At 42.4% G+C, this 243,793-nt stretch overlaps 2 protein-coding genes and 1 pseudogene across 10 annotated transcripts; 2 read left to right on the top strand and 1 right to left on the bottom strand.

The window, feature by feature from the left end:
• Window positions 1–3,291: 3,291 nt before the first annotated feature.
• On the top strand, window positions 3,292–122,767 carry HDAC4 (histone deacetylase 4). Of its 9 annotated transcripts, none has more exons than XM_053363997.1 (28): window positions 3,293–3,353; window positions 34,561–34,803; window positions 44,037–44,108; window positions 57,076–57,153; window positions 58,285–58,529; window positions 60,301–60,451; window positions 65,208–65,328; window positions 67,618–67,739; window positions 73,438–73,569; window positions 74,559–74,671; window positions 79,266–79,382; window positions 79,477–79,675; window positions 81,627–81,850; window positions 85,393–85,647; window positions 87,013–87,199; window positions 88,276–88,409; window positions 89,887–90,007; window positions 93,222–93,268; window positions 95,316–95,423; window positions 95,777–95,832; window positions 99,107–99,194; window positions 101,059–101,178; window positions 105,521–105,618; window positions 113,760–113,878; window positions 115,508–115,641; window positions 116,356–116,440; window positions 118,067–118,211; window positions 120,023–122,767. In XM_053363997.1, exons 2-28 carry the CDS (start codon window positions 34,782–34,784, stop codon window positions 120,060–120,062), a joined length of 3,333 nt encoding a protein of 1,110 aa, XP_053219972.1. In that variant the 5' UTR covers window positions 3,293–3,353; window positions 34,561–34,781; the 3' UTR covers window positions 120,063–122,767. The 9 variants fall into 9 exon arrangements, with proteins under 9 accessions (XP_053220027.1, XP_053219972.1, XP_053219953.1 ...); XM_053363978.1 differs by having other exon boundaries at window positions 81,612–81,850; XM_053364007.1 differs by lacking the exon at window positions 44,037–44,108 and adding an exon at window positions 43,959–44,013 and having other exon boundaries at window positions 81,612–81,850.
• A 497-nt stretch (window positions 122,768–123,264) lies between these two features.
• LOC128407918 (uncharacterized) lies at window positions 123,265–125,106 on the top strand (annotated as a pseudogene).
• A 10,636-nt stretch (window positions 125,107–135,742) lies between these two features.
• TWIST2 (twist family bHLH transcription factor 2) lies at window positions 135,743–159,497 on the bottom strand. Its single transcript, XM_053363970.1, has 2 exons — window positions 158,729–159,497; window positions 135,743–136,432 (listed from the first exon to the last, which is right to left on the bottom strand). The coding sequence occupies exon 1, from the start codon at window positions 159,247–159,249 to the stop codon at window positions 158,767–158,769; it is 483 nt and encodes a 160-aa protein (XP_053219945.1). The 5' UTR covers window positions 159,250–159,497; the 3' UTR covers window positions 135,743–136,432; window positions 158,729–158,766.
• Window positions 159,498–243,793: the final 84,296 nt, after the last annotated feature.

Here is a 243,793-nt window from a genome sequence, read left to right as displayed (position 1 = left end):
GTTTGATGGAGCATTCAGATGTGTTTTAACACAATGCCAAGGCGGAAAGACATCAGCAATGCTCTTAGAGAAGCAATTGTTGCTGCCCATGAAACTGGGAAGGGTTATAAGACCATCTCTACCCAATTTAATGTGCATTATTCTACAGTAGGGGACGCGGGTGGCGCTGTGGGTAAAAGCCTCAGCGCCTAGGGCTTGCCGATCGAAAGGTCGGCGGTTCGAATCCCCGCGGCGGGGTGCGCTCCCGTTGCTCGGTCCCAGCGCCTGCCAACCTAGCAGTTCGAAAGCACTCCCGGGTGCAAGTAGATAAATAGGGACCGCTTACTAGCGGGAAGGTAAACGGTGTTTCCGTGTGCGGCTCTGGCTCGCCAGAGCAGCTTTGTCACGCTGGCCACGTGACCCGGAAGTGCCTGCGCACAGCGCTGGCTCCCGGCCTATAGAGTGAGATGAGCGCACAACCCTAGAGTCTGTCAAGACTGGCCCGTACGGGCAAGGGTACCTTTACCTTTACCTTTAGTTAAGATATGTAAACGACTGCTCTTAGGACAATAAGAGTCACAGTTCTACAGTAAGAAAGATTATTCAAAAACGGAAAACATTCAAGACAGTTCCCAATCTTCCCAGGAGTGGATGTCCCAGCAAATTCACCACAAGGTCAGACCGTGCAATTTTCAGAAGAACCGCAAGAAACCCAAGAGTTCCATCACAGGATTTAGCATCAGTGTTACAGCTCATGACAGTACAACTAGAAAAAGACTGAACCAGTATACAGTAGGTTGTTTGGAAGGGCTGTCAGGAGAAAGTCTCTTCTCTCTAAAAAGAACATGTCAGGATAGTTTGCAAAGTTGCATCTGAAGAAACTACAAGACTTCTGGAACAATGTCCTTTGGACAGACAAGACCAAAGCGGAGTTGTTTGGCCAAAATGCATAGCACCACATTTGGCCAAAACCAAGCACAGCATATCAGCACAAACACCTCGTACCAACTGTCAAGCAGGGTGGCAAAGCGGTGATGAGTTGGGCTTGTTCTGCAGCCACAGGACATGGGAACCTTGGAGTCATTGAGGTGACTATGAACTCCTCTGTACAGAGAAGTATTCTAGGGTCAAACTCGAGGCCATGCGCCCAAAAGCTGAAGCTTGGCTGAAATTGGGTCATGCAATAGGACAATGGTCCCAAGTACATCAGCAAATCTACAACAGAATGGCTGGAAAAGAAAAGAATCAAGGTGTTGCAATGACCCAGTCAAAATCCAGACCAGAGACAAATGCCAGCAAACCCAACAAACTGAAGCAACGGTGTAAAGAAGAGTGGGCCAAAAATCCTCCACCACAATGGGAGAGACTGATAGTCATCAGAAAACGATTACTTCTAGTTATTGCTGCTAAAGGTGGTGCTATTGAATCGTAAGGTGTACTTAGTTTTTCACACATGGCTTCCCCATCTTGGTTTTATTTTTGTTAAATAAATCTTGAGACAGTGTAATATGTCCTGTGTTGTTGTTCATCTGTGGTTATATTTAACTAATTTTAAAACCTAAAGAACACATGATTTGTATTATGTCCTAATATGTAAAACCACAGAATTCAAAGAGGGTGTACTTCCCCCCCCCCCATGGTAGGTAAAGGTAAGACCCCTGGACAGTTAAGTCCAGTTGAATTTGACTATGGGGTACGGCGCTCATCTCACTTCAGTTAAAGTGAGCCGGTGTTTGTCTGCAGACAGCTTTTCTGGGTCATGTGGCCACCAGACTAAATCACTTCTGATGCAATGGGACACTGTGCCGATTGCCAGAGCACACAGAAATGCTCTTTACCTTCCTGCCACAGTGGTACCTATTTATTTACTTGCACTGGTATGCTTTTGAACTGCTAAGTTGGCAGAAACTGAGACAAAGCAACAGGTGCTTATGCACAGATTCCAATGACTGTATATTATACAGTGGTACCTTGGGATGCGAACGGGATCCGTTCCGGAGCCCCGTTCGCATCCTGAACAGAAGTAAGATGTGACTGCATGTCTGCGCGTTTCGCCGCTTCCGCGCATGATGTCATTTTGACTGCGAATGCAAGAGCGGGGAAACCCGGAAATAACACGCTCTGTTACTTCTGGGTCGCCGCAGAGTGCAACCCGAAAATACTTACCCTGAAGCGTATTTATCCCGAGGTATGACTGTACAGTGGTACTTCGGTTTAAGAACAGTCTGGTTTAAGAACCATTTGGTTTACAAACTCCGCAAAACTGGAAATAGTGTCTTGGGTTGAGAACTTTACCTTGGTCTAACAATGGAATTCGAGTGGTGGAAGGGCACTGCCTGTGGGAGGCCTCATTAGGGAAAGCGCACCTCGGTTTAAGAATGGTTTTGGTTTAAGAACGGACTTCAGGAATGGATTACGTTCCTAAACTGAGGTACCACTGTACAGTCCAGGGTGATGTCCCTTACTCCTGAGCTGAAGTGACAGAGGGGTTGCAATCTAATTTTTTCTGGGCTTGTCCTAAGGCATTTTGTACCTTAGATGGAAAACCCAGATGGGTTCTATCTCCAGTGATACGTGAGAATAATAATTTATATAGCCTCCTCAATGCATTTGCTGAGTAGGAAACAAACGTAGGTCTCTGTCCTCACAATATATACTTGCACATTTATGCTGTTTTTGTACCAGAGCTGCGAGTTCGCTCGGGCCCAGGGCGAGATCCGGGGCGTTTGGGCGGGGTCCGAGGTGGGAGGCAGGCGGCTGGGAAAGGAGGCCTCCTCACCTGGCCTGGCGGCGGGGGGGGGGAGAGCGAGGGGCCGCATTCCCCGGGCGAGGCGGGGGGGAGGCCTGGAGCTGCCCCTCGTCCCCCCCCCCGTCTGCGCGCGCGCTCGTGTGCGGGAAAGGACCCCCGCCCGCCCGCCGAGATGCGGAGCCCGGTCTTGGGCGGCTTCGGGGACGCGCCTCCCGCTCCCGGCGCAGCCCCCGCCTGCCGAGCTCGCCTCCCCTCCACTTCCGGTGCGGAGGGGGCGGGGATGTTTTATTTTTTCAGGGCGGGGGAGAGGAAGAAAAAGGGAAACGGGGCTATTAATAGCGCCGCTGCCTGATTGGCTTAGGGAAGCAATATATATATATATAAATATATATAAATATATATATATATATCAAGCGGATTTTTGACCACGTGATTTTCCATCCGAAAACTCCAAGATGGCGGGTGCCGTCACGGGCTGATTCCGTTGGCGGCGCGCGCACCGCTGTGCCAGCGCCAAAGGGCCCGTCGGGCGCGTGTCCCGCTCTCCCTTCTCCCCGCCGCCGCCGCCGCCGCCGTGAGGGTCCCTCGCCGCCGCCGCCCCTTAGCCTCCCGTCTTCGCACGCAGGTCAGTGTAAGCGGCGGCGCGACTTCCCCGCCGACCCTCCTCCCTCCCTCCCTCCCTGGCGGCGGCTGCGGCGGGGGGGGCAGTTCTTCTCGCCCGGCACTCGCGGGGGGGGATGAGGATGGTTATTGTTATTGTTATTATTCCCCTCAGTAGTCGTGTTCTTCAGGTCGGGCGGCGAGGATGCGCTGCCCCCCCCCCGCTTTAAAGAGATGAGCCGCTTTCGCCTGCTGCCTTCCAAAGGCGCCTTTTTCGCCGCCCCGATTTCACGGGCCGCGGGCGGGGGGGCTGCGCGGGGGGGGGGCGAATGGACGCCCTGTGTGTGTGTGTGTGGTGGGGTGACTGACGCCTGGGAGCGCCAATCAGGGCCCCGCCTGCTGCCTTGGCGGGCGCTTTTGAGCCGCCGTCTCCGCTGCCCCCCACGCTGGGCTGAGGAGGTGGGGGGAGGGCGGGCCTTGGGGTCCTTGATCGACACCTGCGCCGGCCTTGCCCCCCCCCGTGCCGCCCCCGGCGCGCTCTCCCTGGGCGCGGAGGGGAGGGAGCCGCCCTTGGCCGCCCAGGGGCTGCCGGAGCCTCTTCATTGATCCCCTGAGGCGGCGAGGGCGAGGGGTGGTCCAGGAGCCGCGCCCGCCTCGCCCCTCCGCCGTCCGAGGCGCCCGAGGGTGAGTCTATAACGGGGGACGGGCGCGAGAGATGCGGCGGCTGCGGCGCGGAGACGCCCATGGGGCGAGGCTGGGCGGCGGCCGCCCTCCCTCCCTCCCGGCAATCCGGCCGAGGCCGCGGAGGGAAGGGGAGGCGAAGGGCGGCCGGTCCCGCCGCGCTCGCGGCCAGCAGCCGGCCGGCCGGCCAGCCTCGCATCTCCGGCGGGAGGGCGAGCGGCGAGGCCAAGCCCTGGAGAGGCAGCTCTCGCTGGCCACGCAGGCCCGTCCACAAGGTGTTCCCGGTCCGGCCGGGCTCGGCTGGGGCGACCAAGAGGGCAGTTGCGCTGCCCGAGCTTCCCGGGCCTTGCGGTGGGTCGCCGCCCGCTTTGCACATCTGAAGTACGCGCGCGTGTCTGTCTGTGAGAGCTGAGGGTTTCCTTGCCTAATCTCTGCCTTTGGAGCCCCGAGTCTCGTCTTGCGAAAAGGAAATAGCAGCCAGGAGAGGAGAGTTTTTGTTGCTGGGAAAGTGCTTTTAACTTTTACATATGAGGCTTGTTTACGGATTCGAGCATCTTTCCCATCTCTCCTTCCTTGGAGGTTTTTAAGCAGAGGTTGGATGACCGTCTCTCACAGATGCTTTAGTCGTGATTCCTGCATAGAGGGGTTGACTAGATGACCCTGGCGCCCCTTCCCGCTCTGCAGTTATATTCTCCTCATCTCATGTATCTTGGGTATAGTTCATTAATGGAGCTTTGCTTGCATAAGGTTTCATGCTCAATTCCTGGCATCACCCGAGATCCTTTTTAATTGGAAACAGGGCTCTAAACAGCCACTGCCTGTTGAGCTAGACAGTATCGGGCAAGATGGGCCACTGATCTGACATGAGATATGCGTAAGAAACAGTCTTATATCAGTCATATGTATTTAATGATTCTCCCTCCCACCCCCCGGTTTGGGTTAAAACTGTCTGTTCTTGCTGTGCCGTATCACAGGTTGTGCTTGCTTACAACTTGTTCTCAATGTACCTTGGTCTTTCAGGCTCAAATACAGATGGGCAGGATGGAATGCCTGGGAGAAACAACAATATTGTCCTGGATCTGTATCCCCTTATGAAGCATTTGAGCCCTAGGGCTCATCCACACTTCCACTTTCCCCACCTCTTTTCCCCGTGAAAACCCACTCTTTATCACTGAATCGGAGCGTATGTAAGTTGGATTTTTTTGTGGATTGACTTTTGCTCTGATTCATTGTTAGAGTGGGTTTTCCTGGGGAAAGTGGTGGGGCAAACAAAAAGCTGCTTAGACCTGCGTGTAGAAAGCATGGAACAAGCAGAAAACCTTTGAACTGTGCTTTCTAGGCACAGGGCAAGCAAAGTGCAGACATAGGATTGCCCCATGCCTCTTTGTTTCTTACATCAGGGGCTGGCGGGATGGTGAGGGCACTTTTTTAGTACCTTGCACAGTTCTCATGCTGTCTTACTCCAGAGTAGGCTTCTGTGTGTCATTACTGTAAGAATGAAGGACACAAGAATTTAGGTTTCTTTTTCTGGATTTGGAACTGCAAGATGAACGAGAAAAATGTTCATTCATCACCATGTTAATATTTCCAGCTGTAGATATGCTGTAAAATATCTGGGGTTACTTTGGAACCTGAGATGTTTGGTGGAGATGAAATGGACTGGGTGGTATGGTATTGCAGCAGAGAAGGGGTCAAAAATTATTTTCCAGTGTGCGTTGTCTTCTTCAGATTGCACTTTCAGCACCACTTTGCAACAGAAAAGATGTATGAGAAAAGATTTGTGAATTCAGTTGTCTAACCTGAAATTTTTTGTAAGGTCCTGCGAGCAACTTTTAGAGAAGAGGCATTGCACAAATGCACTGAAGCATAAATAATTAAGTAACCTGTTCTTGCTCAAAATCGCTATGCTCACCTCTCAACGCTGTCAATATGCACTTTTTTTATTGTCTCTTTAAAATCTGTGAAACAGGTGGACCATTTTCAAAATTTACTTTGACACTTTTCATTACTGACACAACTATCTGTTGCAGCTAGGAAGCACAGCTATACACACTGTACTCCAAGTCATTAGCAGCCGTGCCAGTTTTGCCCCTACTAATTCTGAGAAGAGCCCACATTTCCCACTATTAAACCCATCCTGTCAGCTCCTGATGGCAACAAAACAGTCAACCCAAGAATGATTTTTCTAGCAATATAGTAAGGCTTGGATACTTCATGAGGTAACAGGAAGAGGACAGCTTAGGACATATTTACTGGTTCTTCATCTGGATTTCACCCTGAAAGGCCAAAGAAGAGTATTAATATGCGGAAAGTAAATTGGAAGCAAGCACATTGTGACATTACACAGCATCATTGCTGATCATGGGGCATGTATATGAAGGCACTAGGCTTGTCTTCTGATTTTTGGGCATTGTGGGAGCCTTAACTCTGATTGTAAACTGGCAGGTTTAGCATTTTATTATTGAATTTTATTGGTTTTTGAAAAGAAAATGCATTAAAATTTTATGGGCTGTTTAAACATGATAGTAGTTGTTTTCTAACATAAGTTTTGAACATAATTGGTAGTTCTCAATTATACATGCACTTGCATTCACACTCCAAACTGTACATTGCTCCCTGAAGCACCAAACTGAAGTGGAATGCAGAATATTACAGCATGAATTTGCATAAAGTTCAGTTTAAAAGTTCGAACAACTAACTGCATGGCAAATCATTTTTGAAAGCAAAAAGAGAGAGAATGTCTTAAATCCTCTTAAGTTCAGTAGAATGGCCTGGACAAATCTTGTCCAAATCTAAGAGCCATCTCCAAAATATAGGAGCCAGAGTTAATAACTGACATTTTAATGTACCAGAACCAGGGTATATTTGATTTAAATCAAATCATTATAAATCGCGAATTAAATCACTAGGCAGTAAGACTTGATTTAAATGGGGGGGGGTTACAGAAAGACATTCCTGCTGGTATAATCTTAATATTTACAACCAGATGAAAGTTTCATTTTTGGAATAATAAATTTTCAGAGTAGTTTTTACAGTTATATAAAAAATTACTGATTTGTTATACTATTAGAAATACATAGACAGATAATTATGAAATTATTGTGAGGTTTAATAAGTTAACTGTTTATATTTGGACAACTTTTCTGCTGTACTTTATTGGAAGGAGAAATATAATCATTTCCTTAGTAACAATTTACCATATTTTTCGCCCTATAGGACGCACTTTTTCCCCTCCAAAAATGAAGGGGAAATGTGTGTGCGTCCTATGGGGCGAATGCAGGCTTTCGCTGAAGCCTGGAGAGCGAGAGGGGTCGGTGTGCACTGACCCCTCTCGCTCTCCAGGCTTCAGGAGAGCCCCACCGCCAGCCCCACAAGCTCGGGGGACAGCGGGGAGGCGACTTGGTTAGAAGGCTGGCGGGGGGGGGGGAAGAAGCCTGCTCCTCCCCGTCGCCAGCTGGAGGAGGGCTTCCCCCTCCTCCAGCCCCGCAAGCTCCCAGCATGCAGCTTCGGCATCGCTCTGGGTCCCGTTCTGGGGGCTGGCGTCGGGGGAAGCTCGGGCTTCCCCCGCCCCAGTCTCGCGCCTGGGGGGGAATAATTTTTTCCCCTTTATTTCCCCCCCCCAAATCTAGGTGCGTCCTATGGGCCGGTGCGTCCTATACGGCGAAAAATACGGTAAACAATTTATTTAACTAAAAAAAAAATTATAGCATATGTATCCATGTTTGTTAACTGATGCGGTTAAGCATTCTTTTTTAAAAAAAAACCTTAGACTGAGTTTCAGCACACATGAAAAACTTAAAACAAATCCTTATTTCTTGATGAATAGCCTTTAGACTATAATGCAACTTAAACAGAAACCTATCTTTAGAAAGTTTTTTTCCTCCAAAAGCATTTTATTTTAAAAATCCAATTTAAATAAAAAAGATCTGATTTAAATAAAAAAAGTCTGATTTTTTAAAATATAAAAAAACATTGATTTTTATCCACCCTGACCACAACTCCAGATCCTAGAAAGCAATATCAACTCACCACTGAGTTGGCTGCAGAAACTTGTCCAGTCCTACAGTAGGATTTGTGCACAACCTGCATTAGAGTGAAATTAGCTGCATTTCCAATTCTTTTCCTAGAGGCTTACTTAGGAGTTTACACTGGTACTATTCATAATGACCATTTCACGTTTGTAAGAACTCAGTTGTTTAGTGTGGCAGCACCTACACTTATGAGCTTTTTGCTTATTGATATCAAGCAGGTGCCTTCACTGTATTCTTTTTGGCGCCTGCTAAAAACATTGTTTAGACAAGCCTACCCAGATTATGTAGAAAATTGCTGTGAATTTTAACTTGTTTTAGTATTTTAGGTTTTCGTATGTTTAAAGTATTACAAACCTTTCTTGATTTTATTGTTCTTTTTTTTGTAATCCCTGTTCAAATACTTTTTAACAATCAAGCAGTGTCTACATTTTATGAAATTAAACAAAATAAATACATAAATGATAGTATCATAATTTAAAAATGACTTAACTCAGCCTCTAAAAGCCACACATAAAAGGTGAGTTATTTTTCCTGATGTGTAAATGAATAAGAAGTTGGAGCAAGATGCACAGATGCAGAGCCACAACTAAAAAACTCTTCATGGGCCCTCACAATACACATCTCATTTAACAGACCATCAGCAGAGCCTCATCTGTTCAGCTTAATACATTGGTATGATGATATGGAGGAAGGCTATTTCCTCGGATATTTGGGCCCCAGTTGTCTGGGGTGCTAAATGTCAACATAAGCACCTTGAATTGGACCTAGAAGACGACTGCCAACCCGTGCAGCTGTTAGAGAATGAATTATATGCAGCTGACCTGCTGTTCCTATCAGCATTCTGGATGCCACATCTCGCACAAGTTTGCAACTTCCGGATTGTCTTTAAGGGCAGCCTCATGTAGGTGCATTACATTAGTCAGAGCATGCATTATAGTACCAGGCTATCCCTGTGCAGAAATGGGTGTGCTAGATGCTCCTAGCCACTGAAGTCACTTCGACCTCAACTGACAATGATTGTTCTAGGAGCACCTTGAACTTCTAAGCTGCTCCTTTAAAGAGTGTGCAACCACATCATAGCACAGACTTCAGAACCACCCACCCACCCACAGGACCTGCATCTTGTTTGAATTCAGTTTCAGTTTATGGATATACATTTAGCCCATTAATCCACACACCAATTCAGAACCATCACTGCCTCCTCTGATACCATAAGCTGGGTGTTATTAGCATTTTGATGGCACTTTGCTCTAAATTTCCTGATGGCTATGCCCAGTGGCTTAGTTTAATATAGATATTAAACAACATGGGCCACAAGACTGGCCCTTCAGGAACCCCTAGGACAGCTGCTATGACTAAACAGAAGATGTCTAATTCTATTTATATAAACCACTGAATATAGACTGTTTACTGGCTGTTCACAAACACAAAATTATACAACCATTTTCAGCTTTCTAATGTCTTTCTCCTACATGGCATACTTTGATCCAACAACCAACCATTTGAGGAAATAGCTACTATGGTTGGGTGTTATTAGATGCAGAATCATTGCTGTGGGTTGGAGGCACATACCCAATTCTTCCAAACAAAGAATCAACTCCTATTCAGTTAGCTCTCAATCCACTCATTTTCCATCTGGCTACAAACTCAGCCCCCTGTCCTGTCCCCCCCAAGAAGGAATGGATAAGGATATAAGGGGCAGTGAACCACCAGTGGAAGCCCCCACCCTGAAGCCTGTCCCCACTTGCTGTTTCTGCCACTCAAGTTACAATCATTCACTTTCTGCTCTCTCTGCCTTCCAGGAGTCTGCGCTGCTGTGGCCTGGGCCTGGCCCTGCTCCAGAAAAATAGGTTTCTTCAAGCAATTCCCATTGAAAAATAGTGTTCAGGATGGCAACAAGGCTTGCCAGTCTTCTAAATAGACTTACTTCCTTGTGATTGGTGGCACCTAGCCAATCAGGGCACAGATATTTACATTAATCATGAGGAAAAAGTTTTTGGCATAAATTGTGTCTGTGATTAACATCCACAACCATTTAATTTCAAGCAGTGTTCGAAACTCCTGTTGTTCTAGGCACATTTTGTGACAGGGAATTTCATTAGCATGAGCAGTTTCTGAGCTCTGGGCGCAGTTCTGCACCTAAGATTTCAAATTAAAACTGCAGAGTGGAAGGAAAGGAGGACTTTTTCTGCTTCCCCACTTCTAGCTACTCTCTGAAGCCTGGAGAAGAGATCCTCTTAAGAATATTTGGGGGGTGGGTGGGGGAAGGACTAGACCATGTGAAAAATGAACATAATATTTTAGCTGCGGTTCATTCATTTTCAGCTTTGTATTCTTGTAGACATTCCATTGTTGTTCCCATAACCTAGGTTTAAGGTGCCATTTAGCTCCTAGCTTTCATATCTCAGTTTCTAACACTTCTAAGACTTCAAGCTCTGTGACTCCCATGAAAGCAGTAGTAGACCAGCAGCAACAATATAGTTTTAATCTCCTCTCCCCTTTCCTTCCTTACTCTTAATGCTTTGGATGTGAGAGGGGACGTCTTTGATTGCCCTGAAATGGCATTTTGTAGCTTGGTTTTTTGTATGTGTTTTTGTTTTGTTGGCTTGTACACTCTGTTGGTCTTAAATTAATTGGCTTTGGGTCTGACAAGTTTGCATGCCCTGAAATGGGGTTTGGCAACCGAACTGTGGCTGTTAAAATTTAGTGAATGCATTTCAAGGCCTGGAGCAGCCTCTCAAATTTTGTTGAATCTTCATTCTTAGGAAAGATACACCTGTAGAGTATCTGCCTCTGCTGTGGCAGTTAAAGGTGCAGTAGTTTTGTGTAGAGAAAAGGTGGTAATCATACTTGTCCCTGCAATTTTATGACCTCTGGCATCTTTCTAGACTATATAGCTGGCAGCAGAATTGCCAGTTTTTTTACTGTTTCTTCTCCTATGAGTACCAGTAGCCATGCCGTGAAGAGCTTCGCCTGCTTAATTTCTGCATTGCAAACTGCTCTTAAAGGCAGAAGAACAGGACCAGTAGAAAGAAGAGAATCCTAAAATGGCAATTCAATATGCGCTTTCTTGGGAGTAAGTCCTAATGCATTCTACAAGGCTCATTTGTGAGTAAACGTTTATAGCACTGGGTTGTAAAATAACACTGTTTTTTGAGGCCATGTTTGCTGGACTGTATAAGATTATTGCATTTTCACTATATGTAATGTTTGTTTATACTATACAGTGGTGCCTCGCAAGATGAAAAGAATCCGTTCCGCGATTCTCTTCGTCTAGCAGTTTTTTCGTCTTGCGAAGCAACCCCATTAGCGGCTAAGCGGCTTAGCACTATTAGCGGTTTAGCGGCTTAGCGACTATTAAAGGCTTAGCGGCTGAGCTGCTAAAAGGCTATTAGCGGCTTAGCGGCTTAGAAAAAGGGGGGGAAAGCGGGGGGGAAATGGCGAGACTCGCAAGACATTTTCGTCTTGCGAAGCAAGCCCATAGGCAAATTCGTCTTGCGAAGCACCTCCAAAACGGAAAACCCTTTCGTCTAGCGGGTTTTCCATCTTGCGAGGCATTCATCTTGCGGGGCACCACTGTAATTACTAGCAGCCCTATGCATTTTACCCAGAAGTCCCACTATGCTCAGTGGGTTTACTCTTAACGTGAATCTCTGTAGCCTTGCACCTTGCAGTGTTCTTGCCCATTGTTATTCCTGCCGAGCCTTCTTTGGGATGCTGTCTCCGTCCCTGCTCCCTCTAGCCCGGGTGATCACCAGCAGCCACTGTGTTGAATGATTTGGCTGAGGTGTGTGTAAATCTAAACTAAATATGGGCAGGGCCCATGGCTCAGTGGTAGGGCATTCGCTTTGTCTGTAGAAGGTGCCAGTTCAATCCCTGACATCTCCAGGTAGGAATGGGAATTTTCCTTGCTTGAAATCTTTGAGAACATAATCATGTTCAAATGAATGAATGGTTTTAGAAAGCCATTCCTTTCATTAAGCCTGACCTTTCCCTCTCTACCCTCTCTTTGTCAGACAGACCTCTTCAACCCTCAAAAGTACTTCACTGTTGCATCAGTTGACATTTCCTGTAGATGGAGAAGGGGATCCATGTATGGTTGTCCCTGCCCACTTGCTCCACTGCACAGGAAGAAGTAAATTGAGAAGAGGTCATCTGAGTGGGTCAGGAGACCTCTCCCCAGTTTGATACCATCGACCATGACAGCCTTCTGGACCGTCTAGAGGGGCTGGGAGCTGCTCCTTCCTGAAAGTGTCCAGAAAGTGGTGTGGGGGGATGAGTGTTTGGACCCTTGGGCTCTCTCTTGTGGGGTGCCTCAGGGTTCCGTTCTCTCCCCCATGCTTTTTAACATCTATATGAAGCCGCTGGGAGAGACCATCAGGGGGTTTGGGCTCTACCTCTCTTTTAAATCAGAACCAGTGAAGGTGGTGAAGGTCGTGTGTGAGTGTCTGGAGGCGGTTGGAGGATGGATGGCGGCTAACAGATTGAGGTTGAATCCTGACAAGACAGAAGTACTGTTTTGGGGGGATGGGACGTGCAGGTGTGGAGGATTCCCTGGTCCTGAATGGGGTAACGGTGCCCCTGACCAGGTGCGCAGCCTGGGAGTCATTTTGGACTCACAGCTGTCCATGGAGACATAGGTCAATTCTGTGTCCAGGGCAGCTGTCAAGGAAATAAACAACTATCTGACTTTTAGAAGACATCTGAAGGCAGTCCTGTTTAGGGAAATTATTAATGTTTGATGTTGTATTGTGCTTTTAATTCTGTTGGGAGCCGCCCAGATTGGCTGGGGAAACCCAGCCTGATGGGCGGGGTATAAATAATAATAATAATATTTTTTTAATTTAGTTACTTACTTCCTGACCAACTTTACAGCAGGTTGCTCTCTGCATAGCTCTAAGATAGCCTTGAGCTTTGATCCCCGCCCCAAATTTGGCCACCTGGCCTTTCTCCTGCTTCCCACCTTAGGACTGCACTGCGGTGCTTGTGTGTGTGTGAGAGAGAGAGAGAAAGAGGGAGAGGGAGGGAGGGAGGGAGGGAGGGAGGGAGGAAGGAAAGAAAGAAAGAAAGAAAGAAAGAAAGAAAGAAAGAGGAAAGAGTGGAGGAGAATGGAAGGGATTGGAGGGCTGAGGCATTGGAAAGCCTGACCTCGCCACCATCTTTGCTAACTCATCTGCTGACATGGAGCGGCCTCAGGTTGCATGCGGAGGGGGCTGTGGGGCTCACTGCCCAGGTGCACCTCAGTGGCGGCTCTGGCAACACAACACCTTGCTTTGGTAAGCAGGGAACTTGGGAGAGGGGGTCTGGCCATGGTATCCCTCCCCTCACATAGGAGCCAACTCCTAGGGGCTGAGGGGTCTTTGGTCCTCCCAATAAACCATTGGGGGTTGCCCCCCAAGTTGATGGTGTTACCATTCAAATGGTGTGTGTGGCTGCATGCGCCGCATCATGTGGTCAATTATGCAGGGTGAGGTTTACCTCCCCCCCCCCATTTTATTCAAGTTGGCATCCCTGCTCCCAGAAGAAAAAGGCCTTGTCCTAGAGCTGCTTAGATGTCTCAGCCAGGGCCTTTATGCCCGTGGCTTGGCAAGTGCCCCCTGCTGTAGACAGCAGTACAGGTTGTGGACCTTTCCTGGGCATCCAGGTGTATGTGACCCCTCAGACTGCAGCCCCGTGGAGGTTGTGGAGCTGGGAGGTGATGAACAAAATCAATCCTCCTAGCAAACTGGGAAAATATCCCCTCACTTACCCAGTTTAGGACATTCGACACCTTTCCTCAGCAGAGTATGTTTTTCTTTGAGAAAAATAAGTGGCTTACTTAAATGTAAACTAAGCTTTAATAATAAAGAAAACTATAACAAAATAACATAATGAGAGAAATTAAATACAACAGCATGAGATAAGTATGAGGCAAGAAACAAGAAGAGGCTGTTGGTCCCTCTTAGCTGAAACTTAACGGAACACCCAGAAGGGAAGGCTGATTCTGGAGCAGAACACACAAGCAGAGCCTACCAGATCCCAAACATTCTACTGATCAGATTAGGCCCCCATGTTTTTCTTACTTTGGCCACCATCTGGGGGGGGGGGGAAACGCCCTCTTCTGCTACCTTCTATTTTTCCTCCCCCACTCCAGTGGCAGAGTTCCAGAGGGTGCTGGAAAGTCTTTGAGGTATATAAGTGCCACCATACAAGTGCAGGTCCTCCGTCACAGCCCCACAAGAGTTGGCTTGGTTTCACATCTCAGGCAAACAGTTTTGGCCTTGAGAGTGAGGCTGACCACACACCTTTCAGGCATGAACCTAAACAACTCTTCCTTCCTCTTTGCACAGGCTGTCATATCGGAATTTCCAGTGCTATTTCCAGGAATTTCCAGTGCTGTTTTTTCTAGAAAAAGAGGTGCTGGAACTCACCATGAACACCTCCCTCATTCTTTTAGAATGGCAATGGCACCCAACAGAGATGCCGGAACTGAGTTCCTGTGAGTTCCCCCTGGGGAAAAACCCTGGGAATTTCTATATGTGGATACAGTCAAACCTTGGTTGTTGAACATAATCTGTTCTGGAAGCCCATTTGGCTTCCAAAATGTTCAACAACTGAGACATGGCTGCAGGAGCTTCCTGCATTCAAGTGGAAGCCGCGTTGGAAGTTCAGCTTCTGAAAAAGGTTCGAAAACTGGAGCATTTACTTCTGGGTTTTCAGGATCTGAGGTTTGTCTGCACCCACTTACTGCAGGAGCTGTGCAAACGTGCCATACTTCAGTGGATGCACTACCGTTCTTTGTCAGGGCCATAATCATGGATGTAGCTGTGCACAGGCAGCTATGACTAAATAATTGGAAAGCAAAGGTAAAGGCCAAGAGAAGTTTCCCAGTGACCCCTTAAATGAGGGCAAACTTTTTGGGGATGGGCTTGGTTATGTCTTGGTGGAAGCTAGTCACAAGAGGAAAGCATTGCTCCAGGGACCAAAGAGATGATTGGAGGGGAAGCAAGGGCACCCTTTCCTCCTTTCATTCTGTTAAGATTTGCTATGCTCCCAGGGATGGCAGAGGTTCTAGGCCCTCCTGGGGTGAACAGGGCTTTGCTGCATGACAGCAGTGGTAGAGCTAGACTACCTTCTCCAAAGCTGGTCAGGCTGGCAGTTTGGCAGGGAAGGCAACAATAGTAACAGCAATAGGCATGACCAGGCACCCATACCAGTGGTTGGCTTCCACCATGGAGCAATGGATTCTGAGCATCATCAGATGGATACTTCACCACTTTGCTTCTTGCTCCAGGGCCTGCAAGTGTCAAAAACATCAATTGACGCTACAGGTCATCAAGCATATTCAGGACATCAAGGCAACAGAAGTTGTGCCATATTCTCAGATTCTATTCGCTATTCCCAGTAAGTTGGGGGACCAGAGTACCATATTGAATTTGAAGTGGGTCATTGGATTGTTGATAAGAAAGTTCTGGATGGAGACTCTCCAGACATTACTGGAGAACGTTGAGTCTGGGGACTTCATGTACTTCCAGGACTTGACAGAAGTCTAGCTATATATACAGATTCACCCATTGCATTTCCAGAAGGTGTGCTCTGTCTACCCGAGTAGATGCTACCAATACAGCTCTCTCATTTGGTTTAACCATTGCTCCAAGCATGTTTACAAAGGTGTAGGTGGCAGTGGTACTACATTTGAGAAGGCAAGGTATCCACATGTTCCTTTACCTGGTTGGCATTCTTGTGTGCTCAGACTCTCTCCCACATGCCCACCATCAGGATGTCACAACAACACAGGATTGCCAGCATGATTTCAGATAAATATGGAAAGGAGTTAGCTAGGAGCTTTACAGGAGATGACACATCTAGCAGCAGTGATCAGCACCCAGATGGCGTGGTGAGTCTGCCAAGGAAGCACATCTCCATACTGCATAAGGTGGTGGGAGTAGTTCTTGTTTCACAAAAGCTAGACATCTTCCATTTAGCCCAGGGAGCAATAATTGCTTCCATAGGGTGCATCCCATGGGTGCGGTTCCATTCAAGTCAAGTCTGCTCCAGTCGGCTTTCCTCCCTTTATCAATAAGAGATTGTACACCCCACTATGTTAAAAGTTCAACTGAGCAAAAGGGTGAGGTGTTCTCTCCTCTGGTAGTTCTCTGCAGCTCTCTACAGGGAAGTCTCCTTCCAGGAGGTGCTCCAGATCACTGTGGATGTGTGGCTCTCAGACTAAGGGGCACATACATATGGGCAGTGAAAATCATTTTGGGGGAAATCCATTAAACTTTGGGCCTGGAAGAGGCAGAAAGACTGATAAACTATCTGGAGCTGCAAGCAGTAAGGTTGGTCCGTCTCCATTTCTTACCTCTGGTAATCCACAGATGTCCATGTTCTCATGGGCAATATGACCACCAAGGCCCCAGAGATAAATAGACAGGGGTCCAGATATCACTCTCTTCTCTGGATTAGACAGAGAAGCATCTAGAATCCCTGTCAGCCAACCACATCCTCCTATGTGTGTAAGTAGAATGGAGTCTACATCAACAGGTGTTTCTACAGATCACAGACATGTTCTGAATGCCTGTGGTGAACCTGTTTATAAGTCTGGAAAACAGGAAGCTGAGCATGTTCTTTTCTCTCCTCAGGACCCAAGGGGCCTTGGGCATGGATGCCCTGATGTCAGAATTGCCGTATAGTTGTATGCCATTCTTTTCTTGCCTCTTATCCAAAGGATACTTAGGAAGAACAGGACAGCAGAGAGGGAGGGGATTGCTGTGGCCTCCTGCTGGGTTTAAAGGGCCTGGTTCTTAGACCTCAGCACCATAATATATATGGTGAGGCTAAGGAGAAAACACCTACACCAGAGCTTTCCAAACTTTTCATGTTGATGACAAACTCCCCCCCCCCCATTTTATAATTTTATTTTGTCAAAGTAATAATAATAAATAAGAATAAAAATGTGCACCCCACCGCCAAGACCATTCCATTGTAACTATCCAACCTCCGAAAAATTTAACACCTCTTGCGATAGTTTGATCCCTTTCTATTTTAACAGTACAGATTCTACAAACACCTTCCATATCTCTTCAAAATAATTTCTCCTGCATATTCCCCGTCTTCCCTTAATAGCACATGTTCATTTATCATTAATATTTATATCCCACACTTCTTTATACCATTCTTACATTTTATATTTACCTTGCCCCTTCCACTTCCTAGCTATAATAACTTGTGCAGCTGTCAATAAATTTGTAAGCAAGTCCTTCATAGCCTGCGAACCTTCCACCCCATCGTAAATTGATAATAATGTTACCTCTGGACTTTTGGTCAGCTTTAACCCAGTAATTTCTGTTATCTCTTTAAACACCCTTTGCCCCAAAATTTGTAAATATTTACACCCCCACCACGTGTGAACATAAGTCCTGGTTTCCTGGCATCCCCTCCAACATAACACCAAATAGTCATTGTTTATTTGATTTAATCTGACTGGTGTTAAATACCATCTCCAAACTACCGTAAGTCTATCTGCCCTGTTGTCTCCTTTTCCCACACCTCTTTTAATTGATCTTGCTGATCCTCCATTTCTACTTACATTTTATACATTTCACTGGTTTCATCTTTTATAACTATATTTCTTCTTTATCTCCCCTTTTTATAATTTTTTTTTTCAAATTTTGTCTATTCTTTGCAGTTCCTGTTTTTGCTTAACCACTTCCTTGACCATTGCTCCAGTTGTATACAGCTAAACCAAGTTATTTTACTTCATGCAGTTAGAGCTTCTCTCAATTGTTCTTTGCTTCTCATTTTCTCCACCCATTCTTTTATTTTAAAATTTCTCTTTTGCTTCTTTTTCAATTTCCTTTTTAAAATTTCCTGGGAAATCTTCTATCATCACCACCAGAGTTAGTGGGGAATTTGCTGGTATCAGTTTTCCTTTATATTTCACCCATATCCCAATGATGTTCCTTAATAAGGGATTTTCAATATTCTGCTACCATTGCCTATTTGGTTTGATAAGAAATATGTTCACTAACTTCTCTGTCACTTTCTGTGTACCACTCTCTAACCATTCTAACTCTCCTTGTTCTGCAATCCCATCTATGATATATCTTAGCTGATTTGCTATATTATATAACTTTATGTTGGAGAGACCCATTAAACCTGTTTTCTGGGGTTTATACCATCTTCTATTCTAGTTTTCTTATCCTCATTGAAAAATTTATTAATTATACTTTGCCAACCCTTTATCTCTGTCCCCGATATCTTAATTGGTAACGTTCTGAATAAAAAATTTATTGTAGACAAATTTTTCATTGTAATTATCACTATTCTTCCAAACCATGAAAGCTTAATTTGTTTATGAAATCATTTTTATTTGGTTTTACAATACAAAATTATATTTTAAAAAATTCAGATGCATATCCATATACAGAGATTTCTCTGAATATCAGGACTTTCCCCCTCTCCCTCCCTGGAGTCCCATTTTAAACATTAAAACTGCATCTTCTTCCATACTCTGTTACATGGGTAGGCAAATGAAGGTCCGGGGGCCGGATCTGGCCTAATCGCCTTCTAAATCTGGCTTGCAGACGGTCTGGGAATCAGCGTGTTTTTACATGAGTAGAATGTGTGCTTTTATTTAAAATGCGTCTCTGGGTTATTTGTGGGGCATAGGAATTCGTTCATTTCCTCCCCCCTCCCCAAAAATATAGTCTGCCCCCCCACAAGGTCTGAGAGACAGTGGACTGGCCCCCTGCTGAAAAAGTTTGCTGACCCTTTATTATATCAATCCATATTTTCCATGGTAATTATTACACTACAAGTGGAATCAAAATCCTGCTAGTATTTCTATCTGCTCACAGTGGTCTTTTAAGTAACAAAAATTTCCCCCCATTCTTTTGTAAAGTTTTTGTCCTCTTGGTTCCTGAGTTTTCCAGTCTGCTTTGCCATTTCGGCATAGCCCATCAGCTTGGTTTGCCATTCTTCTCTGGTAGGGACTTTGTCTTGTTTCCATCTCTGGGCTAGTAGCAGCTGTTGTCCCATACATAAAAAGTCTTTTCTGGTCCTTTGGGATATCGGTACCTATAATTTCTAATAAAAAAGCTTCTGGTTTTTAAACAAAATGTATTTTAAACATTTTAAAATTTTCATTATATATCATCTCCCAGAAAGCTTTTACCACCTTACAACTCCACCACATATGTTAAAAGATACCCTCTTTTTCTTTACATTTCCAGAAGGTATTTGTATATGTCCTATATATTTTTGCCAACTTAGTCAGAGTCAAATACCACCGGTACATCATTTTCATGTAATTCTCTTTCAAAGTACAACAGGCTGTAAATTTCAGGTCTGTTTTCCATGACCTTTCTCAATCTGCCATCTGAATATGTCTCAAGTCTCTCACCCAGTGTATCATTACTGACTTGACCTGTTCATCTTTTTGTTAATTGTTAATAGCTTAATTTTCTTATATTCTTCCAGCTTTTCCTTAATTTCCCTCTTTAATTTGTTAAGATTCTCTTTAAATTTTCTAAATTTAATGTTATATTTATTCCCAAGTACTTTATTACATTTCTTAACTTTACATCTATTTTTATTTCTTTCAAAAAAAAATTGTTTTTCATCTTCATCGTAGTTAAATATCATCTCTGATTTGGACCAATTAATTCACAACCCTGTTATTTCTTCAATTTTTTTCAAATGTGCCTCTATTACCTGCATATTTTCCAATGGATTTTCGATTGTTAGTGAGGTGTCATCTGCAAATAACACCTTGGTGACACACTTGTAAGACATGCATCATTTTGTGACACAGTACTTCTGTTTTACTAGCAAACTGGAGGTTAAACTAATCCTTTTCCAGCCCCAAGAGGAGCATGGGGAGCAATCGTGTGAAACACAGACACCCTGCAGCTGACATACTATTGTGTCACGACACCCAGTTTGGAAAGCTCTTCCCAACACAAATCCAGAGTGGAGTCTTTTATGCCTCCTTCCAGGTTGGCCAAGCTGGTGCCAAACCTATTGCTCTGCTTTCCTTTGGACCACCTCAGTGAGGCTGAGAGGGTGGTCTTGTCTTCTGGGCACCCCAGGACTTCAAAACACTCTGTCGAGACTTGCACCCCAGGGAGGTCACTTTCGTGCTGCTAACACAGCGGTTTGACTTCACCCCCGGAGGCGCACTCCGTCTCTTGAGACAGATGGATGCTAACAACAAACCTATCAATGGCTACTAGCCACAGTGGCTATCTCCATGCTTGGAGACCATATGTTCTGAAAACTAGTTGCTGAAAACTGCAGAAGATGATACAGTTGATACAGTGGCAAGACGAATGCCTCGCAAGACGGAAAACTCGCAAGACGAAAGGGTTTTCTGTTTTTGAGTTGCTTCGCAAGACGATTTTCCCTATGGGCTTGCTTCGCAAGACGGAAACGTCTTGCAAGTTTGTTTCCTTTTTCTTAAAACCGTTAATACAGTTGCGACTTGACTTCGAGGAGCAACTCATAGCACGCGGTGTGCGTCTCCGTAGGGGCAAGAACGCGTGAAGGCAGGTTCTGAGGAAGAGGGAGCTTTGTTTCGGCGAAAAATAGCAAGGCGGCACACTTCCCTCCCCACAACTCCCAGTTAGGGAGGCCAGGCTCCGGGGCTCTTCGGACGGGGCTCCTTCCTTCTCCCCCCCCCCAGCGCCCCGGCGGTGACAAGAGCGCCCGCCCGGGCCCTCCGGCGCTTGCCCTGCGAGGGCCGCCCCCTACCTGCATCTCCGCGCTTTCCAACCCCGCGACGTCGACGGCTGCGGCAAGTTTGCTTCTCGGTCTGTGTGCGCGCGAGTGTGTGTTCTCGCCCCGCTCGAGTTAGTCCCGGCGCAGCGCAGGCAGCAGGTGAGTCTTCCTTTGGCAGCGCGGAAGGCGCCGGGCCAGGCAAGGTCAACTTGGGAGCCACCGGGGATGCGCCCCCGCGCTCCTCTCCAATGGGCTGGATGCGCCCCTCTCCGCTCGCGCGCTTTTGGCTGGCTGGCCGGCTGCAGCAGCAACAGGGGCAATAGGCATCCACCGTCGCTGATGCTCCCTCCCTCCTGCCCGCGGCGGGCAGCTGGCTGGCTGGGGCTGGATGCGCCCCTCTCCGCTCGCGCGCTTCTGGCTGGCTGGCCGGCTGCAGCAGCAACAGGGGCAATAGGCATCCACCGTCGCTGATGCTCCCTCCCTCCCTCCCTCCCTCCTGCCCGTGGCGGGCAGCTGGCTGGCTGGGGCTGGATGCGCCCCTCTCCGCTCGCGCGCTTCTGGCTGGCTGGCCGGCTGCAGCAGCAACAGGGGCAATAGGCATCCACCGTCGCTGACGCTCCCTCCCTCCTTCCTGCCCGCGGCGGGCAGACAACTTATAGGCCGGTAGGAGTTTTGACTACCGACACCGTGCTTCGCAAGACGAAAAAAATCGCAAGACGAAAAAACTTGCGGAACGAATTAATTTCGTCTTGCGAGGCACCACTGTAGTGCTCTTGTGCTCAAGGCCTGCTTGCTTCCCATAAGTTGGTCACTATGAGGAGGAGGAGGAGAAGAAGAAGAAGAATTTGGATTTGATATCCCGCTTTATCACTACCCCAAGGTGTCTCAAAACAGCTAACAATCTCCTTTTCCCTTCCTCCCCCACAACAAACACTCTGTGAGGCTGTGTGGAGGAGCAGGGAATCGAACCCAGTTCACCAGATTACAAGTCCACTGCTCTTAACCACTATGCCATTAGCCATTGGCCTAATCCTACAGGCTCTTATTCCTCCCCACCCGCGTGCCAGTTGATGGTTTGCTTCCTTGGCAAGGGTTTGAGGGTGCTTGTGCTGCAAGCTTCATCATTCGCTTTTTTAAATATTGGATGACACGTGTGTCTTCAGGTATCTAGCAGAACAAAGTTTTGGATATTTGGAGTGGACTTCAGGTGTTGTTACAGTCTTTCAAGTTCACAGTGGTTTAGTTAGCAAAGCTTCCTAATTTCACTACAATTGTACCTCGGCTTCCGAACGCCTTGGGAGTCTAATGTTCCGGCTCCTGAACGATCGAAAACCAGAAGTGAGTGTTCCAGTTTTCAAACGTTCTTTTGAATTCCGAACATCTGACGGGACTTCCGCAGCCTCCTGCAGCCAATCAGAAGCTGCGCTTTGGAAGTCAGAATGGATTCTGTTCGACTTCCGAGGTACAACTGTAATTCTCTCTATCATCTGGTATATCATCTGTCATGGTTGTTTCCATTTCGCAGATGTAGAATGGAGTTCAAATCAGGATTTGTAAAGATTTATTGTACATATTAAATGTAAACTATACTAATACATTGATAGCCACCTTCAAAGGTGTATTAATAGTAAAGCTTCTGTAGCTTCTGCTGATCTTTGTTCAGAGTAAATAGCTTATACTTCAAGCTGTTCTGACTGAAAACCCTGCTTAAAATGCAATGCATGATTTCTGAAACATACATCTTATTTCTTGTTTCAATACATATTGTAAGGGTGGGTTGGTGCAAGGAAACAGATTGCTTTTCTATCTATACTGCATACCAGACCATGGGAGTGTGTTTCAATGCCTGGTTGTCACAATCTCTCTACTTTCGAAAAGGGGGTGGGAAAGCAACACATATGAAGTGCATGTGTCTGCTTCTTGCCACATGTTGCACAGTGTGTGCTGTGGTGTGTGCATGCATGATTGTATACAGTGGTACCTCAGGATGCGAACGGGATTTGTCACTTCCATGCATGCGCGTGACATCATTTTGACTGTCTGCACATGCGCGAGCTGCGAAATCCAGAAGTAACGCGCTCTGTTACTTCCAGGTCGCCGTGGAGCGCAACCCGAAAGCTCTCATCCTGAAGCATATTCAACCCGAGCTATGACTACAGTACACAGCTTTTCAAGTTGGCGACACACTTTTTGGACATGCATAATTTTGTGACACAGTAATTCAGTTTTACTAGCAAACTGGAGGTTAAAGCTAACCCTTTCCAGCCCCAAGAAGTGTGGGGGGAGCATTCGTGTGACACACCTACACACTGCAGCCGACACACTAATATGTCGCGACACAGTTTGGAAAACTCTGCTTTAGGATATCAGATGGAGGACAGTTCACCCAGTCTTCTAAAACTGTCAGTTTTTCTAAGTAGCTAGCTGTAATTTGCAGACAAACATTTTAACTATATTAATAGTAAGGTATTTGTATCTGAGTTTGGTTATTTCCCCTGTTTTGTAGAATATCATGATGGATTGTTTCAACAACAAAAAAACCCCTATCAAATAAGAACATGGGGCGGTATTCAACTAAGTTCTACTCATAGTAAACCCATTGGCATTAATGGGCCTATGTAACTTAGTTCTCTTCATTAATTTCAACAAATCTATGAGTAAAATGCAGTTGAATACATTCCATACATTCTATACTGCTATGTATCCATATATATGCCGCCCAGAGCGGCTGGGGCAACTCAGTCTGATGTGCTGGGTACAAATAATCAGTGTTAGAAACTGAGATAGGAAAGCTAGGAGCTAAATGGCACCTTACACCTGGGTTATGGGCGCAAGAACAGAATGTCTAGGCACACTTTTTCTTTTTTACAAGAATACAAAGCTGAAAATGTATATAGCAGTGATCTATAATAGAATAGCTCAAGTTGGAATACCTGCTACTCTGCCATTTTCCATGTTATTCTTGCAGCACTATGAAGTTTGTTAGTCTGAGAAAAAGTAACTGGGCCATATTTGCTCAGTGGAGCTTTAAGGCTGGATGGAGATTTGCATCCAGCTCCCCCAGCCCTCACTGACTGCTGCACCACAGTACTTACCTGAGACCGTTCTTTCCCCTATTTGTTTTACTATGTTTTGAAATTAATATTTTGTGCAGTGAGGGTGTGCAGTCTGCTTGTTTTTAGTATGTGGCAATCTTGTAAGAAATTTCTGTGTCTGAATTTTATCTGGATAGCTCTTTAAGCTAGTTTCTGAGTGTTAATACTTTGTGATGCATTACAGGAAGACATGTGGTAGCATTTGTTTTTTGTTTTTGTTTTTTTATAATAATGTTTTATTAAGTTTAACAGTAGAAAAAGAGACAACCAAACAAAAAACAATAAAAACACAGGGAAAATATAAAACACAACAATACAAAATTTCACAATACATAAAATACAAACATTTAACCTAACAAGGGAAAAATAAAAATCAGTCAACACACAAAAATGAAATAAGAAAAAACACAAATCACTCTTTTCTAATTGTTCATCCTTAATTAACTTATTTTCCTGACTTACTCATGCCTCCCTTTTTTGTATCCCTTTTTAACAGTTAATTCAGCAAATTAATATCCTACTACTTTGTCCTTAAATATTTTACCTCCCAAATTTATAGTTTCAAATTTTTATCTCTTATTACTAGAACCCCTTCATTTTATTTCAGTGTCATCAGCATTCATACATTTTACAATGCTTCTGTAAATAAATTTTAAATTTCCTCCAATCTTCTTCCACCAACTCTTCTCCCTGGTCTCGGATTCTGCCAGTCATCTCAGCCATTTCCATATAGTCAATTACTTGCATCTGCCATTCTTCCAAGGTGGGTAGATCTTGTGTCTTCCAATGCTTTGCAATGAGTATTCTTGCTGCTGCTGTAGCATACATAAAGAAAGTTCTATCCTTCTTTGGCACCAGTTGGCCAACTATTCCCAGGAGAAAGGTCTCTGATTTCTTCACGAAAGTGTATTTAAATACCTTTTTCATTTCATTATAAATCATCTCCCAGAAAGCCTTAATCCTCGGGCACGTCCGCCAAAGGTGAAAGAATGTACCTTCAATTTCTTTACATTTCCAACATTTATTATCGGGCAAATGGTAGATTTTTGCAAGCTTGACTGGGGTCATGTACCACCTGTACATCATTTTCATAATATTCTCTCTTAGGGCATTACATGCTGTAAATTTAATCCCAGTGGTCCACAACTGCTCCCAGTCAGCAAACATAATATTATGTCCTATATCTTGTGCCCATTTAATCATAGCAGATTTTACCGTTTCTTCCTCAGTACTCCATTTCAACAGCAAATTATACATTCTTGATAGTATCTTAGCATTGGGTTCTAACAATTCTGTTTCCAACTTTGATTTTTCCACCTGGAAACCAATTTTTTTGTCTTGATTATAAACCTCTCTTATTTGAAAATAATGTAACCAGTCTCACACCTTCCCTTTAAGCTTCTCATAACTCTGCAATTTCAGCTTGTCACCTTCCTGTTCCAAAATTTCACAATACTTTGGCCATTTTGCCTCCATATTAAGTTTTTTCATAGCTTTCGCTTCCATAGGTGATAACCACCTTGGGGTTTTATTCTCCAAAAAATCTTTATATTTTGTCCAGACATTAAATAGTGCTTTCCTGACAATATGGTTTTTGAATGCTTTATGCGCTTTAACCTTGCCATTCCACAAATATGCATGCCACCCAAATACATTATCATAACCTTCAAGATCTAGGATGTCAGTGTTCTCAAGAAGTAGCCATTCCTTCAACCAGCAAAAAGCTGCTGATTCATAATAAAGTTTAAGGTCCGGCAGGGCAAACCCCCCTCTGTCTTTAGCATCTGTAAGTATCTTAAATTTTATTCTGGGCTTTTTGACCTGCCAGACAAATCTAGAAATGTCTCTTTGCCACCTCTTGAAACAGTCCATCTTGTCAATAATTTGCAATGATTGGAACAAAAACAACATTGTCGGCAGTACATTCATCTTAATAACAGCAATTCAACCAAGCAAGGAAAGCTTCGAATTCGACCAAATTTCTAAGTCTTTCTTCACTTCTGACCAACATTTCTCATAATTATCTTTAAATAAATTTGCGTTCTTAGCAGTCATATTCACCCCCAAGTATTTTACCTTCTTTACTAATGTTAGATCTGTCTCTTTCTGAAACCTCTCTCTCTCCATCGGCGTCAAATTTTTCTCCAGAACCTTAGTTTTTAACTTGTTTAACTTGAAGCCTGCCACTTGACCAAACTCCTGGATTAATTCTAGAGCCCTCTTGGTACTAGATACTGGCTCTTGTAATGTCAATACAAGATCATCTGCAAAGGCTTTAAGTTTGTATTGTTTAGCTCCGACCTGAATACCATGAATCAGCTGGTCCCTTCTGATCATATTTAGCAAAACCTCCAGGACCGAAATAAAAAGCAGTGGGGAAATTGGGCAGCCTTGTCGTGTCCCTTTCTCAATTTTAAATTCTTCTGTCACTATATTATAAACTATCAGTTTAGCCTTTTGTTCAGAGTAAATCGCACCTATACCATTTTCAAAATTTTGTCCAACCCCCATCCCCTGAAGATTTTTCTTCATAAAAATCCAAGAGATGTTGTCAAAGGCTTTCTCCGCGTCTACGAATATCAAAACTGCTTTTGTATTGATATTCACTTGTAACTTTTCCAAAATATTAATTACATTCCTCATATTATCAGATAAATGTCTACCAGGGAGAAAGCCAGCCTGGTCTTTATGTATCATCTCTGCTAATACTTTTTTAAGTCTTTTAGCCAAAATATCTGCAAAAATTTTGTAATCCACATTAAGCAGGGATATGGGGCGGTAATTCTTAAGTTGTGTCTTCTCAGACTCAGTTTTAGGTATAAGTGTGATGTAAGCTTCTTTCCATGACTCCGGCGCCTTTTTCCCCTCCATAATTTCGTTGCAAACCTCCTTTAGTGGTTGAATCAAATAGTCCTTCAAAGTTCTATAGTATTTGGAGGTTAATCCATCAGGCCCTGGAGATTTTCCCAGTTGCATACTCTGTTCAACCTCTTGTTCCGATATTTTATAGTTCAACAATAATTTGTTTTCTTGAGAAATTTTTTGTAATCCATTAGTTTTCAAGAATTGATCAATTTTAGTCTCTGTATGTGGCCCTTGTGTATAAAGTTGTTTAAAATATCTCTGGAAGCAGTTTCTGATCTCCTGTGGGTTTTGTATATTCTTTCCATTCACTTCAAGATTGTTGTTGTTGTTGTTTAGTCGTTTAGTCGTGTCCGACTCTTTTTGACCCCATGGACCAGAGAACGCCAGGCACCTCTGTCCTCCACTGCCTCCCGCAGTTTGGTCAAACTCATGCTGGTAACCTCGAAAACACTATCCAACCATCTCGTCCTCTGTCGCCCCCTTCTCCTTGTGCCCTCCATCTTTCCCAACATCAGGGTCTTCTCCAGGGAGTCTTCTCTTCTCATGAGGTGGCCAAAGTACTGGAGCCTCAGCTTCACAATCTGTCCTTCCAGTGAGCACTCAAGGCTGATTTCCTTCAGAATGGAGAGGTTTGATCTTCTTGCAGTCCATGGGACTCTCAAGAGTCTCCTCCAGCACCATAATTCAAAAGCATCAATTCTTCGGCGATCAGCCTTCTTTATGGTCCAGCTCTCACTTCCATACATCACTACTGGGTAAACCATAGCTTTAACTATACGGACCTTTGTTGGCAAGGTGATGTCTCTACTTCTCAAGATGCTGTCTAGGCCTGTCATTGCCCTTCTCCCAAGAAGCAGGCATCTTTTAATTTCGTGACTGCTGTCACCAACTGCAGTGATCATGGAGCCCAAGAAAGTAAAATCTCTCACTGCCTCCATTTCTTCCCCTTCTATTTGCCAGGAGGTGATGGGACCAGTGGCCATGATCTTCGTTTTTTTGATGTTGAGCCTCAGACCATATTTTGCGCTCTCCTCTTTCACCCTCATTAAAAGGTTCTTTAATTCCTCCTCACTTTCTGCCATCAAGGTTGTGTCATCTGCATATCTGAGGTTGTTGATATTTCTTCCGGCAATCTTAATTCCGGCTAGGGATTCATCCAGCCCAGCCTTTCGCATGATGAATTCTGCATAGAAGTTAAATAAGCAGGGAGACAAAATACAGCCTTGTCGTACTCCTTTTCCAATTTTGAAGCAATCAGTTGTTCCATATCCAGTTCTAACTGTAGCTTCTTGTCCCACATAGAGATTTCTCAGGAGACAGATGAGGTGATCAGGCACTCCCATTTCTTTAAGAACTTGCCATAGTTTGCCGTGGTCGACACAGTCAAAGGCTTTTGCATCGTCAATGAAGCAGAAGTAGATGTCTTTCTGGAACTCTCTAGCTTTCTCCATAATCCAGCGCATGTTTGCAATTTGGTCTCTGGTTCCTCTGCCTCTTCTAAATCCAGCTTGCACTTCTGGGAGTTCTCGGTCCACATACTGCTTGAGCCTTCCTTGTAGAATTTTAAGCATAACCTTGCTAGCGTGTGAAATGAGTGCAATTGTGCGGTAGTTGGAGCACTCTTTGGCACTGCCCTTCTTTGGGACTGGGATGTAGACTGATCTTCTCCAATCTTCTGGCCACTGCTTGCTGGCATATTGAGTGTAGCACCTTAACAGCATCATCTTTTAAAATTTTAAATAGTTCAGCTGGAATATCATCACTTCCACCGGCCTTGTTATTAGCAGTGCTTTCTAAGGCCCATTTGACTTCACTCTCCAGGATGTCTGGCTCAAGGTCAGCAACCACACCACCTGGGGTGTACGAGACATCCATTTCTTTCTGGTATAATTCCTCTGTGTATTCTTGCCACCTCTTCTTGATGTCTTCTGCTTCTGTTAGGTCCTTTCCACTTTTGTCCTTTATTATGGAAATCTTTGTACGAAATGTTCCTTTCATATCTCCAATTTTCTTGAACAGATCTCTGGTTCTTCCCATTCTATTGCTTTCCTCTATTTGTTTGCATTGCTCGTTTAAGAAGGTCTTCTTGTCTCTCCTTGCTGTTCTTTGGAAATCTGCATTCAATTTCCTGTATCTATCACTATCTCCCTCGCATTTTGCTTGCCTTCTCTCCCCCGCTATTTGTAAGGCCTCATTGGACAGCCACTTTGCTTTCTTGCATTGCCTTTTCATTGGGATTCAAGATTAGTCACAGTATTTAACTTATGTCTTTTCTTCAATTGCCATGCTAGCAATTTCCCACATTTATTAGCAGATTCAAAGGTTTTCTGTCTCATCTGTTTAATTTTCCATTCTATCTCCTGATTTGTCATTTTCATATATTGTGCTTGGTGAAATTTAATCTCTCTCAAGATTTCCTGCGACTTTGGTTTGGCTCTAAGCTTCTTCTCTCCTTCTTTTATTTTTTCCAAAATCTTTCCCTTTTTCTCATCTTGAGTTCTCTTTTTTATTACGTTCTGCTGAATCAGGAATCCTCTTATAACGGCTTTACTTGCGTCCCAGATTACCCTTTTTTCCACTGATGTCTTCAAATTTATCTCAAAATAGACTTTCACAATTTTTTGGGCCTTCCTAATGATTTCTGGGTCTCTGAACAAGGTGTCATTCATCCTCCATCTGAAGGAACTAGTCAGTGTTAGTTTCATTTCCAGTTTCACAGGGTTATGGTCAGAGCAGGTTTTTGGGCAGATTTCCGCCTTTCGAATCTTTGGAGCCATTCCTCTAGTTATCCAGATTTGGTCAATTCTTGTCCAGGTCTTTTTGGCTTCAGAAAAGAAAGTCCCTTCTTTACTTAGGGGGTTCTTTGTTCTCCAAGTGTCAATTAAGTCCATATTGTCTGTCATTTCAAAGAAAGATTTCGGTAGTCTTCCATCTTTTGTTATTACTTGTCTATCTGACTTGTCCATGTTTGGCGATACCACTCCATTCATATCTCCAAGCATAATGATGTTATAATCCATAAAGTCCAACAACGTCTCATGCAGTTTCTTAAAAAATTCTGATTTCCCCTCATTTGGTGCATAAACACCTACTATCAAAAATTTCTCTCCTTGGGCTTGTATTTCAATTGCCACGAATCTTCCTTGCATTCTGAAGTTACATCATGACTGTTTGGATGTCCTCCTAATCTGGCATTGGATGGATTTGCCTTAAATTTGCAGCTATTCAGTAGAACCAATGGATGTTTATTTGGGGCTTGTTACCATCAGAATTATTGATCGCCTTTTCTTGGTTGGTTATGAATGAGGCATACTTGATTACTAGTTTTTCAATAAACAGCTCCACAGTGGAGAGTGATGATTCTGTAAGGTACTCGATTTGCATTTATTCTGTCAAGAAACACTTCACTACTGTGGCAGCAACCGTTACGGTACACTTTTGTCTGGTGTCTTCTATAAGTCACAGAAAAATATATCACCAAGGACAAGTGCTCCACAATAAGGTGTATAGACAGCTTATGATCAGAAGGGACCAGCTGATTCATGGTATTCAGGTCGGAGCTAAACAATACAAACTTAAAGCCTTTGCAGATGATCTTGTATTGACATTACAAGAGCCAGTATCTAGTACCAAGAGGGCTCTAGAATTAATCCAGGAGTTTGGTCAAGTGGCAGGCTTCAAGTTAAACAAGTTTAAAACTAAGGTTCTGGAGAAAAATTTGACGCCGATGGAGAGAGAGAGGTTTCAGAAAGAGACAGATCTAACATTAGTAAAGAAGGTAAAATATAGATGTAGTCTTTTTCTCTACAATCACTTGTATTTGATAGGAGTAACATCAATTCTTAAGTCAACACCCAGACACTGTTCTGGTAAACTCAGTGTTTCTTCCACAAAGGGGCTTAATCATTGAGCTGATAAGATAGAACAAGATATATAGTCAACATCTGTTTCCGTGTGGAATGGTTACATTTCAGTGAGAATACATACATTATCTATTACCTGTACAATGAAGTCTAAGTAGTAAGCAAGCAATAGCTTAGGAAACAGGACATTATAATGAGTGAAATAAGTATTTGACCCCTTTGCAAAAGATGACTTAGTACTTGGTGGCAAAACCCTTGTTGGCAATTACAGAGGTCAGACGTTTATTGTAGGTGACCACCAGGTTTGCATACATCTCAGGAGGTATTTTGTCCCACTCCTCTTTGCAGATCCTCTCCAAGTCAGTAAGACCGAGGGGGGTTTGTGTTTCTTCCATTTGCGAATTATTGCACTAACTGTTGTCACTGTCTCACCAAGCTGCTTGGCTTGGCAATAGTCTTATAGCCCCGTCCAGCCTTGTGCAGGTCTACAATCTTGTCCCTGACATCCTTGGACAGGTCTTTGGTCTTAGTCACTGTGGCTACTTTTGAATCTGCTGGATTGATTGCTTCTCTCGACAGGTGTCTTTTGTACAGGTACTGTAATGAGCTGGGATTACAGGTAAGACGTCTCCCTTACAGCAGGTGCTTCTAATCTCAGCTCATTACATACAGTGAAGATACCAGGTAGCCTGACATCTGGCTGGTTGATAGGGGATCAAATACTTATTTCACTCATTATAATGCACATCTATCTCTGACTTTTGTCTTCTGGGTTTCTGGGGGTTTTCCTGTTGTTATTCTCTCTCTCACAGCTACAATAAACCTGCCATTAAAATTATGGACTGATCATTTTTTGGTCAGAGGGCAAACGGACAAATTTAGCAGGGGATCAAATACTTTCTCCCCTCACTGTATTTACAGTTTTTGAGTCACTCAGAAAAGTAGATGGCAGCTACTGCCTTTGATATGTGGTTCCATTTTGTTAGTGACCAAAATTCATAATTCCATTGTGGAAGGATTCTTGGCCAGGTGGTGGAGTCCCGTTGCTGCTATTAGTCTTGGTGTTGGGGGTGCTAATGGAGGACCCCCTCCCATATTCTCCAGTGTCTTTGGTTCCTTGTATCTCCCTTCCCTGGGTTTTGGAGCTCCTTTTATGTTTACTGTGCAATCCTATACACCTCTTTTTGGAAGTACTGTAATTTCTTATGAATTCAATGGGGCTTGTTCCCAGGTACATGGGCGTAGTGTGGCCTGGTTTCTGCATTTATTTACCTTGGTAACACACTTTGTTGAGGGAGCTTCTGCTACGAAAAAACTGGGGAGAAAAACCCAGGATCAAAAACAGGTTGCTGTTTTTGAGTCTTAAAAGGGTGGTGAATTAAGTAAGCTCAGCTGCTTGTATACAGGCATCAAGCCATTGCAAGGCAGTAGTTATTGTAGAATTCCACTGTAGCTATGGCAACGTTCACTGTGCTACATTTGGAAATCCAAAATGCCACCCAGCAAGAAGAGATTAAGTTTTAGCTGGATTTTGGTGCAGTCAAAATTAGTGCAAGGCAACCTTCTAGATTTGCATAGTCTTTTTAATTTTTATATTTTGAGTCTGAGATTGCTATGGGAAAAAGAAAGTATACCCTCTTTGAATTCTGTGGTTTTACAGGACATAATAACAATCATCTGTTTCTTAACAAGTCTTACAATACAGCCTCAGATGAACAACAACACAGGGCATATTACACTGTGTCAAGATTTATTTAACAAAAATAAAACCAAGATGGAGAAGCCATGTGTACACCTTACGATTCAATAGAACCACCTTTAGCAGCAATAACTGGAAGTAATGGTTTTCTGATGACTTTATCAGTCTCTCCCATTGTGGTGGAGGATTTTTGGCCCACTCTTCTTTACACCGTTGCTTCAGTTTGTTGGGTTTGCTGGTATTTGTTTATGCACGGCTCTCTGGTCTGGATTTTGACTGGGTCATTGCAACACCTTGATTCTTTTCTTTTCCAGCCATTCTGTTGTAGATTTGCTGATGTTCTTGGGACCATTGTCCTATTGCATGACCCAATTTCAGTCAAGCTTCAGCTTTTGGGCAGATGGCCTCGAGTTTGACCCTAGAATACTTCTCTGTACAGAGGAGTTCATAGTCAACTCAATGACTCCAAGGTTCCCATGTCCTGTGGCTGCAGAACAAGCCCAACTCATCACCGCTTTGCCACCCTGCTTGACAGTTGGTACGAGCTGTTTGTGCTGATACGCTGTGCTTGGTTTTGGCCAAATGTGGTGCTATGGATTTTGGCCAAACAACTCCACTTTGGTCTTGTCTGTCCAAAGCACATTGTTCCAGAAGTCTTGTAGTTTCTTCAGATGCAACTTTGCAAACCTAAGCAGTGCTGACATGAAGAACTCAAGGCATGCCTGGAGGATATGGACCATTTGGATCCCTTCCAATCAGAACTCAGGCCTCATCATGGGACTGAAACTGCCTTGGTCACGTTGGTTGAAGTTCTCTTGTGGGCTAGGGACAAAGGTGAAATCTGTTTCCTAGTTCTGCTGGAACTCTCAGCAGCCTTTGATACCATTGACCATGGAGCAGGTCAGTTTTGTGTCCAGGGCAGTTGTCTACCAGCTCCATCTGGTACGCAGGCTGAGACCCTACCTGCCCACAGACTGTCTTGTCAGAGTGGTGCATGCTCTTGTTATCTCCTGCTTGGACTACTGCAGCGTGATCTACATGGGGCTACCTTTGAAGGTGACCCGGAAACTACAGAAGTACTGTTTTTTGGGGGGTGGGGCAGGTTGGGGGACTCCCTGGTCCTGAATGGGGCAACAGTGCCTCTGAAGGAGCAGGTGTACATCCTGGGAGTCATTTTGGATTCACAGCTGTCCATGGAGGCACAGGTCAATTCTGTGTCCAGGGCAGCTGTCTACCAGCTCCATCTGGTACGCAGGCTGAGACCCTACCTGCCCGCAGACTGTCTCGCCAGAGTGGTGCATGCTCTAGTTATCTCCCGCTTGGACGATTGCCATGCGCTCTATGTGGGGCTACCTTTGAAGGTGACCCGGAAACTACAACTAATCCAGAATGTGGCAGCTGGACTGGTGACTGGGTGTGGCCCCCGAGACCATATAACACCAGTCCTGAAAGACCTACATTGGCTCCCAGTTTGTTTCCTAGCACAGTTCAAAGCATTGGTGCTGACCTTTAAAGCCCTAAATGTCCTCAGCCCAGTATACCTGAAGGAGCGTCTCCACCCCCATTGTTTGGCCCAGACACTGAGGTCCAGCTCCGAGGGCCTTCTGGCGGTTCCCTGACTGCAAGAAGTGAGGTTACAGGGAACCAGGCAGAGGGCCTTCTCGGTGGTGGCATCTGCCCTGTGGAACGCCCTCCCATCAGATGACAAGGAAATGAATAACTATCTGACTTTTAGAAGACATCTGAAGGCAGCCCTGTTTAGGGAAGTTTTTAATGTTTGATATTTTCTCATGATTTTAATATTCTGTTGGGAGAAGGGATAAGATAAAAGTTAACTGAAAAGAGAAGGGGAGGAGAAATTACAGGTGATGGGTAACAGTAGTTTGAGAGGCACCAGGGTGGGGTGGAGGAGGGTTGAAGGGAAAACATAAAATAGGCCTTCTGCTTAGAGTGTCTGGAGCAGCAGATTCTCCCTAAATTGGGAGGCCAAGTCAGCATATGTGCACAATTAATATCTGAATTTAGCTAAAAACCTGTATTTCAACCAGTGCTGCTTGATAGGCGAGCAGCTGAGACTTTCTGTTTGATGCATTTATTAAAAAACCCTTTCCTGTTGCCCTGAAAAATGACTGCACAGTGGGAGTGAGATAAGGCAAAAGGAGAAATGCTGGGAGAGGTGCATAGGGGTATATCATGATCTGTTGTGTCTTAAAATGTAAGATGATAACAAGCAGTAAAGTATGGGAGCATGAACACTGTATGTAAGAAATCAAATTCATTTGACATTTTTTCTTTACAGGATTACGTTTTGAAAACAACTTGAATAGTCTACCGTCTTGCTGGATTGCATTGCTTCACAACATAGAATGTCTTTCTGATCTGGAATTTATCTGGTGGCTATGAATGTGTTTCCTCCTGAATTTACGTCCTATGTTCCATTGGAGCACTGAAGCTCTCCAGAACTGTTGTCTGTTCAGAAGCTAGCCTCTTTTTCTCACACTTGTTTAAATTCTGCTAGCAATGAGTTCTCAAAGCCATCCAGGTAAGGTCAAAAATCCTTTCTTTCTAGAACAAAATGTTACCATGGGAAACCAGAAGTGATAGATGATGTGAGTTTTAAGGCTACGTACACAATATGGAGCAAGTTAGGAAACCTACCGTCTCTGAATTTTAATCAGGATCTTGCAAAGAACGAGGGGTGTTAGACATGTAGCAGGATCTGGGACCAGGTATGATTAGAGAAGTCTAACAGGGTACTCTGGGTGAAAATGACAAATGGAAGAATTTGAGGAATTATGAAGAGTTTTAAAGTAGTGGGGGTAGATGTTGGTGGAAGCTGAAGCAGTGGGTCATTGTAGTTGTCCCTGGTAAATTGCAAGATCTGCTCCATTCCCTTCTGATACCAGCTTCTGCCAACCTAGCAGTTTGAAAGCATATCAGTGCAACTGTAGATAAATAGGTACTGCTGCAGCAGGAAGGTAAACAGCATTTCCATGTGCTCTGGCACTTGTCACAGTGTCCCATTGTGCCAGAAGCGGTTTAGTCCTGCTGGCCACATGACCCGGAAAGCTGTGTCTGGATAAACGCCGGCTCCCTTGGCCTGAAAATTGAGATGCGTGCTGCACCCCATAATCACCTTTGTATGGGACTTAACTGTCCCATTATCATTACCTTTTACCTTTGGAGAAGTATGACTTAAGTGTTCTGTAAGGATTTATAAAGCTTCCACAAACAGAAACTTAGGAAGATGCCTAGAATTAAAGGAGCCGTGTCTTCAAAACTTCCTGCAGGGGCTGGATAGGCTTTGTCTAGCTGACTTACAGAATCTGCTGCCCCCAAAGTATTGGGACACTGGAGTGCATCTTGTATTACAGCCTTCAATGTGCTTCAACTGGGCCAGCTTGGCCAGCTGTTGCTCTAGCTTTGTGCATACCAGCTAGACTTGGGGTGGCATCTCATACCTCCAGCCCCTGTGCCTTCTACTTACTGTGATCCGAGGGCTGGGAATTAAGCATGCACACTTGTCTCCCCCAAAACTTTGCTTTGTGCTGATTCTGTGTATGTCGGGCCTCTTTTTACTGATGTTCCTGTTCTTTGAGTCTGTGCCAGCTTCAGTCTCTCAAGTTTCTCAGCACATCCCTCAGCTTGGGCCTTTCCAGGCTTTCATCATGTGGGTACATGCTCTTTTCAAAACCTGGACTTTTCAAAACTTCTGAACTCCCAATTTTTGATATAATTGCTCCTTTAATGGCTAGGAAGTTACCACATATTGACAGTCTTATGTATATCTTGGTCTGTGACATTTTTGCTAACCCCCCCCCCCCCGGTAGTGTATCTTCTGTGCTTTAATTAACACAAATTGCTGTGTGTTTAGCTACTCAATGCAATCTTGTGGAGATGACAGGTTATGATAAGATGTTGGCATGAAAGAGGCCTCTACATTTTGTCCTGCATAGATGTGACCAAAAAACACCACCCATGTAGTAGTATTGGGTTCAGAAACAGGATATAGTGATTTTTATGTGCTAATGTGCTAGCCACCAGTAATAACAGATGAAAATGTTAATAGTTCTGTGAATGCTATCATAAAATAATGAATTATTTTATTCTCTGTATTTTGATAGTGTGGAGGAGTTAACTTTTCCTCCACTTACTTTGACTGCCGTGTTGCTATTTTGAACTTTAGATATCCTCAAGGGCTATTCATATACTTTTTATTTATATTGAAGTCCCATGCAGTAAAATATAATTTTCACATTTGGGAAGTAAATATAAATTAGTAGTAGCTGGTTGTTTTGTCCTGAAATGAATTCAAGTTGAAATAAAAGTTGAATTATTGCCCTTTTCTTGCTGCTTTTAAAATAACCTCAGATATTGGTGCTCTCTGTTCATTCTGATGTCAGAGGTCACCACACTGAGGGTGCCATACTTCCATTTTATCTTAACTACAAAAGCTTTTTTATTCCAGAGAAACATTATTGGAGATTGCAAGTTAATATTCTTTCATAAAGGTTATGACTGATTTTTTTAACTTGAAAATCTGGGGCACAAAGTATTGTGCGCCATTGAAGTATGTATTTTTTTTTTTTAATGCGCTGTTTCTGTCAGCTGTTTCCTGAGATGCTTTCCTTACTGGACCTGGACCATCATGTTTTACTTGTGGTGTTCTAATAAACCACTAGGGAGTATTATCAGTGGCATTGAGCCTCAAACTCCGTCATAGTTCCAAGGCACTATGCGTTTAAGTGAAATCACATATATTTGAAAATCTATTGTAAAACCCCACTCCTGCCCTGCCCCACCCCATTTTGTGACTTTTGGGTCACTTCTGGGTTCAGTGCGCCTGCTTGGTCATACACATATAAAGGTAAAGGGACCCCTGACCATTAGGTCCAGTCGTGGCCGACTCTGGGGTTGCGGTGCTCATCTCGCTTTATTGGCCGAGGGAGTCGGCGTACAGCTTCCAGGTCATGTGGCCAGCATGACTAAGCCGCTTCTGGCGAACCAGAGCAGCGCACGGAAACGCCGTTTACCTTCCCGCCAGAGCGGTACCTATTGATCTACTTGCACTTTGACGTGCTTTAGAACTGCTAGGCTGGCAGGAGCAGGGAGCAACGGGAGCTCACCCCATCGCGGGGATTCGAACCGCCAACCTTCTGATGGGCAAGTCCTAGGCTCTGTGGTTTGACCCACAGCGCCACCCACGTCCCCATACACACATATAGGACATGCCTAAAACGGTCACTGCTTGTAGTGCATTTTAGAGTGTTATTTACCATGCTTGCTTTGGCAGCATATATACTGAAATATAATAAAGTGTTATTTACCTTAGACTCTCACAGTGGTGCTTAAAAACAAAACAAATGTTGGAGTGGGGGGATTGAGGGACACCAAACTGGACACTCAAAGTGGGTGTCTCTGCCATCAGTTGTGCAGGCTTGTAATATGTCTTGGCAGGAGCACCAGCTATAGTAGACGGAAGGGGCTTCAGCCCCCTCAGTATTTGTAGGCAGGGAGCTGAGGCCCTCCAACAATCCCCCGCTGCCCCCGGGCAAGCACTCGAGCCCAGCCTCAGCTCTGCTCCTGAGTCAGGTCTGGCCCAGTGGAGGAGAGGCTGCAGCAGTAGCGTTGCCGTGCCACACCCCCCCTTGTCTGTACAGGGTTGCAGGTGCGAGGGAGCTCCTGGGTCAGGTCAGCTGGGCAGCGCCGTGAGACGGTGTTGCTGAGGCAGCATTCTCAGAAAGCGCTGGCCTACCAGGTGGGTGCAGGAGGCGTGGAGGGCATTTTTCACCCTCCCCGCACACTGCTGTGATCACCAGAGCGCTTTCTGGGAAGGCGCTCTGGCGCTCCTCAAAGGGACGCCCATGCGTCCCAGCAGGCCTGGCTGGACTGGGGTGGGGGTGAGGCATGTGACGGCCTCCCTAATGTTGGGCCCAACTCAACACGCCTGTGTGTGTGCTGTTGTTAGTACGGAATCAGGAAATGGTAGTTACTCTGGATTAATTTGCCCAAAATACAATGGTATGGTTTGGGATACTTTTGATGCTTTCTTTTTGGAAATATTAATTGCTTCTGTTTTTCAAAAGGCCACAAAATACACCTGAAATAACCAATGGGAATCAAAACAGAAGCTAAAAAAGTGGGAAAACCACATTACGCTTTTTGAATTTTATTGTGTTAACAATATACAGTGGTGCCCCGCAAGACGAATGCCTCGCAAGACGGAAAACCCGCTAGACGAAAGGGTTTTCCGTTTTGGAGGCGCTTCGCAAAACGAATCTCCTATGGGCTTGCTTCGCAAGACGAAAATGTCTTGCGAGTTCCTGCAGGTTTTTTCCCCTCCCCCCTTTTTCTAAGCAGCTAAGCCGCTTATCAGCTGATCAGCTAAGCTGATAAGCCGCTAAAAGCCACTAAACCACTAATAGCGCTAATCCGCTAAGCTGTCAATGGGCTTGCTTCGCAAGACGAGAAAACCGCTATCCGAAGAGCCTCACGGAACGGATTAATTTCGTCTTGCGAGGCACCACTGTATACAATTCATTTTCAGCTTTGCAATAGCTGTAACCTAGGTTTAAGGGGCAATTTGGGAAGTAGCTTAGGTATCTGAGTTTCTCACACTGCTCACCTCCTTATTCTCGAACTATGAGGGAAGAGTGAGGGCATTGCTGGTTGCATGGCATTTTGGAAATGTGTCGCAAGTCCAGAGCAACGGATGGTGATATTCTGCTTCTCGCCATCCACCTGCTGTGTTTGTGATGCATTTGGCTGGCCAGTGTGGTAGACCGGATGCTGGGCAAATACAGGGCATGGAAGAGACCATTACTCTTCAGAAGATGTGAAGCATTTCAGGATTTGGACTGAAGACTCATAAATGATTTTTCTAACTGGGCAGAGCACTACGCCAAGAGGGTATATTCAAACCTTTACATTACTAAGATGTGCTTCCAAACTGTGTCATCCTAACATGTTTGCTTTGGAAACTGATCTGGAACCCTTGCTTGCAGAAAAGCAGCTGTGTCTTTGGCATTTGTTCGGGATGTTTCATGGGGATAAGCATCCTTTTCATTTAATATCTCTCCCAAATTGCTGCCTCCCAATGTGCATTTGCAGTACAAAAATATTTATCAATGTTTGGGATTGTGATTTGGCTGTATAATGTCTTCCAGCCGCTGACAAAGAGTTGAATTATTTTGAGTAAAGCTAGTACTTCAAACTTTTTCATAATGGCAGGTGACTTTTGTCATTAAACATGCATGGGTTGTCTGTAATATTGTGTTCTTCAGGAATCTGCTGAAGGAACAATTTCTTTACATTTTAGTGTATTACACGTATTTCAACAAAAATGTATTACAGTTTTTCACTTACTCTGTCTATCAGGCAAGTAGGCAAGTTTTTAAAAGGCATAGACCACTGGGAAATGTTCTGGCATGAATAGAAAACGGATCTTGTTCTCTCAGACCAGGGCATCTGCTCTACATGCCTGGATGCGCTTTCCCTCACATTTAATTGCCTTTAGAAAGCCACTGTTCCAATGTCTGCTCAGCAGTTGAGCTGAAAGGCAATGAGTATATTGGATAAAGAAAGCACACTCTTCATGTTTTGAGACAACATGCTCACCACATCCATGAATTACTTAGTATTTTTATGTTGTGATCTTCAGATGAAGGGCAGTATACAAATTTAATAAATAGTAATAATAAATGAAGCCATCACTTTCAGGACAGAGGAAGGAAAGGATAACAGTAGTTATCATGCAGTCTGGTGTGGATGTGATGGAAACGAGTTCTTTGTGTGTATTGGTGGTGTTGCAAGTACAGATCTGGGGCAGGTGTACTGTTAAGTATTGCTTATAGAAAAGTAGTACTTCTTAATTATTATCAAGGCTTCTATTCTTCCTTACTCAACCTCAGTCCCACGGAGCAGGATTCAAATGACTTCTGCTTCCACAATGGAGGCTTCCCACCTCATGTGCCCTTGAGAACAGTGTATGGGGGAAGGAGGAGGGGGATTGTTCTGTCTGGGAAGCTGATATGCTTGCCTGGATGGAAGGATCAACATAGTACAATACCGTGTTTAATTCCTCACATGACTTTTTGGCTGTATTCATAACTGTGGCTTTTTACATTTCTGCGTTCGCAAGAGATGACCTGCTACAAGCCAATTCTCATTGTTTTCTGTAAATGACACCCCTCCTGCAGGACTAAATATTTGTTGCACACACACATCAACAAGAACAAACACACATACAAAATTCTCCTATCCTCCTGTCCAGGCAGATTAGATTGCTGGGGTTTCTGGCCTTTTGGGGGGAATGTGGTGATGTTCACCCAGACCACATAGTCCTCAGGCTTCGAGTAAAATTGATGTTCCATAGGACTCAGGGAATCATGCCCACAATCGTGGGAGGGGGGAGTGAGTTATTATTTTTGTTTGTTACTGTGGTATGTATTTTTGTGTCTTTAAATTGTAAACCGTCCTGTGATCCTCAGATGAAGGGAGGTATCGAAATTTAATTTATAATTATAATAGAGGGGTGGTCACATCCACATCCTCTTACAGGACATATGTAGAGTAGCCTTGTGATTTCACCCCACCACATTTAATGAATTCTCCAAGGTGGAGAAGGCAAAAAGGCAGGAGAAAGCAAACAGCTTCCTCCTTTCAGTTAACCCATCCATTCAATCTGAAAAGTGGAGAGGCTGGAACTGAAAGCCCTAAACGACCTCGGTCCAGTATATCTGAAGGAGCGTCTCCACCCCCATCGTTCTACCTGGACACTGAGGTCCAGCACCGAGGGCCTTCTGGCGGTTCCCTCACTGCGAGAAGCAAAGCTACAGGGAACCAGGCAGAGGTTGGAACCCTGTGGAACGCCCTCCCACCAGATGTCAAAGAGAACAACAACTACCAGACATCTGAAGGCATCCCTGTTTAGGGGAGCTTTTAATGTTTAATGTATTACAGTATTTTAATATTTTTTTGGAAGACACATTATTATTATTATTATCATCATCATCATCATCATCATCACTTTAGATATCCTGAGATCGTCATCCATGTGAATCCTAGTCTTCCTTGGGATGGGGCGGGGAGAGAGAATAAACAACTAGAAATGAATGAATGAATGAGTGAGTGAATGATAGATAGATAGATAGAAAGAAAGAATTTTAAAAGTAAGGTGCACTTAAAGGAGAACTGGGGAGCCCAACACAAGACTCCTCCTCATAGTCAGGCCCTGCCTCCTACTGGTGGGAGATGACAATCCAAAATGACTGAAAATGCTCTCTCAGAGAAAAATAGGAAACTTTTGCCTGGTTATAATTTGTGATGATTTCACACCCAATCACTGCAAAATACACAGTGCTCAAAAGCAAGGTACAGAAAATCATAGAATTGTACAGTTGGAAAGGACCCAAGGGTCATCTAGTCCAACCAGCAATGCAGGAATTTCGGCTAAAGCGCCCATGGCAGGTGGCCACCCAATCTCTGCTTTGGTGGAAGTATCCTTTGGCAGGAGGATCTTGCAACAAGTTCTGTGAATAGGGGTTCTCCTGCCCTCAGTGGACATTGTCGGCATGCAGAGGGCCGGGAGGCCAGCTGGCTAGCCCCAGCTCGACCAGCTCCTTCCAGCCGTGCCGCTATGAAGACCATCGCCTCTGCTCTGACGTAAATCAGTGACCCGGGCTTCTGAGCCACAGTACACTATCAGCAGATCAAACTACGCATACAGAATAGGTGTGAGGCTTGTGGAAGCATACTACAACTACAGATTTATTAATCATAAATCAGGACAAAGAAACATGTCTCTCATGTCATCTCAGAGAGAACAGGTAAAAGCAAAAGCTATACACACAATGGAAGTTCCCAGCATATACTGTGTTGGAATGTAAACAGACATGTGACACGTAACAATCCCATGTCCGTTCCTTAAGGTGGAATGGAAATGTATGCTCTGCTGCAGGAGAACCAGAAAGTTCAGCTAACCATAAACAGAAAGTTTGACTTCACTTCTATATAAGAAGCATTGCCTCAGTGAACGCCCATTTTATCCTGTCCTCTTTGCCTTGTACTTCAGTTTTCCTTGTTCTGTTCTTCCGAATTATTCTTTGTCGCTGGGAATTGTAGGTGGTTGCCGTGTAATGTTTTGTATCTTGCTGGCCAAGTCTAGCGACTGGAGGAAGGGTCCCTTCTCTTCTGGCTGGCCACTAGCAGAGTTCTTTTTTCTTTAGTGGGTCATTGAAGCCATTAGTAACTTGAGATAGTCAAATCTTTTTCAAAGAGAGCACAGCATAATAGCTACTGAATAAGAACTATTCTGACATTTTACCTCACAATTGCCAAATTTATCTCTCAATGTTCTATGACCTGCACTGTTCTAGTCTGCACTGTACACTCCTGGCCAATGACTGTAGAAATAGAAATGTGATTTGCCTTCAGAATGTTGTATTTGCTGTCTTTTTCTCTACCTTTCTTAGTTGGGGAGTATCATTTTCAGCTACAGTGATATAACTTATTCCTCTCTAGTTAGACCCAATGTGATGTTTTTCTTTACTAAGTTAAATGTGAGATGTGGTAAAATGGGGTTCTGAACTGGTGCTTCAAGGTTCTCATTGTGAAGCTCAGTACAAGACAGATGTATTCCTGGTCAGGGGGGAGGGAGACTGTGGATTAGGAGTTGAAGGGGGATGTACTCAACTTGAAAAATCAGCTTAGGGGTGCTGCTAGATTCAGCTTTATATCTGGATGATCAGATAGTGGTAGCAGCTGGAAATAACTTTTCGTTCCTGAGGAAATTGCGTATGGCTATGGCTACACATTGTAGGTGGGAACTTCTGGCCTGTGGGCCAGTCTGGGCCCACGGGGGGGGTGGTCCAGTTTGGCCTGTAAAGCCATTCCTCCAAACCATGCCCACTTGCTTATGTTACTAGTGATGCCAGCTGATGGGCAGGACCTTCTTGGAAAGCCGACTTTACACTGATCTCTTCAGCATCCCGAAAAGATCAGCATGACGTGGGTCAATGGCGTAGTGTGTGTGGGAGCTGTGGGGACTGTGGCCTCGGGCATATTTTTTTGAGGGGGCATGACCAGGTGCCTCCAACAACAGGCTTCCTGTGTTGAAAAACTTATTTTGTCTTTTTTTACAATTTAATTTAATTCCTATATTGGACTGTTTAATATACAATAAGGATTTATAAGAAATATATATATATATATAAATATTCTACAATCCGTATTTTGTATTATAACAGCAGTGAAAAGCCCCCAAACAATTCCAGATTGTAGTTTGATTTCATGCACTTAATTAAAAGGAACCCAAAATTCTCAGAATTGTTCATTACTTTGTGCAGTGTGTTTTTATTACCGGTAACTCTGTAATAGCTTCTTCTGCAACTTGTTATTAAGTATGAACTTAATAAAGTTTCTGCAAATCATTTACCAATAACTTAACCAAACTGTTAGAATGATCAATTTGTATTGTATTAGGTATCATAGGCTACAACAGTTGCTTACAATTTAAATTCAAGGTACAAAATGCCAGTAATATAAACACACTGTGTAAAAACAACCATGTTCTTACATAAAATTTGGTTCAATACAGTTGAATACTGAAACAAAATATATTGTAATGTAAATTGTACTTATACCAATATATATTTTGAGAATCGTAGCTCAGTTTCTTTGCCTCTATTTTTTCATCAGGTCATGTCTTCAGACCCTCTGGTGAACTTTAACCTGCTGGAGCTACTAACACTAGGTGGGTTTCTCTCTTTTTTTCAGATGGACTTTCTGGCAGGGACCAGCCAGTAGAATTGTTAAATCCAGCCAGAGTAAACCATATGCCAAGTTCTGGTAAGAGATAAAGCTGCTTAATATTATGCCATACGTGAGAAGTATATGGTACATAACATTCTGTAAGGGGTGGGAGATCTGTAACTTGATACTTTTGGAATCATTTGGAGCATAGATTATTTGTAATATTTAATGTCAACTATGGAAAAATAATACTTAACAATGGAAACGGGAAGGATATTGAAGGAAGTAAACAAAGCAAAGCTCAGGCCAAATAGTTTTACTAATTTTTATATCAACCTTTGAGTTTTATGTTGATGCCTCATCTGTGTAAATATGGTCTGTTAGGGCTGATTTCTTTATATGCCTGTCCCTGGGTTTATGAAATGGTGATTATTCTTTGGAATGAGTAGATATGACAGAAATTACCTTTTTTTTGAAAAAGGTTAACTATCCATTATAGGTAATATTAAGTTATATAATATCATTAGATCTATTTGTGGTGTTAGGTTATTTGAATAACATGGTAAAGAAAGAATATTATGAGCTAGAATGGAATAGATATGGGTTAGATATTAATTGCAGAATTTATTCAAGCTAATTAAAATAGTATTGAGATAATGTTTGTATTTGTAATCTTGGCCTATGCTGCAATTGTTATATATATGTTATCATTGTAATCTGCTTGATTATATGTGATGCTATTGATTGGTAATAACCTATAATTAATTTGTATAGGAAAATAGGATGGAATGATATTTGGTAACTAAAAGGATGGCCAGGTTTTTGAATATTGAGTTGATTGTATAAATATTATCAATCTCCATCACTCTGTCACATGCACACACATATACAACTCTCATACTCGGTATACAGATTTATTGAACAATTCTTTGTGTTTGCACATCTGTGGGGAAAGGAAGCATAATTACATATGTATGTTAAGTTGCTAATGTGTATAACAAGTGGTCGTTGCAAATTCTCCTAGCCTTATAGAGAATGTGTTTATAACCCGGGGAACTGTGTACATCTCCTAGTCATTATTTTCTGGTCATTTCCTGGTCTTCATCAGGCATTGGGGAATGTGCATATATTGACTAACTTTTCTGCATTCTCCAGCCATTATTAATAATCTCCCACAGGCCTTGGAAATGTACATACCTTGACTGCATTCCATTGGTTCTCCAGGTAGGATGCACATATTCTGATCTGTACACGTAGTCTCCAAGATACATAACATTTTTTTCCTATTTCTCATTCAGAAGTGTGCAGTTTACCCCACTCCCCTGGTGAACACTGGCCCACTGCTTAATGTTACATGGCCCACAAAATACCCTCCCACTAATCCACAGGAAATGGGGGGGGCCCTCCAGATACTTTTCATAGTCCAGCCTTGTTTTCACTGTGCTTACCTGTTCCCCAGTCAACTAAGCAGCAAAAGAGGAATTGCAGAGAGGGAAAGGTTAGACCTTTCCTCCAACTCTCACAACTCTAATGGAAATTCTCACCACTCCTGCCGCTGCTGTTAGCTTAGGAAAAAGGTCAATAGCAGCATAGGGTCAATCATAATGAGAATCACGTGGGGGGGGGGAGAGATTTAACCAGATTAGGAAAGGTTACTCAGCAGGGAGAAGAGGGCTAAGAAGAGGAATCCACAACTGGGGTAACACCACTGAGAGCGCTCAGCTGGAATCCTTATGCCCTCCCCAGTCTCCCTGTGCAAGTCACCCTCCAAGTCAATTTGAGCTCTAAAAGCCGGCCGTAAGGGATCTAGATAGGGATAGGCAACCTAGGGCCTTCCAGATATTCTGGAGCACTATTCCCATCATCATGGCCAAAGGTTAGCAATGATGGAAGTTGTATTTCAGAACACATGGAAGGCAGTATACAGTGGTGCCCCGCAAGACGAATGCCTCGCAAGATGAAAAACCCGCTAGACGAAAGGGTTTTCCGTTTTTCGATGCGCTTCGCAAGACGAATTTCCCTATGGGCTTGCTTCGCAAGACGAAAACGATTTTTTTTGCTTTCCCCCCCTTTTTCTAAGCTGCTAAGCCGCTAATAGCCTTTTAGCCGCTAAGCCGCTAAGCCTTTAATAGCCGCTAATCCGCTAATAGGGTTGCTTCTCAAGACAAAAAAACCGCTAGACGAAGAGACTCGCGGAACGGATTATTTTCGTCTTGCGAGGCACTACTGTATTGCCTACCACTGCTCTAGATAATCAGTTCATGGAACTAGCTAGAATTGATATGCCTCTCCATGTTTTTAAATGTTGTCCCCAAAGGGCACATTTGGTACTGTTTTGTGTCTGGTATTGGCGGATGGGCAATAGTACATACCGAGTAGCCAAAGAATGAAAAGATAAGCTTTGGGTCAGGAACATCTCCCCACCTGAACACTATTACTTTAAAGGACTTTGTGGCCTGATGCCTGTTCTGGCTTACCCTTCATTTACTGTGTGCCAATAGCTGAGAGCCTTCTCTAGAGAGTCATTTATTATAAAGCACACTCTGGTTTTGTACAAGCCATTTGGGGGGCAGGAGTATACCATATATTCAGGTCAATATGGCACTCTCATGCTTCATGAATCGTGGTGTGTTTTTTTTGTAGCAGCCAGAGAGCATGGTTTAAAACAAACTCTGGTTTGTTTCACAGCAAGTCATTGTTAAACCATGGGTTATGAAGCTTGTATAATCAAGCATCCAGTTTGTTTTTAAAGTGTGATCTAAGAGGTTGTGGAAATTGAATGAAATTCCAGAAGTCACTTTCCCAGTTGTGCAGCAAAAGAAGGGGGAGCAAACAGGCCTGTGGCTTTGCTCAGGTTCATTCTAAACTGCATGTCGTGCTAAACAGTGATTTATATTTATTCATGAACCAGCTCCTGGTTGTGCTTTAGGCTTTTGGATTCTTCTTTGTGTGTGGCTGGAGGTAGTGTGGGAGTGATAAACTGGTTAATGTTCACCAGGCATTGCTTAAAAGAAGCAACTTCAAACCATTCCATTCATTGTAGTTAATTTTAAGCACAGTTCTGGGTCTGGATGGCATGGCAAGCTGTGGTTAACCAAAACTGAAAGCAAAAGCTTCCGAAAGCATCCTGACTGGGGTGGGGGAATGTGGAAGCCTGAGGGTTGCTGAGGCTCATTCCTGTTCATTCATTGTGCTAAACCACATTTTTGCATGACATGTGAATGAAGCATAGTGCTCCCAATCTTGTAACCCTGATTGGAAGTGTTGTAAACAAAAATCTGCCCTTTTCCCCTTATGGGGTATCCAAGAGCCCATATAGAGTCCTTACATAGGTTCCCTATTGGTAGGAGAAAATAACAGAGGCCAACCAGAGAATATTGAGAAGCAAAGCAGCTAGTAAGCTTGATCTTTATTGATCTGTTGCAACAGGGTGCTCCCCTCAGCCGCAGGAGAGAGGAGTAACCCAGAAAAATGGCACACAAGGCCTTATAAAGACTTTTGAAATTGCCACCCTCTAGATCAAGACCACCCCCAAAAACATCATACATACATCACAGAAGGGGTGTAACCTAAGACCACCCCCCAGATACATCACACCTACCTCACAGAAAAGGCAGTTTAAAACAGAAATTTGAATGTTATTTTTCTCCTGTCATTGTTTATCTCCTGTCTGGCAGGTTACTTGATTGGATTGCCTGGGGAGCCTGGCCAGTCTTTTGTAATGATAAATACTTAGTTCCTGGGCCAGGTCACAGGCTCACACCCTATTCAAACAGAGACATACCCTTAAGACAGGATTTGTGAAGGAAAAGACAATAGGGAGGCTTTTCCATTTTCCTTTGACCTTGCAGAGAAAACATTTGGTCAGTTTGGGACAGTTTGGGAATAAAAATGGTTCCAGGTCAGTCTTCCTGTGCTGATCTATGTACGTGCTTGGTTGGTACACTTATGAACATTTAACATATATCTAAGACCTCAGAATTCCTATTACAGAAGGCAGGAACTGTATTGTGTCTCCCTTTTAGGACTTGAATTTCTCCATCTGATTCTGTTTTTGGAGATAAATTTGGTGCACGTGTAATCCTGACCATGGTTACCTCTCTGCCTATCCCACCTCTACCCCCCCCCCAAAAAAAAAACCACAGGGAAAATTCTCATAGTTTGGAGAAAGGACTGCATTTTCTGACATTAAGACCTGTTCAACTGTGAAACAGACTCACACAAGAGGTGGCAGACATTGGAGGTTTTTAAGCAGAGATTAGATGGCCCTCTGTCATGGATGCTTATTTGAGATTCCTGCATTGATACTGGGGTCCCTTCCAACTCTACAATTCTGTAGTTCTATTATTCTAACTTGGGAACATGTTCCAGACCACCTTATCAGCGTTGAAAGACTAGCACATATTGTCTGTGCTGAGCTCATCCTAGTGTCTTACTGTGAAGGACTTCCAGTTTGAATATGGTTTGCAATATATAAACCATATTACTTATACGTTACGTTTTAAAGTTCTGCTTGATTTTTATCTTCTGGTTTGAATCCTTAGTCTAGCTTCATAGTGTTCAACATATTATAATTATTTGTGACTAAAAAGGCGTTTAAAACAGAATGGACAAATATCTGGTGATCGTTAGCTATAGCTTGCTATTATTCCATGTTGAGGTATGTTCTACTACAGCTTCAATAAAAATATCATTCCTGTATCTTGGCACTGCAGTCAGATACTGCAGAAGCTTGTTTCTATAAATAGCTATGATCTCACTGTCTCTTAGTGTTTCAGCAAATTTTGACATTTACTGAAGTGTGGACTGTGAATAGAGTGCCATGCATATACAGTGCAATGTTCTAAGCAATAGCACTGTTAAGCATGTATTTGTGACAAATATTGAGCAGAAGAAAAATGATGCTCAGTGAACAATTTTAGAGATAATTTTTAAATGGATTCTGGGGGGTTCATCCTCTTAAGTGAATTGCTAGTCTGTTTAAGTGGCTTTGTGCTAATATATTCTTGAGAATTAACAGCATTTGTTTGAATGTTCCTTTGAATTTATTATAATTTCCATTTGATATACGTTGGGCATACCCAAATCACATGCTACATTTTTCTCAGATGAAAATATTGTTTGGCAGCCATTAACTTGATCTAAAATTCTGAAGGACTTGTAAAATATATGTTGAGTTCTTGTGCAAGGATTTTAGTGTCTGAAATAGTTTAAGATACTCAAGATGATCATTGCACATTGATACACACTGGAAATAACGTGAGAAACTATGTTGGTGGGTTCAAGTTCAGAGACTAGGTTTCTGGTAGACTAAAATAGCAATAAATTCAAAATGTTGGTTAGATAGTTGTGTTCCTCACATATTGTGTGTTGAGTTAACTGTGGGGCAGTGGAGTGCTGAATCTTTCATGTGTTGCCACCATTAGCAAGGAGAAAGCACTTTTCACTCGCATAGAGAGGGAGGGGCAAGGTTTCCTTCCAGCAAGAGTCCCCTGTACTTTATGGGTTGCTAGCTAAGAGGGTGCTATTGGCAGGAGGCTTTTCTAGAGGCTGCTGTTTGGAAGGTGGATTTTAAAAGCCCCTTTGCCCAAGCAGAGCATCTGCAAGTGTTGCCTTGATTTCTTTGGCGGGGATTTGAATGTGTTTTTTAAGCACCTTTTTAAGGGTGGAAAATATATATTGTGAATTCACACACATATACTTACTTGCAGGCAGTGGGTTGCAGGTATAATTGGAATATATTTTATTTGACCATAATTTTAAAAGTTTAGATTTAAAAATGTATGAGCATTGTCAGAGTGAACTGTGTGTGTGTGTGTGTGTGTGTGTGTGTGTAAAACAAATTCACTAAAAATACATTTTCATTTTACACTTTATAGTCATAAGTAAAATGTCTTGGAGGTTCGTTTTTTACATAGGCAATCTCTGGAAAAAAATAATTTCTCAGTATACATGTTTTAACTTGGTGTTAAAATGATAACTAAGACAGTGATCTATCTATAATAAAAAGTAGCATAATCATTGAAAATCTGTATGATATTCTTTTGTGGTGTTGAAAAGACTGGACTTCAAGAATACAACCTATTCATAATTTAAACCTAATTTGTGCCTTTGGCATTTCTCATTAAAACTCTGAATATAGCCTTTGTATACTTTTTTGTAGACGTCATGAATCTGATCATACTAAAATGTTGTGAAGACATAGCTGTTAAAAGCAATTTTCTAGTTCACCATAAAATATTCATGACAATACAGGCTTTTTCTGTTTGGCTGACATGTTCATTAAGTAGAGAAGGTTTTATTGTTTCCCGAAGAGTACTGTGGGTCAGAGGCACTCATTGCTTCTGTTTGGAAGTTGTGGCATGTCTGATAGTTTTTTGTGAGTGAAGTAGTATGAGTCATGTTTGACGCACCAGTCTGTGAATACAATGAATGGGAATGATGTTGATGAGCTCTGCAGCTGGCATGCTTGTCTAATACTGAAGGCATTTGAGGTAGATATTATTTGTAGCAACTAAATAGGTAAAATGTGTAGGTTTTCTTCAGAAGTGGCTCTGCCACAGTATAATAAAGCTCATTCTACAGGGCAAATTTGAGATGCTTGCTAATGGAGAAGCATTGAGTTGCTGATTCTTTATATCAGTATAGAAATTCGGAAATGACAAAATGCAGTTTCATGTTGAATGAACTACACATCTGTTTTCAAATTGGGGAACTTTCGTGGCACCTCTGGGCTCTAATCTAGAGAATGTGAGTCAAGCGTGAGTCCAAGTGAAATCAATAGGATATGGGCTCTCATGCTCTTCAGTGGGCTGGGGCCATGATACAAAAATACTCTGGTTTTATATTTTTAAAGTGTACAGTGGTACCTCCGGTTGCGGACAGGATCCGTTCCAGAGCTCCGGTTGGATCCCGAGGTTTCTGCAACTGGAAGGACCGCTTCTGCGCATGCGGCGAAACACTTCTGGGTTTGCCGCTTTTGCAACCTGAGGTTTACATTACCCGAGGGTAACATAAGCCGAGGTGCTACTGTTTCTAAGGAAATGGGTGTGGCCGTAAAAGGAGCTTTACAGATGAGCTGAGAGTTAAGAATGGCATGTATAAGAAATGGAAGAAAAGGGAAATCACAAAGGAGGAGCATACATGAGTAGCCAACAGTTGCAGGGGAAAGTCAGGCTGGCTAAAGCTCAGAATGAGCTCAGGCTTACAAGAGAGGTTGAAAATAATAATAAAAAAGGTTCTTTGGCTGTGTCCGAAGGAAGAGAAAGAACAAGCAAGTGGTAGGTCCTCTGTGTGGAAAAGATGGAGAAATGCTGTTGAGTGACAAAGAGAAGGCGGAACTACTCAACATCTACTTTGCCTTTGTCTTCACTCAAAAGAAAGGTGATGCACAGCCTGGTGATAACAGAATAAATGATGTAAGGAGGGAGCTGCAGCTCAATATAGGAGAAGAGGTAGTAAGGGAAGACCTAGCTACTTAAATGAATTCAAATCTCCAGGGCTTGAAGAGCTGCCTCCAAGGGTTCTAAAGGAGCTTGCGGAAGAAATCTCAGAGCCTTTGTCTATGATCTTTGAGACTTCTTGGAACAGGCGAGGACCCTGCAGACTGGAGGTGAGCAAATGTCCCCATCTTCCAAAAGGGGGGAAATGAAGACCCAGGTAACTACTGACAGGTGAACTTGACCTCAGTACCAGGAAAGGTCCCAGAAGAGATAATTCCACCGTCAGCCCTTGCTAATGCTGCCTTCGTCAGCTCTTCCCTGCCAGCTGGCTGCTGCAGAAATCACCACATCTTTGAGAACAGGTTAGCTCTCCCCACCATCACTAGAAATACAGTGGTACCTCGGGATGCGAACGGGATCCGTTCCGGAGCCCCGTTCGCATCCTGAAGCGAATGTAACCCGTGTCTGCGCATGCGTGGGTCACATTTCGGCGCTTCTGCGCATGCGCGTGAAATAATTTTGTATGGGTCGCCGCGGAGCGCAGCCCGAATTTGCCTAACCCGAAGCGTATTCATCCCGAGGTATGACTGTAGCTACAATAGGCTGAGCAAAAACAGTTGCCTGTAAAAATTTCTGCCTCTTTGAGAACTGGTCAGCTCTCCCCTGCCATTGCTACAAATAGCTACAGGTTGAGAAAAAATGACCCTCTAAAAATCTCTGTCTCTTTGAGAACAGGCTGCTGCAAATAACCGCTGCCTCTTTGAGAACAGGTTACTGCTACAAATAGCTACAAAAGGTTGAGCAAAAAGTGCAGCCTGATGGAGAAACAGATCTTTCAGAAACCATCTCTAGAGTCTCCCCTGCCTCCTCTGTGTTAACCCTTTCCCTTCCTTGCTCCAGTGATGAGCTTCTCTCTCTGTGGCGCTACCCTTCCAAGGAACTTCTTCTTCTTTAGCTATGCTCGCTCTCTCTCTCTCTCCCTTCCAGGTTGCTTGCACTATGCTGCTGCTGCAAAGGGGAGGGATAGCAAGTTGGCTTGCAGGTTGTCTCAGAATAAAAGGGGGACCCCCCTGTGGTTTTTGTGTGCGCCTTTCTTTTGGGGCAGAAGCAACCCACAGATGCCAACTGAGGATGCCAACAGAGGACATTGACGAATGCCCTCTGATATGGGACAAGAGGCATCCTTCCCAAAGTTGAAAGTGCTTGCAAAGAAATTTTTGGCTATCCAAAAACGGAACAAGTGTGCCATCTGAAAGTGTGTTCAGCGCTGCTGGCAATGTTCTTCAAAGACAAATGACATCTCTATTGCCAGAGAATGCCGAAATGCAGATTTTCATTGCAAAAAAATATAAATTTCATTTAATAATTTTTTGTTCTGTAAAATTTTATCCATTCTTTCTGGTTTGGCCTGGTTTATAAAAGAAATGCAATTTTTCCTGGCAAAAAAAATATAAATTTGTTTAAAAATATTTTGTTCTGTTAAAATTTATCCATTCCATTCTTTCTACTTTGGCTTGGTTTAGAAAAGAAAATTAACTACCAATCAAATAACTGGAGTTGTGGGATGCAGTCTAAACCACTGAGCCTCTTGGGCTTGCCGATTGCAAGGTTGGCAGTTCAAATCCATGTGACGGCGTGAGCTCCCATTGCTCTGTCCCAGCTTCTGCCAACCTAGCAGTTCGAAAACATACCAGTGCAAGTAGATAAATAGGTACTGCGGCAGTGGGAAGGTAAACAGCGTTTCTGTGCATTCTGGTTTCTGTCACAGTGTTCTGTTGCACCAGAAGCGGTTTAGTTATGCTGGCCACATGACTCAGAAAGCTGTCTGTGGACAAATGCTGGCTTCTTCGGCCTGAAGTGAGATGAGCGCTGCACCCCATAGTTGCCTTTGACTGGACTTAACTGTCCAGGGGTCATTTACCTTTTACCTTTTATCTTTTATACTCAATAGTGAATTATACTTGAATAACTAAAAGTGACACTGAATTGGCCTTTTACTTGCTTTGTAATGTAATTAATTTTTTAGGGAACGTTCTCTCATCTTACCTTTCATATCTATGCTTCTGATTAAATTTTACAGCTTAAATTTTAGAGAAAATGTGATAATTTAAACTTTATTGGTACAGTAGTACTGTAACATAGCAGTTGTAACAATATGTTAAGTAAAAATTTATCAGTATTAGAATTAGACTGATAGGTTTTAGCAGTTGCCAGGACATTCCCACATTCACTTCTATATCGCTTCAGCCTTATTTCAGATATCGTGATATATCAAAATATTGTGATGTTTAGATGGTGATATATCACAATGTTGAAAATCAGATATTAACCAGCCTTCATGATTATTAAGACCCAGCATAGGTTTCTCAAAAATAAGTCATGACAAACCAGTCTGATCTCTTTTTTTTGTTTTTGGATGGAGTAACAAGCTTGGCAAATCAGGGGAATGGTGTGGACATAGTGTATCTTGATTTCAGTAAGGCTTTTGACAAAGTCCCCCATGATAATCTTGCGAGGAAGCTGGTAAAATGTGGGTTAAATGAGGTAACTGTAAGGTGGATTTGTAGCTGGTTGGTAGACCAAACCCAAAGAGTGGTCATTAGTGGTTCCTCACAATCCTAGGAAAAAGTGACATGTGGGGTGCCACAAGTTTCTGTCCTGGCCCGGTTGTTGTTCAATGTCTTTATAAACTACTTGGATGAAGGAATTGAGGGGATGCTCATCAAATTTGCAGATGACACCAAACTGGGAGGGGTAGCTAATTCAGTAGAAGACAGAATCAGAATTCAAAATGACTTTAACAGATTGGAGAACGGGGCCCAAGCTAACAAAATGAATTTCAATAGGGACAAATGTAAGGTTCTGCACTTAGGCAGGAAGAACCAGGTGCACAAATATAGGATGGGGGCCACCTGGCTTATTAGCAGTACATGTGAAAAGGATCTAGAGGTCTTGGTAGACCACAAGCTTCTCATGCGTCAACAGTGTGATGCAGCAGCAAAAAAAGTCACTGCTATTCTAGGCTGTGTCAACCGAAGTCTAGTGTCCAGATCAAGGGAAGTAAGAGTCCCACTCTCTTCTGCCTTGGTCAGACCACACCTGGAATATGGTGTCCAATTCTGGACACCACAATCTCAGAAGGATATTGACAAGCTGGAATGTGTGCAGAGGAGGAATCAAGGGTCTGGAAACCAAGCCTTATGAGGAACAGTTGAAGGAGCTGGGTATGTCTAGCTTGGAAAAGAGGAGACTGAGAGGAGATACGATAGCCATCTTCGAATACAGGGGTCAGCAACCTTTTTCAGCCGTCGGCCGGTCCACCGTCCCTCAGACCATGTGGTGGGCTGGACTATATTTTGGGGGGGAAATGAACGAATTCCTATGCCCCACAAATAACCCAGAGATGCATTTTAAATAAAAGCACACATTCTGCTCATGTAAAAACATCAGGCAGGCCCCACAAACAACCCAGAGATGCATTTTAAATAAAAGGATACATTCTACTCATGTAAAAACACGCTGATTCCCAGACTGTCCGCAGGCTGGATTGAGAAGGCAATTGGGCTGGATCCGGCCCCTGGGCCTTAGTTTGCCTACCCATGGACAAGATGACCCATGGGTCTCATTGAACTCTATGATTCTATGATTTCATTTCTGTATTTTAAAGAAATCATAAATTTTAAGAAATTGTGTAATTTAAAGAAATATTTTTATTATTATTCATTTCATTTCTGTATTTTAAAGAAAAGATCTCAAAGTGGTTTACAATACATTAAACATCAAATAAAACAACCCAGAATAAAATAGATACAAGCTTCAAGGAAAATGGCTGGGAGGTTGCCTGCTCTTGATGGGGTTACACTTCCTCTGAAGGAGCAGGTTCGTAGCCTGGGGGTACTCCTGGATCCTTTGCTGTCACTCGAGGCTCAGGTGGCCTCAGTGGCCCTGAGTGCCTTCCATCAGCTTTGGCTGGTGGCCCAGCTACGTCCCTTTCTGGACATGGATAGCCTAACTACATCTATGCTCTGGTAGCCTCAGGGTTAGAATACTGCAGTGCGTTATACTTAGGGCTGCCTCTGAAGATGGTTTGGAAATTTCAGCTGGTGGTGAATTCAGCAGCCAGGTTGCTCACCGGAGGAAGACGGTTTGAGCATATTACACCGATCCTGGTCCAACTGCAGTGGCTACCAGTTAGTTTCAGGGCCCAATTAAAAGTGCTGGTTTTGACCTGTAAAGCCTTAAATGGCTCAGGACCGCAATTCTTCAAGGATCTCCTATTTCCATATGAACCTACCCAGACCCTGAGATCATCTTCTGAGGCTTTCCTTCGTGTCCCTCCTCGAAAGGTCCGGAGGGTGGCAACACAAGAACAGGCCTTCTCTGCAGTGGCTCCCTGTCTGTGGAATGCTCTCCACAGGGAAGTTTGCCTGACGCCTTCATTATACACCTTTAGGCACCAGGCAAAAATGTTTCTTTTTAATCAGGTCTTTGGTTGATTTGATTGACATCCTATATCCTTTTAAAATGTGGCTCTTTTGTGCTGTTTTGTGAACCGCCCTGAGACCTCCGGGAATAGGGCGGTATATAAATTCAATAAATAATAAAATATTTCAGATCCTTATATGCAGACATGTCCAACATCTTGTTTCTTGTGCATCCTTCTTCTTGACTAGCGCTGACTTGGGGGTAGAGATGTCAAAGCTTCTTTCTGTCCATTGTCTTGTTGCAAATCAGTTCTTATTTATTTATTTACATCCTGCTTTTCAGACAAATATTGTTTCCTAAAACAGCTAACATCAGTAAAAAATACAGTATATACAAGACTCCCAAAGGAAGGCTTGTAAATTAATTAAATAACATCATAATTTGATTATCTACCTTCTAAATGATTAATTCATTCACATTTAATCTGCATATGTTCAAAATATCTGTATAGTTATATATTGAAGTTATCATGAGAGCTTTTGTTAAATTGTAAGTTACTAGTCATTGTAGGAAGGAAAGACTAATATATTCTGCTTTTCTCATTCTTTGTAACTGAAATATGGTAGCACCAAAATAGTTTCCAAAAGTGTTTTTGTTTTGAAGTTACTAACTTAAATGGTTCTTTGTGGTTAACTGACTTGAGCATGGGTAGTTAACATTCAGTTGTTTTTGAAGTGCAATGCCCACCATCCTTGCCATTGTTCATGTGGCTGATCAGAGTTAGATTTTAAGGACAGCTATGTGGCTATTGGAATTACATTTTGATCCAAATATGATGTTATAAGTGGCCTTAGTGATATGGATACTGGCACCTGTCTTTGCCTGCCTTACCAGCTATAATAATAATAATAATAATGATGATGATGATGATGATGATAATGATAATAATAATAATTTTTATTTATTATTTCTACCCTGCCTATCTGGCTGGGTTTCCCCAGCCACTCTGGGGGGGCTTTCAACAGAAAATTAAAAATAGAATAAAACTTCAAACATTAAAAACTTCCCTAAACAGGGCTGCCTTCAGATGTCTTGTTGTTTATTTCCTTGACATCTGACGGAAGGGTGTTCCACAGGGCGGGTGCCACTACCGAGAAGGCCCTCTGCCTGATTCCCTGTAACTTCGCTTCTCGCAGCGAGGGAACCGCCAGATGGCCCTTGTCGTTGGACCTCATTGTTCGTGATGAATGACGTGGATGGAGATGCTCCTTCAGGTATACTGGGCTGAGGCCGTTTAGGGCTTGAAAGGTCAGCACCAACACTTTGAATTGTGCTCGGAAATGTACTGGGAGCCAATGTAGGTCTTTCAAGACTAGTGTTATATGGTGTCGGCGGCCACTCCCAGTCACCAGTCTAGCTGTCACATTCTGGATTAGTTGTAGTTTCCGGCTCACCTTCAAAAGTAGCCCCACGTAGAGCGCGTTGCAGTAGTCCAAGCGGAAGATAACCAGAGCATTCACCACACTGGCGAGACAGTCTGCGGGCAGGTAGGCTCTCAGCCTGGGTGCCAGATGGAGCTGGTAGACAGCTGCCCTGGACACAGAATTGACCTGCGCCTCCATGGACAGCTGTGAGTCCAAAATGACTCCCAGGCTTTGCACCTGGTCCTTCAGTGGCACCGTTACCCCATTCAGGACCAGGGAGTCCCCCACACCTGCCCGCCCCCCCAAAACAATTATTCTGTCTTGTCATGATTCAACCTCAATCAGTTAGCCACAATCCATCCTCCAGGCACTCACACAGGAACTAGAGTTGTTCTGAGACAGAGAGAGCCTGGGCTCAGCAGTCCATTCTTTGGTGACTCCCTCTTTGGACTATTGCAATGTATTCTATGTGGACTACCCTTGAAGACTGTCCTGAAGTTGTAGCTAGTGCAGAATGTGGTTGTCAGGTTTGTAAGCGGGGTAGCACAGTGGGATCTTGTGCCATTGGTTTTACAAGCACTGCATTGTCTGCTAGTGAGCAACAGGGCCAAAATCAAGATGTTGGTACTGGTGTAAAGGCCCTAAACCATTTGGGATCCAAGTACTTTAAAAACTGCCTCCCCTAATACCAGCCGCTGCAGGCCTTGTGATTGGTGGTGGAGTCGCTGCTGGTACCAATGCCAGTGAGTATTGCTTGAAGGGTGGTGTGACCTGTGTCAGACTCTTTTAGCAGCTTTGAAATTATTTTTGATGATTTGGAAGTATAAATTGTTCAGATTTTCTATTTCTAACATAGATTATGTAAGACTGCCCTTGGGTCGTTTGGAAGGACAAGTGGGATAAAAAAACCCCTAATAAATACTGCGTAAAAATCGTAATAATAATTGGAGATGAGCTAACCTTGCCTTTGGGGTTTTGCAGTTGATGTGACCACAACACTACCTTTGCAAGTGGCACCATCTGTAGTCCCTATGGATCTCCGTTTGGACCATCAGTTCTCTATGCCAGTTGCAGAACCTACATTACGTGAGCAGCAGCTTCAACAGGAATTGTTGGCCCTCAAACAAAAGCAACAGATCCAGAGACAGATCCTCATAGCAGAATTTCAGAGACAACATGAACAGCTCTCTCGTCAGCATGAAGCTCAACTACATGAACACATAAAGGTGAGTGGCGAGAATTCAGTTTGAGTTGGAACAAAGTCTCCCAAGCAGTGGCTGATGTGTGTTAAACAGTTGTCTTTATATAATCACTTTAGATGCTCTAGAAGGAAAGAAACATAACACGTGTACCTAGGTATATATTGGATCAGTGGCAAACTATAGCCTAAGATGAGCCATGGCTTCCCATGAGCTTCCTGCGGGCTCATGTCTGCTGCTCCTTCACTCCCACTACTCTCCTCCCTGTGTCATGCTGGAAGGATACAGACCTGAGCACTGGCTTAGCTTTATGTGTGAACTTGTGGTTTGTTTCTCTACAAATTCAACACAAGCAGCAAACCAAGAACAAATGCTGGTTGGTTTGTTCTCTGCATGACACAGGGAGGAGGAGATGGGTGTGTGTGTGAATGAGCAGCATACACCAGCACCCTGCATGTTCACAGGAAGCCATGGCTTATAGTTTATGGTTATGTGTGAACTGGGTCATTGTATCTCTCATGTAATGGCCATGTACGTGTGTATTTAAAACCAAACAAAAGACAAGAGTATCTTTTGTTGATTTTCTGTACACTGCTAGTCAAAACACTAACAGTCCTTGATCCTTGTTGGCAGTTCACAAAATTATGTACGGTTGTAGTTTGTAGTTATTTCCACTGTTAAAATCTGGTGAACTCCAGGAGTGATGCTTTGAGTTGGAAACAGACTGTTGCCAGCACCTGACACCAGCACTTTTAATTTTTTACTCAAAAAAAACAACAGCAAGCATTTTAACTCAGTTCTGATTTTATATTTTTAACTGTTTTTAATCTTTATTGTATTGAATTACCAGTAAACCCCTTAGAGCCAACGGTAATTAAGTGGCATATAAATTGTCATCAATCAATCAATCAATCAATCAATCAATCACTCAATCAATCCCTCTTACAGTTCTAGTCATAGGCCTATTTCACATGTAACAGTCAGCCGGAATGTGACTTACCATGACAGTTGAAATGTGCTGGTTCATTTGAGGAGTTTATATCCAGTGTGGACAAACAGCTAAGCCAAAGTGTGATTTAACGTGTCCTCTGAACTTCGCTAAGGAACCTCTTCCTTACTATCTGTAGCCAAGCTTTGTCCTATTGTTACAGATTGTGGTGGAAAAGGAGAAATCTTAACTGCAGTTCTGAGCTCAAACAACACATTAAGCCAAGCTTTGGCTGAGCTGCTGCACTGTGCTCTGTGGGGCAGGCAATGCAGGGCGTGATTTAAAAGGGCAGCATGCAAAGCCCTGTTGCACAGCTCTTCCCAAGCACCGGCAATTAGCTGCTTATTGAGCATGTGGGAAGCACTGTGCTTTGCAAGCCTCTGGGCTCAGTGTTTCCCCAGTTGATTCTTAGGTGTTTGGAAAGCTCTGTGCAAAGAACTTTGACACATATTAATCACTTGATGTCATTATGATACCGGGTGATTGACAGGTGAGTTGTTCTGCCCAACTGTCAAAGTTGACCCGCAGGGTTTGTGTGACAATAAATATATGGCCTACCAGACCAGAAAGGTTTTTTACCCCTGATCTAGTGCACAATTGCAAAACTCAAAATTATTGCTATGCTGCCTCCTCTGTTTCCTTGTGTGGAATTGGAACTTTTAACAGTTTTGTTCTGACTGCTGCTTAGGAGATGGCAACTTTAAAGGGCAAAGATTGTGACCGAAAGGGCAAAGATTGTGTGCATTTACTTTACACACACCTCTTTTTTTTTTTTTTTTTTTTTTTTTTTTTTTTTTTTTTGCCCAACAGCAGCAACAGGAGATTCTGGCAATGAAACATCAGCAGGAGCTCTTGGAACACCAGAGAAAGTTGGAAAAGCATCGGCAGGAACAAGAGTTAGAGAAGCAGCATAGAGAACAGAAGCTGCAGCAGCTTAAAAACAAAGAGAAAGGAAAAGAAAGTAAGTGTCAGCGGGACAGATGATCTCAGGGGTGCATCTAGTGGCACATGAATAATGAGGAAGGCAATTTTGATCAGGTTACTGTGAAGATTGCTGTAAATTGCAGTGTTTAAGTAATTCAGGTGTTTTTCTCTGAGTAAAGCTCATCCTGTCTTTTATGTTGACCTCTACTATGCTTTAAACCTAAAGAGAGAAAGAAAGGCATTTAAAGAAGTGAATATAACATTGTAAACGTTAATGGAGATCACATTTGGAAGATTTCCTTTTTAGGGTTGATGTCCTAATTTATCCAAAGAATACTTGTCCATGTGAAGTTTCTGTTCTTACAGACCACCTGTTTTGTGAATATTTGTCCACTTATTTACAAAATTAGATGGTGATTTTATACATTTGTATAAATGAATTGTTGCGTTATGAGCAATGCTCCCTTCTGCCAGCGTACGAGTGTATCTGTGTGCATGCGGCTGTTATGGGGATTGAGAGGTTTATGCATACCTGGAGCGGCCAGCATTGCTACCTCATACCAGGATGGGGCAGGACAGCAGTAAGGCCTGGACATGGCTAGGGCACTGGTGGGAGTAGCTCTGTTGGACCTTGCTGCCACCCTACCTGGGTATGCAGTAGAGCAGGGGTCGGCAAAGTTTTTGTGGCTTGGGCCGGTTCACAGTCCCTCAGACGCCGCGGGGGGCTGGAATGTGTGCGCGCATGCATGCATAAATGGTATTTCCAGTGTGGAGGAGGCGTGCACCACTTCCCATTGGCTGCAGGAGCTTCCTGCAGCCAATGGGAAGCCAGCCAGCATCGCAGAAGGTGATCCCTGCTCTGCTCTGCGCCGGTTTAGTGCAGTGCACGGGAGCTGACTGAGCAGGCGGCGGTGGCGGCGGGCGGTCCATGGGCTGCTTGTGGCCTATGGGCCTTAGGTTGCCGACCCCTGCAGTAGAGACACTGTTGCTGGGAGGCCAGGTCTCTGCTGCTGCCCCTTCCTGATGGCAGACTCTCTCTCCCCTTCTGCTTAATCCAAGTAACTCAGGCTTAAAGCTCAAGTAACTTGCATTTTTGTAAAGAGCGGCACCGAGGGCTGGATAGGAATAATGCAGCTGTGCCCAAATTTCTTGGTCACCATAATGTCCTTGCATAGTACCTGCTTTCCCATGAGTGTATGCAGACGGGTGTAGTGGGGAGGAAAAGAGTACTTTTGAATCCTTTAGCAATCCCTTGGTCCTGTACACATGGGCTGCATCCATGAGAGACTTGATGAGGTATATCCATAGTATTTCCATGTTGCAAGGAACTATCGCAGAAAATATGTGCTCCAATATTCTTCCTTTAAGAGTCATTCTAATTTTATGTGGGTCTTTCAGCATAGAAAGTTTAGCCTGTATTTTCATCTTGCTATTCATACTTAGGGAATTTGATCTTCATGAATTCCAATATGAACCAATGCATACCTCCCCAAGTAACGTGCACTTTCTGAATGTTCCCGTTGGTATTCTTGGGTCAAAGGACATATCAAATATGTTTACAATGTGCATTTTAACAGACAACCCTTTTTTTAAAAAAAGGAATTATATATATTTGGAAACAATTTTTGTACAGATTAACACACCCAGCCACACAAAATTTGCAGTTTAACATGGAAATGGTACAGAATGGACTTAAGGGTGAACTCATGTGAAATAGGTGCAGACTGGAATTAGACTGACCCGTCCATTCTTATTCACAGTTATTTCTACACCTGCCTTATTTGCTCCTTTAATGATTACACTAGGATTGGTGGTTAAATCCTGTAGGGTATCCTTCTCAACATCACTCATTGTTTGAAAACAAGGAGGCTTTTCTTCCAATTTCTCAAGTTTCTTTCAAGATTAATTATAGAAATAGTTGAGTGGGTGAAGGAACAGGATCTGAAGGGGGGAAAGCTGAACTTGTTACATAAAGCATTGCTTTTAGGATCAAAAGCCTGCTTTTTAAGAAGCCTTAATTCAAGAGTTCAAATAAAGTGGGGGGGGGGAATTCATTGTTGTATCTGGAAGACAACCCTCTATTTACACATTCTTCCTTATCTGTGAGTCATCTGTTAGCTGGATTATATACTAAACTCTTCTGCTTTGATTTACATCTGTGTCCTTTCCATTATTCTTCTCCTTTTGAAGCAAGAGTCTCTTATGGGGAAAGAAAATGCTGATGCCCATCTAAAAATTATCAGAATGGTACTATGTAAAGATAATTACTGTAGATCTAAAGGATCTATGTATGTCCCTTTGAGTGCCAAAGAAAGCAGGCGGTGCATAAATATATGAAATGTTTTCTGGAATTGGAGACCCAATGTATAGTATAGATTTTGTTAGTGACCTTGCACTCTCTGCACATAGTCACCTGCCTGTCTTCACTTCCTAGGTTTATTGTACTTGTCATATTCAACACGCACACTAGTGGTAATCATTGCCATTTCACAAATGATGATTATTTCAGCACAGTAGGTTATTTATACCCCGCCCTCCCCAGCCAGAGCTGGGCTCAGACGGCTAACACCAATAAAATCACAGTAAAAACATAATAGGGGGAAAAGAAAGGGGGGGAAAACAAATTTAAAATACAGGTTAAAATGCAATTTAAAATGCAGCCTCATTTTAAAATAGTCGATAAATCAAGACCATAAGGGGAGGGAAACATAAGGGTCAGACTGAGTCCAAACCAAAGGCCAGGAGGAACAGCTCTGTCTTGCAGGCCCTGCGGAAAGATGTCAAGTCCCGCAGGGCCCTAGTCTCTTGTGACAGAGCATTCCACCAGGTCGGGGCCAGTGCTGAAAAGGCCATGGCCCTAGCTGAAACCAATCTAACCTCCTTGAGGCTCGGGACCTCCAAAGTCTTGTTATTTGTGGACCTTAAGGTCCTCCGCAGGGCATACCAGGAGTGGCGGTCCCATAGGTACATGGGTCCTAGGCCACATAGGGCTTTAAAGGTCAAAACCAGCACCTTAAACCTGACCCTGTACTCCACTGGGAGCCAGTGCAGTTGGTAAAGCACTGGATGAATGATCCCACGGCAAGGACCCCGTAAGGAGCCTCGCTGCGGCATTCTGCACCTGCTGGAGTTTCTGGGTCAGCTTCAAGGGCAGCCTAGAAACAGGCATTTGCGTTATTGGGTATGCTAAAAGACAGATTTTATGGACGTAAACAGTTATCTGTGGCTTCATGAATGAGATCTTTGTTTATAAAAGCACGTAGGTCAGTGACTAGAGGTATAACAAGAGTTCATCTTAGGTTTCGTAGCTTAAGAGAGCTTCCATTCCCCATCGTGACCAGCTATCACACATAATTAATAAGCTACTCCTTTTTAAAATAAAGTGCAGGTGGGGTTGGAAGTGAAAAAATTGAAACATATTTTATTGTAAGAAGAATAAGTAAATAGCTTGTTAGTCATGCAACAAGAAAAAAAGGAAGGAGTAGTTCTGGCTGTGTTGAAAGAAGATGCCCACGAGGCTGTTCATGAAGAACCATCTTTTGCTCCAGGTGATCTTGGTAGCTACCAGATGGTTTGAAATATTTTAGTTGCTGTTCTGGTCTGGTTTGTGGGCTGCCTTCCGCACTGTGATGGGATGTCTGCTTCAAGAGACTGAAAATGGAAGGGCAGCTCTGAATCTCTTTGACTTCACAATGTCCTATCAGTTCTATGAGCCATTGTATCTTTCTGGAATGACTTTGTGAAATTGGAATTGGAGCACAACAATTTGGACAACCGCAAATTTGGACAAAGCCTCTAGAAAACCTGTTTAACAACAACAACTGCTAGTACTACTACTACTAATAATAATGGTGGTTGAACTTCCATCAAAGCTACCTAAAAATACTCAGCAGACTTTAAGTTCATGTCATATATAAGTCCCATTCTTGTTCCCTGTACTTTTGAATATCGGTTGTTTTTGTTTCTATTTTGATTATGTATTTTGTGTTTTTATATTGTGATTTTATCCTGTAGGTATAAGGCAGTATACAAATTTAATAATAAATAATAAATAATGTGGAAAATTGCTATTAAAGCTACATAAAGTCAGGACCCAGAGCCTGAAAAGAGTCTTGCTGATGGCAAGACTGTAAAGTTTCAATATGTTGCTCTTCTGAAGTCTCACTGCACAAGAATTTGTCTGTGCATTGATGGACTGGTATCTTGTGAAGTAAATAGTGATGAGAAATTATGCTGCTAGAAATGTAATTCTAGACTTTGAAAACATGTAACTTTCTTAGATGCCAGATTTTCTGTTTGACAAAACAGATGATTGACTGTGAATGGAAATATTTATGCAGATATAGTGAACAAAGATCCTTATTTGGAAGGTTTTCCTAGACAGTTTCTGTACATGAGCCATTCATCTTCAACCTTTGCCTGCAGATGTAACTTAAAAAAAAAAACCCTGAGTATGTACAACACTTCTGTTCTTAAATGGTTTTAATTCAGAGCGGCTGGAAAAGCTTCTACAAGTACTTTAGTTTAGGCATAATTTTGTGCGTAAAATCCTATTCAGCTGCACCTCCCTTCACAGGAAAAAGATAAATCTCTGATTAAATTTACATTTCCAAACATCAGTTGTAATTGTGTACCACTCCTCATTGCAAAGAATAATTCTTTATTGATAACTTAAAATATTGAAAGAGTTTGATTGAAATCTTTAGACAACCTTTTGTAAGTTCATGAAGTAGGTCTCAAATTAATGTTGTGGGTGCTAGTTCAGTCTATTTACTTTGGGTTTGGTATTTCAGGTGCAGTGGCAAGCACAGAAGTAAAAATGAAGCTACAAGAGTTTGTCTTAAATAAAAAAAAAGCTTTGGCCCAGCGGAATCTCAACCATTGCATTTCTAATGACCCGCGCTTCTGGTATGGGTAAGTGGCCCCATCCTATTTCTAACAACTTTTTGACTGCTTATTAGATAGCATCCTCCCCTTTCTGCTTGAAAGAATACTCTGCTCCAAATTTGAACACAAAAGGGATAGCCTTTGGAGTAAACTATGGGTAGCATGTTCTAAAACAGTTGTAACCTGCATTTGAATGTGATGGAAAATAAGTCCATTTGCCTGCCTCGTGCCTCCGAAAGGTACAGTGGTACCTCCGGTTACAAACTTAATTCGTTCCGGAGGTCCGTTCTTGATTGCATGTCCTCATCTCGGACACCGATTCTGGGCCGGAGGAGCTAGGACAGCTGTTACAGACTTCAGAATACACCAAAATGGCTGTGGGAGGTACAGTGCACAGAACAAGTGCTGCTATTCCCCAGAGAAGGAAGAGACATCATGTGATGGTAGGTGATTCCCTACTGAATGGGATAGAGGCAGCCGTGTGCAGAGGATGTCCCAGGAAGTGTGCTGCCTTCACAGGTGCAAAGATTCATGATGTAACAGAGAAGTTGCCAAGACTTACAAAGCCCACTGACCACAACCCCATCCTTCTGATTCATGTGGGTCATGATACTGCCAGACACAGCCTTTGACATATAGCAAGCGACCGAAACTCTGGACAGGAAGCTAAAGGGCCTTGGGGTTTTTCCATCACTCCTTCCTGTTGAAGGTTGTGGTCTAGGAAGAAAGAGGAAAATACTAGAAATAATAATAATAATAATAATAATAATAATAATAATAATAATAAGAAGAAGAAGAAGAAGAAGAAGAAGCAGCAGCAGCAGCAGCAGCAGCAGCAGCAGCAGCACTGTTGTGCTTTTGAACTGCTAGGTTGGCAGGAGCTGGGACAGAGCAATGGGAGCTCATCCCATTGCGCAGATTTGAACCGCCAACCTTCCAGTCGGCAAGCCCAAGAGGCTCAGTGGTTTAAACCACAGCACTACCCACATCTTTAAAAAAAAAGTGTCTTAGGCTATGTTTGATGCAAGAAGAAGAACAAGCAAGTGGCAGGTGCTCTGCATGGAGAAGGCAGAGAAATGCTATTGGGTGACTGAGGGAAGGTGCCGACTGTTCAACACCTACTTTGCCCTCTTGTCTTCATCCAAAAGGAAAGTGATGCCCAACCTGGTGATAACAAAATAAATGATGTGAGGAGGAAGCTGCAGCCCAAGATAGGAAATGAGATGGTACTTTAAATGAATTCAGATCTCCGTGACCTTAAGCGTGGTAACCAAGATGTTTGAGAATGTAATCTCAGAGGCTGTGTCTACAATTATGAGAATTCTTGGGAACTGGGAAGTTGTAATTTAGGGGAGGGGGCAACAGTACAAAGTAAGGAATACATTATATCAACCATATTGTGAAATATCAAGTTAGATATTTGGAAGCATAAAACTGAAAACACTCATGTGGATGAAGGCACACTAACACAAACACACAAAGAAATGAAATTAATGTTCATATTAATCTCCTGGTAAGGACACAGTCTCATAGAGAAAGAAGAACAGCTCTCTAGGGAGAAGAGGAACAAACTGAGCAGCTGTTGAACAAGCCTTTTCAGACTGAATTCTCAGTCTGGCTGGGTTTCCCCAACCACTGAGCGGCTTCCAGCAAAATAAAAAAACATAATAAAATGTCAAACACAAAAAACTTCCCAATACTCTTTATCAGATGGTGGGGACAGAGAGTGGAGATGGGGAAGCTCCAACACTGCTCAAAGGGGACAATGAAGTTTCCCTCTGGAGCACAGCAAAACCCTTCCCTGAGTCTTTTAGTAGGATCCTTTTGGCAGAGTGGCTCACCCTAACCAGACCAATGTCTGAGCATCTCCATGAAGTGCCTCTGTCATCACCAGCAGTCCCTCCCACAGTAGGAGGGTGGAGCTCTAAAGATGCAGCCAAATAATGTATTGAGTTGGTCCTTGAGAGCTTTGAGGCTTCCTCCTCATGCCTTCAGGCATCTCTTACCAAATTGATTTTTGCAAGAGCTGCTTACTTGTAGATGGATGAGGTGACAACCTTGAGCCTGGACTTGCCAAAGCCCTTAAAGGACATTCTTCATCAACACTCTCATGGCAGCTCTAATTGCAGATTTGTAACTGGGCGCCTGTCACCAGTAGGAACTCAATCTGGGATTGCAATCAGGGCTGGTTGGTAGAGCCATTGGGGGAACTAAGCTTTTCGGTGAAGCCCACGTTAACTATCAATAATCTTGCTTATTGCTTAAGGGGAAAGTAGTGTAAACCGCAAGGCTAGTAATGCCTCACTTTTTCTGTAGGAAGACACAGCATAGTTCTCTTGACCAGAGCTCTCCACCGCAAAGCGGAGTATCAGGCACTTATAATCATCCTGTGCTAGGGATGTATGATTCCAAAGATGATTTTCCACTCAGGAAAACAGGTAAGTCCTACCTTTCATTGTTCACATAGCATTCTAAAACATTTCTTTTAAAAAGTTACATAAATAATTTGATCTATGTTCATTCATATGCTTTTGCTTGTACATTTGCCTTTATTTTTTCCTAATATTTATAGTCATTCTTTTCACACCAAAGGTGGCTAAGATTAAAAACACAATGGTAAGATATTAAATCTTAAAAGAAAACAGCAAATAGCATAGTCAGAAGTTAACAGGACACAGCAGAAGAATATGGAGATTAGCAAAACATTGGTAGATATAGTGCTATAGAATAATCAGCCTCAGGTAACCATGCTGTCCCTACATGCGCAAAGGCAATGTTTTGGAGCAATTGGGTTTCCCTCAGGAAGGCACTCCTGTTGTGCCCTGAGCAAAAAGGCCATGTATTGTGTACCTGCTTACCACAGCTCAGGCCGGAAGGGTGGGGGTGCATATATGAGGGAAAGCATTGAAAATGCCTGCAAACACCCTCCAAACCTCCTTGCTCAAACTCTAACCCTCTGCAGGCCTCAAAGGTGCAAGTACTCCTGGGATTGCACTTGTAAAGGCTTGTGGGATTGCCAGGTGCTGTTTCTGTGCCATTTTCGTCGTTTCCACACTCTTTTGTGTGAAAACAAAACATTTTTGCCCCAGTCTGTACCACTTCTAGGTTTGCTGTGATGCACGCATGTTTGGTCATGTGTGCCTTGAACTCGTGTAAATGGGGAGTTTCCTGTGCGTAGCTTCTCAGTTGAAACAGTTGGTTCACATAATCAGAGGAAACACAGAAGTGTTGTGGGTAGATGGGGAAATGGGACAGTCCCTCCAGTTTCAGGGCCTGGCCATTTCAAAACATTAAGAAGCAGGATTTTGATGACATAGAATCTGTTTGTGAAAATGGCAAAAATGGATTGGAGCTCTGGCTCTAAGGAAGTCTCCACTATGTCCAGTTAGTAAAGACAGGTTTGACCAATTTGGGATCTGGGAATCAAAGGTCACATATAAAGGACCTCTCTGAGAAAGTTGGGTGCTGTCTGAAGGAGAAATTAGACATAAACTGGGTTTGGTAAGACTGTTGGGGATCAGTCACACACACACACACACACACACACACATGGCCCAGTCATTTTCTTGCAAACTGTTGAGGGAAAGAGTTTGTACAACGTTGTCTAATGTTGTACAGAAGTCTTTGCAATAGGGTGATGTGTACAAAACTGGTTGGGAAAATCACAGGGGAGTACCCAAGGTAAAATGGCCTGTGGAATTGTCCTTGAGTCTACCACCGATGACAGTGTTGCAGGAGAAGGCTCTTCTCCAGACAATTTCTGCGAAAGTCCAGGAAGTGCTGCTCAACTTTCTCCACTGCTGATATCTAATTTATTAATCATGGGGTTTTTTGAGGGGGGCCCTCAGACTTGCACATTTTGTGGTTCAAAGTGCAGCTTATGACATTCCCTTTCTCTAGCTGATAATGCAGAGCATAGTTAGCAGGCTGGATTGTGATGAGGTTCCAGGTGGTGGTGATCCAAGTTTCTTTTCCTTTCTTAATAGCCGTTTCTCTGTTGAAGTCTTCAAGATTTGCCCTGCTTATTTCTATTAGTCAGTTTATAGATCTCATCGTGAAGATCCTGAGATCTTGTCATGGAGCAGCATCTGCTGCTGGATGTTTGTATACTTATTTACTAATTGTATTATTTACAAAGAGAAAGCTTTTATTGCAAAGAGCTGTGGTTCCAGAAAACAGGAAAATAGGGCTATTATTTCTAATATGCAAAGTGTACAGCATGCTGTTTTATTTTTGCAAAAATGTGGGGAAAGTGTTGTTGCTATGCGGATCAAATTACTGTGACTTTAACACTTCTGTTAAAACAAACTTGTTTGGGTTGTAAACTAGCAGTATGTTTTACCCATAAATATTCCTCTGCAGGCTGATGCTGAGCTTATGAATGCACTAAGTGACATATTAGAAAAATTGCATGGCAACCTTAAGTGCATAATGCAGTGTGGATGTGCAATTCAGTGAGAGCCTCCACTCCTTGTGGTGCGCAAAACACCATGACAGTATCTCTGCCCACCCTGTACTTCGTGTTGTGGTCCAAAGTCTGGTTCTGCTGAGCATTATTCTTTACTCCAAAATGCCACATCTTGTCATATTCCTAAATATAGGAGGAAATTACTTCAGATATTGTTCCCTGTGGCAGGTACTAACAAGCTTCTAGTTCAATAGCCTAGCTGGCTAGTGAAGGTTTAAGAACATACCTTTTTGTCCAGGCCTTTCTTGACTCCCAAGGTTCAATTTTTGTAGCTCTGCTGTTTTTATACGTTTACTGTTTTTATGACATGTTTCTATTACACTATGTTTGTGGTGTTGTACTTAAGCCACTCCATAGGATGGTTATAATTTGTGTGATTTAAAAGCTTGATTCTAATCTAAACCAATATACATAAAAATAAGTTCTGTCTATTTCAGTGGAGCTTAACTATTCTAATGCACTTAGAATTGCAGCCCTATCATTTTAAAGTTTTAAAATGGTAAGTGTCCTTGTGAGTTATTTTTGAGCAAAAAGGTGACCCCCAAATAATTTTATAAATAAAATGAATAATAGTGGTAGGACATTCTCTTTTTCTTTAAATACCGTATTTTTCGCTCTATAACACGCACCTGACCATAACACGCACATTGTTTTTAGAGGAGGAAAACAAGGGAAAAAACATTCTGAATGAAACAGTGGATGTATCATTTTTGTGCTTCATGCTGTGGCCACAGACATGTGATCTGATGGTGAATTTGGGGTGACCCAATGCAAAGATCCTGAGAATTCCTGTGGATCCATGCTTTGTAACCACGTTTTTGCACCATTGCAGCCCCAGGCAACAGTGGGTGCGTGATTTTTCTGGTGCAGGCTGTAGCCATGGACATGCTATGTGATCTGATGGTGAATTTGGGGTGACCCAATGCAAAAATCCTGAGAATTCCTGTGGATCCATGCTTTGTAACCACGTTTTTGCACCATTGCAGCCCCAGGCAACAGTGGGTGCGTGATTTTTCTGGTGCAGGCTGTAGCCATGGACATGCTATGTGATCTGATGGTGAATTTGGGGTGACCCAATGCAAAGATCCTGAGAATCCCTGTGGATCCATGCTTTGTAACCACATTTTTGCACCATTGCAGCCCCAGGCAACAGTGGGTGCGTGATTTTTTTGGTGCAGGCTGTAGCCATGGACATGCTATGTGATCTGATGGGGAATTTGGGGTGACCCAATGCAAAGATCCTGAGAATCCCTGTGGATCCATGCTTTGTAACCACATTTTTGCACCATTGCAGCCCCAGGCAACAGTGGGTGCGTGATTTTTTTTGGTGCAGGCTGTAGCCATGGACATGCTATGTGATCTGATGGTGAATTTGGAGTGACCCAGTGCAAAGATCCTGAGGATCCATGTGGATCCATGCTTTTTAACATGTTAAATTGCAGCCCCAGGCAACAGTGGGTGCGTGATTTTGGGGGGGCAGGCTGTAGCCATGGACATGCTATGTGATCTGATGGTGAATTTGGGGTGACCCAATGCAAAGATCCTGAGGATCCATGTGGATCTATGCTTTGTAACCACATTTTAAATGGGGAGCGAAGGAAAAACAAAGAAGGGACATGAGGTGGTGTGCAGAGAAGCAGCTGGCTAAGAATGCAGGAGAGGGATTTAACGGGAGGGAGAAAAGAAAGGCAAAAGTTTCCCCCCACCCCAGCCATTTCTCTCTCTCTCTCTCTCTCTCTCTCTCTCTCTCTCTCTCTCTCCCCCTCTCTCTCTCCCTCTCCCCCAGCAGCACCGGAGCACAGAGAGGAATTAGAAGGAACACACTCTGCTTTCCCCTCTGCTTGCCTGGAGGGGAGGGGCTTTCCCTGCTCTTTGTTCCGTTTCAGCAAACACAGCAAGGAAACAGAGAAGGGTGGGCAGTAAGACCCTGAGGCAGAATGCAGGAAAGCAGCCGCTTCCTCTTTTCAGGTTTCCCTTCTCCGTGAAGCGCGATTTGATTTTTGCCTGATTTTTCGGCTCCAGGGACCACACATTCGCTCAATAACACGCACAGACATTTCCCCTTCCTTTTTAGGAGAAAAAATCTGCGTGTTATAGAGGGAAAAATACGGTAATTAACTTGATGGCATTGTCTAGTGAATTGTCTATTTGGACTTGTTTCTCTGTCATCAAATTTAAGTCCCCGTCCCCCGTCCCCCCCAGTTCTTCTGCTTTATCACTGAGTCATCATTGACTATGGTCAAATGTAATATATTCGTATATGGTCGAGTATCAAAGGAAACTGCAATTTAGGGTCAAAGCAATATAATGTAGAATCATAAGTAGGGCTGGAGTTATTTAGCTCCTTTTTATAAATGTATTTAAATTTAGTTAGATCTTTTAGCATGCCTAATCCTGGATTTTGGACATGTAAAAATGTTTTTAAACATACTTTAAAATAGAACCTAAATTAAGAGCTGGTGTAGCATGGTAACTAAGAGACTGAGCTTGGAATCTGGAAATTTTTTCTTCAGGTCTTGGAACCAAGTTGCCTTAGACAAGTCTCACTCGGTCCTAATTCCTTCCACCTGCAACATGGAGGATACAAATACGGGGTGATACCCAATGGCGTAGTTTTGTTAGCATAACTTCCCCTCGCTCTCCTCTCCCTGCTCACCCACTGTGATCTCCTTAGATCTGCTCTGGAAGATTGGGGGGAAACCCATAACAGATTTTGGGAGGTTGCAGGGAGAGGAGGGGAATGTGAAATTCCATTGTGCAGCTAGAAGTTTCCGTTCCTTGCATTAATGGAACTACATTGGGTACTGCTCCCTGACTTAGCCTTACGTGTTGTTTAAGGATTACAGTTAGACAACATGTAAAGTGCTTTGAACACTACAATACCAAATTTGTTAATAATGATTAGCATTTTAAATTAATAGTCCAACAAGCAACAGCAGTGCTAGTGCCAGGAGAATGACTATGCCATGCCACCCCATTGCACTGGCAATGTTTAACATCAAGTTCATTCTTGAGCATAACAAACAAAAGTATGCTACCAAGAAAATACGTTCATTCCAGTACACATAGACAATCACCTAACAATGGTTTAAGGAACAATACTTGGGAACTAGCTCGGAGGAGGAGGCAACAGGAGAGTGCAAACTTTCCCTTTAGAACAGACAGCAATTCCATTATTATATGTACATACTTGGGAAACTATAATTTATTTTAGCTAATTTTGGTTAGAAGATTGTGCTTGCAGACATTGATTTGTGAACTGACCTTCTCAAGTGAACGAAGAAACTTCCAAGTTTCTTGCACTGTTGGGCAGAGGACGTGAGGGCATAGGATTGCAATATAATGGCTGAGGGTGTCGTGTTTTGCTTTCTTAACCACTCTGGATCGCTTATCGAATTACATGAGAGGGCTTCAGCAATATTTGAGATACATTTAATAGATTACTAGCTGCTCAGATTTAAACCCTTTGGTCCATAATGTCTTCCTGAAATGTTGTCTAAATCCATGCTTTCAGATGCTGTTCTAATTCAGTGGTAAGTATGCCCTGTGTTAGATGTTATGTTTTTGGTATAGCAAGTGTTAGGGTTGTTTAAATAAGATATTTTTACTGGAAAACTGTTATGCATATGATAAGCTTATATTCTCCCTTGTCACTCTCTTTATTCCAGCATCTGAACCCAATCTTAAATTGCGATCCAGGTTAAAGCAGAAGGTTGCAGAAAGGCGGAGTAGCCCATTATTACGAAGAAAAGATGGACCTGTAGTTACAGCTCTTAAAAAGCGCCCCTTAGATGTGACAGGTAGGTTGCTGACCATGAGCTAATTTAATTTAAATTACAAAATACGTAAATAAGTTGTATAAATATTATGTCTTTTTTATATAATTGCAATAATCACTATATGTTTTGTATTCCTATTCCATTATTCAGTGAGCAATGACTCTCTTTCAGTAAATTTGTTGTATTTTTCTGCCCTTACCCTCCCAGAGTTAGTCCATCTGAGGATTGTGGCTATTCAAATTGTGAGATGTCAGTATATATAGGATATGGGAATGGTGTCTTTTCTTCTAGTAGGCTACAATAATTTTGGTAGTGGTTAAAAAACTGAACTCCAAAAGCTGTAATTTCTACTGATGCTTCTAAATTGCCCAGTAACTGAATTATACACCATAAGAGAGCATGTTTTTCTTGATTTTTTGTTAATATATTCTCCGTTAATTTTAGAATAAGTGAACACTTATACCAGAAGTGAAAATACTCATTTTTAATGCCTTGCAGCTCTAACAGTTATTATAATTAGAGCTGTAGAATTGGATCCAGAGTGTCCATCACACAAGTTTGTGGAAGGGACAGAGATTTATTTAGGAAAAGGTGGTTTTCATCCATTGTCCTCTTCCCATGCAGCCCCCATCCTGCTTCCCACATTATTTATTTACTAGAAAATAATAAATGCTAGGCAAATTATGTAACCGTAGGTAAAACATTTTTTAGTTGTCACCTCTTGGATGGTATATCTTGACATGCCATTGTTTAATATGAACTCTTTCTGTAGCTTTTCGATATAATGATAATTCTTACCATAAATTGTCAATTACTTTATAGACTTGTAATTGTATAATTAATTCTGTACAATCTTGTGTGTATTTGGAATATTTGCAGAGTTGTGTTAAAAAAATCCAGTTAATTTGTTAAGTTTGTTGAGTTTTAGTGGAAATGCTGAGAAAATCCTGTTATTTTGTAATATGATTGCATGACAGTGGCATTAATAAATGGTTTTCAATGTGTTTTAGACTCTGCGTGCAACAGCGCTCCTGGATCTGGCCCTAGTTCTCCAAATAATAGTTCCAGTAACATAAGCACTGAGAATGGCATTACTGGATCAGTTGCAAATCTTCAGGCAGAGGTAAAATACATTGCTTTGCACATTTGTGTTTCTTTCTACAGTACACCAACTTGCATTATAGATTATGAAGAGCAAAGTACTTTACTTCAGATGTCACAAATTTTTAAGAATAGACTGTAAATAGAAAATGTGAAAAACCTAAGTATGCTTCCATTTTTGTCACAGTGAGTCAATATTTACAGATTTTGCCTGTGAAGGGAAAGTTGTATAATCACCAAAGTTCTGAAAAGTATGTTAAAAAAAAAAGATTGAATACAAAAGCTGGTAAAAAATGCACTGTTTGCAGTGTTATTTAAACTGTGCACATAGCTTAAACTGTGCATACCCATTTTTATTATTGGGTATTTCCATTTTTCAAATATTTGTCATCTTTCCAGATAAATATTCACAGTATGACTTGCTCAATCACCTTACTTCATGTCATGCTCAACCAGTTATGGGGAACCTTTGGCCCTACAGCTATTGCTGAAGTGCAACTGCCATCATCACTAGGCCACTGGCCACGCTTGCTAGGGCTGATGGCAGTTGTAGTTCAGCAACAACTGGAAGACCAGATGTTCATCACACTCCCCAAGCTGAAATGAGTCCAAGAAGAAGAAGAAGAAGAAGAGTTTGGATTTGATATCCCGCCTTTCACTCCCTTTAAGGAGTCTCAAAGCGGCTAACATTCTCCTTTCCCTTCCTCCCCCACAACAAACACTCTGTGAGGTGAGTGGGGCTGAGAGACTTCAAAGAAGTGTGGCTGGCCCAAGGTCACCCAGCAGCTGCGTGTGGAGGAGCGGAGACGCGAACCCGGTTCCCCAGATTACGAGACTACCGCTCTTCACCACTACACCACGCTGGCTCTCGTGGCCAAATTAGATATGGGTTGCATGCCCCTCCCCATTCTCCTGTGCAGCTAAGAGAAACTCTTCAATAGCCTTTACTTTGCTTTCTAGTCTTGGCTATTTGCAAACTTGGGCTCATAGTTTATCACTAACTGTTCAGATTCAAAACAAGCCCTTGGTTATGAAGCTGACTTGCTTTGAACTAAGTAGTTTAAACCATGAACCAAGGTTCACATGCAACAGAAGAGCCAAAATTAGTGGAAACAAAGTAAAGGCACCCAGAGAAGGATCTCAGGATGATCATGGTAAATGGCAAACTAATCTGGAGATGGACACATTCCACAGGTGGTATTTTTAAAATAGTATTTGTTGTGTTTATGTATTGCCTTTCTCCCAAGGCACCAAAGGGGTTTTACAGTTTTAAAATACTAAAACAAATGTTATAAAATATTGAATTTGTATGCATTTCCTGGCCCTGGATGCTAGATGGAGATAATAGTCCTCTTTATGGACCACCATCCAGGAGAAATACTCTTCAGCTGAGACCCAGTGGTCCCACTGCCTAAGCCAGTCTTGTCAGTGGTCAGGGATTATTTTCCACAAAGAAGTCCTTTAGAGATAAAACTCACTATAAGAAACAGAATGATAGGATGATGAGTATCATAGTTCATCAGTATCTGAAGAACCGCAGGTTAGCTGCCCCTTCCATAATCAGTAGTATCAAGACCACTGAGATGTTCAGGATGGTGAGCCAGGTTGCACTTGCCCTGTCACTCTTCCAACATAGATTATCAAGCAGGAGAACCAAAACAGATTGTGTGCCAAAACCAGACCTGAACCCAGATTGAAATGTATCCAGATAAGGATTCTCATTCAAAAGTGGGCACAACATCCTTGCCCAAGAAGGGGATATTAAAGACCAGACAATATAATCCTCATGGCCCAGGGATGACACTTCCAGGAGTAGCCTCACAGTCACCTCTTGAAAGGCAGCTGGTCCTGTTCCCTCTTGTAAAGATGCATTCACCACTTCCTGGACTCAACCAGTCAACCTCTTCCTGTCAGCTGTAAGATGTAAATAGTGAGCAATATAAATAGTGGGCTGTGTGCATCGCAACACCTTTACTACACTGCTATTATATCCAACTCCTTGAAAGATTCCATGAACGGTGTCTCCGAAAATTTTTACACATCACTTGGGAAGACAGGCAAACTAATATCAGTGTACTGGAAGAAGCAAAGATCACTAGTGTCAAAGCAATGATTCTTCAACATCAACTTCGTTGGGCTGGTCATGTTGTACAGATGCCTGATGATCGTCTTCCAAAGCAATTACTCTATTCTGAACTTAAAAATGGAAAGCGTAATGCTGATGGTCAACAAAAGTGGTATAAAGACTTTCTCAAGGCAAATTTTTAAAAATGTAGTATAAACACCAACGATTGGGAAACGGTTGTCTATGAGCGCTCCAGTTGGAGAATAGCCTTTACCAAAGGTGTCATGGGCTTTGAAGACACTCAAACTCAGGACACAAGGGCTAAGAGGAAGGCACGCTTGGCAAATCCACACCATGATCAACTCCCGCCCGGAAACCAATGTCCCCACTGTGGAAGGACATGTGGATCCAGAATTGGCCTCCACAGTCACTTACGGACTCACTATTAAGACCATATTCATGGAAGACGATTTTACTCGGCTATGAGTGATCGCCAAAGATTGTTGTTGTTGTTGGCATTTATATACCGCCCTTCCTCTGAGAATCACGGAGCGGTCAAAACGGATATGCTTTATTTTATCAAAATATTTAGCAGACATGTTACATCATGTCTATGAGGGTTCTTTCACTTTTCTCTGTGGGCCAAACAGGCCCTGAACAGCTTGGAAGCACTCCATTGGGTGGCATCCTTAGGAGAGAATAGTCAAGGTGAGGTCCTCTTCTCTGCCATTACTGCCACTGAGTACTCTCGACAATGGACTTTTACATATGTTTGGTCTAAGTTGTATGTAACAAATAGGTATTGTCTGTATATTTAATATATTAAAAACCATAGCTATGTTTTTTACAGAAACTGAAGCTCTATCTTTAAAACATAACATTCCATCAATGTTTTTTTACTAGTATTCTGACACAGAAATTAATGAACATGAAGCAGATCATACACATGAAGTTGCTTTTGGCATCAATTACAGATTGTATTTCAGCTTGCCCAACACATTAAAATTGGTGCTATTAGACTTACATTTCACACAGTACTTCATAAAATTGCAATTACTGTGAAAAGTGTTAAGGTTGTAACACCTGCTGGTTATGCTGGGAGCCAATCATTAAAGCATTTTTCATGAGAAATAGCATTAAGCTTCTGGTCAGAAGAGCACTGAGATGAAAATGGTCTGAAATACACACAAATGTAATTACAAAAGTGTTCAAGTGATGTATTGTTGAATAGATGGTAGTAAAGTAAAGATGATGACTTGCTACTGGGTGAAATCAACAAATTTGTTTAGAAACTCTTTAGCCATACTCAGTGCTGCAAAGGTTGGCATTTCTCCCCCTATAATTATCTTTTTACAGTGCACTGAGAGCAAGCTTATACATACCTGTTTGTTTGAAATGTATGATTAGTAATCAAATGTCATAAATTTATTTCATATTCTCCATTAATCAAGCCCACATCTCTTTAGTGATGGTTCAAGGCCAGTGGAATTCTATGATTTTAAAATTAAATCCAATAGATTTAGTTTAGTAATATAACCTAGCATTATAATATAATAATATGACTAAAAATCAAGGCTGGCTTCAGTGAATGATATGGATCTTCACCCCTTTTCCTACCCCAGCACTTGAGTACTTCTAAATGCACCAGGGTTTTCTTCCTCAGCTTCCTTGATACCTGACAAGCTGCTCTCGATGGCTTACCTTTAGGTAACAAAGATTGCCTCCACAAAGAGGGAGCAGAAAAGCCTCTTTGTGCACACAGAGGCAACCTTTTGCTAACTTCAGATTCAAATTAGTAGGTGATTAATATTAAAATTCCTTCTAATAATTTTTTTACAACGTATTTGTGTAAATCTATTAATTTATAACCAACAACTGTCCCCCCCCTAAAGTTTAGTAGCTGCTATTGCAAACAGTGGCTAGTTATATGGAAACAAGCTAATGTCACATGTCTGTGTGTTGTTGTGTTCCTAAGTATTTGGGATAAAAATCATTGACTTGAGTGATAAGTATATTGGTGCAACCTGGAAGGTATGGCGTATACAGTACAGTTGTACCTTGGAAGTCGAACAGCTTAGTTCTCAAACATTTTGGCTCCCGAATGCCGTAAACCTGGAAGTGACTGTTCTGGTTTGTGAACTGTTTTTGGAAGCCAAACGTCTGACGGGCTTCCACGACTTCCGAATGGCTGCAAGAGCTTCCTGCAGCCAATCAGAAGCCATGCTTTGGTTTCTGGATTCTGTTTGACTTCCAAGGTACGACTGTAGTTGATTTTGCCTACAATTAGATAAACTGGACATTCATTCAGTGTCATGCAGCAATTTTGTCTTAAAATGTGTATTTAGCCTTATGATTATAATCCTATTCCTTCTAGGTGCATTGGGCTTTGAGGAAGATTCAGTACAGTTTGATCACCAGTAATTCCAGTTACAATTCAGTTGCCCTTGTATTTAATGTTACGTTCCTTTACAGACTGATAATGATGATAGATGAAGTGTGTGGTTCTTGTGTTGTCCTTTCTTCTGAGGCAACCATTTCCCCCCCTTTTCAGACCAACCTGGCTCACAGACTTGTGAATCGTGAAGGCTCAGTAACGCAGCTTCCTTTGTACACATCTCCCTCCTTGCCAAATATAACGTTAGGACTACCTGCAACTGCCCCATCCAGTGTAAGTGATGTTTAATGCAAAGTTTTTTTTGGGGGGGTTGTTTGTTACATTAACTGTTCATAAGCTCAATGTATTACCAGTTATATGCTTGCAGGGGGGATCAGGACAGCAGGATGCTGAAAGACTTGCTATTCCACCCTTACAACAACGAATCTCCTTGTTTCCTGGCACCCACCTCACTCCTTATTTGAGCAGTTCTGCAGTGGAAAGGGATGGGGGAACTGCACACAACCCTCTTCTTCAACACATGGTCTTACTGGAACAACCAACTGCACAAAACCCCTTAGTCCCAGGTGAGCACAACCAGAGTTTTACTGGAAAAGCATATTTTTGTTCCTCAGATTCCATGCTAAAGCCGAAGGCTAGCTTCAGATATACATATCTCAACTTAATAAGCTGAGATATGTACAAATCTTGTGCCGGTGTGCACTGACCTCTCACTGCCCCTTTCTTTTCTCACTGTGCTGTGATTAAAGTTTTCCTGGGTTAATTAATCATAGTTTCCCATTGCATCTAAATTTGGGGCCTATGATTACAGAATCTGAAACCACAGTTTGGAGATGGTTTCTGATCCTGGTTTATCCAATCCCGACTACAGTTCCTTGATTTGGATGCAGTGAGAAAATCTATAGTTAGCACATTCACGAAGACTTCAGTTACAGCATGTCAGGAAAGAAGGAGACAAGGGCTTGTACAAGGATGGAGTGCCCATTTTTTGTCTCTCTGCATATTATCTCAGACCAAAGTGTGATAAGTTAAGAGAATACAGATAATGAATACACAAAGGAAATAATTTGTGTCCACGGTGGATGTGGAAAGGAGAGATTAGGGTGAACACAAACTGGCTTGAAAGAGGAGCGTAATAAAAAGTGCCCGGAGTTCCCCCTGCCAAGGGTTGATGGGATCCTGCCGCTGATGGGCTATGCAGGTGATGAAGTGAGCACTGACTGCAGTGATAGCTGTGTTAAGGCGCACCAGACAACATCAGCGAGCAAGTGCCATTTTAATTTCTTCCAGTGCCCCAGACGCAGCATCACTCTGAAGTGACACTGTGTCCAGGAGGATTGGGGAGGAGTTAAAATGATAACTTACTGCATGGGTATGGTGCTTCTCTCAGTACTGTGAAGCACTGGAAATACTGAAGGACTCGGCTCAGTGAAGGTAGACTACCTGCACCGGGGCAGGTTGACCCCATTCTGTATATCTATATCTATCTCTGTATCCAAATCCTGCCTACTTCTAAGAGGAATACCACGGAGGAGCAAGCAAACCACTATTTTACTGCCATCACCCATGCCACTGATGTAATGTTGCACCAGAGTGTGCTATATCAGGAACAGATCAAAACGAAAGCTTACTGTAGGTGTGCAGTGCTCCTTTCAGTCGCCAGCCAGCCAGGTGCCCAGGCCTCGGGGCTCCGGCATTCGCTTGAGAATGCCGCATGCTGACAATGGACCATTTTGCTGTTGGTCAATTGCACTGAGTTACGTTGAGTTCTAGTGCTGTAAAGGATGGCAAGAACTTTCTCTCTCCCCGCTATCTGCATACAGTCAAACATCGTTCTGCATCCTCCTCCGCCCACTTCGGCGATCGTCCGCAGCAAACCCAGAAGTACCGGAATGGGTTACTCTGGGTTTGCCACTTGTGCATGCTCAGAAGTGCTAAATTGCACCACAAGTGAGCGCAGATGCGGCGCTTCGACGTGCATCATTTTTGGCTTGCGGACAGGCCTCCGGAACGGATCCCGTCTGCAAAATGAGGTTTGACTGTACTGTTTTATCAACTGGCCATTTTTCATGTTCTCCCCACACTAATGAAAAATGTTGAGCTTCCTGCTCTGGAATTCAGTGCCCATTCTGTACAGTACACAAATAGTAAACTGTGTGAATAGAAGCCGGACACATTGGGGTGTCTGCAGATTGGAAATATGCTGATTAACGACACTTGTGGGAGTGTGCAACACTTGTCTTTAGGGGAAAAAGGTCTCCAGGACAGCTCTCACTTATTCCTCATATTGCTGTCTAGCTAATCTTGACTCTGAGTCAACATCAAACTGTGTCTCATTGTTTATCTTCATCTCTGTTGTTTTAAAAACCTTTCAGCAGCATGACATAACACGGTGGCTGGCTTAATAGCACACGTTCTTACCGTGTGAGTTACTCAAAAGCTATTTTCTCCCTTCCTTTTTTCTTCTTTCTTCTCCGCTGTTTTCCTCCATATTATCTTCAGACTGGTATCTTTCAGGGCTTGGGGCACTGCCCCTCCATGCGCAGTCCCTGGTGGGCACAGATCGACTCTCTCCCTCCATACACAAACTGCGGCAACACCGCCCTTTGGGGCGCACACAGTCTGCTCCTCTTCCCCAGAATGCACAGGCCCTCCAGCAATTAGTGATCCAGCAACAACATCAGCAGTTCCTGGAAAAACACAAACAGCAATTTCAGCAGCAGCAGCTGCACATTAACAAGGTAGGTATGCTGGTCGCTGGCTCTTGCTCATGCAATTTTAATGCCCCCGTTTTGAAATGTTTTTTGCTCTAATATGTACTGCTTATAATTATGTAATGTCAATTTGTCTTCATCCTTGGGATTGCTTACTGTTAGGATCAACGTAGCAAACACAGGGGGAAATTAGACATTAGAAATATGTACAAAATTGGCTTCCTAAAACTAAGTAGTTGGAAATAAAAAGGATTCCATTGAAACTCACTTATTTGAGTGAAGTGTGTATGCTTCCTTAATTCATTCACCAGAATACCATTCTGCGTGAAAGGAATTGTTCTGAACACTGAATTAGCACCTGGGAACCTTGGATTCTATTCACAGCCGAAAGCCTGACAGGCTCCTCCTTCTTAAGGCCATTCGCTGCTCACTTTCTTTCCCTCTCCTCCTAAAAGGATTCTGTATATTGACTATTAATATTTATGAGGTATGTGAAGGCTGAAAGAATTATGTAAGTGTTTAATGTCTAAAATTCCAAGAACCTTTTGAGAGAGTAAGCTGATAAGCTTATTTCCAAATGGACATGTAATTCATGAACATCCTGATTTTAGGTGTGTGTTATTCCCCCTCCCACCTCTCTCCCCATGCCTTGCTATAGGCATCTTACAGTTGGAGTGAAATCAGTAACCAGATTGGCTTTCAAACTGTTGTGGTTTCATTTATGGTAGATAGATTATTGCTGTTCTTTGATTAAAGCCACCACAAGAATGAGTTATATTGGCCTAAAGCTTTGGCTGCTCGTGTAAATTTTTTTCCGGTGAGAAAAGGAGAGACAATTGGGGGGGGGGGGTAAAGCACTTTGTTTATAGAACAGAGCAAGACAAGATGATTACACAAGCCACTGACGTCATTTTTGTACTTCTGGAAATATGCCACTGCTATGCATGTGCCAGACCTGGACTTCATTCAAATTAGCATACTGATGTAGTTTAGAGCTATTATTTCCATGGAGATTTCATTTGCTGTTCTACAAACATACTTTGTGAAGCAAAGCTTAAAATTAGGGTTATTAGAAGACATGGGTGATGCAATCTCTTTGAAAGTAAATATACTGCAGTTCATTTGTGTCAGTTTTAAAGATCCTATTGCTAGTATTGCAACAAAATATGTGTTAAAAGATTTCATTTATTCAAGCTTGAATGCAGACCTTCCTGGAATCAGATTTATTATTTCTAGGCAGACTATCTTTCCCCCCTTTCAGTAGCTTAAAACCTGGATTTAGACTGTTGATTATCTCAATTTCAGGCTTCAACAGACAGTTCCCAGTGTTACAATCTCATACAATAGCAGAAATCTCTCAGTCTGCTAGTTTTGTCATATAGCAGAGAACCTTAACACTGTACCATCATAGCTGTGTGCAGTTGCTTGCTGTGTGGGTTAGGTCCTGTCCCATAATTATGTTGAAAATAACTAAGAACCCATTGAAAATAAATGTTCAAAGTGAAGCGTAGAAATGCATATGAAGCTGACCAAGGTCCTTGGGTGATGGAATTCAGGCATCTCATTGTCTGTGATACTATGGCCAGAGGAAAAAGCTGCTGGCCTGCTTTCTGTTACGTTTTAATGTCACAGTTGAAATGACCAAAGGGTAGCATTGAAGTTACTGGGTCATTAGGATCGGGTGACACCTGGCACCCGTTCCCTTAAATCTTCTGTCTCTGGCCTGACTCCTTGGTGTGAACAAATGGTCACATAGATGGTCACTAACTGCCCTCCCCTGCTTAATAATCTGGCTGCCCTGTCACTTGACTGTTTGTAGGTTCAGCTGTTTCACATGTTGGTACCATCTTGCTTCCAGATAACGTCAAGGAATAGCGAGTGGGCTATGGAAAGCTCAACAGAGGCAGCATGCTAATTTAGGCTGCAACCCTAACCTCACTTACCTGAATTCAATGTGACTTACTTCTGAGTAGAAACTTTTAGAACTGCTGTATTTTTCTGTGTATAAGACGAGCTTTTTTGATTCAAAAATAAGCTTCAAAATGTAGGCTCGTCTTATACACGGGTAGTGCTGAGGGGGGACACGCGAATGGTTTTTTGCCCAAGCCCGAGATTGTAAGTTGATCGTTTGGGGGGGGATGCCATAAATTGCTCACCCGCCAGAACGCAGCATACGTTGCAGCTCACGTTGCTTACAATTGCTGCTTACAATCTTGGGCTCGCACTTTGTTCCAATGGCTGAGCGATTTTTTTGCATCTCTCTCTCCCGCCCCCCAACAGTCAAGTGGCCAGTCGCCGCTTAAAAACTCACAGAAACCACCTATCAGCTCCCCGATCGCCACCAGTGGCCACCAGTCACGTTCCCGCTTGCTGCGACAAGGGCAGCTGTCTATTGGCTGTCACATTGGCAAGCAGGAGGGCTAATGGTGGTGACCGGGCAGCTGCGACGCAAGCGGTTGTGTGCTGCATTCTGGCGGGTGAGCGCTTTTCAGGATCCCCCCCCCCCCACAACAATCAAGCGGCCAATGCTGAAAATCACTCACCCACTGAAACGAAGCGCAAGCCTGAGTTTTTAAGCAGCGATTGGCCACTTAATTGTTGGGGGTGGGGGATGCCAAAAATCGCTCACCCGTCGGAACGAAGTGCGAGCTCAAGATTGTAAGTGGCAATTGTAAGCGATGTGAGCGGTTGTGTGCTACGTTCTGGCGGGTGAGCGATTTTTGGCATTCCCCCCAAATAATCCTCCCCCAAAGCTCAAGCCCCCTATTTTCTACATTTTGAGGCCCCCATCTTATAGACAGGAAAATATGGTAGTTTTAAAAATATATAGTTTCCTTTTTTGGTGCCTACACTTTCTGCCAAATAAGTTGTTTAGGATACACAGTGGTTTGGATTCAAAGTGTCCAACATAGTGGAAAGGTAGGCGAGATCTGCAACTCACCCAGGGAGCCTGTTTGGGCCATGGCAAGATCTGTGTCCATGTGCTAAATCTGATTGTATGGTGTAGAGCTGGGCACCAGATGTGACCTAATCACAAACCAAATCAAGCCAACTTGGTTTGACCCTGGATTTGGCTGGATCAAGTCAGTCCTGGGTCTGATCAGCTACACCTGGAGCAATGCAGGCTTATCAGAGGGAAGGGGGAGTCTGGTGGCAAGCGGGGGAGGGGGAAGAAGACATGCTAAGAGCACGTCTGTGTCTCTCAATGTCACCTGAACACAGGCGTTTAATAATAATAATAATAATTTTTATTTATACCCCGCCCTCCCCAGCCAATGCCGGGCTCAGACCGGCCTATATAAAGGTTGTGAAATCATTTGAGGGCCTGAGTGGTTAAATGAAACAATTGTAAAAATGGGCAAGCAATCGTGTTATTCCTTTGCTTAAAATATATCACATGCATATGGTTTAGGAATTTAGAGTTTGTTATAAGAAGTAAACAGGTTATAAATGGCAGGAAAACTTACTTTTCTCCCATACTTTACAATTGCAAATGGTTTCTTTGATTAGACTTTGCTTTGACTCTTGAGGTCACACTTTCAGTGGTAAAATTTGAGGAATGTTTTCAGATTATGCCAAAATCCAATGAGTCTTCCCGCCAGCACGAAAGCCATCCTGAAGAGACTGAAGAAGAACTGCGAGAACACCAGGCATTTTTAGAAGACCCATATATTGAGCGGATATCAAACCAAAAGGAGGTCCAAGGGTTGGCCAGTATGGTCCAGGTGAAGCAAGAACCTGTTGAGAGCGATGAAGATGGAGAGTTGCCACAAGAACTGGAACCAGGGCAGAGGCAAGCTGAGCAGGAGCTGCTATTCAGACAGGTAAGACATGGTGCAATAAATGGCAGCATGCTAATATTACTTGATGAAAGTTTTCTGGAGGTTTGTATGTTTGTTTGCTGTTCTGAATGGAGATAAGCCACATAAAAGACATTTAATAATTGAAACAAAGGTGATTTTGTTTAGACGTTTTAAAAAGAGGCAGGAGCACTGCTTGTGAAATGGACTTCATCTGGTTTCATCTGAGAAATGTAGGAAAAGGAAGTGATGGACACATTTTCTTTCTCCTTCCTCTGTATTTGCATCATATACAGGCACTCATATTTAATATTTACCGTATTCAGGAAGTGTGACCCCTCATGACTGAATCATTTTTATGAAAAGGTAAAGGATGTGCATGGGCTGTCAACCTGTAGTTCATGTCCATTGAGACAAATCTGTGCCCTAATATGAATCATTATTGCGTATAATGGAGTTTATAGTGACTGAACGGCTCTGAATCTTCTCAGTGTTAGAAGCGGTGTCACAGGAAAGAACTCTGCCTTACACTGAAATGCAAGTTTATTTAGCAGAGTGATCATTCACTTTTCCATACACAGGATTATTCTTAAGCCCAACAAGCAGTTTGGGACTCATTTTAATTTCTCAGACATTACGCTTTTTCCTTTTTCTCTTTCTTGCTATCTGTTGAGATCTGTTCTCTGTCACATCTCTTTCCCATACTCCTTATTTTGCCATTTTTCTCCGGTTGCTGTACTTTCTCCTTCTCTTTCTCCACTCAAAAAATGAGTGGGATTTGCTGTTTGTGTCCCACCAGTCTTGGACTATTTATCTTTATTATTATCTGAGATGTTATTTTTCTGCTGCTTCTTCCTCTTCCTCCTCCTCTTTAGAAAGGTTGGTGATAAGGTAATTAATTCAGCTGCCATTTAAAAACAAGACCGCATTCATAAACAAAATGTTAACAGGATGTATGAGTGGTACCCATTTGTCTGAATACTCTTTTTAAGGGAACACTGGTAACAGGCTTAACACGTGAAGTGGTACAGCAATAAAACTGCTAGCACATTTGCAAAGCTAAGCAGGATCTGGTATGATTTCAGATTGGATGGTGGGCCACATGTTGCGATTCCTGCATTGGACTAGATCAGCCTTTCTCAACCGTGGGTCCCCAGATGTTGTTGAACTACAACTCCCATCATCCCTGACCATTGGCCCTGCTAGCTAGGAATGATGGAAGTTGCAGGCCCAAAACACCTGGGGACCCAAGGTTGAGAAAGGCTGGACTAGATGATCCCTGGGTCCCTTCCAATTCTACAATTCTGATTCTCTGTAGCTGCACCAGTGATTTTATTCATTGTGTCATTTTAATTTGTGTTTGCAATAACAATTCATCCTCCCTAACAGCAAGCACTTCTACTGGAACAGCAACGGATTCTTCAGCTGAGGAACTACCAGGCGTCAGTGGAAGCTGCTGGCATCCCAGTGTCTTTTGGAGGACATAGGCCACTTTCTCGTGCCCAGTCTTCACCTGCCTCTGCCAACTTCCCCATGTCCGTACAGGAACCACCCTGCAAGCCACAATTCACAACAGGTAATGGACAGAACTATTCTCACAGTATTAAATTTCACCGTAAGTTCAGTTTGTTACAGTTAGCATTCTAAATGTATTTGCCAGCAGTTGTGTAGGTCAAGATTTGCTTCATTGAGGCAAAGTTGCCATAAGCAGTTTAGTATCCTCCTTTGCACAGAAAAAAAGCCCCCAAAACAGCATTATCTTGGTATGGTGCAGAATTTCCTGATAAGAACCAGGTGGTAAAGAAGAGGAGAGTCGAAGGCAGTAGAATGAAAAACCCCCAACAAGTTGTCTCTGGAAGTCCTATTTCACCCCTGAGTCTTTTGAGCCAGTCAGCAAAATTAGAACAAATCATCATATTTGAAACCTTTTTGGTAGAAAGCATCAAAACCCGTGGGAGCTGTGGTTCTTATAAAACTACATTCAGCACGACCATTGCTCATCCTTTGGTTAAAACAAACTTTTAAAAGCTGCTCTTCTTGGAAAACTGTTTAGTGGCATAGCCCTCCTTCACCCCCCACCCCCCGACTTGAAAACTTTTTGAATTTTGCGAAGCTGTCTGCTGACAAACGCCGGCTCCCTCGGCCAATAAAGCTAGATGAGCGCCGCAACCCCAGAGTCGGTCACGACTCGCTTTATTGGCCGAGGGAGCCGGCGTGCAGCTTCCGGGTCATGTGGCCAGCATGACTAAGCCGCTTCTGGCGAACCAGAGCAGCGCATGGAAACGCCATTTACCTTCCCGTACCTATTTATCTACTTGCACTTTGATGTGCTTTCAAACTGCTAGGTTGGCAGGAGCAGGGACCGACCAACGGGAGTTCACTCCGTTGCGGGGATTTGAACCACCGACCTTCTGATCATCAAGTCCTAGACTCTGTGGTTTAACCCACAGTGCCACCCGCGTCCCATGTTTTTGGTAAAGCTGTGTCCAAAAATCAAATCAAAATACTCTGCTTCAAAGAATACATTCTATGCACATATAATAATAGTGCATTTAATAATGTGGTTCTGTACGCATCTACTCAGAAGTGTTTATCTCTCAGGTAAATAAGTACAGGATTGCAGCCTGAGTTACTTTGTATCCTCTAATGCAGGCCTTGTGTATGATACTCTGATGCTGAAACACCAGTGCACTTGCGGCAACACAAACAGTCATCCAGAACATGCAGGGAGAATCCAGAGCATTTGGTCCCGGCTTCAGGAGACAGGTCTTCGTAGCAAGTGTGAGGTAATGGATGGCCTAATAGAATCGGGGAAAGGCAAACAGACTGCCCATATATATAATTTATATATGCAGCATGCTGATAGAACCTTCCTGTCTGATGTGCTGGTGTTGTGGAGTGCTGTTGTTGTTTTTACACGGTCAGGCCTTCAAAAATAGAGCTGTGGTCAAAGGTTACCGTACCCTCTACCACACAGGGATTCTACAACTTCATTTTGTTGCATGTGTACACCAACCTGATAGTACATACATGGGAAAACTCTGCAATTTCATGTGACTTATTCTAAGCCTATTAGGTTTTATTTTAAAGATGCACAGGTTGAAATTTCTGACTAGTTTGTTAATACATAATTTACTTGCATTTGCATAATTAGCTTGCATTTCACACTAAGCCAAACCATGTCTTCTTGTGACTGTGTGGGCTCCCAGAGAAGAGATTGTGGCTGCTGTGCTTCTCTCCCCTAACTCCCACATTGATTTGCTGTAGTATTGTGCTAAGTTAAATCATGGTTTGACTTTGTGTGTCATCTGAATTCAGGCTGGTGGTTTAGCTCTCTTGAGATTAACCATTAGGTGTAACCAAGGTTTGGCCTATGACTTAGGGCTTGTGGTTTATCTGGAAAAGCTAAACATAAGCACACTAAACCAAACCATGGTTTAGCTCAACACAGTGTAGCAACCAAACTAGGGAGGCATGCAGTGACCACAATTTTTTCTACTGGAGCCCAATTGCTTGTGCATTGCACTAAGCCATGATTTCATGTACTGCGATGTGCATACCAGACCATTATTGTAGATTTCATTGCCTGATGCGAGTGTGAGTTGGTCATAATCTGGGTCCAGTCGTTGATCTTTGCATAGTTACTGCAAACAATCTAAGATACAACATTCATTCATCCATTTCTGTTAGATCAGAGGCCTTGAATATGTGGGAAAGGAACTCCAGGGAAAACTTGCAGTGCAAGTCCTTTTTAAACTTCATTGATGGTCTAGTTATTATCTGAGTGAATCTGGAGAAAAGAGAAAAGAGTCCACAAGATCAAACTGTTGTTAAATACAAATATGTTGGGTATTAAGACCCACTCTGATCCTCTCATATTAGCTGGTATCAAAAGGCTACATATTGTGTTTTCTGTGTGCACTAGATGAGTAATAGTCAAGCAATATTTTATTTGATGTGTCTTACTTAGTTATTTCAAGTTTTACCACATTATTTCAACACAGCGAGTCCTGCTGAGACAGTTTAATTGCTCATGAATTGTTTTTGTTATTTTCAGTAGCCAGAATAACAAAAACCTGTTTTCATAAAACATCCTAAATTTATTGGCTTAGTTTGAGAAGAAGAAATTCAAAAATTAAGAATAAAAATGTGGAAACGAAACATAAGCTTAGAAAATAAACCTATGTTTAACTTCAGTTATATTTCCCCCTATTTGCTGCTTTTTAGAGTAAATGTAATTCATTGTTTTCTTTTCTTTTTCAGTGTATCCGTGGAAGAAAAGCTACTCTAGAAGAACTACAGACTGTTCATTCAGAAGCCCATACACTGCTTTATGGTACCAACCCTCTGAATAGGCAGAAATTGGACAGCAAGAAACTGTTAGGTACAGCAGGGCGTTTAGTCTTCTCTACATCTTTGAGCATCAATCTATACATCCTGACTCTAGTAATCTCTGCATTAGAGATATGCAAGGGACATGATGATGGTCTACTTTTTATCTGTGTTTCAATCCAAAGTTCTGTGATCTTTATTTGCATTCAAGTCTTTATAAGCTGTTGTAGGAGAATGCTTTTTTCCAGGGACCTTTCTCACAGATATACACATAGGCACACACACACACACACAGCACGTCCTCCTCCAATGAGGTGAATTGATAAGCTGTTGTATGTTTATCAAGCCTTGTTCATTTGCAAGCGATCTGTGTATGTGTCTTGTGTGTTGCCTAGAAAATCATAGCCAGATTTTAAATAGTGCTAGCCACATTTAAAACAGAAACAAAAAAACTTACAGTGGCAGGCTAAGAACAAAGCAAGCAAATGGGATGTTGAAGGCGTGACTGTGTACCACATTTTAAGAACAAATAGAAATCTTAAGTTATGTTTTAAGAAATGTAAACTAAAACAACTACAGTAATTGCTAATAAATCCCTGATCAGATTCCATATTTCCATGCTACCCCAACAAATAATTTAATAATCCTGGAATATCGGGGAAATTAGGCAAATGGTGTGCATAAAGTCAATTAGAGCACCCTCAAAATGTGATCTGATAATATTTGAAACTTCAAGGTTTATAGCTGGTTGGGCTCCTGGATGCAATTTTGGAAAACCTTACAGAACCCAGTTGTATGCATGTGAACTTGGAAGTAAGTAGTCCCACTGGGTACAATGGGCTTACTCCTAAGTAAGTATGCGGTATTGGACAATGACAATTTTTTACAAGAATAAAAATTAATTAAGTTCAGATAATATAATTTTAGAGACAATTGGCCTTGTCATAGTAACCTCATTCAGGTTTGTTTGTTTTTAAGTAATGTGACACACTTGGCTAGTAAGTTAGCCCATTTACACTTCAACCTGTGAGGTATTTGAATTAGTTGTTGTTTTGTTGTTTTGTCGTGTCCGACTCTTCGTGACCCCATGGACCAGAGCACGCCAGGCACTCCTGTCTTCCACTGCCTCCCGCAGTTTGGTCAAACTCATGCTGGTAGCTTCAAGAACACTGTCCAACCATCTCATCCTCTGTCGTCCCCTTCTCCTTGGGCCCTCCATCTTTCCCAACATCAGGGTCTTCTCCAGGGAGTCTTCTCTTCTCATGAGGTGGCCAAAGTATTGGAGCCCCAGCTTCAGGATCTGTCCTTCCAGTGAGCACTCATTCCTTAAGAATGGATAGGTTTGATCTTCTTGCAGTCCATGGGACTCTCAAGAGTCTCCTCCAGCACCATAATTCAAAAGCATCAATTCTTCGGCAATCAGCCTTCTTTATGGTCCAGCTCTCACTTCCATACATCACTACTGGGAAAACCATAGCTTTTACTATACGGACCTTTGTCGGCAAGGTGATGTCTCTGCTTTTTAAGATGCTGTCTAGGTTTGTCATTGCTTTTCTCCAAAGAAGCAGGCATCTTTTAATTTCGTGACTGCTGTCACCATCTGCAGTGATCATGGAGCCCAAGAAAGTAAAATTTCTCACTGCCTCCATTTCTTCCCCTTCTATTTGCCAGGAGGTGATGGGACCAGTGGCCATGATCCTAGTGTTTTTTGATGTTGAGCTTCAGACCATATTTTCCACTCTCTTTTTTTTTCATTTGAATTAGCACCCCGGGCCAAAAAATAGCACACTGTGATTTTTTAAAATAGCAACGTAGTGCATTTGTTAACAATAGATTGACATTTCAGCAATTATTTAGGAACAGGAAGTGATTTTTTTCTGGTGTGATCATAATGGATGTGGAAAAATGGTATAAGGTTTTCTGAACAAGTTGAAAGTAAACAGACAATTGCTGCTGCTACAGCTGGGGAAAGGTACACATTAGTGGAGTGGCAAATGATAGAATAATTGACCATTCTCATTTAAATACCACAATTTTTAACATCTAGCCAATTTTAAGAACAAAGCAATCAGGCCAATATCCTCATGGAGATTATTATCTTGGAAATCAGGAAATGTGTGATAATATACTTCATTCTTCTTCATAGGAATTCCTGCATTAGTCCCCCCCCCCCTTAAAATAGATGTTTCCTATATATGTGCCCTGACATTTTTCCTACATATATTTCCCAATATGCATTGGTTTGCAATTTGCTGATTAGAGGCTGATAGAGAACCAATTCTGATGCCACTAGTGGTGTGCTTTTCATTGAAAACTGCATGTTTGGTGCATTTGCACATCAAGGTAAGTCATGATTTATGGTTTACCATGAATCCACAGATTGTTTCCACTTTGCTCCTCTCCATTTGTGAGCAGGAGCCATAAACCACAATGCTTGGCTTATTGTTGCAGTGAACCCAGGCATTGGGTTTGTTTCACCCCAAAGAAACCACAGTGTAAAGTCAAATGTCCTTGGCTTTATCGATCATGATTTATTTGAGCAAAAACAAACCATGATTTCCAGTTCAGATATAACAAGCTGAGGATTATGGTTGGTTGCTCATGCTTGCTTGTGTGGAGGAGTAAATTAGGCATGTTCTGTGTTTGTGGTACATTTTGTGTGTTTGCAATAAACCACTAACCATGGCTTACCGTTATATTCAGTTGGAGCCAGAATGATCTGACTATCACATTGGATTTTTGTTTCTGTTAAATTGCTGGTAACATTTTAATACCCTCAGACAGAATGATGCTGATATGATTTTCTTTTTCTGAAGTGTCTTCAGAGAATGTGGATGTTCTTGAAATTGCTTTGGAGCCCTGTTCAGAGTCGTATATACTTTGAGATGTGCATGGTTTTTTAAAAAACAGATTGAAAATGCATTAAGATGTATATAAATCAGAGAAAGTTTTTGTAACCATTCCAGGGCACTATTATGCCCTTTAAATAAATACTGCAACCCATAATAAGTCACTAGGATGACACAGAAGGTATTGGAAGTTAGTTTAGGAGAATCTATTCTAGACTGAAGGTTTATGGAAAAAAGTCGACAGGTGTAAGAAAGAGGCAAATGAAGGGAGATGTATACATGCAACACTTAATATTCTGTGAATGGGTAGGTTTCTCCTGCAGCTGACATCAGGTGCATGTTCATAAAATGCTTAGTCTAAAAGCCTGAGAATTGTGCAGTTTCAACAGTTTTTTGCTCTCCTCTTAACTCCCTCAGGCTCTTTAACATCAATGTTTGTCAGGCTCCCTTGTGGTGGCGTTGGGGTAAGTACTGCCTCCCCCATGAGAATAATGTGTGTATCTCGTAGGTTAGAGTTCCACTGTGTATAGCTAAAATGATTGACTAGCATAGTATTTATTTGTACCACAGACTGCTGCAGAAGTAAGATCTAAAGCAGGGAGAATATCTTTACATGGAATAATTGTGTTGCATCCAGTGACAGAATGCTCTTTGATCCTATGAGGCCTGTCACCAGTAGAATCAGCAGAACGGGGAGGTGATTTTTCACCTATGCCCCTTTGCTCTTTGGAACATTTTCCTGAAGCCTCTGGAACCCGTCTTGGAGGGTAGGGAACTTAGCTGTGAGGGGGAATCATAAAAAATCTGCTCCCTCTCCATTCCTCAGATGGAAACCCCTCCTGGATCAAAGAGACTATTATCAACACAAAAGTCACCATTGGATGCAACACTGACAGTTTTCACTAAATAAATACTGATTATTGTAACTAACAGTATAATCGGTTTGAAATTGCTTTGTATTGGTGACACTGCTTCTCCTTGGCTCTTACCTATTGCACAAAGCCTCCTTCATGGCGGGTTCAGCAGTCTATTTATCTCTGTATATATCATGTTGGCTGTTCCTTCATCTCTTCCAACTACTGCAGTTATTTGAGACTTTGAGGGAGTGCTTGACATTCTCTCAATGCAGCTTTGTGTAATTATAAACTAAATGCAGGTTAATATTTAATAATAAAATAATTTTATTATTTATGCCCCTCCCATCTGACTGAGTTTCCTCAGTCACTCTGGGTGGCTTACAGCATATATGGAAACTTTCTAGACATGGCCCAGGAGGAAGGAGCGGAACCGCAACATAACAGTGCCCCCAGCTCCTTACTCCTCTAGACGGTCCAGAAGGATACCGTGTTCCTGTTACATAACTAGTATACCTTTTACTTGCCTCATTTAAGATAAACCACACAGACACTTTTTTATACCAGATGTACCCAAAATATTGTAAAATACAACAGTGTTGATGATATGTAAAGAGTTCAGATTAGAAAAGAAATTTCTGGTTCACCATAAGAAAGACGATTATAACGATTAGGGGCATTCCTAAAGCAGCACAACATAGCCAAGTACAAAATCTCACACGCCGTTCCAATTATACTCCAATTGGGAAAATCAGTTTATATCATAGACGGAAGGCCTCTGACCAGAAAACACCTCCCAATAACAACAGACAAATGCCCAGCTTCATTGTGACACAGCACAGAGCCTTTTCTATTATGGTGTCCCAGTTGTGGAACTCCTTTTCACTGGAATTATGACCGTCCTTGTTGCCAGCACCTTTTAAACCTTTAAATTTATATTTGTTCCTTTTGTGGACAAATGTGTCTGTTAGCTGTTCTGTTAACATGTCCTGTGAAATTTGCTGACGTTTTATTATGTTGAGATTTTATGGTTTTATTGTTGTATTTTATGGGAATATTTGTGCAGTTAAAACACAACTAGAATGTAGCTAATAATGCTTATTAATAATGATGATGGTGGTAATGCTATTTGATAACTACAGTATGCTTTAATATATAAGGCATTTAAATCATTCATTGATTGGGCTAGTTATAAAATACAGAATGAACTGCACTATTTCCAGTTCCAAGAAAGTGCTGGATAACTAACGCACCTGATCATTTGCCATTTCTCTTACTTGTGAAGAAAAGAAAACTGGGTCTTGCCCTTTGTCTCATCTAGGATGGAAGCAGCCCACCAAACAGTGCCTAAGGAGTGTCCTTGTAGTCATCATCTTAAAACAGTTCCCTAATGGATCTCTCTAGACAACAAGCAGAGTTAGAATGGTGGTGTCACTGTTGCAATCCGTCATAAGTCAGGTTGTGATCCACTTCTAGGTCCTAGCGTTGGGGTTTGTTTGATCTCACTTGACAAAAATGCAAGAATTGTGCCATCAGATATTCATGATTAGCACAGTTACGATTAAGCAGCTTACACAAGTAACATAACCACAGAATTTAGTACACACGTCTGTGACTTTGAAAAATAGCTTTACTGATGTGAATCTGTTTTATGTAGGTTGACAGTGACACAATTTGGAATGAGGTCCACTCCTTCAGTGCTGCTCGCCTTGCAGTTGGTTGTGTTATAGAGCTTGTTTTTAAAGTGGCTACAGGGGAGCTAAAGGTTAGTATGATGCTAATGATGATTTGCTTATTACTTTGTAGATGTGAGAATAACTTGGTCACGAGGACTGTATTTTATAAATCATGTGCAAATGTAAACTGTAATCCTTACTGAAATAGTCCCAGATTTCAGCAGCATGCCTAAAATCTAAGAAGCAGCTAAAACATTTTTTTCTGTATTTTAGAAGGTAAAAAGACTTTGGTTTTGGTTGGTTGGTTTTCTACCCTTTCCCCCCAGTATCTGCGTACTGGTGGCGGGGGAGAACCCAGCAGAATATGTCACAAACTACATAGCGACTTAGCTACAATTATTTAAATATGGTTGAAATTTATGTGGTGTTTTTGTTTTGGTAGAATGGATTTGCCGTAGTTCGACCTCCTGGTCACCATGCTGAAGAAAGCACACCCATGTGAGTATGTGTTTGTGCTTTGGCTACGTTTACTAGTGTTTTCACAGAACTTAGAGCTGAAAGTTTCAGGGGTGTCTTTTTCACCTGAAAAAAACCTCCAAGTCAATACTGAGCTTGTTTTTTTGTTTTGCAGTTTGCATGTATGCTTGTCCTTTTGCATCAGTTCATAGTGTTTCCCATGCGACTTTTTTCATACACAATGGGTAAATCCCAACACCATTCTGTTAACAGAACATCAGGAGCATTCATTTAAATAGAAGAATAAAAGCTCTTTTTTTTGCTGATTCCTACTTCCTTCAGTAGCTCCCTGTAGCTTTTGAAAATCTGTTCCAAAGGTTTAGGAAAACTCTGTAGACTAGCAAGGAAGGTAGTGTTGGAAGACCAATTAAATTTGGAGCGTTCTCTGTGGCAACGAAAACATTTCACAAGTGGAATGGTACATTGGAATTCACCCAGACAACTCTACTGGGGTATAGTCAGAAGTTCGATGTTTCATTCAACAGCTCACTAGGCTGGGCGATATCTGTTTTTCAACATTGCAATATATCACAAGCTAAACACCATGACATATTGATAGACCACGATGTCTGAAATAAGGATGGACCCATGTAGAGGAATTGGCTGGCTTCATGGTTTTTCCTGCATTGTGATTTTTGCCAGCATCTGCTCTTGTGATTCGTTGTGCCCTGCGTGAGGCAGGGGAGAGCTGAGCTGGCAGAATTAACAGGGGCAGTAGGAATTGAGAGAAGCATTAACTGGTTTCACAGTTTTTCCCACATGGTGATTTTTGCATAGTACCCACCCACTCCTCATGATTCCCGATATATTGCCAGGTCAAAAATTATGAAACTGATAACACAATGTAGACTTCAAACTGGTTTTGGACGCCCATCCCTAGTAAGCACCCCATGCCATCTGCAAGGGGGACTCTCTCCAAACTGGGGAGAACTGGAGAAGCGGGAGGACTTTCCTTCCTTCCACAACTGCCTCCTAAAGTCATTTATGATTGTCAGAGAGCTTGAAGGGGAAGCAGGCTTTAAATAATGAAAAAGTATTTTTATCCAGCTCTTCAGCCAAATAAGGCTCCCAGAGCAGCTTACAAATGTCATTGATTAGACCGACTTACAACCAACATTGCAATTTAGAAGACATGACAGAAAAGGGAGGGAGGAGAAAAATGGTATCTCAGACACTATGGTAAGCCCGCAACTTACATGGGGGTCACATTCTGGGGATTGTGCTTAAAGTTAAATCACATATAGTCAAAATCCATTGGGTTCAATGGCTGGTGGGATTGCCAGTGTCATTTTCCCCAGAACCCCACCCCCTTTCCGCCCCTTTTTATTTATTTCATTTAATTTTTGCCAAGCCTGTAAAGCTGAATGCGCACAAATTAAATGCGCGTAAGTTGCGGCCTTACTGTATTTCTTTGTTGCAGAGTTCTTGTAATGACCATCTGAAATGGAAATATTTCAAGGAGAAAAGGAGTCAGAAGTTGCTAACCTTTTAGAATCCTGATGGAGAGGCCCTGCAGTCCCTGCTTACTCCTTGTCCCACAGCGTGATAGAATGGACTTGTTTCACCTCAGAGTCACTACTAGAAAGTATCATTGGGTGAAGCCAGATTGACCCCTTGGTTTTGGGGTGCCACAGGGTTCTATTCTGTTTCCAGTGATATTTACAATCTGTATGAAGCCATTGGAAAGCAGTGTCACCTGTGTGATGATGACACCAAGCTCTGTTTCATTGTACCAACTGAGTCAGGCAAGGCTTTGCACATCTTGGACCAGTTATTGGATGTAGTGGTGGAGTGGATGAGGAACAGTAAGTTGAAACTGATTCCTGGCAAGATGGAGGTCCTGTGGGTAGGCGGTTCTCAGGTCCAAGAATTGGGCAGCTGTCTGTTTTTAATGGGCCTGAATCACACTGTTGACTCATGTTAAGCTTGTGCTCTACTAAGACCCCTAGATCCTTTTCACATGTTATGGCAAACCAGGTGCCCCCATCTTAAATTTGTGCAGCAGGTTTTTCCTGCTGAAGTGTAGAACCTTACATTTATGCCTATTGAAATGGGTCTAGTTCTCCAATCTGTCAAGTTCATCTTGGAACCCAGTTCTGTCTTCCGCGGCATTAGCTACTCCTCACAGTTTGGTGTCATCTGCAAATTTGATGAGCATCCCCTCAATTTCTTCATCCAAGTCATTTATAAAGATGTTGAACAACAACAGGACCAGGACAGAACCCTGCAGCACCCCACTTGTCACTTTTCCCCAGGATGTCTGTTCTAGTACCTTACTGTATATTATTGTTGTAAGCCATGCTGTGCTCTGATCTGGAGGAAGGGTGGGGCATAGAAACTCTCAAATAAATAAATAAAATAAGAGGTAAATAAATAAAATAAAAGAGAAATTGATAAGAAGATTCCATCTAAATATCAAGAAGAACTTTATGATGGTAAGAGCTCCTTTGGACGGTGGTGGACTCTCCTTCCTTGGAGGTTTTTAAGCAGAGGTTGGTTGGCTGTCTATCTTGGAAAATTCCTGCATTGCAGGGGATTGGACTAAATGGCCCTTGGGGTCCCTTCCAAGATTTTATGAGGTGACATCCATTGGGAGTCAGAAGATTGTGGTTTTTTGGTTTGGGATTTTTTCTTTTTCTTTTTGTTCCACTACCAATAATCCCTGAAAGATTACATAACATCATCATCTGACCAAGGGTAATTTCTTTGATGTAGGCCTTATCTACATTGAAGCTATTTGAGTGTGTTTATACAGTTTATTACTGTAGTTTGCTAAACCAAAGCTGGTCAGCACTATTTCAAAATCATGCAAGTTTTACACCAAGGAAAAAATAGTTTTCTGCAATAAAACCCCCTTGAGTACGTCTGTAATGCTGTCACCATTGTGTTTAAGTAGCACCCAGATGCCAGTGATTACTCTGAAGGACAACAAGGGAACCAAATGGCAGCAATCAGGGGCATGAAAAGAGCCAAACATCCCCTCTAGTATTTTTTTTAACACCCCCCCCCCCCGGGCAAATCTGAATGCAGTGCTTTAAACCTGAAAATTGAACATGGAGAGTGTTTGGCACAGATCTAACTAATAGTCTGTGCATTAAATAGTTGGCATTGCCATCTTCATATACATTTCAGTGTCTTATTTTATCTCCTCATGTTGAAGCAACATCATATGTCATTTTCCTTGGAAAGTGTTTAGTGCTGAAGTTGTCAAGTGTACTTTCCACATATACGTCTATAATAATCTATTATCTTTCAGGGGTTTTTGCTATTTTAATTCTGTGGCAATTTCAGCCAAGCTTCTCCAGCAAAGACTGAATGTGAACAAAATACTTATAGTGGATTGGGTGAGTGAAACAGCACTTTTTTTTTACACCCCACCCCCTTTCCAATACAGGTACAAAATGCAAGAACTCTGTCGGCAAAAGTGCAGTCGTTAGATCTCAATAAAATGTGGGTTCGAATCCTCAAAACCTTTGAGCTCGATTTTCTCCTTTGTTGACAGGAGAGCAGGGCCAACCAAACGTGCATTCCAAGTTGAAGAGCACTGTGCTCTCAGTCAGCACAGGGCTTAATGTCTGGAGCATTTGCAAAATGCTAATAATTATTTCCAGCGCATTATAAGCTTTGGAGGCAAGTTAGGTATCTGGCCCCACCAGGGAACATCTACCTGAAAGTCTCCTCTGTATTTTGCTTTTGTTGTGGAGATATTCAGCTTGTTACAAGCAGGACTGGACCAAAAATTTCAGTACAGCACCCTAAAAGGCAGTCTGTTACCCTAGGGAAACCAGGGCAAAAGAAAGCATTCCCACATCACATGCTTTCTTTTCTGGCGCATAGGTTCCTTTTGTGAAGCACCTATCCTTGTTTGGAGGACTTACACTAAGATGTAATTTGAACCTATATATTCTGCTCTTTAAAGGCAGGGGTGAGGAGTGGTGTGTGGCCTTCAGAGGCTGCTGAAGTACAGCTCTGATCATTCTAGACCATTCTAGACCATGCTGGTTGGGGCTGACAGGAGTCCAGCTACACCTGTTAGCTACCCATGTCTTAAGGGCGCCACCCTGAAAAGTGGTAGGCAGGCTTGCTTGCCACTGCATCCACATCTGCACAGGAAAGTTGGAGAGAGAGGAGCCCTTTCAGCCAGTAAAGAATTGTGCACGTTTTACCCAGATCTTCACACCAAACTAATCCCCTCAGTTTCTGCCTAGTTGTTACATCCTAAGGAACACCAGTGGCATATGATTGATGTTTGAGGGAGGGAGATTGCAGTGGATGGGTTCAACTTCTCTTTGTTACATAGAAGGAGAGAGTGCACAGACTTGCCATTCCTCAAACCACCAGCAGCGATTGTATTGGCTTTGCTACTAGTTTTGCTGCCCCATGAAGTGCTGCTGCCGCAATTTCTGTGGCACTTCATATTTGTTCTCTATCAAGGATATTTGCAGCGTGGCAGTTTGGACCTTCCTGTCTATCTGTTATAAGGCACTATTAGATTGGTGTCTTCTGTAGAGTCTATCAGGAAGCATGTTCAGTTGTAAATTAATATGAGGGCCAGGTATGGCCCTGTTCCCATCCTGCCTGCCGCACCACCACTAAACAAGAAAGTGAGACAGCAGGCAAAACACAGGGGGCAGGGCAGGGCAGGGCGGTGGTGGGCCATGCTAGCACAGCACACCCAGCATCCCAGTTCAGGTGTTTCCTGGATTTCCCTTGCAGTGTTTTTCAGTCATTTCCAATCTGTTTTTCTGAAGGGTACTCACACAAGTAAGGAGTAGCATGGCCATACTTTCGCCTGGCCCCACGTTTGTGTATAGGCTTTACATCCTTTATCACTGGAAGAATCAATTCTTACTAGTTTTGATGATGTTACTATACATAGTTGAAATTATGGCAGGGCAGTTCTCTGTGTTCAGAAATGCTTACTTGCCAGTCCACCTTTTGCATCTTCTATTTATAGGACTTAAAGTGAGTCCCTTCGCAGTATGCATCTCATGTGACAACCAAGCATAATGCAACAAGCATTGTCACAATCATTTAACCATATATTAGTGTTACTAAAATCGGTGGTATGAAATTGTGCCTTGCTGAGCCTTCCCCCTGCAGGGCTTTAGTAGCATGAACATGAAATGTTGTATTACAATTAGTGCTAATGTAGACAGCCTATCATGTTATAAACCTTCTCATATGATATAATCTTTATCCCTGAAGGATGTACACCATGGAAATGGTACTCAGCAGGCTTTCTACAATGATCCTAATGTTCTTTATATTTCACTACATCGCTATGATGATGGAAACTTCTTCCCAGGCAGTGGAGCTCCTGATGAGGTAATAATAATAATATTGATATGTGTTCTTACAGCATTTGTTATAATAATGGTATTGCAATCTTGGAGGTCACTCAAGCAATAATGGATTAGGACTTTCACTACAGTTCGTATGGGGGTGTGGCAAATATGAATGTGTTGATGCCCTATTCAGACATGTTGTTTGCTTGTTAAGGCACACCAAACGTCACATCTATGCCTGGTGCTGTCCTTGAGGCGGGGTGCAAAGCCTTCTACTGGTGAAGGCTCCCAGTGTGATATAGAATCCCTCAGAACTGTGTTTCTGAATAATGCAGGCAGCTTCCATGAGTAGAGGAGGCTCCCTGCTTTGAACTCAAGGAGAGTGGCAGTCAGCTGTAGTGATCAGATCAGTCAAGGAGGGCGGCAGTCAGTCTTGGTGAAATGAGCGCATGAGCCTAGTGCGCTCGTCTCCCTACTTGCACCCAGCCTTTACACACAAGCAGCACTCTCAGATTCTTGTCTTCAGTCTTTGCAAATATCATTCAGTCTCCCTCCCCACCTCCTACCCCAGCCTCTAGTCCAGGCTTCCTCAACCTCCAACTTCCAGATGTTTTGAGACTACAGTTCCCATCATCCCTGACCACTGGTCCTGCTAGCTAGGAATCATGGGAGTTGCAGGCCAAAACCATCTGGAGTGCCGAGGTTGAGGAGGCCTGCTCTAGTCACTACAACAACTAGAGACAAGTACTGCTAATATAGGTAGGCGGGCAAGAGTCACTTTTTTGAACTTTGGTTGGCATTCCTAAAAATAATAGTTGGCATTTAGTATCAATATTTATTTAGCTTTGATTTGTCAGAAGGCCTTGCTTTTTTCTACCAGTAGAGGACACCCATCACCTGAGTTCTTAGATCTGGAAAAGGACAATTCTTACAACACATAGGATTTATACATTGTTTCTAATGAAAGTGAATTATGAACATTTCACAATCCACTCTCTACAAGGTTGTGTTATTTGTACTTACAGGAGGGAGCAGCCTTTCTTGCCCTGTCCTGTCTTTGGCCATTTGCTGATAAAAGCTGTGAATGGAGCTAGTAGTGATGGTTACGAAAAGCATGGAGTTCTTTGATAGTTATACACCTCTGGAACTGGGAAGATCTATTACTCATTGCATTATTTAAGAAGTGGAAGTAAGAGCTTGCCCTGTAATATCCTAGTGGTCAAATAAATTATGTACTAAAGAAAAGTAAAACATTGACTTATATAACCATGGTCAATTGTATATTCTATCTAGGTAGAAAAATTTTTTAAAGTTTTGCAGAAATTTGCCCAACCCCCACTCCTATAGTGTAAGTTGACAAAGGGAGGTATGGGAAGGCGACCATAAGAATGCGTGGTCAGGGTAAAATATGAATGCTCTTTTGGCAGAATATGAAAGGTTCATGACTGACCATTTGAGGCTTCAGCAGAGTAGACTGTACATGTGCAAAACAATGAGAATTGGTACACAGTTTTCTTTTTTCTTACACGCAAGAAGTCCTGACAATCTTTGGGCCCGTGCTTGCATTAAGAAATGTAACATGAACTGAAAGATCACTGATGTGATGAGTAATGTTTTGTTTGGCTGGAGCAGTATCTTTTCCAGCAGTTATAGTAGTGTGAATCACTGTTGTCTATATACCTTTGATTGCCCAGCTGGTATGCAACATTTGTCCATGACAGTGTGTGCCTGATAATGGTTGAGACTGCTTGTGTGTGTGCTGCATGAACAGATGTGGGAATTAGGAACCTGAATGCTTTTATAACATGAAGTGGAACTCATTCCCCCATCCACCAGCCTGCAAAAATCCTGTGCATATTGGGAAATTCATGCTGTCTCACGTTCTAAGGTAGAAGGTATTTCACAATTTCCACAATGACCCGCCTCTGGTCTTGCTGCTGCTGTGATACTCAGGGCTAAGCCTAATGTTGTGTCTAAACAGACAAACCGCAGGCCCAGGTTAAGCCATAGGCATAGGTAGCATGATGGCAGCAGGACCAGCGGAAGAGTGCAGTAGTTTTCATCTCTCCAGGAACCCATGCATTATGTGCACACTGGGCCTCTGTCTTGCTGATGCCACTCCTTACCCTTCACAGTGCACTACTGTATTTTTGTCAGCTCCCGCCAACCAAGTTCAGTCAACCTAAATAGTGCCAAATGCTTGGCTGTACAGCATGAGCTGCAGCTTCATCTTTAGGTTTTGCTGAAGGTTTCCTATTTGTGGAACCATTGTGCACTTAGTCCTAGGGTTGGAAGTCTCTTTGTAATTAAGAACACTGAATGTTTCTGGTACCCCCAAAGTGCACATGTCATCTAAGTACCCAGGAAGGAAAGTATCCCGGCTTCTACTCTTAAGGCTTCAGTGACTGTGTTAAAGGCATAGAGAGGTAGCCTCCTAGGTGTCGTGCAGCACACAGTCTCCACAGTGCTCACATAGCTTATTTTTCTCCCAATGAACCCAACATATCCAACTGTGAAGTTGAATTTTTTAAACCTTCTCTACCTGAGTTTGACCAAACTGCAGGAGGCAGTAGAAGACAGGAGTGCCTGGTGTGCTCTGGTCCACGGGGTCACAAAGAGTCGGACACAACTAAACAACAACACAACCCGAAGTGCAAGTTGAACTTGAGGACATTTTGTAAGAGAAGTGAAACTAAAAGTGAATAGTACCAGAATAAACAATGAGGAAATAGACTAACATTTTGAGAAAAATCATGGTACTGTTATACTTTGTAACATACAGGAATTTATTGTTGAATTGGTGTTGCTTATGGACACCATTTTTTGCAGTGTTCTTATGACGCCAATTCATTTTCTTTACTATTTACATTTAAATCAGATATTTCCTTAACACCACAAATCAGTTAAGTAAAAATAGTGCATTATACATCTGTAGTCTTTGCTGGTGTTGTAGCTTGTTAGTGCAATTTTGGTGGGCAGGTTATGTGTGGTGAAGTTTCACTGGGTGGCCTTTTACACTGCACCCCTGTTTCCATTGGCTCCTCACCTGAGCGCACAACCTTGCTCTTTTATTTCTGGTAACCAAAACTTATAAGAATGTGCCTGTTTCTAGCAGTTGCTGTATGCTGAAGGTATACTTGAATTTCAACAACCCAGTTAAGAGAAGCTGTTCTCTCTCAATCTCCACACAGTACTTAGAAGGGATTAGCTTGGAGACTATAATCAAAATACACAATACAAGGAGAGTCTTGCAGAAGATCTTATCATTCTTGTGTGATCTTTAGGTAAAAATCTAAAACAAAAAAGCACACAGCTCCATTGTGAAATTTTATAGTAATTGCTTTTGCACACTTTTGGGTTTGTTTGTTTTTAAGTTGTATAGATGCAGAAATACTTGCACACATGCCCAGAATAGAAAGGACCGGGGAAGAGAGATTGAGGGAAGGGACAAACATCCCCCCCCCCCCCGATACATCCACTGATATGGATGGCAAGCTGCAGAATAGCAATGAAAAAACATGAAAAGGCCGCCCTGTGGAAGCCAATGTACCAAATAGGCACACAGAAAAATTAGATCTTAGCGACCCTTTGTGATAAAAGGCAGGCCCTGACCTGGATGCACCCATAGACAGAGTACATCATGCCAAGGTCATAGGAACTCAGGCAACTGGGATGGGGGGGCAGAAAACCCCCCTGCTCCAAGGCCCTGCTCTCCCACGTTCACTTAAGAATGACAGCTCTTAAGATACAGTCTTTATATGCTCCTTTTTATGTGCTATTTTGTTGATTATAAGAGAGTATTTTGTTATTGCAAATAATCTCAGCCAGTGGCTTCTGGCCCAAAGCAGCAGTGATGATCCTGAGCTCACTGAATCCAGTAAGGAAAATGTGTGCACTTGGATATTAGAACTCCAGGAAACATTTTTGGAAAAGAAGCTGATTCTGCATTTACAATATTTGTGGCAGTTAAGAAGCTACTTCAGTGTACCAAATCCAGAGCCCCCAGCAATTTTGTGTGAACGGTTTTAAAATATGACTGGAACTTTAAACAATTTGGTGGTGGTTTTTTTTTTTATGTAATAACTATTTTAAAGTTACAAGCATGAGCATATGTTTTTCTTTTAGATGCTAACTAAGGATTAAGGCTGTTTCTGCCTTTCATCCCACTCATTGATCTGATGGCGCAGGAAGCAGTGGATTTTTAAGCAAAATAGAATACCTTCTCAACAACAACAACTGTTGTGTTATCACACTTTGAATTGTAGGAGCAACATAAAATTATTGGAGATATTGCTGAGGTGATATGGGCAGCCCCCCATGCATGGCAATATTTGCCAGAGGTGTAACCTGCTGCTTTCTTTTCCTCTCCACCCCTTTCTTAGGTTGGCATAGGACCAGGTGCCGGTTTCAATGTTAACATGGCATTTACTGGTGGTCTTGATCCACCCATGGGAGATACAGAATACTTGACGGCTTTCAGGTAATGCTCTCTGCTTTTCCTTCCTATATTTCTCCCTAAATGTGCCCTTTGAGTTGTTGTGTGTGTGTGTGTGTGTGTGTGTGTGTGCGCGCGCACACACACCTCTCTCTCTCTCTCTCTCTCTCTCTCTCTCTCTCTCTCTGTTGAGTACCTTGCTGTTCTGAGACCAAGGAATTAAAGCTGACTGCAAGTGGCAAGGTGCTGATGCAATGTGGAAAGACTGGCACATGGACACTGTTCATCAGCACAATATTGATAACCCTCATGCATGCATTCATGTTATAATAATGAATAAGATTCTCTCTCAAACATGAAACACAGTGAAATTGCCATTGTGCATAACTTTGTATAGAAAAGCCATTTTGTACATTTTGCCATTTTATGACACAATTTCCCAAAGTTGTGACCCAGTTCAGATGATCATTAAGACTTCATAAGCCATGGTTTATGAAACAACCTCAGGTCATTGGCCATTCCAGGCTAGTTGTTGCATGTTGTCTGCTTTAATAGTGTTAATAATAAAAATTGATTTCAGTTGATCTGGATTTACAAGCAAAGCAAATTTCTACCTTATTGTTAGAAGAACAGGATACAGAGTGTGGTATTCCATGCTAGTCCTCCTCATATGAGACCCATTGAAGTTAATGGGCATGATTAACTTAGGTTCATTAATTTCAGTGGGTCTACTCTGAGAAGGACTTAATTAAACACAACCAAGAGTAGTAACCAAGAAGGTAGGGAAGCAGAATAGAAAGAATGTCCCCTGCCAGCACAGAACTAATTGCATTTTCATCCATATTTAAGTAATTTGTTAATACCTGTCTAAATTTGGTTCCACAATGCATACGTATTCTTTACTTGTTATTCCATCACCTCTGATGGGCCACTGTGGTCTTATTCTGCTGTTTCAGTGAATTCAAGTAAGTAGAGCATTGCTTGATCAAAGAGTTTATAACCAGATTGGAAGAAGATATTGATGGAATCACAGTTCTCGGTATCATAATTCTATGTATATGCTTTCAAATCTCGTCAAAGGAAATCATAATACACAGCACAGTCTGGAATACATAATTCTTTTACTGAAGTTTTAACTAAGGTCTCTAAAGTAAGAGCTTTCAAGTATCCATGAGCTAAGTGACTTGCACTACTCAGGTGTCTTTTGTTTTTAAAATGGAGAGTCATAATGTACAGGTTCACTTGAGATACGAGGAATTTTGCTGTACATCTGTTCTCTGTACATCGTTTACATGCTACTCCAGTGTACCTAGATGTGAGCACATCATGCTAAATGGGCAAAGATTGCAATTAAGCTCATCCTCCTGTATACTATTGTGCTACATAGTGAACCTATTGCCTGATATGGGGAGAGTTTTAGGAAAGTACTTTCCATGATGTATAGGTATAGATAATACCAGAGGAGTGAATACATTCCCTACCTCTGATTTATAGCATCATATGAGCATTGCAGATCTATGCTTCCCTGTCAGATGGCTGTGGTTGTCATGCTCATCTCGAGCCACATATGTTAAATGAAGAAGTGTGCAACACTAAATCAAGGTACTGCCATTACTTTCCCTTCAGCAACAAACAGTTGTAAAGACCAGTGGTCGAGTACATGTCTTCACAGCAAACTGTTATGGATCACTTACACAGTGAGTTTTGTTCAGATTATTGTCACTTGAAAAAAAATATTTTAAGCTAGCAATATCCCTCTGTACACAGGGACACATTAAAAGATTGCATTTTTATTCTGCATTTTCTCCAAGGATCTCCAGACAAGAGATATGAACTTGCATCTCCCCAGTCCTTGCTTGGCTTTCTAACCAGCTTTAAACCTCTTTCCATTTGATGGGGCACTTATTAGGAAAACAAAGTGAAAAGGGGCATGTCCTGCACATTTCTAGATCATGTTCTGTTGTCTTCTAATTAAGCACTTTTTATTTACTGATGCCTGTAGTTGTTTTGCAGTTTGCATGAGATGCAAGCTTTTACAAGAAGTAAAACTTTTTTGATAACGAGTGTGGCATTTACTGGTAGGTAGACTTGCCAACTTCTATTGTTCCCAGGTTTTGTTTTACAGTCGTACCTTGGATCCCAAACGCCTTGTGAATTGAATGTTCTGGCTCCCGTACGCTGCAAACCTGGAAGTCAATGTTCCGGTTTGTGAACGTTCTTTGGAACCCGAATGTCTGACGTGACTTCTCCAGCTTCTGATTGGCTGCAGGAGCTTCCTGCAGTCCATTGGAAGCTTCACTTTGGTTTTGGAAGTCAAATGGACTCCCGGAACGGATTCCGTTCGACATCCAAGGCCCCACTGTATTTTGCTAAAACTGATATGAAAAGCTTTACAGTTATTTTGAATAACTCTCATCTGTTCCCTTTCTTTTATGGTGATCCCCCACAAAGCATTACTGTGGGGTACTCAAGCCTGCTATACCTAAAAGCTTAGTTCCTGCTTACTGCAAAGCACCACATAATACAAGCAGTACATAGGAAGTTGTCTTCTACTGGGTCAGGCCTTTGGGCCATCTAGTTCAGCTTTGAGTTTTGAGTTCTGTCCCAGCCCTACCTGAAGATGATGTGGGTTGAGCCTGGGACCTTCTACATGTAAAGCAGATTCTCTGCCTCTGAGCTGAGGCCTTTCTTTAAGAGCTTGATCAATTGCACTCATAGTTCCGGTCTGTTCCTGAGACCAGATTTTATTGTCCACAACAGGTGACCACTGTCTTCTCAAAAATGTTCAGTACAGAAGTCTGTGATGCTCGTGTATTGAATGATACTGCCACTGGTCCTTGCCACAAAAGAACTCAATGCATTGCCAGTATCCTTTGGCCAATCTCCACTTTTCTGGTCTCTTTGAATACTTCTAGAGCTTCACTTTACCCTGGTTAAGGAATGAGTTATTCGTAAAAGCCTTCCTGTGGATTTTACTATTGGTGAAGGTGAAGAACTTAAGTACCATCTTGGATAGAGGTGTCGCTGTTGCCCTGTGACTGGCCATCCACTTCAGCTGGAAAAACCAGGACAGCCCTGAGTTTGGAGCAGGGCACTTGCTGGATGCAACTAGCTACTTGTTTCTCAGCTAGATGTGTCCAATGGTTTCAAAATATTTGGATCTTGTGCCATATTGAATACAGATAACTAGGTGTCAGCATTGCTATATAAAGCATAAGTATGGAAACACTGCATTCCCATCCAGTTCCCAGCTTCTCCTCCTCGCTTTGCTACAGCTTCCACTTCAGGTGATGAATAGGGAGTGCACCCATTCACTGCTGCCCCCTGAACCACCTGGATTGAACTTCTTTTGAAGTGTGGATTTACATAGACATTTTAAAATACATTTTTTCTCCTGGGCTTGTAGCTTCTGCTTCTGCTTTGTGGCAGACAGAACTTGCCACTGCATCTCTCTCTCTTCCCAGCTGGAAGAGCAGCTGGGTTAAGATGACAGTGGTACTGGAATGGGGGTGGATGGGGGTGAAGGAGGTGAGAGATGACAGATATGTAAAATGGGAGGGGGGGTAAAGATCTAAGAGGTATTTGTATGCTAGAGTGCTCCCCACTTCCACGTGATGATAACAATACACTTTTTGTTCTCCCTGCTGCTCTTTACTGTTGCCAGGGCCTCTCACATTTCCAATTCTACTGCAGTTCTAACTATTTGAATGCAAATATTCCCTGAGAAGAGGAACCAGCTTCAGTCCTCTTAAATGGGCCATAGGCAAACCAGAGTGAACGGTTGCCTTCTTATCTGTGTTGCCTAGCCTTGACTCTTGCACCACTGCATGAAGCCAGCCTTGAAGAAGGCCACACAGCCTGGGCACCCACTCCCCAGCCAGGAATGTCAGCCAGGTGGGCCAGATCACCACGGGCCAAGCTGTCATCCCCCACTCCCTGTGGGGCACAAACCTGTGTCTGCTAGAAAAACGTATGATTGCACACCACATCCATAGAAAACAATTCCAGCAGTCCATGCCTATGTGCACACACCTTCAGCCTGGAAGTTATGTTGGAAACCTGTTTAATCTTGTGCCAAGTCCCCCTGCCCCATGATAATAGATTGTCAAGTGGCCTTTGAGGTTCATAGCCAGCTGCTTTGAAAAACCTTTTCCCGATTCACTTATATTCATTTTAATGTAAAAAGGTTCTTTGAAGTTTACAATTCATAGTCCCCAGAGAGGCAGAAAAGTGAAGGGAATGGGCTGTATCCCCCCCCCTCAATCTTATGAGGCAATGCATGCCTTAAAAGCAGCACCTTGTTACTCTGGCCCATTGAATGCCACGTTGCATTTCCAAGGGATCAAACCAAAAGTTGAAGAAAAGATAAGAAAATTAGCCCTAATGAAATCCAGAAGCTACAGGCAGTTTCACTATGAACTTAGAAACTCAGAATGCAGAACTGAGCTGTAATTCAAACCAGTCCAAATGCAAAATTCAGATGCTTTGAAGTCTTCAGATGAATCAGTGGAGATCCTTTTGAGCTAGGCAATGATACACATGCCTTCTCTTTAACTCCTAGTACACTTTGTTCATGAAAAGGTAGCTGCCGTCTATGAAAAATATAAGAAAAAAAAATATTCTCTTCAGCTGCAGAATGTCAGTGGAATTACTATATATTCTAATGAAACCAGACACTGTTATGAAATTAGAGGCCTTTGGCTGAAATATTAATGGGTTAGTTGGTGTCAGTGTGAGAATTTCACTCTCTACCACTTTACCCATTGTTTCTGGGCAGCAAGATTGTCTCCTTTTTACATGCCCCCGAGACAGGTGAATTGTCTTCTTCGCCCACTAGAATGTAACCCAGAATCATGTATTCAGTAACACAGTGTTGCAGCTAGTCGATCAAGTTAATTTGCTTTTCTTGACTATTTTTGAATATTCCTGTCCCAGTTTTTAAATATGACTTTGAGTGCAAGCCAAAACAGTACAAATCAAATTATTAAAGATGCTTAATCTTTTGGCAAGGGGAGTTTCATATGGATCCAACGCATTGCTTGATAGTCTATTGGTACCGAAATAGAGGCCTGAAGCTGATTACAGTGGAGGGTAGTATCTAAAAATGTTAAAATTTCTAGAAATTTTGAAGCCATGGAAAGAAAAACTGGAGGGTTGTGGTTTTTTTTAAGGGAAACTGAAATTGTGGGGGGGAAATTGAAAAATACGCAGTACTTCCCACCCCCGTTTTTAGTGCCCTTTGCAGAATAAAATACTGTTTGTTACATTATGAGCATGAAATGTATTATATATAACTTGGTTTGCCATAAAATTATCATGTTTGTTATATAAAAAGTACAACTTATTCAAAGAATAGTTGCAAATTGAATTTACTTCTTTAAATTAAAAAACATGTTAGAGATAAAGCTATTAGCTGCTAAAATGTAAGGAACCCAGCATCTACTCACATTTGCCAGTTTATGAGGAACAGTCAAAAACAATAAAACTTAAGAATCCATCAACATTGGAGACGCTCCTTCAGGTATACTGGGGCGAGGCTGTTTAGGGCTTTAAAGGTCATCACCCAACACTTTGAATTGTGCTCGGAAACGTACTGGGAACCTATGTAGGTCTTTCAAGACCAGTGTTATGTAGTCTTGGCAGCCGCTCCCAGTCACCAGTCTAGCTGCTGCACTCTGGATTAGTTGTAGTTTCCAGGTCACCTTCAAAGGTAGCCCCACACAGAGTGCATTGCAGTAGTCCAAGCGGGAGATAACCAGAGCATGCACCACTCTGGCGAGACAGTCTGCGAGCAGGTAGGGTCTCAGCCTGTGTACCAGATGGAGCTGGTAGACAGCTGCCCTGGACACAAAATTGACCTGCGCCTCCATGGACAGCTGTGAGCCCAAAATGACTCTCAGGCTGCACAGCTGCTCCTTCAGGGGTACAGTTACCCCATTTAGGACCAGGGAGTCCTCTACACCCGCCCACCCCCTGTCCCCCAAGAACAGTACTTCTGTCTTGTCAGGATTCAACCTCAATTCGATAACCACCATCTGTCCTCCAACCACTTAATCACTAAATGGTGTACATAGAATTCGAAACTATAAAAATAAATCCTATAAAAATTCAGCACCATAAAAATTCATCATAAAACTGAACACTACAGGAATGCTAGCATTCCTCTCAAGATAGGGTAAGTGCCTAATATCTGCATTTTCTGGGGGGAAATTGACATTTTTGTTCTGACAGTCTGGATAAATGGGTCTTCACCACAAAAATCTACTTGGTATGGTTTTAGTTTTGTTTTAAATATATTTGCTGTTTTTGTGTTTTTAACTGTTCTTAATTTTCTTTAGTGTACATCACCTTGAGATGGTTGTTTAGAAGGCTATTACTAAGTCAGTGATGTTGATAATAATCCTCCACCATAGGCAAACTATGCTTGTTCAAGAACAGCTGTAGTTAGTGCACCAGCTGTAGCTGGTCCAAGGCACTCCAGCTGCTGAGCCTCAAGTGACAAAGATGGATTCAGGAGCACTCCCAACAAGGAACCTGTTATTTCAGAGGGAGAGTAGTCCAATCAGGAATAGGCAAATGACTGTTCTTGATGCAGGAACCCCTCATCCACACTGCGTCTGTCTTCCTAGGGTTCAAGCTCAGTTTATTAGCCCCCATCCATTCCACAACTGTATCCAGAAATGTTCTAGCATACTAATGATGAAGTAAAAGGTAAAGGGACCCCTGACCATTAGGTCCAGTCGTGGCCGACTCTGGGGTTGCGGCACTCATCTCACTTTATTGGCCGAGGGAGCCAGCGTACAGCTTCCGGGTCATGTGGCCAGCAGGACTAAGCCACTTCTGGCAAACCAGAGCAGCACACAGAAACGTCGTTTACCTTCCCGCCGGAACGATACCTATTTATCTACTTGCACTTTGATGTGCTTTTGAACTGCTAGGTTGGCAGCAGCAGGGACCAAGCAACGGGAGCTCATCCCGTCACGGGGATTCGAACCGCCAACCTTCTGATCAGCAAGTCCTAGGCTCTGTGGTTTAACCCACAGCGCCACCCGCATCCCTATACTAATGCCTAAAAACTCCTAATCACCATCCCAGTGGCATTCATTGGCAACAGGATTGTGCCTAGTAGCACACCATAGCACAAGGACCATGAGGCATTCTCAGAACATGGCCCTGCAGGAAGGACTGGAGCCCCTGTAAAACAGCGCCCCCAATACCCATTCTGCAGAAGTGGTCTGTCTTAGTCAGTGGTATCAAAAGCCACAGGCACACTCAGAAGCAGCGTCCCATTCTTGATACAAGCTGTCTATCAGGACTGAAATTTAAAATATCTACAGTGGTGCCTCGCAAGACGAAATTAATTCGTTCCGCGAGGCTCTTGTATAGCGGTTTTTTCGTCTTGCGAAGCAAGCCCATTGACAGCTTAGTGGATTAGCGCTATTAGCGGTTTAGCGGCTTTTAGCAATCAGCTGTTAAGCGGCTTATCAGTGGATCAGCTGATAAGCGCCTTAGCGGCTTAGGAAAAGGGGGGGGGAGGGGAAAAAACCCGAAGGAACTCGCAAGACTTTTTCGTCTTGCGAAGCAAGCCCATAGGGAAATTCGTTTTGCGAAGCGCCTCCAAAACGGAAAACCCTTTCGTCTAGCAGGTTTTCCGTCTTGCGAGGCGTTTGTCTTGCGGGGCACCACTGTATTTGAAGCTGCAGATTCTTTGTAATGTTTGTTATTTGATACAACAGTGCTTTTCTAAAAGTATCACAATTTGAGATGCTTGTCCTTCAGTCTATTCAGATTTGTGTGAATGAAACATGCATTAATTCCCCCCCCTTTATGTTACTATATCAAGATTGAAATCACAGAGATTTAACCATGCTGTTAAGTTCTTAAAACCCACAAAATCAGTGGGACTCAGGCACTCCCACCTGGTGATTTGGATTACCATCATTAGCCGCAACCTAAAGAAATGTGATGGAACTATATCATTTTCTATGCAACTGCTCACAAATCTGAAGAACAAGCTACCTTTTACATTGTGGCCCAAACAACTCCCTTTCTAGTCCTTTCTTCCATATTTTGTTCTATATTTTGTGCTAAAAAGCACCCTTGAACAAGATTCTATCTCATTGTAGCTGTCCATTCAAGAGCAAGGCATAGTAATGTGCTTTCTATTGTTCCTTTTTTTGTTACAGAACAGTAGTAATGCCTATTGCTAATGAGTTTGCTCCAGATGTTGTGCTGGTGTCATCTGGTTTTGATGCAGTGGAAGGTCATCCTGCACCACTTGGAGGATATAATCTGTCAGCAAAATGTAAGTCCCCACAGGCTTAAATTTCAGTGATCTCATTTTCTTTGCAAATTTACCCTATTATCTATTTGAGTTGTCTGTTTAATAATAACTCACTGTAGCTAGGCTCTTCCTACACTTGTTAGTTTGGGGAGGGGGTTTTATAGGCAATATAATATAATATAATTCAGTCCAATCCCAAACAATGCAAAAACACACTTCCCTGTTATACATAGAATTCAGATTCCTTCTTCTATTTATGTAAACATTATTATCCCACCTCATCAATAGCTGGCAGTAGCTTACCAATGCAATATAAAAGAAAGACCTCGAAATAGCATAATTAAAAACAGTAAAATGAAATTAGCAACAAAATGCAGTAGAAACAGCATTAAACCCAAAGATCTATCTAAATAGATATGGAGTCGGTGCTTTTTTCTAGACCAGGCATAGGCAAACTCCAGCCCTCCAGATGTTTGGGACTACAATGCCCATCATCCTTGACCACTGGTCCTGTTAGCTAGGGATGGTGGGAATTGTAGTCCCAAACATCTGGAGGGCCAGAGTTTGCCTATGCCTGTTACAGACCAAAAGGTGCCAGAATGTATCTCCCTCAAAAGACCCACCCCAGAGCCCAAAGAGGATATATTTTTTTGTCTCTTCACAAGCCAGAGGCAACTTCTGTCAGGCTTCACTAGTGGGGCTACCTCAGCTTGTGGTGAATGTGCAAACCATAAGGGCTGAGTGTGCAAACCATAAGTTCTTTGGAGTTGTAAAAAGTTTTGGTTGAATCACAAAACACGTTAACAAATAATGGGTTGCAGCCAACAAAGGGATCTTTGGTGGGGAACGCTCCTTCTGGGTGGTTTGCCCTACTTTGGTCCTCACCCTGCACTCCGCTCTCATCTGTGGCTCCTAGAAGCTGCCAGCTTGTGACGGTGGCCGTAGCCCAGGTAACGGCTTTGACTGGTTGACTAAACCAGGTGAAGGGTAGCCAGTGGGTCTTAAACCCACGGTGAGTTAGGGACCTGTCTTGTGAGGAAGACTTCTGGAGTAAACCCTGAAGAAAAATCTGTACCTGCGGCCTTGTGGGATATCTTCAGGAGAAGAAAAGGCTAAGGAGTAAACCCTACACAGTTCTGGAGTGGAGTCCCTAGAATGTTTGGATGGCATCTTGTATGTCTCCTTCTGGCAACTCCGGTAGCCAAGCTGGTGTCAAGTATTTTGCTTTGCTTTGCAACACATCCGTGAGACTGGGACGGGAGGTCTTGTACACGCTGCCCAAGCTTGCACCCTGGAGAGGTCACTTTGGTTTTGCAAATGCAGCAAACCAGCAAAGTTGCCCCATTTGCACATGGACTTATTCTTATGCAGTGGAGGTTCCCCCTCCCCATCTGTATTGGCAGTTCCCCCAACCCTCTGGAACAAATTTGGAGTGGGGTGGGGAGAGCATGGGGGGGGGAGCGTGTTCCATTGCATAAGTCCTTGTGCACACATGACAACTTAGTTGAATGCAATGCAATATGATTAAATAAGTTTGGTTCTACCAAATACATTTATAGGTAATTTTATTCATTTTTATAATGTTTCCAACTTTATAGAATAAATGAAATCTGTTAATTGTTGCCCTTCCTTGCATTTCTTGCATCGCAGGCTTTGGGTACCTGACAAAACAGCTCATGGGTCTTGCTGGAGGACGAATCATTTTAGCTCTTGAAGGAGGCCATGACCTAACAGCCATTTGTGATGCGTCTGAAGCGTGTGTTTCTGCTTTGCTAGGAATTGAGGTATTTAAAAAAAAAAAAAGCAAAGTTGTTATTTATTATTTATTTATTTATTTTTACACACATACTGTGATATGCCATCAGTAGTCGCATCAGTGATTATATTATAATCAAAGTTTGAAACCTATCAGTTTTGTATTGTTATGTATTGGGCAATATGTTCTGTATAAGAACAATAATAAATCATGCTAAAATCCTCAAGTCACTCACACTACACTTTTCCTATTAAAATCTTGATAATGAGAAGTCTGGAAAATCTAGTTGATTTCTGCAGTCGAGAAATACGTTTGGACACTGGAGTTGCCCTGAAATTTTCCTGTTCTTTTACTGGCCCCCTTATTCCTATTTCCTGCTGCATGGGCAGACAAACAGATAATTAGAACATCTTTTCTTTCAGAGTTCATTTCTGTAAAGGGTTAGAGGCAACAGCATTTTTTGAGGGAATGGGAAAGAAGCAGCAATTATAGATTATAGATTATAGTGCGGCAGCAAAGGGCAGGGCACTGCCACTCTCGAACGTTGTGTCCTGCTTTCAGAAAGAAACTAGGAATGGAAGAGCTGCATTTTATCCTTGTAGGAAGTGGTGAGTAGTCAGTAGTGTTAACAGCCAGACAGTAAGCATAACTTGGCTATGTAGAAGTCTATAACAACTGTTGAAATAATACTTATTTTTTAAAAATGCAATTAATCTAAAGTGCACGTTTTTAATCATTTCAGCTTGATCCTATTCCTGAAAAGGTATTACAGCAGAGAGCAAATGCTAATGCAGTACATTCCATTGAGAAGGTCATTGAAATACACAGTGAGTACCTGGGAGCAGCCATTGCTATTCCACAGTTAAACAGAGTTCCTGATTTCATCAGTTTAAAGAAGCTATGTAGTTCCATTAACTCAAATAATAAACCACAACTTCAACTTGCATGCAGACTGCTTTACACTAAGAAAATGTAAAATAATTCTGAAAGAAATTATATTAAATGTTTCATCATATAAAATCAGAAGGGTTATTCTACAAGCACCCAAAGACAAAGAGTAAACCAATAGAACTAGCAAAATCAATTAAAAACATAATATACACAAGTAAGAATCAAAATGCATATTGTAATAGAAAAGCCCCAAGGTTTCAATACTAAAAAATGCAAATAGCAAAGATAGTTGGAGAATGAAACTGTAATGAGGCAAATAAATTGAAAGGAGTTCAGTATCTGATTTTGGAAAAAGGAAACATGGTGGAAAAATGAGGTGGAGATTGCAGATTATTTGGAATTTGTCTCATAAATCATTTCTTTTGGAATGGGCTACCTGGTTACTTGCCACCCACTTCACTTTTTGTTTCTTATGCGTATGGTTGCATGGTTAAAGTGCATCTTGCGCATGCTGCCTCACGGCCATATTGATTATCATTTTTGATAGGTAGATGGTGAGCTTTTAATTGTATTTTGTATGGATGGATGTGTTTTGCATTGTAAATTGTGATCTACGATAAGATCACCTGTGATTAGGAGTGGGATATAAGTTGTATAAACAAATATTTTAAAACTTTAATTTTTAAGCCTATTGAACTTTTTTGCCTTTGACCAACTTTCAACATGTGGGCAGGACAATCACCTGACATCATGATGTCAGATGGTGGGCAGGTGTGTTGTCTGGCCCACCTGTCAAAGTCCTCTTGCAGCACTTCCCAAACACCTGGCAGCCAGCTTGTGGAGCGCCTGGGAACCCCAGCGCAAGAGACTTTGCCATCCCCATTGTTCAGCAAAACACCAAGCGCAGGGCTGACAAAGCTGCTTTCCTCAGGCCAGCTGTGTGCTTGAGTTCTCCCAAGGGAAGCTGGTTGCACAGCCAATGCTACAGGGTTGAACTCGCTTCCCAAGTGGTGATGGGCAGGGATTTCAGTCATTCCTTTCTGCAAAAGAATTCCACAAGGGAAGCTCAGTGGTGCAGCTGATCCAGCCATGTCTGTCCCTGCCCCACATGTGCCCGGATCTCACATATCAGGTTGAATGTGGGACAGGTGGGTGAAGTCTGAGGAAAACAGTCTCACAGCATGGGTGTAGCCAGAATTTTTGTTAGGGTGGCAGGTTTTTGTTAGGGGGGGCATAACCTCAGATTTGTATTGCTTTTTATTGATTTGGGGGGCAGCTGCCCTCCCTGCCCCCCCCCCGGCTACACCCATGATTCACAGGCCAAATCAGGACCCTTGGCATGCCAGAGGTTCCCCACCCTACTCTAGTCCCGACATCCTATTGTTTCCCTGTGTGAGCCTCTTTGGGTAGGACCTGTTAAACCTGTTCTTTGTAAAATGGTATGTACATGGATGGTGCTATGTCAGTAGTAGTGATAATGGTTGGGTTTTTTCTGTAGCTATACTAAATGCAATGGGCAGTAGTGGATTGCCTAATGGCGTATCATTTTTTATTTCCTCTAGGTAAGTACTGGCACTCACTCCAGCGCTATTCCTCAACAGTCAGCTATTCTTTGATAGATGCACAGAAGTGTGAGAACGAAGAAGCAGAAACTGTAACAGCTATGGCATCATTATCAGTGGGGGTCAAGCCACCACATGACAAAAAGTGAGCTTCACTTCTTTCCATCTGCTTATATCTAAAACAGTGGTATTTTAGGCAAAAAGTGGGAAATTAGGCATCTGCAGGTGAAGCACATTAGGCTTCAGCATAGTGTCCTGATTTGAAGAAAAACAAAAAAGGGTTGTGTTCAGCAAGGAGAAAAATAAAATTCAGTGCAATACTTTGAAAAGACTTGTTTGCTGGTAAGATGTATTAGCTTCAGGCTGCAGCAGGATTGATTTATGTTTAATACTAGAAGTACATCAATTGATCATTGCCTGTACAACTGCATGTGTGCGCATCACCACAACCCGGAAGTGGTCAGAAAATGGGGCAGGATTATGCATGCTCACCGACATGTGTGGGGGTCAGGAACACAACTGTTTTGAATAATTGAACAGTGGAACCAATTGCTTACCATAATAATATGAAATATTCCTCTATAGATTCTAAAGCTGCTCTCGGGTCTCCCATCAAGTGGGTCTAGAAAATTGCATTTATCCGGGAAGTCCTTTCTAATATTAAAGTACTTTTATTTTGTGGCCTTCAAAATTTGAAGAACCACCATGCATTTTTCAAGGCTGAGTGCTTTGTAGCATAATAATGTTGAATGGAGGTAGAAACTAAACATCACCCTGATTCTTTATTAAAGTTGGGAAGCCAGATTTATCTCCAGAAGTCCCCAACTGATTATTATAAATATAAGAGAGTAATCCAAAGGGAATGGGGAGGGTTTGAAGGAAGGTGGATCTGCCCAATCCAAAGCTGTTCTAGACTCCGTGATGGCGAAAGTAAGGGCAACATTTTCCTCTTCATTTTGCTTCGGTTTTTTTGCTAACTGCAGGCTGGTTTTTTAAAATTGTCCTTCTCATTAAGACTGCTGAGAAGGAAAATTGCTATGCCAGGAAAGCTTTCAATCTGCTCCAGAATGCCTCCTTTTTGCCCTCTGTTGTTGAATGATTAGTGGCAGAGAAGAAGCAAGCAGTGGATATTTTCCTGTCAAGAACTCCTGCTCTACTCATGAATATCCCCCTCTATCTACAGAGACACAGCGTGATGGCCTAAAGAAACCCTGATGGCAGTGTCACATTTACATACAGACTGAGTGGGCTGCAGTCCAGGGCCTCATAATCTAGGGGGCCTTGTCCTCTTTCCAGTTCTGTTTTGTTTTTAAAAAAGCAGGCAGATTTTACTAACTAGGCCCTGATGCTTAGTAACATTAAATGCATGATGTATGAGTCTATGACTGCTTAACACAGGTGGATACATGCTGTTTAGTAAAGTTCATGGAGGCTAAAGCTACTCAGAATCAAATTACAAAGTCAGCTATGAAGTATTGCAAGTGTTCAGATCACTGTCTATCGTTATAGTGTGAAAACACAAGAGTCTTTTATATCATTGTGCATCACAACAATATTTAAATTTGACTTTTTGTGAAAGTAATGAGTAAGCGATATGAAAGTGATACAGATGTAACTGTGATTCCCCGATGAATGTTCTGTGTGAATTTCTTCATTCATTCCCTACTTTTGTAAACTTATTAAAAGTTATAAATTTATAAACCATCATTTTATCAGGGCTAAAATTTCAGTAATACTCTACTTTCATTGAGTAGATAAAGAAGAGAATGAGGTTTTGTTTCTCATGATCAGATGCTATTAAGTTTGGCCTCCCCAAGTCCTGCCTAGGTCTTTAAGCTGAAGGAGGTAAATCTGCAAACAATATATCCAGTCACAAGGAGCCTAGTGGACACTTGCTTGCTCTGTACCTCCATCTGCTTCCTTCTTTTTGACTCCTCTCAATGCATTTCTTTCTAGGCCAGACGAGGAGCCCATGGAAGAGGACCCTCCCCTGTAGCAGGCATCTTTGAGGCTGGAGTTCTCCTGTTTGTTCGTCTTGTCTTGAAGCTCTGCCAAGAAGCTTTCTCTTGTTACTCCTGCATCCTGTCATGGTTTTCTTCCAGACTACAGAAAGGCAGCCATGCGTAAAAGAAAGCTAAATCTCTCTGTATCTGTACAGAATATGCTTGTGGAAAAGAAAAAGTGCAGGTGAAGAGCAGAAATATTAAAGACATATGCGCTGAGCGTTCTTCCTCTTTTCCTAAATGGAAGTTTGAGAGGCAAGAAGCCAGTGAAGTATTTGGCAAAGTTGCCAACTTTTTAAAAAGAAAGAAATCAAAGATTAAACACAGATATGACAACTTTCATTTAAAACTGGTGCTTAAAAGTTTGATTATCCTCCGTTCAGACCACTCAGACCATATTGTAGTTTTGTGTTTTATGTTTTATTTTTGTGGCTCTTGCCTACCTGTGATCCAGACACTCTCTTCAAAACCCAGACAATATGAGAAGTCTTTTTTTCCCTTTATATGAAGGGTGAAAAGAGAACTAAGCTTTTTTATACCTAATATACATGCAGACAGACTATATATGTGTGGCGAGGAAGAACGTAAACCAAGGAAGAAAGCCCGGAAAGGGGATTGGCTTTAGCATCTCCAAAGCCATCTGAAGAGTTTGTGCCTTTAAAAAAAAAAAGATTGGATTGATTTTGGGCAGCTGGTTTTTTCTGACGTTTTGATGAACAATGCCTTAAAGAAAAGAACTCTGCAGTGATTCTTCTGGAAGGGCGGGCAGCTGAGAACTGCAATCAGCAAGAAAGGCTCTAGGATTTCTGCTGGCAAGTAATGGCCGGAGCTTCTCCCAAACAGTTGACAAGTTTGGATTTTGTTTTGTTTTCTTTTATTGCTGTTTAAAATGAAAATTAAGGTAGTTGCCAGTAATGTGGCAAATACTGTTGGGTTTCTAAAATTCAACAATTGATTAAAAAATCCCAACATCTTCTCCTACACATTATGTATAACCATTTTAACTATCAATTTGGTTGTAAAGCATGCGTCAGATACAACTGCAAATTTTAAAAAATTGGAATGCTTTTTATTAAAAGCAACTAGCATGATATACTGCTTAATATTTTAGGTATAATTATATAAATGTATATGTATAATGTATATTCCAAATGTATTCCAAGCTTAGAAACGCGACTCTTACAAATTATTGATAAAATATTTATAATGCATTTATACAAAATATATAAATAAATGCAGATTACAATGGTAGCCATTGGAAGTTCCCTTGCAAAAGATTTATTTGTGAATTGGAGTGTAAGGGTTTTTAGAAAAGGGATCTTGTTTGAAACTTGACCATTTTCAAACTGTAGTTTGGAATGCTTTCAGAATGCCAACATTTTAGCCGCTAGGCAACTACCCTAACATCACTATTTTAATTTAAGATTTTTAATTTTGATCTTCTTTTAACAAAATGAGTTTTTTAGTAAATATGTATTTGCTGTTGCTTTATTTTATATTGGTTTTTACAAAATCCTTAAAACAGCCTTATTGCATGAAATTTCATTTTATTTTCCATTGGACAGCTGTGTTTCTAAACAGTAACCATTTTCTTGACCTGTGTCACTTTCCACACTGGAGTTTTATTTGTGTTTGGCCTTTCGTACCATCAAGAGTTTTCATGGTCATGTGGGACAGTTGCAAATTGTTAGGCTTTGTTTTTAGAAAGCCCTTTTCACAAAAGGAAGGATTCCAAGGTCTTTTTTATATCAGGAAACTGATTGTATATTTTATCAGTTCTGCAGTCATAGTTGCTATGCTACATTTAAAAAAATAAGGAGCTTTCTTAACCTTAAAAATATATTAATATTACAAAGAGTGATGTATCCTATATCCTCAGTATAGAGTGTGACAAGGATTATTAAAGGCATTCATAAATTTAGTGACCATGTTGAAGGTCTGCCAAACTCTCATGCAGTTAATGCTAACACATACACACAGAACTTTTCTTAAACCACTCTGGTTGAGTTAGTCCTCTAAAAGACTATTTCACAGTGAATCGTAATATTAATATCTTCTTTTTGGCTGGGAGACTGCTAATCTTGGTCACTATTTCCTACCCCCCCCCCCAGTTGCCTTTTGAGGTGAGGGGAGTTGACCCTCAGAATAAGTAACTAAACTTTTAGTGGTGAAATTAGATATCTGGAGGAGACTGAATTCATGTGTTCTTTTTCAAGCAGTGTAGGATATTACATGCCCCTCATCTGAATAACCAGTGGTATTTTCCTTTTTTAATATTTTTGTTATGATAACTGACAGGGTCACTTTGTAGTAACTTATTTTCTGGTTCTGAAAAGTTTTGTTTTTCTTCATTCCATTAAAATCAGAATTGTGAGAATTTAATTATAAATCCGACTGAGTGCTGGAGAGAGTTTGAGGTTTTTATTTAATGCTTGATATGCAATTTTTAAGACACACTACAATATTTGAGTTATTGCTAACCCAAATACATGCAAATTGATGAATACTTTTTGGCACTAGAACTGCCGAGAGCATACTCTAAGAGTAAAGTTTGACAGTAAAGATAAAATGTATATTTTATAAAATGACTACCTTGCTGCTGTGATCTTTAAAGATTTTTGCTGTGGAATCATCTGATTTCATATTTTGTTAGTTTAGCCCTTTATGACTGTTGATAAAAGTGATGCATCCACAATTACTTCAGTCTATAAGACATTTTATTTTCAACACCACTTTACATGTTTTCAAAATACTTAACTGTATTTACGCGAGTCTAATGCGCCATGAAATTTAACGCGCACCTCCATTTTCAAAACCTTGGAACCAAAAAAGTATTTGCTGGCGACTGTAAATGCAGCATCAAATCTAATACGTGCCCTAATTTTCGCAGTGTAGTTTGGCCAAAAAAGGTGCACATTACATTCGAGTAAATACGGTACTTTTTCATTGCAAGAAATTGCTGGTACACACAACTCAATGGTGTTGACATGTTGGCCTGGAGTATTTGGTAACTGCTTTCAATGTTGTTAATTTTAGGACTCTTACTTTGTTTCTTACAACCAAGTGTTGCTACGTCATTGCCTTTCTAAAGTCACAAACAACTTTGTTATACGTCAGTCTGTTCCATAATCCAGAATTCTGAGATCTTTTTAAAATTGCTGTTGCCTAACCTTGCTCCAGTAGCATAAGGCAAACATGAGCATCATGGCTGTTGGGAAGGTACCACTGTAGCCTTGTTTCCCCCACTTGACATGGACCTGCTTGTGAGCTCTGTGGCTAAACTAAGAATCCAAGCTGATTTGGGCAACATACCTATGCTTCCCACATTTTTATAGACTATGAATATATGAGGTACCTGAGTTCCACCAGCAAGATACTCGAGGTTTTTGCTAACTCAGCTTCCAAGGTATTGGGTGGCTTATTACAACTCTTCTCTTGTAGCAATTTAGAAACAAAGGAACATCTTGAAGCTGTATTACCCAGAAGCAAGATCCAGGTTGTAGTACAAAGTACTAATAGTTGAGTATTTGGGGTTTATTTTACTTTCAGTACACAAACATTCCTTTTTATTAGTCATGTACTCATTCCATTCTTCCTTTTGTAAACTTTTGGGCCCACATTTTATGGGCATTGATATATATATATAAATATATATATATATATACATAAAAATATATATATGAATATATTTTTTTAAGTTTCCTACACCTTGAGGTTGCATGGTCTGTTAGGTTGGCATGTCTTTATATTGTATACAGATTTTGCACGCCACACGTGGCAGCTTTGGAAAGAGAAATCCCCTCTAATGGCATTAGCAACAGATAAACTGTTGGGGTGTTTTCTGTCATGCAAATTAAAGTGAGGAGCATGAAGGGGGGGAGTTTGTCTTACTGAACTTATTAAGGACCTGTGCTTTTTATTGTAAAATTTAAAAAATACAAAGGACTACTTAAACATTTGTCATTTTAAGAGAAAAAAATATCTAGCACTTGTGACAAACCAATAATAGAGTTTATTGTATTTATGTGGAAATAATGTTCTAGGGGAAACTGTACAGAACACACAAGTAACTGCCTGTGTCATTTTTCTTTAAGGGGGGAGGAGTTTTTTGTTTTTGTTTTTCATTTAGGCAGGAAAGGGATAAGGCAGGCACACACATATGCCAACTTCTTTTTATATTAATGCTCAGATAAAAATGTCAAGAACTTTTAAGAGTTAACTCTTCAGCACAGCTGTGTTAACATTTTTATTTTGAAAGATGTATCAATAGATTTCACTTTTAAGCAGTGATGTGCAAACACTGTGGTTTCAAACAAACTTTATATCAGCAGGAAATGAAGTTTCTTCATAGTGATAGTTGAGCTTCACCGTGTATTTGATATTGATGAAAAATCCTATTGATAGAAAGAAAAAAGAGGAAAAACAAAGAATCTAACACTTCTGGTGCTCTACATTGGAGATGCTATGTATATGGGATGGAAATCTATTCACCCAAGAGCTTATTACAAATATGTAGTACCAAAAGTTGTAACTCTTATTATATTCTGCTTTATACCTATACATGCTCAGTATGTTGTCACCATTGGTAGCAGCTACCAGTTTATTCTGTAATTTAGACACAGTTTCACTCTTAACTGTATGAACCCTTTAAGTGATGGTAGCATATTCTTTGTACTTCAATTTTCTTACCACCTTTTTCCTTTACTTGGTGGGGTTGAAGGTTTTGGGTTATTTTTCCTAGCTCTATATATCTCTCTCTCATTCCTGTTTTTGTTGTTTTGTTTCACTTGTTTTTTACTGGCCAATGGTGTCTTTCTCTGACAATACCAACTTCACTTTCAACTTTAATAGAAGTCCAGTATTTTGTACCACATTATGACAACTTGTTATTCTTGTGGTGTAAATAAAAAAGATAAAGTGAATTATAGTACCATCTCTGTTGCAGTTGCTGATCTTCATATCTCTTGTCTTCCATTGTTTGACTCATTCTTGTACTCCTACACTAGCGTTGCCGTCTCCTGACTATGACTTGGAGATCTGGCATATGTTGCCTTCAGAGCTCTGGAGCAGAAAAGCTTCTGCAGATACGTCTCTAAAGAAGCAAGCCTATCTCAAGGCTTTGTTCTAGTGAGGGAAAGACTTCTTTCTGGATGGCACGATTTCAGACAGCAAGTTGGGGCTTACATGACTGAATACACCCAACAAACCTACCACCACCAAAAAACACATGCAAAACTAGATGTTGCAGATAAGTGTTTTGTCTTCGTTTTGCCTTCTAGTTTTCTGTGTAGAGGGTGTGTATTTGTTTGTATGGAATAGCACTCCATCACCTAAGGTCTAAAGTCGTGCAGCCCAGATGCAAGTAGACTCCTTCAGTGATGACTTCTGTTGAAACACTGGAACTCGCTATTATTCATTAGCATTTCCCAAACTATCCCTCGGGCTAACAAAATGGTCTCTGCTAGGGCAGTAGCATTTCAGTCCAAATGCATGCAAAACCAGATTATTAGAGAGGTGGATAAAGCATACATTACATTCTAAGCACAATGTATAAAATGTGCTAATCAGGCCAAAATCAAGAGAATTGCGCCACTGAATCTGCACACGTAGAGCAACTTTTCACTTTTGCCCTCATAGCAGCCCCCCCCCCCAACCTGGCATAGAAAACCTGTGGCCCTTGCAATGTTGTTGGGACACCCATCAGCCCCAGACAACATGACCAGTGGTCAGGGATGGGGATGGAAGTTGCAAATGGGAGGGCCAGAGTTTAGCCACCCCTGATCTAAAAGCTTTAGTGGTGGTGGTGTTTAGCCGTGTCCGACTCTTCGTGACCCCCTGGACCAGAGCACGCTAGGCACTCCTGTCTTCCAGTGCCTCCCGCAGTTTGGTCAAACTCAGGTTAGTAGCTATAAGAACACTGTTCCCATTTAAAGTAACATTCCAAATTCATCTCCTGTAGTTCTTTTTGGGTATAAAATGGCGAGTTTAAGGATTGAAGACTAGCCAAGCCTCCACTTTTTAGGCTGGAAGTGGGAAGGGTGGCAGCAACAGTGCAGCTCTAGATTTCATGAGGCCTTAATCCATATTATCCGGAGTGACCTTGACATGCGGTCACAGGACCGTGCGTTGTCCATTGGCTTTCAAATCCCTTAAAACTCATACACATTACAGAGAAACCAGGAAAGTCAAAAGTATAAGGAAATGACTTGCTCATAATACCCCTTTTCTACTGTATAATTTACCTCACCTGCAATGTGATTTATGACCTCCAAGCATCACCTAGAGCTCACAAACCTCGGAGCAGTTGAGCTGCAAAAACTTGCCCCTTTCCCAAATGACAGCAAAAATGGAAGAGCAGTTGTCCAGATCACTCCTGCTTCTTCAGCTTCTCTGCAGCAACTGTCTCTTGGGTCTTGCTGATTTTCCAATGTTTCACTATTAAAAACACTTTTAGTTACAAATATACCAGCACCCTTTTCTACAAACACAAGTGGGAGCAACATTCACGTGTCTAGAACCACTCTCTCCTTGTAACTGTGCTGTTTGTTTCTTGAATTCACCTCTAACGGTGTTAGCAGATAGAAAGTTGGTTCCCAAAACCTTCTATAAAACAGTGCTGGTACTTTCAGCCCAAGACATGAGGAAATTGATAGGACATCAGCACTTGCTCAGCACTAGCCAAGAAGGTGGGGTGGGGATTGTGGGAGGGTTTGCTGGTATCATAATTTCATGGTGACAAATGGCCATAATGTGAATAGATCCTTTGGGAAAAGAATGAGAGTTTCCTCTGAAAAAAGAACAAAGCAATCCAGCCCAGCTGGATCGGACCAGCCTCCTCCCCGGTTGAGTAGTTTGTTTCCAACAAGGGAAATAGTCAGATGCTTCCAGGAAGACCCCATACAGAAGGTGAGCCCAGGGGCCTGTCCGGCTGTCTTTCTCCTAGCAACTGATCTTTACAGGTCCACTGCCTCGGCACATAGAGGCTCTGTTTAGCCATTCATGGCTATTAGCTATTGACAGACCATCCTTCGTGAATGTGCGTCATGCCTCTTAGAAGAGGCAATGCCATGACAGCGCTGTGTTTGGGCCTTAGCTTTATGGTAAAGGTGTCTGAGGCCGACAACATGGTCCTATAGGTACAGGTGGCTATTGTTCCACCTGCACTTCCATCAGCGCAAGCCCATCTGGCCTGTGGTGGACCTTCAGGTCCTCTTGGGATGGTCCTCAAGAACTGTTTTCTCCTTACATGGTGCTTGCCTCACAACTGTTTGAAGCTGCAGTGCGTAGTATAAGTTTGTTGCCTTGCAAAATAGGCAGTTGGAGCCTGGAGTGGCTCGCTTGGAGGGGAGGGATATGGCCATCTAAGGTGAAGTGGATGTGTAAGTCAAGTCTCTGGGGTGGGAGTGGACTGAAAGAATATGATGAGGGTCTTGCTTGTTTTTTGAAAATGTTGGGAAACGTCAGCTGGGCTTTCCCCTGTGTGTTCAATTTAGGAGTGTTTGGGGTGATGTGGAAAGAGTAGGAGCTAAGACACTAAAAAGGGTGGTGTTGCCTTCAGAATTTATTTTTCTTTGTGTTTGTCTCCTGTGATTTTATATCAATCTGTGTTAGCCTTTGGAATAGGAAAATCGTATGTTTTGTATTAGTGGGACATGGCTACCCATCTCAGGTCCCTGGGATACACAAGGAGAAGTTAACTTGACTTTTTAGGTAACCACCCTCTCCAGAAATGGGTATCCCTAACCCTAGATCTGTAGAAGGTAGCTGAAGTTGTACGCTGCACCAGCACTCTGATGTTCAGATAATGACCACATACTCAGTTGCTGCTTATTAGCTCCTTTATTGTTTTATATATATATTTGTTGTCACTTGATTTCTGGGAGCCCCAGGCAACTGGAAGAAAAGTAATCTGGTACAATGTAAATAAATATATAAATAGCCACCTCCACAGGGATGTTTGCACTGAAGCAGAGTCACCACTCTAGATCAGAGGATAAAGAGCGCTCTGAAATTTAGACAGAATGTCCTTGAAGCGCTTTGTTTTTTAAACGATACTTATCATGGTGATCTTTATTGAGTCTTCTGGGTACTATCACTTTTCAGATAAATAATGAATCTTCTAATGCAAATTCCATGTTGCTGAGAACTTTTTAGAAATGCAGGATGTCCTGTGTTAAAATGCCCATATTATTTATCACACTTTATCACAATTATTGGGTGACAAGTGACTCTCTAGCTCCCCCTAGTGGATAGAATTTGAAATCCCTGAAAAGAGATCACAGTATTTAATTTGGAGGTGGGAAATGACGTTAAAGTAGGCAGCCTTTTCAAAATGGGACACTTTTATAGCTGTCAGGGGCTGCTCTGCCTTTTCCTGCAATGCTGAGGGTGGAGCCTCCCATAGGAAACGGGGGCTTAAATGTTTCAAATGAATGAGTTAATATATCTATAATTGACAGGTGTGTGTCTGCTGTTGGTTCCTCCTGATGACCTTTCAGGACTGCATTTCGCAATATATGTCAGTTCCCTGCTCACACCAACTGGCTGGTTGAAGCTGCCAGGCACAGGGTGACAGTTTTGGGAGATGAATGTTTTAAAATGGCACCCAAAAGCTTAATCTGGCCTGGTGCGGGGGGTGCATCTCACTCGCAACCAGTTTGTGCAGCTTTGCAAGTAGTCGCCCTGCACCAAGTGGTGATGTGGATCATCCTCTCTGCTAGCCTGGATTCTCCTTGACCTCCCCTTGCAGTGTGGCATCTGCCAGTCTATCATCCAATGAGCCTTGGGATGTTCTGGTCAGCCAAGGGTGCCTTCCTGCTGCAACTTCTCTCTGCTCTGGGAAGAGGAGAAGCTCATCACGGTCTGAAGAAAAGCAAAAGCTGCAGAGAAAAAGATTTGCCTGGGACTGGTATAACAGGCCCACCATGTATGTTTTACATTTGATGTCATGTAGTGGATTTTCTTGTTTGTTCTTTGAAGAACACACACACACATTTGCATGGGTCCAAGAGCTCAAAAGGTGTACCCTTGGTGCTTTGATCAGATGCCATGCATAATTTGTTGAAACTGGACATTTTAATGCACAATGCTATGTTTTTGCATACACCTTGCTCACAATCTATGTAAGATGTTTTGTTAGCGTTGGGTTCTTCATGGTAGCATTCTTTATTGCCCTGGGATGGATCTAAACACAGGAACACAACACTGTAAATTGGTCAGAAATTAGATTCTTTTTACCAGACAAAAAAATCCCAATGAGAAAGCCCGTTTTAAACAATTTTTGCTCTCTGGTGCCATCTAATGTTGCATGTTTAAAACGCATTCAAATTGTGTTATTGTGACGAGTGTAGCTAAGTCCCTAGTCATTTTTTTCTCTTTTCTTTTTGCCTCAATAGCACCCTCTGCTCACCAAAAGCAAATGGCAAAACTGACTTATATTCTTCATTGCCACTCCCAAATTTCCCAACAGTCATGCACTAGACGTTTGCAAAAACTCAAAGCACAAGCAAAGGGGATTTGGGGATAGGTGGGGAAGGTGTTGTGCTTGCTGCTTTATATACCAAATTACATTTGTCTGTAAAAAGGTTGCAGTGCACCCTGACCCTTAAGAGAAAGGGTGGAGTGGAAATATAATTGAAATCCTCCTAACAGATGTATTACCACGCCTCCCAGGCCCAGCCATGCCTGTATAATCCTGACTCCCTCGCTACACACACACACACACACACACACACACACACACACACACACACTTCCACCGCAGTGCCCCAAGGTCATCTATGCTTGGAGTGCTTTCAATTCCTTGAATTCTGATCCTCCTCTTGTCAATGCTGGGCTGCTTCCAATATGAGGTCACTGTCCACCTCTTCTTATTAATTAGTGCACTGGGACTCAGAAGCAGAGCTTTGGTGTAGATCACTAAAATTAATCCAAGTATATTCTACACATTTCAAGGCAGGAAAAACTAACATCTGGACAATTTGAGCCCCTCTCTGCTGTTCTTTCCTCCCTAACCTGCACCCTGCCAGTCACACTCCAGTTTATAATGTGATATAAAGCCATCTCATCCCTTCCGTGGTCTCTTTGAAAAGGGTGGTGGCTCTGTGTTCATGGCAAAGTTTGTTTATTCCAGAGTCAAAAAGACAAAAATGCCCTGTGCCTGAAGACAGGCCTGCTGCCAAAATTTCATCTGAACTGAAATTCGTCGTCATCAACAACTTTTATTCTATGGTCACAGACCTGGTAATACTAAACTTTGAATTGAAGGGTTTCTCATGGGACCAAACGTATGAGGAATTTTGAGGGAAGCCAAGATATTTCAATAAGAGTAATGCAGTTTCTCAGATGGGGTTTTGTGCCTCTTAAGGTTGTCATTGGATTTGGCCGAAGCAAATGTGGAGATCTTCTCAGGAACCAAAGGAAATGTATTAGGCATGAATTTTGGGGGTGGGGTGGGGTGGATGCGTTTGCACACCAGCTAGAACCTTCTACATCCATTTGCCTTGATCCTCCAGCAAGGGTGGCCATAGCACAGAGGTTGCATGCAGATGCCCTTGCTGGTCTGAGAGCTCCTTATGCACACAGCATCTGGGCTGACCTTAATGATGCTAAGCCAGGATAACTAAATAATACACCAATAATCGACTTTTGTTTTGTGTATGTTGTAATGCTCTTTTGTTGCTATGGCCGATGGCTAACATAAATAAAGTTCATTCATTCCCCAAGGCAGTGCACCTTCTGAATCCTACATTCAAGGGAAGGAGAGGAGGAGCTGGTGCCTCAGGACCTGTTCCTGGAGCTCCTGGAGGCAACACACTAGTCGCCATGGGAAACAGGAGGCTGAAACAGAGATGGGAATACTATAACTCACCCCAACCAGCATTGCTGGCAGGGGATTTGTAGTGCACTGGGTACCTCATTCATTGCACTTAAAATCAGAGAAAAATGATGACCATTTTTTCATTTCCTCACTATCTCTGCAATAATGGCCAAAGTGAAATAAGCTCTATTTGTCATATCATGGGAGAAACCAAGTTATACTGGGCATTTATACTGGGCTGCAATTTGATGGGGCAGAGGACCGCTCTCCTTCCCTTTGCATGGAAGGAACAAAATATCCCCAGCACTTGACCAATTCAGGAAGATAGGAAGTTGAGGCAAGCGGGCCAGTGCTCTTCTGACTTCAGCACTAATAAGGTTCACAGCCTGGCCCTGAGCACCCAGCAGTGTGGGGTAAAAACATGTGCTGTAATAAATGGTTGTGATACAGAATCCTTTCTTCACATAACATCACTGTTCTTCCTGAAAAACTGAGATTATGGTTAGGTCTCCATGGAGGTATCAATTCAAAGCCCCTCAGAATGACAACATGGTTAGAATACTAAATGTGTTCCCATTGCAACTCCTTTTCTTCTTTTGATAGAAATACAATAAAAATGCAGAAGAAATTTGGAAATGGAAAGGCTTAGAATCAAACCCTCTTAATTTGAAAAAATCCTGACCAATTGGGAGCCAAGTGTCCACCTTCATCCCTCTGAATTGCACTTCAACTCGCCATGGCTTTGTGCCACCAAAACTCTGAGCTGCTGCTTCCCCTTTGCTCCTGCCCCTCCTCCTCTTCTCACACTTCCACAAACTTCCTTGGCCATGTTCAGGCCTTCAGAAAAATGCACACAGCGCTAACTGTGTAGTGCAGGATGGGGACTTCAGGCCTGGAGGCCAAATGTGGACCTCCTGTCGTCTCTACTTGGCTGTTTGGATTCTCCCAGGACCACACGCCTCACGAGCCATGCTCTGTGTCCTCCTTGAGCGCCTAAGCCTGGCTGGAATAGGCCCTTGAACTAGGACAATGCCTCTTGCTTGCTTGCTTAGATGGAGATGCATTTTCTGTGGCCAGAATGTGGCCCACTGTGCACAGAGAAGAGCTCCTTCAGGTTCATCCTGTCTACAACAATAGAAACCTTCTTCCAGAGGAGGAAACTTGGTTGTGGGGAGGATTCTGTGCGTATTCTGCTGAACATGCTTAAAATCTCTCTTCAGACGATTGTGCTCAATGTATGGGAAGTGGGCGAAAGAGGGGATGTGAGCAGCCCACAGAGAGGTGGCAGGGAAGGGCCTGTATTCCTTGTGTACACAGTGTCTGTCCTCCTCACATGTTCTTTTGAAGGCCTGAATTGAGGCTGTTGTGGTTGTTAACCCTTGAAAAGTGAAGCTCCCAACCTCAGGGAAGGAACTCTACACATTCACAGTTGCACAAACCCCGACTCCATGCAGACATTGGGGATGGTGGAGCATTTCAATGCAGATCCCATTTAAAGCTGAAGCAATCAATTTTGCAGTTTCTGAAACAATATGAGAACTGAAACAATACGAGAGCATATACAGTCAAAACTCTATATGAAAATATGTTTTGTATGAGACATTTGCACTAAAATGCTGGAGAATTTTCATAGGGATGTTTTTTTTAAAAAAAAGAGAGAAAAAAATCATAAATTGCTGCAGAAATGTGGAAAACTGAATTTAAGACTGGAAAAGTGAGAAACTAAGATAAGTGAAATTGACAGACCCTTCCATTCCTAGCAGACACTCAGTTGAACATCCCATGCCCAGCCACGATGATTTTGAATACACAGTTTAACTCTCCTGATAGGCTAATAAATCCCACTTAACACAATTTGGTAAAGATTTAAATACAATTAATTTTGCTTCTTAAATGCCCAAAGTAGACAATTTGCATTCTGAGGGTTCATACTAAAACAAACTTCCCCTCTTTTGCTGTGAACTTGAGAACTGATGTTCACGACACCATTTAATATGAGTCGGCTCCTTCCAGAAATTGCACTTGGGTGGCCCCTGAGTTACAAGCTTACAAACATCTCTGAGCAATTGCCAGCCCCCCCCTCCTCCAGCTCCCTTCTCTGTCAGCAGCATTCCCCAGCTGTTCCAAAGGGACTCAAGCTGGCTGGGAGACCGAAATATATTGCTTGAAAGAGAAAAGGCTTGGACTTGGACATGAACTTTTCCTAGAACAGACTTTTGTTATATTCAAATTATATTGCAATTCTTCTTTCATTTAGCCTTGCAACAACCCTGGACCTTTTAGGTGTGCATATTATGTTTGGGGATTGCCATCTGTCGCAGATGCTTTAGCTGAGATTCCTGCATTGCAGGGGGTTGGACTAGATGACCCTTGGGTCCCTTCCAGCTCCAAGATTCTTTGATTCTAACTGGGCCAGAGAGAATGGGTTGCTTGTCCAAAGCCACCCAAAAGGCCATGACTGGTACAGGAGACTTGGCAATGCCCAGTGTTCTTTATTACACTGCTTCTAAAAATAGTGTTGTGAGTTTGGTGGGTGATGCCTGAGTCCATTGTAATTATTGGGGTCCTGGATCTAATGGAGGATTCAATTGTTGAAGTATCCAGGCCAGCTTATTGGTGAGTTAATGGGCCTAAGCCTGCTCCTTAGTATAACATAACAAAGGAAGTGGCTTTGTGCCAGACACCAAATGGGTAGGCCTCCCTCACCTGGCTGGTAGTCATGGAATCATAGAATTGTAGGGTTGGGAGGGATCCTGAGGATCATCTAATCCAACCCCCTGCGATGCAGGAATATGCAGCAGCCCCATGCGGGGATCAAGCCTACAACTTTGGTGCTATCAACACCAAGCTCTAACCAACTGAGCTATCCCTGAGACAGTCCAGGGCTGGGCAAGAAGCAGGCAGAAGCCAGAGAGCCGCGCTTGATTTCTGCTTGAACCCAAGACTGTGACTATGGGAGAACTAATACCTTCTGGGCTGTTAATGCCTGAGCCTCCATCGTAGACTCAGGTTGTATATGTATAAATAAAAAAATCCTAAAGACGCCACAGTCACCATTGTCCCTCATCCCAAGGAAACCAAACCTTGGTTTGCATCTGGAACCCCTGGAGTCTTGCAACACTAAAAAAATGGGGTGCTGTTGGCAAACTAGGAGTAATTGTGAGCAAGGAAGTTCTTGCCACCTTAATCCTGATCTTTGCATCTGGAAGACATAGGCTGAGACAGGGCCAAAGACTTCTTTCCTTTGGAGCCATCTAGTTTCACAATGCCAGACCCTCCAAGTGTCCCTCTTTTCCAGGTAAAGTCCCAGATTAACAGAAGCCGCCCCAGTGTCTGATATCATCCTGGAATGTCTCAGTTTTCCTTAGGACGTCCCTAAGGAATGAACAATTTTGTTGGAGAAATGTTGGAGGGTATGGAGTTATGCAACCCCCGAGCCAAGGAGGTAAGTAACTATACAACTTTAAGAAGACATCTGAAGGCAGCCGTGAATAGGGAAGTTTTTTTAATGTTTAATGTTTTATTATGTTTTTATACATGTTGGAAGCCACCCAGAGTGGCCGGGGCAACACAGTGAGATGGGCGGAGTCTTCGTCGTCATCTTCTTCTTCTCCTAATAGGATGTCCCAATTTTCACTGGAGAAATGTTGGGGGGCATAGAAGCCTGAGATCAGAACAGTATTAGCCCGTTTTCTGAAGCACTCCATGTAATAAGTAACCCAGTACCACAAACCCAGCTCCACATGTCAGAGATTGACAGGCCTGTTGCTTCAACCTCAGTAAGACAACATTAAACTTTTAGCTTTCTTTTAACGTTTAGAATTTAAACTGTATTTGAGCTCTTTCTCTTTCTCTCTGTACAGTGTGCCAGAATATAAGATGCAATCCTATTACCTGAGAGGAGGCCACATTGAACTAAATGGGACTTACTTTTGAGTAGACATTATTGTGCCATTAATTAAAATAGCACAACAACATTCCTTTGCTTGTATCAAATGCTACACACAAAGGAGTCCTCTCATGCAATGGGACTTCCTCTTCCTCTCCTCTCCCCACACTCAAAATCTGCTCCATCCCTTTGAAACAGATTTTGAGGTGACTATGAGGACAGGTCAGGGAATCTCTGCTGTGCAAATAGAAGAAGTCTGCTGCACTGGAAGGTGAGCTGCACTGGATATAACTCCCAATTTCTGAAAACCTACTCATTTAAGTAAAGTTGAGGCCATATTTAACAAGGAATAAGCCACAAGGGGGGTTGCATGTTGTTAAAATATTGCATTCCCAACCTTTCTCCAAAACTATTTTTTCATGGATCATCGCAAAAGTGTTTGCTTTGTTACTTCTGATTGGCAGGGATGGCACAAATGACCTGGACAGGAAGCACAGCTTGAGGCTAAATGGTTTTTACCTGTCCTTATCAGCATCCATAAGCAGCCAGTTCTGGATGGCTACATAACACAGTTGATGTCATTACATCCAAGATTCCCAACTGACTGGGATCACTTGCTGAGGATTAAAACACAGACGAAATGGCCACTGAAGCTGCAGGAGGGGCTGGCAGTGGCTGCAAAAAGTAATGAGCAACACTGGGAAAGGTAGGTTTAAGGAAGCAAACTACTTTCAAGTGGCTAACCTAACCTGGGACGTGGAATTGCTTAGTTTTGTCTGTTTTGTGCTCTTAGTATACCTGTTAAAAGTGTTATACAAAAAGTCCCAAATAAATAAAGAGTACACATAATTTGGAAAAGCATACTGATTCCTTTTAAAACTGGGTATGTTTTCTGTCTGTCTTTTTGTTATGATTGCGAAACTCACAAATAAATCAAATGTCTTGCTATTAACTGCATCACTTTCTTTTAATTTTTTGAGCTGGAGAAGCATTATACACAAACCACGTCCTTTGCAGTCTTTTGTTTAAAGATTTCTCAATAAATAAAACAAACAATAAACAATAAGGAAGAGGCCGGTTAAAGCAAAACAATAAGGAAGGTGGTGCTGGATGCAAAAAGAGAAAAAAGGTGTATTCCAGGCTTCCTTGATGAAAAAGAAATGTGCAGAATTTAGAAAGTTTGCTTTTCTAAAGAGCCTTGGTCCAGTTTTTGACATTACTTTATACAACATGATTTTAATTAAACTATTCACACAAAAATACAGAGATAATTTGAAATCCAAATCAATGGATTCCTCATTAATGTGTTCCTGATTTTTTTTTTAAAAAAATGTAAAACTCACTCTCTCTCTCTCTCTCTCTCTCTCTCTCACACACACACACACACACACACACACACAAGCTCCAGCAAGTAAACACAAAGTTGAATAGCCTCTTTGTGTTTTAGTTTTGTCTCTTGGGGAGAGATGTTGCAACATTTCAAACCCATTAGCTTTGGTGCTGCGTTTCTGGTCTCTCTAAATGCTCTGCAGGAGCTCAAGGGGAGGCGAAATCAAGTGGTTCCTTTAGACCAGTTCTCTTGAGGTTGTTAAGGTTTCACAAGCTACAAACATGGATGCATTTCAGCTCCACTCCAGTCTCCAGAAGTGGACAGTCTAGGGAAAAAGAAAGAAAAATATATTACTGTTGGATGCATCCCAGTGTTGTGTTCTCTGGTTCCTCGTTTCTTTCCTAAGGTCGCAATTCAACACTAGGACACGTTTGTGCCTAGAAAAGGGGGAAGGGAAATGCTGTTAGAGTTGTATTAACACACGTGTCACAGAGAAGACATGCGACTAGCAGCAACGCTTCCCTCCCAACTGCATCAGTCACACAAAAAAGAAATATGGAGACGAGCCAGAAAGGGACACCATTTAAGGGGAGCAGAGTATTTCAATGAAATGTTCACTTCTGAAAATTAGGAAGTATAAGAAAGTACAGTGGTACCTCGGATTACAGACGCTTCGGGTTACAGACTCCGCTAACCAGGAAGTGGTTGCTCCAGGTTAAGAACTTTGCCCTAGGATAAGAACGGAAATCGTGCGGCAGCGGCAGCAGGAGCCCCATTAGCGAAAGCACCTCAGGTTAAGAACTGTTTCAGGTTAAGAACGGACCTCTGGAACGAATTAAGTTCCTAACCCGAGGTACCACCGTATCTACACCTACTGATCTTTTTAAAAAAATAAAATAAAAATCAAAGTTAAGGAACTCTGGGAGGCAGAGCAAATTACCTGCTTAACCCTCTCCCCCCACTGGGAGTCTGTACTGGACTTGACTCTTTTTAATTCTATGTGTTTATATTATTATTATTTTAAACAAAGTAATAATAACACAGGTAGAAATAAAAATAAAAATGTGCACCCCCCCTGAGACCACTATCCATCGTAACTATCCAATCTCTCAAAATTTCAACACCTCTTGTGATGGTTTGACCCTTCTCTGTTTTAACAGTACAAATTCTACAAATATCTTCCACGTTTCCTCAAAATCATTCCTCCTCTCCAAATTCCCCATCTTACCTTAATTTATCATTAAATAACCAATGTTATTTGAACTCTTATTCTTTCCATAAACTAGAGGAGATTATATCCACAGACAAACACCAGTTAAGGGATTGGTGCCACTGGACAGAATCACTACGTGATCAGCAATTGATCAAACCCTTTAAATGCTCTCCTTGGTTCCCCCCTTCTAAAAACGGTCCATTTTAGAGCCAGTTACCTGTCGAATCTGCAGCCAGACTAAGATTTGCTGTTACTGAGCTGCGTTTTGCTTCTATTTATTTTGATTCAGATTTGTCATGGTAATTGGCTAGTACAATAAAGTTATTTTGATTGATATAATAATATAAAATATATAATAATGATAATGATGATGAAGATCATCTTCTTTAATACTTTTTCTGTTTGCTTTTTTCTTACTCCCTCTCAGTCCCTATGTCCTTTTCTTCCCTTTTTTTAAAGATTGCAAATGTGCAGCCAGGGACTGCCTTGTTTCAATTGACTGTATATAAGCTGCTCTTGGAGCCTTTTTCACCCAAGAGCAGGTTCTAAATGCTTCTAAATAAAATAAATAATCCACATAGGCATTTGAGTTTGCAGGGATTCCGTGAGATTGCGCAAGTTCTGCACAACTTGGTACTGGGTAATCCTGTAATCACTTGCATAATGCTTAACAGGATTTCTGTTTTCTGCTGTCTGCTGGCAGCTTGCAAATTCAGAACGCAAACCAGATTTGTGTCCTCATCAACAGGAAGCATCTCTGTGCACGGATCTTATATTTGGGGGAGTTCATTAATCTGAGCCAGGCTATGCAGTTCCTCATCAGGCAAATCCTGAAGCAGGGCTAAGGAACCTGTGCTTGCTGCTGGACTCCAAATCCCAGCAGTCCCAGCCAGCATGGCCAGTGGCCAGCGAGGATGGGAGGTGCAGTTGAGCAGCTTCTAGAGGCCACAGCCTGTGTTGCTTCTTGCATGTATGTCCCACCTTCTCCAACGAGCTCAGGGTGGTGTGCATGGTTCTTCCCTTCCTCACTTAATCCCCACAATAACCCTGTGAGGTAGGGTAAGCTGAGAGGAAGTGACTGGTCCAAGGTCACCCAGTGAGCTTCACAGCTAAGCAGAGATTCGAACCTTGATCTCCCCGCTCCTAGTCTGACACTCTAACCACTACAACTTGCTGGCTCTCTATCCCAAGGAGATCTAAATTATTATTTGACCAGAAAAGCAGAATTCTGCTCCCTGTGGTAGAGTTGCTATTTCCGGGCAGAAATCACTTTAACATCTGGGAAATTCCAAACATATGGCAGGCCATTTTGGAAGTGTAGATTTTGGCAAATTTCCTTAAAAGCAAATCACGGCAACTATCATATTCTTGAATGGCATAATTTACGTGGGTTTCCATCCTAAATTGCTCCTCTTTCAAGTGGGAGGGGCACTTTTCCCGAGGAAAAGTCTTGCAAGTGCCACAGGTGGGCAGGGGAGTCAGGTAAGCCTAGTGTGTGCATGTCCTTCATTCATAAAGGCAGCTGAACCCCTTGTCTCTGCTGTTCACATGACAAGTCAAGGAGGAGCCGCTGCCACCAAAGGACCCTGAATTCCTGCCCATCCTCACATACTGGAAATTCTGGTTGCCCACCCACAGACTTCTGATTTTTCTCCTGGCATGGTGCCCATGCCGTCTGAGATTCTAAAGATGCTGGATTGGGTGCATGGTCCACATTCTGCACTCCTAGTTCTCCCTGTCCCTAGTTGCATGGAATCCTGGAATGCGCACACAGCTCTGCCCATCCTGGGAGGATAATTTATTAGTGCATAAGCCTTTCAGACATGACATGAAACCTCCTTTTAAGGGCAGGGCAGGACTCAGCTCAGTGGTAAATATGTACAATCACTTCCTCCCACAAAGGAAAGCTTCCATTTCGGCTCCTTCCCCACTGCTCCCCACTCAGATCCCCCCCACCCCCGCATCTCAGATATTATTTATCTAATTACAGTGACATTCTGCAGAAAAGCCAGGGCTTGGCATTCAGCCCTGGAGTACTTTGAAGATCTTCAAAGCTTGGCAGTGCCTATGCAGAGCAGTGAGCTCAAATACAGATGCAACTATTGCAAAAGGCATCAGCAGAAAGAAAACACACGGACACACACATCCCAAACTATAATCAGTTCTGCAATCTGTATCACATGTGCTCAGAAATGCTCTCCTTTTATTCTAAGCTTAAATGGATCAGTGTTGATGTCTGATGCTTGGGCTGGCTGCTTTAAAGAAGATTTAAGAAATTATAAAAAGTGATGTAAAATGTACATTTTTTGTGTAAAGACGGCTGGGTATTTTAAAGCAAAATGTAAAATTCATCACACTGTTTCTCTTGTTCCTGCTTCCCACCAGCAACAAGTAGGCCTTGTTGGCCACACTCCAGGACTTGCGGGGGGGGGGTCCCAGAAGACCCCCAGGCTCAGCCCTCAGCACCTCTGGCTAAAGCCAAGAGACACTCATGTCTGAAACCTTGCAGAGCTGCTGCCAGGCAGTCTAAACAATTGTGAGCTAGATGGACCAATGGACTTAGTTGGTATAAGGCTATACACTTCTCCTACCACACAGTGGTACCTCGGGTTACATACGCTTCAGGTTACATACTCCGCTAAACCAGAAATAGTGCTTCAGGTTAAGAACTTTGCTTCAGGATGAGAACAGAAATCGTGCTCAGGCAGCGCAGCAGCAGCAGGAGGCCCCATTAGCTAAAATGGTGCTACAGTTTCAGGTTAAGAACGGACCTCCGGAACAAATTAAGTTCTTAACCCAAGGTACCACTGTCTTTGCATATTATCTTTGAATACTTACAAAAAGCTTGGCCTATCACTCAACATACAAAAAATCAAAGTGCTGCACCAGCAAGTACAAAATGACCCCTCAGCAGCGCCACAAATCCAACTCAGTGGTGTACCTTATCTTTCCACAGGGGCTAACATTGATGCCAAAATCCAGCACCACCTGAGCTCTGTGAGTGCAGCTTTCTCCCGACTGAAGTGCAGAGTGTTTGAGGACCGGACATTCGCAGGGAAACCAAAATGCTTGTTTACAAATCTATTGCACTACCAACCTTACTATATGCTTGTGAAACATGGACCACTTATAAACGCCATCTCCAACTCCTCAAAAGATTCCATCAACGGTATCTCCGAAAAATTTTACACATCACTTGAGAAGACAGGTGAACTAATATCAGTGTACTGGAAGAAGCAAAGATCACCAGTGTTGAAGCAATGATTCTTCAACATCAACTTCGTTGGACTGGTTATGTTGTGCAGATGCCTGATGATCATCTTCCAAAGCAACTACTCTATTCCAAACTTAAAAATGGAAAGTGTAATGCTGATGGTCAACAAAAGAGGTTTAAAGACTGTCTCAAGGCAAATCTTAAAAAATGTAGTATAAACACTGACAACTGGGAAACACTGGCCTGTGAGTGCTCCAGTTGGAGAACAGCCTTTACCAAAGGTGTCATGGGCTTTGAAGACACTCGAACTCAGGACGCAAGGGAGAAACGTGCTAAGAGGAAGGCACGCTTGGCAAATCCACACCGTGATCAACTCCCGCTCGGAAACTAATGTCCCCACTGTGGAAGGACATGTGGATCCAGAATTGGCCTCCACAGTCACTTGCGGACTCATTGTTAAAACCGTGTTTGTGGAAGACAATCTTACTCGGCTACGAGTGATCGCAGAAGAATAAGAAAAATATTTCAAAAAGAAAAAACCAGGACACCCCAAAAGTTGCTGAGCTATATTTTTCCCGATTAACTTGCCTGAGATCCAGAACAAAGTAGTGCCTTTCGGAAATTCCTCCTGGGCGTCAATTCCGCCTTTGAAATCTCAGTAATGTCCAGGAAAATCCGGACATATGGCAGCCCTATACCATATCTTTGAATATTGTTCCAGTGTAAACAGGGACTTCCTAAGAAAAAGTGGGACATTCTGGGATCAGATCAGAAACCAGGATGGCTTCTGTAAATCTGGACTGTCCCTGGAAAATAGGACACTAGGTAATCCTGTAATCTGGGAGGGTCTGTTCTAAAGTTCACCTGGCCATAGGCCTGCAAGTAGTTAAAACGAAATAAAAATGATTAAACACACCCACCCACACCACCACCTTAACTTGTTCCCTGGAACTTTTTTTTTTTTTTGTTTGACAAGCATATCCAGGCATTTAATGTTAACATGTAATATTGATGAGCAGATTTAGTAAGTTTAAGTCTTAAAATTACTGATTTTATTTTATCTTTTTGATTTTTTAATGTATTGTGTACATTAATTTTAATGTTGGCTTTTATTAGTATTTTAAATCAGGTTTTAAGACTTTATTTCAAACCACATAGAGATCTCCTAGTAGCAGTGTATAAATTTTGTTAAATAAAATCCGCCTGAAAATGTAGAAGATACTGAGGCTTTGGGCATGTGTTTGTGGAAAGGAAGTCCATACCTTTCTTAAGGCCTGCAGAGTTAAGATGCAGCCTGAGACCAAGTGAAATATCATGGCTCCCTTCTGTTTCCTCTCTCTGTTACAGCTCCGTGAAATATTTTACAAAAGGTACAAGACCAGGCAGTTTGTTAGTGCCCTAACATATTTGTTTTTTAACTGCTGAACTGAAGCTTGATTAAGCAAAATCTCTCTTCAGATTTCCCACACATTTGATATTTTCCCACCAACAATATAGTGCAATTTGAATGCAGATAATGCCAAAATAAAGACATGCTTTCTTGAGAACGGGCACATGGCTGCCATACAGCAAAACAGCAATACAGAACTAACTCAACAGATTTTTCACCAGAAGCAGCTGCTGTAAGAGGGTAAGTCACTGCTGCTCCAACTTTGGAATGTCATTCACTTTTAATCCACGGTCCTTCTATGAATGCTTTCAAATCTATTTATATATTGGCAAAGAAATGAAATAGTGCTAATCTTGTGAAGTAGCTAAGGCTGCAATTCGATCCATACTTATGGGTGATTAAATGTTATTTATTCTTTGGTATATTTATCAAAACACACACACACCAATAAATTAATTTTAGAAAGAGGCAAGATTAGACGTGGAAACGCAAGCCATTATTTTTTAAAATCAAGACTCCTTGCCCTCTTTCTTCCTGCCCCACATGGGGCTGGGCCTCAGCAGCCCCAGCCTCTCCTCTTCCTCCTCTTCCTCCTCTTCCGCTCTCCAGCAGCCCCAGGGAGGAGGCTGGCAGCGGCAGCCATGGGGAGGCCATGGGATCCCTCCCAGCCATCACTGCTTGGCGGGGGAAATAGGGACATTCTGGAATCCAGTCGGAAGCCAGGATGGCTTTCCTAGTTCTGGAACTGTCCCTGGAAAACAGGGACACTTGGAGGAGATGCTCTTTGTGACTGTCCTGCGCCCACCCAGCCAATGAAGGCAAATAGCCAATAGTTAATTCTTTACTGACAAACACAACAGCTCCCAAGGTGTCCTGGATCCACACACGCAAATGCTTCCAGTGCCCACTTAGCTGGCCTTCCCTTTTCCAGGTTTGTCCCTGTGGAGCAACTGAAGCAACAGGGGGAACCACACAATTCTCCCCGGCTGATGTAGCCTCGTCTGACGGAGTGCATGCACCCAACCCGATACTTCTGCCTGGCAGTCATCACTACTCTTCCCTCTTCAAGCCCTCCTGGTTCTAGGAGACAGCAGGGGATTTGAGCAGGCCGGCCCTCACCTGAACAGCCTCGTTCTCTGCTTCTGACACATCCTGTGCCCCCTCTTCTGCCTCTGACTGCTCAGGCCCTTCCTCTCCCCCTTGCCCTGGCACCAAACCCCATAAATTGCTGGCGCCCTTGCCTCTGCCACCCACACATCAGAGCCCTGCCAGTCCCTGGCAGACTCCGACCACATGGTGGAACTGAGGTGGCAAAGAGCTTGTTCCTGTTGGTTCTGCTGGACCTCTCAGTGGCCTTTCCTTCTGGACCACTTAGCAACTTAGAATCATAGAATTGTAGAGCCTGCATACAAAATATGAGAAAGTTGATATTAAACCAAGGGTACAACTTAAAGAGTGTGAGATGCATCCCGTATTTTCCTAGAGTGGCCACAGGCAGCGGGACATCCAGTCAGTGCAACGTCCTCTTCCTCCCCCTGCATGTGACCTGGGAGATGGGCATGGCTCTGGCTGACTCCACAAAAGGGCCATTTTCTCCGTCTCTCATCCAGTTTACTTTTGTCTTTCTATTGTCTTGTTGCTGTTCTTTTGCTGCCATGCTGCTCTGCTGCAGCCATTTTCTTATCTAAATGTAATTTTGCTTTCTGCTGGCTCTCAGTCAGCAGCACATGAGCTCAATCTCCATATGAGATGAACTCACTGTTTCTTTGGGTAACTATCAAGTAAAGACTGCCTTTCAGGGATCAAATTGTGAACTGAAATGGGAGTAAACATTTTGCTACTTTACTCAGAAAGACTCTTGTATCTTTATTCTTTTAAGAGGGATCGAAAGGGGACACCAGGAATAATATTAACTAAGAGATTCAAATGAATCTGCAAACTAGCTTCCAGCTATATTGAGGGGAATCTGCTCTGCTATGTCACTTATTAGTGTGAGTGAAGGAAGGATAATACTTTTTCAATATATCCTTTCCTACTATCCTTAACATTCCCACAAGGTAAAGGGTAAAGGGACCCCTGACCACTAGGTCCAGTTATGGGCGACTTTGGGGTTGCGACGCTCATCTCGCCTTATTGGCTGAGGGAGCCAGCGTACAGCTTCCGGGTCATGTGGCCAGCATGACAAAGCCGCTTCTGGCGAACCAGAGCAGCGCATGAAAACGCTGTTTGCCTTCCTGCTGGAGCAGTACCTATTTATCTACTTGCACTTTGACGTGCTTTCGAACTGCTAGGTTGGCAGGAGCTGGGACCGAGCAACGGGAGCTCACCCCGTCGAGGGGATTGAAACCACCAACCTTCTGATTGGCAAGTCCTAGGCTGTGTGGTTTAACGCACAGCGCCACCCGTGTCCCTAACATTCCCACAAAGAGACAATTAAAAACAAGAAATGAGCAGCACCAAGTAGCTTGAGGGCCAATTTTTAATGTGATACCAGAAAACCTTAAACATTATATCAGAGGCAGAAGCACTGGCCATTCTGCCATCCATAATCAGGTTGTGAGGAATGAGGCTTTAGACTCTCAAGAGACAAGGAAGTTTGAAATTCCTTTCTTGCAAAACTGATGTCTGAAGAAACTTACATTAAGGTTTGCATCTGCCTGAAACCATTTTCACTTTAAAATCCTATGAGATGATTGTCTTGTGTCTGGTGTATTTTGTTCTAGAAGATCACAAACTGATTTTAAGACTTGATGGATTACAACAAGTATGCAAGCTCTTCATATCTTAGATTATGGAACTCCTCTTCATCCAAATGGGCGTCATGAAACGCTGCTGAAAGTGTTTTGATTTTAGAATGGTTCAGACTGTGCCAACTGTGAAAACAGATGAGAGGCAGCGCATGATGCTTGAGGGGTTGCTCTTGCATGTTTTTTTGTGTCACGTATGAACACCACTAATGAGAGAGAAGAGCTTGAGAAGAAGAAAATCAATTGACCCTTTGAGCCAGTGTAGGTTTACTCTGACATTTAAAGCTCTCTTTCAAAGGGTTGTTTTATTTACTTCTGAAGCCCTTGCACAATATTGGGCAATTAGGCTCCTCCCATATCCTCCCATGTTCCTTCTTCTCTTCCACTATGAAACACTTTTAAGGGCCAAACTGGAGATTGCATATATACTGTATGCTTTATTAGCAGAGTGAATTGTTCAAAGCATTTCTTCCAAAGTCAGAAAGCCTCATTAGATAAAACCCTATTATTACCAATCATATAGTGTGTGAGCCTTCCCTGAATAGCAATGAGCAAAAATTCAATTAGAATTGTATAATGAAAACCTTACATGCTCTGTTCCAATTTCCACTTTTCAGATTCCATTTTCTATCAGCTAATTTGTTGCTTTTGCACACACTCAGAAAGTGCATACCCCGACGTCCTACACACACCAGCAGATCAAAGATGACTGCAGTCTTTCCAAGTACAGTGAAGTTTCAGCTAACAGCACACGCAGGTCTTTAGAAACTCCTGCCCCAGGGTCACGCAGCTGACAAAATAGCAAATGAATTAGAATATTCTTTGGGATGTGAATTTTAAATGTTTGCTGGAATATTTTATTTGGTGAAAGGAAGTGATGGGGCACTGACATTGTGCTGCTCAGGACCCCTGCCAGACTCAAATGAAAGGAGAAAGCACATTCTTCTGTTCTAACCAGTATCTTTGGATACCTTTCTCAAAACCGTGGGGCAGGAAAGCCATGTGAGACCTGACCCCCCTGGTGGGTGGGCTCAGCTTCTGCCGCCCCCCAGCTCCTTCCAAGGTGGGACTAGCCTTGCTGCCGCCAGCTAAGCAGGACCAGGGCCCTACAGTGGCTGAGCAGGGCCAGGAAAGAGCCACCAGGTGTGAGCAAAGGTAAAATGGCAAGGCCTTTGGGATTGCGACTCCAGCCACAGCATTTCTGAAACACTGTGAAAATAAAAGAAGAATAGTGATGGCATTTTGTATGTTCATTGATTATGAGAATCCCAGTGAAAGAAATGCTCTGCTTAATGAATTACCCCACTAGAACATCCTTGCCTATAAGATTGCTTTTATCTGCAACCCACTGAAGTAGCTAACATCCTTTGAAACCTTGTGAGTGTGTGTTTTGGAGCAGCTGAGATTGGGAATGAGAGTCCTGACAGGATCAATAGGGAGTGAGACTTCTGTGTTATTCATCATTATCATAAACCTTATTGCACTAGCCAAAGGCTGTGGCATCATCCAAAAACATTGATATTGTTGTTGTTGTTGTTTAGTTGTTTAGTCGTGTCCGACTCTTCGTGACCCCCTGGACCAGAGCACGCCAGGCACTCCTGTCTTCCACTGTCTCCCGCAGTTGGGTCAAACTCATGTCAGCAGCTTTGAGAACATCAAAGCTGTCCCACCATCTCGTCCTCTGCCGTCCCCTTCTCCTTGTGCCCTCCATCTTTCCCAGCATCAGGGTCTTTTCCAGGGAGTCTTCTCTTCTCATGAGGTGGCCAAAGTATTGGAGCCTCAGCTTCAGGATCTGTCCTTCCAGGGAGCACTCAGGGCTGATTTCCTTCAGAATGGATAGGTTTGATCTTCTTGCAGTCCATGGGACTCTCTTTTATGTCTTTGTGCTACACTTGTCATTACTTGAATCTCCAGGTCTGGCAACCAAAGCTGAGGGAGAATTAAGAACTATGGAACTCACTGCTACAGGATATAATGGGCAGCCACTGGCTTACAAATGACAAATGAATGAAGGCTGAATCTGCCACTGGCTACTGGCTTGATGGCACATGGAACCTGCATGTTCAAAGGAGGAAGCCTCTTGGGAGGATAGGCTTTTGGGGCTCACAGAGGCTTCTGTGAAAAGCAGGGTGCCAGAATAAATGGGCCCTTCATCTGACCCATTATTACATTCTTCAGCCGACACCCACCAGGGAAACAAAACAAAAAACATTTCTTGTGAGAAGTGGTGTTAGTGAATGTTAGAATAAAGTATCCTTCCTCTTCAGATGGAGCTGGACTATATAATTTTTAAGTCTTTAAAATCCTAGCAATGGGGGAGGGGGGAGGCGTGGGTTTGTTTTGTTTTTGTTCTTATTAGGTATTTAGTGTTTTTATTTTATATTTGTATGCTGTGAACTGCCCTGAGATCTTCGGATGAAGGCTGGTATACAAATTTAAGAAATAATAATTTGAAAATTCTGTGATTTACCATATAACTCGTGGGATGATCATGGAATCTTAGAGTTGGAAGGAACCCCAGGGGTCATCTAGTCCAACCCCCTGCAATGCAGGAATCTCAGCTAAGGCATCCATGACAGATGGCCATCCAACCTCTGCTTAAAACCTACCAGGAAGGAGAGTCCAAAACTTCCTGAAGGAGACTGTTTCACTGTCAAACAGCTCTTGCTGTCCGAAAGTGTTTCCATATGTTTGGTCGGAATCTCCTTTCTTGTAACTTGGAGCCATTGGTTCGAGTCCTACCATTCAGAGCAGGAGAAAACAAGCTGGCTCCACCTTCCATGTGACAGCCCTTCTTTTCCAGGCTAAATATACCCAGCTCCTTCAACCGATCCTCATAAGGCTTAGTTTCCAGACCTTGATCATCTTGGTTGCCCTCCTCTCCACATGTTCCAGCTTGTTAACATCCTTCATAAATTGTGGACACAGTATTCCAAGTGTGGTCTGACCAAGGCAGAATAGAGTGGGACTATTACTTCCCTTGATCTGGACACTAGACTTCAGTTGACACAGCCTAGAATAGCATTAGCTCTTTTTGCTTCTGCATCACACTGTTGACTCACGTTAAGCTTGTGGCCCACCAGGAGCCCTAGATCCTTTTCACATGTACTGCTAGTAAGCCAGGTGTCATTGTCCCCCATCCTATATCTATGTATCTGTTTTACACAAAGTGTGTCTGGGGTGGGGTGGGGGACTGTAATCATATACTAGCAGAGAACTCTTGGGTTGGTGGGGGAGGTTTTCTTTTGTAGACCTGGGTAAAAGATAGTGCAACTACTGTAAAAATAATAAGCTGGTATAATTAAATTCCGAAATAAATCTGCATCTGGGAATGGTGGTATGTTAGATTGAGCGGCAAGCAAATAGTACAGCGAGCCCAAACAGAGGTGCCTACAGGCCTCCCATAGTTCACTGAGGAAAGCTTGAGAGCCCTTTCCTACCAAAACATTCTAATATCAGGACAGCATGCTGCGGGTTTGTGCAGCCAGCCAAGAGTCAGTACACCTGAGCCATTGAACAATATGGGATAGAGGCACAGGCGATGCTGAGCAGGGAGAGGGAGGGAAATGGCAAGGCTGTTTTTATTGAAGTTCTCTTATTTTAGGATCCAAGCCCAATTTTGGGTGGGTTGCTCCTCCATCAGCAGCCCCCCTCATATTGTTCAGAAAGGTCCTTTACTCCCCAGAAAAGCTTTTCAAGACTTAAAAGTTTTGTTGAAAGAGGTGCCAACATGTCCCCAATGGCATGACAGATAAAATACTGGAAGAGTAAAATGTACTGACTTTTTCTCAGCCTCAGGAATATAATTCCAAGTGTTAAAGATATACAGAATCATTTAGAGTTGTGGTGGGGAACCAGTTGCTGGACTACAACTCCCATGGGTTAGGCTGTCGGGGATGATGGGAGTTGGAGTCTAGCAACATCTGAAAGGCCACCGGTTCCCTATCTCTGGTTTTGAGGCAAAGGATACTATTTCAGGCTGGTGGGAAGGAGACAATATTTACTTTCTGTATATGAAATGAACACGTTGACCAGAAATAGTGGCAGCCCTGCAGCTTGAAATGGAGGCAGTGCAACTGCCAATCTCTTCTCTAACTCAGCAGCTCTTCTGAGTACAATATAGTTAATTTCTGTTGGCAATCACAGGCAATTATATTAACAGTAGTAGTTGCACGTAGCCCCTAAGATTTAACATACTAGGGAGACCCCTCTAACATACCCAGTGCTTCTTTTCTGGTTGCTACGCAGGGGTATGCATACCCCTAAACATTTTGTGAATCTTTGTACTTCTGTCCATTTACTGTATTTATTTTTCCTGATTTGAACTATAAAATAGTGATTTTCTTGAGTCAAAATGAGAGTACCCCTAAACAATTTTTAGAAAAAAACACTGAACATACCTATCATAATACCAATATTAGTACCTGAGACCTCCCTGCTTTCTTCACTCCTGATTTCAGAGGCTCTGTTCTGTATTCTGTATGCTTAGTAATCACTTATCCAACACTGGCTTGAAAGAGAAGAAGGTTTTGCTAAAAGTTACACTAGAGCATCATACCATAGTTGTCTGTTGTCAAAAGGGCAAATGGAGCTTTAGCAGCTTGTGAAATGAGAGCCTGTATGCTATGCTACCTAAACATTTTTTTTTTGGGGGGGGGAGGGTGTTTACCTGCATGTCAGAGGCAAAATGCATCTCCCTCATTCCAACATTTTCTAGAGAGGAAGAAGTTGAGCTTTTATAACTTTTATAAACAAGGCAATCCCCAAAAGCAACAATAGTGATAAAATATGGACAATTATTTACTGCTGGGACAGATTCCAGGAAATGGGGTGTATCCCTGGCAAACAGGGAGAGTTGGATTGTGTGAGTAGAAGGAACAGTTAAATTATTCAAAATGAACTAAAAATCCAGCCAAAGTTATGGACATCGTAGAAGATAAATCAGACTATGCTAATTGTTTCTTCCCCCTTTCTATTAAGAGCTTTCCTTGTTTCCTGTGGGTGGACAGGCCCCTCGGGACAAGGAAGGGAAGATGAAGTCTTAGCTGCTAAGTTTTTATCTTTCGTGTGTATCTGGCATTTCATGTATTGTATTTTTGCAAGTGATTTGGTTGTTCAGAATTATTCATTTGTTGCAACTGAGGAGTGTGATTTTGTTTTATTGTTTGCTGAAATGTTATTATCTTGTATGTTATAAGCAAAAGGGATTGCTGAATTTTGTTAAACTTGTTTCTAGGTATATTGTGACTTGTTACAGAATGGCACTCTGATTTTGCTGTGCGTGTTGTCACATTTCTGCATCAGTTTGCTAACTTTTTTAGGCAATGAAAATTATTTAGCATTTTAGTGTGCATTTCTCACAATACACACATTTTTATGCAATTTTCTCTAGCATAACACATTTTGAAAGCTATTTTCATATTTTGAGCATAATTTCCTGTAATATACACATTTTTATTCACATATTTGGTTGCAGAACTGCATTGCAAAATTTGAAGATGTGTGGATTTCAAAGATAGCTGTGTTTCGGTTGATGTATTGTAGCTAATACAAATCTTAAAATGAGAATTTCCCCCTCAAGTAATTCATATATTATTTGCAAGTAGTTTATACATTTCAAAAGTATGCTTTCTCTGTCCTGTTCCATAATTTTTACGACTGTCTAAGTTTCAGTCTTTTGCAACTTCTTTGACTCAAAATCCAGTCCAAATGGCTTGTACTGTATTATCTGCATATTACTGCTCATCTCAGCATAGCCTGCACTTTTTGCTTTTTGATGTTCCAATTCACAATAGAGCTGTTAATTTACTTGGGCCAATATTTGTGGAAAAAATGCTGCTCAATTTTATGCAGATATTTTTGTTTTGCTGTTCATTAATTCATAATACTTCTTAATGTGTACTGTGGCTTCCTAGGTCCCATGAGGACCCAGAGGCATAAACTGGATGTACATTCAGGTACATCTGAATGTGAATAACACCCAGTCTCTCTGCATTACTGTTCAGTTTTGCATTCAAATGTGCATGCCTCTCCACATTTTGGTGCATATGACTAAAGCCAGACTGGAGGCAACTGTCTCTGCAGTTGTTTCCTGCAATGGCAAGTTTTAAAAACAAGCTTTTGTGTGATTTCACCCTTAATAGCAATCCTAAACCCTTCCATTTCTCCAGTAAACCACCATTAAATTAACATTTCCCATTCCATTTTCTGTGCTAAAAGAGCCTGGGCAAGTGAAGAGAAAGGAGGTGGGGAATATATCCCCGTGCAAATCAATTGCCTAGAATAATATAATAGGCTCTTGGAAGATGGTGAAAATCATTTTATTATTCAAAAGTTATTCCAGATTTCTATTTGTGTAAAATACAATCAGGTTCTGTTGCAAGACCCTCAGAAGCAGAGCTCCTGGCTAGCCTGGTCAACCTATGCCAAATACGATCACCTGTTGTTGTTGTTCTTGTTGCATTGCCTTTCTCAAAGTGAGAATATACTACAAACAGCTAGAGACAGGTTTAAAAGCAATTGTTTGGAGCGATTAGCTGACAGCTCAACATGGTTTGCTGCAGAAACTCCTTGCACCACAATCCTAAGTGCCTGTGAAGCTTCCCTTTGAGTTCCCTGGGACTCCTTCCCCTCTCGCTGTGTTTAGGCGGAGCAAGCGAAAGTCGTTTACAAATGACAAAACTCCTACTCATGCCAGCTGGAGGGGGATCAAATCCCGACCTACTATTATTGACTTGAGGGAATGCCTTCTACAAAATACTGAGGTTTATCTGTTCAGATTTGCTGGCATGGCTTTAGTGCCGGGGGAATTGAAGACGCTTGGGGAAATAATTCAATGGCTGGTAAAATATTCCTGCATACAGAAGACATCATAATCCGATCACATTTTAGGATATAAGGAACTGCTAGTTGAGAACTAGTGGAAATCACAGATGTTGATACCCATTGCTATGAATCTGGACTAGTGCTTTTACAAGGATATTTGTTTTTGTTTTGAAAAACATGTGGGATAACATTGAACGAAGTAAGCTTGATTGTAATATTCTTTCAAGATCAAATCAATATTATTTTGTCACGGGGCCCCTAAAAGGTGTGGGCCCATAGGCCAGTACCTACTTCTGCCTATTTGGTAATGTGCTTTCAAGTTCAGATTTTCAAATATTAAGACTTTCATATCCATTGAAGTTATTGTATGAGTTTCCAGAGTAAAACCCAACACACAAACTTTTTTCTTCCAGTGTGGATATGCCCCCAAATTAAATGATTTGGAATAAATTATTTGCAATTCTTGAGGGCCGTATAGAGATATATTAAGTTACACAGAACACGGGTAAAAACTTTTAAAAATTAGAAGAAATTCAAGACCTGGTATCAAGTTGGTTTCAGCATCATCAAGTAAATGAGCTATTTAAGAAGGATGTGTTAAAAGGTTTTATGGAAAAAAGATCTGACTTAAAAATGGGGCTGCTTGAGAGTAATGAAAAACTGATTTCTAAAATTTATAAAATCACCAGAATAAAGATGAAATGGTTAAGTCAACAATGATATAATGGGCTAAAGACTTATTGATTACTTCTTGGGAGAAGTTATGGGGAAAGGATATAAAATTTACTGCTTGTTATACACTTAAAGAAAACTATCTTAAAATGATGTACAGGTAGTATTTAACGTCAAATAACCTGGCTCAGATGTACAAAAGTGTGTCAAGTAAATGTTGGAAATATGAGCAGATAGATGAGTCATTCTTCCATATGTGGTGGACATGTGAAAAAGCAAAAGGCTTTGGGAAATGATATATGATAAAATGAAGAACATCTTACATGGGCTGTTCCCAAAAGACCAGAAGCTTTCCTTATAGGTATAATAGGGATGGAGGTTCTATAGACGATGACTAAATTATGTGTGTATGTGACAAGAGCAGCTAGAATATTATGCACAGAAATGGAAAGGAGAGACGGTTCCGATGAAGGAGGAGGGGCTTCTGGAAGTAATGGACTATGCAGAAATGCAAAATTTATACAAGAATGGAGGCCATTTGCAGAGTATTTAAAAAAATATTACAGTCAAATGAAATTGCAGGCAGGATTTGAGAAAAAAACAGTGGAAGAAAAATGACAAAATAACTAATAGAGAAACCTTTTGTAATCGATAAACGTATAATGCATCAGAAAAGGTTTGAATAAAATCACCGAGTAGGCGACGGTGGGAAGTCAACTTATGAAACAATGTAATTATCTGATTAAAAAGTTATTGTAAAAATGTTTGAAATAATAATAATAAAGTGTGTGTGTGTGTGTGTGTGTAAATCTCATGAACAAATGATTAAAAATAGAATTCTGAACAAATCCAAAAGACCATTTATTGTTGTGTAAAAAGTTTTCCATCTAATCAGAAAATACTTGTTTGTATTGGCAGAAAATCATGAAGCATCTTCTTCTTTTATAAGGTTCTGAGAAGTGAACATGCGTAGCTCTTCCCTTTCAAGAGGGAAGGAAATGGTTCCATTTAGTGTTTTACTTTAAGACGTGACTGAGAAAAGTAAGTGAGCCTAACATTTCTTGCTCAAGAGGTTTCTAGGCACCCTTTTCTTTGCGCCCCAATTCAAAAATGCCTAGGTGCAATCCAGACTGGAAATCAATAATACTTTTTGAATTCAGTTGCAATAAGTTGAACATACTTAACTTTGTGGAGATGATGCCCTGAGTAATTAAAGCAAAAGTCTATTCATATCTGAAGAAATAGAACTTCACGTACACTATTTCAAGCCAAGAATATCTAACTTAGTTTATAAATTGTTTAGAAACTTAAATAGATATTGAAGTAGGTAATGATGTAATGCATACTAATGTTTGTTAATACTCATTCAGAAAATTTCATTTTAGAAGATTATAAATATATAATTATATGAACTAATCAGTCCATGAATATTTTTAAAATATAACTGCATGAACTAAATTAATGGATTTATGAAAGATTTTCTTAAAGATAAGCGGGGTGGGGGAGGAACAGAATATATTTTTAGATATCGGTTATAGACTCTGTCCTGCATTTCCCCAAACCCCCCTCTGCATACAAGACATGAAGACTATAGATCAACAATATTTTGTTAATTGTATATTAAAATTATTTATAAACTTAAAATATTAGTATATTGAACAAACATGGAGATTACCTTTTGCTCAGCACCAATATAACCAATGAAGAAACTAGTTGACTCCTCCACAATTATTAACTGAGTTTTCAAATGGGAATGCCTGCGATGAAGGATAGTCAAAATCCACATAGTGCATGTAAATAACAGTACTGTTTTACCCTTCCTCCCTTTATTCTTCAACATGTCCTCATTTTAACAGCATCCACACTTAGCAAAACAACAATATTGTGTTGATGTTAAACACGGCCCTATACATTTTTGGTTAAAAGTAAGTTTTATAGAGTTCAGTGTAACTTACTCGCAAGTAACTATGTACTGGGTTATGTGTCACTGATTTTAAATGAGTGCTGAACTCTTCTATTTAAATCCTCGGGAATTAAATGTATCTGTGCAATATACATAAATCCTCTTAAAATTGTGAAGTGTTATTGATTCTCTTACATAGCAGTAAAGACTAGGAAACAGCGGGGAAAACTGGGTGATGGGTTTGGGGTGATGGACTGGTGATTTGCAAAATTCAGATTTGCAAAAATGCAGTTCAACTACTCAAGTACAGACTTGGTTATGTTATCCTAAAAGCTTCCTTGAATAGCGTGGCAATGTGGGGAAATGTGTGATAATGGAATACTTTTGCAGTACTCGGCAGTTGGAAGTTTTGAAGCTAAGTGGTACCCCTTCCTCATCATTACCAACCCACTTATCACAGTTCGGTTTTTAAAAGACTTCTCTGGGTTTTGTGTTGACAGAAGCAAGTCTCCATTCATCTATGAGACAGAGAAACCCCAGCTGGATCAATCCTCAGATTTACTTTGGTGTATTTTTCTCAAGAGACTGATTGTTGGGACAAATAACTCTGTTTACTATCTTGAATCATGGTGGGGTGGGGTGTGAATGGGACCCATCACCATCGGCTAACCTATTGGATCTTACCAAGATTTTGCTTTGTACTAGTTTCCAAATTGCATATTTTATTTTGGGACTTTCTCCTTTCATCTCAGCTTTTAACTTGGATGGGCAACTATTAGGTATCTATTAGGTGTGAAGGCCATGGCCTGCCTCCAGGGTGCCTCTGAATCCCAGTTGCCGGGAATCCCAGCTGAGGAGAGGGCTGTTGCTTGCAGGCTTTCCCCGTGGAAATCTGGTTGGGCACTGTGAGAACAGGATGGGTCTCTGGCCTGATCCAAGAGACTTCTTAAGAATTAATGCAGCAAAGTGCACAACGTCAGAGTACCCACAAGGAGAGCTTTTAACAATGCCCAGTTATTGTTCTCACACTGTAAACCACATATTTCCTCCTGCTTCAAATGGTGCATTTGCCCATCTTCCGTCATGTCAATTTTCACTCACATTTTACAGGACAAGGAGTAAGAGGCACACTGAACTGTTAAACCTGTTCTACATTAAGTGAAGAGAAGATTCACAGTATGAGAATGTGCAAGCTAAAGGAACAAGTCCGGTGGTATCAATTAACTTCAGATGTACAGTGAGCCAATCTGCACATATCAGGCATTAATGTGCCATCTGAAAGAAATACAGTGGTACCTCAGGTTAAGTACTTAATTCGTTCCAGAGGTCCGTACTTAACCTGAAACTGTTCTTAACCTGAAGCACCACTTTAGCTAATGGGGCCTCCTGCTGCTGCCGCGCCACCAGAGCACGATTTCTGTTCTCATCCTGAAGCAAAGTTCTTAACCTGAAGCACTATTTCTGGGTTAGCAGAGTCTGTAGCCTGAAGCGTATATAACCTGAAGCGTATGTAACCTGAGGTACCACTGTACAGTAAGAATGTATATCAGTTATAACAGAAATTCATTAGACACCAACATTTGGGGCTTCCAAATGGGTGCTTCTTGAGGGATGGGTGCTTCTCATATATGCAGGTGGGTTGGGGGGGAGGGGGCAGCATTCACATGATGATGCCAACCGGTCCCTGCTCTGTCCCTGCAATTTAATCTGATTCATCCCTTCTGGGGGAAACCCAGAATAGAATATCACCACCACAACCGTCGTCAGTGACCAGTTTGCAATATCTTAATGACACATTTGCAAATTATGCCCCCTTCTAGAAGTACCTTTTGTGTTGATAACATGAAAATAGATAGGGTAATTACATAGTATAATTGGAGCATATATTCCTACAGAAGAATTCTAGTTTGGCCTTTCCATGTTTGATTTCTACAAATGTGTGGGGCTTCCATTGTCATTTGCTTTATTTCTTTTTTATACAAGTGCCCTGTTTTGTCATAATCTGGGTCTGGAGCAAAGAACAACATATTATTAAAAGTAATATTTAAGAATAATAAGCTAAAATAACAGTTATTGTGTTGCTACTTAATCTCTAGAAACTGTTATAAGCACTGTATCCCCTTACTTCCTTAGCATTGACCTGCACATTCTTGTTCCACCAAAAAGCTCTAACGTTGCTTCTGAAACATGGCAGGTCCTCTAGAAGGTAATTTGTACTAATGTAAAAGCTAGTATTGTGAGGTGGAATTCTAGCTTATCACTCTCTGTCCTGATCATTTGTGCTCATTTTATTTGTTCAGACCATGAATTAGGTTTGAATAATACTCAAAATTTAAATTTAAATTTCTCTACAAATGCCACAGGCTAGAGGTGAGTATATGTAAAAATGCTTCTGAAAAGAATGTTTGGAAAAGAATAATTTTTATCTGAGGCACGGTGCATTACCTACAGAAGTCCCATACTGTTACTTCACTTTTGGTATTTTTATACTCAGGAAAACATGTTAATTTTACAAACTAAAAACAGTTTTTAAAATGTGAAGATGAAATACACATTCTGTCTCTTAACATGTTTTCAAATGTACATGTCTAAAGAATGGCATAGAGGAGATTAACAAATGAAGGATTCTATAATTTACTTCCTCTGGACTAGTACAGTACAGTTAGATTTAATAGGACTTCTTCAGAGTAAAAAGTTGTGGAAAACTGCTAAGTAATTGCAGACATAGTGAATTTATTGTTCCTATGACTGAATAATTAAAGCACAATCTAAACTCTAGCAAACTATGTGTCTGAGACATTTTACATCTGCTTTGGGCAAAGGCAGCAGAATATTCCCACAAAGCGGGAAGACACCCCTAGCCCCACCTCCCGGCCCTCCTTACTTAGGCTTTACAAGTCATATTTATAAATGGGAAGCCAGTGGATTTTGTTTCATTTTTTACATGTATCTTTGCAGCTGATACTAAAGCAAAGCCACACAAAACTAGTCCTAATTAATGTATACTTTTTATGATATAAAGTACCCAAGGCAATGAGGTGGAGACATAGTTTCACTTAATTATTACTTATGCATCCACTTGTATATTTAATGAACAAGTGGGTTTAAAGAAATATATTCATTTTTTCTTCTAAATACAAATAAAGCATGAGCATTCATTTCCAAAAAGGTTTACAATGGTGCATTTTAAAATTTTCTCTGTAATGACTGATGCCTGTGCGTCTGTATAGTGTGGCCTTAGATAAGATTGTAGGCTGCCAGTTGCATTCTGGTCTTTACCTGAAAATCTTATAAGCAGGAAACCTAAAAATATTGTTGTCTTCAAATAATGAATGTATCTTTCCCCACATTTTCTGCACTCTACAAATTATACGTGTCATTATAGGTTTACAGTCTGCATTTATATCTTTATAGTATTTTCTGCAAAATAGCTTTGCTATTGTTGTCCAGTGGTGTTTCAGTGGGTGCCCACAAGGTACGAAGCATTTTACATATTTCATGTGTGCATTAGGACATATAAAATAAAAATGTTGTGACATAGCTGGGGGAAAGTGTTCACATTGTTCTGAAACAATGTAAAGTTATGAAGTGCTCAGATAATGTTCATCTCTCTCTCTCTCTCTCAACATGCCTAAAATATTCCACCCCTGAAAAAAAATGAAATAAGAAAGGATTATTTTGTCTTGTAATAGATAAGGGGGGGGTGGAATGAGCCTTGGGGGCTGCATTTAAGGCAGCAGCTGGAATAGGACCCAGATCTTCAAGTAAGTGACATTAAGTTGTGGTCAAGAGAAGCGAACTGAACCAGAAGCTGGCGAAAAAGGCTGGTTCTGTGTTTACTTTGAATATGCAGTGCGGGGGGGGGGGGGCACAGCCCAGCAAAACAAATACTGAACATCTGTTTAACCTACAAAATTGTGCTACGACCAGAATGGAGTTGGTTGTTTAAAAAAGCACCAGCTCCTCACACTAGCTGAGCGTCAGTACAATCTCTCCCCCCACTTTTAAAACCCTTTGTAACAAATGCAGACCTGCAAAGTTCAGAATGAGGACCACACAGTTTTGCCACTCCTTCTGGAACCAAACCTTTCGAATAACAGCTGCATTCCATCGCTCTGTGCATAGACGTTTTTATCTGGTATGGCAAATATCACAGTTCTCTCATATAAGATGCAAAACAAATGAAAAGCGACTTGGACATGACTCTGGAGGGCCATCCGAGGGATGTTATGATTGAAAATGAATTTTCTTTTACTTTGTTTTAAGATCCTATTAGGATCAGAAGCAAATCCTTCCCATGTAGTAATTGGTTTTTGAAATGTTGAGCCTATCTTGTAACTAAGCTTTAACCACGCACAAAAATAAGTAGCCTTCCTAGCCTGCAGGATAGTATCAGGCAAGTAGAGTTCTTTATGGATTTTGCCATATGAAAGCTAAACTGTCATTCCCAGCTTACAAACTTACAGACAATAAATCTAGGCTAGGCAAATAGCAACATGCCTAAAGGCTATCAAATAATTCCAGCTGGGGTCATGACTCCACATCTCCATCCAACACTACCACATTTGCTGCATTACTCATTTGCCACCCCCACCTCCCCAAATATGCCACCTAAGCCTACAAGCTTTGCCCAGAGTAAAAAGAATGAGCCACATACCACTTTGGCAGTCATCCTTGGTTTTACCCTGATGTTGGCTAGTGTGAGGCAGACATTGACCAGGCTCCCTCCATCCTCCACACAGAAAAGGCGTAGCTGAGCCGCTCGTGAGCCACATAGCTGCAGCTGGTCATCTTATTGTCCATCTCATCGCTCTGCAGGACCTGGTAGAGGAAGTCTATGTACCTGGCAGCAAGCTTGAGAGTCTGGATTTTACTGAGTTTGTCTGAAGGCAGGGTGGGAATGATTTTCCTCAAGGCTGCAAAAGCTTCGTTGAGGGACTGAGTCCTCTGCCTCTCTCGGACATTGGCAAGGATCCGTTGGCTTTGGAGCTCCTCGTAGGACTGTGCGCTGGGGCTGGACTTCTTCCCCCTCTTGCCTGGGTTTGGACTTCCATCTTCGCTGGATTTCTTGCTGTATCTCCTCTTCCTTCCCAGCCTCTTTGGCTGCCTCTCCAGCTCCTCTTCACTGGTCCCCAGGCTGTCCACAGGAGAAGCAGGAGGGCTAGAACTTTCTTCCATTCTTTCAGTAAGGAGGGGAGGGAGAGAGGGAAAGGAAGGAATTCTCCCCCCTCCTCAAGTGGTGGGTGTCTCTGTGTTTTTTAAAAGTGTGCTTTAAATTCCTGAGACAGAGCCTTTGGAAAAACAGGAGGGTTTTGCTGAGCAAACGTTTTCCAGGTCTCTTGAAGGGATCTAATTTCAAGGACCAGGCTGTGCAAAAATTGAGGTCTTGGAGAGAGGAAGTTATTCTAACTTTTTTGGAAACTTTAGCTGAGCTCAGTTGCTAAATAGTTGTCAGAAGTGAGGGAGATGCAGGGCTGGTTTCTGATTGGACAAGCAGGCCAGTGGGAGGAAGGCATTTCCCTCAGCTAAACTTTTACAGTTTTGTGTTACACTTAGCAAAATCCTGGACATGCACCTCCAGTAAGATACAACTACAACCTTCTCCCCACATCCCAAATTTTGTATGTATATATTTGTGGCTATGTCAAACCCTCCAAATTAAGCTAATCATAAAGGAACTGTTTGTTTATTTGCTGACATGTGTCTGCAAGCCTGTAAAGAAGAATGTCAGCTGAAGCTCCAAACTGTGAAATATAAGTTGAAGGTTTACCGCTCATCCACACTTCTGCTTGTCACACTGTTTTTCCACCGGAAAACCCGCAGTTTACCACTGAATCAGAACAAACATAATTCGGCTTTTCTGAGGATTGATGTTTGTTTTGATTCAGCGGGAAGCAGTGGGTTTCCCCAGGTAAAGCAGGGGGACAAATAAAAAACCACCTGGACCTGGGTCTGTAAAACACGGGGCAAGTGGAAAACGTCCAGAAGACCTGCTTTCTAGGCACAGGACAAGAGGAAGTGTAGACGGGCCCTAGCTTATTGGGACATGGAAAAAACAGCACCCCAATTATTTTGAAGGTTATTAACAACCATCAGATTTCCTCATTACTATTTTACAGATTCCTCTTTCACAGCCCCCTCCTCAGCTATTTTCTTCCTAATGCATAGAGGGAATGCCCACTATTCATGTTTTCTTTTTAATGCAATTCGTACTCAGAGTTCTTCAACAATGAACCCCGATCTTTATTTGATACAATCTATTTTGGTTCCACACATTACAGGTGAGAACAGTTAATGAATGGCAAATTACTAATGTTTTGATCAGGACTTAAGAGCAGGAGCAAATAAGTCAACTTTCTGAAATAAAAGAAGAGAAAGGAGGAAACTCTTAACTACAGCCTCTAAAACTGGCATTTTCCAATGGAGAATTATCACCAGCAACATAGCTAGAAGCAACCACAGTCTGTTGTCTGCTAGATTGATTGGAGAGCTGGAATTCCCTGCTGCAACCAGCTCACTATTATTCAAGAGAAAGCATCACTTTCAGAAGGAAATGTTTTCAGGCTCAGCAGTCAGCACAAAAGTTAAAAAGCACCAAAGATTTGCCAGATTCAAACCTGCTTTTGAGACCCATGGATCTGCCTCATTGTGTTGTGGTGGCCTGTGCAAGGAGCATGCAAAAAGGCTGCGCGCCTAATTCAACAGCCACGTCCATAAATTTGCTTAAACTGGTCATTTGTTGTCCTACAAAAGGTAGCTCTAACGGAGTTATCCTTAAGCAATCTGAACCACAAGCAGGATGCATGTGCAATGGCAGGCACAGTGGCATCTCAGGTAGTTAAGGAACAAAATGTATTTCTGACTTCATTGTTTTGAAAGTTATAAGATGAGACCAAAATATTGGCTCAGAAGCAAGTTGGCCACTTAACACATCATGGGACGCACTGGCCATGATGTCCCTACAGAGCAGCCTTTCCCAACATTTGATTCTTAGGTGTTGCTGGACTACAACTCCCATCATGCCTAGCCAGCATAGCCAGTGGTCAAGGATGGTGGGAGTTATAGTTCAAGAACATCTGGGAACCCAAGTTAGAGAAAGACTGCTATAAAGTAATGTTGAAATTGTGCTAAGTGTGGCAGAAACATGTCATTAGTGAGTGTGTGAAGCATTAAGCATAAGTATGTCACTCAGCTCAACATCAAAGGTTTCCTATTGATTGAAATTTCTATATTTTCCTCTGCAGCCTGTCTGGCTATTGTAGTTTGTTTCCTTCTTTTCCCATCGTAGTTAATTATTTTCCTTCCTTACCCCAGAGAAAGAGAGAGAGAGAATTTGTTATCAATTAAATGGGAAGATATTTATGGCATTTTGCCAATCCATCAGCTATATCACCTCTGGTGATGACTAAGGTTCTCAAGTACTTTAAGCATCTTGCTCCTGGGAGCTCACCTTGTGTGAGCCGTAAGCCAGGAAGTCTGTGCTCCTTGCTGCACCTCAGCCACAGATCCATGGTTCATCTCACGCATTCGCCTCTTGTAATGAAAACTGCAAAACTAGCCTTTGCAGTGGTGCAGGGGAGGCTCTTGCAGCAAAAGTCGTGAAGAGGGGCACCTGTGGGGCTGTTTACATGTTTCAGTTTCCACCTGAAGCCAAAGGGTGCAACTCTGAAGCTGCAACCTTCTTACTAGAGATAGGCTAATATGTCAATTTCACTTTCTCTGTTTCTCATTTTTCCAATCTGTTCACCACATTTCCACATTAGTTTGCAATTATTTTAATATTATTATTATTAAATGCCCTCATGAAAATTCCCCAGAATTTTAGTGTGAATTTCTCCTACTTTATGTCAATTTTTGTATGTAATTTTGCCCAATATATGAATTTTCTCTCTGTGCAGAGAGAAGAAACACTACCGTTGATCTGCAGCAGCACAACCCACAACCAGATGCCTTCATCTGCCCCGGCTGCAACAGAACATGCCTGTCCCATATCGGTCTCTACAGCCACAGCAGACACTGTAACTCTCCAACAGTTTGACTTCACCCCACAAAGGCACACTCCTTCATTGTCTCCCGGGACAGATGGATGCCAACAACAACAATATACATTTTAAACTCTTTTTATTAAAGATTTTCTATGAATAATTAAGATAATAAACAAGAAAAATGAGAGGCTACCACATCCCCTTCATTAGCACAGTGCAATGTTGCATTGGAGTTTATCTACTAATATATCCATTTATATGCACATTTTACACTGGGGTTTGCATTTTTGTACACATTACAAACAGGGTGATTGTCTTTCGGTTACCATCTGGTTTTAAAACAGCACAAATTAGTTTCATTTGCCTTCAAATATAGACTGAATCAAATGTCTCCCGCACCTCTACTTGTCACGTAAATGCAGCATTCAATGTTTTCGTAACAGTTCTATCTTTAAGCCAACCCCCCCTTTTTGTTTCCTTTTCCTTTTGAAGATTGTATCCATGCCATCACTGCTGACGGTGTGGACCGTTGCAAGGAGATCTAGAGCTTTTCCCGTCTCCGGGAAGCTTCCTCCATTGAGAGGCCGGTTTGGCAGATTATCTCCCAGCTTTTCAGAAGTCTGTGGACTTTCTTCATGGTTGGTGGGGCTTCACTCCGGCTTCTTGGCTTCTTTTTTTCATGGTTTTTTTCTTATTCTGTTGTTATAAAGTTGTTCTCTTTTTTTAGCTTCTGATAGCAGAGTCAGTTTGAGAGCCAAATAGGACAAGTTAAACAGGATATTAAATTTTAAACAAACAAATAAAGCGTTGCACCATTGAAATGGATCTCCTTCCCACCATCCGCCAAAGAGGTTATTCAATAAAAGGTGCAAAACCTTCCTTGCATGTTTGCTTAGAATAAAAACTCCAGGAAATATATAGGGGAAACTGCTACAAAGGGATTTTCTGGAATCTGCTGCAAACATGAGCACTTGCACTGCGTTTTCATTTTTACAGAAACAGACATATGATTTCAGGGCAGGTTTTCTGCAAAAGCAATAAAGGTAATAGGAGTTATTTTTGGCTTGGAAGAAACAGAGACAGAAAGGGAGAGAGAGACCAGTTTCCAAAATTCCACATGCCAGCATTCCCTTTCAAAATCCATTTGCCACAGAGACTGTCATTGGCTCAGGACCCCGATGTGAGCTATGGGAGTCTTTATTTTGCCTGCCTCCCCCCAGTCCTCTGGTCAATGTGCTTTCCTTTACTGAAAAGCAATTACCTTGTGATGAATTAAGACGTGGCTGTGCCTGTCTGATTTGACTGAAGAACAGGGAAGGTAAAGTTTCTTGCCTGCTTCTTGTCCCTGAAAAAGAAGACTCATGGTACTTTTCCAAACATCCAGTTAAAATTCCTGATAAGAAGTTTTGTGGTTATTTTTGTGCAAACCTATTGGGTGGTGCTGAGAAGCTAATGCAAATTTGGCTACTTGCTAATATATTTTAGAATTCATTTGAATGGTCTACAAAAAAAGGCAAGAACCAAGGTTTTATTGTGGTATCTATGTGCAAGATAATATGTTTTCACAAAAGAAAATTGTGGAGAAATTGTAGTAGTAACCTTATCACAAGGTGACTTTGCCTCCTTCAAGTGGGCTGATGTCTGCATCTGAGAGAGGGAGAAATTAGTGGGCAAAGAAGTGGGGCAACAGCAAAAGTACTGTTAGGAGTTGGGGTGTGTGTCTGACGAGACCCTTCTAATTGCTGGATCCAGCAAGTGTTATAATCTAATCAAGGGTTCTAATTATTGGAATAACCAGGCTAGCCTCCTAGTGTGACCCTTTTGGAGTGCTGATGCTGTGAGCCCCTCCATCGTTGGCTCAGGTTGTATTTATCTGGAATGAAACCATATATCATAAAGACACCACAGTCTCTGCTGTGCCTCCTTTCCGAAAGGAAAAATGAACCTGGGCCTGGAACCCCTGGAATCCTGCATTGCACAGAGATTGGGGTGTCAGGCAACTGTACTGAGAAGAGAGAGGTCCTATAGAGGAGAGTGGCAGGCTGGTTTCTGAAATCCCTACGTTCTTCATTCTCATGATCAGCTGGTGCACTGCTGGCGGAAGAATTAAATTAGAGCAGCTTGGTCATATTACAGTCCCGTTGCTTTCCTGTGCCAGAAAAGGAAAATGCACAGCTATAAGGGTCCAAACCAAAATGCCTTGATCTTTCTGGAAAGGCATCCAGTGGGTTCAAATAGGCACAAATTTAATCTAAAGAGTATGTTCCTGTTTAATAGTCCTTCCTAAATCCTTTCCTTGATTTTTATTTTATATGGATTTATTTTTAATTGTGTGCTTCACCATAATAGTTTTGCTGGTGAAGTGTGTGTGTGTGTGTGTGTGTGTGTGTGTGTGTGTAAAGATAATTATGGAGATTCACAATCTCTGCAGCCAATCTGAGTGCAGCATTCCTACAATTCATATAAAATAGTTGTTTTGAACACTGTTGGTGGCACAATTAAGAGTTAATTAAATACAGAAATAGAAACTTGCTCTTTTCATTTGTACTTCAACATCTGCACACCAACCAGCATAGTGGTTTTCTGTACTGCAATCATGCATACTGTTAGCAAGTGTTTCACATTATCTTCCATTTTGCCAGCCACACTTGCACACTTGAAGTCAAAGAAGAAGAAACAGTGACAGCCTGATGATTCTGCTCCTACAATGAGGTTCTCTTTGTGTGTCCTATTCATCTACTAATATTGGGGAGTGAGGGCACAATGTAATAGACAGGGATACATTAGCCGGTGCTTAAATGCAAAGTGCACAGGGTCTATGGAGAAGGGGAGTTTAAGTTGGCAATGTCTGTGGGCAAAGCAAGCCGCTCTGAGGCCAGGAACTCACGAGCCAGGACCGGGCAAAATCAGTGACAGTGAGTGGCACTCTGACTGGCAGCTGGCAGGCCTGATGAATCACCCAACTGGACCCACTGCCTCAGAACCAGCTGGGATGAAAACATTGATTTTGCAGGTTTCCCTCCCTCCTTCCCTGGGATAAGTGCAAATCTGGAGCAATGAGAGGTAGGAGGAGAAAGACAAAGAAGGTGATGAAGCAAAGTGGCCAAATGCCTTGCTTTTTAGGGGACAGGCCTCTGTTTGAAGGGCTCCCTAGTCCAAGTTTTTTTTTTTTAAATAGAGAGCCATAAGAAGGAAGAGCAGCAGGGGCCTTGAAGTAGCCCCTCAAGAGCACTTGGGCAGAACAGACTGAGCAGATTCGGAGCCCACCAGGAGTCTTCACTATAGTGAGATAGATTGCATTGTCTGAATTATAGTAATTATATGTACACTTGCACACACACACACACATTTTATGTAAATCTGTGTTTTTTGTGTGTGATATATTTCCTCTTCTTGCCATTGTGCAAGTGGGCACTGTGGTGACGTGGCGACAGAACAGGTACTTTGCCCCATGTCCTTAAGGGGAGAACCCTCCCGTTCCCTCATTTCACCTCTCGGAAACATGGACACCACCAGGCATGTGACCATTTTATCTGAGGCTTGCTTAGTTTGTTTTATGCATTTATATCCTGCCCTTTGTCCTATAAAAACAGTGAAAGACAAAAGGCAAATGAAAGACTTAAATACTGAAAACTGTGTAGGTTTTTAGAGGCAAAATAGTAAAAGTTCAGCAGCAACTTTGTTCATGTTCTGAAGGTCATAAAGAAAAGAGGCTGTCACTTCTCCCATGTTGGCACATGAGAAAGAGGTCCAATCCTGCTCTTACAATGGAACCACTTTTCACACCAGAAATTAGCCTTCGCTCTGCCCCTGCAATGGTGTTCAAAAAGGATCCATACTAGGACTGTGGAAGACGCCCATAGCCAAAGCTGTACAAATACTGGAAGCTGCCCAGAGTGGCTGGGGAAACCCAGCCAGATGGGTGGGGTATAAATAATAAAATTAGAATTTTTTATTATTAAATTCCCTGTAAGAAACAATAGATTCCATCTGAAGAACGACAGCATGTTTTTAGAACAAGAAGCAACATTTCTGGTTAAAAATAATAAGGGTCACACTGGTAACTTCTTGCAAAGTGGTAGTGTTTCAAACTGTGCCCACCTAAGAGCCCCACTAGTACAAGATCAGAGGTGCCAGAACTCACCATGAACGCCTCCCTTGTTCTCTTATGATGGCAATGGCACCCGCCTGAGAGGGGCCGGGACTGAGTTCTGGTGAGTTCCAGCGGGGGGGGGGGAGCCCTGCCGTTACTCATATCATACTTAAAACATCCAGGAAAAGAAATTCACAATTAGCAACTATGATTGTGAGCATGGCCGGCTGCATGAAGTGTACAGGGCAGGATAAGTTTTAAAAGGTCGCTGCTTGTGGAAATGTGGCAATAGGATTCTAGTTGGTTGGTTATGCGGAAACTGATTTTCTATTCATTTCTTTGAAGCCTGACAAGGAATTGGAGAAGCCTGTGCCTGTTTTCCTGGAAGTAAATCCCACCAAACTTAGTTTCCTAGGATTGCACTTTATGCAGAAGGCTGGCTATAGTCCTTCTGTGGAAAGACAAATGTTTGTACCTTCAACAGTGTTTGCTATCTAGAAAGAAGAAACGCAATAGCTTGTGTCATCCTGAAGACTTTCTTCCTAGTTCCTGAGGGAGGAGAACATTACAAGTGCTCAGGGACACTTTCATTTATTTTTATTTCCTTTAGTGAAGGGTTAAGTCTTAACACTAAATGCAAATGCTGGGAGTGAATGCTGACAAGCCTTGGAAATGAATATAAGGAGAATTAAAAATTAGCTCTATTAAGAGTGTTATTGCATGCATGTATGCTTGTAAGTTGTTTTGATTCACAAGACAGTGTTGGGGATGGTTTGATATTTTACCACATTTCTGTGACAGTATTTATTAATAATAATACTGTAGTAGTAGTAGTAGTAGTAGTGGCAATAATAATAATAATAATAATAATAATAATGAAAGAAAAAAACAACAATGTTTAGGGAACACATTGTGCCAGTTCAGGGGACTCCCAGATGAGCAGTCCCACCTGGCTCTGCATCTGTACAGATGCTGACATTTGCATCATTTGTGCACACTGACACCTCCCATTCTGGATCAGGGTGAGTTATGAGTACTTTGCACAAAATCCAGAGGCATGGCTTCATCTTAACCACTGTGATTCTAAAGTTTGGCTATGCTTCTTTTCTTTTAAAATAAAACCCCATATTTCATACTTTATAGTATACCCTATTATTTAAAGTTAAGTCCTGTTGGTCTGTACTTGTTAGCATTTGCCATAAATTTCTGTAAATGCCAATGGATAAAACAATATAAAAATCCATTGACTTGAAAAATAAACACACCTCTATTCTTTCAAAGGGAGGCGTTTTCCTCCTAATGAATCCGAGCAATTTTTCAAATGAAATTATATAGGTTTAAACTTACATCTCTGGTGAGATTTCATGAAGGACAAATGGGGCCATATAACACTATAACCTATTGGTTTAATCAAAATATTAATAAATATGCTTTTTGGTTAACTGAAATGAATACTTGTTGAATTCAGATTAGCAGTGCAGTGCTATACATCTACTTGATTGCAATCTTATACCCACTTACCTGGGAGTAAGTCCCACTGAACTCAGTGAGATTTACTTCTGAGTAAGCATACATAGCAGCATCTTAAAAAGCAGAGACATCACCTTGCCAACAAAGGTCCGTATAGTAAAAGCCATGGTTTTCCCACTAGTGATGTATGGAAGTGAGAGCTGGACCATAAAGAAGGCTGATCGCCGAAGAATTGATGCTTTTGAATTCTGGTGCTGGAGGAGACTCTTGAGAGTCCCATGGACTGCAAGAAGATAAAACCTATCCATTCTGAAGGAAATCAGGCCTGAGTGCTCACTGGAAGGACAGATCCTGAAGCTGAGGCTCCAAGACTTTGGCCACCTCATGAGAAGAGAAGACTCCCTGGAAAAGACCCTGATGTTGGGAAAGATGGAGGGCACAAGGAGAAGGGGACGACAGAGGACGAGATGGTGGGACAGTGTTCTTGAAGCTACAAACATGAGTTTGACCAAACTGCGGGACACAGTGGAAGACAAAAGTGCCTGGCGTGCTCTGGTCCAGGGGGTCACGAAGAGGTGGACACGACTAAATGACTAAACAACAAAAGCATACATAGTCTTGCTCATGAATGAATGTATTAGTTGTATATATTTACTACAGTTGGTGTTATTAATGTACACTTTATAGTGTATGTATTTAGAATTTTATGTGTTCTTTTAGTGTTATTGAGATGGATATGTTAAAAGTACATGGTTTAAAAATACTACTTTTAAAAATTAAAAAAGGGAGGAGTTCAGAACCACCAAGAGCCACAGAGCAGAAATAAAGTCCTCCCGCAAGAAGCTGTAAACAAACTGGATCTCAGACAAAATCTTTGTTTTGTCTGTCATTGACTATATTTGGGTAGCTTTCCTTAGGGAAGTACTTTCTTTTTTGTCTGTGAAGGAGAAAGTTTGTATGTGGTTATGGTGATCTGCAATGTTGGCATAACACGGTTATAATGCCAGTATTGTATAGTCATGATATTACACTGGTGGGGAAATATCAGCGTGCTTCATTGTAAGCACAAGACAATGGATCTGGAAAAGGATTTTCCTTCTATAATGGTGTTTCTCTTGTAAGTTATGTCTGATCTCGAGTTATGGATCATGTTATAATTGAGATGAACATAAGCTACATATTATTTATCCTTCAATCAAACTTCTATATCTTTAAGGCAAACGTAAATATTTATAAAGCCCTACTGAGATAATAATACACCTTCTGATCATGGAGACTTGGCTTAATAAGTAAATGTGCATAAAACTAAATACTGGATCAACACATGCATTCACAGTCCCACAAGTCCCAAGGCTTTCCCTCGTGTATAAATTGTTCCCACAGCTCTGAGGGCATGTGCAAAATCTGAGCCTGCCCAGCTGAAACAAACCAGGAAGTCTGCCTGGTTTGGAAGCACACCTGGCTTGTGACATTTGAATTGGGTTTATGTCCAGTCCCCCCCCCCCCCGAGCCAACAATTTTATTAGAGAAGTTGATGCTGAAACTTAGTCCATTGTAGCAAGTTCACAGCCAGTTGCTGTGTGAGAACATCTTTGGTGAAGCGCCAATGTAGTTACAGCTGGGTCTGATCACAAGAACCCAGTCAATTAAGAGATTTTCAAAGAATTCTAGTGGATGTGTGGTAATTGAAGGTCTTTTCAAAATACATTTGTTTTAGGAAGCACTGGATAAATCTAGGAATATTGGATCTACTGGGCCCTGGGGGAATGTGTGTTCCTTTAGCAGAGGAACTGGAAACCAGGAAAAGGAGGAATGTTTTGCTCATCATTCTCAGCTCTTTCTCTTTCCCTAAGACCAAACACTCAATTTTTGTAGGCTGGGGTAGCTGGTTCAACGTCTTTTCACACAGGTAAATATATAGTTGGAATTGGTCACACACACACGCTCCATAAAAACCAAACTCAGCTATGTTTGCCCATAAGAAAAAGCTCCCAATCCAAAATGCCACATAATAAAGGTACAGTATGTTGCAGCACTCAGATCTGACACTTGGCTGTGTACACAAATGGAGGCGCACACCAAATTGTTGCTGTGTGTCTCTGGTGTGTGCCTGCAGCTGTTAAAGGCAGGAGTCCCTGCTCTTACTTCAAGTGCATTTTATATAATTAAAAAGTGCATTCAAGTCCGTGGAGTGCGTCTTCTGCATGCTGCTGAGTGCCAAATTTAGCCTGAGCAGAGGACTGCGGGGGCAACTGAAGTAGACTGACCTTTACTGCAATCTGAGCGGTTTAGAGAATCTTTGACTGAGAATCCAAATGAGCTCCAGCCGTAGCTCTGGCCTGCCTTATGTGCTCTCACCCAGCACTGCCCCCTCCCAAGAACTCGTAAGAGTGCAGAATAAACCACACTAGAAGGCTGTGTTAAGTTCCTCTTTCACTAAGTGCTTGCAAGAAGCAACGGCATGATCTTGGCTGCATTTATGGTTAAATAGGGGGTGAGGAGCAGTAGATTTTAAGAATACATTATGTGCTTGTTTTCCTCAAAGTAATTAAAATAATTAAAAGTGTTGTCAACAAAAGATGGGTACCGTTTGTGTGTAACAGAGATGAGTACTTTGGCTTTAGAGTGGTCAGATGCAAAAGAGATCAGGCCTCCTGCATCTTTAATAGTTGTGCAGAAGAGTTGTTCAGCATTTCCAGCTTGCATGGCAGGCTGCATCTTCTGAAATCCCTTCTTTTACACAATTACTGGTGCAGAAGCTTTGACCTCTTTTGCATTTGACCAGCCAGCATGGCAACTGTCCTGGGGCCCATTAAATTCAGTATAACAATTGTTGATCAGGTCCCAGAGCCAGTGAGCTGTCTAGCGATAAAGGTGCTCTTGAGAAAAATAAGACGGGGTCTGCTAACATGGAACTGCAACATCCCCTCCCTCACCCGCACATTTTGGCATTTCTGACTTCAGCTCTAATGGTATCCTTCCTCCTCTGGTTAGTTGGGTGATGTTAGCCTAACAAGTCAGCCAGGCTGTTTGGTTGGCTATTTTCATAGCAAGAAGCTCTATGGAACACACGAACCTGTCCATGCCCTTACATACACTAATGTCATCTTTGGAGATCCTCCTCTGGTGCCCCTGCTGTCCAAGGCAAGGTACAGATGAGGTCTCTATATGTGAGATAAGTTCTTTAGGGCTGCTTTCCAGTGTTATAGGTAAAATGTAAAAGGTAAAGTCCAGTTAAAGGCGTCTATGGGGCTTTTCAGGCTGAGGGAGCAGGTGTTTGTCCACAGACAGTTTTTCCAGGTCATGTGGCCAGCATGACTAAGCTGCTTCTGGTGCAACGGGACACCGTGATGAGTGCCAGAGCGCACGGAAATGAAGTGGTACTTATTTATGTACTTGCACTGGTGTGTTTTTGAACTGCTAGGTTGGCAGAAGTTGGACAGAGCAATGGGAGTTCACCCTGTTGTGGGGATTTGAACCGCTTATCGGCAAGCCCAAGTGGCTCAGTGGTTTACACCACAGAGCCACCACCGCCCCTGGTGTTATACTCTGCCCAGGGAGATACACAAGAAGGCTACGTCTATCTATTTTCATCTCCAGGCAAATCCCTTTTGTTTTCCTGGGTCCTTAAGCCGCTGCTGATATTAGTTTTACCTCTTGCATTGCCTCTGCCTGATTGCACTGCCTGATATTAGTTTTACCTCCCCATGTTATTCTTGCATTGCTTTTATTTGTTTTTAAATGTTAGCTTTCATTTTCTCCCAGGTAAGTGTGTACAGAATTGCAGCCTTAATTGTCTGCTTGTTTTGTTCCCAACCCAAAGGCAAAAGCTTGCACGATCTGCCACTAGAGGGCAGTGCTAAGCAGCTAAATTTGCATAGTTATTTCAGTATTGTACATAATAAAGTCTTTCTGAATTTTATTAGTGTTACTATTTTATCATTTTGAACAAGACTGTTTCTCATAGAAGTAAGCTATAAATCCATAAGGAAAAAAGCTGCATGACAGTTTATCATGTAGTATCAAGTTTAGCTATGAAAATGAAATTGCCCAAATAAATATCAAATTATCCCAGGAATATGGAACCACCTCTGTGCTCTGAAGCAGTGCATTTGAATACCAGTTGTTGCTGGACAAACAACAGGGAGAGTTTTTGCCTTCACATCCTGCGCTTGGGCTGCTCATAAGCTTCTGGTTGGTCACCCTTGAGAACAGGGTTGCTGGAGTGGAGACCTTGATTGATCTGGCAGAGCTCTTGAAATGCGCTTAAATGGCCGAATTGGATGCTATCAACATTTTTCTTAATGAAGCTGCAACAGGTTTGTATCTAATCTCAGCACATCTATCATGCTCTGAAATACAGTCAAGTTCTTTACACAGCATGCCTGAAGGATCATGTAACTCATTTTACACCACGTAATCCATGATGTTTAACTATCATGTGTTAATTAATTCCTACTTCATGTAATTTCATGGAAGAGTTCCCTCCTCCAAAACGAAGAGCCCACAAACTGAGAAACAGCCAATTGGTCTATGCTGCAAAACCTATTTCAGTTAACTATATACTTTAGAAGATTTTGCAACAATCTTTTAAAACAGAATAAATGACTCGGATTAAGGAATTGAGGAGATGCTCATCAAATCTGCAGATGACATGAAACTGGGAGGGGTTGCTAATGCTGCAGAAGACAGAACCAAAATTCAAAATGAGCATAACAGATTGGAGAACTGGGTGAAAGCTAACAAAATGAATTTCAATAGGATAAATGTAAGGTTCTGCACTTAGGCAGAAAGAACCAGATACGGAAATATAGGATGGGGGACACCTGGCTTACTAGCAGTACATGTGAAAAGGACCTAGGGGTGATGCAGCAGCTAAAAAGTGAATGCTCTTCTAGGCTGCATCAACAGAAGTCTAGTGTCCAGATCAAGGGCGGTAATAGGCCCACTCTCTTCTGCCTTGGTCACACACCCACACATGGAATATAGTGTCCAATTTTGGGCCCCACAATTTAAAAAGGATGTTGACAAGCTGGAACATGTGCAGAGGAGTGCAACCAAGATGATCAAGGGACTAGAAACCAAGCCTGATGAAGAATGATTGAAGGAGCCGGGTATGTTTAGCCTGGAAAAGAGGAGACTAAGAGGATATATGAGAGCCATCTTCAAATATCTCAAGGGTTGACACATGGAAGATGAAGCAAGCTTGTTTTCGTCTGGTAGGTAGGACTCAAACCAATGGCTTCAAGTTACAAGAAAGGAGATATAGAAAAACTTTTTGATAGCAAGAGCTGTTTGACAGTGGAACAATCTCCCTCAGGAGATGGTGGATTCTCCTTCCTTGGAGGTTTTTAAGCAGAAGTTGGATGGCCATCTGCCATGGATGCTTTAGCCGATATTCCTGCATTGTAGGGGGTTGGACTAGATGACCCTTGGTCCCCTTCCAAGTCTAAGATTCTATATAAAAAAGAATGATTGGAGCTTTTGCAACATTCTAAGTGTTTCTTTTTAAAAAGAAAACTTGGTGTACATGTGTATTATCACTTACGAAAGCACTGGTTGTTGTCTAATAGGAAACTCTTGATGTCTAATTTCAGTGGATTTTAATAGAAACTGGGTCTTCAAATCAATCTTGAGTATGTGTTTATTGTTGTTATTTCATTTCATTGTAATAGCTTATGTTTGCTGTGGTGAGAACTTAACGGCTGGTGTCAAGCAGGAAAATCCTTTGAAGCAGCATCTCTTAATCCCATTTTATCCAGGACAAGCGGGCTGTCAAATCTGTAGAGAGAGGGGGGGAATAGTAAATCTAGTGAAGAAAATGCACAATGACTCAAATGTGCACAAGAAGTTCGCAGGTCATACTCCCATCTCTTTGAAAAAAGTAATTCCATTATTTTTGTCCCTCTTGAGCAAAACAGTTAGCTAAGAGTGCAATGAAAACACGTGCACTTCTGGACAAAGTATTTTAATTTATAAAGATAGGAATGTGTTAAATTGTTATCTCACAATTACTTTCCCCAATGCTACCATATGTTTGATGGAACTAATTGAATTAAAAAACTTAATTAATGTGCAGTACGCTTTCCTTTTAATTAAGCAACTCAGTGTGTTAGTGACAGTTTGGTCAGGAGGAGCTATTTTGATTTGCACAGAGACTGAACATTTCAGGCCTGCCTCACTCTTTTCAGTGAGAGTTTGCTTTTTACATACTGACTGACTGATATCAATAAAGGAACGGCAAGGAAAGCTGGTGTTGCACAATGGCTGACTGGCTGAGCCATCAAGAAGGAAGATCCTCAATGAGAGAATCGGTTGACTTTAGGAACACCTTTATCTCTCCTCACCCACCCCGGAACGGTGAGATAACATATGTGAAGTTAACATTGAAAAATGTGACATAGAAACTAAGTATTGTTATTAATAAATGCAAACAGTGATGATAAGTGGTTAATATCAGGCATAAATTAACCACAGTTAATGCACAATGCCTGTACTCCTGCACAGAGTTGAGATTTAAACAGCCTGTTCTTGTGCAGGTTTGTTGCCTTTAAAGTCTGTTTTTGCTAGGAAGGATCTAAGCATATGCTAAACTCTTCAGTAAAAACCATTTGCTCTTATAATCACTTGGCTTTGCTTCATCATATCCATAACTGTAATATTTGAGTGGTTTATAGTCATTCTCAGAACTTAGCACACTCCTTTCCAAAGCAAGCTCACACTGCCACCAACACTTTAATATATTTAATTTAATATTCATTTAGTATCAACAGTATGGATAGGTGAAGTTTTGCCTTGAATAGCAATCTCATAACACAGAAAGGACATCAGAGAAGAATTGTTGTTGATGAAGACAATTTTATATAGCACTTATTTAGTTTTCAAAATGTAACCATTACAAGAGCTCCTGTTGAGTAAATGGCTATTATTCTTCCCGTAACAGATAGGTAGCCGTGTTGGTCTGCCATAGTCAAAACAAAACAAAAATTTCCTTCCAGTAGCACCTTAAAGACCAACTAAGTTAGTTCTTGGTATGAGCTTTCGTGTGCATGCACACTTCTTCAGATACACTGAAACAGAAGTTGCCAGATCCTTCTATATAGTGAGAAGGTGGGGAGGGGTATTACTCAGAAGGGTGGTGGGAATGGGTGATTGGCAGATAGCTGTGATGAGCCTGTTGACGACTCTTAACGACTGCAATAGGTATTACAGACCTATTATACAGACTAGAAAGAGAAGCTGCTGAATTGCAACTCATTACCAAACTTAAAACCATGGAGAGACCTGGTCTGAACAAAGACATTGGATTCTTATCTCATTATACATGACAAAGCCATTTTTCACCTTCTCACCCCTTGCTTTTTCCTGTAAGACCTATTGCAGTAAAAGTAAAAAAACAGTAAAAGTAAAAAACAGAGTAAAAGTAAAAAACAGAGGAAGGAAGAGGTAATGAATTGGTGAGTAGAAGGTGGCTCTAATATATTCTTAGTGTAAGCTTATGAAAATCTAAAGAAAACTTTATTCAATTTTTTTCCTATTCATTTTTTATCTTTTCCCCTTTCATCCATTTCTTTTAACGAAAAAACCTAGCTTCTTATTAAGCTGCATGTGCTCAAGGGTTCGATTACTACTGCATTTGGCACAGTTTTCCCCCACTGCACAAAATTTGTCCAGCTACATATTTGAATAAACTATGTCAGACATCCTGATTCATTACGCATAAAATTTTATCCACCTGTCTAGCCAGTTAGCTACCATTTCAACTCCACGTTTATTATATAGATGTATAATAAATAATTATATAATTAAATTCAGGGTACTGGTTGAATTGTAGCCATTTGCTTTTGTTGATTTAAACTTCGGCACATTTCTATGATTTTCACTGTTTCTAGTGGTTTTCTCAAGTTATTGTTGTTGATCTGGGTTTGTTTGTTTTTCTTTTTTATAGGCTTATGTGGTTACAAAACAGATAAAAGGTCTCCGTGCGTTAATGACCAGTGTAAGAGTATGAAACAATTATTCAGTCAGGGAAGCCCATGATTTACAAGTTTACTTTGCTATATTGCAAACTGAATAGTTACCAAATAAGCAAGATCTAGAAAATGTTAAAGCACAAGGACATATTAAGCAATATAGTATTTTTAAAAGGACCTGTCTAAAATGGCCCCAAAACTATTATAGCACTGAGCATGAATCACAAAAAAGATTGACTATCTTTTCAGACCTGACCAGTCTGTGAACAAGGGAGAATACTATGTTATTTCAGTTTGGTTTAGATACTATTGTTTTACTGGTTTCATTTTTTTGCAATGAAAGCCAGATTTTAATATAGTATTAGAAAAAAGGGGGGGGGGAGAAACAAATTTTAAAAATGAAAAAAGCAAATTCTGTACACTTACCACTTGTGTTCCAGATTGCATTCTGATGGCCTTTATATCCGTTTTTCATACATTTCTGCACATAGGATTTGGGGTCAGATCCTGAAGTCAGGATATCACTAAGCAATGCGATGTATGCTATGGCCAGTCTGAGAGTGTCAATTTTGGAGAGACGCTTTTCATAAGGGAAGGTTGGTACATGGCCTCTGAGTTCATCAAAAGCAGAGTTGATGCTGAGCATCCTTTTTCTCTCCCTAATGTTGGCAGCGTGTCTCTGTGTCTTGTAAGGGTGCGCAGGAATGAATCGGTGATATTTAAACTGCAGGTCACTATCATCAGATTGAACCAACAAGGAGCTGTCCAATTCAGCACCACCCTCAAACTGCCGAATCTGCCCACCTGGGTCTGGGAGTGGTATTTGCACATCAGGAAACAATGACTGACAAGAAAAAGGTGGCCAAGAAGAGCCTTCACCTGTTGGAGTAGAACGGTCAAGCAGAAAATGATCTGGCTGAGAGGAGAGTTGATCAGTAGAATCCACATTGACCCAGAATTGAAAATCTGATACTGAATCTTCTTCAAAATTAAAACAAGACAATTCCATTATGTTTGCCTTTGAACTGTACTTAATCCAGTTGAAAACTAGCAAACTGATTGCAGGTGAAAACTAGGAAAAATTATCTGGTGTCTTGACCAAATCTCAAGAATCAGAATAACATCAGCTTGTTATTGCTGCAAACACCTATAACATTTTAATCCAGAGCTAGACGGAATTGAAGCTTTAAATACTTGAACCCTTCAAAAGAAATGGCCCTTGTTCTATTATCTCTTGGCTGTCCTATGATAACAAACAACTACTTTCTATTGACTTCCAGATTGAAAACCTATTGATGTCATTCCCAAGTTTCTCTGCAAGATCATTCGCCTTACTCTTTGCCTACTATTTATGGAACATACTCTAAAAACACTTGTTTTTGTAGAAAGAGAAAAGAGAATAAAGTGCTTCTTTTTATCCCTTTAAAGAGGTTAACAGAATGTTGTGCAGCTGATTGAAAAAGAACAGAATTTATGCCATTGTAATGGTGTCAGAAACATATGATGCTGCCCTTTGATGAAACAAGACCACTTGGATCCTCCGATTTTTATTTTTAAATAAGGAACAAGTGAAGTGAGTGGGAAGAAGGATCAATGCAAACCTGCTGTGTTGAACTGGAATACAAATATCTGATACTGTTGCAATCTCATAATAGCTAGTTAAACCAATACGGTTTTATTTTAGTCTATGTTTTAAAAAATTACATTACATTTTCTAAAAGTCTGGAATTCTGAACTGAAGTAGCAGATTTCATCACAATATCCACTGATCTAGTCTAGATAGTATAAAGTACAGATACGTTAGCACAGAAATTGTTAATATCTAATTAAGTCAAAATAGGCCACTGCTTAAGGTTAAGTGGGTTGTGGATAAAAAGAACAAGCCAAGCAGGGCTCATTTGGAACGCTACATCCCTGCACAGAGAACAAAGCCTATATATAAAAAGAGCCATGTTGATCTGCATCCTAACCATGGTTCCTTCTATTGGCTTTAAAGCTTCTAAAGTCTTAAGGTGAGTTGACCCGCCAGAGGTTGCTGAACTCCCATCACTCTTGGTCATTGGTCATGCTTGCTAGAGCTGATGAGTATTGCAGTTCAGAAATACCTGAAGGGCCAAAGCTTCCCTACTCCTGACTCCTCTAAAGGTTATCCGAAGAAGGCCTTGTTTCCAAACAAGTCTCTTTTCCTTGCCAGTCTACTGTTGTCAACTTCCCCTGCACTCGTTACAGAGAGACTAGACTACTGCAATGCCCCTTGTATGGGACTGCCTTTAAAAACAGTTCAGAATACGGCCTCCAACAGAAGCAAGGGGTTCTGGAACGGAGATGGGCAACTGGAACATAAAGAGTCACCCAGTTTCTCCCAGTTCTTCTATTACATTCAAGGAAAACTGAAGTGCCCAGCAGTGAAGTAGGAGAAGTGCTAAAGGGAATAAGAGCTTCTAGAGGGAGAGGGAGTGAACAGCAAGAGACACCCGAGGCGCCTACTGAAGTCATTCTTTATGTCTATATGACATCCAGGGACTCTCTTTAATTTAAAGGCATGGCTGTATGAAAAAGACCAGCCTGCAGCAGGAACTGTTTTGTTTTTTAAAACAATGATCCACCTCAAGTTAAACATAATATTTGATATTTAGAGGATACATTATTTTCTACATCTACATTTAAAAAAATATTTGTGAGTGGGTAATTTGATCTGTAACAGGAAAATTTCAGGAACATCTTCTTGCATAGACTCTTCCAACTCACAGCTGGTTATCACCACTAGAGACCCTACTTCATGTACTTCCAACATCTGATATGCTGTGGGAATTTACACAAGGCAGGGGCTTCTTAGAGATAATGCTAACGGAGCTGTTTACTGGAGGAGGTTTGTGTGACTTTCATTTTATGATTAGATGGCATGTTAGGACAATTGTGCTTTATAGAGCCTTCAGGCTGAGTGCTTAGCTGTTACTGATGCTTCATATATCCAGGGGTGTCACAAGGAGGGTGCGGGGTGTGTGGTCCACCCTGGGTGTCATGCCGGGGGATGACAAAATCCCCCCGGGTGGATTGGCGTGGTGGCGCTCGCTTCCCCGGAGGGCAGATTTTCGCAATCATTGCTGCAAAAATCCGCCTGCTGATCGTGCAAACATGCCTGGCGGGCAGCGCTGGCTGCCAGGGATGCACCCCCCAGTGGGCGGAGCGTGCATCCCTGGCAGGCAGCGCTGCACACCAGGCGTATTTGTGTGATCAGCGGGCAGCACTGGTACCCCTGGGAGAATTGGGTGCCACCGATGGCACCCCCAGGAAAAACGGCACGCCCCCTGGTGCACATCATGTTTGCTGCTCCGGGTGCCCGAGTAGTTTCCTGCACCATGGCATATACCATATTTTTCGTCCCATAGGACGCACCGGCCCATAGGACGCACCTAGTTTTTTGGGGGGAAAATAAAGGGAAAACATTTTCCTTTATTTCCCCCCCAAAACCAGGTCGGGGAATCCAAACCAGGTCGGGGAACAGCTTCTCCCCAGCACCAGCCTCCAAGCCAGGTCGGGGAACAGTGGGATGGCGGCGCTGCGCCTCCCCGCTGCCCCCGAGCTTGTGGGGCTGCCCAATGTCTGCCCGAAGCGCGGGGCGCTCTGCTTCAGCGCGCCCCGCGCTCCGTGCAGCAGGCTGCTATCCGCAGCCTAGGGAGCCCTGCGGGAACTCCCGCGGGCTCCCCAGGCTTGCTGATAGCTTCCTGAAGCCTGGAGAGCGAGAGGGATCGGTGCGCACCGACCCCTCTCGCTCTCCAAGCTTCAGCGAAAGCCTGCATTTGCCCCATAGGATGCACACAGATTTCCCCTTCATTTTTGGAGGGGGAAAAGTGTGTCCTATAGGGCGAAAAATACGGTATCTACATCCAGTGGTTTTTTTCTTTAAAAAATGTTTAGGGGTACTCTCATTTTGACTGAAGAAAATCACCATTTTATAGTTCAAATCAGGAAAAATAAATACAGTAAATGGACAAAAGTACAAAGATTCACAAAATGTTTAGGGGTATGTGTACCCCTGCATATCTCCAGAAAAAAGCACTGTACCTATCAGTACAGAAAGGTACCATGCAATCGGTTGTAATATAATTATATATTTAATAAATATACTACAAGTACTACACCTTGTTATTACAACTTGATGTATTAGAGAACAGATCAAAATAACTATGAAAAGTAATTTATTTGCCAGGAAACTATTTTTACTCAGTTATTGCTTTTGTTCATTTACCAAATGTTGTTTTTTTGATGCAAAAAAGAAGGCAAAACCAAATCTAACATGATCACTTGCAGAAAAAACATAAGATTTAATACATATTCTTACATTCTTAATTGACTGGTGGATCCTATAGCTATATCTACATATCAATAGTTTTCTTCTTTTCATTATACATTACCTGTTGCTTGATTTTTCAATTTGAAATTGCAATGGACCAGATTCCGGATGGTTGTCAGGAAAATCATCCTGTGAGCACAAAATTGGACAATGGAACAGTTTTCATGGATGTCCTCTCTGAAGGAACTGCAAAAAATCTCTTTGGGGTGGGTGATTTAGGTGCAGGGAATCTTGCTAGTTGCACTCAATAGTTTTTGTGATTTAATGACAAAGACACTGAAAGCTCTTCTCAAGAAATATTAGCTAAATTTAATTCAGTTCTCCTGGGAATGTTTTGCTCATACATACATTCTGTGTGTCATTTCACTGAGCTCAGTAGAATGAGTTGCCTGAATCAGCAGTGCTAATTTAGGGAAACAATTTGCTTGTTTTTCTGGGCAGAAATCCATCTCTAAACCATGCTCTCACCAAGTGCTTGATTATTTAGCCATTTGGGAAGGTTAATGTAAACCTACTATCTCATGGTATATAGTATGTATCTATGATCTACTCAGTAATACCATCCTTAGAAGATGTAGTAAGTTCACCTGCAGAAAGAAAATAGCATTGAGAACATCAAATGTTCCATTTCATTATATGCTTAAATCCACAGCTTGCCCTGGTTTGGTGGTCTGACCAGATAGCTACATTTCATCTTACTTGGTAACACCACAACCATATGAGGCAGGTCACTGTCATTACTTAGGCAGTCTGAGAAGAGAGGCTGGCAGATAACAAACAGTTCAAAGCCAGTCAGCAGGTTCATGGCTGATCTAGTGTGAGAAGCAGAATCTCCTAGAATCACAGCATTCTAGTGTCCACACTAGAGCATTAATACATATATGTGTCACTGTTTCCGTGTGCGCCTTCATCCACAACAGTGCCAGATTTACGTATAAGCTAAACAAGCTAGAGCTCAGGGCCCCACTCTCTTGGAGCCCCCCCCCCAAAAAAAAAATTAAAGGGAAAAAACCTGGATCTACATTTCCAAATTATAAGATAAAGAAACAAATGAAATAAAACCTACATACAGCAACAGTGTTTTGTGTTGTGTAGGCTCCTATGATGTAAGTCATGGGCCCCGCCTGCTAGCCTGCTCCCTAAAATATCACTGGTTTGCTCATTTCTATATATAGGGTGCCGACATTCTGCATGGACTGGTTGCAAGGCAGCTGCAGACTGCAGTGTAGCACAGTTGAATGTAGGTCAGGCTGTTGTACCTGTTATCTAATATTAAAGAGTGCTTGTAGACTGGTGATCAGGCAGCATAGACTAGGGTATGAGTCTTATGCCTACTGACTGATTTCATGTAACACAGAATTTATTTATTTTGATCCCATTATTAAATTACTTTAGAAAAATATTCATCTTTATTATTTAGTAGGCTTATATTATTATTTACTAGTACAGTTCCCTATACAGGGACGCGGGTGGCGCTGTGGGTAAAACCTCAGCGCCTAGGACCTGCCGATCGCATGGTCGGCGGTTCGAATCCCCGCGGCGGGGTGCGCTCCCGTTGTTCGGTCCCAGTGCCTGCCAACCCAGCAGTTCGAAAGCACCTCTGGGTGCAAGTAGATAAATAGGGACCGCTTACCAGCGGGAAGGTAAACGGCGTTCCGTGTGCTGCGCTGGCTCGCCAGATGCAGCTTGTCACGCTGGCCACGTGACCTGGAAGTGACTGCGGACAGCGCTGGCTCCCGGCCTATAGAGTGAGATGAGCGCACAACCCTAGAGTCTGGCAAGACTGGCCCGAACGGGCAGGGGTACCTTTACCTTTACCTTACAGTTCCCTATTACCCCCACTTGCTACTATAATACCATATATAAATATTATAATTATATTAAATATTTTACTTACAGTTTCTAAAATGTCAACCAGAAGTTACAAAAGTAGAGCTCAAAAGAGGAAGGAGAACAGAAAGCTGAAGAGAGCTTAGCAAATTACCAAAATTAGATAGCTTCTTTACAAAGACAAGACAGATACCTATTAGGTCCATAAATTACCATATAGCATATATTCAACACGAAAAACAGCAACAATTTGTTGTTGACGAAGGACAGCTGGACATATAAAGGGCTCATTAGCTTATATATCTCCCTTTATCATAAGGTCTCAGGGTGGTTCACATGAAATACTGCTTTCTTTCCTCCCCATTTTCCTTCCCACCCTTGAACCTGCAAGGGGAGTATTTTGCTTTTATTTTTAATATAGTCATTTTTTTGCAGGAGCAGTTCTACACAAAAGAGCTGCTTAAAAAATGAGTACACAAATGCCCTCGGCAACAACTGGTAGAAAGAGACCTGTTGCAGCTCTTCGCTTGGACTGAAGACAACAAAATGGAGGTAGAGCTTTGGTGATAGACAGCACCCAGCAAAAATGTCACCTCACAAGTTAAAAATAAAAAGCCCACCCACACAATGTACATCCACAGTCTGCTAACATGCAGTTTCACTGGATTATCCATGGATCAGGAAAATCTGAGGGGAGAGTGAGGTCTGCCTGCTTCGATTATGGACATGTAAAAGGGAAAGGAGGAAGAGATAAAAGTTCCTTCAAATGCTCATTACGCTCCACTGCAGATGAGGCCCATATTTCTTTTTGGAAGAGCTCAGCTGTTCTAAAATATGATCACACTATAATTATGTGTAAAACAGGTTATGTTATAATTGTACTGGATAATTTGATTATCAGCAAATGCCAGTACCAAGCCAGAAATGTAAGTCGAGGGAATGCAAAATGTTGGCTCTGTCAGCTCCTACTCATGCTGACAACCACATTTCTCCTACAATAAGTGTTCAGAACAGAGTGGAACCTCTGAGTGGCAAAAGAAGGACAGAAACTGATTTAGGAATAATCCTTCACAAGTAAGGTAACATTTATCAGTGCTTTGTGTTCCAGCCGGCCGCTGAGCATTCATTTGGCACAGCAGTCATATCCTTTGCACCTGGAGGTCTTGAACAGAGACGAGAAATACCTAGACATCTGAATATTGCCCAAAGTGCTTTGCTGTATTCCATAAGTTCAAATGCATGGCATTGCGTCTTGGGATACTGGGGTTTTCCAAGGCCACACACCATGAATCGATTTAGACTCAGAGGTGCATTCATCACGCTACAAATACATGTCCAATTGAAAAAGCTAAGTGACACAGGTAGGTCCTTCAGTCTTGCAAATTCAATCATAACAGCATTAAATACTGGAAAAGACCATCATATAAAATTATAAAATTAAACTTCCTTGAAGAAATGAGTCTGGAACACTGGAATTCTTCCCAAGACAAACTTTACTCATCAAAAAGGTAAAGGTATCCCTGACAGTTAGGTCCAGTCGCGGACGACTCTAGGGGTGTGGCGCTCATCTCGCTTTACTGGCTGAGGGAGCTGGCATTTGTCCGCAGACAGCTTCCGGGTCATGTGGCCAGCATGACTAAGCCGCTTCTGGTGAACCAGAGCAGTGCACGGAAACGCCATTTACCTTCCTGCCGGAGCGGTACCTATTTATCTACTTGCACTTGACATGTTTTTAAACTTACACACACACACTCATCATAACCTGGAATATATAGATTAAAATTAATTGCCTTTTGCTCTAAGGACCCTGCAACCTCACCTGAATGTTACTATAGAGTCTATAGTACATGTCCAATGCGTCAATCGCGATCAACAAGTAGATCCTGCGATGAATTCTGGTTGATCACCACCCACCAACCATTGGAGACATTGGGAGGGGCTGTTTTGATGTTGTGCGTGCGCCCAGGCCTGCCCCATCAACGCCCGCCCACCCTGCACCCCCCCACCCCTGCCATGTCGGGGGAAGAGGCCGGTGTTGGGGGAAGCAAGCAGTGCACACCCACCCACCCACCCTGCCCCCATCCCTGCCCCCTCAGGGGAAGCAGCCAGCACCCGCCCGCCCTGGACCCATCCCTGGGTGGTAGATTATTGCCAGTTTTTATATTGGATTGTAGATCACAGCCTACTTCAAGTTGCACATGCCTAGTAGACTCATACCTATGCTAGAAAACTGCATTGCTCCTTTTTAACCTAAATAATATGAACTTATGAAAGCCACAAACTGAAAGTCAAAAGCACTTCATTTTATGACTTGTGTTCGCGACCCTGTTCCTTGCTCCCTTCCTTATCCTGCACCTGCAGAGTATCTCATAAACCTGCCCTGGGGCCCTAGATTTCAAAACCAAGTTCTTAAAGCAGATTTACAGGGTGATATCTATGTGATTGACACTTGTTTGCAGCTTTATGGAAAAAACACAGCACATGTTCACACTATAAAACAAGAACAATTGTTTTGAAAATATCACAGGCAGGAAAAGATAGTTGGGGAAAGGGAAAGAATATGGCCTGGTATTATTCATTTCACCAGCTGCTCCTTTGTCTCTGACATGCGGCTTTCCCAATTGCTGGGTCTATTCTTATCTTATTTTCCTTGGACAGCTTCTTTTAGACCTAGTTCTCATTGCAGCAGAAAACCTATACCAGAACACTTCAGACGCCCATTATTGATAAACTCCTGCCATAGGGGTGGGTGGATGTGAACTAGATTTGAGAAGGAGTGTTTACCTGGCATGCGAGTTTTCTGTTGTGTAGGGACTTTGGGGCTGTATGGAGGAACAGTCAGTGATCTGACTTGTTACATTCAGCCCTAAAGTATAGCACCTTAGTGAGAACTAGGCCACAGTCGAGGCTCAGGGTGCATGATCTACTGCACAAGCTTCCTCTGGAAACAAGGGAAATCGCTCCCTGCCCCCCAGAGTTCTAAATCAGCACATAGTACTTAGGAGCTTGCAATTTTTGCAATTCTGTTCAGCTATGAATGAGTTGGTTTAAGGGTAAGAGTGCCAGCTTTTAATAAAAAGAATATGAAAAATCACATTGCAAGCCTTTTATCTACAAACTTCGTCAGTATTTCTAGTCCAGGGCCACCTAAGCCCCAGTGCACTTGAGCCTCTTGAGAGAAGGGAAATGGAGCCATTCATGCAGGCCAGACACAGAGAACCTTACAACTACCACCATTCCTGCCCCCTGCCCATGCTGGCTGGGCTCCAATAACATTTAGAGGGCCAGGGGTTCTCCATCCTTGATGCCACCCAGCTGTACACACCATGAGTTCATTCTCTGTGTGGTGGTCTTGCTCTTGTCTGCATACAAGGTATGGCTGATAGTGAACCATATTGTTCTCTAAGCAACCCAGAACACTGTGACATTGATGTGTTTCTATACTCCCTCCCTCCCTCCTTCCTTCCTTCCTTCCTTTCTTTTCTATATAGTACTTGCTTTTCCCCAGGGCTTCCATATTTCACTTTTCCTTCATGCTAAAGCACTGAACCAAGAGCAGGAGAAACTGCCATACAGTGGTACCTCGGGTTACAGACGCTTCAGGTTACAGACTCCGCTAATCCAGAAATAGTACCTCGAGTTAAGAACTTTGCTTTAGGATGAGAACAGAAATCACACAGCGGTGGCAGCGGGAGGCCCCATTAGCTAAAGTGGTACCTCAGGTTAAGAACAGTTTCAGGTTAAGAACGGACCTCCAGAACAAAATAAGTTCTTAACCCGAGGTACCACTGTATAGGCAATTCTTGGCTGCAATTCTTGGCATATTTGGGAATAAGCTGTACTGAACAATGAGTGTGTGTGGCATATCCAATAACTGTTTGGCAATGGCCAAACTCTGACTATTATGCCCTTCTATTATGCCCTTATGCCATTACTATATTATTATTATTATTATTATTATTCTTCCTCCTCCCTTGTGAACTAATAGTAACAGATTTCCCCCTCTTAAACATTTGGAATTTGTCCCTCCAGAGTTCCTGCAGTCAGACACTCATAATTAGAGTTTCCCGGATGGAAGATGGGAAATTCAAGGGAATAATCAAAACACTCCTCGCAATAGGTGTAAATTGAACTTGGGCTGAATAGCTTGTGTAGGAGCTGTTACAGAGATCTGTTTGCCTCTCTAATGTCTACTCCATTAAATGCTCCCCTCTCACACACTTTCAATGTTCCTGTGACAAAACCAACCAAAGAGGGTGTTCCTAATCTTTCCAGAAAGCACATTCAGGTTCCTATTACCTTTTACCAGTGTTTGCTTACTAACACTCTGTTATTCTTGTTGGTGCAAGCACCATCTGGTGCTCTGATATGCTGAGCAGAGCATCCATAAAGTTATTTTCCGACCACTACACTTTATTAAAAATGAGAAGTACAAGGTTTGGCAGATGTCCATGACATGAGCACTGCTGTTAACAAACTTCAGCCCCCATCCACTTCCCGGGAAAGTGAGTGCCAATGCTCACAATTACCTCAGCATTGGACAAAAGAACAGAGCAATTCTGTGGACAAGGGACTCAACATTACCTTGGTCTTAACTGATGTATATTCAGAGTAATGAAGTAGTAGATCACACTCTGCACTGATTGCAATCTTTGCCCTGCAGCTCTTTGTGCATGTATCAAATGCAGAAAACAAAGAATTGGAAAGCTGGAAAACAGTGAAAACACACACACTTGGCAGCTGTGCCTTCCAGATGTTTGTTTCTTTGCCTTCTCCCCTTTTTCTGCCCCCAGATGAAGAACAGCGGATTTGGGGTCTCATGAACCTCTTCAGAATCAATGCAACATCATGCCTGAAACTAAGCGAGAGGCGTCAGCATAAGGACGAAGAACATCTGGAGAAATCTTGATTTTTACCAGGATCTTTAAAAATCTTCTTTAAAAATTCTTGCACTTCTCAGAGGTGTTCTTTCCCTCCCAGTTTCTTCTTTATCCTGAAGTCATGGAATGCTGGTCAGCTGAAGCCTTGTGTGTTACATTTACAGCATTCCTCCTGCACAGTTATGTTTATGATTTCTAAGAACAGAGTAGCAAAACATTTTGAAAATGACTTTTCAAGAAGAGAACAGGACAATATGAATATGATTTGCTCACTCTAAATGTTCAAGGTGTAAGGATTACAAGACCAGATCTTTTCCTCAGCATGTATCTGTTTCAGTTTCTGACATAAGAGACAGCTATTGGAAATCCTTCCAAAATACACTTTGCAATGAATGTTCAAAGCCGTGACATTTCCTGGCAACATAAAAGCAAGACATTATGCATTAGTCAGCACTAGTAACTGCCTGTTTGTATAGGCTAATCAATGCTTTCCTGAAAAACTCTGGAGAAATGTGAAAGCCATGCCAATAGATTCTTCTGACATCCTGCATGCCATTTTCACTCCCAGATTCGCTTCTCCTAGGGTGAGATCTAGAGAAAGATAAGGACATCTGTCAGCGCTGCCCGAGGTCCCAGCTCACATAAGACCAACGCTGCTTCGTTGTTTAATATAAAAGTCTTTATTGAAGTTCAGTTCACTTCCACAGCCGCAGCGTGCAGCACTACGTCTCAAACCTTAGACCGCCGAAGCTCCGTCTGAATCTCCTCCCCCCTGACACCAGTTTAAGACTCTAGCCTTGCTCCACCTCTTCCTCTGTTCCCTCCTCCTCTGGGTCCGCCTGCCCGTCGGGGTCTCGCCCTTCCTAGACTCTTCTGACGCTGAGTCCCCTGACTCTTCCCCCTCCCTCCTTCAGGCTTTAGGACCTGGCTCCCAATCCGGGTTTTCTGCTGTCCCGCGCGCCTGCACATTTGAACTTGGCGCGCGCGCCCAGCCTCCCACTTTCCTTCTGACCGTTACACTGCTGTCACTGCTCCCTCCTTCGGGGAGGCTAGCTGGACCTGACCTCCCCTCCGTTTCCCCACTTTCCGATGGAGGCGTGGTCAGCCCTGACTCATCTTTTCTCCCCACTGGAGGAGACGCTGGTCCTGACACATGTGACTCTTCCCCCCCACTGCGCTCTGGTGGGGGAGCTGGTCCTGATCCTCCGCTGCTGCCTTGGGAGTCCCCGCTGGCCCCTTGCTTCTGGTGCGTCCTCCCTGGGACCCCCCTTGCCCTTACCATCGGCGCCCCCTTCTGGGAATCTTCTGATTCGCTGGAGAAGCTCATGGAATCTCTCGGGTCACTGTCATACTCCCCTACGCTCCCCTCGGATTCCTCTCCTTCGCTCTCTATTTGCTTTCTCCCCTGTGCTTCTGCTCCTGAGCCCCTGACAACATCATTCTGTATGCATACGGGTGGCATGACACATGCAGAAGCACATCCCTTTTCTGCATTGTTATTGTTGGCATCCATCTGTCTTGAGAGACAATGGAGTGTGCCTCTGGAACTGAAGTCAAACCGCTGTGTTAGCAGTAGTGACCTCCTTGGGTCGCAAGCCTGGGCAGTGTGTGTGGAGGTCCTCGGCTGCCTCACTAATGGGGTCCAAAAGAAAGCAGAGCAATAGGTTTGGCACCAGCTTGACTTCAGGAGTTGCCAGAAAGAGGAGTACAAGGGGCCATGCAACTGTCTTAGGGACTCTGCTCCAGATTTGTGTAGTTTACTCCTTAGCTTTCTCTTCTCCCAAAGATAGCCTGTGAGGCAGCAGAGATACAAGATCAGAGTTTTCCTTCCCCTAGGTGGGTTACCTTCCCAGGTTGACAAGCCCCATCTGCCCCTTATTTCCACCCACAGCATGAGCAGAAACCACCTTCTTGACCATTGGACGCACTGTTGGTTTCGTCCACTTAATCGGCCAGAGGCTGTCTTCACATGCAGGGGAAGTCTCTAACTCACCAAGGCTTTGAAACCCGTCAGCTACCATCACCTGGTTTGGCCAGAGAGTTGAAGCCGTTCCCAGGGTGTGGCCACTGGCGCATACTGACAGCTTCTAGGAGCCACAGGTGAGAGCTGAGTACATGGTGGGGACTAAAGGTGGACAAACTACCCCAGAAGGAGCATGATGTGGCCTCCACCAGAGCTACTCCCCCCCCCAAACATCCCATATACTCCTTCTCTACATACAGCTAATCTAACCAAATATAGGTAGAAAAAGGACAAAAAAGGACTACAATGTTTAGTGGCAGTCAAGTGTTCATAGAAGCATAGGGTTATAGAGATGGAAGGGACCCAAGGGTCCTCTAGTCCACCCCTTGCAATGCAGGAATCTGAACTCAAGCATCCATGACAAATGGCCATCCAACCTCTGCTTAGAAACCTCCACCACCTTCCAAGGTGCCTGCCTGCAGCTCCACTCTCAGCTCTGTGGCTGTATTTCAGCTGATGCAGCTGTTAGGATTAATATTTCTAAAGTCACCTAACAGATTTGATTCTCATTTTTTCAAACAACAAAAATCTATCACATTTATTTACATCGCACTGTACACACAATTGGCTGTGAACATAGAACATAAGATAAGATGCATAGTTTAGTGAATGCATTAAAAACTCTTTAACTTTGTGTTTATTTTAGAGGGTTAGAGGGGCCTTCTCTAGTTGTTGTTTAGTCATTTAGTCATGTCTGACTCTTCGTGACCCCCTGGACCAGAGCACGCCAGACACTCCTGTCTTCCACTGCCTCCCGCAGTTTGGTCAAACTCATGCTGGGAGCTTCGAGAACACTGTCCAACCATCTTGTCCTCTGTCGTCCCCTTCTCCTTGTGCCCTCCATCTTTCCCAGCATCAGTGTCTTCTCCAGGGAGTCTTCTCTTCTCATGAGGTGGCCAAAGTATTGGAGTCTCAGCTTCTGGATCTGTCCTTCCAGTGAGCACTCAGGGCTGATTTCCTTCAGAATGGAGAGGTTTGATCTTCTTGCAGTCCATGGGACTCTCAAGAGTCTCCTCCAGCACCATAATTCACTAGAGGGACCAGGAAAACAGCACTCAAGAGGAGAGGGTGAAATGCAGTACAGCTATCAACAGTGGGAGCACTACAGAACACCAGAGAGCTTTATGAACTGAACTGAGGGGAAAATGAAAAATAAAACAATCTTGCTTTTCTCATACTGCTCAGTTCTATTAAGTGTTTGGATACAACCCAATGTCATTCTCTTGTTTTCACCTAAAACAGGCAAAACAACACGTCTCCTCAGAAGTGTATCCCATTAACTTCAGTGAAACTTACTCGGGTAAGTCTATGTGTAGAACTGCAGGCTAAAGAACTATAACAGACACCCCTGTTATATGGCCCACTACAAAGCTCAGTTAAAGGGAATGTGAAACAGGGCTTTTTCTGTGGTAGCCCCAGGTATGGAATTCTTTCCCAAAGGACCAACCACATCCCTAATGGTCTTTAGGGAAGCAGTGAAAACATTTCTATTCTTCATAGCTTTCTATGGTTTTTTTAAAAAATTGATTTTTAATTTCAAGTAATGAAACATACCCATAGAAGGAAAACAGAGCTTAACAGAAAAGGAAGAAAAACAGCGGCTGGTGGTTGCCGTTTTAGATGTTCCAAGAAAGGCAATCAAATGAAAGTGTCTCTCCAGTTTCTAATGCAGAAAAAAAGCCTTCTGACACGTCACGAATAGGAACTTTGATTTATTTTAGCCTGTCAGGATCATGGCCCACATTGCTGTGCATGTGTTCTGCACATGGCCATGGTTTGTAACGACATACATGGGTGGGCTGGATTGTTGCCACTTGGCTCGTGTGCACTCATGTGTGTTCCACAAAATCTCTGCTCTTTTCCATGCAGTTGCCTGTGGGGGCTGAGGCTTCTTCAGTTCTCCCCCCGCCCCTGACACACTTTCCATGCCAGGTAACTTGGTTCTGTGCCTTCCCTTTGGAAGCATAATATGCTGCCCTGAAGACAACCAGCTACCATGTCACATAGATGGGATCGATTGAGACATAAAACATACGTGCATAGATATATATGGGAATGAAATCATAATGTTAACGTTTGTAAACTATCCACTGTTTCTATGAAAGTCAGTGTAAAGGTACAACGTTCCTTACTGAATCTATTCCGAAGACTACCAGTTCGCAAACTCGAAGCTGTGTCTCTGAAGGCTTCCTCATGGCAGTAAAAAAACATGAAATGTTGCCTGGAAAAAGGAATGTAGAAAGATAATTTCTCCCTGCTTGTCGGTCTCTTTCAATAGCTTTCTCTCAGATCAGAGGAACAGAGTTTCCTGCTCTTGGGATAGCAGAGATTGTTCCAATTTTCTAAAAATACTCTACAGATACCACAACAATAGGAGAAAATGATGGGCCTACAAGGTTGAAAAACTAAGCGAAAGCATACTGCTTGCACTGCAGCAAAACACTTCCAGATGCCACTTCTGCGTTTATAAATAAATCAGTTCAAAAGCAATTGAAATTGGAAAATTTCCTTTATTTTGTAGGATGGCTATGGCTCTTCAGCAGCAGTTGGCTCATGCCTTAATCTCCACTTCTTAATGTCTTCTTTTGTTCTTTTCCATCTACTCTCTTTGCAGCCATCACTCCTGGTGCTTCCATGGCACTGCATGCCGCTCTTTGTTAAAAGCAAAATTGCTACTCTGTTTCTAACAGAAATCATTATTGTACTGTATTGCACATAGGCATTTTGTGATTTAGCTAGTTTTGCCTAACTAAATGGAAAAATGTCTTCGTTTGGTTCAGAAGGGTCCCTGCTGTCACAGTTGCTTCTCTACTGGGAGAAAAGTTGTGTTTCTCTCCCTATGCGCTCTTCCTTGCAGACGACAGCATCGCCTGGAGCCAGGCAGTCAGGTTGCGCATCTGTAGAAGTCACCAGAGGAGGAATGACCGCTGGGAGGAGTGCAGGAAGAAAGAAAAAACATGGTGCACCTGCATCAGCATAACCGGAAACCTTCTTTGCAAGGTTCTGTTCCTCTTCACAAAAAAGAATGCCTCTTTTGCCAGGAGTGAAGATGTTCAAGGCAAAAAACAAAAGCAGAATTTGGTACTCTTACCAGTGGTTAAAGACCTGCCAGTCTGTTTCAGAGCACAATGCAATGTGTTGGCACTTACCTTTAAAGCCCTAAATGGCTCAGGATCCAATTATCTAAAGAACCTCAACTAGTCTTTCCAAATGCTAAGATTGTCATCAGAGGTCCTCCTTCAAGTCTTCTTCAGGAAGGCTCACCTGAAGCCAAATCTTATGTCCTTCTGATGCCAAGCTGAAGACCATCTAGCAGCAAGTCATCTCCGCTCCTGCTGATTATTCCACCACCACATGTGCAAATGCAAACAATTATTTAAAATGACAAAAGGTTGGACCATCCATGCCCATAATCTGTAATCCTTTAAAAGCCAAAAACAATCAAAAGTCAATAGCTGGCTATTACTGAAAGGGTGTGTGTAGGAAAATCAAACTGTAAAAAGAAGATTTCTATTCACCAGATCTGTACTACAGAGGAAACAGAAGTGACTGTGTGTATCAGTACTGTTATGTACTGAAGTTCTCACCCTGGGCCAGCAGGGGGATACTGTAGATAGTTATGCAAATAAGGGATCGAAAGTGACGTTCAGTGATTGGATAGTTTTAGAAAATTGTTACAGTTACATTGTACTGGAGCTCTATATAAGCAGGCTGACTGAACCCTTCAGTTCAGTTCTGTTCTGGCCTCTGAATAAACAAGAGCTGTTGGAAGAATCGCTGTGTCGTCTGATATGTTCACCCACAACTTAACATGTACAGTGCACAGTTCTTCATTTGCTAGGTATGTTCATGCCATATTGAGAGGCAATTGGGGAGGAAACAGAAGTAGCAAAAGAGTTTCAGTTATATTCTGCAGGAAGCAGGAGATAGGTGCATTCCTCTCTTCTCATACATTCATAGATAGTACAGTGGGTTTGGGAGTGATGCCACAGAGCAATAATAGCCTATGGGATACAATGGGAGTCAGACAAGGAAGACCCAGGCTAAGAGTTGCTGGATAAGAAGGGACTTGAGAGTACTAGAGAGTCAAAGGCAACCCCTGGATCAAAGGGTGCAAACACAGGTTTTCAAATAAATGGGTGATTATGTGAACAGCTAAGGAGGGGATTAGAACTGGAGGTGATAATAAGAAGCAGATGGAAGGGAGGCCATAAAGTGTAAGGCGTTTTTTAAAAAAAGGAAGAGAAAGAAGTTGCCAAAAAGTGCCTGGAGGAATTAAAAAGAAAGTGTAAAGAAGTGCTCCAAGCGGGAATTTCTTGAATTGTCCAGCTTGCTTGGGTTAACCTCATTCAGGTCCCAGGAGTTTTGTCATTTCTCCTGTGGAGGCTGAGCTTCTTGGGTACTTACAGCTTATGCATATATAAAGGCACAGCTAAATTTAGTGTTGGAGCTGCTAGCAAAATCCACAACATTCTGGTGATGTTGTGAAAAGAGGAGGTTGTGCAAAGATCTCCTCTTTGGCACAGCTTTGACATGGGTGGCAGGCAGAGAGCCGGTGGGAACATACCCTCCAACATTTCTCCAATGAAAATAGGGACAACCTATTCAATAATAATAATATTTATACCCTGCCCATCTGACTTTGTTGCCCCAGCTACCCTGGGCAGTTTCCAACATGTATAAAAACATAATAAAACATGAAACATTTTAAAACTTGGAGTAAACTTGGAGTAAAAGCATGGCCAGGCCACACATGAGGTGAAGCAGCCTGCCCATGCTCCCAGGGTTGCACATCTGCAGCTGCTTCCAAGGAGATCTTGCGAGAGTTAGGCACGATCTCACTGGAAGCTGCCACGTGACCCTGCTAAGTGAGACTTTGGCAGTGGGCAGCGGAACGGGCAGGCATGGGTAAAATGCATGAAAGTACAGGCTGCTTCTTCATTGCCAGTACATCATGTGAACACAGATTTTTAAAAATCAGTGGTGGGAGCACAGTTGAGCCAGAATAAAAAGTAACGTGTGTACAGTCTTCTGCAAAATGTTTGATGGTTTTGGAAACAGCACAATTTTTTAAGCCTCTCTCTCTCTCTCTCTCTCTCTCTCTCTCTCTCTCTCTCTCTCTCTCCCCCCCCGCCCCCTCAGGACATGAATCTGTTAACAGCCACCACCCTAGGAGTCTTGTCATTTAGCTTAAAGGATTGAACCTGGGATTTCTACATCCAGAGCTCCTATATTTATGTCTGAAACGACAAATGCTCTAAAAACTTGTAGCATGCTCACATCTGTTTTCCAGAAAAATAACTTCACAAAAAGAACTGTAGCAGTCCTTGTAGGAAATTCAAATAAAGCCAACTCTTTCGCATTTCCTTTTGTCCATTAAACACCCATCAATCCATGAGCCAGGATTAGGGTCAGCCCCTGGCAGGGTTGGGCAAATGCCAGCGCCTTTGACCTTGGAGGAGCCCACCAAGGTGGATGTCAGGATTTTTAAATTTTGTTTTTGTTTTTTATTTGTTTAATTTTTGATCTTCATAGCAAAGGAATTTGTTTGGATTTGGATGTAAATAGTAGTTTTTAGCTGGACAATAGCTTTTCAGAGGTGGGATGTAAATATACTAAATATGTAAAGAAATTTGTGGGTCACGTGATTCTGTGTAATTCGCTTGGCACCAAAATTGTGAGCTGTGCTCCCTGGAGGAAAGTGGGTAGAGTATTGGGGAAGTTGGATGGGGGACAGGAAGAAGATTCAGAGACAGAGGAGAAAAATCAGCAATTATTAGTAAACAGACTAAATATTTGTGTTAATATGTATTTTTTTTTACATTTCACTTCTGAGTGACATGCAACCTTTTTTACTTTGTGCATCTGAAAGAAATCCCTGATGAAATAAGCCATATGGGGGGAATACAAAGAGAAATGAAGAGGACAGCTCATTCCAGGCAGCAGTGAAGTTAATGCTGGATTTTTCACTAATATGCTCCTTCCATATGGTTCCAGTTTGATTCACTGGTGGATCTGTCTGTTTTCTCATTTTGCAGCACCAGCTTTACAACAACCCCTGAAGGAAGGTCAAGCAAGTTATAAAATGGATGAAAGTAGACCTATCCTTGATTTGATGGAAAATTCAGTTTGGAGATCTTGAAAGATTGTTGGAACAGGGAGCTACCAGTTATGTTGGATTTGTAGAGTCAATGAAATATACAGCACCTGAGGGCTCATCGCCCAATTAGCTTTTTTGCTTATTTATTTGAAGCATTCCCCGCCCCCTCTGCTCTTCTGCCAAACAGTCCCTCGGGCTTTGAATTGTGTGCAGCCCACTTGAAACCATAGGGATGCTCTGGGCCAGTTCAGGCAGGGGAAGTGCTGAATTCCCTCCACATGATTGTCCTTGAACCTGTGTGAACTTGGCAATTCCATGTAGGTATCTCCAGTCATTAGACTGCAAGCCTGTATGGTGCTTGATGGATTTTCAGGTGCTGAATAAATAAGAAATATTACTGATACTTCCAGCTATGACTTCCAGCACACATGAGCCTATGAACAATCTTGTAGTGAGTACCCTGTGGCTGCACGTGCAAACCAGCCTCACGTCCACATTTCTAAATATGAGTATTCAAATCATATTCTAAATACCTCTTTGTAAACAATTCACTTCAAAATTTCTTGGATGGGTTATTGATGAAACTAGTCTGAATGGACAACCATTTCCCTTGTAAGTTCTTGCCTGCTTGAGAAAGTTGAGCAAGATTCTGCACATGCACCTCGTCAACAGGCATCCAAAACGATGGATGGAAAAGGAGAACACAGCAGGAATAGAGGGGCCTGTTTCATGCATTCCTAATACAAATGGACAATAAGTGACTGCAGTTGCCAACTGGTCAGATCCTGAATTTATGCTCTAGTGTAGCATCCCAGTAAAGCTGTGATAATGCTGTGGCTGGTGATGATCCGATAAATATTAGACCAGTCTTTCCCAACCCAGTTTACTCCAGATGCTGTTCAGTCCAGCCAATGTGGCTGGTGGTCAGGAATGATATGAGTTGTAGTCCAGCAACATCTCGAGGAAAACACATTCGGGAAGGCCATAGTAATACATATCCTAATCCTTTATTCGTCAGCACAGAATAAAAAAGGAAACCCTGTTGGCATAATTCATAGATGAAGATGTATTTGAAGAAGAGCCTGGTACCCCATTCTGCAACTTGAATATATCCTTTGTCACCCAGCCAACTGTGTGTGGTACGTGCCACATTTCCGCTGGCAATGGCAAGAAGCAAGAAGGCTGCATTCTCGGAGAGATCCCTGCAGGGACTGGAGCTCAGGCTTGCAGTTCTAGACATCATTATAGCAAGCAGACGCTAACAAGACAGGGAGGTTATTCCTCCCTCCTCTTTCCACATCTAAAGTCCTGTCAAAAATGTTAATTAATCCAGTTGAAATTACCCAGGTGGTATCACAGAAATAAACCAAAGCATAAAAGTAAGAAATGTTCTGACTTCAAGAGTGACGGAAATGGAGTCTTACTGTGATGGGCTGCATTTAATTATTTCTTTCCTATAAACCACAGCTGAAAACGGTTTAAAGCATAAAGCATAACCACAGAGCACAGGAAGCATTTGGGGTAGCTCCTTAGCTAGCAAGTGTCAAAATGACTGCAATGAAATAAATGTTGATTTACATCAACAAAAAACCATAGCCCTGTGTTTTTCAGACATGCCTTTTAAAAGCATTTTCCTGTGTCCCCACACAGTACAAAGAACTGCCCTTTTGAAACATTTCCCCCATGATCTCATTCACAAAAGCCCTGGGGCGGGAAAATGAAATGTAAACGGTCTTATTTGCCTCTCCTTTTCCCCTTGAGTTCCTTATAAAAGAAGGATAGCAAGCTGACAGGGAATGTACTGTGGTCAAGGCGGCTGCCTGGCAGGTCAGGGGTGGAGCCTGATAGGGCAGGGGTGGAGCTTAGTGGATGTGATTAGGGCACAGAGGTTAACCCTTGTCTATTTGGAGTGCCAGAGTGCCTCAGGGCAGAGTAAATGGCAAATTTCTCATCAAACCTTTTCCTGGAGACAGGTGGCCATGTGTCGTACATCAAAGAAGACAGCCCTCTATTTGAAGAGCTTTCAGAGGACAGTTCTCTATTTCAACAAGTATTTGCAGAAACCTCTGGTCCATATCTGGTGCTAAGATAAAGAACTGGAAGATGGGAGAGCAGCAGTGTGGTGCAGTGGTTAAGAGCGGTGGACTCATAATCTGGTGAACCGGGTTTGATTCCCGGGTCCTCCACATGCAGCGGCTGGGTGACCTTGGGCTGGTCACACTTCTCTGAAGTCTCTCAGCCTCACTCACCTCATAGAGTGTTTGTTGTGGGGGAGGAAGGGAAATGAGATTGTTAGCCCCTTTGAGACTTCTTGGGGTAATGATAAAGCGGGATATCAAATCCAAATCCAAATCCAAGCAGGGATCTTGAAGATGCCCAACAGCAACTAATTGGTAGCCACTGCAGTTTGACCAAGTGTAATATGCTCAAACTGTCTTGCTCTGGTGAGTAGCCTGGCCGCTGAATTCTGCACTATCAGAACTAGATGAAATAGTTCAGTCTGCTTTTCACAGCGGATCAACCTGATCCTGAATTTGTTTGTGGATTGGAATGTGTCGTGCATGGAGAGTCCTCCCCTCCCTTTGGTAACTTCACAGATAAGAATTAAGAAGCAGTTGATAGATTTATAGTCCTTCTATTACAGCACCATGTTGCAAGCACAAATACACAGCTCTCTGCAAGGAGACCAGTTGGCTAGTCTAATCCTCCTTCCAGCTTCTGCAGCATTTTGGGCGCCAACAAGAAGTTCCTCCCTCCCTCTGACTCCTCTGCTCTCTGTTTGGACCTCCAAGTCTGTGGTGAGGGGGGGGGTCCTCCGTGCTCTCAAGAGATGTCTCAACTAGCTGCTCCCTCCCCTCTGGCTCTCTTGTCATTATCTTGAAACTGGGTAACTCCTCCCTTAGCTGTTCAGCTTCTGTCTCTCTCTGCTTCTGAACATGCTATGGACAAGGGAGGTGACTCTTCCCCCTCCAGGTCTCCATCAGAGAGAAGCTGGTCTGCCATGGAATGCATTTCCAGTCCTCGTCTTCAGACTAATCCCTGACAGAATACAACTCCTAGTCAGCTTACACAGTTATCCAGATTTTGGAATTTCAGTTTCAGTGTACACACAAAAATAGTATTGTACATAAGAATGCATACAAAACACCTATTTTACAGTTTTATTGAGGCTGTTACCATATGGTCTTCCTGTCTATTTTATGGGGAAATGCATTGAAAAACACTGGAAAAAAATCCTATTTTATATGTAAAGTATTTCTTCTATGTAAAATGTGAGTACAAAATTACAATTTAAATGTAACCTTTTTCTGAGTTATTTCAAAACAAAATTTAAAAAAACCTCCAAAACTAGGCAGAATGGACCTACGACTGAACACCTGAAATACTTGAAGTGGAATGGAATTAGGCTACTCACTCTGTCCCAACTGGCTGTCTTTACACATAGGTAAAGTGGACAGAGATGCGAAATAGTATGGGAGTCAATCGCAAAGGCAGAGCCAATCCCCTTGGTATTATGAGATTCCTGTGGGGCATCTGAAGTCTGGAGGAAGAAAATAAAATTGTGCTAACTCATGAGGAATGTTTGCAATAAAAAGGAACTGTGTGGCTGCATCATGTCCTAAGTAAGTCAGGCAGCAGATGTCTCTGATCATGGGGCCAGCCATATTCTTCTATTTCCCTCCCCCCCACCCCTTCTCTTTCTTTATAGCAGTTGCACCTGACTGACTAAGAAAGGGCAGAGGGGAAATGGCTGAAAATCTCAAAGCCTTTGAAGTGTCAGCTCAGGAGAGGAACAGCAGTGCCATCAGGGGAGGCTTTCAAAAATAATGTGCAACAGCTACAGAGAAGATTTTTCAAGATATATCAGTCGCAGTCAACTCTCAAGTAGGGGATGACCTCTCCATATACTTTTACCCAGTCTGAAAGTCCCAGCTCTGTCAATCACCATATCACTTGCACCTCATTTTAGTCACTTGGGGTAGGCTTGCCAGCTGTCAATATTCAAATGTAAGAGTTGAGACACTATTTTCAGTATCTTGGCCTAAATAATTATGGAGCATTTAAAAAGGGATGACATCTTGACTGTGTGACCTTTGAGTGTTATGTTCCCGTATTCCATTAACGAGGCAAGTGACAATGTCAGCCACTACCTGCTGGACTGTTGAATTCCATGGGCATGCCTTTCATTTCCTGTCACTTTATAAGACTGACAAAATACTTTCTTTTATATAGTGTTAAAATTCCTGTAACATTACAGCTGACCCCAGCAGCTCAGCCATTTCCTGAGAGATGACAGTGCCCAGATTTGTGAAAAGAGAACATTTATTGTCCAACAGGGACAAAAGGCTTCAAATAGCCCAGCAGCTGTAGTTGCTGGAGATGGCTCTGTCTCCTCCACCCAAAAACCAGCATGTCAAAGAAAAGCTTAGGCTAACCTTTCTCTCTGTGGCAACTATATGAGGGCTTCTTTTTGGCAGGGTATGTGAAGAATGTTTTATCCTGTGCTGCCCCACCTGCACTCTGAAGGCCTAAACCCTCAGCCTTCGGATCTTGCCCACTTCCTGTTCTCTTTCCCTCAGGCCCAGTACCACCTTCCTCTTGGTCCTTCCATGGTCCCAAGAACAGAACCCTTGTTTCGGTTAAGGTTAAGATTGCTACCTCATAACAGTCATCACATCAACAGGGTGGTTTAGGCATTGGGTAACCTTAGTTTTGGATGGAGAGGGGGTTGTACCCTCACCTTTCCCTCCAGATATAGGGATCCTGGAAGGAGTTGCTTGTGTCCATATGCCCAGATGGGGGCTTGGGCCTCAGTGCTCCTCTAGGGGGTGATCCCTGCGGGGATCCCCCCATTTGATGTAAGTGCTAGGAATCCCTGCTGCTGGGTTGACCCTTGATGATATTTCTGGCAGGTGGGCCAGAAATAAATGGTTACGCGTTGCCTATGCGAATCTGTAGTCAATAAAGTTGTGGCCTGATTTGATCCCATTTGGATGGTGTGGTGTCTTTTATTGGTAACTCGTCTGAACAGAGGAGGGGGGAGTGTGCAGCCCAGGTGTGCAAGCTCTCCCTCAAGGAGCAGGAGGAGAGTTTGATGTGGACCTTAATCCATTTGTGTGTCAAGACCCTGTGACCCCCACAGTTCCCTAGGGAAATGAATAACCACATGGGACAACAGCATTTTGGGTTTGGGCTTGAATAAGGCCACAACTTTGTTGGTTACAGTAGAGAATGGGTTGGTGTAGGCATTGGGTCAAGCCATTGCTATTCCACTCCAGCCCCTCTGTGAAGATCAACCACAACCATGAGGGATGCCCTGTGACTTACCATATTTTCCAGGGGGGAGGGGATGTTTCCTTGTTTAAGACAATGTTATTAGATGGCAGGGGTTGCTATGCCAGTGCCGGTGCTTTGAATATTTAATAAAATATCAAAGTTGTTTTGTTTGATGTTTAAAATATTGATTTCTTAATTTTGGGTTCAAACAAATAGGGGTCGTCTTATACATGGGGGCATCTCATACACACAAAAAATGCTACATCAAATAAGGGTACCCCTGTGGGGCTCCCGGTGGAGGAGTGGTCCGGCCCTAGCCCCTGCCTGGGTGTCAGACAGAAGCCACTCCTCCCAGATCCTTCTAACAGGATACCCTTTTCCCAAGGAGGGGCAGGCGGAGGCTACAACCTCCCCTCCAGCTAAGATCTAGGCTCACTCAATGCCTAACTGCCTTACAAAGTTGTGACAATTACTACAAGGTAAGCAAAAACCAAATGGCTAGTGCTATTTGCCAAATGGAAAAAATCCTGCCTGGTCCCGAATATGGTGGCCAACTTGGTCCATAGCCAGGTCATAGCACAAGAAAGCAATAGAGTGCTGGACAGGAAGCAATTTAGTGACCCCTGGGAGCAAGCCCAAGCATCCTGACTGGCTGGTTGGGCTCGCTCCAGGGGAATGCCCGACCCAAGTCTGCTGGCAAAGGCCAATTAGGCAGCAGCTGGTTGATGCAGCCTGCCACCTGCCAGATCACCCATGTGGCCCAGGGCCTGGCTGCAACAGTGCCCACTGAGGAAGGGGAGTGGACGTAAGCTGCAACAGGTTAAAAAGTTAACAACAAACATTTTAACTTCAGATGAGGGGTGATCTTTCAATAGTGGTAACTCTACTGGATTTTAACTTTTAAGGGTCTCTCATTCAGAGAGTGTAGAAATAACAGAGTGCCTCTGGAACTTCTCTTTATTGGACCCAAAAGAAGTTTGATTGCCGATTTACATCAATTGCAATGAACAATTTTCGTTTTGTTCTGTTTGTAGTTCCCTGTCTATTTATTGTGCTTCTGAAGGGTTGTATCTGTGGGGCCTGCATTTTTGAAACTCGGTGGATTAATGGGTAACCCATATTTTGGTCATATTTTGCTTTTCGTTTCAGAGACCAAGGAAAAGGAGATGAGGTAACTCTGTGCCCAAAGTGAGAATTTCCTGTCACCATCCCCACTGCTAGGTACATTAGGGACAAGAATGGTAATTACAGAATAAAGTTCCAACATTCCAATCATGGCATCCTACCATGCAAGGGGCCAGATCCAGTAGTACCGCCCCCCCCCCAAAAAAACCCAGCAGTAAAGTTGAATGTAGGTCACAAACTTATAAAAGATGACATAATAATAGTTGCCAAGAATTGTTTATGCTTTTAAAATGCAGAACAGTTACACAATTCAAAGTTAGGTTGTTAACTAAAAGCAGAGAATCTCCCAGCTTCCAAATAGCCACATGTGACGTGAGGAGCCTAGAGGCAATTTTCAGCATCTTATGATGCATAGCATGATGAAAGTTGCCTCTAGGCTCTTTGTATCACACTCAGCTTTGTTTTCAGTTTCCATTATTTCCCTTGAGCCTCCCAGCTGAGGGAGCAGATGGTATTTAGATGATGCTTTTACCAGCTGAGCAGAAGTGGGTTGCTATCGTCTTCACCAACGAGAACAAGATCACTGCTGAAATCAATCCTTACTGCAATATTTGTAGCACAGAACTACCTATTCACCCGAATAACCTAGAGGCTGATTGATTTCTCTTCCAAAAGCATCCTCAATATGATCCACAAAATCTGTGTTCTCTTTTAAGGGTATTCACCAAAACCATGAGCCAATGGAACCAAGGGGGGAAATTCATGACCATTTTCATTTTTACAGATGGGATGTGGTAAATGTAAGGTGCCTTTTTTGGCCTAGGGGTTCAAGGCAGGAGGAGAATGGAGAGACTGGATTTAGTCCTCCTTTCCCTGCCAATTAGCACTTTCAAAGCTAACTGCCTTTCTCCTATTTGGCTGATCACCCATTTGGCTGGCATGCGTAGAGATCCAGTTTCACATAGATCATTGTGAACACAGACTTGGGTGCTGGGGGCAGGATCTTTTAGCCCATTTTGCATGCCTATGACCAAACAAAACTTAGAATCTACAAACCCAGAGCAGCATATCACAAACTTAAAGCAATATGCATTTTGTAATCATCACACCAACCCTGCAAGGTAGATAGGCTAAAAGATGTTGAGTGGTCCTCAAGATTTCCTCAGTGAAGTTCTGTTCAAGCAAAACACCTTATTTGGGCTCTTAACCGTGTGCTCGGTCCCTTCCAAGGCAGTACAGTAAGCTCCCAACTTAGGTGTGGGTTATGTCCTGGAGATTGCGCCTAAAGCCAAAATCACATATACCAGTCAAAACACACTGGGTGCAAGGGCAGGTGGGATTGCCAAAGTCTTTTTCCCCAGATGACCACACCCTTTCTGTCCCCTTTTTATTTTTCATTTTTTGCCACGTGCATAAAGTTGAATGTGCACAAGTTAAATGTGCTTAAGTTGTGGGCTTACCGAATAGAAGAATTCCTACCCAGTGCAAATATTTAGTCAATAAAACGAGAGCCAGAAATAGGGAAGCTGCCACAGTATGTGAAAAGTTGTGGGGTAAGACACACAGGTTCTATTTGAATACTATCACAAGAGAAAACTGTTTTAAAACAGTGACAAGGTAGTATATAACACCAAAGGCAATCTATAAAATAAAAAGTATTCAATTACAGGAATGAAAGGCCAAAAATTGCAAATAAATATTGGGGGTGGGAGGCAAAATTTCAATAGTAAAAATTGTGAGGGAATAGAATAAAATAAACTTCTTAATTAATTATTTAGACAGTTCAGTGAAAAAAAGAGCATTTTTTTTGGTATACATTGAAAGCAGCATGTATATTATATACAAGGAAATGGGGATTACAGGTAAATTAATGAACTGATAAAATCAGTGAATTTGAGTTAACAGCAAAAGTAACACATTATGCAAGGGGAAAAGGAAGGAAGACAATGGAAGGATGTTTTTTGGGGAGGAAAGAGGAGTCCATTTAACTGAATACTGTAAATAAAACTTTTAATAACCACAATTTAAAGTGTATTTTATACTGCAACAAGTTAATTTATATAACAAGTAATTCAATGGTATTTATATATTGGCAACTCCCAGTTTACGCAGGGGTTACGTTCTGAGGCACCGTGTGCGCTAGTGGGGAACACCATCTAAGAAGCCTGTAAACACCCTCTAAACCTCTGGAAACCCTTGGAAAACCCTTTAAAAAGCCAGCATCAAATTCCCAAACAGGTATGAATGGTGGCAATGGTGGCTCTCGGTCTTCTTCATCGCTGGAGGAGGATGTGGAAACAATGACAAGGTGGGTAGACCAGGACCCTGATGGGCTTGGCTGTGGGTCAGATGCACTTGCTGCTGCTGGTGGTGATTTATGGAGGAACTTGGTGGTGGGCGGCTGGCGCATTTGCCTCTTCATCTGGTCAAACATCTCTCTGTACACCCTGCCAGCAAGTGCACACTGGCTGTTCAGCCTGCCTTCCACGCAGGGGTCATGCTGGGAAATGATTTCCTTCTTGTGCTTCAGTGTGCCAAAAAGGTGGGTTGCTCATCCTGCTCACCATCCTCCTCCTCTTCCCCACTTTCAGAGCTGGAACTTGACCTCACTGGTGCTGCCAGTTCTTCTGGTCTGTTGCCCCTCAATCAGTTCCTCCTCCTCCTCCTCCTCCTAAATGAGGTTGTGATGGACAGCAGAGCCAGGCTATGGACTCAGCTACATTAATAAAGAAACAGCCATTTGAGTGCACTATAAACATGCAACACCAGATGGCGCCAGAGAGCAGGAAATTTTAAAACGTGGTTTTCCATAGGGATTTCTTTCTTTTGTTATAACAATCTAATTTCTGACTTATTTATAGCGGTTTTTCCCTGTTTTCCCATCAGATCTGGTGATGCAGTCCCTCAGAATTCCACCAGAGGGCTGGACCCTCTCTCTGACTGGCCACCAAGACAGACAGACAGAGGGGGTGGAGCCAGCATTTTGGAATAAAAGGAGCCGTTTCTGAGAGAGCAGGACAGTTTGAGGAGGAGAGGGAGGGAATTTGTTCTGATCTTTGTGTAACAGGCTGAGGAAAATATATATAGCTAGAGAAAGGAGCCTCTGAGTTTGGGTAGAAAGACAGTGTTAAGTTTCTTATGAGAATATTCAGGCAGGAGTTGACTGGAGGGCTGAATTTGAGCCAGGAGAAGTAGAAGCTGTGAGGGAAAAGTCTCATTGGGTCTCATTTCAGCCAGGGGAGGAGAGATCTTCTAGAAAGAGAAGACTTTCTAGAAGTCAGGCAAAAGGGGTGCGTGGGGAACCCCTGAATCCGCTCTGCTGCTTGAAGCACCTCAAGAGTGTGATTGATGGCATGTTGGGAAACTGACAGAAACAGCACTGTGTTTAAGAACCAAAATATTAAGCTGCAAGACCTATGCAATTAAGCTAAAGAAATGAAGTGAAATAACTGGAAATACGATGAGCATTTACCATCTTGCCTAGAAACTTGTAGCATCTAAATGAAGGTTAATAATTGAATATAGGCAACTAAAGTTAAAAAGAAGCTGTATCTTTACTACTGTAGGGACCCACAGCTACCTTGTTTAGAAGACTGTAACATCCACTACATTTAGTATAATTATTAATAAATCAACTGTTTCCTGGAAGAACTTTATCTCCTGACACATGTTTTGTTTTGCCAACTTGTTCTATACAATAAATCTTTCTTGTTTGTTCAACTTTTGCCCGAGTCTCTAAGTATCTAAGTTTACCCTCACACAAAAACCAAAAGATAACCCGTGGTGGTTCTCAAGTATATGGAGGGGGTTGGCTGCCATGTCCTCTGGGGACAGTTCCATCCCACATGGACTCTGAAGCTCCAGGATGCGATGGCTTATATACCATCAATGCACTTTGAAGATATGAATCCATATCTTATTGGATGTTTCAAAAATCAGAAATAAGTCAATTGAAATAAGGCAAGATCAAGGCTTCTGTCACTAAATAATAATTTTAAAAGCTCTGGTGGATGAGACTGCATGAGCCTAGATTGCATGTCATCTTTTGAAGAATACTGTTGAGCTACAAAGTTCCCCTTTTAGATTTGAGCAATGGAAAACAACTTCCTGTCAAGAAATGAACAAAAGCTTGGACAAATCTTCAAAGTGATGAGTTACACTGAAAATATGCTTCAGAGCACTTTGAATGTTCCTGTAAACTGAAAGGAAATGATTGTTCAGAGCATTTTGGCATCTAAAGAGTTTTTGTAAATAATCTGAGCAGGTCTGCGTGTTTTTAGCTATGTTGAATGTACAACTGGGGGGAAAATGACTCCAATAAGAAAATGCCCTGGAAAATGAAACAGATTATACCAAATTTGCAATGTTCCCTCTTGTGTTAAACATTTGAGCATCTAAGCAAAATGTGTTCTCCAACGTATTCAGCAAATATAAACACAACCCCATTATTTACTGGAAATAAAATCCAAACAAATATGCACTAAAGTTACATGCCTGCAGGCTAGGCCTTGTTTATATTTTAGCTGCAGGAAAGCACTTAGTAAACAATTGGGGATATATCAATATTTCTTATTTATTTTATTTATGTGTTGCATTTATATCCCACCTTCTCCTCCAAGGAGCCCAAGGTGGCACAGATAGTTCTCCCCCTCCTCAATTAATCCCCACAAGAACCCTGTGAGGCAGGTTGGGCTGAGAGCCCAAGGTCACCCAGCGAGCTTCGTGGCTGAGGGGGTTCAAACCTGGCCTCCCAGCTCCTAGTCCAACACTTCAACCCCTGGACCACATTGGCTCTCAATCTGAGATGATTCTGGAAAGGGTTCCTGCCATGAAGTTTCTTGCTCCTTTCCCATATGGCCAGAACTGCAGCAGGGATAGGCAGGTACAGCCACTCCTCTCAGTTATATTCCATTGTGCTGATATATCAGACATATTGTTCAAGAATTGAAGTCACCAGGCTCTGCTGCTATTAAGACACCACCTCCACTTTGTTTTGGTGGCTTTGTGTGTGGTCTAATAATGAAGACAGAGCAGAACAGAAGAAATCTAAAATGTTAGTGAGAAAGTATGTGGCTGTGAAAAGCTTTAGGGAAATAAAACAAGTTGCCCAAATGAAGTGTGAAATCATTTAATATCTGGAGAGTGGATGATGAGAAAAGATAGCTTCAGTCCTGGGCAGTCCTGCTTTTGTAGGCAGAGGGAATAGATGACCAACGATTCTCTTTTAAATCCGGTGGCCCTGATCCAGCTACAGTTGCCACTGATTCCCACTGAAACCAGTGGAGCAAGTTTGTCACAATCAACTTGTCCCATGTCTAAATTGTAACTAACATGACCTGGGTTGAGACCTACGATGCCATCATTGCTGGTGCTATAGCAAGCACGAAGGTCAGCATGACTTTATACCACCATTTTTGCAAAGGGGAAGAAAAAGTCAATTCATATCGTTTGCATTGGTTTCAGAAAGCGAAAACACATGCAGGACATTTGGCTAGATGTGGTTCTTCTTATTTTAATGAGAAATTCCATAATTAGAGGGGAGATACAAAATAAAAATGAAGCGGCACTACAAGTAAAACACACACACACACACACACACACACACCCCACTCAGTACATGAGAGACACATCAAAGACCCAATGCAGTTTTGCCACGCTGCGATGTTCCTTAATCTTTTGACTTAGGATAATTTAAATATACTCACATAAATGACAGCATTCTTACATATCCAGGCTTTGCTTTAAATTGCAAACTGAGCCCTCCATCTGTATTTCATTTGTCAGCATCATTACAACATTAACAGCCAATGTAAATGTGGGAAATCCCAGCTTTGTATGGCTATAAAATATAGTACATCAGACTGGATTTTATGATGCACTGCCCAATCAGAAGGGGGGAAAAACAATTCTATAAACTTTTACAATTCTCTGCATTCTTTTGATTATAGTAAAAAATTATTTGAACTTCTTCTGAGAGATAAAATAGAGTTTTATTAAAAGCATACAAGCCCACTACTTTAAATGAAAAAGGAGAGCAAAGAAATGTTTCATGAACTTTCCATTATTTGATTCTGTTTAGTCAAATAGTAATTATGGAATTTTCAGGTGCAGATTTTTTGTATTTCCTAAGATAATAGACATAATATTCTGTTTGGTTCTTACCACATCACTCAAAGAATATGAAAATGTATACAGGCGGCAACCATTGAAAGTGTGTCCACCTGATGCGCAATCTCCGACGTGTGGGTCCTTTTGGACCCAGAAGAGGGCAGAACAGGGGTGCAATGGGGAGGGGCACTTATGCACATTCCACTGACAGGTGCAGGCACCAAGAAAGGAACTGCCGCACAAAATGGCCACTGCCTCTATGCACAAGAAATGTATGTTATGTCCTTTATTCTCTATAAATACACGGACTGAACTACTAAGAAAATTAATGTATTTGCAGAGGAAGACATAGAAGTGTAAATACATGTAATTTGTTTTTAAAATTTTACGCTTTGGTTGTATAGTTTTTAACATTTTAATGTTGTAAACTGCTTTGATATGTTTTGTGATTTAGCAGTACAGTGGTATCTTGGTTTGCATACATTTTGGATTACAAACACATCAAACCCGGAAATTCATGTCCCAGTTTGCAAACTTTTTTTTGGATTACAACCCTTTTTTATTTTTTTGATTATAAACAATTATTTTTTTTTGGAGGCCCCATTGGTGATAGTGCGTCTTGGGTTACAACCTGTTTTGCTTTACAAACGGACCTCCGGAACGGATTGTGGTTGTAAACCAAGGTACCACTGTATATAAAAACTTTTTAAAATATGTAATGGGGTATGTATATTTATATTTTTATTACATCTATATACCACCTTTTCCTTCCATGGAGATAAAGGTGGTGAACATGGTTCTCCTCCTCCCCATTTCATCCACACAACAACCTGTGAGGCAGGTTAGGCTGAGAGAGGGTGACTGGGCCTAAGGTCACCCAGTGAGCTTCATAGCTGAGTAGGGATTTGAAGTTTAGTCTCCCAGGTCCAGCACCCTAACCCTAATGGTGTCTGCCAATCTGAACATTTTATATGGTTTATTCCTGTAAATCATGACATGAGTCAAGAAGGCATAATTTGATATAAAATATAACTCTCAAAGAACTATGTTGATGCTGGTACTACCACTTATCTTAAAATGTGACCTGACATCCTAGTAATTAATGATCATCACACTAATATTTTGATGCCAGAAAACTTTAATTATCATCTCTGGTAGGAAAGAATCGAGTTTTCTACAGACTATGGAATCTTCCTTCAAAGTCAAGTCATCATTCAGGAAATATACAAGATAACCAGTTAGTCATTTCTCACAAGGGTCATGTCCTTTCATCTACAAACTGGGCAAAGTAAACTAAATAGCAAATAGACAGTAACTTATAGGATATAAAAAATTGTGCAAAGGAATAAATACCCTAAGACAGCTCAGTTGGTTAGAGCGTGATGCTGATAATGCCAAGGTTGCAAGTTTGATCCCCGTATGGGACAGCTGCATATTCAAGTTGGACTAGATGATCTTCAGGGTCCCTTCCAACTCTATGATTCTGTGTTATAACACTCATTCATCCTAAAGACCCCTCCCTTTCTCCTGAGGATACTAGACTGCATACTTGAACCCTGAAGGGATGTGACCAAGGCCTTCTCTGGGTAAGCCAGCAGTTTGCATGGGCAGCCTAACTGTGCAAGAGCTTTGTGAGGAATGTTATGAGTGCAAATGCAGTGTAAAGAATTGCCGAAGAAGTGATGCTTTTGAATTCTGGTGCTGGAGGAGACTCTTGAGAGTCCCATGGACTGCAAGAAGATCAAACCTACCGGTATCTATTCTGAAGGAAATCAGCCCTGAGTGCTCACTAGAAGGACAGATCCTGAACCTGAGGCTCCAAGACTTTGGCCACCTCATGAGAAGAGAAGACTCCCTGGAAAAGACCCTGATGTTGGGAAAGATGGACAAGGAGAAGGGGACGACAGAGGACGAGATGGTTGGATAGTGTTCTCGAAGCTACCAGCATGAGGGAGGCAGTGGAAGACAGGAGTGCCTGGCGTGCTCTGGTCCATAGGGTCACAAAGAGTTGGACATGACTAAACAACAAAGAAGAGGGCCGTCTGGTAGTGTTTGTTTCACTCTCTCTTCCTTCCCACCTTTTCATTCTTTCTTTCCTGTTCCTTTTGCTTTTGTGTGTGTTGCATGTATGTGAGTGAGAGTATGATTGTAGCAATGCTTCACAACAAGGTGCAAAATCAGAGAGGAACTGGTATGGATGTTTAAGAAAAATTAAGTCAGTGTTCAAGGGAAGGTTGGAGGATTAAAGTGGCAATTAAAAACATTCATATAATAGGGTTTCAAGCAGTTTTTTATTGATTGACATGTTTGAATTAAGATTTTTTAAAAATATTGATAATATAAAAATATTGATAATATAAAAATAAAATATTTAAAGAGCCAGCCTCCCCTGCCATTTGTCTGGCTTTCTAAAAAGAGACTCAGATTAGAACCCAAGCCTTCTACTCCTCAGCAGCAGTGAGATGAGACTTTGTAGTCTTTTGATAACAGCCATGTGGCAGATTCATTTCATTAAAAAAAAAACCCTCCATATGTAGTTGTCTTCTGGTCGTAATTGCCAGGTATATCTTGCGATTCCACCCCATCCACAGAGATAAAGATAGGTGCCTGGAAACCTATTCTTTCATGTCACTGCTGGAGGAAATTAAACACCTGCACATATTTTCTGTGATATACAGAATTCCCTCTTTCCTTCACCTCCCCCCCCCCCAGCCAAAATTGAGCACTGGGGAATGTCGAAGCTTGCTCACTGTTTTGTGACTTTTTGCGTTGGTCCTGATAAAGGTGTTGCCCAACTGTTACTTTTGGATCCCCCTCCCCATGAATTAAGATGACTGCCTCAATCAGTCCCCATACAGAATCCATTGAAGTTGAAAAGTGTCCCCGGATTCATTGAAAAACACCTGGTAACCTTATCCTAGGGGCTCAGCTCCCTTCCAATGAAATATCTGAGAGGGCCACCCCCCTCCCAAGTTGATAGGCATTGCTATTCAAATGGTGTTCGTTTGCTGTTTTGTGTGATCAATTATGCCAATATTTTACCTTGCCAATATTTTATTCAAGTTTGCACCCCTGTTCAGCTGTGATTCAAAATATTTACATGCAAATATTGACATTCACTAAATTTCCAGCATTCATTGTAGCAAACAATCTGCCTTGTATTAGAAGTAGGTTATTACTAAGGGTATTTTTAGAAAAGGGGCAGAGGGCAGGGGGGAGTTGGAAGTGACATGTATATATTTGAGGGAATCTGCATTTTTGTAGTCAGTTTTTCTTGCAACTATCGCCAATGTATTTTCTTTGATTCAACAGCAATGTTGTTAATATTAAACAATTATTAATTACTGTGGCATTAGTACATTTGGAATAAACATTTGTTTTCCAGCCACGTTTTTCAGATTATGAAATCATTCTAAGATTTATTTTTTTCCTGATTCAGCCAAGAACTGTCCCAGATTTTCTAAGCACGCAAGTTTTCTTTTTTAGCAAACACTTTTGAAGAATAAATGGATTGCCTTTTCATAACACTGAATCTGAGAAAACAATACACGGAATGAGAGCTGATATCTTTAATGCAGAAAGCACCAACAGTCGGATGAATTGGAGGCCTGTTTTGGCTCTCATCATAGTCTCAGAAGAAGCTAAATTCATACAATGTAAACTATATTTGTAAAAAATAACTCACAAGGTTATTGGACACATTATATCCCATTTTTTTCTAGCCTCTCCCACACAATTTTAGTGCCACACAATTAAAATATCCAGTTAAAATCCCATTAAACCAACACACCCCAGTAGTTTACCCATCCCCATCTACCAAGCCTCAGTCACCAAAGCTAAGGCCCAGTAACTGATTAGTTGTGTTTACCCTGAAAATAACTCAAGTGTGTGCGCTAGAATCTGCACTGACTCCATAGAAGCAGCAGAGTCTTGTGGAACCTTAAAAACTAATAAACATATGCTGGCATGAGCTTTGCTGTGACGGGTACACCTTGCCTGTGGGCTTCAGAAGCCTATGAAAACTTATGCCACACAGTGAGGAACACCCAACTAAGTCATACTCAAAGCGGCGGCTTCATTGGGTTAAGGGCCTTGACTACTCTAACAAATGTTTAGCATATCTTCTGAGGCCCTCCTTCGTGTGCCTCCTCCTCGAGGGGTCTGGAGGGCGGCAACACGAGAATGGGTCTTTTCTGTAGTGGCTCCCTGCCTGTGGAATGCCCAGGGAAGTTCGCCTGGCGCCTTCATTATACACTTTTAGGCACCAGGCAAAAACGTTCCTTTTTAACCAAGTCTTTGGTTGTTCTTACTGACATCCAACACCCTTTTAGAATGTGGCTTTGGGTGGGTGGGTTGGGTTACTGCTTTCGGTTTGATTTTATGTGTTGTGATCTTGTTGTGAACCGTCCTGAGACCTCTGGGTGTATAAGTTGAATGAATGAATGAATGAATGAATGAATGAATAAATAAATAAATAAATAAATAAATAAATAAATAACTTTAATAGATAAAAAAACAAACAAACCAGCAGCTGCACAATTCTGTAACAAAAATGATTTCAGATGCCTTTGGTTGGGAAAAGTTACTTTTAATATTTTTTATGCATTTTGGTATGTTTATAACTGGGTTAAAAAAACTGAATGGGGAACAGGAATTTCTCCTCTCCCAGTTTGCAAAATTCTCTAAATAATATACTTCTGGGGGAAACAAGCCTATCTAGTAAAGTGGAACCTCACACTCTGAGTCCAGCTGAGGTGGGAGTTCCTACGAAAATGCAGGAGGACCTCCGGTCCCTGGGCAAGAGAGTTGCCCAATCTTTTCTGAAACAATTTGCTGGCACCATATAGTTGTTAAGACCACAATCAAAATGCAGATACGTGACAATATAACTGCAGGGCTTCAAATAAGAAACAGAAATTGACCCAGAAACTCTGGAGCGGCATTTCTTCTCCACCCTTAGCTAAAACACAAATATTGCTAATCCAGATTATGAGAGTCTGGCTATTTTCCAGATCAAAGTAATGAATCTGCGGAGCTGAACTCAGCTTGGTTCATGGCCAACATGTCGTTCTGGGAAGGTTGCTTAAAGCCTGGCTCAGAGTCAGCAGCAACAGAGCAGTCTCTTACCAAGCCTTTGGTAAACCTGAGCCAAACTGGCCAAATTGAAGGAAAACACACACACCCCACCTCTCTTTGAGGTTTTATTATGCAAAGGTCACATTATTTTAGTAGGAACTTCTTGCCACTACAATGAGATCAACGCTCTTTTGTGAGTCACTGGGGAAACGTGTGTTTCTGTTGCTTGTTTGACCTCTCTGTTACACTGTGCATTTTTAAAAATGTCTCTCTTTTGAAAAGAACAGCACCCCATTGCATCTATTTCGTTTTATATAATGCACAGAATCAATCAATTTCACTGTTTCTCTTTTACTTCGTATGACCTGCTTTCTGCACTTTCTTTCTCCAGCAAAGCAGCAGACAGGACAGGGGGCAGCAACTATCGGCTGTGCGAGGAAAATCTCCTGAGCTGATCCTCAGCACCATGACCCATCACTGCCACAGATTTATGAAACTAAAATACCTGCTGAATGGTGAAAGGTTACAATAAAAGATTCTAGATCTCGATTCCCTGAACATCCTTGATTTCCCCCACTTTGATGTTGGGCCAGTTGCTTTGGGGTGATGGTGATTTGGGAATGGCCTGACTGCCTACTTGGTTGCTGCCTGCTCAACCCATATTGTTCTAAATAAACATTACCCACAAAATGCCATCAGTTTCCATAGGGAATGTGCTGGTCCCGGGGGGGGGGTTACCGTGCAGCGTGGTCCATGTCCGGTCCGGGGCTGAAGCAGGGTCCAAGGCAGGAAGTCGGGCGTGGTCAGGAACTCTGTCAGAAGGCAGGACAGGGTGCCAGCAGGAACAGGTAACCAACGATGTTGCTCCCGCAACTTGGGACTGGGGCTGGCTGGCTTTTATCTGCCCCGAGGCATAGGGCGGCCCCAATCCTCTGGTGACTCGCCTCTCCTAGCCTTAAGGCAAGCACTCCTCCTGTGAGAACTTAGTTCCCTTCACCTCTCAGCCCTGAGCTTCTGCAGCTCAGGAGAGGCTGGAGGGTTACTGGACCCAGAGGCAACCTCAGCTTCCTCTGACGGGGCTGAGGGTGGAGCACCTGCAGGCAATGGGTCCTCGATCACCTCCAGAGCCAGAGCAGACTCAGCTGGTGCCTGCACCTGAGGATCCGGCACAGGTGAGGGCCCTTCAGGTTCAAGCCCCTGCATCGGCTCAGGCGGCCCTGGAGGCGGCGACTCCTGTGCAGGCTGGGATTCCTCAGGTTCAGCCTCTGAATCAGATTCCCAGGCCATCACAGGGAACTGGCCTTCTAAAGCTGACCTTGGTGAAGGGGAAACCATGAAATCTAATTATGGGAAGACTTGCATGCCCAGGCTCTGCCCTTCCCACCTCCCCTGACTGAACATGAATAATGGACACAACACATCTTGAATTGATTTACAGATGAAAGTGGTTTGGCCTTGGGCAACCACTAACTTCTGGCCGACTTGCCAAAAGTGACACCAAGGGTCAACCCGGCAGCGGAAGATTCCTAAAACTTACATCAAATGGGGATGGGGGATCCCGGCAGAAATGCTGAGGCCCCCATCCCTGCCTGGGTGTATGGACTCCTGGGTCCCTTAAACGGGATACCCTTCCTCTGGAGAGGCAGGCAGGGACTGCAACCTCCTCTCCATCCAAGATGGTCTGATGGTCCTCTTGATCCAACATGGAAAACCAGGTGCCAGGGCCAGAGTAGGCCATCTTAAATACCCTGGGAGCAGACCTGAGGGAAGTCTACCTGCTCTGTCATGCCCGCCCCCAATCAGGGCCCAGCCTCCAAGTCTTCCTGCCATTGGTCAATCTTGCAGGCAGGCTTGGATCAATTTTCCCAGCCAGAGAGGAGAGCAAAAAGCCCCCTCACCAGCCAGGCAGATCCTGGCAACTGCAGCCCACATCAGATCTCAGTGGAAGGAGGTGTTACCAGCCTGCAACGCCACTGTACCAAGAAGGGTAAGTGGACTTACGGTAATAAGGTCTCAGTTCATGGGTTGCAAACACACCATACATTCAAAGCACATTCCCAGCCCTGAAGAATCCTGGGGACCACAGGTCCCCTTCACAGAGCTACAATTTCCAGCACCCTTAACAAACTACTGTTCCAATAATTCTTTAGGAGGGAAACCAGGCTTAAAATGTATGCTTCTGCATGCAGCCACAATTTCAAGGTGCAGTGTGTATCATTTAAAAAAAATAAAAATTATATACTGCTTGCATGTGATAAGTGGTTTACAAAAATAACAAAACATTAAAATTACCAAAGGAATACAATTAAAAACAGGTATTAGAAACATTCCAAATATAATTAAAAACAGCAGTAAGCTTAAAAGACACATGAACTACCGTGCCCTAAGAGAGAATTTAATGAAAATGATTTACAGGTGGCACATGACACCAATTAAGCTTGCAAAAATTTATAATTTACCTGACAATAAATGTTGGAAATGTAATGAGACTGAAGGTACATTCTTTCACCTTTGGTGGACATGCCCAAGGATTAAGACATTCTGGGAGATGATTTATAATGAAATGAAAAAGGTATTCAAATATACCTTCCTGAAGAAACCAGAGGCCCGTGTCCTGGGCATGGTCGGCCAATTGGTGCCAAAGAAGGACAGAACTTTTTTTATGAATGCGACAACAGCAGCAAGAATACTCATTGCGAAGTATTGGAAGACACAAGATCTACCCACCCGGGAAGAATGGCAGATGAAGTTGATGGACTACATGGAACTGGCGGAAATGACTGGCAGAATCCGAGACCAGGGAGAAGAGTTGGTGGAAGAAGACTGGAAAAAATTTAAAGATTATTTACAGAAATACTGTAAAATCAATGAATGTTAGAAAAATGTTGGAATGAAGTTATATGGCTTTAGCAGAAATGTTATAAGGAACTAAGTACAAATAGATTGTTAATGCATTAAAGGGAAAAATAAGGTTAGAATATGTTAAGATAAATTACAGGACAGAAAACAGAGGAAGATGGAAAGGAATTGCTGAAACAGTTAACTGAAGTGGAATACAAAAAGGGAGGTGTGAGGAGGTCGCTGAAACAAGTAAATGAAAGATAAGATATTGAAATTATTGGATGTGTTTTTAATTGTTTTGTTTTGTTTTGTTAATTCAATGTTTTATGGACTTCCGGGTTAGCGCCATCGGCAATGGCGGAATTCCTCTGACTCAGAGGAACCCACTCCGTGAAAATCGGGTCTTGCTGCCGCGGCGAAGGCGGAGACCCCTTAAAAATCCCAGGCGGAGGAAGCCTGGGAACGTGGGATTCGGCTGACACTAGGAGCGCCTCCCCTACTCGCAGGGAAACCCCTTTTTCGGGGATCCGAAGCGACGTGGGGTGAGCAGCGCGGTGTCTTGAATCGACCGCTATTCTTACGGAGTGAAGCCGCACAGCCGTTGCCAGAGAGCGCTGACTTTTTCCTGTGGACAATTGGACTCTAAACAAGTACCCATGAGTAGAACGGAAAATTGGATTAAGAAACACTTTAATTTGGTATTGAAGCGGTAAGGTCTAAACAGGAAGTCCACCTTCTGCTTTTTGTATATAGACTGAAGCAAAAATTGTGCAAGCCAAAGTCTGGAGAGTTGTATATAAAGACCTAAATTTTCTTCATTTTTAACCATCAAAACCCCTCTTGGAATCAGGGGAAAAGAGGGGGAATTTTGATTGTTTAAGCCTGCGGAGAGAGAGTAAAGAAAGATAAATTTCCACTGTCTCAAACCTGGGAACGGGGTGTCAGAGACAGAAGCTTTTGGGGAAGCCCATCAACTGTGAATGGAATGTTTTTTGACAGATAGTTAAAGAAGAGAAACAAATTGATTCCAAAGTTACCTTTTGCACTTAAAAGAAACAAAATTTGAAAAATGAAAGTAACTTTCTTTTGCTGGACTTGCCTTCAAAAGATGGATACAAATGGAAATTGTTCCCTCTAGAGGGAGCTTGTTAAATTGTTGCTGGAGTTGATCTGGGGATTTCACAGCTGTGGAGATTAGGATCGTGAGACCAGACTCTGACCTTGAACAAAAATGGATATAGAAGAAGTTTTGGTGCTTGCTTTTTGCAAGACAAACACTTTGCTGGAGCAGATGCATGAGAAGATGAATCTGATGACTGTTGCAGTTCAAAATTTTGGACAAACAGTGAATACTTATATAGAAACTACTCAGGACCCAACCCAGGAACCTGTTTTCACAGGGCAAGTGCAAATGCAGAAGACAGTGGAGGAGGTTGCTGCTGAACCTCAAGCAACACAAATGGATAGAACCGAGGCCCTGCAGGAGCACAAGCCGCTGTTTTTGAGGATTGAACCTGGAGTGGGCCAGGGGGGGTCTGGAGTTGTGGGGGTCCTTAATTTTGGAGGGACTTTGAAACATGCATTTAAATATTTTCTGGACTACCCAGTTGACTGTGGGGAATGGGACTGTGGGGAATGGGCTGATCTGATGAGGGGAGAGGGAGATATTTTTGGGTTGGAGTTCCCCCGAGACCTACTCCTCAATGAGAAAGGAAAGAAATTAAGAAAGAGACCAACAAAAGATAAGGCAAAGTGCTGGTATAAACAAGAAGAAGAACTGCAGAAGGGACACGGAAAAGACTTAAGAGCCTCGGACATAAGACTACCAGGTTGATGGACTAGATGGAAAGGACAGTAAGGCCTGACATAACCCGAGACCAGGAAGAAGGGACGTTGGATGAAGATTGGAAGAAAGCTTTAAAAATTTATTTTGGGAATTAGGGTAAAATTTATTTTGGGAATTAGGAAAAATGGTGGAATGAAATTATTTGGCTTTAGTAGAAATGATATTAGGAGATATGTATAAATAAGTATTAAGTTCTAGGATTTAAGGTATTTTATCGTAAGATAAGGTTAAAATAAATTAAGGTAAATTGAATGACAGAATATTTTGAAAGATGAAAAGGATTTGCTGAGTTAATTGATAGGTTAGACTGTTAAGATAAATTATCCAATAAAAATTGAGAAAGATGGAAAGAATTTGCTGAAACAAATAATTAAATTAGAATACAAAAAGGGAGGTGTGAGGAGGTCGATGAAACAAGTAAATGAAAGACAAAGAGATGGAATATTGGATGTGTGTTTTACTTTTACTTTTTTATTGTTATTGCTGTATTTTTCTTTCTAGTTTTACTTTTTTTCTTTTTTCTATTTACTTTTTATATATTGTAATGTATATGTTGTTAATTTTTTTTGCTGTTTGTTTTCTGTTTCTCTTTTTTGTAATCTCTAAATTCTTAATAAATATCATTTAAAAAAATTAATTCAATGTTTTATGTAATGTTTTTGTTTTTGTAATGTATCGTATTGTCTTGTTTAATTCTTTTTCTTCTTTTTGTAATCTTTAAACTGTTAATAAATATTTTTTTTAAAAAAAAAGACACATGAACTACCTTCATCTTTAAATTGGTTTGCCTTACGAAAAGTTTTTAAGCTGGTGCCAAAAGGAGTAGAATGTAAATTTTTTTACACCTGCAGAACAACTAAAGTGCCAAAGTGCCAGTTCTGCCCATTGAGTGGTTGATTCCTCAAATAAGCTGGTCCCAAGACATTAAGGACCATATGCCCAACAGGATGATCCCTTGGCGGAGTCTCACCTAAAGCATTGGCACACATCCGCAAGACATGTGCACATCCGTATAAGACGTATCAGCAGAATAAGCAAAAGCAAAATTGTGTAGGAATCGTGGGATCAAGGATTTTGTTATTTACAGCAAAGAAAACAAAAGAAACATAGCATGCTGTGTGAGCGACTTCTCAGACATCCTCTCTATGTGGAGAGAGAACAAAGAGCAGAAGTTTGTCAGCCTGACCTCCGCACCCGCGCCCGCGCACACACACACACACACACACACAGTGATAAGAAATGGAATCATCCCATCATGTGACCCTCCGCAATAGTGGCAGTGAAAATACTGACAATGCCAATTGTAAGACCATGAATTTGGCCCTGCAGGAGATTGGCAGGCAGTGTAGATCTCTGAGCAGAGGCTCTCCATGCTGACTGTGCAATCATCAGCCTCATAAAAGCAACGTGCTTAAGTCTAATTAATGCATGGAGGGGTTAATGACATAGAGTAAGCTATAGTACGAAGCTTAGCTTGGTCACTTCCCCTCATTTGGGGAGGAAGGTAGTCAAGCCTTTTGCTGTACCTCAGTCTACCAGAGAAGCTCAGCTTATCAAGAGGTGTGAGATGGCTGCTCCAAGCTCAGACCACAGGGCTCTAACAAGCCCCGCCCCCTTTTTCAGTTTTCATTTTTTATCAAGTTTTATTATGACCTTTCACAGTACAATAAAAAGCAAACTATTCTAAACAGAAAATAATAAAAAAGACAGAAAGAAGGGGAGAAAAGAAAAAGAGCTGAAAGAATAAAAGAGAGGTTCTTCAATTATTATTAAATATAAACTTTGGAAGAAAATTGGAAGATTGTATTTTAAAGGTCTAAGAGCCTATATTTCCATGCTTTACTTTGCTACTTATTTTGTGATTTTAAACACTCCTAAAGACCACTCCAGCAGCTTCATATAGATACTAAATAACATTGAGGATTTTAAAAAGTGCCCTGTGTTACTGCCAGGGGCCTGACAAGCACTCTCCCAGTGCTACTCAGTCCTGCAGGTGGGACTGGACCCACTGTAACACAGGGCCCCCACTGCCATTCCATGGAGCTGATCCAAGAGGATTCTGTGGTCAAGTGGTATCAAAAGCTGCAGAAAGATTGAGAAGCAGGAGCAAGACTGCATCCCCCTGTCTGGCTCTCCATAAAAGTCATCCCTCAGGATGACCAAGGGTGACTCCGTCCCATGGTCAGGCAGACTTGAAAAAGTGAATCTTGTGAAACGTCCTGGATTGGACTTCCGAAACCACTATTTCCATTATGAGGGTCAAAGACCAACAAACCGGGTACACTTTGATGTGACTATACTGTAGAGTTCTGAATCCAATGAAACAAGTTATGTTAGCTGGACAATGTTATGGCATTTAAAAATACGTCCAATGATGCAACAAGACACTCGGCTAACACATAAAAATGGAAGAATTTTACATTTGTCAGCACCGATTCCATATTATAAAAGGAAAATTGGGGATCAATTCTGAATAACTTTAAGGATGCCGCCCTCCTGGTCTTGACTGCTGCCACCACACAAGAGCATCATCATCATCAACAACAACAACAAAACAACAACACTTTGCCCTGTGGCATCCATGTTGCCTGTTAATCTCATTAGGGGAACTGGACCATTGTGCAATTATCATAGGATTTTTTTAAAAAGCCACAAAGACTTTGTGTAATGGTGGTAATAATTGTTTTATGATTCATTTAAATCTGTTTGCTAGATGGAAGCAAATGTTTGTGTTGCCATGCCATTGTAATTTACCAGAAAAGAAAGGAAACCAGAGAAACCAGGTTGCAGGCTCAAACTTCGGTGAGTTCAGATGGGTTGCATTCATGTTTGTACTCTGAGCCCATTTTAAATGAGTTCAACATGTCTTTTGTGTGCACAAAAAGAGGCTCAGTAAGGAACTCAGTGGCTGGTTTGGGGAGGCAGGAGAGAAGATTGAAAACTGAAGTAAAGGCACTTTGACCTCATGTGCCGCCACTTACAGGGAAGTGAAGAGGCGGCCAGGCGGCTGTCTCCGGCTCCTTGGGATACTTCTCTGAAACAGCTCACACCTTACAAAGTGCTCCTCTACAATGTCGTTGTGCGTATTTATTTCAGGGCCAAACTAGACATTTTCGCAATTAATGTGCATGATTTTTGTTTTGTAAACCGTAGGCATGAGAAAGCTTGAGAAGCCTCAGGACATTTGCCAGGGGTGGGGGAAAGATGGAAAATTTAACTTTCTTTCTCTCTCTCTCTCTCTCTCCCACTGTGCCAAAAAGAATCTCTCCACTTGCACTCCCAAGGAAGCTACTATTGCTGCCAAGTGTGGCTTCCCTTTAAATGTGAACAGCAGCTTCAGAGAGCTGCAACTTTTTTGCCAGAGCATGGCAGAAAGAGAAAGGGGTATACTTCTCATCGCCACCCCAGCAGTCCACACTCTCCACAGCTGCTATTTACACAACAAGTGTATGTACAGTAAGGATATTCATGCAATTCTTGCCCATCTAATTTGGCCCCTTCTTGTGGGCACCTGCCTGAACAGAAGAGCACCATAATGAAATGAAATAGACTCCCAGGTGAGCATGACTTTGCCCACCGCTTCGCTTTTGTCATAACGTGGAATCAAATGTCCTCAGATATTTGACAGAAGAAAATTAGTACTAATAGGTATTGGCAGGGGGTTTTTCAGGGGGAACACACAAGAACTCTGTTCCTGTACCTCTCAGGTGGGTTCCGGCCCCTCTCAGGTGGGCACCATTGCCATTCTAAGAGAATGAGGGAGGCGTTCATGGTGAGTTCTGGCACCTCTTTTCTAGAAAAATAGTCCTGGTTAGATAAAAAATCCTCAAGCCAGGGGGCAAGCCCCAGCCTTACCTGTAGGGTGGGTGGGCTTGCCCAGTTTTGTGGGCCATAAGGGAAAGACTGGCAAGTGCAGTGGAGGTTTCCTACCTTTGCCATGGGGCTCTTCCACACTTTCACTTGTCACATCGCTTTCTCCCAAATGGAAAATGACTTGGACCCGTGCCAGGAAAGCAGGGGGCGAGTGGGAAACCTTTCAGACCCACAGTTTCCGGGCACAGGACAAGCGAAATTGGATGAGCTCACAGATGTTTTTGTCATCTCCAAATTATCATGTCCCTAAGTACTGTATCTGTTTTATTGTATACAGATGACATTGTACCTTCATCCAAGACAAAAGTGGATTTGAGAACATTGCTGGGGGAATTTTGTAAAATAAAATAAAAAATCACCTTATGGTGAATTATAGCCAGCTATTCTCTAAATGATGCAAAATGGTGTTTGGGTAAACAGCTCATTGGATAAGTAAGACTTTAAAAATATTTGGGTATCACTTTTCAATAGTCTAAAAGAGTGGTTTTCAACCAGTGTGCCGTGGCACCTGGGGTGCCTTGAATGATAGTTAGGGGTGCTACGGACAACACTGGCCTCTGCCCCTTTTCCCTTCACTCCCTCCTCTGATGCCCTTTCACGTCTCTGCCTCCCAAAGGCTTGTGCGTCTGTTTGTTGCAGCAGCCCTGGCTACAAGCTCCGCAGGCGAATGGTGCCTCTGGCGCTGGCTTAAGGGTGCTGGTTGCCAGCAGCTGAGGCGGCCTTGGAGTAAGCAAGCAAGTAGGTGAGGGAACCCAGCCAGCCAGCCTGCCTGCCAGCCCTCGCTGTTGGGAAGTGGAGGCCAGGCAGGGGCCACACGGGCCTTTCTTGTGCTTGCTGTGTGCAGTGCCTGTGAGAGCGGAGTGTCTGGTGCCAAAGGGTGGCCTTTCTGCCATGCTGTCCCGGGGGTGCCCGCTGCTGCCACTGCTGCTTCCTAAGGTGAGTAAGGTGCTGCCAAGGAGATAGAAGAGGAGGCTGAGGGAACACTCCCCCAGGGAGGGTGTTTGTAAAGGGGTGAGGGGCTGCCAGCTCTGTCGGCAAGGGGTGACATAACTGGGCTTAGCCTAATTGTTTTATGAAATTCAAAATTGGGCTGATGCCAATTTAAGCCCACTAAAGATTGTGCAATCTTAAATTCCTTAGACTTTTTTTCTCTGTACTAGAATGTGTTTCTAATACTGCTTTGTGATTCAGAGTCAGTCTCCCCTCCATTTTTACACATGTCTGGGTCAGGACATTTAGCTGTTTGCCTCAATTGAATTTAGCTCCTACAGGCTTGGTTGCTTTAGTTTCTGCTTAATTTGTATGAAAACAGTTGGATGAAAGCCATTCATTTAAGATTATGCTTTCTTGGCTTTTCACCACAACAGTTACTATGTTTAGGCCTCAGTAAAGCAAAAGTCCTGTTGAGGAAATACCTGTTTGATTTTGAACATCAGAACAATTTTCCTGTAAAACACCCCACAGTATTTCATAAGAAATGATAGTATGGGTACATGGATTGTGGTTCACATCATGTGCACATCACAAACTAGTAGTGGAAGCACACTGGGTGCTGAGTAAATGGAAGTGTACACACATTCATTGCTTCTGATTATTATTATTTTGTTTCTCCTTTCCAATCAAGTTAAGCTGGTGGCAGCCAAGACCACAAAATGTCTAGCAGGAGGACTTCCGGGTTAGCGCCATCGGCTAATGGCAGATTCCCTCCAAGCTCCGGAGGGAATCGGCTCCGCAGGATCCGGGTCTTGCTGCTGTGGCGACGCGGGGACCCTCAGAAATCACAGGCGCTGATGCCTGTGAACCTGGTGACTCGGCGGGCACCATTTGCGCCCCCCCGACCCGCGAAGGAGCCTTTTTAAAGGCTTCGGAACGGGGGACGGGGTGAGCGGCGCGGTGCTGAGAGTCGACTGCTTCTCCTGCGGAGTGAAGCCGCATGCCATGGTTGGAGAGCGCTGACTTCTTCTTGTGAACAATTGGACTCTAAAAGCAACAACCCGTGAGTAATACGGAAATTGGATTTGTAAAGAGAAATTTTTTTTGAATTAGGCACGATCGGGGAAGGCGCAAACAGGAAGTCCGTCTCCCCGTCTTATAAATAATCTAAAGCAAGGACTAGCTAACTAAGGTCGAGAGAATTTCTTCTTCTTTATTGGGTAAAAGACATTAATTTCACGATTTGGCAGTATAAGTAATTTTACTGGAGGATAAGAGCTAATTTTGAGAGCTGAAGTGCCACCCCCCCGGACCCGGGAGTGATCCGCGAGAGAGCCTGTTGAGGAGATATAGAAGAGTTTGACAGCTGTCAAACTAGCTGTCAAGAAGGAAAAAGAGAACTTTGTTTCTGCTGTCTCTGCTGGATATATTTGCTACAATTTGGTTATATTTTGTTGAAAACAAGGAAGAACTGATACAAACTAACTTGATTTTTGGATTTTACTGGAAGGAAGATAAAGTAACCAAAATCCCTCTAGAGGGGATTTTGGGACATTACAAGAATGGCTGAAGGAGGAAAAATTCAAGCTAAATTGGACAGAGTGTTTCTTCTCTTGGGAAAGTTACAAGGCCAAATTGATGTTTTGGCTACAAATGTTGCAACTCTGGACTTAACAGTAAACAAATTCATTGAATTTGATAAGGACTTGACTCATGAAGTCCATGCAGCTGTACAAGAAGAGAAACTTGAAAGATTTGAGAGTGTGGAGAAAGAGATATATGTTGTTTCTGAGGAAAAGGAAGGAGGAGATGTAATGTTGCAGGTGACAAAGGAGAGCCAGAGGCCTGACATGATGGCTACAAAGGAAAATAAGTACTGGATGATGAAAATCTGTTTTGAATTGAAGATTGAAGAATGGAGAGATCTCCTTATGTGGAGATCTGAAGACCTATGGATTACAAATTTGATTAAGGTGAAAGTTGGAGCTTTTGGGACATTTGGACTTAAAAGGAGTAAGAAACAAGATTCGGGCTCCACTTTTAAGTATGGAGGTCTGGCTGGAAGAAATATGGACCCTATTGGGACAGAGCTTCTCCGAGATCTGGTGTTTAATATTAAGGACTACCAAAAAAACCGGCAGAGAGGAATTGAGAGAGAATTAAGAGCCTCGGACGTGAGGTCTCCAGGCTGATAGTAGACTAAGACTGATGGACATTTGTTGGGGATTGAAACCGGGAAAGGGGGGGTGGGGTTTGGGAATCCAAAGGGTGCATAATTATAATCTGTTTTTTTTATTTTGTTTTGTTATTACTATGAAAATTGGGGAATTCGTGGAAGGGAATTTGGGTCGACTTTAGAAAAAAGTTTTAAGAATGAGCAATGATGTTTAAATACTGATGTTTATAAGTTAAAATTGGTTTCTCTAAAATGAATTAAATATAAAAAGGTCAAAAATTGGGGACAAGAACTTGTTGAATTAACAATTTGAATTGGAATATAAGGGGAGGGGTGGGGAAGTCAGGGAAATATGTTTTTGAAAATAAGGATTGTAAACTTTATGTGTTTTTAACTTTTTTGTTTTTTCTTTTTTTTGATTTTTTAATGTATAAAGGTGGAAAAACTCAATAAATATCTTTTTAAAAAAATGTCTAGCAGGGTACCACTGAGATAAGGGTGATGATCCCCTCTGAGTTTTACATAGCATGAATTTTAATTTGATTTGGTAATATTACTTACATTTGCACTTTGTATACACACTGTAAAGGCTGGTAGCTGATGCAAATAAATATACTTCTACCTTTGTTCAGAATTTACTTGGTCTGATTATTTCAGTGCAGCATCCAAGTTGGCTTCAAGAGATTAGCCTTGTTCCAGGTTCCATGAGATGTTTCTTTTTATGGCAACCTGTTACTCCATAAGACTTTCGTTCCCTACCAATATAATGAAGACAATGACATTTCCCCCATGTCTGAACATGTTTGAGTTCGAACTGTGGAACTGCAAAGTTGGAGCCAAAATGCAGTACTGCCAAACAAGGAACAAAAAGGCTAATAGACATTTGATGCCCAGACAGAGAATTCCCCTGATAGGCAGTTTACCTACGGATACTTCCATATAGTGGAGACAGCTGTTCAGGCCAATAATTCTGAAGAAGGCTATGTTATATTTGAAGAATTTTGGGGGGTAACCTCTGCTGGGAGGAAGGTATAGCTACTCTAAACGCATTCTTCAGCCACACTGCAAACTCTCATGTCCCCCAAGAAACCTTAGGAACTGTAATTCTGTGAGGACTAATGATCTCTGAGATCCAGGCTACATGTTACACTCCCTGCGGAGCGTGGCAGGCTTGCCACCTAGGAACTCTACTTGTTAGACTCCTTAAGGCTCCCATACCAAGAAGTAGAAGAAATTGGGTGGGGAAAATGAATCTGCTCCCCCTCTCTCCCTCTCATATAAACAGCCTTCATGTGATTTCTTCACCCACACTAATGGTACCACCACATATAATAGTGCAAGCATCTCAGCAACTGAACATAATATTAAAAGGTAGTGCCAGAGTGGGTGGAAATCATGCATTTCATTCTCAAAGAGCAGACAGATCCCCCTCCTTGATCTACTGATAATTCTAATCTATAGTAATACTAGCAGAGAGAGCCCAGCACTGCCCTAGTATTTTTAGAAACCAAAAGCTATTGTGATTTTTAGATTTGTGAGTTTGGATCTAGGTGAAGTCAGTCCAAAGTGACATTTTGTTCCACCTTCTTGATTCAAAACGAAGCCCAGGATTCAAATGTCAATGAAAACTGCTGCTCCCACCTTGGGAACTCTTGTGCCAAGTTTGACAATGATATATTGAGAGTTGGCTAAATCTATGCCAAAAAATGGGCAAAGTCACGCCACAGTCATAGTTTGGTCTGCCATCTTGAATCAAAATGGCTCCCCACCCTAGGAATCATCATGTTGATTTTTGCAACATACTGAGAAGTGGTTGGATCCATGCCAAAAGAGCAAGTGAAGTCATGCTGCCGATGTCAGGTTTTGGCACACTGTCTTGATTCAAAGTGACACCTGGCACCCAAATGTCAACACAGACCCTCAACCCCAACTTGGGAACCCTCATACTGAGTTTGGCAATGATATCTCAAGAGGCGGACAATCCTTCGCCCAAAATCGACATAATTCCACCAAAGTGATGTTTCAGTCAACCCTCTTGTTTCAAACATCAACAAAGACCGCCTCTCTCAAAATGGGAACCCAAGTTTTGTGATGGTGATATCTCAAGAGGTGACTAAACCTATAGAAAACAAACAGACAAACCATTTCCCCAAATATGCAGTAGACGCTAATTAAGCCATTCATCACGGTAATGGTAAAAACCATAAACCGATGAAACAATGGGATGGTTGGTAGGTGAGCAGAGATAGCTGGGACAGGCTGGTGAGCTAGACTGAGGGATGTGGCAGGGCAGAGGTCATCTGCTGCTTCCTCAAGCAGTGCCTGAGCAGTTGGGGTTAAAACATATCCAGGTATATTCTGTGCCTGATCTCCTTCCCAGATGGAACTGTCAGGACCAACATAAATAAATCTCATGATTAACTCAATAATTCTGTTGACATAAATGCTGGCAGCTTTTCCTAACAGTAAAATAAACTTAAGTAAGTTCTTCAAATAAACCAGTACAACCAGTACATACTTATGAAGGGGACCCTCTCATAATTTGGTTTCCCCCCCCCTTACATAGATATCATACCACTGTTGAAATGAATGTGAAGACCAATTACTATTCAGGTTAAAAGAAAGGACATTTTCCCTCAAAGATGGAGATGTTCAGGGCTGCCAACAGGCTTTTCTGGACATTGTACAATCCACACTGTATGTGGATTGTGCCCCCCACCTACTCCACTCGCAAGGGAGGGCACATATTTGCATAGAATTTGCATAAGCATTGTACCAGTGCTTTTTTTTCTAAACAAATGTTTAGGGGCACTCTCACTTTCCTGCTCATATTGAAATACTGCCCCTCAATGAGGCCAAACTTAGATTCACAAAATGTTTAAGGGTATGTGTACCCCTGCGTCCCCCCAGGAAAAAAGCACCACATTATACTATATACTGTACACATTTGTGCCCTCTATTGTAGGAGGCGAAAATAAATTCAGTGACCACACATAAGTAATAATAAATAATAATATTTTTTTATTTATACCCCACCCTCCCCAGCCAGGGCTGGGCTCAGGGCGGCTAACACCAAATATAAATTACAATAAAACGTAATGGGGGGGGGACACAGTTAATTAAAATACAGCTTAAAATGCAGCCTCGTTTTAGTAGTAGCCCATAAATCAAGACCATAATGGGAGGAAACATCAGATATTCACCCAAGCCAGCTATCCATGCTGGTCCTACATGGGCCAGCAAAAAAAGCCAAGGGAAAATTTATATACCAAATCCCATATAAGGGGTCAGAGTGAGTCCAAACCGAAGGCCAGGCGGAACAGCTCCGTCTTGCAGGCCCTGCGGAAAGATGTCAAATCCCGCTCACCCTCTTTTGGGGCGGCAGGTGCTCCCCCAAGGCCCCAGGGAGGGAATGGCAGCATCGGCTTCCTATCTTGATATGGGGCACAAGCCCCTGCTGCCAACAGGAGCAGGATCCTAGCCTACACCCAGGATTGACAAATGGGGTGCAGGCTCAGACATGGGCTGGGCGAGGAAGCCAAGTCAACAGAATGAGAAGGCTTCCATGGGGTCTTCTCCCTGGCCATTTCAACAGCCCACACCTGGGGGCCCACCTGCTTCTCCTTTGTCGGGTTTCCCACCCCCACCCTTGGTTCAAGCTGCTGGTTGTGCCTTGGATGGAGGGGAGGAAGCGCTGGGGTATCCTGTTCATGGGATCCGGGGGGAGTCGCCATGTCCTCACACTCAGCCGGGGGCCAGGGCCAATGACTCCCCCCCAGATGGCGGTCCCTGTGGGGGGTCACCCTATTTGATGTAAGTCTTAGGACCCCCTGCCCGGATTTACCTATGCCTCACTTCCGGCAGTTGGGCTGGAAGTGTTTAATTGCCCCCTGCCCAAGCCAAACCTCTTTCATCTGTATTCAATAAAGTTGTGACCTGCTTTGATCCAAACCAATCTCAGTGGTCTTTTAATGCTCTGGGGTTGGGGACTGGGGAGCACGATGCCTGGACCTGCAAGTCTGAATGACAGAAAGCTTTCCCCATAAATGTATTTCCATATTAGAAAAGGCTTAACCTGTTGGATTTATGGCTCCTGCACAGCTGTAAAAGGCACGATGCCAAGCCTAAACCATGCAAAAACTTCAAGTTTCATGAGTTGTAAACCAGTTAGGTTACTGTAGGCATTTTATCTATTGATCTGAGACTAGTAATACTACATTCAGTGCAAGATCAAGTATGCTGTCAGATTAAAATAAAAATTCAAGATTTACAGCAGCCTTGCTCAGATGTTCATGTCAAAAAGCATGCAGTGTGTTTATTTATTGTAGATATTTATTAATTTTTCATCACAGGTCAAACCATCACCTTTTTTGACATGAGAGAAGAAAAGTCTTCTCTGGCACAAGGAATAAATTTGTATACGCACTTTGATCCCTTTCTGCATTCTTTTTTAAAAGTTTGTTTTAGCCACATCCTTTTCACTGAACCACTTGGCTAAAGATGCTTTAAATTATGGAGCGCTTGGTATGCCCTGCCTTCCTCCCTTCCGCTCCCCTCTCACCTGCCTGCAAGGCCTCAAGCTAGTCAGATAGCTTTATTTTGAAAACAGAAGAATGGCACAAATGAAAAGATTTTTAATTTGATTTATTCAGATATACTGTAAAGCTTCTAACATGTCTTACAAAAAACAGCAAGATAAGCAAATGGATGTCATACAACATTTTAGAAGCAATACTCAGCGTGTCTCACTGGTCAAATTTTCAAACAACGGGCCAATTTTCCAAAAATTGATAAAGAGTGACCATTTCTGCACTAGGAGCTAAAAAAATTATGCTCCCCAAATGTATTTTGCAAATAAAAAATTGTAGTATTTGGAGCAAAGCTTCACTTTACACAAACATGGGACTTAATAGTGTTGCTTTCTGGCATACTGAAATCTTGTTGTAATCCTTAAAAGCAGCCCTAAAAGGTAGACCAGTATTCCTCTGTTGGGCAATACCCAAGGAGAATTTTAATATAGTCATAATAAAAACCCCAGAACAAAACAAGTACAGTGGTCCCTCGGTTTACGAACTTAATCCATTCCTGAAGTCCGTTCTTAAATCAAATCCGTTCTTAAACCAAGGCACGCTTTCCCTAATGAGGCCTCTCGCTGCCGGTGCCCTTCCACCGTTCGGCTTCCATTCATAGAAATGAAAAGTTCGCAAACCAGAACACTACTTTTGTGTGTGTGTGTGTGTGTGTGTGTGGAGTTTGTAAACCGAATAGTTCGTTAACAGGGCCCGAGGTACCACTGTAATACATATTCTGTCCAAGTGAAGGCAGTGATATCCATGCAAACAGGAGGGTGGTTGTCATAGTAGATATTATATCTTGTTAAACCTTGTAGATCTTAATGCAATCAATATCTGATACTGTTTACTTTGCTCTCTTTGACATGATAAAATGAGACTCTGAATAGGTATTATCTTTTCTGAACAGGAGATCCCAAAGGGCCACCATGGATTGCTGCCTGCCACTTGTGGCACAGTTTGTGACTCAAGTTTGGGTCCCTTGCTCAAGTTTGGGTCCCGCCCCCCCTGCGCCCCAGCAGGTACCCTCTAGGTCATACTGAGAACTCTGGTTCCATGGAATCCAACTTGCAGCCCTGTTCTGTTTCTACATGCTTTCTAAAGTCATCATTCATGCAAAGAAGCAAAGATAGAATACAGACCAGTGCCACGCAGCAGGACACGGTGTTGTTGTTGTTTTTTAGCAGACTAGGCAGCCGTTTCCAGCTTCCTTCTCTGGATTGCTTAGAGCTCCTTCTGGCTTCCAGATGTACAATACCAGCCCCCCTCCCTTCTTTCTACTATTTTCAACACAGGCTTTGATCTTTCTCATCTGTGACAGTAGCTGTGGGGGGTGAGGCAACAAAATGCCTCCTAGGTGCTGTGAAGTAAAGTGGCTGGTTTTCAGCCATGCATAACCAGAGCCCAACTTCATCTGCAATGAATCCAGAAGCCCCAGCTTACAAAGGTTGTTGTTTTTTCTCACCTTTTCAATATTTGCAGCAGTTGCTAAGGACCTTCCAGACAATCACATCATAGTCATCGTCATCATTTGCATCATGATCCTATAATTGCACAGATTTGTTACATGGAAATCAGATGTCTGCTTGTTAAACTATTCTTCCAATGTGAATTCATTGCATTTTGCCAGCATTCAACTTGCACTCTTTTTGGCTCCCGGAAATATGCACTGTTGTTTTTTTCAGCTAGTGGTTTGGTTCAACATAGACAGCATCTTAAAAAGCAGAGACATCACCTTGCCAACAAAGGTCCATATAGTTAAAGCTATGGTTTTCCCAGTAGTGATGACTGGAAGTGAGAGCTGGACCACCAAGAAGGCTGATCGCCAAAGAATTGATGCTTTTGAGTAATGGTGCTGGAGGAGACTCTTGAGAGTCCCATGGACTGCAAGAAGATCAGACCTCTCCATTCTGAAGGAAATTAGCCCTGAGTGCTCACTGGAAGGACAGATCCTGAAGCTGAGGCTCCAAGACTTTGGCCACCTCATGAGAAGAGAAGACTCCCTGGAAAAGACCCTGATGTTGAGAAAGATGGAGGGCACAAGGAGAAGGGGACAACAGAGGACGAGATGGTGGGACAGTGTTCTCGAAGCTACCAGCATCAGTTTGACCAAACTGCAGGAGGCTGTGGAAGACAGGAGTGCCTGGCTTCTGGTCCAGGGGGTCACGAAGAGGCGGACATGACTAAACGACTAAACAACAACAACATAGTTAAATGGCCTATGGTTTGCTAGGAATGAGCTAGTGTGCTGGTGCACAGCACTGCTCCCATTGCACTTGCCCCCTCCTTCCTGCACCAGGAGGAAACAAACCAGATGCTGGCTTAGCCTGAAGTGTGATTTCTCTTCAAACAAACCAGGAGGACAAGCCATAAAACAGGGCGTTTGTAGTATTTTGTTTCTGAGCTCTGGTCAAGCAGAAAACTCACCCAGCCCTCTAACTATCCTTATCTCTACTGCCTGCTCTCTGGTGGGCACTTTCCTGGGCACAGGCACCAGCTCTATGGGGCCCTAGTCCCTTCGCCCCCTAATAAAATATTTAGGGAGACTGGGCTCCACAATATTTTCTGCAAGTTGTTACTGCCCTTCCTCCCTTGGGCAGCCAACACACACACCCCAGGCAGGGTGGGGTGGGGGATGGAAGGGGAGACCTGCGCCCAGTGGTGTGTAGCGGAGGAAGGCGCATTCTGCAGAAGTGTGGGAAGGGGAGAGAATCGGGATGCAATATGACCTTAACAGAACTGGGCCCAAACTAACAAAATGTATTTCTATAGGGACAAATGTTAGGTTCTGCGCTTAGGCAGGAAGAGCCAGCTGCACCAATATAAGATAGGGGATACCGGGCTTGTGAAAAGGATCTAGGGCAGGGGTCAGCAAACTGTTTCAGCAGGGGGCTGGTCCACTGTCCCTCAGACTTTGTGGGGGGCCGGACTATATTTTTTTTTGGGGGGGGGACGAACGAATTCCTATGCCCCACAAATAACCCAGAGATGCATTTTAAATAAAAGGGCACATTCTACTCATGGAAAAACATGCTGATTCACGGACCATCTGCGGGCCGGATTGAGAAGGCGATTGGGCCAGATCTGGCCCCCGGGCCTTAGTTTGCCTACCCATGATCTAGGGGTCTTAGTAGACCACAAGCTTAACATGAGACAACAGACTTCCAGTGCTTCCTGCCTTAATGGGCGCAGCTCCCACATTAGTGGAGATCGTTAGCGAAGATAAACAAGGATGATTTGAGGGTAGTTGTCATCCACAGATCATCTTGATACCTGGAATGCGCGAGGCAGGAAGACACTGGGTGCCAAAGCACTTCGCCTATCAGTAACCCCCCAATGCAGCCATTAAGATGCAGAGGCTCTTCTGTTTATTAGGATGAAACTGGCTCTAATTTACAGGCGTGTGCAGGGTGGATGGGACAAGATTATAAACTGCCAAGTGAATCAGCTACTGAGTTGCAACGTTTCAAACTGGAAAGATGATTTCCTTCATAGAAAAATACGGTATGTGAGCAGGGAGGGGAGCCTTTACCCTTTCTTTATATATCCCATGTTTGCTACTTAAATGATTCGGCAAACCTGCCCCTGAATGCCAACAAACTGCTAAAAAGCAAGAGGAGAAAAAAAGAACAAGATTATATTTATGGATTAATATGAAAATAGAACTGTGTGAGAACATTGAAATGATTTAAAGCACTGAACTTCCACTTATCGCAATTTGGACTATGGGCTTAGAAGATTGGCCATAGCTCTGGCAGGACACTAGATCGTTAGTGATTTAAAGGTTGGAGGAGAAGGAGAAACTGGAGAATTGCCCAGAGGTATGGCGGGGACACCAGATTACTTCTTATCTATTCTCAAACAAACCAAGATGGCGTGTGACGCAGCTGAAATTAAATGGAAACAGAGGAAGAGAAAGAGTGAAAAAGCAGGAGTAGAGAAGCTGCATAGGACATGATCAGAACAGGAAAATTGAAGAAACAAATAGGGGGGGGGGACTTCTCACACAGGGAATTTACAGGATATAGAACTACTTCTGTGGAAATAAAATTTATTAAATGTGTTAATACGAATGGAAGTCAAGAACTCTGCAGCTATTGATAAGAGACTAAGATCAGGACTGAATATAATTGGATTAATCAAGATTTTGGAAGCAGAAAGAAATAAGAACTTTGTACCCCAAAACCCAGCACATGGGAAATCACACAAATTGTATAATTGGCTTTATAATTGATATATATTTGGGTATGAATTATAATTTGATACTAATAAAATGTGGCTGTTATTGGATTTTAGCAATTGAAAATTAATAAAAATTATTAAAAAATAAAAATAATATGAGACAACAGAGTGGTGCAGCAGCAAAAAAAGCTAATGCTATTTTCAGCTGCATTGACAGAAGTATAGAGTCCCAGTCAAGGGAAGTAATAGCACCGCTCTATTTTGCCTTGGTCAGACCACACCTGAAATACTGTGACCAATTCTGGGCACTACGATTTAAGAAGGATGTTGACAAGCTGGAAAATGTGCAGAGGAGGGCAACCTAGATGATCAAGGGTTTGGGAAACAGTTGAAGTATCTGGGTATGTTTGGCCTGGAAAAGAGGAGACTGAGGGGAGATACAATAGCCATCTCTAAATATCTAAAGGGTAAGATGATGCAAGCTTATGTTCTCCTGCACAGGGGAGCAGGAACTGAACCAATGGATTCAAGTTAAAAGAAAGGAGATTCCAACTAAACTTCAGGAATAACGTGCTGACAGTAAGTGTTGTTTGACAGTGGAAAAGACTCCCTTGGGAAGTTGTGGACTCTGCTTCATTGGAGGTTTTTAAGCAAGGGTTGGATGGCCCTCTGTCTTGGACGCATCAGTTGAGATTCCTGCACTGCAGGGGGTTGGACTTGATGACTCTTGGAGTCCCTCCCAACTCTACAATTCTGTGATTCTATGATTCATACTATAGTCCAGCAGTTTATGCAGTTTATGCATATTCTTTTAGTTATGAAGTGCACTTTGGTTGATCATGAAGATGGCTGTTGTCTTCAGATGCCTTGATATTGTCATGGTTCAGGCTTCATGAGAGGGAGCTGTGTCGCATAGAAACAATGGCCTGAGAATGAGTGCATGAATATTAATAAAATTAATATGGGAAAGAAACACCATGAGGACAAACTTGCAATAAAAACAAACTAACCCTGAGCCAATGTTTGCATTGTTCCACTTTCTCCCCTTGGGGGCAGGGAGGCTGTCCCCCCCATGTGCTGCCAAGAAACAGAGCAGCCATAAACTTGCTGATATTCTTTTCAGTTCCCCTTTCAAATAGGCAGCTTTCGCCCCTGCTTCCCTCTCACAAAGCAGGAAATGTTTCAGGTTAAATTAGCGTGGAAGCCTGAAAGCCTGGAATAGGAATCATTCTCTTTGCTGGGCTCTGAAGGGAGAGAGGAGGGGGAAGTCTTCAGGCAGGATTGGGGAAGGACATCCCTTGCCAGCCCTTTCCACAAAGACAGGCACATTTTCCCATCCCATATTCTGCTTTAGTGCTTATGAGATTTATCGACAGCCTTGCTATGCCAATTCAGGAGAAGCAAACTATCTGGTTTAGTTGTATGAGTACAACATGACGTCTTGCCAACAAAGGTCCGTATAATTAAAGCCATGGTTTTCCCAGTAGTGATGTATGGAAGTGAGAGGTGGACCATCAAGAAGGCTGATCGCCGAAGAATTGATGCTTTTGAATTCTGGTGCTGGAGGAGACTCTTGAGAGTCCCATGGACTGCAAGTATATCAAACCTATCCATTCTGAAGGAAATTAGCCCTGAGTGCTCACTGGAAGGACAGATCGTGAAGTTGAGGCTCCAATACTTTGGCCACCTCATGAGAAGAGAAGACTCCCTGGAAAAGACCCTGATGCTGGGAAAGATGGAGGGCCCAAGGAGAAGGGGACGACAGAGGACAAGATGGTTGGACAGTGTTCTCGAAGCTACCAGCATGAGCCTGACCAAACTGCGGGAGGCAGTAGAAGACAGGAGTGCCTGGCGTGCTCTGGTCCATGGGGTCACGAAGAGTTGGACACGACTAAACGACTAAACAACAACAACAACAACAACATGACATTTTTCAAATGTCTGCTTTGCAGAATATCATACTTGATTGTTGGCATTATTTAACTGTAATTTCACAATGCATTGTTTAGAGCACCTGTAGGAAAGTTTTTTGAGGTGTTGATTTTACCCAGGCTGGTGGGGGCCTCCTGCTGCCACTTCATTCTACTTAGTCCCTTGGCTGCTTTCTTCTTATGCTTTCCTAGCTGAACTTTTCAATTGAGGGAGAAGTTAGCAGTCAGCAATAGTTAGACTTTGCTGAATCCAGCTTCTGGGAGCTCTGGACCAAGAGCTTGCAAAAAGGACTTGCAAACTGGGGAGTTTGGGAAGGAGCTTAGCAGGGGAATTTAGCAGCACAAAGTGCTGTCTCAATGGTGTGCATTGGAGTTTCTTAAGGGTGAAATATTGAAGGCCCAAATGCAGACAATTCCAACAAGAAAGAAAAATGGGGGCACCTAAGGAAACCGGTGTGGCTGCAGATAAGCTGAGATATAAGAAGGGTATGTATATGAAATGGAAGAAAGGGGAAATCACAAAGGAGGAGTACACACAGGTAACCAACAATTGCAGGGGGGAAGTCAGGCTGGCTAAAGCTCAGAATGAGCTTTGTCGTGCAAGAGAGATTAAGAATAACAATAAAGGTTTCTTTGGCTATGTTTGAAACAAGAGAAAGATCAAGCAATTGCTACTGGGTGACAAAGAGAAGGCGAAATTGCTCAACACCTACTTTGCCTGTCTTCACCTAAAAGGAAAACAATGTCCAACTGGATGATAACATAATAAATGATATAAGGAGGGAGCTGCAGCCCAATATAGGAAAAGGGGTGGTAAGGGAACACCCAGCTACTTTAAACGAATTCCTATCTCCAGGGCCTGATAAGCTACACCAAAGGGTACAAAAGGATCTTGTGGATGTAATCTCAGAGCCTCTGTCTATAATCTTTGAGAATTATTGGAGAACAGGAAAGGTCACTGCAGACTGACAATGGGCAAATGTTGTCCCCATCTTTAAAAAAAAGGGGGGGACCCAGGTAACTACCGACCAGTGAGCTTGACCTCAATATCAGGAAAGGTCCCAGAACAGATAATTCATCAGTCAGTCAGTGAGCACTTAGGAAAGGGTGCTGTGATTACCAAGATGGGTTTCTCAAAAACAGGCCATGTCAGAAGAATCTCATTTCTTTTTTTGATGGAGTTACAAGTTTGGTAAATCAGGGAAATGCTGCGGACATAGTGTATCTTGACTTCAGTAAGGCATTTGACAAAGTCCCCCATGATACTCCTGTGAGGAAGCTGGTAAAATGTGGGTTTATCAAGGTTGACTGACTTATGACAAGTGGGGTGCTGCAATGTTCATTCCTGGGCCCATTGTTCTTCAACATTTTCATAAACGACTTAGATGAAGGAATTGAGGGGATGCTCATCAAATTCGCAGATGACACCAAACTGGGAGGGGTAGCTAATTCAGTAGAAGACAGAATCAGAATTCAAAATGACTTTAACAGATCGGGGAACGGGGCCCAAGCTAACAAAATGTATTTCAATCGGGACAAATGTAAGGTTCTGCACTTAGGCAGGAAGAACCAGATGCACAAATATAGGATTGGGGACACCTGGCTTACTAGCAGTACATGTGAAAAGAATCTAGGGAGTCTTAGTGGACCACAAGCTTAACATGAGTCAACAGTGTGATGCAGCAACAAAATAAGCTAAGGTAATACTATTCTAAGGACGCGGGTGGTGTCGTGGGTTAAACCACAGAGCCTAGGACTTGCCGATCAGAAGGTTGGCGGTCTGAATCCCCACGACGGGGTGAGCTCCCGTTGTTCGGTCCCAGCTCCTCCCAACCTAGCAGTTCGAAAGCACACAGTGCAAGTAGATAAATAGGTACCGCTCTGGCAGGAAGGTAAATGGCATTTCTGTACACTGCTCTGGTTTCACCAGAAGCGGCTTAGTCATGCTGGCCACATGCCCCTAAAAAACTGTCTGCGGAAGCGGACCAACGCCAACTTCCTCTGCCTGTAAAGCGAGATGAGCGCCGCAACCCCAGAGACGTTCGTGACTGGACTTAATTGTCAGGGGTCCCTTTACCTTTTAATACTATTCTAGGCTGCATGAACAGAAGTATAGTGTTCAGATTAAGGGAATAGTCCCACTCTCTTCTGCCTTGGTCAGACCACATCTGGAATACTGTACCCAATTCTGGGCACCGCAATTTAAGAAGAATGTTGACAAGCTGAAACATGTGCAGAGGAAGGTTACCAAGGTGATCAAGGGTCTGGAAACCAAGCTTTATGAGGAATGGTTTTCTTTATACAGAGGAGTTGCCATATTGGGCAAAATTTCGTTTTGCTTAAAGGGGTAGAGCAAAGGGGGAGGTGTGTGGTTTGAGGGAAGGGCCAGGAGATCAACTGATGGTCTTTGCCCAAGGACCCCCAGAAAGCTGGAGCAAGCCCTATGTGGGATAATAGCAGCCGGGGTAGTGGTGGTTAAGACTGGGGAAGTGGTGTGGAGATGAAAGAGTTAAACCATCCTTTTCTCAGCATTGCTCCCCTGCTCTAATTTAGGGGTCCCACAGCTGCTTGTATGTTAAATCTAAAACAAAAGGAGGTTTGTTGAGTGGCCTCCTGCGTCTTCTTGCTTCCTTTGGCCATCAGAGCCATATAGTATTTAGAAAACAAATCTAAAGAGTCTTCCACCCTGTCAAGATTTTGTCCACATGTTCCATTGAGCAACCAAGCCGAGCACCAAACCTGTTTAGTTTTTTTGTTCTTTTAGCTGAGATGACTGGAGAAAAGGGCAGGTGGGTAAGTAAAGGAGACACTCTCTTAAGCAAAGGGCAGCTGGGGAACAGTTACAGCAACCTGGGATAAGCAAATGCATTATAAAACACCCAATTCTCTAGTTAGTATAAAAGCCTATAAAACTCCAGCCCTGCTGCTGCACATGATGTGGAGAGAGACCAGTGCTATTAAAAAACAAAAACACCTTTCCTCTCAGGCGGTTCAATTTGGCCCCCTTATCAGCACCATTTGAACTTTCCAAGGCCTAACTAACACCTCTGTAAAAGAACAATTGCAGTTGCATTACAGAGATTAATTCTTTGAAAAGGAAAGAACAGAGCTTTCCAAATTTTTCGTGTTGGTGTCACATTTTAGACGTGCATCATTTCATGACACAGTAATTCAGTTTTACTAGCAAACCGGCAGAGGACGAGATGGTTGGACAGTGTCCTCAAAGCTACCAGCATGAGTTTGACCAAACTGCGGGAAGCAGTGGAAGACAGGAGTGCCTGGCGTGCTCTGGTCCAGGGGGTCACGAAGAGCCGGACACGACTAAATGACTAAACAACAACAAAGCAAACTGGAGGTTAAACTAACTCCTTTTGAGCCTTGGGAGGAGCGTTTCTGTGACACACCTGCACACTGCAGCTGACACAACATACAAAGCTCTGGGAAATAACAGAATCCAAAAGATCTGCACCCAAAAGAAGGGAAAGCTGTGGTGGCTTGGCATGGCCAGGGAAGGCAAGAGGAGAGTGAGGGCACCGGGGCAGAAGCAGCTAGAGACATGTAAGTTCTGGTAAGATATTAATTTTAACAGTTACCTTTTTATAGGGAGTTTTTTTAAATAGCAAATTTCCCAACTGCCCAAATTCTCCATCAGACACTCCACACTAAGAAGCAAACCAAATGAACACAAAGCATGCTTTGCTCCTTGCTATTGTCCTGTATCAGTAGCCGCTTTCTCCACAGGAGCCAGTTGTTCTCATCTATTATACAAAAACTGGCAGGACAATCCCATGGCCCTCGCACCAGTGTAAATGTCAGTTCAGTAACACTTGCACCAGTGAGGGCCCCAATGCATCCTGAAAGTTTTTCCCCCTCTTCCTGCTGCCTCGTCCAACTTATGCTGCCTAACCTGGTGCCTCTCAAAGCAGGGGGCTTCTACAGTTTTCACCAAGATTAGATTGGAGGCGTTCATTGTGAGTTCCTGCACCCCAGGCACCCCACCCCAATTGGCCCATCAAGTTCTAGCTTCCAAGGAAGAGGTTGTGTCACAGTTAAAAACATATTGTATACTAATAAGTATTGGCACCTGGGCCAATTTCTGTTTGGCAGTCTAGTAAGTTAATGTTTGCTGGTGGCATTTATGATTATGGTATATTCATACAGTGGAACAGACTCCCTTGGGATTATTATTATTATTATTATTATTAATTTTATTTATACCCCTGGTTTCCCCAGCCACTCTCGGCGCCTCCCAACAGAATATTAAAAACACAATACAGCATTAAACATTAAAAACTTCGCTAAACAGGGCTGCCTTCAGATGTTTTCTAAAAGTCAGATAGTTGTTTATTTCCTTGACATTTGATGGGAGGGCTTTCCACAAGGAGGGCGCCACTACCGAGAAGGCCCTCTGCCTGCTTCCCTGTAACCTCACTTCTTGTAATGAGGGAACTGCCAGAAGGCCCTCAGAGCTGGAACTCAGTGTCCGGGCTGAACGATGGGGGTGGAGGCACTCCTTCAGGTATACTGGCCGTTTGGGGCTTTAGAGGTCAGCACCAACACTTGGAAGTGTGCTTGGAAACTTACTAGGAGGTGGTGGACTCTCCTTCCTTGGAGGTTTTTAAGCAGAGGTTGGGTGGCCATCTGCCATGGCTGCTTGAGTTCAGATTCCTGCATTGCTGGGGGTGGACTAGAGGACCCTTGGGGTCCCTTCCATCTCTACAGTTCTATGATTCCATGTTGTAAGCTGCCTTAAGCATGGTTTGAACTATGGAAAGGCGGCATACAAATCAAATTATGCATGTCATGTAAAAAGAGACTGATGTGGGTGGAGTATAGGTTGCGGCGACACACCCACTCTGGCAACTTTTGCTCAGGGTTCAGATTTACTTTTTCATGTACACAAATGTGAGTCAGTAACTGTATATTACAACGTAAAATAATTGTTTCTTTTTGGAATACTTGCAATTAGATATAGATTACTCATTCAATTTATTTGAGTTTTATTTTTATGTGGTGGTAATCTGGCAACAAATAACACAAAAAAGATTGCCCCTTCTTTTCCCGTGAACTGGAAAAATGGCAACTTAGCTGACATTACCCAACTCATACAAGTAGGCTGTTGGTTTGAGAAGGGTTCCCTCCCCATCATTTATTTGAGCACATTGACCATCAGTGTTTTGTCAGAACTGATCCTCAGTGAGAAAATGATTTAAGTTGTACTGAAATGGTTAGCTAGTTGTGGGAATGTGGCCACTGTTGCTTCAGGGAAATCTTTATTTGATGCGCATGAAGTTGAGCATCAGTGCTAGGAGAGGCTTCCAGAAGGCTTCCAATTTACTCCATCTGATGAGGAAGAGCTGTCAGTAACGTCTCAGGGCAGCACTCACAAGACTTCCACTAATTGCCTTTGAAATGTAGCCTTACCTTTCACCTGGAATTCTAATTTATGGTCTGTATGGCATTAGCAAAGAAAATAAAAGATTTCCACCCTGGAAAAGGTGACAATTGACTGTCTGTTTCTGGGGGCTTTTCTCCACTAAAATAATTCCTCATTCTGTTGTAATGCAATAGTAACTTGCCAGACCTTCTAATGACTAGTGCTGTTTATTCCAAAAACAGTATGGCTTTTCCATTTATAATTCAAAAACCAGAGGGCACAACTTTCCTACGGTGCAATCACACTGCTTGATGTTGAGCCAGGTTCACAGGATGAAAATAAAAGCAACTGGGTCCCAAAGGAAACCAGTGGGGGGAGGGGGGAGGCTCTGCAAGCCGGCCAGAACCCATGAAAAGTTAAGTGGTGATGGTCACGGAGCAATAAGCTCTACTGCTCCAAGAATCTCAAACTGAAATAAGTTTCTGGCCCTCATGGTTCCCAAGATCTCTGGTAAAATGCTGTGGCAAAAGATTTTTGATGGTTGGAAACAAAAAGAGGCACATGCAGAAAAGCCCAGGTCCAGCAAAAACAAGGCCTGGATGACATGCATAGTTAAAATGCTGAAGTAAGAATAGCGTTCACCACTGACACACCGCTTGGTAATGAATAAAGGGCATGTTATAACCTTTCTATTCTTTCAACAACCCTTTAGAATAAGCCAGTACTGGGGGGTGGGGGTTGCAAAGTTCATTATTATTATTTCATTTTATAATGAACAGAAATAACAATTTCATGAACAAGTTGCCTCCCCTGACGTATGACTTCCACCTAAGCAATATACAGGACAACATAGTTATTGGGTCAAATCAGGCCACAACTTTATTGATGACAAATGTAATGGTCTTTGGAAAGCCGTTGGGTACGGCCACATGACCTGCAGCTTGCCTCTTAGGGGTCAACCTGAGGCCAATGGTTGCCGCCCTGAGGAGCACTATGGCCCCTGCTTGGGATTCTGGACAGAAGCAACTACTTCTGGATCCCCTTAGGACTGGAGAGGCAGAGGCTGCAGTCTCCCCTCCACCCAAGACCAGGTCCAGCAATGATCAACAGTGAGATCCCACAAGCAACCAGGGGAGGAGCTGGGTGCCAGCAGTGTTCCTGAGGTGGACTGGAGTGGAGATGAGTGCCCAGTCCAAGCTGCACCAGGGATGGAGCCGCGGAGAGGCATGCCTGCCATTGGCCAATCAGCCAGCAGCCTTTGATCCACTTCCCAGACCAGCACAAAGCCCAATTGTGCTGGGCCTGGGGAAGATCCCCATCCCTTGCCAGCTCATGGTGGGGAGAGAGGCCTTGCCATGCAGTGCTGCCTGACCAGTAAAGGTAAGCATAATGATAAAGACAAAAATGGAAACCAAAACTATAAAATAGGCATGCAGAATGAATTGTTGCACATGACTTAAAATAAAGTCCAAGTAGAGACTATCAGATCATCAAGTATAATTCCAGATTTGCCCGGCTTTTGACAAGGGTTGACTTGAAAATGAAGGTTTTGCTGTATATGTCATAAAGTAATGCCAAATCATATTAAAACTGTCTGGAGGTTCTAGTCCTTGCTGAAATCTCAAATTATACATTATTTTCTCCATTACAGCTATATTCCAGAGTGAGTGGTACCAAGCGTTCAGTGTAAGATTTTGGGCTGTTTTGCATTGAGTTGCACTTCCAGTTTGTGCTGCCTATATCATATAGAAGACCAATTCTATTGGTATCATAAAAAATGTCCAGTAACATTAATTTTGGACAACAAACAATAGTTTCCTTAGTAGTATTTCATTCCCTTCAAGTGTCCCAGTTTTCTAGGGACAGTCCTGGAATTACAGAAGTCATCCCGGTTTCTGAATTGATCCTGGAATGTCCCGCTTTTCCCTTTTCCTCGCCTCCTTGTCTCAGAGAACAATTAAAAGTGGAGGTGGTAGCTGCAAAAAACAGAGTCCTGTTTGTACCGAAAATAAGATCGTTGCACCAAGTGAAGGAAAAGGTGAAGCTAGCAAGCAAAGCCCTTCCTATAATTTTGAAGAAGTTCACCAATCCACTTTAAATTCTTTAATTGCAATGCTTTCACAATCAGCCATTTTTAGGAAACGCAGAGAGCCTTGATTTCTTTATTGTAAGTTGAGCCTTCCACTGTCTACTCACAAGTAAGTCCCGCTATATTCAATGGCGCTGAAACCCAGGTACCTGGGTCAAGACTGGGCAGCCTCACACTGCAATCCAAAGCGTGTCTACTCAGAACTAAGTCCCACTAAGTTCAATAGGATTTACTGTCTGGTGTGATCCTGATCATTCTCATGGTTACTACTACGACGACGACTACTACTACTACTACTACTACTAACAACAACAACAACAACCACCATTTCCCACCTTTTTCCCTGTCAGGGACTCAAGGCAGCTTAGAGCTACAAGTTTATTTCATTGTTGTACACGATCCCTTTCTCGCACATTTTTTCTTTGCAACAATTCTGCAAGGTAGGTTCAGCGGAGAGGCTGTAATTGGCTCCAAGTGACCCATGTAGATGTGTCTATGACGTCTATGTGTGCGGGAGATCAAACACAGGAGAAGCTTCCTGGTATAGAAAGAGATAGCCCTATTTTCATCAAAGAAATGTTGGTGGGTATGATACTTATCATCTTTGTCAAAATTAAATTCCAAAAATCTCGCACCAACTAACATTCCCACCATAAAAGATAATACGTACCAAGTTTATTGTAACCCCTCCAACAATTAGGTGATATAGAATATTTTTTTTTACATTTGCAATGGGGTGTGTTACCATCTCTGCAATAATTTCCCCATTTTTAAAAGGGGTTCCATAGATCCATAAGTTACATTGAGCAATATAGAGTACAATTTAGAATCTAAACCTTTTGCCCCTCTGCATTTAATAAATTTTCTAATTGTGTTAAGGGTTTCAGAGCTTGTGTTTTTACATGTTGTTTTAAAATAGATTCAGTTACTGTTAAGATTTGACAAAGGTATTTTTATTTGGTTAATAGATATAGGTTGATTATTGCTATACAAATCTCATTATGTATATAATCCTATGGATTCCCAATGTTCAAATTGCTTCTCTCTCCCTTTGTGGGTGGTGTGATATTGGGATTAATGAAATAATAGGTTAAGTTTAGGTTGCCAGATTTTCTATACCCTAATAGTACAATTAGTAAATGGATTTGTTACAGTGTTCAATAGATTTGTTTTAAGATTCTTAAATGAATGAGCTCATAGAAAGTTTGGAAAGTTCGATTTCAATGCTGAATGGGAGTGAAAGGAGAGAGAAGAACCCTCCGCCACTGCAGTTTGGAGTTTTAATTATACCAGGTTTAATATTGTCAAGAATGTTCCTGAATAATAAATTATTATTATTATACATTATTATTATTAATGCCCTGCCCATCTGGCTGGGTTACCCTCTGGGTGGCTTCCAACAAAATATTAATTTTAGCTCTGATGAGGCACAGACACTGAAGATAAAGACAATAGCCTGAAAACAGTCGGAGATTGTGAAGAATGGGATGTGTGGGTAAAATGTCCTGGGATTCCCTTATAGTGGTTTTTAGAAAGCATTGATTCACAACAGCAGCGCACTGAATCCGCAAACTCTGAAGCCCCAGGCAGATGGCCATCCAGTATCAAG

This window comes from Podarcis raffonei, chromosome 1 (assembly GCF_027172205.1).
Source record: "Podarcis raffonei isolate rPodRaf1 chromosome 1, rPodRaf1.pri, whole genome shotgun sequence".
Classification (NCBI taxonomy): domain Eukaryota; kingdom Metazoa; phylum Chordata; class Lepidosauria; order Squamata; family Lacertidae; genus Podarcis; species Podarcis raffonei.
This window is presented reverse-complemented; position numbering and strand designations above follow the sequence as displayed.

Coding starts and splice junctions, on each gene's coding strand:
- TWIST2 (XM_053363970.1), bottom strand. CDS start 159,249: ATGGAAGAAAGTTCTAGCCCTCCTGCTTCTCCTGTGGACAGCCTGGGG.
- HDAC4 (XM_053363978.1), top strand. CDS start 34,782: ATGAGTTCTCAAAGCCATCCAG. Junction 95,424..95,776: donor TGGCTACAGGGGAGCTAAAG/GTTAGTATGATG, acceptor TTGTTTTGGTAG/AATGGATTTGCCGTAGTTCG. Junction 118,212..120,022: donor AAGCCACCACATGACAAAAA/GTGAGCTTCACT, acceptor ATTTCTTTCTAG/GCCAGACGAGGAGCCCATGG.